Raw genomic sequence first — 224,531 nt, 5'->3', positions numbered from 1 at the left:
TAGAATACTGCGGGTGAACCCAGAATTGGGGTGTGACGGTGGAGGGTGGTCAGCGGCTCCCTGCACTCGCACCTGAAATCGGCCAATGTAGTGCAGGAACTGCTTTTATAAATGGGTGCCGCAAACTCGGAGCGGTGCCATGGCCGGTGTTCTGTCAGAATCGGCAACCCATCAGATTAGGTAATGGAAGGGCCGTCTGTCAGCTGAATACTTCCTGCGCATGCGTAGCAGGTCTGACAGAACAGCTGCAGTCAGGAGGCACCAGCGGACATCTTACTACACCCAGCTACGTCTGGAATATCACAATCATTTAACAAATAAAGTGAGCGTATATAGATCAATATAGTTATTAATATTTGTGATGCTGTTTTCATGTTACATTTCCAAAGCCTCGATGTTTAGTGCTGAGTGCAGGGTATACCAATATGGCGTCCTCCACTTTCTTACTGCAGGGTGTACCAGCACGGCCTCCGCCACCTTCCTACTGGAGGGTGTACCAACACGGCCTCCACAACCTTCCTACTGGAGGGTGTACCAACACGGCCTCTGCCATGTTCCTACTGCAGGGTGTACCAACATGGCCTCTGCCACCTTCCTACTGTTTGATGTACCAACATGATCTCCATCACCTTCCTACTGCGGGATGTACCAACATGTCCTTTGCCACGTTCTTACTGCGGGGTGTACCAGCACGATCTCTGCCATCTTCCTACTGCTGGGTGTACCAACATGGCCCCCGCCACCTTCCTACTGCTGGTGTCCAGCTTCTTTACAAATGTAACATCCAATCACAGATGTCACTATATAATAATTATTTATATCCAATCACTCTATTGCTAAAATTACTCTGAAATTCCAGACGTAGCTGGGTGTAGTAAGATGGCCGCTGACACTTTCTGACCGTAGGTGATCTGTCAGATTTGGGAACCTCGTAGCGGTGCAACGCATGCACAGCTGAGGAAACGTGACTTCCCTTACCTAATCTGACGGGTCACCGATTCTGACAGAACACCGGCAATAGGCTGTGACTTGTCATGTGATGGGACCTGTCCAATTACAGGGCAAATCACTTGAGTGTGAACGAGGGCTAAAAGTGTAACTCCACTTTTGTTGAGAAATAAGCTCCTCCCCCTGTGATTGGTGTACATTGAGGGAGAGGGCGGAGCTTGTAGCAGATTCCTGCCTTTTGTCCTTCTGAAGATATCCCTGTGTGATTGTCTGTGTCCATGTGACGTCAGAATTATCGGTAGCGCTGACCCCCGAAGGAGCGGCTGATTTTATTGGGCTCACCGTTACCTTCCTGACCTCGTGTGCCTCTAGGGGTTTCCCGAGGTTCATGGCCCAAAGGATTGTAGAAACTGACACCGGATCCAATGCAAGGAATTTGTTTTGTCTACTCCTTTTTGCAAATATCAGTCTCTGAATGAGGGTTTAGGTGGGAAGTTCAGGTACTTTTGGAACTTATTCAAAGTAGGAAGTCTCTCACTATAGAAATCCAGAGTATGGCCATTCACAACTGGATCCTCACCGCCACCGGATAGACCTTCTCTCACCACCACCGGATAGACCTCCTCTCACCACCACCGGATAGACCTCCTCTCACCTCTACCGGATAGACCTCCTCTCACCACCACCGGATAGACCTCCTCTCACCTCTACCGGATAGACCTCCTCTCACCACCACCGGATAGACCTCCTCTCACCACCACCGGATAGACCTCCTCTCACCACCACCGGATAGACCTCCTCTCACCCCTACCGGATAGACCTCCTCTCACCACCACCGGATAGACCTCCTCTCACCGCTACCGGATAGAACTCCTCTCACCCCTACCGGATAGACCTCCTCTCACCGCCACCGGATAGACCTCCTCTCACCACCACCGGATAGACCTCCTCTCACCACCACCGGATAGACCTCCTCTCACCACCACCGGATAGACCTCCTCTCACCACCACCGGATAGACCTCCTCTCACCACCACCGGATAGACCTCCTCTCACCGCTACCGGATAGACCTCCTCTCACCGCTACCGGATAGACCTCCTCTCACCGCTACCGGATAGACCTCCTCTCACCGCTACCGGATAGACCTCCTCTCACCGCCACCGGATAGACCTCCTCTCACCACTACCGGATAGACCTCCTCTCACCGCTAGCGGATAGACCTCCTCTCACCGCTAGCGGATAGACCTCCTCTCACCGCTAGCGGATAGACCTCCTCTCACCGCTACCGGATAGACCTCCTCTCACCGCTACCGGATAGACCTCCTCTCACCGCCACCGGATAGACCTCCTCTCACCGCTACCGGATAGACCTCCTCTCACCGCTACCGGATAGACCTCCTCTCACCGCTACCGGATAGACCTCCTCTCACCGCTACCGGATAGACCTCCTCTCACCCCCACCGGATAGACCTCCTCTCACCTCTACCGGATAGACCTCCTCTCACCGCTACCGGATAGACCTCCTCTCACCGTTACCGGATAGACCTTCTCTCACCACCACCGGATAGACCTTCTCTCACCACCACCGGATAGACCTCCTCTCACCACCACCGGATAGACCTCCTCTCACCACCACCGGATAGACCTCCTCTCACCGCTACCGGATAGACCTCCTCTCACCGCTACCGGATAGACCTCCTCTCACCGCTACCGGATAGACCTCCTCTCACCGCCACCGGATAGACCTCCTCTCACCACTACCGGATAGACCTCCTCTCACCGCTACCGGATAGACCTCCTCTCACCGCTACCGGATAGACCTCCTCTCACCGCTACCGGATAGACCTCCTCTCACCACCACCGGATAGACCTCCTCTCACCGCTACCGGATAGACCTCCTCTCACCGCTACCGGATAGACCTCCTCTCACCCCCACCGGATAGACCTCCTCTCACCTCTACCGGATAGACCTCCTCTCACCGCTACCGGATAGACCTCCTCTCACCGTTACCGGATAGACCTTCTCTCACCACCACCGGATAGACCTTCTCTCACCACCACCGGATAGACCTCCTCTCACCACCACCGGATAGACCTCCTCTCACCGCTACCGGATAGACCTCCTCTCACCGCTACCGGATAGACCTCCTCTCACCGCTACCGGATAGACCTCCTCTCACCGCCACCGGATAGACCTCCTCTCACCACTACCGGATAGACCTCCTCTCACCGCTACCGGATAGACCTCCTCTCACCGCTACCGGATAGACCTCCTCTCACCGCTACCGGATAGACCTCCTCTCACCACCACCGGATAGACCTCCTCTCACCGCTACCGGATAGACCTCCTCTCACCGCTACCGGATAGACCTCCTCTCACCCCCACCGGGTAGACCTCCTCTCACCTCTACCGGATAGACCTCCTCTCACCGCTACCGGATAGACCTCCTCTCACCGTTACCGGATAGACCTTCTCTCACCACCACCGGATAGACCTTCTCTCACCACCACCGGATAGACCTCCTCTCACCACCACCGGATAGACCTTTTCTCACCACCACCGGATAGACCTCCTCTCACCACCACCGGATAGACCTCCTCTCACCACCACCGGATAGACCTCCTCTCACCACCACCGGATAGACCTTCTCTCACCACCACCGGATAGACCTTCTCTCACCACCACCGGATAGACCTCCTCTCACCACCACCGGATAGACCTTCTCTCACCACCACCGTATAGACCTCCTCTCACCACCACCGGATAGACCTCCTCTCACCACCACCGGATAGACTTCCTCTCACCACCACCGGATAGACCTTCTCTCACCACCACCGGATAGACCTCCTCTCACCACCACCGGATAGACCTTCTCTCACCACCACCGGATAGACCTCCTCTCACCACCACCGGATAGACCTCCTCTCACCACCACCGGATAGACCTCCTCTCACCACCACCGGATAGACCTTCTCTCACCACCACCGGATAGACCTCCTCTCACCACTACCGGATAGACCTCCTCTCACCGCCACCGGATAGACCTCCTCTCACCGCTACCGGATAGACCTCCTCTCACCGCTACCGGATAGACCTTCTCTCACCACTACCGGATAGACCTCCTCTCACCGCTACCGGATAGACCTCCTCTCACCACTACCGGATAGACCTCCTCTCACCGCTACCGGATAGACCTCCTCTCACCGCTACCGGATAGACCTCTCACCGCTACCGGATAGACCTCCTCTCACCGCTACCGGATAGATCTCCTCTCACCGCTACCGGATAGACCTCTCACCGCTACCGGATAGACCTCCTCTCACCGCTACCGGATAGATCTCCTCTCACCGCTACCGGATAGATCTCCTCTCACCGCTACCGGATAGACCTCCTCTCACCGCTACCGGATAGACCTCCTCTCACCGCTACCGGATAGACCTCCTCTCACCACTACCGGATAGACCTTCTCTCACCACTACCGGATAGACCTCCTCTCACCGCTACCGGATAGACCTCCTCTCACCACCACCGGAAAATCCTCCTCTAACCGCCACCGGATAGACCTCCTCTCACCCCCACCGGATAGACCTCCTCTCACCGCTACCGGATAGACCTCCTCTCACCCCCACCAGATAGACCTCCTCTCACCTCTACCGGATAGACCTCCTTTCACCGCTACCGGATAGACCTCCTCTCACCGCTACCGGATAGACCTCCTCTCACCGCCACCGGATAGACCTCCTCTCACCGCTACCGGATAGACCTCCTCTCACCCCCACCGGATAGACCTCCTCTCACCGCTACCGGATAGACCTCCTCTCACCGCTACCGGATAGACCTCCTCTCACCGCTACCGGATAGACCTCCTCTCACCACTACCGGATAGACCTTCTCTCACCCCCACCAGATAGACCTCCTCTCACCCCCACCGGATAGACCTTCTCTCACCGCTACCGGATAGACCTCCTCTCACCCCCACCGGATAGACCTTCTCTCACCGCTACCGGATAGACCTCCTCTCACCGCTACCGGATAGACCTCCTCTCACCACCACCAGAAAATCCTCCTCTAACCGCCACCGGATAGACCTCCTCTCACCCCCACCGGATAGACCTCCTCTCACCGCTACCGGATAGACCTCCTCTCACCCCCACCGGATAGACCTCCTCTCACCGCTACCGGATAGACCTCCTCTCACCACTACCGGATAGACCTTCTCTCACCGCTACCGGATAGACCTCCTCTCACCACTACCGGATAGACCTTCTCTCACCACTACCGGATAGACCTTCTCTCACCGCTACCGGATAGACCTCCTCTCACCCCCACCGGATAGACCTTCTCTCACCGCTACCGGATAGACCTCCTCTCACCGCTACCGGATAGACCTCCTCTCACCACCACCGGAAAATCCTCCTCTAACCGCCACCGGATAGACCTCCTCTCACCCCCACCGGATAGACCTCCTCTCACCCCCACCGGATAGACCTCCTCTCACCGCTACCGGATAGACCTCCTCTCACCCCCACCGGATAGACCTCCTCTCACCGCTACCGGATAGACCTCCTCTCACCCCCACCGGATAGACCTCCTCTCACCTCTACCGGATAGACCTCCTCTCACCGCTACCGGATAGACCTCCTCTCACCGCTACCGGATAGACCTCCTCTCACCGCCACCGGATAGACCTCCTCTCACCGCTACCGGATAGACCTCCTCTCACCGCTACCGGATAGACCTCCTCTCACCGCTACCGGATAGACCTCCTCTCACCGCCACCGGATAGACCTCCTCTCACCGCTACCGGATAGACCTCCTCTCACCCCCACCGGATAGACCTCCTCTCACCTCTACCGGATAGACCTCCTCTCACCGCTACCGGATAGACCTCCTCTCACCGCCACCGGATAGACCTCCTCTCACCCCCACCGGATAGACCTCCTCTCAACGCTACCGGATAGACCTCCTCTCACCGCTACCGGATAGACCTCCTCTCACCGCTACCGGATAGACCTCCTCTCACCACTACCGGATAGACCTCCTCTCACCCCCACCGGATAGACCTCCTCTCACCCCCACCGGATAGACCTCCTCTCACCGCTACCGGATAGACCTCCTCTCACCCCCACCGGATAGACCTCCTCTCACCCCCACCGGATAGACCTCCTCTCACCGCTACCGGATAGACCTCCTCTCACCCCCACCGGATAGACCTTCTCTCACCGCTACCGGATAGACCTTCTCTCACCGCTACCGGATAGACCTCCTCTCACCGCCACCGGATAGACCTCCTCTCACCGCCACCGGATAGACCTCCTCTCACCCCCACCGGATAGACCTCCTCTCACCACTACCGGATAGACCTCCTCTCACCGCTTCCGGATAGACCTCCTCTCACCGCTACCGGATAGACCTCCTCTCACCCCCACCGGATAGACCTCCTCTCACCCCCACCGGATAGACCTCCTCTCACCGCTACCGAATAGACCTCCTCTCACCACTACCGGATAGACCTCCTCTCACCGCTACCGGATAGACCTCCTCTCACCCCCACCGGATAGACCTCCTCTCACCGCCACCGGATAGACCTCCTCTCACCGCTACCGGATAGACCTCCTCTCACCCCCACCGGATAGACCTCCTCTCACCGCTACCGGATAGACCTCCTCTCACCGCTACCGGATAGACCTCCTCTCACCGCTACCGTATAGACCTCCTCTCACCCCCACCGGATAGACCTCCCCTCACCCCCACCGGATAGACCTCCTCTCACCGCTACCGGATAGACCTCCTCTCACCGCCACCGGATAGACCTCCTCTCACCGCCACCGGATAGACTTCATCTCACCGCCACCGGATAGACCTCCTCTCACCGCTACCGGATAGACTTCATTGCACCGCCACCGGATAGACCTCCTCTCACCGCCACCGGATAGACCTCCTCTCACCGCCACCGGATAGACCTCCTCTCACCGCCACCGGATAGACTTCATTGCACCGCCACCGGATAAACCTCCTCTCACCGCCACCGGATAGACCTCCTCTCACCGCCACCGGATAGACCTCCTCTCACCGCCACCGGACAGACTTCCTCTCACCGCCACCGGACAGACCTCCTCTCACCGCCACCGGACAGACCTCCTCTCACCGCCACCGGACAGACCTCGTCTCACCGCCACCGGACAGACCTCGTCTCACCGCCACCGGACAGACCTCGTCTCACCGCCACCGGACAGACCTCGTCTCACCGCCACCGGATAGACCTCCTCTCACCGCCACCGGATAGACCTCCTCCCACCGCTGCCGGATAGACCTCCTCTCACCAGGCCTAGCAGCCAATAGAGTGTTCAGATAGAGTGAAGCCTCCGCCACAGACTTGTTGTAGAACACTTGTAGTAAACTGAAGGACATAGAAAAACTTAGAGAGCCATCATACGGTACCGGTATCTCGCAGCCGGTCCGGCGATACCGTACGAGTGTAGATTCACTTGGGGTCTTTCAACTGAGCCTCCAGGCTCCTTCTGAGAAGTCAGCTTTCAGCGTGGCCTTCTCCCGAAAAGTCCTCCCCTGGTTGCTTCTCCAGTTGCTGGGCCTCTCCACAGATGAGATGGCACCACCTCCGAATCCTCCTTCCAGTTACTTTGCCCCGGGCTAGCCAGCCCAGAGACTCGGAATTGGATGGATCCGAGCCCCAGGCCATGAGGGCCATGGGGGCTGGTCAGGAGGACCAGGACCAAACAGACAGAAAAATCCTCTGGCCTCTGAACCCAGAAGCACATGATCTCAGTACCTTAAGTACCCTCTCCCAGAATGCACAGCAGGATGATACACCCACTGGGTTGGTTCCGAGAAAGAATGGCACTCAATACGCCCAGCTGAACTGCGTTCTCACACCTGCCTGTGATGACAGCGCCACCAATGGCCAAGAAGAACACAGTGCAATCCAGACAGACTGGTACTGAAACCATAATTCGGTATAATTAAACCCAAAACCAAACTGCGATTCTAGGAATGTTAAATAGAGAAAAACACACAGCGAGTGCTCTTCAGGAGCAGGCGCTACATATCAATCGGCTGCTGCACCTGCAGGGATCCAATGAGGAAAGTGTCAGGGTCTGCATCCCTTTAGATTTGTTCCCATTGGAAATATCTCATCACAGTGTCTTCCAGTATATGCCGTATCCTAGGAGGAGACGCCACCAAACACAACTATGTGACGTCACCCTCCGGGGAAAGAGAAGATGTTTGTATATGGGGGAGGAGCTCACTTCCTGATGGATGAGAATGGGCGGAGCCACCTGTCATGATGTCGTTACCGATCACCGTACAGCTTAACACCTTCACTACCGACCTTCCCGAACACGCTTCCATTCCTTCCATTTTATTTTGTTCCATTCTTTTCTATTTTATTATTTTCCTTTCTATTCCATTCAAATGTCAGAAGACAGTTATACCCCATTTTATTCTATTCTAATTTTTTTCTTTTCAATTCTTTTCTTATCTATTCTATTCAAATTTAAACTATTGTAATTCAGAAGACGATTATTTTCTAAATTATTCTACAGTATTTTATTTTTTATATCTATTCTTTTCTATTTCTTTTATTTTTTTATTTTTTTTTTATTCTATTCTTGTTTTCAAATTCGATTCAAACAACATTTTGTTTCATTGTTTTGGATTTGTTTACATTTGTTACTTTTGTAATTCGGAAATTCAGATACATCTAAATCTCTGAATAAAGAAAAAAATTGGGCAAATTCCAATTTGGAGCAACAAAAACTGCACATGGCTATAGCCAACTATGCACCGTAACCTCCTGGGTAGAGCCACCTTACGTCGGTGGTCATGGTAGAGCTCCCCTACGTCGGTGGTCATGGTAGAGCTCCCTTACGTCGGTGGTCATGGTAGAGCTCCCTTACGTCGGTGGTCATGGTAGAGCTCCCTTACGTCGGTGGTCATGGTAGAGCTCCCTTATGTCGATGGTCATGGTAGAGCTCCCTTACGTTTGTGGCCATGGTAGAGCTCCCTTACGTCGGTGGTCATGGTAGAGCTCTCTTACATCGGTGGTCATGGTAGAGCTCCCTTACGTGGGTGGTCATGGTAGAGCTTCCTTACATCGGTGGTCATGGTAGAGCTCCCCTACATTGGTGGTCATGGTAGAGCTCCCTTACATTGGTGGTCATGGTAGAGCTCCCCTACGTCGGTGGTCATGGTAGAGCTCCCTCACGTTTGTGGTCATGGTAGAGCTCCCTTACGTCGGTGGTCATGGTAGAGCTCCCTCACGTCGGTGGTCATGGTAGAGCTCCCTTACGTCGGTGGTCATGGTAGAGCTCCCCTACGTCGGTGGTCATGGTAGAGCTCCCTCACGTCGGTGGTCATGGTAGAGCTCCCTTACGTCGGTGGTCATGGTAGAGCTCCCTTACGTCGGTGGTCGTGGTAGAGCTCCTCTACGTCGGTGGTCGTGGTAGAGCTCCTCTACGTCGGTGGTCGTGGTAGAGCTCCCTCACGTTGGTGGTCGTGGTAGAGCTCCTCTACGTCGGTGGTCGTGGTAGAGCTCCCTCACGTCGGTGGTCATGGTAGAGCTCCCTTACGTCGGTGGTCGTGGTAGAGCTCCCTCACGTTGGTGGTCAGCAGAAAGAAGGTCACCCTTGCAGGCAGTTCTAAAGATAATTGTGTCAGAGGAGGTTACCTATCGCAGAGACTCCACTGGCCCCCAATACTGACTCTGTGAGGTGATACCGGCCCTAGAACCGTGCAAGGAGGACCATCAGGCAACAGGTCAGATTTTCACTGCATACTACTCAAGGAACCTCTGGAGGAACCCCGGGTGAGAATGTGGAGATTATCACACACCCCACTGCCTGCCTGTAATTCTGTGCCCCCAGAGAGTGAAATATGTCAGGGAGATTATTAACTGACTCAGAGACAAAGTGATATAGAAATCAGATGTATGGATGGAGCTGGAATGGTATAATAAATCTGTGTGACAGAAGTGATGAGCGCCCCCTGTGGGTCTGGATTATAGAATTGCTGTGTCTCCTCCACACTCCCTCCTGGTAACGATGCAGAAAAGATCAGTAGAAGTGACCCGGCTGGTTCCAGTCCTGGAATGCTGAGCCGGGTAGCGGGGAATTTTCTTGAGTCATCATCCATTATCACCTGACAATGTTATAGATGAAGGAAACAATGGAAGAAAAGAAAGGGCTGACTCATCGGCCCGTCTAGGATGGTAAATATTAGTAACCAGGGGCACAGGGGCACAGGGGCACAGCGCCAATGTGTTCAAGAGGCGCCATAGCGACCCCGTATCCAGCTCTCTGCTATGAGCTATCAATCAGGTTTCACCTCCACTCCAGTAAGGAACCGAAAGTTGTTACTAAGCTACTCTTATAAAGCGCCCCCCTTCTCCAGGCGAGGCTCATCAACATTCCGAAGTCTCATTCTCCAGTAGGGATGAGCTTGGTGTTCAACTCCAACACCGGCTGTTCCGTGAAGCCAAAACTCTGTGGGGCCGTTCGCGCCATATTCGTGTGGCGCTCACGGCCCACAACGCACTGCACCATCGCAGTGCATTGCTGGCTCATGATTGGCCAAGCATGCACTGTGACCCCGCATGCTTGGCCAATCACAGCGCCGACCGCGAGGAGAGCCATAATTGGATGCCTGTGGCCAATTATAGCTCAGGGGGGTTAAGTACACGCCCCACACTATATAAGGCTCTCTACAATATCTAGATCAGCCTTTCTCAACCTTTTCAACACAGAGAAACCCTTGAAATAGTTCTCCGGTCTCGGGGGGAACTCCTGCTAAAAATTTGAAATCTACAACTCATGATACATTAGTGTGATGGTCATTGGGAAGAATTACCCCCCTTACAGAGAGCTAAAAAGATCAATGGTGTCGGTGGGAACTTATCCGAGAGGCAGAAATGGCCCAATGCTGAAGGAACCCCTACAACCTCTGGAGGAACCCTGGTTGAGAGTCACTGATCTAGAATAACCAATGAGGAGGAGTAATCCTGTCAGGAAAGGGTCCGCCCGGTGGTAAGATCCATCATTTGGCGTGCAGTACTGAGGTCCACCAGCAGGTGTCTCCTGGCAGTTTGTAACTGTCAGAAGAGACTTTCCCTGCTGGCGTTATGTCATCATTGGGCCGCAGTACTGGCGTCCACCAGCGGATGGATCCTGGCAGTATGGAGCAGACAACACTCCCTGCGCTCAGGTGTTACATGAGGACAATTACTGCAGTCTTATAAATACCCGGCAAGCCCTCTCATGCGTGCCTTGGTATCTCTCTCCATGTGCCCTGACCGTGTTACCTGTACTCTGACCTTGATCCTGCATCTGACCCGACCTGATCTCTCCCGATCCTGCGCCCATCCTGGACCTGTCCCTCTTGTCTCCTGTTTGCCTGGGATCCCTGCTCTGCAGCCCATCCATCCGTCCTCTCCCTCTGGTTCCTCATCCTTACCCATCTACTGATTCCCCTGTGTATGACCTCGGCCTGGCTTTTGTTTATGATTCTGGTATTTCTCATTCATTGTATATATTGTTTGTTGTTTGTGGTTGGTAGTGCACTGTTTGTTTTCACTTATTATAATAAACACTATTATTATTTCACCTACATGCGTTTTGGGTTTCCTCTGTGCAGTCCACACAGTCTGGTCTACTAATTCCCTGATAAACCCCATATGACCCCCATCCCGTGTTCTCCATGTCCTTCCACCTCTACATCACCCTCCAACCTCACTCCTCTCTCCAATATCTACAACCACCCATGGGGAGGAGTGACCCCAGTCCTCTGTGTTCTCCATGAACTTCCACCTCTACATCACCCTCCAACCTTACTCCTGTCTCCAATATCTACAACCACCAATGGGGAGGAGTGACCCCAGTCCTCTGTGTTCTCCATGTCCTTCCACCTCTACATCACCCTCCAACCTCTCTCCTGTCTCCAATATCTACAACCACCAATGGGGAGGAGTGACCCCAGTCCTCTGTGTTCTCCATGAACTTCCACCTCTACATCAGCCTCCAACCTCACTCCTCTCTCCAATATCTACAACCACCAATGGGGAGGAGTGACCCCAGTCCTCTGTGTTCTCCATGTCCTTCCACCTCTACATCACCCTCCAACCTCACTCCTCTCTCCAATATCTACAACCACCCATGGGGAGGAGTGACCCCAATCCTCTGTGTTCTCCATGTCCTTCCACCTCTACATCACCCTCCAACCTCACTCTACTCTCCAATATCTACAACCACCAATGGGGAGGAGTGACCCCAATCCTCTGTGTTCTCCATGTCCTTCCACCTCTACATCACCCTCCAACCTCTCTCCTGTCTCCAATATCTACAACCACCAATGGGGAGGAGTGACCCCAGTCCTCTGTGTTCTCCATGTCCTTCCACCTCTACATCACCCTCCAACCTCTCTCCTGTCTCCAATATCTACAACCACCCATGGGGAGGAGTGACCCCAATCCTCTGTGTTCTCCATGTCCTTCCACCTCTACATCACCCTCCAACCTCTCTCCTGTCTCCAATATCTACAACCACCAATGGGGAGGAGTGACCCCAGTCCTCTGTGTTCTCCATGAACTTCCACCTCTACATCACCCTCCAACCTCTCTCCTGTCTCCAATATCTACAACCACCAATGGGGAGGAGTGACCCCAGTCCTCTGTGTTCTCCATGAACTTCCACCTCTACATCAGCCTCCAACCTCACTCCTCTCTCCAATATCTACAACCACCAATGGGGAGGAGTGACCCCAGTCCTCTGTGTTCTCCATGTCCTTCCACCTCTACATCACCCTCCAACCTCACTCCTCTCTCCAATATCTACAACCACCCATGGGGAGGAGTGACCCCAATCCTCTGTGTTCTCCATGAACTTCCACCTCTACATCACCCTCCAACCTTACTCCTGTCTCCAATATCTACAACCACCAATGGGGAGGAGTGACCCCAGTCCTCTGTGTTCTCCATGTCCTTCCACCTCTACATCACCCTCCAACCTCTCTCCTGTCTCCAATATCTACAACCACCAATGGGGAGGAGTGACCCCAGTCCTCTGTGTTCTCCATGTCCTTCCACCTCTACATCACCCTCCAACCTCACTCCTCTCTCCAATATCTACAACCACCAATGGGGAGGAGTGACCCCAATCCCGTGTTCTCCATGAACTTCCACCTCTACATCACCCTCCAACCTCACTCCTGTCTCCAATATCTACAACCACCCATGGGGAGGAGTGACCCCAGTCCTCTGTGTTCTCCATGAACTTCCACCTCTACATCACCCTCCAACCTTACTCCTGTCTCCAATATCTACAACCACCCATGGGGAGGAGTGACCCCAATCCTCCGTGTTCTCCATGAACTTCCACCTCTACATCACCCTCCTTCCTCACTCCACTCTCCAATATCTACAACCACCAATGGGGAGGAGTGACCCCAATCCTCTGTGTTCTCCATGAACTTCCACCTCTACATCACCCTCCTTCCTCACTCCTGTCTCCAATATCTACAACCACCAATGGGGAGGAGTGACCCCAGTCCTCTGTGTTCTCCATGAACTTCCACCTCTACATCACCCTCCTTCCTCACTCCTGTCTCCAATATCTACAACCACCAATGGGGAGGAGTGACCCCAATCCTCTGTGTTCTCCATGAACTTCCACCTCTACATCACCCTCCTTCCTCACTCCTGTCTCCAATATCTACAACCACCAATGGGGAGGAGTGACCCCAATCCTCTGTGTTCTCCATGAACTTCCACCTCTACATCACCCTCCAACCTCTCTCCTGTCTCCAATATCTACAACCACCAATGGGGAGGAGTGACCCCAGTCCTCTGTGTTCTCCATGAACTTCCACCTCTACATCACCCTCCAACCTCTCTCCTGTCTCCAATATCTACAACCACCAATGGGGAGGAGTGACCCCAATCCTCTGTGTTCTCCATGTCCTTCCACCTCTACATCACCCTCCAACCTCTCTCCTGTCTCCAATATCTACAACCACCAATGGGGAGGAGTGACCCCAGTCCTCTGTGTTCTCCATGAACTTCCACCTCTACATCAGCCTCCAACCTCACTCCTCTCTCCAATATCTAAAAACCACCAATGGGGAGGAGTGACCCCAGTCCTCTGTGTTCTCCATGTCCTTCCACCTCTACATCACCCTCCAACCTCACTCCTCTCTCCAATATCTACAACCACCAATGGGGAGGAGTGACCCCAGTCCTCTGTGTTCTCCATGAACTTCCACCTCTACATCAGCCTCCAACCTCACTCCTCTCTCCAATATCTACAACCACCAATGGGGAGGAGTGACCCCAGTCCTCTGTGTTCTCCATGTCCTTCGACCTCTACATCAGCCTCCAACCTCACTCCTCTCTCCAATATCTACAACCACCAATGGGGAGGAGTGACCCCAGTCCTCTGTGTTCTCCATGTCCTTCCACCTCTACATCACCCTCCAACCTCACTCCTCTCTCCAATATCTACAACCACCAATGGGGAGGAGTGACCCCAATCCCGTGTTCTCCATGAACTTCCACCTCTACATCACCCTCCAACCTCACTCCTGTCTCCAATATCTACAACCACCCATGGGGAGGAGTGACCCCAGTCCTCTGTGTTCTCCATGAACTTCCACCTCTACATCACCCTCCAACCTTACTCCTGTCTCCAATATCTACAACCACCCATGGGGAGGAGTGACCCCAATCCTCCGTGTTCTCCATGAACTTCCACCTCTACATCACCCTCCTTCCTCACTCCACTCTCCAATATCTACAACCACCAATGGGGAGGAGTGACCCCAATCCTCTGTGTTCTCCATGAACTTCCACCTCTACATCACCCTCCTTCCTCACTCCTGTCTCCAATATCTACAACCACCAATGGGGAGGAGTGACCCCAGTCCTCAGTGTTCTCCATGTCCTTCCACCTCTACATCACCCTCCAACCTCACTCCTCTCTCCAATATCTACAACCACCAATGGGGAGGAGTGACCCCAATCCCGTGTTCTCCATGTCCTTCCACCTCTACATCACCCTCCAACCTCACTCCACTCTCCAATATCTACAACCACCCATGGGGAGGAGTGACCCCAATCCCGTGTTCTCCATGTCCTTCCACCTCTACATCACCCTCCAACCTCACTCCTGTCTCCAATATCTACAACCACCAATGGGGAAGAGTGACCCCAGTCCCGTGTTCTCCATGTCCTTCCACCTCTACATCACCCTCCAACCTCACTCCTGTCTCCAATATCTACAACCACCAATGGGGAGGAGTGACCCCAATCCCGTGTTCTCCATGAACTTCCACCTCTACATCACCCTCCTTCCTCACTCCACTCTCCAATATCTACAACCACCCATAAGGAGGAGTGACCCCATATGACCCCAATCCCGTGTTCTTCATGTCCTTCCATCACTACATCACCCTCCTTCCTCACTCCTGTCTCCAATATCTACAACCTCCAATGAGGAGGAGTACTCCCATATTACCCCAGTCCTCTGTGTTCTCCATGTCCTTCCACATCTACATCACCCTCCTCCCTTACTCCTCTCTACAGTATCTAGAACAACCCAAAAGGAGGAGTGACCCTATGTCACCCCAATGCTCTGTGTTCTCCATGTCCCTCCACCTCTACATCACCCTCCTCCCTCACTCCTGTCTACAATATCTAGAACAACCAATGAGGAGTAACCCCATGTGACCCCAATCCTCTGTATTCTCCATGTTCTTTCACCGCTACATCGTCCTCCTCCCTCACTCCTCTCTGCAATATCTAGAACAACCCATGTGACCCCAATCATTGGTGTTCTCTACAGGGTCCTCTTCATTATATAACTACTGTGCACAAGCAAAAGGAGGGAACCCAAAATATCCGTTCCTTTCACCCCCAACCCATTCTGGATGGTTTTTCATACTCCCCTACGTCCAGATCATTCACCAGCACAGTTTTTGGGTGTGGGAACCACCAATCCAGTGTTGCAGATGTCGTGGCCCCTCAGACTGACGTTACTCCTATTCTGGTTCCTGAGAGAACCCCACCACTTGCTAGCCAATAAGAAGTGTCTATGTCCCACAGGAAGTGACACGAACAGCCAAAGAAGGACCACACCTACTAGAAGCAGAAGAGGAGAGAAGACTGGGGACTGGAGGGTCACATGACCGCAGCATTGCAAGTGACCAGTTAGAGAGGGGGTGTCCTGCTTGGCCAAGGATAGGTGTCATGTAATGGTGCTTCCTAAATTCTGGGGCCCCACCTGATGGCCATCCAGCGGGACAGGCAGTCTCCTGGATGAAGTAGGGATGGTAAGAGACAAGGGGAGCTGGACATGTTGGCTTGTTGTCTGGCTGATCTGTAGCAGACTCCAAGGCTCCCATGATGGAGGCCATCAGCTTTGCGCTGTTCATTGAACAGAACGGTGAAGGATAAGAGGCCCTGTCATCAGACAAGGCTTCCATTGTACGATGTATTTTAAACCTTTCCAAAGGTTTATATCAGAATATCCTCACCCCTCCCCCAATCACAGGGTGACCGAAAATCAATACATTCATATAACAATCATATTGATCGAAAAATCTCTATTATTAATTCATCACAATAAAGAAAAATAGCTAAAGAAGACCTAAGAAACCTAAAGATATGTCAAAATATGTCCCTAAAGTTTCTCAATCGATGAAGGATTATTTTATACTATTATTTGTATAAAGATTTAATTTATAAAGAAAACAAAATGTAATTCAGTGTGAGGAGTAGATGTTGGCTGTCTGATAGGAGAGCCCGGCACTGGCTCCTCCCCCTTAGATTAAAAGAAAAGCCCAGCACTGGCTCTTCCCTTGTAGATTGCTGATAGGAAAGCCCAGCGCTGACTTTTCCCTTGTAGATTGCTGATAGGAAAGCCCAGCACTGGCTCTTCCCTTGCAGATTGCTGATAGGAAAGCCCAGCACTGACTTTTCCCTTGTAGATTGCTGATAGGAAAGCCCAGCGCTGACTTTTCCCTTGTAGATGGCTGATAGGAAAGCCCAGCACTGGCTCTTCCCTTGTAGATTGCTGATAGGAAAGCCCAGCACTGACTTTTCCCTTGTAGATGGCTGATAGGAAAGCCCAGCACTGGCTCTTCCCTTGTAGATTGCTGATAGGAAAGCCCAGCACTGACTTTTCCCTTGTAGATTGCTGATAGGAAAGCCCAGCACTGACTTTTCCCTTGTAGATTGCTGATTCGAAAAGCCCAGCACTGACTTTTCCCTTGTAGATTGCTGATTCGAAAAGCCCAGCACTGACTTTTCCCTTGTAGATTGCTGATAGGAAAGCCCAGCACTGGCTCTTCCCTTGTAGATTGCTGATAGGAAAGCCTAGCACTGGCTCTTCCCTTGTAGATTGCTGATAGGAAAGTCCAGCACTGACTCTTCCCTTGTAGATTGCTGATAGGAAAGCCTAGCACTGGCTCTTCCCTTGTAGATTGCTGATAGGAAAGCCCAGCACTGGCTCCTCCCTTGTAGATTGCTGATAGGAAAGCCCAGCACTGGCTCTTCCCTTGTAGATTGCTGATAGGAAAGCCCAGCACTGGCTCCTCCCTTGTAGATTGCTGATAGGAAAGCCCAGCACTGGCTCCTCCCTTGTAGATTGCTGATAGGAAAGCCCAGCACTGGCTTCTCCCTTGTAGATTGCTGATAGGAAAGCCCAAACACTGGCTCCTCCCTTGTAGATTGCTGATGGGAGAACCCAGCATTGGCTCTTTCCTTGCAGATTGATAGGAAAGCCCAGCACTGGCTCATTCCTTGTAGATGGCTGATAGGAAAGCCCAGACTCATTCTAGAGCTGCATGTGGTCTTTTAGCACCTATTGTGCGGCCCTTGGGGGTGCTGATAAGGCAGTAGTCTGGGTTTTGGTCTCATGCAGACCATTAAAGTGAATTATTTATTTGGTGTCTGGTAGGTTACATAGTAGGTGAGGTTGAAAAAAAGACCTAAAACCTATGTTGTGTGTAGGGATGAGCTGAACACCCCCCGGTTCGGTTCGCACCAGAACTTGCGAACGACCCCCGCGTTCGGCACGAACGTTAGAACCCCATTGAAGTCTATGGGACTCGAACGTTCGAAATAAAAAGTGCTAATTTTAACGGCTGATATGCAAGATACTGTCCTAAAAAGGGTTTGGGGACCTGGCTCCTGCCCCAGGGGACATGGGTCACTGCAAAAAAAAGTTTTAAAAACGGCCGTTTTGGCGGGAGCACTGATTTTAATGACGATTAAAGTGAAAAAAAAAAAGTGAAATATTCCTTTAAATATGGTGCCTGGGGGGTGTCTGTAGTATGCCTGTGAAGTGCCACGTGTTTCCCGTGTTTAGAACAGTCCCTGCACAAAATGACATTAAACGGAAATAACACCATTTAAAACTGCTTGCGGTTTTAATGTTATATCTGGTTCCTGCAATATGGATGAAAATCATTGAGAAAAATGGCATGGGTAGCCCTCCCTGCCCATTACCAGCCTATTTGGGTCTTGTACGCATATTAAGGGGAACCCCGTACCCATATTAAAAAAAGAAAAGGTGTGGGGCCCCCAGGCCCTATATACTCAGAACAGCAGTATACACAGGCATGTACTGGCCATTGGGACTATCGGGAGTTTCCCGGTGGGCCGATGGCACAGTGGGCCACTCTGATGTAAGGGGGCTGGTGATGGGCCACTCTGATGTAAGGGGGCTGGTGATGGGACATCCTGATGTAAGGGGGTGCTGATGGGACACCCTGATGTAAGGGGGTGCTGATGGGACACCCTGATGTAAGGGGGTGCTGATGGGACACTCTGATGTAAGGGGGTGGTGATGGGACACTCTGATGTAAGGGGGTGCTGATGGGACACTCTGATGTAAGGGGGCTGGTGATGGGACACTCTGATGTAAGGGGGTGCTGATGGGACACCCTGATGTAAGGGGGTGCTGATGGGACACTCTGATGTAAGGGGGTGGTGATGGGACACTCTGATGTAAGGGGGTGGTGATGGGACACTCTGATGTAAGGGGGTGGTGATGGGACACTCTGATGTAAGGGGGCTGGTGATGGGACACTCTGATGTAAGGGGGTGCTGATGGGACACTCTGATGTAAGGGGGCTGGTGATGGGACACTCTGATGTAAGGGGGTGCTGATGGGACACCCTGATGTAAGGGGGTGCTGATGGGACACTCTGATGTAAGGGGGCTGGTGATGGGACACTCTGATGTAAGGGGCTGGTGATGGGACACTCTGATGTAAGGGGGCTGGTGATGGGACACTCTGATGTAAGGGGCTGGTGATGGGACACTCTGATGTAAGGGGGTGCTGATGGGACACCCTGATGTAAGGGGGTGCTGATGGGACACCCTGATGTAAGGGGGTGCTGATGGGACACTCTGATGTAAGGGGGCTGGTGATGGGACACTCTGATGTAAGGGGCTGGTGATGGGACACTCTGATGTAAGGGGGCTGGTGATGGGACACTCTGATGTAAGGGGCTGGTGATGGGACACTCTGATGTAAGGGGGCTGGTGATGGGACACTCTGATGTAAGGGGCTGGTGATGGGACACTCTGATGTAAGGGGGTGCTGATGGGACACCCTGATGTAAGGGGGTGCTGATGGGACACTCTGATGTAAGGGGGTGGTGATGGGACACTCTGATGTAAGGGGGTGGTGATGGGACACTCTGATGTAAGGGGGTGGTGATGGGACACTCTGATGTAAGGGGGTGGTGATGGGACACTCTGATGTAAGGGGGTGGTGATGGGACACTCTGATGTAAGGGGGGCTGGTGATGGGACACTCTGATGTAAGGGGGTGGTGATGGGACACTCTGATGTAAGGGGGCTGGTGATGGGACACTCTGATGTAAGGGGGTGCTGATGGGACACTCTGATGTAAGGGGGCTGGTGATGGGACACTCTGATGTAAGGGGGTGCTGATGGGACACCCTGATGTAAGGGGGTGCTGATGGGACACTCTGATGTAAGGGGGCTGGTGATGGGACACTCTGATGTAAGGGGCTGGTGATGGGCCACTCTGATGTAAGGGGGCTGGTGATGGGACACTCTGATGTAAGGGGGCTGGTGATGGGACACTCTGATGTAAGGGGCTGGTGATGGGACACTCTGATGTAAGGGGGCTGGTGATGGGACGCTCTGATGTAAGGGGCTGGTGATGGGACGCTCTGATGTAAGGGGGCTGGTGATGGGACGCTCTGATGTAAGGGGGCTAGTGATGGGATGCTCTGATGTAAGGGGGCTGGTGATGGGACGCTCTGATGTAAGGGGGCTGGTGATGGGACGCTCTGATGTAAGGGGGCTGGTGATGGGACGCTCTGATGTAAGGGGGCTGGTGATGGGACGCTCTGATGTAAGGGGGCTGGTGATGGGACGCTCTGATGTAAGGGGGCTGGTGATGGGACGCTCTGATGTAAGGGGGCTGGTGATGGGACGCTCTGATGTAAGGGGGCTGGTGATGGGACGCTCTGATGTAAGGGGGCTGGTGATGGGACGCTCTGATGTAAGGGGGCTGGTGATGGGACGCTCTGATGTAAGGGGGCTGGTGATGGGACGCTCTGATGTAAGGGGGCTGGTGATGGGACGCTCTGATGTAAGGGGGCTGGTGATGGGACGCTCTGATGTAAGGGGGCTGGTGATGGGACGCTCTGATGTAAGGGGGCTGGTGATGGGACGCTCTGATGTAAGGGGGTGCTGATGGGACGCTCTGATGTAAGGGGGGTGCTGATGGGACGCTCTGATGTAAGGGGGGTGCTGATGGGACGCTCTGATGTAAGGGGGTGCTGATGGGACGCTCTGATGTAAGGGGGGTGCTAATGGGACGCTCTGATGTAAGGGGGCTGGTGATGGGACGCTCTGATGTAAGGGGGCTGGTGATGGGACGCTCTGATGTAAGGGGGCTGGTGATGGGACGCTCTGATGTAAGGGGGCTGGTGATGGGACGCTCTGATGTAAGGGGGCTGGTGATGGGACGCTCTGATGTAAGGGGGCTGGTGATGGGACGCTCTGATGTAAGGGGGTGCTGATGGGACGCTCTGATGTAAGGGGGGTGCTGATGGGACGCTCTGATGTAAGGGGGGTGCTGATGGGACGCTCTGATGTAAGGGGGCTGGTGATGGGACACTCTGATGTAAGGGGCTGGTGATGGGACACTCTAATGTAAGGGGGTGGTGATGGGACACTCTGATGTAAGGGGGCTGGTGATGGGACACTCTGATGTAAGGGGGCTGGTGATGGGACGCTCTGATGTAAGGGGGCTGGTGATGGGACGCTCTGATGTAAGGGGGCTGGTGATGGGACACCCTGATGTAAGGGGGCTGGTGATGGGACGCTCTGATGTAAGGGGGTGGTCGGTCTGGATGAAGTCCAGGGCCAAATTTCTGTACCAGTCCAGCCCTGCCTTACGTTGGTGGTCATGGTGGAGCTCCCTTACGTTGGTGGTCATGGTGGAGCTTCCTTACGTTGGTAGTCATGGTGGAGCTCCCTTATGTTGGTGGTCATGGTGGAGCTCCCTTATGTTGGTGGTCATGGTGGAGCTCCCTTACGTTGGTGGTCATGGTAGAGCTCCCTTACATTGGTGGTCATGGTGGAGCTCCCTTACGTTGGTGGTCATGGTGGAGCTCCCTTACGTTGGTGGTCATGGTGGAGCTTCCTTACGTTGGTAGTCATGGTGGAGCTCCCTTATGTTGGTGGTTAGTGGCGGCTGGTGCTCAAAATTTTTGGGGGGGCGCAAACAAACTGAAAAATTCTGAAAAAAAACATCAATTGCAGCCACTGTGCCCAACTAATGCTGCCACTGTGACCCCCCCGCCCGCTCGCCATCTGTCTGGCACTTACCCTGTCTTGGTGGGGCAGCAGGTGATGGCGGCGAGTGGTGTCCTCCATGCGTCTCCTCCTGTCCTCTCCTCTTGATAGGCGTCCAATTACAGCACCTGTAATTTCAGCCAATCAGGTGACGGGTAAGAGACCCGAGCACCTGATTGGTGGAGTGGTGGTTCAGTGTTAGGAAAGCAAATATTCATTCGCTGTTCTAACACACCTGTGTGAACTTTTTTGATGCCTATTAGAGCCTATGGCTCTAATCAGGTGCTTCAAAAACACCCCCACACCCAAAAAGGGGCCAAGCACCTGAATAGGGGTTGGCAGCAGCGAATCTATCCATTGGTCATAGAGGGGGTGGCTGAAGAGAGGGGACGGCGCCCATGCACCATTATGGACACATCGCCACTGTTGGTGATCATGGTAGAGCTCTCTTACGTCAGTGGTCATGGTGGAGCTCCCTTACCTTGGTGGTCATGGTGGAGCTCCCTTATGTTAGTGGTTATTGTAGAGCTCCATTATGATGGTGGTCATGGTAAAGCTCCCTTAAATTGATGGTCATCATAGAGCTCCCTTAGGTCGATGGTCATGGTAGAGCTCCCTCATATTGGTGGTCATGGTAGAGCTCCCTCATATTGGTGGTCGTGGTAGAGCGCCCTCATATTGGTGGTCGTGGTAGAGCGCCCTCATATTGGTGGTCGTGGTAGAGCTCCCTCATATTGGTGGTCGTGGTAGAGCTCCCTCATATTGGTGGTCGTGGTAGAGCTCCCTTATATTGGTGGCCATGGTAGAGCTCCCTTAGGTTGGTGGCCATGGTAGAGCTCCCTCAGGTTGGTGGCCATGGTAGAGCTCCCTCAGGTTGGTGGCCATGGTAGAGCTCCCTCAGGTTGGTAACCATGGTAGAGCTCCCTCAGGTTGGTGGCCATGGTAGAGCTCCCTCATGTTGGTGGTTATGATAGAGCTCCCTCATATTGGTTGCCATGGTAGAGCTCCCTCATATTGGTGGCCATGGTAGAGCTCCCTCGGGTTGGTGGCCATGGTAGAGCTCCCTTAGGTTGGTGTCCATGGTAGAGCTCCCTCAGGTTGGTGGCCATGGTAGAGCTCCCTCAGGTTGGTGGCCATGGTAGAGCTCCCTCAGGTTGGTGGCCATGGTAGAGCTCCCTCATATTGGTGGCCATGGTAGAGCTCCCTCATATTGGTGGCCATGGTAGAGCTCCCTCAGGTTGGTGGCCATGGTAGAGCTCCCTTATATTGGTGGCCATGGTAGAGCTCCCTTATATTGGTGGCCATGGTAGAGCTCCCTCAGGTTGGTGGCCATGGTAGAGCTCCCTCATATTGGTGGCCATGGTAGAGCTCCCTCATATTGGTGGCCATGGTAGAGCTCCCTCATATTGGTGGCCATGGTAGAGCTCCCTCAGGTTGGTGGCCATGGTAGAGCTCCCTTATATTGGTGGCCATGGTAGAGCTCCCTTAGGTTGGTGGCCATGGTAGAGCTCCCTCAGGTTGGTGGCCATGGTAGAGCTCCCTCAGGTTGGTGGCCATGGTAGAGCTCCCTCAGGTTGGTGGCCATGGTAGAGCTCCCTCAGGTTGGTAACCATGGTAGAGCTCCCTCAGGTTGGTGGCCATGGTAGAGCTCCCTCAGGTTGGTAACCATGGTAGAGCTCCCTCAGGTTGGTGGCCATGGTAGAGCTCCCTCATATTGGTGGCCATGGTAGAGCTCCCTCATATTGGTGGCCATGGTAGAGCTCCCTCAGGTTGGTGGCCATGGTAGAGCTCCCTTATATTGGTGGCCATGGTAGAGCTCCCTTAGGTTGGTGGCCATGGTAGAGCTCCCTCAGGTTGGTGGCCATGGTAGAGCTCCCTCAGGTTGGTGGCCATGGTAGAGCTCCCTCAGGTTGGTGGCCATGGTAGAGCTCCCTCAGGTTGGTGGCCATGGTAGAGCTCCCTCAGGTTGGTGGCCATGGTAGAGCTCCCTCATGTTGGTGGCCATGGTAGAGCTCCCTCAGGTTGGTGGTCAGTGGGAAGAAGGTCACCCTGATAAACAGAGAGTGAAATATGTCAGGGAGATTATTAACTGACTCAGAGACAAAGTGATATAGAAATCAGATGTATGGATGGAGCTGGAATGGTATAATAAATCTGTGTGACAGAAGTGATGAGCGCCCCCTGTGGGTCTGGATTATAGAATTGCTGTGTCTCCTCCACACTCCCTCCTGATAACGATGCAGAAAAGATCAGTAGAAGTGACCCGGCTGGTTCCAGTCCTGGAATGCTGAGCCGGGTAGCGGGGAATTTTCTTGAGTCATCATCCATTATCACCTGACAATGTTATAGATGAAGGAAACAATGGAAGAAAATAAATGACTGACTCATCGGCCCGTCTAGGATGGTAAATATTACCTGATTTCACTTCTAGTAATAAGGAACCGAAAGTTGTTACTAAGATACTGTTATGAAGCCTCCCTCTTCTCCTCCAGGTGAGGCTCATCAACACTCTGAAGTCTCATTCTCTGGTCTCTTCTCCTCCAGGTGAGGCTCATCAACACTCTGAAGTCTCATTCTCTGGTCTCTTCTCCTCCAGGTGAGGCTCATCGATACTCTGAAGTCTCATTCTCTGGTCTCTTCTCCTCCAGGTGAGGCTCATCAACACTCTGAAGTCCCATTCTCTGGTCTCTTCTCCTCCAGGTGAGGCTCATCAACACTCTGAAGTCTCATTCTCTGGTCTCTTCTCCTCCAGGTGAGGCTCATCGATACTCTGAAGTCTCATTCTCTGGTCTCTTCTCCTCCAGGTGAGGCTCATCGATACTCTGAAGTCTCATTCTCTGGTCTCTTCTCCTCCAGGTGAGGCTCATCGATACTCTGAAGTCTCATTCTCTGGTCTCTTCTCCTCCAGGTGAGGCTCATCGATACTCTGAAGTCTCATTCTCTGGTCTCTTCTCCTCCAGGTGAGGCTCATCAACACTCTGAAGTCTCATTCTCTGGTCTCTTCTCCTCCAGGTGAGGCTCATTGGTCCTCTGAAGTCTCCTTTTCCTCCCCCTTCTCCAGGTGAGGTTCATCAACACTCTGAAGTCTCATTCTCTGATCACTTCTCTTCTCAATGTCTGTAATGTCTTTCTATGTCTCTCTAGTTCTCTCTATGGGTCTCTATGTCTCTCTATGGGTCTCTATGTCTCTCTATTGGTCTCTATGTCTCTCTATGGGTCTCTATGTCTTTCTATGTCTCTCTATGGGTCTCTATGTCTCTCTATGGGTCTCTATGTCTCTCTATTGGTCTCTATGTCTCTCTATGGGTCTCTATGTCTTTCTATGTCTCTCTATGGGTCTCTATGTCTCTCTATGGGTCTCTATGTCTCTCTATGGGTCTCTATGTCTTTCTATGTCTCTCTATGGGTCTCTATGTCTCTCTATGGGTCTCTATGTCTCTCTATGGGTCTCTATGTCTTTCTATGTCTCTCTATGTCTCTCTATGGGTCTCTATGTCTCTCTATTGGTCTCTATGTCTCTCTATGTCTCTCTATTGGTATTTTTGTAGTATTATAATTTTGTTATCTCAGATTGGAGTTTCTGATGATTAATAATCTCTGGAATGTCTGACAATGACCGGTTCTCTTTCCTGCACAGAGATGAGAATAAAGAACTTTTTGGCTGCAATATTCTGCCTGCTGATTGGATGTGAACATGTGGAGGTAATACGAGGACAGACACAATTGTCCTGTGATGCTGAAAAATGAAATAAAATCTCATTTATTGTAAAATTATTTTCTCTGGCCCACGTCCCCCCTCTTCTGCCCCGCTCCCTGTCCCTCTCGAATGCCCCACTCCCTGTTCCCCTCTCCTGCCCTGCACCCCATGTCCCCCCTCTAATGCCCCACTCCTCATGCCTCCCCTCTCCTGCCCTGCACCCCATGTCCCCCCTCTAATGCCCCACTCCTCATGCCTTCCCTCTAATGCCCCGCACCCCATGTCCCCCCTCTAATGCCCCACTCCTTATGCCCCCCTCTCCTGCCCTGCTCCCCATGCCTCTCCTCGAATGCCCCACTCCCCATGCCCCCCCTCTAATTCTCTGCCCCCCATGTCTCCCTTTCCTGCCTCTCTCCACACTTTCTTGCCCCACTCCCAACATCCCCACTCTCCTGCCCCGCTCCACACTCTCCTGTCTTGCTCTCCAGGTCCTCCCTCTCCTGCCCTGCTCCCCACATCCCCACTCTTCTGTCTCGCTCCCCAGGTCCCCCCTGAACTTCCCTGCTCACCATGTCCCCAGGCCCCCTTTTCCTGCCCCATTATCCAGGTTCCTCCTCTCCTGTCCCATTATCCAGTTTCTCCCTTCTCCTGCACTGCACCCCCTTTCTCCTACCTCACTCTTCATGCCCCCCTCACCTGCCCCATTCTCCAGGTCCCCCCTTTTCTGAATGAATGAATTAAATACTTGTATAGCGCACAATGCGAACTGAATTGCCTGCCCTGCTCCCCTACTTTTCAGGCCCCCTCCCTTGCCCTTCTCCCCAGGTCTTCCCTCCCCTGTTTCACTGCTCAGGTTCCCCTTTTGCCCCACTCTCCATCCTCACCCCCCCCCCCCACCCTCACGACTCTCTAAGCCCCCCTCTCTTGCCATTCTTTTCAAGTTCCCTTTCTCCTGCTCCAATCTCCAGCCCCCCCCCCCCTCTTCTGCCCCAACCCTAAGGTCCTCCAGGTAGTTTGTAGGTATGTAGAGTATATCTCCTACCTATAGAACCTATGGGGAGGCTGGAGATCACTGTAGTAGTAGTTGGTGCTACTACAATGACAGCTGCGATTTTCTGGGTCCTGTGCTGAGCATCTGCACCACTACACAATGACTACAGGGGTCACTCATCCGGCACTGCCGTCAATCACAGAAAGCCTTGTACTTTGTCATTGAATGATAGGTGTTCTCTGATTGGATGGGGTAAAGATTGTGACATTACCGCCCCGCCTCTACCCAATTAGAGAACATCTTGTATTCATTAAATAATCTGTAAATGGCAACCTGGCAGTTGAGCGACCTCCTATGGTCAATCTTCATAGGGGAAGCACCTTGGCCCAGGACACGGAAGATCTATCAGGTGAAGACTTCCATTGTGCCAACCTTGACCAATGTACCAATGATTTCCATTGTGCCAACCTTGACCAATGTACCAATGACTTCCATTGTGGCAACCTTGACCAATGTACCAATGACTTCCATTGTGGCAACCTTGACCAATGTACCAATGACTTCCATTGTGGCAACCTTGACCAATGTACCAATGACTTCCATTGTGCCAACCTTGACCAATGTACCAATGATTTCCATTGTGGCAACCTTGACCAATGTACCAATGATTTCCATTGTGGCAACCTTGACCATTGTACCAATGACTTCCATTGTGGCAACCTTGACCATTGTACCAATGACTTCCATTGTGGCAACCTTGACCATTGTACCAATGACTTCCATTGTGGCAACCTTGACCAATGTACCAATGACTTCCATTGTGGCAACCTTGACCAATGTACCAATGACTTCCATTGTGGCAACCTTGACCATTGTACCAATGACTTCCATTGTGGCAACCTTGACCAATGTACCAATGACTTCCATTGTGGCAACCTTGACCAATGTACCAATGACTTCCATTGTGCCAACCTTGACCAATGTACCAATGACTTCCATTGTGCCAACCTTGACCAATGTACCAATGATTTCCATTGTGGCAACCTTGACCATTGTACCAATGACTTCCATTGTGGCAACCTTGACCAATGTACCAATGACTTCCATTGTGGCAACCTTGACCAATGTACCAATGACTTCCATTGTGGCAACCTTGACCATTGTACCAATGATTTCCATTGTGGCAACCTTGACCAATGTACCAATGACTTCCATTGTGGCAACCTTGACCATTGTACCAATGACTTCCATTGTGGCAACCTTGACCAATGTACCAATGACTTCCATTGTGGCAACCTTGACCAATGTACCAATGACTTCCATTGTGGCAACCTTGACCAATGTACCAATGTACCAATGATTTCCATTGTGCCAACCTGGACCAATGTACCCATCCAATAAAAATCAAAGCTTTAAGTTTGGCCCCTAATTTATTTTATCTCTTCAGACGATCGGCAACACCTACGAGCTGAAGTTCAAACCCAACGTCTTCGATGACCAGTACATTGGGTGTGTGGACAAACTCAACGATGACGTCATGCCCAGGATCCTGCGGCAGGAGAAGGCCAACCAGGAATTTGACGAAGCTTGGAAGAGGGCGTCTAAAGTGTGGAAAAAGATGGTGTCCATAGTCAACCTCCCGGATGAATTTGAGGATGAGCATGGGATCGCTCTACTGGTGTTCACCGACCAGTTCCCCGAAAAGAACCCCATATACCAGCAAATGAACGCCAACCTCACCATCGCTGGAGCCTCTCTCAAGGACTACATGGACAACTTTCACTTCAAAGCTCTTCACTTCTACCTGACCAGAGCCCTGCAGATCCTCAAACCGGACTGCAGAAAAGTGTACACCACGTTCCGGGGGAGCTGGGACACCTTCAAGGCCTCTCCTCTCTTTAAGTTTGGGAGATTCACCTCCACTTCCCTCAACAGCTCCAAGGCTGAAACCTTCGGGGTGATTTCCTTCTTCCAGATAACCACCTGCTTTGGTGCCGAGATTGGCCAATTCTCGTTTTACCCCGGGGAGGATGAAGTTCTGATCCCACCTACGGAGAAATTCACCTATGTCAAGAAGAGTAACTCCACCTACGTTCTGGAGAGCACCGGCCAGCTTTGCAGCTACTTCAACTGCGCCATCATGGGAGGTAAGAACTTGGCTCATCACCAGATATTCCGAATAAAATCCCAGGACAGCGGAAATGTTTTTTTATTTTTTATCTTTCAATTATTTGATTAGATAAATTAATAATAGTTCAATATTAAATCAACGATTCATTTATTTATTATTGTGATTATTAATATTTGTATTTGTTATTGTATCCAATTTATTACTTATTTATTGATAGAATTTATTGATAGAATTTTATAGGGAATCATTTATAGATGGGGAGGAGTTCTGTGTCATGTGATCCCAACACAAATCCAGAGATTTCTGGACATTTCCCTCTCGGGCGCGGTGACCCAGCCAATCACAGCGGTCACATGATCAGCGATTACAGCATCTCATCACATTTCCCTCCTCTATGATTGTGCAGATCTGATAGCGGCCCAACCTGCTGCACCCCTCCCCCACCCCCCACAGGAGCTTCTGGGAAGTCCCCGATACTTGTGGGTGGTTTATGGTGTTCTAGATAGATGGAACTTCTGATAATTTGTACTTTATAGACGATCAATAAAGATAAGAGATCTGATTGGATGGAACATTTTCCTAGTTTCCTTGTTCCCGGCTGAGTCAGCCGATATCACCGGATTGCCAATTGGCAGGTTTAGTGAAAGCTGAAAGTAAATAAAATCGTCCGTCCTTTGTGAGGGTGAGATGATGACGGGTGTAGTGGGGTATCTGTGATCTGATGAGGGTTATAATCCCGGTACTACATGTCCACACAATGAGGATTCCAATCTGTCTTCACAGGGGAGAAGCAGACGGAAGCGATCTGTCAGTCAGGTAAGGAGACAACGCTCATCCCTCCTATAGGACATAGATCCGACCAATGGCTGGAGACTTCTGACAATGACATCAAACCACACTACATGACATCACAATGACATCAAACCACACTACATGACATCACAATGGCATAACTATGACATCACACCACACTACATGACATCACAATGACATAACTATGACATCACACCACACTACATGACATAACTATGACATCACATGGCATAACAATGACATCACAAGACACTACATGACATAACAATGAAAGCTCTCTTCTCCTCTCCTGCAATGTATTCTATACTCCGTATGACAGATACTCTTCATCCCCCTTATCATTACTGCTATTGTGTGCCTGATGGCAGAATCATGGGATCTACTGTATGTTCTCCTCTCTCTCTCCTCACCCCTTCCTTCCCTCTCCTGTCTTCTCCTCTCCTCCCTTCCCTTTTCTTGTCTCTTCTCCTCTCCTCCCCTCCCTTCCCTTATCTTGTCTCTTCTCCTCTCCTCCCCTCTCTTCCCTTTTCTTGTCTCTTCTCCCTTCCCTCTCCTGTCTTCTCTTCTCCTCCCTTCCCTTTTCTTGTCTCTTCTCCTCTCCTCCCCTCCCTTCCCTTATCTTGTCTCTTCTCCTCTCCTCCCCTCCCTTCCCTTATCTTGTCTCTTCTCCTCCCTTCCCTCCCCTTTCTTCTCTTCTCTTCTCCTCCCTTACCTTTTCTTGTCTCTTCTCCTCTCCTCCCCTCCCTTATCTTGTCTCTTCTCCTCTCCTCCCTTCCCTCCCCTTTCTTCTCTTCTCCTCCCTTACCTTTTCTTGTCTCTTCTCCTCTCCTCCCTTCCCTTTTCTTGTCTCTTCTCCTCTCCTCTCCTCCCTTCCCTCTCCTGTCTTCTCTTCTCCTCCCTTCCCATTTCTTGTCTCTTCTCCTCTCCTCCCTTCCCTCTCCTTTCTTCTCTTCTACTCCCTTCTCTTTTCTTGTCTCTTCTCTCCTTTCTTCTCCTTTCCTCCTTTCTCTTTTCTTGTCTCTTCTCATCTCCTCCCCTCTCCTTTCTTCTCTTCTCCTCCCTTCTCTTAGGCCCCTTTCACACTGGGGTGGTGGATGCGCCGGCAGTAAAACTGTGCTATTTTTTGCGGCGCTTTACCATCAATTTTGCTGCGCTATTCGGCCGCTAGCGGGCCGCTTTTACCCCCCCCCCACGCTAGCGGCTGAGAGAGGGTTAAAATCACTGCAAAGCACTGCCTATTGATTTCAGCGGAGGAGGGGTATATACACCGCTTTGCAGGCGCTATTTTTAGCGTTAGAGCGCCAGTGCACCGCCTGGTGTGAGAGAGAGGGGTCCAACTGACATTCTCCCCTCCCCTTTCTCCCCTCTCCTCCTTCCTTTCCCTCTGGTCTCCTCTCCCCTTTCTCTCCTCCCCTCTCCTCCTTCCTTTCCCTCTGGTCTCCTCTCCCCCTTCTCTCCTCCCCTCCTTCCTTTTCCCTCTGGTCTCCTCTCCCCTTTCTCTCCTCCCCTCTATTCCTCTCTTGGATGGAGTGTGGAAAGGTTAGACACCCCTTAGTTATATATTACTGTCTGTGACCCCCCCCTCCCCCTTCTCTCCGGTGACACCAATCAGCAAACATCCGGAGGTCCACGTGTGAAATATTCACCATTCACACAACGAACGATCTCTAATATGATTGTCAGCGCCATCTGGTGACCACAATGTGGTATTTTCCTGAAATTCCTCAATTTAGAAAAAAGAAGATTAGATGGAGCCGACAATCATCGGGGATAATCATATTACAGTCAGCTGTGTCATTTGTCACCAATCTGTCTTCTCAGACTCCTCCAAATTACAGAAGATCGGGAATATTAAGAAGAACAAAGTCTCCTCCCCTCTGTCTGAGCAGGAGGAGCGAATCGCAGCGCTGGAGAAGCTGGCTGTCCGGAACCACGAGGAATGGGACCAGGTCCAAGCCAACATCTCACATGCCCACGATGTGGTGAAGGCCCAGGCCAGTCTCACCGCCTACCAGGCTGTGGTCGTTAAAGCTCTTCACGAGGAACTGGAAGGTAATCTGTTCAGTGGAACTAAACCGTTCTCTTCATTACAGCCAAGGAGGCTCTACTCTCCTCTCCTTCCCTCTCCTCTCCTCCCTTCTCTCCTCTCCTTCCCTCCCTCTCCTCCCTTTGCCTCTCCTATACTTCCTCCTTCCCTCTCCTCTCCTTCCTTCTTCCTTGCCTCTTCCCTCCATTCTCCTCTCCTGTCCTTCCCTTCCTCTCCTCCCTTCTCCTCCTCTCCTGTCCTTCCCTCCCTCCCTCTCCTCTCCTGTCCTTCCCTTCCTCTCCTCCCTTCTCCTCCTCTCCTTCCCTTCCCTCACTCTCCTCCCTTCTCATCTCTTTCCTTCCCTCCCTCCCTCTCACCTCCCTCTCCTGTCCCTCTTCCCATCCTCTCCTCCCTTCTCCTCTCCCATCCTTACCTTCCCCCTTCCCTCTCCTCTCCTTCCTTCCCTCCCTCCTTCTCCTCTCCTTCCTTATCCTCTCCTTTCCTTCCCTCTCCTCCCTTCTCCTCTCTTTTCCTTCCCTTCCTCCTTCTTCTGTCCTCTCCTTCCCTCTTGTGATTGGACAGTTTACCCCGCCCTGAATCCAAGGGTGGGGGTGGGGGAGTGTCTCTGAGTTGTATATCTGTGGTACTGGAATAAAGGAGTTTGATGTTGTTGTTCACCCTACACTGAGTTACGTCTGGTGACTGGGTGAAGGGGTCCTGTATAGTGCTGGCTCTGGACAGAGGAAGCATTTACGGCAGACATAGTCCTGTTGAGGACAAGGGTTGGGCACAATAATCATGAAGATACATTTTTTGATGAAAAGCATAGTCCTGGAGAATCTCAAACACATGATTGGAAGGTGTAGCATATAACAGCTCTACGCGTTTCATGGAGTTATCCACTCATCAGGAGAAATTTGAGGTAAAAATATCTATAAAGATATAAATGAATTCAAAAGGATCAGATAATCATATAGTAGTCATGAGGTGACAGAAGGAAGAGGAGGGACATACATTCCCCAATCACTCTTATCTAAAGGTAAGATAAATCTTCAAGAGATAGTGTTGACATCTGAGGGGGCCATGGCCATGGTGTTGATAGCTGAGGGGGCCATGGCCATGGTGTTGACATCTGAGGGGGCCATGGCCATGGTGTTGATAGCTGAGGGGACCATGGTGTTGACATCTGAGGGGGCCATGGTCATGGTGTTGACATCTGAGGGGGCCATGGCCATGGTGTTGACATCTGAGGGGGCCATAGCCATGGTGTTGACATCTGAGGGGGCCATGGCCATGGTGTTGATAGCTGAGGGGGCCATGGTCATGGTGTTGACATCTGAGGGGGCCATGGCAATGGTGTTGATAGCTGAGGGGGCCATGGTCATGGTGTTGACATCTGAGGGGCCCATGGCCATGGTGTTGATAGCTGAGGGGACCATGGTGTTGACATCTGAGGGGGCCATGGTCATGGTGTTGACATCTGAGGGGGCCATGGCCATGGTGTTGACATCTGAGGGGGCCATGGCCATGGTGTTGACATCTGAGGGGCCCATGGCCATGGTGTTGATAGCTGAGGGGACCATGGTGTTGACATCTGAGGGGGCCATGGTCATGGTGTTGACATCTGAGGGGGCCATGGCCATGGTGTTGACATCTGAGGGGGCCATGGCCATGGTGTTGACATCTGAGGGGGCCATGGCCATGGTGTTGATAGCTGAGGGGACCATGGTGTTGACATCTGAGGGGGCCATGGTCATGGTGTTGACATCTGAGGGGGCCATGGCAATGGTGTTGATAGCTGAGGGGGCCATGGTGTTGACATCTGAGGGGGCCATGGTCATGGTGTTGACATCTGAGGGGCCCATGGCCATGGTGTTGACATCTGAGGGGGCTATGGCCATGGTGTTGACATCTGAGGGGGCCATGGCCATGGTGTTGATAGCTGAGGGGACCATGGTGTTGACATCTGAGGGGGCCATGGTCATGGTGTTGACATCTGAGGGGGCCATGGCAATGGTGTTGATAGCTGAGGGGGCCATGGTGTTGACATCTGAGGGGGCCATGGTCATGGTGTTGACATCTGAGGGGCCCATGGCCATGGTGTTGATAGCTGAGAGGGCCATGGCATTGACATCTGAGGGGGCCATGGCCATGGTGTTGATAGCTGAGAGGGCCATGGCGTTGACAGCTGAGGGGGCCATGGCCATGGTGTTGATAACTGAGGGGGCCATGGCCATGGTGTTGACAGCTGAGGGGGCCATGGCCATGTTGATAACTGAGGGGGCCATGGCCATGGTGTTGACAGCTGAGGGGGCCATGGCTATGGTGTTGACAACTGAGGGGGCCATGGCCATGGTGTTGACAGCTGAGGGGGCCATGGCCATGGTGTTGACAGCTGAGGGGGCCATGGTGTTGACAGCTGAGGGGGCCATGGCCATGTTGATAACTGAGGGGGCCATGGCCATGGTGTTGACAGCTGAGGGGGCCATGGCAAGGTGTTGACAGCTGAGGGGGGCCATGGTGTTGATAACTGAGGGGGCCATGGCCATGAAGTTGACAGCTGAGGGGGCCATGGCCATGGTGTTGACAGCTGAGGGGGCCATGGCCATGGTGTTGACAACTGAGGGGGCCATGACCATGGTGTTGACATCTGAGGGGGCCATGGCCATGGTGTTGACAGCTGAGGGGGCCATGGCCATGGTGTTGACAACTGAGGGGGCCATGACCATGGTGTTGACATCTGAGGGGGCCATGGCCATGGTGTTGACAGCTGAGGGGGCCATGGCCATGGTGTTGACAACTGAGGGGGCCATGGCCATGGTGTTGACAGCTGAGGGGGCCATGGTGTTGATAACTGAGGGGGCCATGGCCATGGTGTTGATAACTGAGGGGGCCATGGCCATGGTGTTGACAGCTGAGGGGGCCATGGCCATGGTGTTGACAGCTGAGGGGGCCATGGCCATGGTGTTGACAGCTGAGGGGGCCATGGCCATGTTGATAACTGAGGGGGCCATGGCCATGGTGTTGACAGCTGAGGGGGCCATGGCAAGGTGTTGACAGCTGAGGGGGCCATGGCCATGACGTTGACAGCTGAGGGGGCCATGGCCATGGTGTTGACAGCTGAGGGGGCCATGGCCATGGTGTTGATAACTGAGGGGGCCATGACCATGGTGTTGACAGCTGAGGGGGCCATGGCCATGGTGTTGACAGCTGAGGGGGCCATGACCATGGTGTTGACAGCTGAGGGGGCCATGGCCATGGTGTTGACAGCTGAGGGGGCCATGGGAATAAACATCCCCGGGAGTTGAGGCAGCAGTCTCCACAGCCACACAGTGGCACAAACAGCAGGGAGTGAAACATCTTAAAGGACTGTAATACCCCAAAAGAAATAGTGTAGCATATACTGTATGATGATTCCAGAGGACTTCTGTGAAAAAGTAACAAAGTATGTGAACCCGCAGAAGGTAAGACTACAGCCCATCAGGGTATAAGATAGTGTGGAAGGCTAGGTGGAGAGGACCCATGGCTCCCTCAGCTGTCAACACTATCTCTTGAAGATCTAGCTGACCTTTAGGTAAGAGTGATTGGGGAATGTATGTCCCTCCTCTTCCTTCTGTCCCCTCGTACCAGCTATCTGATCCTTTTGCATTCATTTATCTCTTTTATAGATATTTTTACCTCAAATTTCTCCTGATGAGCGGATAACTCCATGAAACGCGTAGAGCCATAATATGCTACACCTTGCAATCATGTGTTTGAGATTTTCCAGGACTATGCTTTTCATCAAAAATGTTATCTTCATGATTATCAATTTTAGGATCATTTATGTTTACATCAAACCTGAACAATGTATTCTATTGTTACCAACGTTACATCATTTACTATGAATCTCTGTCTATGGACGAGGGATGTATTTTGCACACCTACTTTAGAGTTCTGCTTCATATAAAGTCCCACAAACCCTTCCCGTTCTTATTACTCTTTGGTGTTCAGATGACAACGAGTCCTTTCTTCTCTGCAGAGGTGAAATCACAGATGGAATCCATCCAGGACCAGCACAGTCCGTATGCCGAGGTCTTCCATCACACCACCAATATCCTGAATCTGCTGCTGAAAGAGGAGCTGATAGACCGCAGATCCCTCCGGGGGGAGGAGGAGAAACTGGACAGGATCCGCACCAAGCTGGACGGTAAGTCACCTACTGGACCTGTCTGTACACAGGTGTATGAATAAACCCCAGACAGGTCACTATATATGGGGACAGGGTCACCCTGGATCTAGAGTCACCACAGTCACCCCAAAAAACCTTCACCCTTGGAGGAAGAAGTATAAAGTAACACATGAAGCCATTAAACCCTTTTAGAGATAAATTAGTCAATGGGCTTGGGTGAGTGTTACCCAAGAGAGTGTTAGGATGACCCCATATTACCCTAGAGAAGCAATATGAGAACTCCATGTAACGATAGAGAGTGCTAGAAGGACTCCATGTTACCATAGAGAGTGCTAGAAGGACTCCATGTTACCATAGAGAGTGTTATGAGGACTCCATGTTACCATAGAGAGTGTTATGAGGACTCCATGTTACCATAGAGGGTGTTATGAGGACTCCATGTTAGCATAGAGAGTGTTATGAGGACTCCATGTTACCATAGAGGGTGTTATGAGGACTCCATGTTAGCATAGAGAGTGTTATGAGGACTCCATGTTACCATAGAGGGTGTTATGAGGACTCCATGTTACCATAGAGAGTGTTATGAGGACTCCATGTTACCATAGAGAGTGTTATGTGGACTCCATGTTACCATAGAGGGTGTTATGAGGACTCCATGTTACCATAGAGAGTGTTATGAGGACTCCATGTTACCATAGAGGGTGTTATGTGGACTCCATGTTACCATAGAGAGTGTTATGAGGACTCCATGTTACCATAGAGCGTGTTATGAGGACTCCATGTTACCATAGAGCGTGTTATGAGGACTCCATGTTACCATAGAGGGTGTTATGAGGACTCCATGTTACCATAGAGAGTGTTATGAGGACTCCATGTTACCATAGAGAGTGTTATGTGGACTCCATGTTACCATAGAGGGTGTTATGAGGACTCCATGTTACCATAGAGAGTGTTATGAGGACTCCATGTTACCATAGAGGGTGTTATGTGGACTCCATGTTACCATAGAGAGTGTTATGAGGACTCCATGTTACCATAGAGCGTGTTATGAGGACTCCATGTTACCATAGAGCGTGTTATGAGGACTCCATGTTACCATAGAGGGTGTTATGAGGACTCCATGTTACCATAGAGAGTGTTATGAGGAATCCATGTTACCATAGAGAGTGTTATGAGGACTCCATGTTACCATAGAGAGTGTTATGTGGACTCCATGTTACCATAGAGGGTGTTATGAGGACTCCATGTTACCATAGAGGGTGTTATGTGGACTCCATGTTACCATAGAGGGTGTTATGAGGACTCCATGTTACCATAGAGGGTGTTATGAGGACTCCATGTTACCATAGAGGGTGTTATGAGGACTCCATGTTACCATAGAGGGTGTTATGAGGACTCCATGTTACCATAGAGGGTGTTATGAGGACTCCATGTTACCATAGAGAGTGTTATGAGAACTCCATGTTACCATAGAGAGTGTTATGAGGACTCCATGTTACCATAGAGGGTGTTATGAGGACTCCATGTTACCATAGAGAGTGTTATGAGGACTCCATGTTACCATAGAGAGTGTTATGAGGACTCCATGTTACCATAGAGAGTGTTATGAGGACTCCATGTTACCATAGAGAGTGTTATGAGGACTCCATGTTACCATAGAGGGTGTTATGAGGACTCCATGTTACCATAGAGGGTGTTATGAGGACTCCATGTTACCATAGAGAGTGTTATGAGGACTCCATGTTACCATAGAGAGTGTTATGAGGACTCCATGTTACCATAGAGAGTGTTATGAGGACTCCATGTTACCATAGAGGGTGTTATGAGGACTCCATGTTACCATAGAGAGTGTTATGAGGACTCCATGTTACCATAGAGGGTGTTATGTGGACTCCATGTTACCATAGAGAGTGTTATGAGGACTCCATGTTACCATAGAGGGTGTTATGAGGACTCCATGTTACCATAGAGGGTGTTATGAGGACTCCATGTTACCATAGAGGGTGTTATGTGGACTCCATGTTACCATAGAGGGTGTTATGAGGACTCCATGTTACCATAGAGAGTCTTAGAAGAACTCAATTTTATGATAGGGAGTCGCTGTCCTCAGCTTTCCAAGTTGGTTGATATGTCAATTGTTTTTCAACCTGCAAGACTGAGGGCATCCTGGGATTTCAGGGGATCACTGATCTGTCCTTTTCAGCATGGAATTCTGCACTCACAATGATACAGAAAGCAGCACTAATATCTGAGGGTGTCTGGAACTGGCAGAATGAGGTGTGGACAGCTGGAGGTGTCTGGGGGCAGAAGGGTGAGGCATTGATACCTGGGGGGTCTGGGGGCAGGAGGATGAGGCACTGATATCTAGGGGTGTCTGGGGGTGGGAGGATGAGGCACTGATATCTAGGGGTGTCTGGGGGTGGGAGGATGAGGTACTGATATCTAGGGGTAGGAGGATGAGGTACTGATATCTAGGGGTGTCTGGGGGTGGTAGGATGAGGCACTGATATCTAGGGGTGTCTGGGGGTGGGAGGATGAGGCACTGATCTCTAGGGGTGTCTGGGGGTGGGAGGATGAGGTACTGATATCTAGGGGTGTCTGGGGGTAGAAGGATGAGGTACTGATATTGAGGGGTGTCTGGGGGTAGGAGGATGAGGTACTGATATCGAGGGGTGTCTGGGGGTGGGAGGATGAGGTACTGATATCTAGGGGTGTCTGGGGGTGGGAGGATGAGGTACTGATATCTAGGGGTGTCTGGGGGTAGGAGGATGAGGTACTGATATCGAGGGGTGTCTGGGGGTGGGAGGATGAGGCACTGATATCTAGGGGTGTCTGGGGGTGGGAGGATGAGGCACTGATCTCTAGGGGTGTCTGGGGGTGGGAGGATGAGGCACTGATATCTAGAGGTGTCTGTGGGTGGGAGGATGAGGTACTGATATCTAGGGGTGTCTGTGGGTGGGAGGATGAGGCACTGATATCTAGGGGTGTCTGGGGGTAGGAGGATGAGGTACTGATATCGAGGGGTGTCTGGGGGTGGGAGGATGAGGTACTGATATCTAGGGGTGTCTGGGGGTAGAAGGATGAGGTACTGATATCGAGGGGTGTCTGGGGGTAGAAGGATGAGGTACTGATATCTAGGGGTGTCTGGGGGTGGGAGGATGAGGCACTGATCTCTAGGGGTGTCTGGGGGTGGGAGGATGAGGTACTGATATCTAGGGGTGTCTGGGGGTAGGAGGATGAGGTACTGATATCGAGGGGTGTCTGGGGGTAGAAGGATGAGGTACTGATATCTGGGGGTAGGAGGATGAGGTACTGATATCTAGGGGTGTCTGGGGGTAGGAGGATGAGGTACTGATATCTGGGGGCGGCTGGAATGGGCCTGAAATTGGGCTGTACTATGTGGTGGTACTTGCAGTCCTTGTTATTATTTGGGGGTACCTCACATTTTTCACTGACCACATTTGACACGTGTCCTCTGGCCATTTTTCCTCCTCAGACCTCCGGGACTTTGCCTGGAACACTAAGATCCGCCTTCATGATATGGAGGAAGCTCTGGACACTGACAGGACGAGGGTGACCGATGTCCAGGATTCCATTTCCCACAATCTGGAGACGGTGAAGAATCTGCAGGAACACATATCCGTTCTGCAAGGTAATCAGGACGAGGGTGTTGTAGGGCTCCTCCAGCCTTTGGATAGATAAGCCAGTTCCTGAACTAACGAAGGGCCCCTAGGTTCCAAAGTATAACTCCTTACTGGTTCCACCCTTCAAGCCATAGTCCCAGATAGGAGGACACAGTTCTTGTCTATATAGGGGTCCCATGATTCCATGGTTATGGGTGTGGTTATCGGGTAGTCTCCACCCATAGCTGAGGCTAGTGCTACACAAGTGTCCAGATATCAGAGCCGGTACATCGGAGGAACCTTTCCAGTCATCTAATGACTATCCTCTATTTTTCTTCAAAGGTTTACAAAGATAGAGAAATACTTCCTGGTAGAGTCTCTACACATGATATGGTGCTCGCCCATGTACATCCCCGCAGAGGGTAGCCACGCCACACAACACACACTCACAGTGCATTGGGTTCACAATGAAGTGTGCCAAGAATGGATGGCGAGTCCTCATAGTCTGTTCCCAGCTATTGCTACACAGGTGTATGGAGGCTTAAAGTCCTCCTTCAAGGATCCCTCCAGGGTGTGTCCTTCAAGTCCTTCCACCTTTACCTTACCCTCCTCCCTCACTCCTTTCTCCAATACATATAGCAACCCATGAGGAGGAGTAACCCCATGTGATCCCAATCCTCTGCGTTCTCAATGTCCTTCCACCCCTCCATCTCCCTCCTTCCTTCACTCCTCTCTACACAATATCTTGAACAACCCATAAGGAGTAAACCCTGTGTGATCCCAATCCTTGGTGTTCTCCATGTCTTTCCATCTCTACATTGCCCTCCTTCACTCCTCTTTACAATATCTAGAACAACCCATAAGGAGGAGTAACCACGTTACCCCAATCCTCTGTGTTCTCCATATCCTTCCACATCGCCCAACTCCCTCCCTCCTCTCTACAGTATCTAGAACAACCCATAAGGTGTTATCCCAATCCTTGGTGTGAACTACAGCATCCTCTTCATCATTTACCTACTGAGCATGAGCAAGAGGAGCCAACCCAAAATCTCTGAATGATTTTTTTATACTCAACTCAGTCCAGGTCCTTCACCATATAAATCTGTGTCAAAACCTCGTGAGCAGCTCTGCAAAACAAGCAGATAAAAGAAAAGGCTGCCAGCCCTTCCCCCGCTTCCTAAATATGTCATACTACAGAAAACAAAGGAGTGCAGCGCGGGGTGATCATAAAGTGCCAGTGTATGTATTATATGACCCTCCTGAATGTATTACGTGCTCAATGCAGTCTCCCAATCCTCAGTAAAGTGCAAGTGCTCCAAACTTCACATGAATTCCCAATCACATAACATGAAAAATTGAATAAAATTATGTAAAGGAAACTGAATACAATTACTAAAGCAATGTACTTATAAAACAATAAATTAGTGCCAGTGCTGGGCTTTCCTCCCTTGTAGTTTGCCGATAGGAAAACCTAGCACTGGTTCTTCTCCTGTAGTCTGCTGATAGGAAAGCCCAGCACTAGCCCTTCCCGTGTAGATTGCTGATAGGAAAGTCCAGCACTGGCTCTTCCCTTGTAGTTTTCCAAAAGGAAGGCCCAGCACTGGCTCTTCCCTTGAAGATTGCTGATAGGAAAGCCTAGCATGGGTTCTTCTCTTGTAGTTTGCTGATAGGAAAGCCCAGCACTGGCTCTTCCCTTGTAGATTGCTGATAAGAAAGCCCAGCACTGGCTCTTCCCTTGTAGTTTTCCAAAAGGAAAGCCCAGCACTGGCTCTTCGCATGTAGATTGCTGATAGGAAAGCCTAGCACTGGCTCTTCGCATGTAGATTGCTGATAGGAAAGCCCAGCACTGGCTCTTCCCTTGTAGTTTTCCAAAAGGAAGGCTCAGCACTGGCCCTTCCTTGAAGATTGCTGATAGGAAAGCCCAGCACTGGCTCTTCCCTTGTAGTTTTCCGAAATGAAGGCCCAGCACTGGCTCTTGCCTTGTAGTTTGCCGAAATGAAGGCCCAGCACTGGCTCTTGCCTTGTAGTTTGCCGAAATGAAGGCCCAGCACTGGCTCTTGCCTTGTAGTTTGCCGAAATGAAGGCCCAGCACTGGCTCTTGCCTTGTAGTTTGCCGAAATGAAGGCCCAGCACTGGCTCTTGCCTTGTAGTTTGCCGAAATGAAGGCCCAGCACTGGCTCTTGCCTTGTAGTTTGCCGAAATGAAGGCCCAGCACTGGCTCTTCCCTTGAAGATTGCTGATAGGAAAGCCTAGCATGGGTTCTTCTCTTGTAGTTTGCTGATAGGAAAGCCCAGCACTGGCTCTTCCCTTGTAGATTGCTGATAGGAAAGCCCAGCACTGGCTCCCCCTGTGCTTACAATTTTTTATCACATTTGTGGTGAGAACTGGCATCAATATAAAAGGAGGCATTTTGCTCAGGGGGCAATAGCCCCTCCGCATCCAATGTGAACGGGCCCCAAGGACCTGTATGTCACAGTCTGTACAGGAGAGGAAGAAGGGGGTGTGTCATTCAGCTGTGTGTGTAATCTGAGATTCAGCTTCTCAGGTTTATATTGATATCAATAAAACAGCCATCTGCCCCTCTGGAGCCACACTTACCCTCTGAGGACTACAGATGGGTGGAGATGAAGGTGATATGTTATATACACCCCATTAACGTGGTTCTAAAGCCTGAACATTCCCACCATTAAGATAAGAAACGTCTCCCTGTTTGTATTACCCCCTTATACTTACCAGAGGCCTATCTCCATCCATCACTGTGCCTGTCAGCTCTTCTCCCATCTCTCTCTTCTCACAGGACACAGAGGTAGCAGTGGAAGCCATTGGCTCCTGCTGCTGTCAATCAAGGTTCTGTGAGTGGGGGACCGAGCTGTGCAGTGTGTGTGCCTATGGACTCACACGCCCCGGCTCTGGAGTGAGCACACGTGTGTCTCCATAGGAAGTGGCTTTGTATGGTGATGCAAGGAGGAGAGAAGGATCCAAGAGAGGAGCCCAGAAGAGGACGATCGAGGCCAAAACCCTCACAGAGCCAGTAAGTAGAACATGTTTGTTATTTTTGAAAGAGACAATTTAACCATTATGACCGCTTTAGGTAGAAATCCATAAAGAACATGTCTGGAACTATGTTCTACAATCAGGGTCCTGGATCTCACATTACTGCAGGTACCGGGGGAACCGATACGTACGCGTCCACCCAAAACTGAAACCCCTCAATCTTTTCGGGAGATACAGATGTGAGCGGTGTAGGATTCATCTTTTTTCTTCTTCTCTCAGCTTCCAGAGATGAGCTGCAGGCCACCGTGAAGAACATCACCTGGGGATTGACCGTCGTCGGTACGATTGGAATCCTAATCTTGACAAACCGATTTTGGTCGAGTTTCTACAGAAGAGGAAATGAATGAAGACAACTGTGAATTCCAATGTAAGAAACGGCTTCGGTGAATGATTTGTGAATCTGCGTCTGGTGAAAGCCGTCATCTACCACCAAGAGAACTGTGCTCAGATAAGGAAAGGTCTTCTACTGTGTAGATGCAATGGATACAAAGATGTGAGAATCTTCTTCTGGTGGGATGGTGGATTTCGTACATTTTAGTTTTTGGTTCATCTTTACACTCTTTCTTGATACGGGTAGACAACAAATACCAGATTGCCTTTTAAGTTCTTTTGTGGAGTTAAATACTCATTTATTATTACTGCTACAGATCTATTCCTGGTTGGTGTATTCTTCCATAAACCTGCCTGGACCAGATCATCAAGAATCTCTGCTGCTAATGATCACTGAGCCCCCCGAACAAGAAGAGCCATTTATCTGATTTTGTGTTTACATCAACTGATTGGAAGAATGTCGTAGAGCATGGTGGAAGTAATATCCAGCTGTGATCCATAAATATCAAAGAGGGTGGATGAGCCTTCATCCAGCCATGGTCCATGAATGTTATAGCAGGTGGTTGAGTAGATATCTAGCCATGATCCGTGAATGTCAAAGAGGGTGGTGGAGCAATATTTAGCCATGGTTTGTGAATGTCCAAGATGGTGGTGGATCCAATATCAAGCCATGTTCCATGAATATCAAAGAGGGTGGTAGAGCAATATTTAGCCATGGTTCGTGAATGTCCAAGAGGGTGGTGGATCCAATATCAAGCCAAGTTCCATGAATATCAAAGAGGGTGGTGGAGCAATATTTAGCCATGGTTTGTGAATGTCCAAGATGGTGGTGGATCCAATATCAAGCCATGTTCCATGAATATCAAAGAGGGTGGTAGAGCAATATTTAGCCATGGTTCGTGAATGTCCAAGAGGGTGGTGGATCCAATATCAAGCCAAGTTCCATGAATATCAAAGAGGGTGGTAGAGCAATATTTAGCCATGGTTTGTGAATGTCCAAGATGGTGGTGGATCCAATATCAAGCCATGTTCCATGAATATCAAAAAGGGTGGAAGAGCTGATGTTCAGTCATGGTCCATGAATATCATAGCAGAAGGTGGAGATGGTGTCCAGGCATGATCCATAAATACCCAAGCGACTTGGTAAAGCTGGTGTCCAGCAAAGGTCCATGAATACCAAAGAGGGTGGTTTAGCTGGTGATCAGCCATGGTTTATGAATGTCAAAGAGGGTGAAAGAGACAGCATCTGGTCATGGTCCATGAATTTTAAAGAGGGTGCAAGAGCTGGTATCCAGCCATGGTCTAAGAATATCATAGCAGGTGAATGAGCTAGCATCCAGTCATGGCCCACAAATGTCAAAGAGGGTGAATGAGTCCATAACCAGCCATGGTCCATGAATGTCATTGCAGGTGGTGGAGACGGTATACAGCCATGTTCCATGAATATCAAAGAGGGTTGTAGAGACAGCATCCAGTCATGGTCCATAAATGTCAAAAGAGAGTGGAAGAGCTGATGTCCTGCCATGGTCCATGAATGTCATAGGGGTGGTAGAGATGGTATCCAGTCATGACCCATAAATTTCAAAGGGGGTGAACAAACCAATGTCCAGCCATGGTCCATGAATGTCCAAGAGGGTGGTGAAGCCAGTATCCAGCCATGGTCCATGAATGTCCAAGAGGGTGGTGAAGCCAGTATCCAGCCATGGTCCATGAATGGCAGAGGGTGGTGGAGCCGGTGTCCAGCCATGGTCCATGAATGGCAGAGGGTGGTGGAGCCGGTGTCCAGCCATGGTCCATGAATGGCAGAGGGTGGTGGAGCTGGTGTCCAGCCATGGTCCATGAATGGCAGAGGGTGGTGGAGCCGGTGTCCAGCCATGGTCCATGAATGGCAGAGGGTGGTGGAGCCGGTGTCCAGCCATGGTCCATGAATGTCAGAGGGTGGTGGAGCCAGTATCCAGCCATTACCTACTTGTCTACTTGTCAAAAGGAAGGATTGTACTTGGTGTGCTTTATCCAACATTATGCCTGGAAATTGATGACCATTTTAAACTGCCCTCATCAAGGACATGGAGGGTTTGGTGAAGGTTTACAGAGGCTACAAAAAATAAAAATAAAATGTATGTAAACCAAAAAAACAGAACATTTATATATTGCAGCTTACCGGGCCTTAGATATGGTAATATATAGAGGAAGTTGATGTCACCTTAGGACAGGACTATGAAGCTCCTTCCCATTTCCAACATAGGAAGGAGGTATTCCATAGTCCACGATAGCTGGAATCAGTGTAACTGAATAAAACTCAGTACAAGAAGTTTATTAGCTCAAAAGATTTCTGGCAGGATCAACAGGTATTTGTTTTCATTGTTACATATTCCTATTTTGATCTTCGAGGTTTACAATTTTCATTAAAATGTGATGATTGTTTATGTTCAATGCGTTTTATGTCCTGAGCCCGACTCATTCTAGAGCTGCATTGGGCCTTTTGACATCTATTATGCGACCCTCGGGGTACTGATAAGGCAGTAGTCTGGGTTTTAGTCTCATGAAGGGCATTAAAGGAAATTATTTATATTTGGTTTCTGTTAGGTAAATGGTTCATTTCTTTCACTCGATCTTCCTGCGTTCTGCGTTGGCCCCTCTGTACATATATTGCTCCTCCAGTCCTCTATGATCGATCCAGCAGATAGAAAGAACACATTTTTTAAACATAATTCTAAAGAGGCTGAAGGGAGCGCAGATGTGGAAGGATCGCTATATAAAAATAGACTGCAAGAGCGGTCTTCTCTAGTTGTCTCATGTCCCCAGTCCACAACTTCCACATCATGTCCCCAGTCCAAAACTTCCACATCATGTCCCCAGTCCACAACTTCCACATCATGTCCCCAGTCTACAATCACATTCCCAGTCTCTGACAACCCCCAAGATCATGGCCTCCCACCACTCCTGGTGCCCATGATATTGAAGAAGTTGTGGTAGATATTGCCCTCTCCATCATCTCCTAGTTCTTGTCCTCAACATCTCCTAGATCATGTCGCCCAGGCTCCAGCATCTCCTAGATCATGTCGCCCAGTCTCCAACATCTCCTAGATCATGTCGCCCAGTCTCCAACATCTCCTAGATCATGTCGCCCAGTCTCCAACATCTCCTAGATCATGTCGCCCAGGCTCCAACATCTCCTAGATCATGTCGCCCAGGCTCCAACATCTCCTAGATCATGTCGCCCAGGCTCCAACATCTCCTAGATCATGTCGCCCAGGCTCCAACATCTCCTAGATCAGTGATGGCGAACCTTGGCACCCCAGATGTTTTGGAACTACATTTCCCATGATGCTGATGCTCTCTGCAGTGCAGCCGAGCATCATGGGAAATGTAGTTCCAAAACATCTGGGGTGCCAAGGTTCGCCATCACTGTCCTAGATCATGTCGCCCAGGCTCCAACATGTCCTAGATCATGTCCCCCAGTCTCCAACATCTCCTAGATCATGTCGCCCAGTCTCCAACATCTCCTAGATCATGTCCCCAGTCTCCAACATCTCCTAGACCATGTCCCCAGTCTATCAAAGATTATGGGGACATTTAGTGAAGTCAGAAGCCACTCTTCAGGCCCCCTTTTAATCAAGCAAGGTGGCCACCACTGTTCTAGAGAGTTCAATCAAATACATAATCCTATAAAGAAAACAAATGATAAAAGGGGAGGTACTAATGTGCAAACCAAAAAGTCCATGAAATCTAACCGAGCAAGTAGCTGCCAACATCAATGGCGTTTCCACACTAAAACGATTTAAAAAAAAAAATATAAGAATGTGGTGCTTACTAAAAAAAAAAAAAAAAAAAAAAAAAAAAAATATATATATATATGTTAAATAAACCTCACATATAATAATGAATAAAGTGCATAAAATACCAATCAATGTGCAAAGTATGCAAAATCCAAAATATGTATAGTGTGATTCCAATGCAGATCATGCAATATAAAGTAGCAATTACAGCTTGAACCTCACATATATAATAATAGGATAAAGTGCATGTAGAGTGCAAACTATACAATTCCGTATTTCCAATAAGAATATGTGCAATCTGAACAACAAAATAGTTAATGTAGAAAGAACAATAAAATGACTCAAAAAAAAAAAAAAAAAAGTGCAAACAATAGTCCCAATAAGGTGCAGATAAATTCAGCATATACAGGTCCTTCTCCAAAAATTAGCATATTGTGATAAAGTTCATTATTTTCTATAATGTACTGATAAACATTAGACTTTCATATATTTTAGATTTATTACACACAACTGAAGTAGTTCAAGCCTTTTCTTGTTTTAATATTGATGATTTTGGCATACAGCTCATGAAAACCCAAAATTCCTATCTCAAAAAATCAGCATATTTCATCCGACCAATAAAAGAAAAGTGTTTTTAATACAAAAAAAGTCAACCTTCAAATAATTATGTTCAGTTCTGCACTCAATACTTGGTCGGGAATCCTTTTGCAGAAATGACTGCTTCAATGCGGCGTGGCATGGAGGCAACCAGCCTGTGGCACTGCTGAGGTGTTATGGAGGCCCAGGATGCTTCGATAACGGCCTTAAGCTCATCCAGAGTGTTGGGTCTCTCAACTTTCTCTTCCCAATATCCCACAGATTCTCTATGGGGTTCAGGTCAGGAGAGTTGGCAGGCCAATTGAGCACAGTAATACCATGGTCAGTAAACCATTTACCAGTGGTTTTGGCACTGTGAGCAGGTGCCAGGTCGTGCTGAAAAATGAAATCTTCATCTCCATAAAGCTTTTCAGCAGATGGAAGCATGAAGTGCTCCAAAATCTCCTGATGGCTAGCTGCATTGACCCTGCCCTTGATAAAACACAGAGGACCAACACCAGCAGCTGACATGGCACCCCAGACCATCACTGACTGTGGGTACTTGACACTGGACCTCAGGCATTTTGGCATTTCCCTCTCCCCAGTCTTCCTCCGGACTCTGGCACCTTGATTTCCGAATGACATGCAAAATTTGCTTTCATCCGAAAAAAGTACTTTGGACCACCGAGCAACAGTCCAGTGCTGCTTCTCTGTAGCCCAGGTCAGGCGCTTCTGCCGCTGTTTCTGGTTCAAAAGTGGCTTGACCTGGGGAATGCGGCACCTGTAGCCCATTTCCTGCACACGCCTGTTCACAGTGGCTCTGGATGTTTCTACTCCAGACTCAGTCCACTGCTTCCGCAGGTCCTCCAAGGTCTGGAATCGGTCCTTCTCCACAATCTTCTTCAGGGTCCGGTCACCTCTTCTCGTTGTGCAGCGTTTTCTGCCACACTTTTTCCTTCCCACAGACTTCCCACTGAGGTGCCTTGATACAGCACTCTGGAAACAGCCTATTCGTTCAGAAATTTCTTTCTGTGTCTTACCCTCTTGCTTGAGGGTCTCAATGATGGCCTTCTGGACAGCAGTCAGGTCGGCAGTCTTACCCATGATTGCGGTTTTGAGTAATGAACCAGGCTGGGAGTTTTTAAAAGCCTCAGGAATCTTTTGCAGGTGTTTAGAGTTAATTAGTTGATTCAGATGATTAGGTTAATAGCTTGTTTAGAGAACCTTTTCATGATATGCTAATTTTTTTGAGATAGGAATTTTGAGTTTTCATGAGCTGTATGCCAAAATCATCAATATTAAAACAAGAAAAGGCTTGAACTACTTCAGTTGTGTGTAATGAATCTAAAATATATGAAAGTCTAATGTTTATCAGTACATTACAGAAAATAATGAACTTTATCACAATATGCTAATTTTTTGAGAAGGACCTGTATAGCGACATGTATGCAAAACGTGCAAAAAGGTTCCCCCAAAAAAGTGCAAGTGCCAAATATCCAAAAAGATCCCACCATCCGAGGGGGGCGCCGATGGTCTGCCCCGGCCTCTCACCTCAAATAGATCGATAAATGCGCCTTTCTACTAAACGCAGATTCCACAGCAAACGATCGATTTGCAGGACATCCGGGAACGCGGAGCCCTCTCAGGGGGATCTATCAATCGGCTCATTCACATGTCAGAAAGGAAGAGGAGGGCCCCATGGTGTAGTATAGCAACAAATATTTAAATATTAAAAAAACGTAGCAACTTACAACCAAGCAGCGTGATAAACGTGCAGACTCCCGGCCTCCCGGAAGGGACGGCACCCGGCTCTTTCCCCCTTCGCACATCGATTGGTATTTTATGCACTTTATTCATTATTATATGTGAGGTTTATTTTACGTTTTTTACTAAGCGCCACATTGTTATATTTTTATATAAAGAAAAACAGACAGGATTAGGAATTTCAACTTTTACTGAATCCAAATCTTGGAACAAGCCTTCTCTTTAAAAGGCAAATGTTTTTTGAACATAAAAAAAAAAAAACGTAAAAAAGACAATATATTAATAATATAGAGCATATAAAACATTACAATATATTACATTGTACAGTATATATTTTAAAGCTGAAGTTAAGGCATAAGAAAAAGAATCGCACATACATTCTCTGTAGCTTTAGTGATGGAACTTGCCTCTAAGGATGTCGCACATTGCACAGGCAGCTGGACCCTGAAGAAGTCTCCTGTGCAGGGGATGCCCCGTCCTCTTCCTGTCAGCGTTGGATCTCCTGCGACTATTACAGGCAGTGTAACCAATCAAAGAACATTTCCCCATTAAAGGAGAGGGGGGGGGGGGGGTGGGGAGGAGTGGCGAGTGCTCAGCAGGAACTTTTTCACAGCAGCTTCACAGAAGACGCGAAGTGTTGAAAGGTTAGAGAAAGGAAGAGGATGGGCATCCCTGCAGTGGGAGTTAGTATTGCGGAGTCAGGAAGAGCATGGGGCATCCCTGCAGTGGGAGTTAGAAGTTCAGAGTCAGGAAGAGGATTGGGCATCCCTGCAGTGGGAGTTAGTATTGCAGATTCAGGAAGAGGATGGGGCATCCCTGCAGTGGGAGTTATAATTGCGGATTCAGGAAGAGCATGGGGCATCCCTGCAGTGGGAGTTAGTATTGCGGAGTCAGGAAGAGCATGGGGCATCCCTGCAGTGGGAGTTAGAATTGCAGATTCAGGAAGAGGATGGGGCATCCCTGCAGTGGGAGTTAGAATTGCAGATTCGGGATGAGGATGGGGCATCCCTGCAGTGGGAGTTAGTACTGCAGAGTTAGGAAGAGGATGGGGCATCCCTGCAGTGGGAGTTAGAATTGCGGATTCAGGAAGAGGATGGGGCATCCCTGCAGTGGGAGTTAGAATTGCGGATTCAGGAAGAGGATGGGGCATCCCTGCAGTGGGAGTTAGAATTGCGGATTCAGGAAGAGGATGGGGCATCCCTGCAGTGATTTCTCCAGGATTCAAAAGTTCAGAGACAGGACGAGCATGGAACATCCCTACAGTGATATCTCCAGGATTTGGAAGTTCAGAGTCAGAAAGAGGACAGGGAATCCCTGCTGTCATTTCTCCAGAATTCAGAAGTTCAGGAAGTGAATGGGGCATGCCTGCAGTGAGATTCAAAAGTTCAGAGTCAGGAAGAGGACGGGGCATCCCAGAAGCGATCTCTCTAGGATTGAGAAGTTCAGAGGCAGGAAGAGGACGGGGCATCCCAGAAGCGAACTCTCTAGGACTCAGAAGCTCAGAGGCAGGAAGAGGACAGGGCATCCCTGCAGTGATTTCTCCGGTATCCAGCTGCCTGCACAATGTAGGATATCCTTCATTCCAGGGACGTTGGCTCACTAAAGCTAGAGAGGATTTTTTCTTTTGCCAATCCTCAGCTTTAATCAATATCCTTATAAAAGTAGGGTTCTATACAACCGAATAAATATGATGTACAAAATGAATAGGTCATCAAAAGTGCAAACTGTAGCCTTAAAAATGTAAAAGGAATGTTCTCCGAATATTCAGAGTCCCGAGAAGAAGTGTCCACCATAAATGGAGACTAATGAAATAAACATGGACCTTTTCCCATCAATCTTCACCAGTAGCACCACGATTGGTCCACTCTGTGAATCTCCATCGCCCCCTCGTCAGAAAGGCGCACTGACCAGAGAAGATGGACCTCACAAGCGATCTTCCCGTCCCTTATTGCTTGTAAAAAAAAACGGTTTTGAGGCAGAAGCTCCACATCTCGCATCTCTTCAAACCCAACGATCACTGCTTGGCAGATCTTGAACTCCAGGCTTGTGAGCAGGAAGTCATGTGATGACATCACCTGCTTAGTCCCACCCTACGCGTTTCATCCAAACGTCTTCATCAGGAGCGTAGATCTAACATCTTTACGAATAAAAGAACTTTCTACAAATATATACCAGAGGGGCCCTTACAAGGAGCCCCCTTCTTTTTCTTCACGAGGACGTCTTCTCCTACCCCGTGCTGTCCGGGCTCTTTGTGTGGGCTCCGCCCTGGCGGCCGGGCAGAGCCCCCGATAGATATCCTCCAGATTTCGGCTTATGGTGAGCAAGTGGCGCTCAATGCGTTGCTGTCCTCTCTGCATGGCCAGGAAGTGCCGCCTCTGTTGCTGCACCCGCAGGTCACGAGTCCGTTGTGACCTCCTCTGCAGAAGCAGCTGCTGCCTTTGTACCTCAAAGAGCAGCCACAGCTGCTGGTCGCTGTTCAACGGTGGAGGAGGGGGGCTGCCAGGGCCAGATGGGGGGCAGTCCTCCATGACCGGTCCTGGGGAATATGCTCCAGTGGTTGGTGGTGTGGGCACATCCATGTAGAAGGGTGGGGAGCGGAACGAAGGATATAATGTTTGGGAACTGTGGGGTAGAGGGGCAGAGCAGGAAAGGTCCAATGGCTCTTCCATTGATGAAGTCTCATCCTCGCTCTCAGACTCCAGTTGTAGGGTGAAGGTCGGGCCTCCGGGAAAGAAAACAAAAACCCAAATTAATGATATGAGCAACATTCCGATGTGAACTTCTGTCCTACAATAAATGGAGTCTCCAACACAACCCCCCCCCCCCCCCCCCAGGCTCTCTACCCTGAAACAATTGTCATTGGCCCCATACTCCCCAGCAGGTGAGCCCATAGACTGTGCGATGGAAGGCGATTTGGAATTGCACAGAAGTGGCAGGGTGGTGTAGATCCCAGACAAGGCCCCAGATTTCTACTTACCTCTAGACCCTCCCAACCCAGTCTGGGGACTGTGGGGGAGGGGCGCAGAGCTGGAAAGGTCCAATGGCTCTTCCTCCAAAGAAGTCTCATCCTCACTTTCCGATTCCGGCTGCAGGAGGAAGGTCGGGGTGAAGGTCAGGCCTAGGAAAGGCAACAAAGACAAACTTAACCACTTCACAACTGGAGGTCAAAACAGAACTTGAATGCCCAAACCCAATTTTGCTCTGTGTTAGTAAATCTGTCAATATCACCACACCCACTTCCTGTATCCGGGTGGATCATACCGCCCTCATCACCACACCTACTTCCTGTATCCGGGTGGCTCATACCACCCTCATCACCACACCTACTTCCTGTATCCGGGTGGCTCATACCGCCCTCATCACCACAACTACTTCCTGTATCTGGGTGGCTCATACCGCCCTCATCACCACACCTACTTCCTGTATCTGGGTGGCTCATACCACCCTCATCCCCACACCTACTTCCTGTATCCGGGTGAATCATACCGCCCTCATCACCACACCCACTTCCTGTATCCGGGTGGCTCATACCACCCTCATCCCCACACCTACTTCCTGTATCCGGGTGAATCATACCGCCCTCATCACCACACCCACTTCCTGTATCCGGGTGGCTCATACCGCCCTCATCACCACACCTACTTCCTGTATCCGGGTGAATCATACCGCCCTCATCACCACACCCACTTCCTGTATCCGGGTGGCTCATACCGCCCTCATCACCACACCCACTTCCTGTATCCGGGTGGCTCATACCGCCCTCATCACCACACCTACTTCCTGTATCCGGGTGGATCATACCGCCCTCATCACCACACCCACTTCCTGTATCTGGGTGGCTCATACCGCCCTCATCACCACACCCACTTCCTGTATCCGGGTGGCTCATACCGCCCTCATCACCACACCCACTTCCTGTATCCGGGTGGCTCATACCGCCCTCATCACCACACCTACTTCCTGTATCCGGGTGGATCATACCGCCCTCCTCACCACACCTACTTCCTGTATCCGGGTGGATCATACCGCCCTCCTCACCACACCTACTTCCTGTATCCGGGTGGATCATACCGCCCTCCTCACCACACCTACTTCCTGTATCCGGGTGGATCATACCATGTTTTTTCCAGGACAAATTTGGGACTTTTTGGGGAAATGGTAATGGGATCTCTCATGATTTTTTTTTTTTTTCCCCTTTCATAATAAAAGGCCCAAAACGGTATAAAAATATAATTTCTAATCTTTAACTATATTTTTATGGCATTACCATGACCCACCACCGAAAAAACCTGTAAAATAAGTTCTCCACCTCCTGACAGTCACAGCGATACCGCATATGTGTGCGATATTATATAGGAGGGCCAAGAAACAACAGTATCCAAAACTCTGTCCCAATTAAAACACACCGACACCAAAACTTTCACCAGCACCAAATATAAAACCCTTTCTTACCCAAAACACACCGACCCCTATACTGCAACTGCCACACCAACAATGACCCTAACTGCCACTAACACTGATACTGCCACACCGACAATGACCCTAACACCGATACTGCCACACCAACAATGACCCTAACTGCCACTAACACCGATACTGCCACACCAACAATGACCCTAACTGCCACTAACACCGATACTGCCACACCAACAATGACCCTAACTGCCACTAACACCGATACTGCCACACCAACAATGACCCTAACTGCCACTAACACCGATACTGCCACACCAACAATGACCCTAACTGCCACTAACACCGATACTGCCACACCAACAATGACCCTAACTGCCACTAACACCGATACTGCCACACCAACAATGACCCTAACTGCCACTAACACCGATACTGCCACACCAATAATGACCCTAACTGCCACTAACACCGATACTGCCACACCAATAATGACCCTAACTGCCACTAACACCGATACTGCCACACCAATAATGACCCTAACTGCCACACCAACAATGACCCTAACTGCCACACCGACAATGACCCTAACACCGATACTGCCACACCAATAATGACCCTAACTGCCACTAACACTGATACTGCCACACCGACAATGACCCTAACACCGATACTGCCACACCAACAATGACCCTAACTGCCACTAACACCGATACTGCCACACCAATAATGACCCTAACTGCCACTAACACCGATACTGCCACACCGACAATGACCCTAACACCGATACTGCCACACCAACAATGACCCTAACTGCCACTAACACCGATACTGCCACACAGACAATGACCCTAACACCGATACTGCCACACCAACAATGACCCTAACTGCCACTAACACCGATACTGCCACACCAACAATGACCCTAACTGCCACTAACACTGATACTGCCACACCAACAATGACCCTAACTGCCACTAACACCGATACTGCCACACCAATAATGACCCTAACTGCCACTAACACCGATACTGCCACACCAACAATGACCCTAACTGCCACACCGACAATGACCTAACACCGATACTGCCACACCAACAATGACCCTAACACCGATACTGCCACACCAACAATGACCCTAACACCGATACTGCCACACCAACAATGACCCTAACTGCCACTAACACCGATACTGCCACACCAACAATGACCCTAACTGCCACTAACACCGATACTGCCACACCAATAATGACCCTAACTGCCACTAACACCGATACTGCCACACCAATAATGACCCTAACTGCCACTAACACCGATACTGCCACACTAACAAATTATGTGAACACTACCACCAACTAGAAAATTCTTTATTGTGGAGAAGCATAAAGAAATATCATGTAAATACTGTTAATATATGACAACCAACAAGGAAGATCCAAGCATATTATATACACAGTTAACATTTGCTCTGCCTTTTTAGGTGAAATGGGCTTCCTCAGGAGATTCAAAGCCCAATATTGCAAGGAATTCCAGGTTATAAATTGATAATTCCAACAAGCCGTTTGGGCCTACACCCACCAGGACCACCCCAAAGATATTAGTGAACCATAGAGGGAGCAATTCAATGCAAGGACTCTCATCCAAATAGTCCAAAGAGTGGACTACCAGGTGCACCACAAGCAGACCAAGAAGAAAGAAGAAAAAAGAAAAAAGGGGGTAGAGAAAGCAAAGCTTTGGTCAACAACAGTCACTCAACCAATCATTTGGGGTCGGAGACATTGGGAGTCCTCAGCTGTAGCGCATTCTGCCCCTCCCTTTTTTTTTGTCTCCTTGCGGCCCACCTTGTAGTCCAACCTGTGGAGTATTTGAAGGAGAGTCCTTGCCCTGAATTGCTCCCCCTATGGTGGGTGTAGGGGCCCAAACGTCTTGCTGGGATTGTTATTGATTATAACCTGGAATTCCGTGTACAATATGTAGTGCTTTGAAAATCCTGGGGAAGCCTATTTTGGTCGAAACATGGTCGAGCAAATGTTAAAAAAAATAAAAATAAAAAAATAAAAGCGGCCGGAACACCCCTTTAAGTCAGCAGCTACAAACACTGTAGCTGCTGACTTTTCATAAAGGACACTTACCTGTCCAACGAGCCCGCAATGTCAGCTGTCCCGTCCATCGGATCGGCGGCCGGCGCCACCATCCTAACGAAAGGAAAAAGGCAGTGGAGCCTTGCGGCTTCACTGCCCATTTCCTACGGCGCATGCACGAGCCGCGCAGCGCTTTGTGAATGGCCCCGTTGTTTCTTGAGACACACACACACACGTCCCAGAAGACAACGGGGCCACTCGCCGAGGAGGAGGAGGAATTGAAAAAACAGCACCGTGGAATAGCAAGAGGCAGATTAGGAAGACTGCCTAGCAACAGGGGTTTCTGGTGAGTAAAAAAAGTATTTTTTTTTTTAAATATTTTTTAAAGAATGTGTAATTTTATTTAGGGTGGCCCCCCACTTTAACTGCATATATACCTCGTTTACATATTCCTGGTTGGTTTTAATATTTAGAACCATTTAGATGCTTATGTACAAGGAAGAATTCGCTTTTTTATCACGCCTGCGTCTCCTGGCACCTTTAAAATCCCCTTTTCCAAAAATGAATACAATGTTCCGAGCGAGTAGGGAAGCACTGCCAATCCCTTGTGACGATGTGCAATGCATGAGGTCGTGGGGCATTTTTTTTTCCCCCAGCAAAAATGGGGTGAACACAGGCGGTGAGGAGGCGTCACATCCCCTCTTCATAGAACGTCGATCACCTTTGAAGAGAGATCTGAATGCTGATCACTTTTCAGAGGAGCGGTGGTTTTAGCCGTAGGGTTTGCTTTGTGCCTCCCGTTCCTTAGCAGTGAAGATTTCAAGTATATCTGAATATAAATTGTGTCCTGTGCAACTGTGACGTGAAGCCCAGCAGAACACTGTTGGTTGGGACCACACAAAGACCAAAACGTCCATCACGTCTGGACCTTCTAGGTGTTTGGGGGGGGGGGGGGGGTGCAGTGCATAGCAAGCCAAGGCTTCCAATGAGGTGAGCTTCATGGAGACCTTCACCTCGGTCCAGCTTGGACCAGATGGCAGATTATACTTACATCGGGACCCCTCTGACCGGGCTTGGAGTGAGGCCCCTGAGGGCCCTGGCAGCTCAGAATCGGCTCCGTCCTCCTCCTCCTCAGTCTCCATCGGCTCAGAATCCACAGAAACTGAAAAGTTAAAAAAATGAGGGATCAGAAAAAGTCTACACTCCGTTCTAAGAAAATGCAGCAAGTCCTGTGGAAAGTTGACCAACGTGGATGGTGTGGCTTGGCTCCATGTTTAGAGGGGAAAGGTTAATCTTCTGGAATTCATACACTGAACATCATTATCACAGGTATGAGTGCCGGGGCCACCAGAATCCACCATTGTCCCTATAGTGGGCCAAAACATACGACTCAAAAATCAAGGGTGCGGCTGTTGATGTTCTGCAAAGCACAGAAGGTGAAAATTACCAATCAGATGATTTCTACTTACTACTGGATCCTCCCGACCCAACCTGGAGCTCAATTCGAGATGGCTCCGACTGCTCACTGCCGGCTCCATACTCCTCAGCGTCCATGGGCTCCGACTCTGCAGGTACCGAGACTAAAAAGAGAAAATCGGAAGAAGAAAAGTCTACAATTAAAACCAGCAAGGTTAAAGAAATTCAGCTTACAATGGCCATAAAATAGAAGGTGCACACCATGGAAGGTCGGTGCATACCTCCAACCCCTCCATCATTACATGACCCTGAAGTGACAAAGGGGCCAAAGGGAGGACCCATCACACAGGACAGGCATTAGACACTCAGAGAATGGAGGAGAGATAGGAGACACAGGACACCGGAGAGGGGGGTATAATACCTCTTCTATTACAGGGAATGGAGGGGAGGTAGGAGACACAGGACACCGGAGAGGGGGGTATAATACCTCTTCTATTACAGGGAATGGAGGGGAGGTAGGAGACACAGGACACTGGAGAGGGGGGTATAATACCTCTTCTATTACAGGGAATGGAGGGGAGGTAGGAGACACAGGACACCGGAGAGGAGGGTATAATACCTCTTCTATTACAGGGAATGGAGGGGAGGTAGGAGACACAGGACACTGGAGAGGGGGGTATAATACCTCTTCTATTACAGGGAATGGAGGGGAGGTAGGAGACACAGGACACCGGAGAGGGGGGTATAATACCTCTTCTATTACAGGGAATGGAGGGGAGGTAGGAGACACAGGACACCGGAGAGGGGGGTATAATACCTCTTCTATTACAGGGAATGGAGGGGAGGTAGGAGACACAGGACACCGGAGAGGGGGGTATAATACCTCTTCTATTACAGGGAATGGAGGGGAGGTAGGAGACACAGGACACCGGAGAGGGGGGTATAATACCTCTTCTATTACAGGGAATGGAGGGGAGGTAGGAGACACAGGACACTGGAGAGGGGGGTATAATACCTCTTCTATTACAGGGAATGGAGGGGAGGTAGGAGACACAGGACACCGGAGAGGGGGGTATAATACCTCTTCTATTACAGGGAATGGAGGGGAGGTAGGAGACACAGGACACTGGAGAGGGGGGTATAATACCTCTTCTATTACAGGGAATGGAGGGGAGGTAGGAGACACAGGACACTGGAGAGGGGGGTATAATACCTCTTCTATTACAGGGAATGGAGAGGAGGTAGGAGACACAGGACACTGGAGAGGGGGGTATAATACCTCTTCTATTACAGGGAATGGAGGGGAGGTAGGAGACACAGGACACTGGAGAGGGGGGTATAATACCTCTTCTATTACAGGGAATGGAGGGGAGGTAGGAGACACAGGACACTGGAGAGGGGGGTATAATACCTCTTCTATTACAGGGAATGGAGGGGATGTAGGAGACACAGGACACCGGAGAGGGGGGTATAATACCTCTTCTATTACAGAGAATGGAGGGGAGGTAGGAGACACAGGACACCGGAGAGGGGGGTATAATACCTTGTCTTGTGCCAAAAGTTCAAAGAAGTACCTACCTGTGCCCTCAGAAGTTGTGGATGAAGCCTCTGCTGCCTCTCGCTGTGTGGCATTCAGAGATGGAGTAGAAGGTTCTGCAATGAAAATGGCAATTTACAAAAGGGCGTAGTATTGAAAACAAATCAGACACCATTCTCAAACAATTTGATACTTACCGGGAAGATCGGTGCCATCATCTTCATGCTGATCACGGATGGATTCCTCTCTCGAGACCCGTGCCTGGTCTCTGGGGACATGCGAGATCCGCTCCTTCTCCTGAGGGACATGTGACACTGGCTCCATTTCCTGCTCCTGGGAGATACAGGTCCCCTTCTCCATCTCCCGGCCATGGTGGACATGTGACACCAGCATCATGTTCTGTCCTTGTGGGACATGTAAAAGCCGCTCCATCTCTTGGGAGACATGTGACATCTGCTGCATCTCCTGCCCCTGCGAGACATGCGAGGCTTGCTCCATCACCTGCGAGACATGCGAGGCTTGCTCCATCACCTGCGAGACATGCGAGGCTTGCTCCACCACCTGCGAGACATGCGAGGCTTGCTCCACCACCTGCGAGACATGCGAGGCTTGCTCCACCACCTGCGAGACATGCGAGGCTTGCTCCATCACCTGCGAGACATGCGAGGCTTGCTCCACCACCTGCGAGACATGCGAGGCTTGCTCCACCACCTGCGAGACATGCGAGGCTTGCTCCACCACCTGCGAGACATGCGAGGCTTGCTCCATCACCTGCGGGACATGCTCCATCACCTGCGAGACATGCGAGGCTTGCTCCATCACCTGGGAGACACGCGAGGCTTGCTCCATCACCTGGGAGACACGCGAGGCTTGCTCCATCACCTGGGAGACACGCGAGGCTTGCTCCATCACCTGGGAGACACGCAAGGCTTGCTCCATCACCTGGGAGACACGCGAGGCTTGCTCCATCACCTGGGAGACACGCGAGGCTTGCTCCATCTCATGGGAGACACGCGAGGCTTGCTCCATCTCATGGGAGACACGCGAGGCTTGCTCCATCTCATGGGAGACACGCGAGGCTTGCTCCATCTCATGGGAGACACGCGAGGCTTGCTCCATCTCATGGGAGACACGCGAGGCTTGCTCCATCTCATGGGAGACACGCGAGGCTTGCTCCATCTCATGGGAGACACGCGAGGCTTGCTCCATCTCATGGGAGACACGCGAGGCTTGCTCCATCTCATGGGAGACATGCAACACCTGCTGCATTTCTGGTTCCTGGGGGACATACAGGATATAATTTGAGGCTTGCTGCATTTCCTGGGGGACATGTGACACCTGCTGCATCTCCTGCTCCTGTGGGACATGAGACACCGGGTCCAGGTCCTGGGATAAATGCGACATCTGATTCATCTCCTGTTCCTGGGAGACATGCGACACCAGCTTCCCCTCCTGGAGGACATTTGAGGCTTGCTGCATCTCCTGGGGGACACATGGCACCTGCTGCATCTCCTGCTCCTGTGGGACACGTGACACGTGTTCCATCTCCTGTTCCTGGGAGAAATGTGACACCAGCTTCCCCTCTTGGAGGACATTTGAGGCTTGTTGCATCTTCTGTGAGACATGCGACACCTGTTCCATCTGCTGTTCCTGAAGGACCTGCGACACCTGCTCCATTTGCTGTTCTTGAAGGACCTGCGACACCTGCTCCATCTGCTGTTCTTGAAGGACCCGCGACACCTGCTCCATTTGCTGTTCTTGAAGGACCTGCGACACCTGCTCCATCTGCTGTTCTTGAAGGACCCGCGACACCTGCTCCATTTGCTGTTCTTGAAGGACCTGCGACACCTGCTCCATCTGCTGTTCTTGAAGGACCTGCGACACCTGCTCCATTTGCTGTTCCTGAGGGACTTGTAAAACCAGCTTCATCTCCTGCTCCTGGAGGATGACATGAGACTCCTGCTGTATCTCCTGCTCCTGAGGGACATGTGACACCTGCTCCATTTGCTGTTCCTGAGGGACATGTGACACCTGCTCCATCTGCTGTTCCTGAGGGACACGCGACACCTGCTCCATCTGCTGTTCCTGAGGGACACGTGATACCTGCTCCATCTGCTGTTCTTGAGGGACACGCGACACCTGCTCCATCTGCTGTTCATGAAGGACCTGTGACACCTGCAACATTTCCTGTTCCTGGGAGACATGCAACACCTGCTCCTTCTCCTGTTCCTGAGGGACTTGTAAAACCAGCTTCATCTCCTGCTCCTGGAGGATGACATGAGACTCCTGCTGTATCTCCTGCTCCTGGAGGATGACATGAGACTCCTGCTGTATCTCCTGCTCCTGGAGGATGACATGAGACTCCTGCTGTATCTCCTGCTCCTGGAGGATGACATGAGACTCCTGCTGTATCTCCTGCTCCTGGAGGATGACATGAGACTCCTGCTGTATCTCCTGCTCCTGGAGGATGACATGAGACTCCTGCTGTATCTCCTGCTCATGGAGGATGACATGAGACTCCTGCTGTATCTCCTGCTCCTGGAGGATGACATGAGACTCCTGCTGTATCTCCTGCTCATGGAGGATGACATGAGACTCCTGCTGTATCTCCTGCTCATGGAGGATGACATGAGACTCCTGCTGTATCTCCTGCTCATGGAGGATGACATGAGACTCCTGCGGTATCTCCTGCTCATGGAGGATGACATGAGACTCCTGCGGTATCTCCTGCTCATGGAGGATGACATGAGACTCCTGCTGTATCTCCTGCTCATGGAGGATGACATGAGACTCCTGCTGTATCTCCTGCTCATGGAGGATGACATGAGACTCCTGCTGTATCTCCTGCTCATGGAGGATGACATGAGACTCCTGCTGTATCTCCTGCTCATGGAGGATGACATGAGACTCCTGCTGTATCTCCTGCTCATGGAGGATGACATGAGACTCCTGCTGTATCTCCTGCTCCTGAGGGACATGCGAGACTGGCTCCAACTCCTGCTCCTGAGGGACATGCGAGACTGGCTCCAACTCCTGCTCCTGAGGGACATGCGAGACTGGCTCCAACTCCTGCTCCTGAGGGACATGTGACACCTGCTGAATCTCCTGCTCATGGGGAATGAGGGGCATTTCCTGGGGTGGCTCATTCCCAGATGTCAGCGTCGCCTCTTCATCTGCCATGTCTCTCTGTTGAATGTGCCTGAAATACAAGAAAAAAAACAGAAAAGAAAAAATAACATTTGGACTTAAATTACGCAAAGGTCGTAAAAAAAGGTCTAAATAAAACTATGACGGAATTGTTAGCTCCCACTAGACCTCCCAGCAGCTGCCCTGTATTATACAAGTCTGGGGATGCCATCAGGGAAGTTTGGGGGTAAAATTTAGGTCATGCCTGGACTACACTAACTTCATGTGCTTGTCAACCCTTTTGCCTCGAAAAGTCAACAACGTCCTCTCCAATCCTGAGCCTGCACATGGCTCAGGTCCTTCTTCCATTTACATGGCCCAGCTCTTTATTCTAGCCGCTCCTCTCCAATCCTCCAGAGATCTTGGTTAGCCATGGTCCTTCCATCACTCGCAGGGCCCAGCTCTTTATTCTAGCCGCTCCTCTCCCATACTCCAGAGAACTTGGTTAGCCATGGTCCTATCACTCGCAGGGCCCAGCTCTTTATTCTAGCCACTCCTCTCCAATACTCCAGAGATCTTGGTTAGCCATGGTCCTATCACTCGCAGGGCCCAGCTCTTTATTCTAGCCGCTCCTCTCCCATACTCCAGAGATCTTGGTTAGCCATGGTCCTATCACTCGCAGGGCCCAGCTCTTTATTCTAGCCGCTCCTCTCCAATACTCCAGAGATCTTGGTTAGCCATGGTCCTATCACTCGCAGGGCCCAGCTCTTTATTCTAGCCGCTCCTCTCCCATACTCCAGAGATCTTGGTTAGCCATGGTCCTATCACTCGCAGGGCCCAGCTCTTTATTCTAGCCACTCCTCTCCAATACTCCAGAGATCTTGGTTAGCCATGGTCCTTCCATCACTCGCAGGGCCCAGCTCTTTATTCTAGCCGCTCCTCTCCCATACTCCAGAGATATTGGTTAGCCATGGTCCTTCCATCACTCGCAGGGCCCAGCTCTTTATTCTAGCCACTCCTCTCCAATACTCCAGAGATCTTGGTTAGCCATGGTCCTTCCATCACTCGCAGGGCCCAGCTCTTTATTCTAGCCACTCCTCTCCAATACTCCAGAGATCTTGGTTAGCCATGGTCCTATCACTCGCAGGGCACAGCTCTTTATTCTAGCCGCTCCTCTCCAATACTCCAGAGATATTGGTTAGTTATGGTCCTTCTTCCATTTACATGGCCCAGCTCTTTATTCTAGCCGCTCCTCTCCAATCCTCCAGAGATCTTGGTTAGCCATGGTCCTATCACTCGCAGGGCACAGCTCTTTATTCTAGCCGCTCCTCTCCCATACTCCAGAGATCTTGGTTAGTTATGGTCCTTCTTTCATTTGCAGGGTACAGCTCTTTATTCTAGCCCAGTCAGTCATTCTCAACCTTTTCAACAAAGAGGAACCCTTGAAAAAAACTTTCCGGTCTCAGGGAACCCCCTACTAAAAATACTATATCTACAACTCATGATACATTAGTGTGACGATCGATGGGAAGAATGCTCTTTACACTTGGTCATTGGGTGTAATTACCCCCTTACAGATAGCTAAAAAAAAAAAAAAAACTGGTTTCAGTGGAACTTGAGAGGCAGAATTTTGCCCATTGCTCATGGAACCCCTAGCAACCTTTGGAGGAACCCCGTTCTAGCCTCTTGTTGGAATTGAACATGACACATCTAAAAGTTTCTACATATCCGTTTGTACAACCAAGCACCAAACACAATCTGCATAGCAGAAGGAGTTCTCTTCAGCCCACCTGGTGTGCACGGAGCTTCAAATAGATTTAGGACAATGATGGCTCCGGTCTGTCCGTGAGGACAAAAAGGGGGCCTAATGAGCGGGAAGGGCGTCCGAGATCGAATCACAAGATGTGAACCCAGTCGGAGCAGTTGCAATTCATGGGCAAACACTGCCCCCCCCAGAGGCCAAGTATGGCAGGACTGTCAGAGATATTTAGCCTGGGGGAGGAGACGCCCCAGAGACACCGATTCGTCTACAGGCAGAGGGGGGTGGGCAATGGGATGTGGTGTGGCCGAGGTGTGTTTATCAAAAAGGGATTCATCAAAGAGCTGCCTCTTATTCCATCATGAGGTTCAGTCACGAGGATCTGCTAAGTATACTGCTTGTATGCTATGTACTCTTGTAATTTCTATTTATACCTAAGCTTTCTTATCTCCTTGGGAAATAAATGAGATTTGTTTGATTTTTAGACCGTGTGTTTGGGTTCATAGCTAATTGCTGTAGTATTGTGATATTAACGATAGCATGTGCTCAGAGTGATAGACTAACTAATCTATAGGGACTAGACAAAGTAATACATAACTGATAATAATAATAGGTTGGTATTGATCAGTTACTTCACCTCTCCTCTCCAATACTCCAGAGATCTTGGCAGGTCATGGTCCTTCTATCCCTCACAGGGCACAGCTCTTTATTCTAACCTCTCCAATACTTCAGGGGATCTTGGTTCAGTATTGTCCTTGTTCCACTCGTAGGGTACAGCTCTTTATTCTAAACTCTCCAATACTCCAGAGATATTGGTTAGTTATGGTCCTTCTTCCATTTACATGGCAAAGCTCTTTATTCTAGCCTCTCCTTTCCAATACGCCAGAGATCTTGGTTAGGTTTGGTCCTTCCTCCGTTTGCAGGGCACACCTGTCAGGGCTGGCTTAGCCCTTCCTTCTCTGGGATGGCTGCTCAGCTGTCGGCTAATTGCCAGCTCTCATCTCTCTACAGTTACCCAGCTGTTCCTGATCCTGCTCGTCTGACCTGCCTACTTAAAGCTGTCCAGCTCACTTCATCTCTGCCTTCGCCTTGGTCACATCACAAGAAACCATCTCCTGCGGTTCTGTTTAAAGACTGGATTGCTGGCATCCCTTCTGGCTCCTTACCCTGCTTGCTGTTGCTCCACTTGGATCCCCGACTTCTGGCCTGGCTGATTACCCGATCTGGTTATTGAACTCTGGCCTGGCTGACTACTCGATCCAGCTACTGGACTCTGGCTATACTTTGACTACGCTTTTTCTATTTACCTTTTTTATTAATAAACAAGTGTGATTTAATTGTACTTCTGTCTCGGTCTGATTCATGGTTTCTGGCAACACCCCTTTATTCTAACCTCTGCTCTTGAATACTCCAGGGTTTTGGTTAGGTATGGTCCTTCTTCCATTTGCAGGGCACAGCAATTTATTCTAGCCTCTCCTCTCCAATACTCCAGAGATCTTGGTTGGGTAAGGTTCTGCTTCCAATTGCAAGCCAAAACTCTTTACTTTAGACTCTCCTCTTCAATACTCCAGGGTTCATGGTTGGGTATGCTCCTTCTTCCACTTGCAGGGCACAGCTCTTTATTCGGGCCTCTTCTCTCAAATGCTGCAGAGATCTTAGTTATGGCCCTTCTTCCATTCACATGGCACAGCACTTTCATTTTTAGCTTCTCCTCTCCAATACTCCAGAGATCTTGGTTAGTTATAGTACTTCTATCACTAGCAGGGAAAAGCTCTTTATTCTAACCTCTCCTCTTGAATTCTCCAGGATTTTGGTTAGTTATGGTCCTTCTTACATTTGCAGAACACAGCTCTTTATTCTAGCCCAGTGATGGCGAACCTTGGCACCCCAGATGTTTTGGAACTACATTTCCCATGATGCACCTGCACTCGGATGTGTAGATGAGCATCATGGGAAATGTAGTTTCAAAACATCTGGAGTGCCAAGGTTCGCCATCACTGTTCTAGCCTCTCCTCTGCAATACTCCAGAGATCTTGGTTAGGTCTGGCCCTCTTAGAAATGTCCCCAATCCCTCAATCCTGCTTACAGAAGAATCTGCCCTTCCACTTCCCAAGACTGGAAAGTCCTAGTACCTTCCACAAGGAAAAATCGCATCATTGTACCTACCTGTGTGATACCGGAACCCACACATAACTTGGTTCTGATTATTTTTCACGATGTGGACTTTTATGTGCCAGTTTAACACTTCTAAATGTGAGTGCATTTTATATCTTTTCATCGGAATAAAAGAAGTCTTTTAACAGTCTGCATTTAGAGGCGCCCCTGTATTTCCTCTCTTACCCAGGAAATACCCACACTTCGCTGTGTCCTTCAAGACCAACATTGAGACAGAAGCTTGGACGTCTCCAAGACCCAACAACACCCAGGCCAAGTAATTTTGTATATGCAGGAATACAAAGAGCTGTTCATTGAGGAGACAACCTCTCAACAAATGAATGGCCCAACAAAGTCTACAGGCTGAGACTCAACGGTCTTCCTACCACCCTAAAAAGGAAAAGAACATTCTTTTGAGGACAGTGAGGTCACATTTTGGACAAACTGGTGGAAGAGGCCATCTACATCAGACTGGAATAATAATTCCTGACCAGGATGTAAAACAGGGAGCGGTTCTAACATCTCTAAGGGTGGCACAGTGGTGTAGTGGTTAGCACTCTCACCTAGCAGTAAGAAGGGTTGCTGGTTTGAATCCCAACCACGACACTACCTGCCTGGAGTTTGCATGTTCTCCCTGTGCCTGTGTGGGTTTCCTCCGGGTACTCTGGTTTCCTCCCACAATCCAAAGACATGCAGGTAGGTTAATTGGCTTCTGTCCAAAATTGGCCCCTAGTATATGAATGGGAATCTAGGATTGTGGGCTCCTTGAGGGTAGGGACCCATGTGAGTGTACGATGTACAGGGATCAGGACAATTGTCGACACCTCACTCAGGTTGAACTGGATGGACTGGTGTCTTTATTCAACCTTACCAACTATAAAACCCCATGACAACAACTCACACCTTCAGGAACGGACTAGGACCAACACCTATGCAGACCCCGGGCACCAAGGATGAGGTCAATAGAACAGGGAGGGGGTTCCACAATTCTCACACCTCCCATACTGTTCAAAAGGAAAGATGAACATCTCCACCTTCTTTGGCGATTGGATGAAGGTTCTACCAGGGTGGCTATAAAGGCTGGGATATCTTCCCGATAACTCACTAGAACTGGAGCTACGAAATGTCATCAACATTAAAGAACAAGTCCAGATTAATGCGAGTAGAGATAACCTGACCTGGATGCCCGAAAACCTTCACAGATAGCCCAGACCTGGTTTATGAATGCTGAGTAAGGTTGTGTGTTAAGAAGTGTGATTAGGTTCAAACTAGAGCTGCAACTAACGATTAATTTGTCTGTCTACTAATCTATCGATTATTTTTTCGATTAGTCAACGACTATCCGATTATTTTTTTTATTTTTATTTTTTAATGAATCTAGTGGTTTTTTTTTTGATTAGCTAATTAATCCTTTGGATAACCTTGAGAGTATTGTATTGTAGAGTATTGTATTGTATTATAGAGGCGGGCAGTGTATTGTAGAGTATTGGCAGGCAGTGTATTGTAGAGTATTGGCGGGCAGTGTATTGTAGAGTATTGGCAGGCAGTGTATTGTAGAGTATTGGCGGGCAGTGTATTGTAGAGTATTGGCGGGCAGTGTATTGGCTGGCAGAGTATTGCATTGGCGGGCAGAGTATTGCATTGGCGGGCAGAGTATTGCATTGGCGGGCAGAGTATTGCATTGGCGGGCAGAGTATTGCGCTGGGTATGGAGGGATGGCTGCTTCCATCCGACCTCTCCCTTCCACTGCACAGATCAGTACAGAGAGGGGAGAGAGAAACCGGCGTCATGTCATGACGCCGGTTTGTTTACATGTGATCGCTCCATCGGAGCGATCACATTGTAAACACCTGGGTGTAGAAAGATGGCCGCCGCTTCGGAGCTAGGCCGAAGCCGCGGCCTCTCCTAAGGCCGAGACCGTGGAGCGCTCCGCGGATCGCGGCATGTGCGCTCGGATCGGCGACGATCCGTTGCACCCCTAGGGACGGCGGCACGGAAGGGGAGAAGAGAGGGGGACAGCGGCACGGAGGGGGGAGAAGAGAGGGGGACGGCGGCACGGAGGGGGAGAAGAGAGGGGGACAGCGGCACGGAGGGGGAGAAGAGAGGGGGGCGGCGGCATGGAGGGGGAGAAGAGAGGGGGGCGGCGGCACGGAGGGCAGCGGTAAATACTAAGCACTACCCCCCACTGTAACGCATCAACGACCTGCACGCACATCAACGTATTTTCTTAGTCGACGCGTCGTGGCAGCTCTAGTTCAAACCTATCCTTAGCTATTTAGGTCAGATATTCCTTTATAATGGTCCTAGGATTCAAGCCAAATTAATTCCAGGTATGAATATATCACTGTTAAATATTGGGGGGGGGGGGGGACGCTTGCTTGGCATGGGCACCATTCTCCCAAGGGATACAAGGAGTATTCTAACTAGATATGGTGGATAGGCAAGGGTGGCGATATCCAATCAGAGAACACCTTGTATCTGTTGAGAATTAGTACAAGACGTCCTCAAAATAGCGGCAGTGCCGAGCAGTAAAGTGAGTAGCTAATGTAGCAAATATTTTCCTTCCATAGGGATTGGTCAGGTATGGAATTTGTAGACCAATGCAACCACACAAAGATATCCATACCTGGAGTTCAGGGTTAACCTTCCATTGGCGGAGCTGAAGGCCAGGAACGTATTGCATATAATCTACGAGGGTTCTTCAAAAAGTTTCCGCACAAACTCAAAAAGTGTGGACGTTTTTTTTTTGAAGACCCCCCCTTGTACATCTTTATGAAAAATACATAAAAAGTCTTACATGGTGACGCCATAGTCGAAGGCGAGCTCCGTCCCCACGTCGATGTCTTCTTTGGCCATCAGCAGTATGATGGGGGTTGTGCCATTCTTCACATATCTCACTTCGGGTTTGAGGTTGGGCTTCCTCTTGGAATGGTTTATTTTCCTGCCGTAGGTGGACAGTCCAGGGTGGCAGGGACACGGGACGCTTTGGGCGTCGATGCAAAGTCTCCGCTGGTGTTTCTTGTCCTTGAAGAAATACAAGTAGCACATCTCTCCTGGAGCAATGGAATTCATGATCTCCTCGCCGCGTTCGTGGCTCACCACGAGCCCATGGCAGTCGCACACAAAGTCTCCTTTCTGGAAGGGTAGAGTAGTGATGACCGTCTCGCCCGTGTTCCCGGCTCGGTCCTCCACGATCGCCAGTCCTTTCCAGTCCTGGGATTCCACCAGCCTTTCTATTTCTTCGGTATGATCCACCTTCCCTCGATCCACGCCGGGCTTCCAGCTCTCCAGGATATCCGGGAGTCTCGGGGCATTGTACCTCCAGCCTTGTACCTTCATGTAGGAGCGGACCTGGTCTTCAGTTGGTGGCTTCCTTTTGAAATGTCCTAAAGATGTAGGAACACGGGGGGGGGGTCATTATTTATAAAACTTGATTGGTTTAAACTTTTTTTTGTGCGATTCCCCCACTTCCCATTCCTCAATAAATTTACAAGTTTAAAGGGTGAGGGCCGCTGGATTTTTTATAAGGTCTTCCTAGCTTTCTTAGTGGTGACCCGCCCCATAGCTACCCAACTTCTCACTCAGCTCCTTCAATCAACCCTTTTCTTGCCAGTTATTGGCTCAATTGTCTTGGGGAGGAAGGGTACAGGAGACCCAAAAACAGCAGCAAAAATCCCTCCATACAAAAAAATAATAATATAATTTAGGGATGAGCCGAGCGTATTTGGCATTCAGAATGGGCGAATGTGACGGCTTCCTGCCGTCAGTGGTTGATAAGGAAGCAGCAGGTGCCTGCACCAACCACTGACCTCAACCAGCCATTCACTTACATGGCTGGAAATACCCAACCAAGTGGCGGGGATAGGGGGGGGGTCACAGCATTGCCTAAATATGGCCACATAACAATAACATTGTAGCAAATATAAACGTTGTCATATTTGGTCAATGATGTCACCTCTATCCCCACCCCCTTCCCATATATTGCTGATGCTGCATAGCTTTAGGCTCGGTTCACACAGGGGGCGACACACCTTGCCGCACCTCGACCTGCCGCGACTTGCAAATGACTTCTGTATAGAAGTCAATGCAAGTTGCCCGAGGTCGCCCAAAAGTAGTACAGGAACCTTTTTTCTAAGTCGGAGCGACTCGAGTCGCTCCTCTTAGAAGGGTTCCGTAGTACAGAACGGGGGCGACTTGTCAAGTCGTGCCGCCTCCTGTGTGAACCGAGCCTTAGGGTCCCTCAGCTTTTTCCGTTCAGTGGGCATTGTGATTGACCCGGATCGAAAATTGTTGGCCATAGATAAAGGGGCTTTCAGATTCCGATAAGTGCCCCTTCCCCACTCCCCACATACCCCCAACAACGATGGGCCAGGGTTGCGGGGAAGAGGCCCTTGTGCTCATCAGCATGGGGACAAGCTGCTATGTGAGGGGGGGGGGGGGATCACCACCTGGAAAGGTACCACCCCTATGTTAGCACCTTGTCCCCATGGATAGGACACACCTATGTGGGGGGGGGGGGGGGGGGGTTGTCAGCACCTTGGAAAGGTACCAATATGTTAGCACCTAGTTCCCATGGACAGGACACCTAACATAGGAGTGGTATCTTTCCAGGAGGTGACCCCCCACATAGCACCTAGTTCCCATGGTGGACAGGACACCTAACATGGGGTGGTATCTTTCCAGGTGGTGACCCCCCCCCACATAGGTGTCCTATCCATGGGGACAAGGTGCTAACATAGGGGTGGTACCTTTCCAGGTGGTGACCCCCCCTCACATAGCAGCTTGTCCCCATGCTGATGAGCACAAGGGCCTCTTCCCCACATAGGTGTCCTGTCCATGGAACTAGGTGCTATGTGGGGGGGGGGGGGGTCACCCCCTGGAAAGATACCACCCCAATGTTAGCACCTTGTCCCAATGGACAGGACACCTATGTGAGGGGGGGGGGGGGGGGGGTTGTCAACACCTAGAAAGGTACCACCAATATGTTAGGTGTCCTGTCCATGTGAACAAGCTGCTATGTGAGGGGGGTCACCACCTGGAAAGGTACCACCCCAATGTTAGCACCTTGTCCCCATGGATAGGACATACCTGTGGGGGGGGGGGTCATGTTAGGTGTCCTGTCCATGGAACTAGGCGCTATGTGAGGGGGGGGGGGGGGGGGGGTCACCTCCTGGAAAGATACCACCCCAATGTTAGCACCTTGTCCCCATGGATAGGACACACCTATGTGCGGGGGAGGGGGGTTTCAGCACCTGGAAAGGTATCACCAATATGTTGGCACCTAGTTCCCATGGACAGGACACCTAACATATTGGTGGTACCTTTCCAGGTGGTGACCCCCCACATAGGTGTCCTGTCCATGGGAACTAGGTGCTATGTGGGGGGGGGTCACCACCTGGAAAGATACCACCCCAATGTTAGCACCTTGTCCCAATGGACAGGACACCTATGTGAGGGGGTTTGGGGGGGGGGGGAGGTCATCACCTGGAAAAGGTACCACCCCAATGTTAGAACCTTGTTCCCACGGACAGGACACCTAACATAGGGGTGGTATCTTTCCAGGTGATGGAAGCCCCCCACCACATAGCACCTTGTCCCCATGGACAGGACACCTATGTGATATGGGGTCACCACGTGTAAAGGGTATGTGGCCTGGTATATTTGCTACCGGGGGGGGGGGGGGGGGGGACACATTCCGTCCTTTCTTGGCCTGCCATGCTGCCTTCTTGGATAAGGGTCCGGTAAATCATTTCAGGGGGGCCTTGTGTGGGGGTTCCCCATTCAAATCCATACCAGACCCTTTGGGCGGGAACCTTAAACCCAAAGGTCCTGGTATGAAAGAAAGCCTGAAAAAAAAAAGAAAACGAATGCAGCCACCCCGTCTAAGGGCTGTTCTGGGGTTTAGAGACACTTGAGCCCCGCACCGGAATGCCCAACCCATACACATGGCACCATATAAAAAACGTTTCTTCTTACCCACGACATCATCCACACGCATTCTGTACTGCTGTCTCCTCCAGCGCTTGTAGCAGTACGGGCCGTGGGCTTTGGATATGTTGTTACAGGCCTTGATACCTGGGCCAGCACGGTTAATGCTGACAGGATAGACATCTTCAGTCCTCTTAAAACACATCTCCTTCTCCTCCATGAGGGCCACGCCGGCACCATTATCCTCACCTTCACCCCTCGGCCCCTGGAGGTCCCCGTCCCTGGAAGGGAAACCGGAGAAAGGGCGCTCAGACCTCATTTCATGGTAAAGTCGTATCTAATGTATAACAAGAGGACTGGTCACCCCAAAACCCAACCCATGGCCCTGTGTGGCTGCACCACCACCGCGGCACAGGGACCATGCCCGGCATTCCAGAGATCCTCACCTCGCTCAGTAGTCCAGCCTCATAAAAAGGAGGTCTGCAGCTCTGTACAGACCTGAGGCAGATTGTGGCTGCCGGGTGATCATGTGATCACAATATCAATAAAGCTAATATGAATGCATTTCATTCGTAATAGCTGTAATTCCTATAGTGATGCTCTGATTGGCCAGCAGCTATCACATTGTACCTGGTCCAATCACAGAACCCCATACCATGTTATAGCTGCAGGCCAATCACATCACCCCGTATCATGTTATAACTGCAGGCCAAACACATCACCCCATACCATGTTATAGCTGCAGGCCAAACACATCACCCCGTATCATGTTATAACTGCAGGCCAATCACATCACCCCGTACCATGTTATAGCTGCAGGCCAAACACATCACCCCATACCATGTTATAGCTGCAGGCCAATCACAGCACCTCGTGCCACGTTATAGCTGCAGGCCAATCACATCACCCCATAGCGCGTTATAGCTGCAGGCCAAACACATCACCCCATACCATGTTATAGCTGCAGGCCAAACACATCACCCCGTATCATGTTATAGCTGCAGGCCAATCACAGCACCTCGTGCCACGTTATAGCTGCAGGCCAATCACATCACCCCATAGCGCGTTATAGCTGCAGGCCAATTACGTCACCCCATAGCATGTTATAGCTGCAGGCCAATCATATTACCCCATACCATGTTATAGCATCAGGCCAATCACTTCACCATGTACCATTTTATAGCTGCAGGCCAATCACATCACCACGTACCATTTTATAGCTGCAGGCCAATCACATCCCCCCGTACCATTTTATAGCTGCAGGCCAACCACAACGCCCCGTACCATGTTATAACTGCAGGCCAATCACGTCACCCCATAGCATGTTATAGCTGCAGGCCAATCACTTCACCATGTACTATGTTATAGCTGCAGGCAAACCACAACACCCCATACCATGTTATAGCTGCAGACCAACCACAACACCACCGTACCATGTTATAGCTGCAAGCCAATCACATCACCACGTACCATGTTATAGATGCAGGCCAACTACAGCACCCCATACCATGTTATAGCTGCAGGCCAACCATATTGCCCCATACCATGTTATAGCTGCAGGCCAACCACATCACCCCGTACCATGTTATAGCTGCAGGCCAACCACATCACCCCGTACCATGTTATAGCTGCAGGCCAACCACATCACCCCGTACCATGTTATAGCTGCAGGCCGATCACAGCACCCCGTACCATGTTATAGCTGCAGGCCGATCACAGCACCCCGTACCATGTTATAGCTGCAGGCCGATCACAGCACCCCGTACCATGTTATAGCTGCAGGCCGATCACAGCACCCCGTACCATGTTATAGCTGCAGGCCGATCACAGCACCCCGTACCATGTTATAGCTACATTTTCTCCTAAATTTATAAAGAAAATTGATTTTATTTGATGTTTTATAACAGAAAGTAGAAAATATTGTTTACATGTCAAACTTCTTGGTCTTTTTTCATGAATTTAGCAAAAAAGAAACCCCAGAGGTGGTCAAATACAACCAAAAGAAAGCTAATTGCGGTAACAAAAAAAATAAAATGTCATATGGGTACAGTGTTGTATGAATGTGTAATTACCAGTTAAAGTAGCGCAGTGCTGAGTAGCAAAAAATGACTTGGTCATGAAGGGGGGGGGGGGTATTAGAAATACAGCCGAATATTACTGAACCAATTAGTCCAAACTGCACACAGCGGTTTGGGGCTCCTTGGCCATCGTCAGTGCGTTGTACGGAGCCCACGGCTTCCAACAATGAAGGCGATATTAAAAAAAAAAAATGGTTATTATTCCACCAGCAACCAACCTGGAGGGTGAAGGGGTCCAATGTTTCTGCATCCTGCTCACCATAACAGCCGCCCGCACCAGGTCCATCTCAGAGTTTTCGGCCGCCCCCGGTTCGGAGGGTCTCAGGTGTCTTTTCAGCAGTTGTTTCTCTTCATCGTTACACCTGGACAAGCAGCACTGCTCAAAGGCTTTCCTCGCCTGCTGAAGCTTCACCACCGGAAGATGGAACCTACAAAGATCAAATACGCCCCAATATTGTTTTCTTCTGTACCGGTCTGAGGGATATGACATTACACATCAATGGACCAGCTCAGCGGACCCTCCCCTCCCCTCCCCCCCCACGTAGATCCTCCAATTCTCCTACCGTAAAAACATCCTCCTTCCATAAAACAGACCACACCCCCCACAAGAAACCACCAACACCGAGATTTCCCACAATCCCATTGGTATATCCATCCATCCATCCCTGCTCGGAAAACCAGAATGCCTTTTTTAAAATATAAGTCATCATCGGTAGACAGGTTCTTCTTGTAGGCGGTGTCCACGCCAGATCTCACGAGTTTGTTATGGTTTATACATTGCCGTGGCAACCAAAAAAAAACCTCACATAGCTGAATCTATGGCAATGTTAAAAAAAAAAAATAAGGTGGAAGAAGAAAGGAGGTGAAGGAAGGAAAGAAAGAAAGAATAAATGGAGGAAGGAAGAATGAAGGAGAAAAGGGACAAAAGCGGAAGAAGAAGGAAGGGAGGAAGAAGGGAGAAAGGTGGAAGGAGAAAGGTGGAAGGAGAAAGGTGGAAGGAGAAAGGTGGAAGGAGAAAGGTGGAAGGAGAAAGGTGGAAGGAGAAAGGTGGAAGGAGAAAGGTGGAAGGAGAAAGGTGGAAGGAGAAAGGAGAAAGGTGGAAGGAGAAAGGTGGAAGGAGAAAGGTGGAAGGAGAAAGGTGGAAGGAGAAAGGTGGAAGGAGAAAGGTGGAAGGAGAAAGGTGGAAGGAGAAAGGTGGAAGGAGAAAGGTGGAAGGAGAAAGGTGGAAGGAGAAAGGTGGAAGGTGGAAGGAGAAAGGTGGAAGGAGAAAGGTGGAAGGAGAAAGGTGGAAGGAGAAAGGAGAAAGGTTGAAGGAGAAAGGTGGAAGGAGAAAAGGTGGAAGGAGAAAGGTACAAGGAGGAAGGTGGAAGGAGAAAGGTACAAGGAGGAAGGTGGAAGGAGAAAGGTACAAGGAGAAAGGTGGAAGGAGAAAGGTACAAGGAGAAAGGTGGAAGGAGAAAGGTACAAGGAGGAAGGTGGAAGGAGAAAGGTACAAGGAGGAAGGTGGAAGAGGAAGGTGGAAGAAGAAAGAAGTAAGAAGCAGTTCCCAAGAACCTACAAATCGCACAAGATCCTGCAGTTTATATAATAGATCCTCCCTTCAAGGCTCTGGTGACGAAGCCCAGCTAGGGGGGAGAATGGTGGGGGTGGGGGTGGGGGGGGGGAGAATGGTGGGGGTAGGGGGGGGGAAGAATGGTGGGGGTAGAGGGGGGGAGAATGGTGGGGGTTGGGGGGGGAGAGAATGGTGGGGGTGGGGGGGGAGAATGGTGGGGGTGGGGGTAGTTAAGCCGAATAGGATTAACAAAAAGTTAATGAGAATGAACATTTGTGTAAAAAGTACAAAAAATATTCTGGTAGAGATGTATTATAGTAAACATATGCAAACCAGAGATTACCCATTTAATAGGCACATGAAGGACTTCTGACTGTAGTAATTACAATGTAATGATAATGTGGTTACAATGTATTTCTCAATCTCCTGAACAATGGGCAGTCACCGCTCAGAATCTTAAATATACATAACAGAGGCCATAAGAGCTGCTGTAATACAGAGGCAAGTCAAGTGGCAGTTGGGGAGGAGGAAGAGGGCGTACAGTGTACTTCCATGAGGGCGTACTCCATAGTGACAGTTGGGGAGGTGGAAGAGGGCGTACAGTGTACTTCCATGAGGGTGTACTCCATAGTGGCAGTTGGGGAGGAGGAAGAGGGCGTACGGTGTACTTCCATGAGGGTGTACTCCATAGTGACAGTTGGGGAGGTGGAAGAGGGCGTACGGTGTACTTCCATGAGGGTGTACTCCATAGTGACAGTTGGGGAGGTGGAAGAGGGCGTACGGTGTACTTCCATGAGGGTGTACTCTATAGTGGCAGTTGGGGAGGTGGAAGAGGGCGTACAGTGTACTTCCATGAGGGTGTACTCCATAGTGGCAGTTGGGGAGGTGGAAGAGGGCGTACGGTGTACTTCCATGAGGGTGTACTCCATAGTGACAGTTGGGGAGGTGGAAGAGGGCGTACGGTGTACTTCCATGAGGGTGTACTCTATAGTGGCAGTTGGGGAGGTGGAAGAGGGCGTACAGTGTACTTCCATGAGGGTGTACTCCATAGTGGCAGTTGGGGAGGAGGAAGAGGGCGTACGGTGTACTTCCATGAGGGTGTACTCCATAGTGGCAGTTGGGGAGGAGGAAGAGGGTGTACAGTGTACTTCCATGAGGGCGTACTCCATAGTGACAGTTGGGGAGGTGGAAGAGGGCGTACAGTGTACTTCCATGAGGGTGTACTCTATAGTGGCAGTTGGGGAGGTGGAAGAGGGCGTACAGTGTACTTCCATGAGGGTGTACTCCATAGTGGCAGTTGGGGAGGAGGAAGAGGGCGTACGGTGTACTTCCATGAGGGTGTACTCCATAGTGACAGTTGGGGAGGTGGAAGAGGGCGTACGGTGTACTTCCATGAGGGTGTACTCCATAGTGGCAGTTGGGGAGGTGGAAGAGGGCGTACGGTGTACTTCCATGAGGGTGTACTCCATAGTGGCAGTTGGGGAGGTGGAAGAGGGCGTACGGTGTACTTCCATGAGGGTGTACTCCATAGTGGCAGTTGGGGAGGTGGAAGAGGGCGTACGGTGTACTTCCATGAGGGTGTACTCCATAGTGACAGTTGGGGAGGTGGAAGAGGGCGTACGGTGTACTTCCATGAGGGTGTACTCTATAGTGGCAGTTGGGGAGGTGGAAGAGGGCGTACAGTGTACTTCCATGAGGGTGTACTCCATAGTGGCAGTTGGGGAGGAGGAAGAGGGCGTACGGTGTACTTCCATGAGGGTGTACTCCATAGTGGCAGTTGGGGAGGTGGAAGAGGGCGTACGGTGTACTTCCATGAGGGTGTACTCCATAGTGGCAGTTGGGGAGGAGGAAGAGGGTGTACAGTGTACTTCCATGAGGGCGTACTCCATAGTGACAGTTGGGGAGGTGGAAGAGGGCGTACAGTGTACTTCCATGAGGGTGTACTCTATAGTGGCAGTTGGGGAGGTGGAAGAGGGCGTACAGTGTACTTCCATGAGGGTGTACTCCATAGTGGCAGTTGGGGAGGAGGAAGAGGGCGTACGGTGTACTTCCATGAGGGTGTACTCCATAGTGGCAGTTGGGGAGGTGGAAGAGGGCGTACGGTGTACTTCCATGAGGGTGTACTCCATAGTGGCAGTTGGGGAGGAGGAAGAGGGTGTACAGTGTACTTCCATGAGGGCGTACTCCATAGTGACAGTTGGGGAGGTGGAAGAGGGCGTACAGTGTACTTCCATGAGGGTGTACTCTATAGTGGCAGTTGGGGAGGTGGAAGAGGGTGTACGGTGTACTTCCATGAGGGTGTACTCCATAGTGGCAGTTGGGGAGGAGGAAGAGGGCGTACAGTGTACTTCCATGAGGGTGTACTCCATAGTGGCAGTTGGGGAGGAGGAAGAGGGTGTACAGTGTACTTCCATGAGGGCGTACTCCATAGTGACAGTTGGGGAGGAGGAAGAGGGCGTACGGTGTACTTCCATGAGGGCGTACTCCATAGTGACAGTTGGGGAGGAGGAAGAGGGCGTACTTCCATGAGGGCGTACTCCATAGTGACAGTTGGGGAGATGGAAGAGGGCGTACGGTGTACTTCCATGAGGGTGTACTCCATAGTGGCAGTTGGGGAGGAGGAAGAGGGCGTACAGTGTACTTCCATGAGGGCGTACTCCATAGTGGCAGTTGGGGAGGAGGAAGAGGGTGTACAGTGTACTTCCATGAGGGCGTACTCCATAGTGGCAGTTGGGGAGGTGGAAGGGGGCGTACAGTGTCCTTCCATGAGGGTGTACTCCATAGTGACAGTTGGGGAGGTGGCGTACAGTGTCCTTCCATGAGGGCGTACTCTATACATCCACAGTTTTTAGCCTATGATGGAACAGATTGGTGAGAGATGAAGCTTTCCTCACCTTTCCTGGAATCTCTTGTGGTTGTAGGTCAGGTTCTTCATTTTGCCGCCATTGCTGGATACGAAGAAGTGGTGTTCTCCTTTGTTCATGTTCTTCATGAAGACGGGTCGGATCTTTCTGAAGAACGTGTCAAACCACATTTCCTCCTCTTTTTCCAAGATGATGACGCCGGTCTGCGTGATCTCCGCAGACTTGTGCTCTACCCTGATGATGGCAACTTCCACCGCGTCCTTGTCCGCCTGGACTGTAAGGTGGGACCGCAGCAGCCACTGGTGGACCTGAGAAGAGACCCGATGGAAGGCTGCTATTGGATCAGTTCTTGGAGGCCCTCAGACATGGAGACCCTTCACCTCTCGCATCACTCCTTGGTGCTCACCTGAAGGAGGCGCCTGCCACCCTTGACACCCCCCTCCCCCCCCCAAATACCCCCCCACCATCCTTTCTTCCCGCTGTCCTCCCCCCTCCACTTTGACAACCTTCATCCATTTCTTCAGGTCTGTCCACTCAACTTCCGCACTTCATTACTCCTCCTCCTCTCCTTATTTCCTCCTCTGTCCCCACAACCTCCACACCATACCTCGTCCTACTTCTTTTATTACCCCCCCCCCCCCCCGATGATACCCCCTTGCTGCACTCCCATGTTACCCTAGAGCCCACGAACTCCACCCCCCCACCCAAATAATTCCCTATCTTCTTTCCCCCCTCCTGTTGATCCCAACTACCCCCACACACACCTGGGTCTCCCCATTCACAACCTTCATCTATTCCCTCCCAGTCCCCCCACACCCAACTCCCCTTACCAGACTTGTTGCCCTAGAGCCATACACCTCCCCCCCCCCCCCTCCAAATCTTCTTGTCTTATTAATATGTGAAAAGTAAGGTCCCCCCCCCAGATCTAAGTGTAGCAAGTTTCCGTGTCCCCTTTGGTCTAATGCAGGGGTGCCCAACCTTTTGAGGAGCGGGGGTCACTTTATCGACTTGGTAACCGGTCGCGGGACACGATTTAGCGTAGCGGGCGGATGGCAGGTCTGTGCCCACTCTGCATATGTAGAGCAGACATGGACACAGCCCGCTCTACCCCAAGTGCCCTCCGATCCGCCCCCAGACAGAAGGGGGCAGATCCCTTTACGTTTTTTTTAAATGGAGATCGGATTGCAGATAGGCGGGTGTAAAACGCACACGAGTCCGTTTACATCTGTCGCTCTATAGAGGTGAATGGAGAGGCCATTGGAGTCCACCTGAAAAACAGACAGGCGGACCCCATCGGACCGACCGTGTGAAAGGGGCCCGAGGCTGCTTCACACCGACGCCCAGCGGGACCCGAACCTCAACCAACCTCAATCTTCACTTCTTCCTCAGGATTCCTACAGCTGGCTGCTACTGATGGTGGGTACTGGTACTGCTGGTGGGTACTGGTACTGCTGGTTTATACTGCCAGCTGGTACTGATGACTGATATGGTTGGTGGGCACTGTTGGCTGGTACTGCTACAGCTGGTTTATACTGCCGGCTGGTACTGATGACTGATATGGTTGGTGGGTACTGTTGGCTGGTACTGCTACAGCTGGTTTATACTGCCGGCTGGTACTGATGACTGGTATGGATGGTGGGTACTGGTACTGCTGGCGGGTACTGGTACGGCTGGTTTATACTGCCGGCTGGTACGGATGACTGGTATGGATGGTAGGTACTGCTGTCCCAGATCGCATGTTCCCGTGTCCCGACCCGCCATCCCCAAGCATAACTGTGACAGAAGCATGCGGGTGCAGTAGAGAGCAGAGCGGATGCTTCCTGTCACAGGCGGAGCACATTTGGCATCGTTCCGCCTGTGAAGGAGCCGGCACTATACAGGAAGCAGTGGCTCCGCTTCCCCAACAGCGGCTCCGTTCTTGGCGCTGATGCTCGGCGATGGCGGGTCGGGAACCTGTGATCTGGGCTTGCCGACCCGCCATCTCAGAGCAAGACAATTCATTAAAAAAAAAAAAAAAAAGGAAGGAGGAGAGAAGGGGGAGGGGTACGATATGGAAGACTCACCGTCATATCCCGAATCACACCCGGTTTCTGTAGGTGTTGGAGAAGCAGAACGGCCACCAGATAATTACACACCGCAATATAGTCCCGGTCCTCCAACTCACTTCCCGATGTCGCCCGACCAATCAGATTTAGGAAATACGGCTTAACGGTGGTGAGTAACCTCTGACACCCCTCCGGGGTACAAACCTGATTTCTACAGGAGAGAGAAGAACATTTCCAGAACTTTCCTCATCTCACCCACCAGGATACGACCTCATCGCCCGCTTGTGTCTTCCTGTCACCCTTCCGATAGAAAGACCAACCTCCATCATCAGTCTACCGATACCTCATCCACCTTACCAACCGCCCAGTGTCCTCCACCCCTCTCCACCAATCCCTCCACTCACCTCCATTCAGTGTCCTCCACCCCTCTCTACCAATCCCTCCACTGACCTCCATTCAGTGTCCTCCACCCCTCTCTACCAATCCCTCCACTGACCTCCATTCACTGTCCTCCACCCCTCTCTACCAATCCCTCCACTGACCTCCATTCAGTGTCCTCCACCCCTCTCTACCAATCCCTCCACTGACCTCCATTCAGTGTCCTCCACCCCTCTCTACCAATCCCTCCACTGACCTCCATTCAGTGTCCTCCACCCCTCTCTACCAATCCCTCCACTGGTCTCCATTCAGTGTCCTCCACCCCTCTCTACCAATCCCTCCACTGACCTCCATTCAGTGTCCTCCCCCCCTCTCTACCAATCCCTCCACTGACCTCCATTCAGTGTCCTCCACCCCTCTCTACCAATCCCTCCACTGACCTCCATTCAGTGTCCTCCACCCCTCTCTACCAATCCGTCCACTGACCTCCATTCAGTGTCCTCCACCCCTCTCTACCAATCCCTCCACTGACCTCCATTCAGTGTCCTCCACCCCTCTCTACCAATCCCTCCACTGACCTCCATTCAGTGTCCTCCACCCCTCTCTACCAATCCCTCCACTGGTCTCCATTCAGTGTCCTCCACCCCTCTCTACCAATCCCTCCACTGACCTCCATTCAGTGTCCTCCACCCCTCTCTACCAATCCCTCCACTGACCTCCATTCAGTGTCCTCCACCCCTCTCTACCAATCCCTCCACTGGTCTCCATTCAGTGTCCTCCACCCCTCTCTGCCAATCCCTCCACTGACCTCAATTCATTGTCCTCCACCCCTCTCTACCAATCCCTCCACTGACCACCATTCAGTGTCCTCCACCCCTCTCTACCAATCCCTCCACTGACCTCCATTCAGTGTCCTCCACCCCTCTCTACCAATCCCTCCACTGACCTCCATTCAGTGTCCTCCACCCCTCTCTACCAATCCCTCCACTGGTCTCCATTCAGTGTCCTCCACCCCTCTCCACCAATCCCTCCACTGACCTCCATTCAGTGTCCTCCACCCCTCTCTACCAATCCCTCCACTGGTCTCCATTCAGTGTCCTCCACCCCTCTCTACCAATCCCTCCACTGGTCTCCATTCAGTGTCCTCCACCCCTCTCTACCAATCCCTCCACTGACCTCCATTCAGTGTCCTCCACCCCTCTCTACCAATCCCTCCACTGACCTCCATTCAGTGTCCTCCACCCCTCTCTACCAATCCCTCCACTGGTCTCCATTCAGTGTCCTCCACCCCTCTCTACCAATCACTCCACTGACCTCAATTCATTGTCCTCCACCCCTCTCTACCAATCCCTACACTGACCTTCATTCAGTGTCCTCCACCCCTCTCTACCAATCCCTCCACTGACCTCCATTCAGTGTCCTCCACCCCTCTCTACCAATCCCTCCACTGACCTCCATTCAGTGTCCCCCACCCCTCTCTACCAATCCCTCCACTGACCTCCATTCAGTGTCCTCCACCCCTCTCTACCAATCCCTCCACTGACCTCCATTCAGTGTCCTCCACCCCTCTCTACCGATCCCTCCACTGACCTCCATTCAGTGTCCTCCACCCCTCTCTACCAATCCCTCCACTGGTCTCCATTCAGTGTCCTCCACCCCTCTCTACCAATCCCTCCACTGACCTCCATTCAGTGTCCTCCACTCCTCTCTACCAATCCCTCCACTGGTCTCCATTCAGTGTCCTCCACCCCTCTCTACCAATCCCTCCACTGACCACCATTCAGTGTCCTCCATCCCCCTCTACCAATCCCTCCACTGACCTCCATTCAGTGTCCTCCACCCCTCTCTACCAATCCCTCCACTCACCTCCATTCAGTGTCCTCCACCCCTCTCTACCAATCCCTCCACTGACCTCCATTCAGTGTCCTCCACCCCTCTCCACCAATCCCTCCACTGACCTCCATTCAGTGTCCTCCATCCCTCTCCACCAATCCCTCCACTGGTCTCCATTCAGTGTCCTCCACCCCTCTCTACCAATCCCTCCACTGACCTCCATTCAGTGTCCTCCACCCCTCTCCACCAATCCCTCCACTGGTCTCCATTCAGTGTCCTCCACCCCTCTCTACCAATCCCTCCACTGACCTCCATTCAGTGTCCTCCACCCCTCTCTACCAATCCCTCCACTGACCTCCATTCAGTGTCCTCCACCCCTCTCTACCAATCCCTCCACTGACCTCCATTCAGTGTCCTCCACCCCTCTCTACCAATCCCTCCACTGACCTCCATTCAGTGTCCTCCACCCCTCTCTACCAATCCCTCCACTGACCTCCATTCAGTGTCCTCCACCCCTCTCTACCGATCCCTCCACTGACCTCCATTCAGTGTCCTCCACCCCTCTCTACCAATCCCTCCACTGGTCTCCATTCAGTGTCCTCCACCCCTCTCTACCAATCCCTCCACTGACCTCCATTCAGTGTCCTCCACTCCTCTCTACCAATCCCTCCACTGGTCTCCATTCAGTGTCCCCCACCCCTCTCTACCAATCCCTCCACTGACCACCATTCAGTGTCCTCCATCCCCCTCTACCAATCCCTCCACTGACCTCCATTCAGTGTCCTCCACCCCTCTCTACCAATCCCTCCACTCACCTCCATTCAGTGTCCTCCACCCCTCTCTACCAATCCCTCCACTGACCTCCATTCAGTGTCCTCCACCCCTCTCCACCAATCCCTCCACTGACCTCCATTCAGTGTCCTCCATCCCTCTCCACCAATCCCTCCACTGGTCTCCATTCAGTGTCCTCCACCCCTCTCTACCAATCCCTCCACTGACCTCCATTCAGTGTCCTCCACCCCTCTCCACCAATCCCTCCACTGGTCTCCATTCAGTGTCCTCCACCCCTCTCTACCAATCCCTCCACTGACCTCCATTCAGTGTCCTCCACCCCTCTCTACCAATCCCTCCACTGACCTCCATTCAGTGTCCTCCACCCCTCTCTACCAATCCCTCCACTGACCTCCATTCAGTGTCCTCCACCCCTCTCTACCAATCCCTCCACTGACCTCCATTCAGTGTCCTCCACCCCTCTCTACCAATCCCTCCACTGGTCTCCATTCAGTGTCCTCCACCCCTCTCCACCAATCCCTCCACTGGCCTCCATTCAGTGTCCTCCACCCCTCTCCACCAATCCCTCCACTGACCTCCATTCAGTGTCCTCCACCCCTCTCCACCAATCCCTCCACTGACCTCCATTCAGTGTCCTCCACCCCTCTCTACCAAAATCTCCACTGACCTCCATTCAGTGTCCTCCACCAATGTAACTATCGGGAGGTCAGACTTACTCTTTTCCGGCCTTTTCCGGGACTCTTCTTCTTCGGATTCCGATCAGAATGTATTTCGCAGCATTGAGGAGTTTCTCCACAGCCTGCGGCAAAGAAGGGTCCTCTTTGAGGAAGCTCTCCTGGGAAGCCACGTATCTTGCAAAGCTCCGGATGCTCTCCAGGTAATTGCGGGCGGTGGGCTTGCTGGTGTTCAGGGCGTTCAGATGGACGAAGAATTCCACCGTCTTCCGGATGTTGTGGATACATTTCACCGACACTTCCCCGGGGTCCATGAAGTAGAGGTACCGCGCCACACAGGGCACCTGAAAGAAGAACAGTCCAATCAGGTGCTTAGTAAAGAGGACCTGTCCTGTGGAAGACGAGGACTGATCACCGTATGGCCTGAGGTCTCCATGTAGGCTTTACTTCTTCATGGGGAGTGCACCGATCTCACCAGTGCCTAGACACAGGGAGTGCACCGATCTCACCAGTGCCTAGACACAGGGAGTGCACCCATCTCACCAGTGCCTAGACACAGGGAGTGCACCGATCTCACCAGTGCCTAGACACAGGGAGTGCACCGATCTCACCAGTGCCTAGACACAGGGAGTGCACCGATCTCACCAGTGCCTAGACACAGGGAGTGCACCCATCTCACCAGTGCCTAGACACAGGGAGTGCACCCATCTCACCAGTGCCTAGACACAGGGAGTGCACCCATCTCACCAGTGCCTAGACACAGGGAGTGCACCCATCTCACCAGTGCCTAGACACAGGGAGTGCACCGATCTCACCAGTGCCTAGACACAGGGAGTGCACCCATCTCACCAGTGCCTAGACACAGGGAGTGCACCCATCTCACCAGTGCCTAGACACAGGGAGTGCACCCATCTCACCAGTGCCTAGACACAGGGAGTGCACCCATCTCACCAGTGCCTAGACACAGGGAGTGCACCCATCTCACCAGTGCCTAGACACAGGGAGTGCACCCATCTCACCAGTGCCTAGACACAGGGAGTGCACCAATCTCACCAGTGCCTAGACACAGGAAGTGCACCCATCTCACCAGTGCCTAGACACAGCGAGTGCACCGATCTCACCAGTGCCTAGACACAGCGAGTGCACCGATCTCACCAGTGCCTAGACACAGGGAGTGCACCGATCTCACCAGTGCCTAGACACAGGGAGTGCACCGATCTCACCAGTGCCTAGACACAGGGAGTGCACCGATCTCACCAGTGCCTAGACACAGCGAGTGCACCGATCTCACCAGTGCCTAGACACAGGGAGTGCACCCATCTCACCAGTGCCTAGACACAGGGAGTGCACCCATCTCACCAGTGCCTAGACACAGGGAGTGCACCGATCTCACCAGTGCCTAGACACAGGAAGTGCACCCATCTCACCAGTGCCTAGACACAGCGAGTGCAGCGATCTCACCAGTGCCTAGACACAGGGAGTGCAGCGATCTCACCAGTGCCTAGACACAGGGAGTGCAGCGATCTCACCAGTGCCTAGACACAGGGAGTGCACCGATCTCACCAGTGCCTAGACACAGGGAGTGCACCGATCTCACCAGTGCCTAGACACAGGGAGTGCACCGATCTCACCAGTGCCTAGACACAGGGAGTGCACCGATCTCACCAGTGCCTAGACACAGGGAGTGCACCGATCTCACCAGTGCCTAGACACAGGGAGTGCAGCGATCTCACCAGTGCCTAGACACAGGGAGTGCAGCGATCTCACCAGTGCCTAGACACAGGGAGTGCAGCGATCTCACCAGTGCCTAGACACAGGGAGTGCAGCGATCTCACCAGTGCCTAGACACAGCGAGTGCACCGATCTCACCAGTGCCTAGACACAGCGAGTGCACCGATCTCACCAGTGCCTAGACACAGCGAGTGCACCGATCTCACCAGTGCCTAGACACAGCGAGTGCACCGATCTCACCAGTGCCTAGACACAGCGAGTGCACCGATCTCACCAGTGCCTAGACACAGCGAGTGCACCGATCTCACCAGTGCCTAGACACAGCGAGTGCAGCGATCTCACCAGTGCCTAGACACAGGGAGTGCAGCGATCTCACCAGTAGTGATGGCCGAACGGTTCGCCCGGCGGTCGTTTCGCGGCGAATTTCCGACTTTCGCCGTCCGCGGGTTCGAACGCCTTTTTCCGTCGTTCGCCCCGGCGGACTTACGTGTTTAATGTATACAAGAACTTTAACCTTTCGTGACACGTTTATCATGTGTTACAGGACAACCAATTGAGACATGACAGCTCATGGACACTTGGACATTCCCCCTAACCTATAAATACACCCGATCCGGTGGCCATTTTACATTCTTTCTTCTGTCACTGTAGGGAAAGGATCCTGTGTGGAGTAGGGACAGAGAAAACGCTAGCTATTTGGTACACAAAAGTTCTTTTCAGGACTGGTATAGGTGTTAGGTCAGCAGCCTGAGTTTCTTTTGTCAGTTTAGATAAAGGGACAGAGCGCTGTATGCTGCTATTTTAGGGACAGCTCAGCCAGATTAGTCTTTCTTCATCATCATCATCATCATCATCATTAGCTGTTACTATCAGGTCCACAAAAGAGCTGTTCCAGCTAATCGTTCCAGCCTACTCTTTTTTGCCAATTTGTATAGGGACAGGCAGGAAGCAGTGTGTCAGGCAGTGAGGATAATTTTAAAGACTTGCTGTTACTATTAGTTCCACAAAGGTTCTTTTCAGGACTGGTATCAGTGGTACGGTAATAGGCTTGTACACGTATAATATTCTTTCTTCCAAATATAGAAAGAATATTATACTTGACTGCTGCCCTTCTGCTGCAGTCTGCTAATCATTCACAACTCACTTGTTCCACAAAGCTCTTTATCAGGACTGGTAACTTGGTCTGTCTAGGGTGCTACGGTACATAGGCTTGGGTGCGGTACAGTCTGCTGTTCTGTAAGGACCGCTATCGGTCCACAATACATAGGGTTGCCGTGCACTACTGCTGACCGCTGCCCTATACTGCAGCAGTCCTTCATTGGTATAGGGACTGACGTACAGTCTGCTAATCACTAACACACAACCTGCTTGGTCCACAAAAGTTCTTATAAGGACTGGTAACTTGGTATAGGGTGCTACGGTACATAGGCCTGAGTGCGTTACAGTCTGCTGTTCTGTAAGGACCGCTATCGGTCCACAATACATAGGGTTGCCGTGCACTACTGCTGACCGCTGCCCTATACTGCAGCAGTCCTTCATTGGTATAGGGACTGACGTACAGTCTGCTAATCACTAACACACAACCTGCTTGGTCCACAAAAGTTCTTATAAGGACTGGTAACTTGGTATAGGGTGCTACGGTACATAGGCCTGAGTGCGTTACAGTCTGCTGTTCTGTAAGGACCGCTATCGGTCCACAATACATAGGGTTGCCGTGCACTACTGCTGACCGCTGCCCTATACTGCAGCAGTCCTTCAGCGGTATAGGGACTGACGCACAGTCTGCTAAACACTAACACACAACCTGCTTGGTCCACAAAAGTTTTTATAAGGACTGGTAACTTGGTATAGGGTGCTACGGTACATAGGCCTGAGTGCAGTACAGTCTGCTGTTCTGTAAGGACCGCTATCGGTCCACAATACATAGGGTTGCCGTGCACTACTGCTGACCGCTGCCCTATACTGCAGCAGTCCTTCATTGGTATAGGGACTGACGTACAGTCTGCTAATCACTAACACACAACCTGCTTGGTCCACAAAAGTTCTTATAAGGACTGGTAACTTGGTATAGGGTGCTACGGTACATAGGCCTGAGTGCGTTACAGTCTGCTGTTCTGTAAGGACCGCTATCGGTCCACAATACATAGGGTTGCCGTGCACTACTGCTGACCGCTGCCCTATACTGCAGCAGTCCTTCATTGGTATAGGGACTGACGTACAGTCTGCTAATCACTAACACACAACCTGCTTGGTCCACAAAAGTTCTTATAAGGACTGGTAACTTGGTATAGGGTGCTACGGTACATAGGCCTGAGTGCGTTACAGTCTGCTGTTCTGTAAGGACCGCTATCGGTCCACAATACATAGGGTTGCCGTGCACTACTGCTGACCGCTGCCCTATACTGCAGCAGTCCTTCATTGGTATAGGGACTGACGTACAGTCTGCTAATCACTAACACACAACCTGCTTGTTCCACAAAAGTTCTTATAAGGACTGGTAACTTGGTATAGGGTGCTACGGTACATAGGCCTGAGTGCAGTACAGTCTGCTGTTCTGTAAGGACCGCTATCGGTCCACAATACATAGGGTTGCCGTGCACTACTGCTGACCGCTGCCCTATACTGCAGCAGTCCTTCATTGGTATAGGGACTGACGTACAGTCTGCTAATCACTAACACACAACCTGCTTGGTCCACAAAAGTTCTTATAAGGACTGGTAACTTGGTATAGGGTGCTACGGTACATAGGCCTGAGTGCGTTACAGTCTGCTGTTCTGTAAGGACCGCTATCGGTCCACAATACATAGGGTTGCCGTGCACTACTGCTGACCGCTGCCCTATACTGCAGCAGTCCTTCATTGGTATAGGGACTGACGTACAGTCTGCTAATCACTAACACACAACCTGCTTGGTCCACAAAAGTTCTTATAAGGACTGGTAACTTGGTATAGGGTGCTACGGTACATAGGCCTGAGTGCGTTACAGTCTGCTGTTCTGTAAGGACCGCTATCGGTCCACAATACATAGGGTTGCCGTGCACTACTGCTGACCGCTGCCCTATACTGCAGCAGTCCTTCATTGGTATAGGGACTGACGTACAGTCTGCTAATCACTAACACACAACCTGCTTGGTCCACAAAAGTTCTTATAAGGACTGGTAACTTGGTATAGGGTGCTACGGTACATAGGCCTGAGTGCGTTACAGTCTGCTGTTCTGTAAGGACCGCTATCGGTCCACAATACATAGGGTTGCCGTGCACTACTGCTGACCGCTGCCCTATACTGCAGCAGTCCTTCAGCGGTATAGGGACTGACGCACAGTCTGCTAAACACTAACACACAACCTGCTTGGTCCACAAAAGTTTTTATAAGGACTGGTAACTTGGTATAGGGTGCTACGGTACATAGGCCTGAGTGCAGTACAGTCTGCTGTTCTGTAAGGACCGCTATCGGTCCACAATACATAGGGTTGCCGTGCACTACTGCTGACCGCTGCCCTATACTGCAGCAGTCCTTCATTGGTATAGGGACTGACGTACAGTCTGCTAATCACTAACACACAACCTGCTTGGTCCACAAAAGTTCTTATAAGGACTGGTAACTTGGTATAGGGTGCTACGGTACATAGGCCTGAGTGCGTTACAGTCTGCTGTTCTGTAAGGACCGCTATCGGTCCACAATACATAGGGTTGCCGTGCACTACTGCTGACCGCTGCCCTATACTGCAGCAGTCCTTCATTGGTATAGGGACTGACGTACAGTCTGCTAATCACTAACACACAACCTGCTTGGTCCACAAAAGTTCTTATAAGGACTGGTAACTTGGTATAGGGTGCTACGGTACATAGGCCTGAGTGCGTTACAGTCTGCTGTTCTGTAAGGACCGCTATCGGTCCACAATACATAGGGTTGCCGTGCACTACTGCTGACCGCTGCCCTATACTGCAGCAGTCCTTCATTGGTATAGGGACTGACGTACAGTCTGCTAATCACTAACACACAACCTGCTTGGTCCACAAAAGTTCTTATAAGGACTGGTAACTTGGTATAGGGTGCTACGGTACATAGGCCTGAGTGCGTTACAGTCTGCTGTTCTGTAAGGACCGCTATCGGTCCACAATACATAGGGTTGCCGTGCACTACTGCTGACCGCTGCCCTATACTGCAGCAGTCCTTCAGCGGTATAGGGACTGACGCACAGTCTGCTAAACACTAACACACAACCTGCTTGGTCCACAAAAGTTTTTATAAGGACTGGTAACTTGGTATAGGGTGCTACGGTACATAGGCCTGAGTGCAGTACAGTCTGCTGTTCTGTAAGGACCGCTATCGGTCCACAATACATAGGGTTGCCGTGCACTACTGCTGACCGCTGCCCTATACTGCAGCAGTCCTTCATTGGTATAGGGACTGACGTACAGTCTGCTAATCACTAACACACAACCTGCTTGGTCCACAAAAGTTCTTATAAGGACTGGTAACTTGGTATAGGGTGCTACGGTACATAGGCCTGAGTGCGTTACAGTCTGCTGTTCTGTAAGGACCGCTATCGGTCCACAATACATAGGGTTGCCGTGCACTACTGCTGACCGCTGCCCTATACTGCAGCAGTCCTTCATTGGTATAGGGACTGACGTACAGTCTGCTAATCACTAACACACAACCTGCTTGTTCCACAAAAGTTCTTATAAGGACTGGTAACTTGGTATAGGGTGCTACGGTACATAGGCCTGAGTGCGTTACAGTCTGCTGTTCTGTAAGGACCGCTATCGGTCCACAATACATAGGGTTGCCGTGCACTACTGCTGACCGCTGCCCTATACTGCAGCAGTCCTTCATTGGTATAGGGACTGACGTACAGTCTGCTAATCACTAACACACAACCTGCTTGTTCCACAAAAGTTCTTATAAGGACTGGTAACTTGGTATAGGGTGCTACGGTACATAGGCCTGAGTGCAGTACAGTCTGCTGTTCTGTAAGGACCGCTATCGGTCCACAATACATAGGGTTGCCGTGCACTACTGCTGACCGCTGCCCTATACTGCAGCAGTCCTTCATTGGTATAGGGACTGACGTACAGTCTGCTAATCACTAACACACAACCTGCTTGGTCCACAAAAGTTCTTATAAGGACTGGTAACTTGGTATAGGGTGCTACGGTACATAGGCCTGAGTGCGTTACAGTCTGCTGTTCTGTAAGGACCGCTATCGGTCCACAATACATAGGGTTGCCGTGCACTACTGCTGACCGCTGCCCTATACTGCAGCAGTCCTTCATTGGTATAGGGACTGACGTACAGTCTGCTAATCACTAACACACAACCTGCTTGGTCCACAAAAGTTCTTATAAGGACTGGTAACTTGGTATAGGGTGCTACGGTACATAGGCCTGAGTGCGTTACAGTCTGCTGTTCTGTAAGGACCGCTATCGGTCCACAATACATAGGGTTGCCGTGCACTACTGCTGACCGCTGCCCTATACTGCAGCAGTCCTTCATTGGTATAGGGACTGACGTACAGTCTGCTAATCACTAACACACAACCTGCTTGGTCCACAAAAGTTCTTATAAGGACTGGTAACTTGGTATAGGGTGCTACGGTACATAGGCCTGAGTGCGTTACAGTCTGCTGTTCTGTAAGGACCGCTATCGGTCCACAATACATAGGGTTGCCGTGCACTACTGCTGACCGCTGCCCTATACTGCAGCAGTCCTTCAGCGGTATAGGGACTGACGCACAGTCTGCTAAACACTAACACACAACCTGCTTGGTCCACAAAAGTTTTTATAAGGACTGGTAACTTGGTATAGGGTGCTACGGTACATAGGCCTGAGTGCAGTACAGTCTGCTGTTCTGTAAGGACCGCTATCGGTCCACAATACATAGGGTTGCCGTGCACTACTGCTGACCGCTGCCCTATACTGCAGCAGTCCTTCATTGGTATAGGGACTGACGTACAGTCTGCTAATCACTAACACACAACCTGCTTGGTCCACAAAAGTTCTTATAAGGACTGGTAACTTGGTATAGGGTGCTACGGTACATAGGCCTGAGTGCGTTACAGTCTGCTGTTCTGTAAGGACCGCTATCGGTCCACAATACATAGGGTTGCCGTGCACTACTGCTGACCGCTGCCCTATACTGCAGCAGTCCTTCATTGGTATAGGGACTGACGTACAGTCTGCTAATCACTAACACACAACCTGCTTGGTCCACAAAAGTTCTTATAAGGACTGGTAACTTGGTATAGGGTGCTACGGTACATAGGCCTGAGTGCGTTACAGTCTGCTGTTCTGTAAGGACCGCTATCGGTCCACAATACATAGGGTTGCCGTGCACTACTGCTGACCGCTGCCCTATACTGCAGCAGTCCTTCATTGGTATAGGGACTGACGTACAGTCTGCTAATCACTAACACACAACCTGCTTGGTCCACAAAAGTTCTTATAAGGACTGGTAACTTGGTATAGGGTGCTACGGTACATAGGCCTGAGTGCGTTACAGTCTGCTGTTCTGTAAGGACCGCTATCGGTCCACAATACATAGGGTTGCCGTGCACTACTGCTGACCGCTGCCCTATACTGCAGCAGTCCTTCAGCGGTATAGGGACTGACGCACAGTCTGCTAAACACTAACACACAACCTGCTTGGTCCACAAAAGTTTTTATAAGGACTGGTAACTTGGTATAGGGTGCTACGGTACATAGGCCTGAGTGCAGTACAGTCTGCTGTTCTGTAAGGACCGCTATCGGTCCACAATACATAGGGTTGCCGTGCACTACTGCTGACCGCTGCCCTATACTGCAGCAGTCCTTCATTGGTATAGGGACTGACGTACAGTCTGCTAATCACTAACACACAACCTGCTTGGTCCACAAAAGTTCTTATAAGGACTGGTAACTTGGTATAGGGTGCTACGGTACATAGGCCTGAGTGCGTTACAGTCTGCTGTTCTGTAAGGACCGCTATCGGTCCACAATACATAGGGTTGCCGTGCACTACTGCTGACCGCTGCCCTATACTGCAGCAGTCCTTCATTGGTATAGGGACTGACGTACAGTCTGCTAATCACTAACACACAACCTGCTTGGTCCACAAAAGTTCTTATAAGGACTGGTAACTTGGTATAGGGTGCTACGGTACATAGGCCTGAGTGCGTTACAGTCTGCTGTTCTGTAAGGACCGCTATCGGTCCACAATACATAGGGTTGCCGTGCACTACTGCTGACCGCTGCCCTATACTGCAGCAGTCCTTCATTGGTATAGGGACTGACGTACAGTCTGCTAATCACTAACACACAACCTGCTTGGTCCACAAAAGTTCTTATAAGGACTGGTAACTTGGTATAGGGTGCTACGGTACATAGGCCTGAGTGCGTTACAGTCTGCTGTTCTGTAAGGACCGCTATCGGTCCACAATACATAGGGTTGCCGTGCACTACTGCTGACCGCTGCCCTATACTGCAGCAGTCCTTCAGCGGTATAGGGACTGACGCACAGTCTGCTAAACACTAACACACAACCTGCTTGGTCCACAAAAGTTTTTATAAGGACTGGTAACTTGGTATAGGGTGCTACGGTACATAGGCCTGAGTGCAGTACAGTCTGCTGTTCTGTAAGGACCGCTATCGGTCCACAATACATAGGGTTGCCGTGCACTACTGCTGACCGCTGCCCTATACTGCAGCAGTCCTTCATTGGTATAGGGACTGACGTACAGTCTGCTAATCACTAACACACAACCTGCTTGGTCCACAAAAGTTCTTATAAGGACTGGTAACTTGGTATAGGGTGCTACGGTACATAGGCCTGAGTGCGTTACAGTCTGCTGTTCTGTAAGGACCGCTATCGGTCCACAATACATAGGGTTGCCGTGCACTACTGCTGACCGCTGCCCTATACTGCAGCAGTCCTTCATTGGTATAGGGACTGACGTACAGTCTGCTAATCACTAACACACAACCTGCTTGGTCCACAAAAGTTCTTATAAGGACTGGTAACTTGGTATAGGGTGCTACGGTACATAGGCCTGAGTGCGTTACAGTCTGCTGTTCTGTAAGGACCGCTATCGGTCCACAATACATAGGGTTGCCGTGCACTACTGCTGACCGCTGCCCTATACTGCAGCAGTCCTTCATTGGTATAGGGACTGACGTACAGTCTGCTAATCACTAACACACAACCTGCTTGTTCCACAAAAGTTCTTATAAGGACTGGTAACTTGGTATAGGGTGCTACGGTACATAGGCCTGAGTGCGTTACAGTCTGCTGTTCTGTAAGGACCGCTATCGGTCCACAATAGATAGGGTTGACGTGCACCACTGCTGACCGCTGCCCTATACTGCAGCAGTCCTTCAGCGGTATAGGGACTGACGTACAGTCTGCTAAACACTAATACACAACCTGCTTGGTCCACAAAAGTTCTTATAAGGACTGGTAACTTGGTATAGGGTGCTACGGTACATAGGCTTGAGTGCGGTACAGTCTGCTGTTCTGTAAGGACCGCTATAGGTCCACAATAGATAGGGTTGACGTGCACCACTGCTGACCGCTGCCCTATACTGCAGCAGTCCTTCAGCGGTATAGGGACTGACGTACAGTCTGCTAAACACTAATACACAACCTGCTTGGTCCACAAAAGTTCTTATAAGGACTGGTAACTTGGTATAGGGTGCTACGGTACATAGGCTTGAGTGCGGTACAGTCTGCTGTTCTGTAAGGACCGCTATAGGTCCACAATAGATAGGGTTGACGTGCACCACTGCTGACCGCTCACCTATACTGCAGCAGTCCTTCAGCGGTATAGGGACTGACGTACAGTCTGCTAAACACTAATACACAACCTGCTTGGTCCACAAAAGTTCTTATAAGGACTGGTAACTTGGTATAGGGTGCTACGGTACATAGGCTTGAGTGCGGTACAGTCTGCTGTTCTGTAAGGACCGCTATAGGTCCACAATAGATAGGGTTGACGTGCACCACTGCTGACCGCTCACCTATACTGCAGCAGTCCTTCAGCGGTATAGGGACTAAGAGTTTTGTCACAGGGTCATTTAAAAAATGACATGCAGAGGAAGAGGCAGGCCCTTCCGCAGGGGTGGTAGGGGTAGGGCAGGAGCAACAGGCTTGAGCCAAAGTGGGAAGTTGCAGAAGGTGCGTTCAATTACTTTAAAGGATGCACCAGACTTGGTTGAGTGGCTCGCTCAGCCTTACTCTTCTGCACCCTCCTCATCCTCTCGATCTGCACCCTCTTCTTCACTCTCTGCTATGTGCACCCCCAAAGACACTACCACCAACAACACGACCACCACCACCACCACCACATACCTTCCGCTTGAGTCACTGGAATTATTTTCCGATCCATATCAAGAGGACATTTCTGATGCGCAGCCACTCTTGGTATTGGATCAGGAAGAGGAGGTAGCAACAAGCGCTACTCAGCAGTCTGACGCCAGTACCCAGATCAGCCCAAGGAGGAGGTTGGTCCCCGGTGTTGCTGCCTACTCTACTTATAGCGGTGGGGAAGGTGACGTTGATGATGACGTGTCTAGTGATGTCACGTGGGTGCCCACAAGAGAGGAAGAGGAGGGGAGTTCAGAGGGAGATATGGACCAGCAGATAGGGAGGAGAAGCAGCAATGACTTACATTGCACAGCAGGGACAAAGCAGACTGCAAATGTATCAGGAGCGAGTCATCGACCATGTACGGTCACATCTGGCGCTCCCAGGACACCGGCACATGGCTCCGCAGTGTGGGCTTTTTTTAACGTGTCCGCTGCTGACAATAGCGTTGCCATCTGCAATCTTTGCAGTCAACGCATTAGTCGCGGTAAGCCCAATACTCACCTAGGGACGACCGCCTTAAGAAGGCACATGAGCAGCCATCACCGAGCCCAGTGGGAGCAACGGAACACACAAAGCCACACTGCAGGCTCTCACCGTCCAGCCTCGTCTTCTACTTCTCCTTCTCCTCTCTCCTCACAATTGTCCTCCACTCCACCTTCCATCACGCCAAGCTCACATTTTTCTGCAAAAAGGCAGGCTTCCGTGGGCCTAATGTTTGAGCGTAAAAAAATGATGACGCCGGATAACCCTCTTGCCCAACGGTTGGCGGCTGGCTTGTCAGAACTCATAGCCCGCCAACTACTGCCATATAAACTGGTGGACTCGGAGGCCTTTCGCAAATTTGTGGCCATTGGAACACCACAATGGAAGGTCCCAGGAAGGAAGTATTTCTCAGAGAAGGGCATCCCAGAGCTATATGGCCATGTTCAGCGGCAAGTGAATGTATCTCTGGCACACAGTGTCGGTGCCAAGATACATCTGACCACAGACACGTGGTCTAGCAAACACGGGCAGGGAAGGTATATCAGTTTTACTGCCCACTGGGTGAACCTTCTGACGGCCGTCAAGCATGTAACCCGTGGCACCCGTGTAGATTTGGTTTTACCGCCACGGATTGCATGCAGGCCTGACTCTTCTTCTCCTCCTCCTACTCCATCCTCCTCCCTCTCCTCCTCAGCTGCCTCCTCCTTTTCCGCTGCTAGCGTCTCTTCCACTGCACCGCCCAAGCTCCCCAGAACCTATTCCACATGCCAGGTGAGACGTTGCCATGCCGTGCTGCGTCTGTTGTGCCTGGAAGCAAAGAGCCACACTGGCCCGGCACTCCTTTCAGCTTTGCGTTCACAGGCAGATGAGTGGCTAACACCGCTCAATTTGACAGTTGGTAAAGTGGTGTGTGACAACGGTGCCAATCTGCTTAGCGCATTGAAACAGGGCAAAATCACGCACGTGCCGTGCATGGCACACGTCTTAACCACTTGCCGACCGCCGCACGACGATATACGTCGGCAGAATGGCACGGGCAGGCATATTGGCGTATATATAAGTCCATGCCTGCCCGCGGGTGGGGGGCCCGATCGGGCCCCCCCCCGGTGCCTGCGGCGGTCGGCATTCGTTCGGGAGAGATCAGGGATGAGGGGACGGCCATTCATTCATGGCCACCCCCTCGCGATCGCTCTCGACGAATGGAAATCCCCCGTGACATCACTTCCTCTCCTGTAATGTAAACACAGGAGAGGAAGTGATGTATTCTCTCCTCCGTGTCGGTATTTTCCGTTCCGACACGGAGGAGAGCGGATCGGTGAGTTGCACCAACACTCTACACACACAGTAGAACATGCCAGGCACACTCACACCCCCCCTTTACCCCCCGATCACCCCCCCAATTACCCCTGCCCCCCAGTCACAGTGACACCAATGTCATTTTTTTTTTTTTTTTTTTTTTTTTTGCATTGGTGTCATTTGTGACTGTAATAACTGTTAGGGCAGTTAGAGTTAGCCCCCTTTAGTTCTAATGTACCCCCCTAACCCCCCCAATAAAGGTTTAACCCCGTGATCACCCCCCGTCGCCAGTGTCACTAAGGCTGGGTTCACATTGCAGCGGTTTATGAGAACGAATGTGATTCGCACCGCACTGCAGTGCAAATCACATCCGATCTCTGTGCGATTCGAGTTCAGCCATTCGCCGCATCCGCCGCACCCGCCACACCCGCCGCACCCGCCGCAAATTCGCACGGGACCCTTTTTTTGGCCCGCAGCAGAATCGGATCGCATGGGTGTTCACACCATGCGATCCGAGTTTGCAGATCGCACTGCGATATGCGAACTGATCTGGGGGTGTCAGTAACATTTCACTGACACTCCCAGCAGTTCGCATAGGGCAGTGTGAACTGCCGCCGGGAGGCATGCGATGCGGGAACCCGCCGCGGATTCGCGGCGTTTCCGCATCGCTCCAGTGTGAACCCAGCCTAATAAGCGATCATTTTTCTGATCGCTGTATTAGTGTCACAGGTGACGCTAGTTAGGCAGGTAGGTATTTAGGTTCGCCGCAGCTTTTTATAGCGCCAGGGACCCCCATATACTACCGCATAAAGCCCCCTGATTGCCCCCTAGTTAACCCTTTCACCAGTGATCACCATATAACTGTTACAGGTGACGCTGGTTGGTTAGTTATTTTTTTATAGTTTCAGGGCACCCGCCATTTATTACCTAATAAAGGTTTAACCCCCTGATCACCCGGCGGGTGTCATTTGTGACTAATAACTGTTAGGGCAGTTAGGGTTAGCCCCCTTTAGTTCTAAGGTACCCCCCTAACCCCCCCAATAAAGGTTTAACCCCGTGATCACCCCCCGTCGCCAGTGTCACTAAGGCTGGGTTCAGATTGCAGCGGTTTGAGAACGGATGTGATTCGCACCGCACTGCAGTGCAAATCACATCCGATCTCTGTGCGATTCGAGTTCAGCCATTCGCCGCACCCGCCACACCCGCCGCACCCGCCGCAAATTCGCACGGGACCCTTTTTTTGGCCCGCAGCAGAATCGGATCGCATGGGTGTTCACACCATGCGATCCGAGTTTTCAGATCGCACTGCGATATGCGAACTGATCTGGGGGTGTCAGTAACATTTCACTGACACTCCCAGCAGTTCGCATAGGGCAGTGTGAACTGCCGCCGGGAGGCATGCGATGCGGGAACCCGCCGCGCATTCGTGGCGTTCCCGCATCGCTCCAGTGTGAACCCAGCCTAATAAGCGATCGTTTTTCTGATCGCTGTATTAGTGTCACAGGTGACGCTAGTTAGGCAAGTAGGTATTTAGGTTCGCCGCAGCTTTTTATAGCGCCAGGGACCCCCATATACTACCGCATAAAGCCCCCTGATTGCCCCCTAGTTAACCCTTTCACCAGTGATCACCATATAACTGTTACAGGTGACGCTGGTTGGTTAGTTATTTTTTTATAGTTTCAGGGCACCCGCCATTTATTACCTAGTCTCACTAGTGTACCCCTAAATTTAGGGGTGTCTACTTTCCAAAATGGGGTCATTTGGGGGGGGTTTGTGCCATCTTGGCATTTTATGGCCTTCAAAACTGTAACGCCCTTAGAAAGCCTGAAGGCGGTGCTTGGTTTTCGGGGCCCCGTACGCGGCTAGGCTCCCAAAAAGTCCCACATATGTGGTATCCCCGTACTCAGGAGAAGCAGCAGAATTTATTTTGGGGTGTCATTTCACATATGCCCATGGCATGCGTGAGCAATATATCATTTAGTGACAACTTTGTGAAAAAAAAAAAAAAAAAAAAAAAGTTTGTAATTTTCCCGCAACTTGTGGCAAAATATAAAATATTCCATGGACTCAACATGCCTCTCAGCAAATAGCTTGGGGTGTCTACTTTCTAAAATGGGGTCATTTGTGGGGGTTTTGTGCCATCTTGGCATTTTATGGCCTTCAAAACTGTAATAGGTAGTGAGGAGTGAAGTCAAATATTTACGCCCTTAGAAAGCCTGAAGGCGGTGCTTGGTTTTCGGGGCCCCGTACGCGGCTAGGCTCCCAAAAAGTCCCACATATGTGGTATCCCCGTACTCAGGAGAAGCAGCAGAATTTATTTTGGGGTGTCATTTCACATATGCCCATGGCATGTGTGAGCAATATATCATTTAGTGACAACTTTGTGAAAAAAAAAAAAAAAAAAAAAAAGTTTGTAATTTTCCCGCAACTTGTGGCAAAATATAAAATATTCCATGAACTCAACATGCCTCTCAGCAAATAGCTTGGGGTGTCTACTTTCTAAAATGGGGTCATTTGTGGGGGTTTTGTGCCATCTTGGCATTTTATGGCCTTCAAAACTGTAATAGGTAGTGAGAAGTGAACTCAAAAATTTACGCCCTTAGAAAGCCTGAAGGCGGTGCTTGGTTTTCGGGGCCCCGTACGCGGCTAGGCTCCCAAAAAGTCCCACATATGTGGTATCCCCGTACTCAGGAGAAGCAGCAGAATTTATTTTGGGGTGTCATTTCACATACGCCCATAGCATGTGTGAGCAATATATCATTTAGTGACAACTTTGTGTAAAAAAAAAAAAAAAATTTTTTTTTTGTCATTATTCAATCGCTTGAGGCAAAAAAATAAAATATTCAATGGGCTCAACATGCCTCTTATCAATTTCCTTAGGGGGTCTACTTTCCAAAATGGGGTCATTTGGGGGGGTTTTGTACTGCCCTGCCATTTTAGCACCTCAAGAAATGAGATAGGCAGTCGTAAACTAAAAGCTGCGTAAATTCCAGAAAACGTACCTTAGTTTGTAGATGTGACAACTTTTGCGCAAACCAATAAATATACAATTATTGACTTTTTTTTTACCAAAGACATGTGGCTGAATACATTTTGGCCTAAATGTATGACTAAAATTGAGTTTATTGGATTTTTCTAATAACAAAAAGTAGAAAATATCATTTTTTTTCAAAATTTGCGGTCTTTTTACGTTTATATCGCAAAAAATAAAAATCGCAGAGGCAATCAAATACCATCAAAAGAAAGCTCTATTTGTGGGAAGAAAAGGACGCAAATTTTGTTTGGGTACAACATTGCATGACCGCGCAATTACCAGTTAAAGCAGCGCAGTGCCAAAGTGTAAAAAGACCTCTGGTCATTTACCAGCAAAATGGTCCGGTCTTAAAGTGGTTAAACTTGGTCGTGCAGCGATTCCTTGTCAAATACCCTGGGGTCCAGGACATCTTGCGGCAGGCAAGGAAAATCTCGGCCCATTTCAGAAGATCTTACACGGCCATGGCTCGCCTTGCTGACATTCAGCGGCGACACCATCTGCCGGTCAGACGTCTTATTTGCGATTGCCCGACGCGATGGAACTCAACCTTCTATATGCTTGATAGGCTGCTCCAGCAGAAACGTGCAGTTAACGTCTACCTGTATGAACTCTGCGAAAGAAACGGTTCTGGGGAGCTGGGTTTTTTTTCACCGCGCCAGTGGCTGCTCATGCGCGACACATGCAGACTTCTGCGGCCATTTGAGGAGATCACCAAACTGGTCAGTCGCAGCCATGGCGCCATCAGTGACATGGTACCTTATGCCTTCTTTCTGGAGCGTGCATTGCGTCGTGTCATTGATCAGGCTGTGGAGGAGCAGGAGCGGGAAGATGAGGAAGTCGCAATGCTGGATGAATTCCCAGGGGGGGCTACTCTATCTGAGACAAGTCAACAACAGGAGTCTGAAGAGGAGTCAGAGGAGGATGGTGCCGGGGCGGATGAGCAGGAGCAAGAAGAGCATGCTTTAAACCTTTCTGGGATCCCTGTTGTGCGAGGATGGGGAGAGGAGAATGAAGAGGACGACATTATCCTGGATGATGAGCAGGAGCCAGGCCACCACACCGCTTCCACTTTAGTGCAAATGGGGGCCTTCATGCTCCAGTGTTTTAATAGGGACCCCCGTATAAAAAGCATGAGGGTCAAGGACCAGTACTGGGTGGCAACGTACTTAGACCCCCGGTACAAACACAAAATGGCGGAAATGTTACCGCCGTCGCAGAGGGCTGTCAGAATGCAGCACTTCCAGGCCTTGCTTCGAGAAATGCTGCATTCTGCTTTTGCGTGCGCTGGCAGAGGAGCAATTCCCACTCCCAGAGAAGGATTTGCGGGTACCAATCCAACAGCGCCTGCAAGAAGAGGCCGGTTTGAAGATGTGTTGGTGACTTCGGATATGAGGTCATTCTTTCAGCCGACCCATCGACAGGTGTCATCCGGATCCAGCATCAGGGAACGCCTAGACCGTCAGGTGTCCGACTACATTGGGTTAACGGCCGATGTGGACGCTCTGAGGAGTGATGAACCCCTAGACTACTGGGTGGGCAGGCTTGACCTCTGGCCAGAGCTTGCCCAATTTGCAATCGAACTGTTGGCTTGCCCCTCATCCAGTGTCCTGTCCGAAAGGACGTTCAGCGCAGCAGGGGGGATTGTGACCGATAAGCGTACTCGCCTAGCTCACGACAGTGTTAACTACCTCACATTTCTAAAAATGAATGAGGCATGGATCTCGGAGGAATTCAACACATGTGATCAGTAGACCATGTATATGTCTATAAACAATTTTTGGAATCAAGCACACAGACCTTCTTAATTCATTTGGCTCACTTCCCTGACCCAAAAAAGCACACCGTACTATATGCCCCTACCCTCCTCTTTGAAGAGGTTGAGCGGTGTCATATTTCTACTGGGGCTGCTTATTATGAGGGGTTCCCACCATCCCTGTGCTGTGCTGACTTCCTCCTGGGTGTTCTTATTATGAGGGGCTCCCACCATCCCTGTGCTGTGCTGACTTCCTCCTGGGGGTTCTTATTATGAGGGGATCACACCATCCCTGTGCTGTGCTGACTTCCTCCTGGGGCTGCTTACGGTGCTGCTGTCAGCGCTGTATGTCACGGAGCTGCTGTCAGCGCTGTATGTCACGGAGCTGCTGTCAGCGCTGTATGTCACGGAGCTGCTGTCAGCGCTGTATGTCACGGAGCTGCTGTCAGCGCTGTATGTCACGGAGCTGCTGTCAGCGCTGTATGTCACGGAGCTGCTGTCAGCGCTGTATGTCACGGAGCTGCTGTCAGCGCTGTATGTCACGGAGCTGCTGTCAGCGCTGTATGTCACGGTGCTGCTGTCAGCGCTGTATGTCACGGAGCTGCTGTCAGCGCTGTATGTCACGGAGCTGCTGTCAGCGCTGTATGTCACGGAGCTGCTGTCAGCGCTGTATGTCACGGTGCTGATGTCAGTGCTCTGTATTACGGTGCTGCTGTCAGTGCTCTGTATCTCCTGCACCCTCTTGTTTGCCTACCCTGGTCCCTGACCTTCCCTCTCCTCCATTGCCTTCATTAGCTCCATAGTCCTGAATTGTCAGAACAATTTCCCAAATAAAAAAAAAATGCTTGTAGTTATCGATCCCAAATTCACCTCATACATGTATTATGCTATTGTCCAGGTGGTGGGACTACGTGCTACCCCCTAATAATTACCCCGTGGCCGCAAATTCGACCTAAAGGTTTGCGAAATTCGCCTCCCATTGAAGTCAATGGAGCCCGCGGCGAACGGTCGTTTTCGCGAACGTTTGTGCCCGTTCGCGTTTCGCGTTCGCGAAACGTCCCGTCGGAAGTTCGTCCATCACTACTCACCAGTGCCTAGACACAGGGAGTGCAGCGATCTCACCAGTGCCTAGACACAGGGAGTGCAGCGATCTCACCAGTGCCTAGACACAGGGAGTGCAGCGATCTCACCAGTGCCTAGACACAGCGAGTGCAGCGATCTCACCAGTGCCTAGACACAGCGAGTGCAGCGATCTCACCAGTGCCTAGACACAGCGAGTGCAGCGATCTCACCAGTGCCTAGACACAGCGAGTGCAGCGATCTCACCAGTGCCTAGACACAGCGAGTGCAGCGATCTCACCAGTGCCTAGACACAGGGAGTGCACCGATCTCACCAGTGCCTAAACACAGGGAGTGCACCGATCTCACCAGTGCCTAGACACAGGGAGTGCACCGATCTCACCAGTGCCTAGACACAGGGAGTGCACCGATCTCACCAGTGCCTAGACACAGGGAGTGCACCGATCTCACCAGTGCCTAGACACAGGGAGTGCACCGATCTCACCAGTGCCTAGACACAGGGAGTGCAGCGATCTCACCAGTGCCTAGACACAGGGAGTGCAGCGATCTCACCAGTGCCTAGACACAGGGAGTGCAGCGATCTCACCAGTGCCTAGACACAGGGAGTGCAGCGATCTCACCAGTGCCTAGACACAGGGAGTGCAGCGATCTCACCAGTGCCTAGACACAGGGAGTGCAGCGATCTCACCAGTGCCTAGACACAGGGAGTGCAGCGATCTCACCAGTGCCTAGACACAGGGAGTGCACCCATCTCACCAGTGCCTAGACACAGGGAGTGCACCGATCTCACCAGTGCCTAGACACAGGGAGTGCACCGATCTCACCAGTGCCTAGACACAGGGAGTGCACCGATCTCACCAGTGCCTAGACACAGGGAGTGCACCGATCTCACCAGTGCCTAGACACAGGGAGTGCACCGATCTCACCAGTGCCTAGACACAGGGAGTGCACCGATCTCACCAGTGCCTAGACACAGGGAGTGCAGCGATCTCACCAGTGCCTAGACACAGGGAGTGCAGCGATCTCACCAGTGCCTAGACACAGGGAGTGCAGCGATCTCACCAGTGCCTAGACACAGGGAGTGCAGCGATCTCACCAGTGCCTAGACACAGGGAGTGCAGCGATCTCACCAGTGCCTAGACACAGGGAGTGCAGCGATCTCACCAGTGCCTAGACACAGGGAGTGCACCGATCTCACCAGTGCCTAGACACAGCGAGTGCACCGATCTCACCAGTGCCTAGACACAGCGAGTGCACCGATCTCACCAGTGCCTAGACACAGCGAGTGCACCGATCTCACCAGTGCCTAGACACAGCGAGTGCACCGATCTCACCAGTGCCTAGACACAGGGAGTGCAGCGATCTCACCAGTGCCTAGACACAGGGAGTGCAGCGATCTCACCAGTGCCTAGACACAGGGAGTGCAGCGATCTCACCAGTGCCTAGACACAGGGAGTGCAGCGATCTCACCAGTGCCTAGACACAGGGAGTGCAGCGATCTCACCAGTGCCTAGACACAGGGAGTGCAGCGATCTCACCAGTGCCTAGACACAGCGAGTGCAGCGATCTCACCAGTGCCTAGACACAGCGAGTGCAGCGATCTCACCAGTGCCTAGACACAGGAAGTGCAGCGATCTCACCAGTGCCTAGACACAGGGAGTGCACCGATCTCACCAGTGCCTAGACACAGGAAGTGCACCGATCTCACCGGTGCCTAGACACAGCGAGTGCACCGATCTCACCAGTGCCTAGACACAGGAAGTGCACCGATCTCACCGGTGCCTAGACACAGCGAGTGCACCGATCTCACCAGTGCCTAGACACAGCGAGTGCACCGATCTCACCAGTGCCTAGACGCAGCGAGTGCACCGATCTCACCAGTGCCTAGACGCAGGGAGTGCACCGATCTCACCAGTGCCTAGACACAGGGAGTGCACCGATCTCACCAGTGCCTAGACGCAGGGAGTGCACCGATCTCACCAGTGCCTAGACACAGGAAGTGCACCCATCTCACCAGTGCCTAGACACAGGGAGTGCACCGATCTCACCAGTGCCTAGACACAGGAAGTGCACCCATCTCACCGGTGCCTAGACACAGGGAGTGCACCGATCTCACCAGTGCCTAGACACAGCGAGTGCACCGATCTCACCAGTGCCTAGACACAGGGAGTGCACCGATCTCACCAGTGCCTAGACACAGGGAGTGCACCGATCTCACCAGTGCCTAGACACAGGAAGTGCACCCATCTCACCAGTGCCTAGACACAGGGAGTGCACCGATCTCACCAGTGCCTAGACACAGGGAGTGCAGCGATCTCACCAGTGCCTAGACACAGGGAGTGCACCCATCTCACCAGTGCCTAGACACAGGGAGTGCAGCGATCTCACCAGTGCCTAGACACAGGAAGTGCACCCATCTCACCGGTGCCTAGACACAGGGAGTGCACCGATCTCACCAGTGCCTAGACACAGGAAGTGCACCCATCTCACCGGTGCCTAGACACAGGGAGTGCACCGATCTCACCAGTGCCTAGACACAGGAAGTGCACCCATCTCACCAGTGCCTAGACACAGGGAGTGCACCGATCTCACCAGTGCCTAGACACAGGAAGTGCACCCATCTCACCGGTGCCTAGACACAGGGAGTGCACCGATCTCACCAGTGCCTAGACACAGGGAGTGCACTTTCAGGATAGTAGGTATAACTGTATCTCAGGGGGCGACATTGGGTTGTTGGGGTCCGAGGGGGGGGGGGGGGGTGACAGCCAAGTGTTGGGGGTCACATACCTGATGCCTGATGAAGGAGTGGGAGTACGAGACCTCCAGGTATTTCCTGAACCCCGCAATCAGTGAAGAATCCTCCGGGTGCTTCCTGAGGAGGCCGGTCTTCTTCATGGTGAGCAGAAGATTCAGCCTATGGAAACAGAGAAATACGGGGAGGTGAGGGGGGAGGGGGAGGGGTAGAACAGAGTGCTGTCATACTGCCGAAAGCATGGCCGGGGTGGGGTGGAGGAGGTGTCACTTTTGGTACTTTAAGCAGGAGGGGGGTGGGCAAGTGAGGGGCATAAAGGGCTTTTACCTGAAAGATATGGTGCTACAGTAGTAGTTCACAGCTCACTGGATGGGGGCGGGGGTTGTTGGCCTTATAGCCTGAGCCCATCACTGGTTAAAAGTCTGCCCCCCCTGCCGAGGTATGGGGCGGGGGGGGGGGCAGTTCTGAAAGTACAGCAGGAGGGAGCAGTGTAACGTCTATATTATTTGGACAATGAGCAGTGATGTGGCGGTACGTTGCCGGACTTCCAGTAGCCGAAAGATAGACACCTACAGGCATCACCCGGTATTGTTCTTTAGAGCCGGGGGGCTCAGCTCTATAGTAATAGCAATCAGAGCGGATAACTAGCTGCTGGATTGCTGTTATAAACAGCAGGAGGGGATGTGCCCAACCAGGATCTTCTATCCCACCGAGAGACCCGACACACACAGAGACGGGATCATCTCTGATCAGCTGTTCATGATGGATAACTGGATGTCAGTGTGCCACATGAGAGGACACGTCTCTCACACACACACACACACACACACACACACAGAGGACCCCACATGAGGACACGTCTCTCACACATACACACACACACACACACACAGAGGACCCCACATGAGGACACGTCTCTCACACACAGGACACCTCATGAGAGGACACGTCTCTCACACACACACACAGGACACCTCATGAGAGGACACGACACACACACACACACACACACACACACACACAGGACACCTCATGAGAGGACACGACACACACACACACACACACACACACACACACACACACACACACACAGGACACCTCATGAGAGGACACGACACACACACACACACACACACACACACAGGACACCTCATGAGAGGACACGACACACACACACACACACACACACACACACACACACAGGACACCTCATGAGAGGACACGACACACACACACACACACACACACACACACACACACAGGACACCTCATGAGAGGACACGACACACACACACACACACACACACACACACAGGACACCTCATGAGAGGACACGACACACACACACACACACACACACACAGGACACCTCATGAGAGGACACGACACACACACACACACACACACACACACACACACACACAGGACACCTCATGAGAGGACACGACACACACACACACAGGACACCTCATGAGAGGACACGACACACACACACACACACACACACACACAGGACACCTCATGAGAGGACACGACACACACACACACACACACAGGACACCTCACGAGAGGACACGACACACACAGGACACCTCATGAGAGGACACGACACACACACACACACACACACACACACACACACACAGGACACCTCATGAGAGGACACGACACACACACACACACACACACACAGGACACCTCATGAGAGGACACGACACACACAGGACACCTCATGAGAGGACACGACACACACACACACACAGGACACCTCATGAGAGGACACGACACACACACACACACACACACACACACACACAGGACACCTCACGAGAGGACACGACACACACAGGACACCTCATGAGAGGACACGACACACACACACACACACACACACACACACACACACACACACACACAGGACACCTCATGAGAGGACACGACACACACACACACACACACACACACACACACACACACACAGGACACCTCATGAGAGGACACGACACACACACACACACACACACACAGGACACCTCATGAGAGGACACGACACACACAGGACACCTCATGAGAGGACACGACACACACACACACACACACACACAGGACACCTCATGAGAGGACACGACACACAAACACAGGACACCTCATGAGAGGACACGACACACACACACACACACACACACACACACAGGACACCTCATGAGAGGACACGACACACACACACACACACACACACACAGGACACCTCATGAGAGGACACGACACACACACACACACACACACACACACACACACACACAGGACACCTCATGAGAGGACACGACACACACACACACACACACACACACAGGACACCTCATGAGAGGACACGACACACACACACAGGACACCTCATGAGAGGACACGACACACACACACACACACACACACAGGACACCTCATGAGAGGACACGACACACACACACACACACACACACAGAACACCTCATGAGAGGACACGACACACACACACAGGACACCTCATGAGAGGACACGACACACACACACACACAGGACACCTCATGAGAGGACACGACACGACACGACACACACACACACACACACACACACAGGACACCTCATGAGAGGACACGACACACACACACACACACACACACACACACACACACAGGACACCTCATGAGAGGACACGACACACACACACACACACACACACACAGGACACCTCATGAGAGGACACGACACACACACACACACACACAGGACACCTCATGAGAGGACACGACACACACACACACACAGGACACCTCATGAGAGGACACGACACACACAGGACACCTCATGAGAGGACACGACACACACACACACACACACACAGGACACCTCATGAGAGGACACGACACACACACACAGGACACCTCATGAGAGGACACGACACACACACACACAGGACACCTCATGAGAGGACACGACACACACACACACACACACACACACACAGGACACCTCATGAGAGGACACGACACACACACACACACACACACACACACACACACACAGGACACCTCATGAGAGGACACGACACACACACACACACACACACACACAGGACACCTCATGAGAGGACACGACACACACACACAGGACACCTCATGAGAGGACACGACACACACACACACACACACAGGACACCTCATGAGAGGACACGACACACACACACACACACACACACACAGAACACCTCATGAGAGGACACGACACACACACACAGGACACCTCATGAGAGGACACGACACACACACACACACAGGACACCTCATGAGAGGACACGACACGACACGACACACACACACACACACACACACAGGACACCTCATGAGAGGACACGACACACACACACACACACACACACAGGACACCTCATGAGAGGACACGACACACACACACACACACACACAGGACACCTCATGAGAGGACACGACACACACACACACACACACAGGACACCTCATGAGAGGACACGACACACACACACAGGACACCTCATGAGAGGACACGACACACACACACAGGACACCTCATGAGAGGACACGACACACACACACAGGACACCTCATGAGAGGACACGACACACACACACAGGACACCTCATGAGAGGACACGACACACAGGACACCTCATGAGAGGACACGACACACACACACAGGACACCTCATGAGAGGACACGACACACACACACAGGACACCTCATGAGAGGACACGACACACACAGGACACCTCATGAGAGGACACGACACACACACACACAGGACACCTCATGAGAGGACACGACACACACACACAGGACACCTCATGAGAGGACACGACACACACAGGACACCTCATGAGAGGACACGACACACACACACAGGACACCTCATGAGAGGACACGACACACACACACAGGACACCTCATGAGAGGACACGACACACACACACACACACACACACACACACAGGACACCTCATGAGAGGACATGACACACACAGGACACCTCATGAGAGGACACGACACACACACACACAGGACACCTCATGAGAGGACACGACACACACACACACACACAGGACACCTCATGAGAGGACATGACACACACAGGACACCTCATGAGAGGACACGACACACACAGGACACCTCATGAGAGGACACGACACACACAGGACACCTCATGAGAGGACACGGCACACACACACACACAGGACACCTCATGAGAGGACACGACACACACACACACACACACACACACAGGACACCTCATGAGAGGACACGACACACACACACACAGGACACCTCATGAGAGGACACGACACACACACACACAGGACACCTCATGAGAGGACACACACACACACACACACAGGACACCTCATGAGAGGACACGACACACACACACACACACACACACACACAGGACACCTCATGAGAGGACACGACACACACAGGACACCTCATGAGAGGACACGACACACACAGGACACCTCATGAGAGGACACGACACACACAGGACACCTCATGAGAGGACACGACACACACACACACACAGGACACCTCATGAGAGGACACGACACACACACACACACACACACAGGACACCTCATGAGAGGACACGACACACACACACACACACAGGACACCTCATGAGAGGACACGACACACACACACAGGACACCTCATGAGAGGACACGCCACACACACACAGAGGACATGTCACACACACACAGGACACCTCATGAGAGGACACGACACACACACACACACACACACACACACAGGACACCTCATGAGAGGACACGACACACACACACAGGACACCTCATGAGAGGACACGACACACACACACAGAGGACATGTCACACACACACAGGACACCTCATGAGAGGACACGACACACACACACACACACACACAGGACACCTCATAAGAGGACACGACACACACAGGACACCTCATGAGAGGACACGACACACACAGGACACCTCATGAGAGGACACGACACACACAGGACACCTCATGAGAGGACACGACACACACAGGACACCTCATGAGAGGACACGACACACACAGGACACCTCATGAGAGGACACGACACACACAGGACACCTCATGAGAGGACACGACACACACACACACAGGACACCTCATGAGAGGACACGACACACACACACAGGACACCTCATGAGAGGACACGACACACACACACACAGGACACCTCATGAGAGGACACGACACACACACACACAGGACACCTCATGAGAGGACACGACACACACACACACAGGACACCTCATGAGAGGACACGACACACACACACACAGGACACCTCATGAGAGGACACGACACACACACACACACACAGGACACCTCATGAGAGGACACGACACACACACACACACACAGGACACCTCATGAGAGGACACGACACACACACACACACACACACACACACACACAGGACACCTCATGAGAGGACACGACACACACACACAGGACACCTCATGAGAGGACACACACACACACACACAGGACACCTCATGAGAGGACACGACACACACACACACACACAGGACACCTCATGAGAGGACACGACACACACAGGACACCTCATGAGAGGACACGACACACACAGGACACCTCATGAGAGGACACGACACACACAGGACACCTCATGAGAGGACACGACACACACAGGACACCTCATGAGAGGACACGACACACACACACACACAGGACACCTCATGAGAGGACACGACACACACACACACACACACACAGGACACCTCATGAGAGGACACGACACACACACACACACAGGACACCTCATGAGAGGACACGACACACACACACAGGACACCTCATGAGAGGACACGACACACACACACAGGACACCTCATGAGAGGACACGCCACACACACACAGAGGACATGTCACACACACACAGGACACCTCATGAGAGGACACGACACACACACACACACACACACACACACACACACACACAGGACACCTCATGAGAGGACACGACACACACACACAGGACACCTCATGAGAGGACACGACACACACACACAGGACACCTCATGAGAGGACACGACACACACACACAGGACACCTCATGAGAGGACACGACACACACACACAGAGGACATGTCACACACACACAGGACACCTCATGAGAGGACACGACACACACACACACACACACACACACACACAGGACACCTCATAAGAGGACACGACACACACAGGACACCTCATGAGAGGACACGACACACACAGGACACCTCATGAGAGGACACGACACACACACACACACAGGACACCTCATGAGAGGACACGACACACACAGGACACCTCATGAGAGGACACGACACACACAGGACACCTCATGAGAGGACACGACACACACAGGACACCTCATGAGAGGACACGACACACACAGGACACCTCATGAGAGGACACGACACACACAGGACACCTCATGAGAGGACACGACACACACACACACAGGACACCTCATGAGAGGACACGACACACACACACACAGGACACCTCATGAGAGGACACGACACACACACACAGGACACCTCATGAGAGGACACGACACACACACACACAGGACACCTCATGAGAGGACACGACACACACACACACAGGACACCTCATGAGAGGACACGACACACACACACACAGGACACCTCATGAGAGGACACGACACACACACACACACACAGGACACCTCATGAGAGGACACGACACACACACACACACACACACACACACACACAGGACACCTCATGAGAGGACACGACACACACACACAGGACACCTCATGAGAGGACACACACACACAGGACACCTCATGAGAGGACACGACACACACACACACACACAGGACACCTCATGAGAGGACACGACACACACAGGACACCTCATGAGAGGACACGACACACACAGGACACCTCATGAGAGGACACGACACACACACACACACACACACAGGACACCTCATGAGAGGACACGACACACACAGGACACCTCATGAGAGGACACGACACACACAGGACACCTCATGAGAGGACACGACACACACAGGACACCTCATGAGAGGACACGACACACACAGGACACCTCATGAGAGGACACGACACACACAGGACACCTCATGAGAGGACACGACACACACACACACACACAGGACACCTCATGAGAGGACACGACACACACACACACACACAGGACACCTCATGAGAGGACACGACACACACACACACACACAGGACACCTCATGAGAGGACACGACACACACACACACAGGACACCTCATGAGAGGACACGACACACACACACACACACACACACAGGACACCTCATGAGAGGACACGACACACACACACAGGACACCTCATGAGAGGACACGACACACACAGGACACGACACACACACACACAGAGGACATGTCACACACACACACACACACACAGAGAGAGAGGACACTGCACGTACAGAGGAGCTGTCACTCATTGGTCCCCCCACACACAGCGATCGTCCCACACATGTAAGGTATCACCGTGAACATCAGACCACGGGGCAGTACTTCTATAGTGGTGACCTGTAAAGGGTTTTATAGCACCCCCTATGGAGAGGAACATTTACCTTGTTTGTCACTAGGGATGAGCTCAGGCGTGTTCGCATTGAACACGTGTAGAGCCCGCCAGGAAGTCAGCGCTGCACTAATCACAGGCAATGAGACATTGGCCGATCTCTGCAGCCACACATCAGGGTAATGTCTCACTGCCTGTGATTAACGCAGCGCTGCGCCGACTTCCTGGCGGCTCTACACGTGTTCCATGCGAACACGCCTGACCTCATCCCTATTTGTCACCATTGCACGGACGTGTGCAGTTTTAGAGAGTGACATGTTAGGTATCTATTTACTCCGCGTAACATCATCTTTTATATTTTATACATAAGAGTATATTTTGTCTTAAAATAATTGCATTTGGAAAACCGCTGCGCAAATACGCGTGACATAGATAATCGTAAAACCCAGCTCTCTGGTGTGTGTGTGTGTGTGTGTGTGTGTGTGTGTGTGTGTGTGTGTGTGTGTGTGTGTGTGTGTGTGTGTGTATATATATATATGTATGTTTGGGGATTGTTATATGTAAACAAAAAGTGTGATAAAAGTGTGGGGGGTGTGAGGTGTATACAGATACGAGTATATAGTGTGTGGGGTATATAATGTAAATGTCCCCCGTCTCACCCGATCGCTCCGGAAGTTTCTCCTTCAGCTTTTTGTCTGTCTCTGCCTTCAGCTCCATGTGTGAGAAAGAGGGGGAGGGGTGTCCTCCATTGTCTTGTAGCTCAAAAGGGAGAATTTGTCCTCCATTTTCTTGTAGCTCAGGAAGGGGGAGGGGGTGCCCTCCATTTTCTTGTAGCTCTTTTTGTTTTCTTTCCCTCAGAGATTGTCTTTCTTTTTAACATTCTGCTAAAACTTTGAGTATTAATACTGCTGGGACTTTGAAGAAGGGGTACACACCCCGAAATCTTGTCTTGAAAAATGTTAAAATAGTGCAAATAAAAAAATATCAAAGACGATAAACAGTAATGGGGTCCTCCATTTTCTTGTAGCTCAGGAAGGGGGGGGGGGTGTCCTCCATTTTCTTGTAGCTCAATGTGATTGTAGCCGTATTGGTGCAATTGTGACAGAGAAAATTGAGTACTGTCCGTGATACTTTTTGTATTTGCACTAACATACAATTTTTCAGGACAAGCTTTCGGTTATGTCCCCTTATTCAAGGTCCAAGCAGTACTCAATTTTCTCTTGTAGCTCAGGGAAGGGGGAGGGATGTTCTCCATTTTCTTGTAGCTCAGGGAAGGGGGAGGGGGTGTCCTCCATTTTCTTGTAGCTCAGGGAAGGGGGAGGGGTGTCCTCCATTTTCTTGTAGCTCAGGGAAGGGGGAGGGGTGTCCTCCATTTTCTTGTAGTTCAGGGAAGGGGGAGGGGTGTCCTCCATTTTCTTGTAGCTCAGGGAAGGAGGAGGGGGGTGTCCTCCATTTTCTTGTAGCTCAGGGAAGGAGGAGGGGGGTGTCCTCCATTTTCTTGTAGCTCAGGGAGGGGGGGGTGTCCTCCATTTTCTTGTAGCTCAGGAAGGGGGGTGTCCTCCATTTTCTTGTAGCTCAGGGAAGGGGGAGGGGTGTCCTCCATTTTCTTGTAGCTCAGATAAGGGGGAGGGGTGTCCTCCATGTTCTTGTAGCTGGGTGATCAGTCTCCAGATGATGACACAATGTCTCATAGATTAGAAGAAATGTCTCCATTGTCTCCATCTTGTTTCCTCTTTTTCCTCTCTGTGGACCGGCACCATCTAGTGTCTGCTCTCCATACTGCACCCTCCGTATTATCAGTCCCGTTATTCTAGTGATCCTCCTGATGGGACAAATCCCGGACTGAGCATGTGCGAAATGTCACTTCCTGTCCATGGAACGCGTTTCCTGTTTTCAGCCATTTTAGATTCCGATTCCAGCAAAGTGAGGAGATTCTCCGTCCTGAACACCGACCACCATAGAGAGAGCCTGGGATGTCCTCCATGTCTCCCCCGCAGGTAAGTGTCCTATTCATGGTACAGGGCTCTGCTAGAGACACATCAATCATCTGTGATCGACTTCTCCCCCTCCCCTGTGTGATCAATCGTCTGTGTATATATATATATATATATATATATATATATATATATATATATCTGTAGCACTGACCCCCGAAGGAGCTGCTGGTTATTTCTGGGCTTACCGTTACCCTCCGTTCTTCTTGTGACACGTCTAGGGGGTGTCCCGTGGTCGGTGTCCCGTGGTCGGTGTCCCGTGGTCGGTGTACCGTGGTCGGTGTCCCGTGGTCGGTGTCTCGTGGTCGGTGTCTCGTGGTCGGTGTCTCGTGGTCGGTGTCTCGTGGTCGGTGTCTCGTGGTCGGTGTCAGAGGGTTGGGAAGGAATTCCGGGTCTCTTAGTGTCAAAGTCTATAAACATTGAAGAACTCGCTTACTTTGACTGCATCCAGAGAACAGCCAATCACAGCTGGATGATCACTCAGGTTGGACAGTCCGTCTCTCACAAGGTCTCGCAGCCAACAAGGTGCTTCCTCAGGAGCAAAGTCTTTATCACAGACGTTGTTGTAGAACATGGAGGACACTAATCTGTAGAACTCTTGTAGGATTCCTGGATCTCTCAGCCCACTTGGTGATATCCACAAGACCGGATTCTCTCGGTATCTTCAGCCCTTCCAGGCTCTTGTTAAGAAAACCAACCCGTACGTGGTGTTCTTCTGAAGAGTCCTCCCCTGGAATGCTTCAAGTACACTGGGTCTCTCCCGAACCGGAGACGGAACCCAACCACCTCAGAATCCTCCCTAGTTTCCATACCTCGGGCTAAGCCAACCCAGAGACATCAAGAACAGGTGGATTCACACCCCAGGCCATAGCCTTCCTGGGGGCTAGTCAGGAGGACCATGTAATCAGCACATCATACTGGACGCAGAGGGCACAGCGGGAGGGCCCCTCCTACTGACCTGACTCCGAAAGAGAGTAACTTAAGTGCCTGACCAGACCCTAGTTCCACGCCGCTACAAGAGACAGCGCCCCCTGTGGCCAGGCTGAACATCTCACAGTCCAGTCAGACTGACACAGAAGTCAAATTTAGACAAAGCAAACCAAACTGTAGCTTGGGTAAAGTTTTAACTTTGAAAAACATAGCACGTGCTCTTCAGGAGCCGCCGCTACACACTCCCCCTGCTTATTTAGACAATGTCCCCATCCTCTGGGAAAGGCAGGAAAAAGAAACCCAGAACTAACAACTAGTCCTATTAAAAAAAAAAAAAAAAAAAAAAAACTAGAGTACCTGAGTTGGGGTGGGAAAGGGGGGAAAAAAAGGGAAGGAAAGCAACAGTAAAACTTTCACATTGCAGCAACACAGCATTATATTACATTACAATTACCACCCAAGCCTATCGATCTAACCCACCCATTCTCTGGCGGTTTGATAGATGTTCTCCAGTGGATCCTGGAAAAGAAAAGAACATATGTACAATAATTTACACCTAACTGTTAGAAAGCTGGATTCCCCCAATCTCCGTGGATTTCTCTTTTCTAACCCTTAAAACTTCTTAAATTTCTAAAACCGTTTTTTTTTTTTTTTCTCTGTAAAACAGTACTAATTGCACCGACTCACGCCACCTAGTGGTAGCGTCGCTGAAGTGCAGTCTCTAACCTAAAAACAGTTTAACCACTTCAATACCTTCCTGCCCAGACCAATTTTGAGCTTTCAGCGATATCGCACTTTGAATGACAATTGCGCGGTCGTGCTACACTGTACACAAATTAAATTTTTATCATTTTTCCCCCCAAATAGAGTTTTCTTTTGGTGGTATTTGATCACCTCTGCGGTTTTTATTTTTTGCTAAACAAATAAAAAAAATACCGAAAATTTTGAAAAAAAAATGTTTTTTTTTTTTGTTTCAGTTTCAAAACTTTGCAAATAAGTAAGTTTTCTCCTTCACTGATGGGCACCAATGAAGTGGCACTGATGAGGTGGCATTGATGGACACTGATAGGCGGCACTGATGGGCGACACGGATGGGCAATGATAGGTGGCACAAATTGGCACTGATAGCTGGCACGGATTGGCACAGGTGGGCATGGGTAGGCGGCACAGGTGGGCATGGATGGGCACTGATAGGTGGCATAGATGGGCACTGATAGGTGGCATGGATGGGCACTGATAGGCGGCACAGGTGGGAACTGATAGGCGGCATTGTTTTATAATATATTGTACTAATGGATGCCAATCAGTGCCAATCAATAATGCATGCCAATCAGTGATGCCCATTGTGGGCACTGATTGGCATCCATTGTTGCACTGACTGGAATCCCTGGTGGTCTAGGGTGGCATACCTTGTCCTGGGCATCCCTGGTGGTCTGGTGGTGTCCCTGGTGGTCCAGTGTGGGCATCCTCGGGGGGGGGGGGGCTGTGCTGATAATCGATCAGCACAGACCCCCCCTGTCAGAGGAGCAGCCGATCGGCTCTCCTCTACTCACATCTGCGCGAGTGAGGAAAAGCCGATCACCGGCTCTTCCTATTTACACTGTGATCAGCCGTGATTGGACACGGCTGATCACGTGGTAAAGAGTCTCCGTAGGAGACTCTTTACCGAGATCGTAGTTGCCGGGTGTCAGACTGACACATCACAACAACGATCGCCGCGATGCGCGCCCCCGGGGGCGCGCAGCGACTCATTAACATGATCATGTCATATGACGTCCGGTCAGGATTATGCGACCACTTTGCCACCATCTATTTGTTATAGGGCGGCGGGCGGCAAGTGGTTAAGTATTCTTGACACGGTGGACGTTCCATCCTCTGTGTGACGGACTCTGACTAATTGCCCCAAAGTTCAGTGACTTGAAGAAAAATTTCAAAGAAGCAAAGACCAAGAGAAACCCTCCTTGCAAAGTTTAAAGTCTTGACTCGGGAAGAGTTCTCCAGTAGAAACGGGGATCAGACAAAGTTAAGTCTCCCCCCTGCGTGTCCACAGTGGTAACAAAGTACACGGCACTGTCTTTATCCGCTCTGCAGATCACAACCTTGTCCTCATAGATGTGCCGACCGGAACTCCAATGCCGTAAGCATCCGACAAACCCTTCATAAAGCTCCGGTGAGAAGGCCTTTTTCCGGAAGTGGCTTTGGTACTTTTAAATAGTTCCAAACATCGTCCTCGTAGCAGGCCTCACGGTTCTTTCCAATGACAGTCATCATGTCCCTTGGAACATGGGGGAATTCCAACCCGTCCTCATTGGCCACTCTCTTATTAAGGAGTCTCTGTGACCTTGCAAGCAGGGCTGGACTGGGACAGAAATTTGGCCCTGGACTTCATCCAGACCGGCCCACTTACATTTTGAGTGTCCCATCAGCACCCCCTTACATCAGAGTGTCCCATCACCAGCCCCCTTACATCAGAGTGTCCCATCACCAGCCCCCTTACATCAGAGTGTCCCATCACCAGCCCCCTTACATCAGAGTGTCCCATCACCAGCCCCCTTACATCAGAGTGTCCCATCACCAGCCCCCTTACATCAGAGTGTCCCATCACCAGCCCCCTTACATCAGAGTGTCCCATCACCAGCCCCCTTACATCAGAGTGTCCCATCACCACCCCTTACATCAGTGTGTCCCATCACCAGCCCCCTTACATCAGAGTGTCCCATCACCAGCCCCCTTACATCAGAGTGTCCCATCACCAGCCCCCTTACATCAGAGTGTCCCATCACCAGCCCCCTTACATCAGAGTGTCCCATCACCAGCCCCCTTACATCAGAGTGTCCCATCACCAGCCCCCTTACATCAGAGTGTCCCATCACCAGCCCCCTTACATCAGAGTGTCCCATCACCAGCCCCCTTACATCAGAGTGTCCCATCAGCAGCCCCTTACATCAGAGTGGCCCACTGAGCCATCAGCCCACCGGGAAACTCCCGGTAGTCCAGATGGCCAGTACATGCCTGCTTGCAAGTCTCGGTAATGCACGGGCACTTCCTTCCCGGGTGGTATGCAGGAGTCTGGGGACCATTGTACCAACATGGCAGAGTCCCTTTTTAAGTGTGGGCAAATTCACGAGGTTTAGGGAGAGTCACATTTACCGTGATGGGGTTTTCCGCACTCGGCATTCCACCCTCTGAGGTTAGAGATAGCCAGTCCGAAACATCTGTACAAGTGGCGGCCACATCATCCCCTCCAGCCCACAACAACTCCTGAGACCGTGTCCCCAAAATGTCCTCATCTTCCATAACTAACTCCGAATCTCTGTATTCCTCTCCCGGTATATAGTTAACTAAAGGTGTACTCACAGCCAGACTCTTCTCCGAAGCAACCTTCTTCTGCCGATTAGATCCAGCCGGACTCGGTGGCGGAACTTTACATGGACTCCGGGAAGACTTTGTGTGCCTCACTTTCTCCAAAGGAGGCATAGTGATTTCTGTAGTGGTGGTAGGAGCCGTGTCCATCTGCTCCAGAGTGGTTTCCTCAGCAGTCTCAGTAGCAGACGCAGTGGCATCTCTCTCTGGGATGTCGGCAACGACAGGTGTCACCGCAGTGGAAGGCTTTACCGAAGGGGTGAAGATGGCTGACTCCTCGGTTGTCACGCCCGTGGTCCAGTCCATGTGGTAGGCCTTTGGTAGTGTGACTGACTGCTCCACTTTAAACGTGTACTCCCCACATTTCTTGCATCGGGAGAATGGCCGAGGGTTGGCGACCAAGTCGTCCGCACTTTCCGCACAGCATACCCAGGCCCTCGATGTCTCCAATGGTGTACAGAATGAACCGCCCCCTGCGGCAGCAGGCGAATGCCCCGGTCCGTAAGTACAGTACCAGGCAACTGTATTCCTGCGGGACCCCTTCCGAGAGGCATCCTAGGTCCTGGCGCAGGCTGCATTCCTGGGACACGGTACATTTTCCGGAAAACTTTTTCTCCAAACTCAGAGAAAAAAAAAAATGTCAACCGCTCTTTCCTCCTTCTGCAGCACACTCTCACGCGGTGCCTCGTGCAGAAAAGAACAACTCAGACTCCTCCCACTGGGATGCTCAGGTTACGCAACTTCACTGGCTTTTTGGCAAGGGCTCCTCCCACGTTTACGCACCTCATTGAAAGTCCAAGTAAAGATGGCACCGATGGCGCAGTTACAAAACACAACCCTCTGTCCTTGCTTTACCACGTGTACAGTTCCTTTGCGGGGTAGCGGTAAAATCCCGGACTACGAGCCCCCACATGTAGCACTAACCCCTAAAAGAGCTGCTGGTTATTGTTTGGGCTTACCATTACCTTCCGTTCTCCTTGTGACACGTCTAGGGCGTGTCCGGTGGTCGGTGTCCGGTGGTCGGTGTCCGGTGGTCGGTGTCCGGTGGTCGGTGTCCCGTGGTCGGTGTCCCGTGGTCGGTGGCCCAGTAACTTGAGACTGACAACAGATCCACTTGAATGGATTTTATTTTCAAACTTCAACCATTGAACAGTCTATAACTTGGGATCAGAGGGTTGGGAAGGAGGTTCAGGTTCTCTTAATGTCAAAGTCTATAAACATTGAAGAACTTGATTACTTTGACTGCATCCAGAGAACAGCCAATCACAACTGGATGGTCACTCAGGTTGGACAGTTCGTCTCTCACAAGGTCTCGCAGCCAACAAGGTGCTTCCTCAGGAACAAGTCTCTGCCACAGACGTTGTTGTAGAACATGTAGGGAAACACTTGTAGGATTCCTGGATCTTTCAGCCCACTTGGTGATATCCACAAGTCCGGATTCTCTCGGGTACTTCAGCCCTTCCAGGCTCTTGCTAAGAAAACCAACCCGTACGTGGTGTTCTTCTGAAGAGTCCTCCCCTGGAATGCTCGAAGTACAATATCTCCCGAACCGGAGACGGCACCCAACCACCTTGGAATCCTTCCTTAGTTCCCTTGCCTTGGGCTAGCCAGCCCAGAGGCATTAAAGTCATGTGGATCCGCACCCCAGGCCATAGCCTTCCTGGGGGCTGGTCAGGAGGACCAGGACCATGTAATCAGCACTTCATACTGGACCAGAACCCCGAACCACATGACGTCCGCATCTTAAATACCCTCTCCCAGAGGGCACAGCGAGAGGGCCACTCCCACTGACCTGACTCTTAAAGAGAGTAATTTAAGAGCCTGACCAGACCATAGTTCCACACCTGCCATCAGAGACAGCGCCCCCTGTGGCCAGGCTGAACATCTCACAGCCCAGTCAGACTGACTGACACAGAAGTCAAATTTAGACAAATAGGCCCAAACCAAACTGTAGTTTGGGTAAAGTTTTAACTTTGAAAAACATAGTGTGTGCTCTACAGGAGCCCGTCGCTACATAGATATACACACAGTATTTGACAAAAGTCAGTACACCCCTAAGTGAAAATGTCCAAATTGGGCCCAAAGTGTCACTATTTTGTGTGGCCGCCATTATTTTCCAGCACTGCCTTCACCCTATTGGGCATGGAGGTCACCAGAGCTTCACAGGTCACCACTGGAGTCCTCTTCCCCTCCCCCATGATGACATCACAGAGCTGGTGGATGTTGGAGACCTTCCCCTCCTCCCCCTTCCCTCTGAGGATGTCCCACAGATGATCAATAGGGTTTAGGTCTGGAGACATGCTTGGCCAGTCCATCACCTTTACCCTCAGCTTCTTTAGCAAGGCAGTGGTGGTGTTGGAGGTGTGTTTGGGGTGGTTATCATGTTGGAATACTGCCCTGCGGTCCAGTCTCTGAAGGGAGGGGATCATGCTCTGCTTCAGTATGTCACAGTACATGTTGGCATTCATGGTCCCCTCAATGATCTGTAGCCCCCCAGTGCCGGTGTTCTATCATATACTGTCCCCCATCGGATAGTGTCCGCTGTGTAGTGCGCATGCGCAGTACACAGCAACACACAGATTCCGAAATTACCCGAAGATGAACGGCGCCTGTGCCATGAGTCCAGGTTCTAGCCCCACCATCCAAGTGGACATAGAGTTGGAATATAAAAGAGCCGAGCGCAGCGAGGGGTGAGCCCGTGAGGGGCCCTCTAATTTTCCCAACCCTATGTCCGCTTGGATGATGGGGCTACCACCTCCACTCACAGCGCAGGCGCCATTCATCTTCGGAGATTTTCCCGAAGCTTCTTCTGCTCCGTACTGCGCATGCGCAGTACGGGGCGGACACTATATGATGGCCGGACACTATCTGCCAGAACACCGGCAGCACTCATGCAGCCCCAGACCACGACACCCCCACCACCATGCCTGACTGTAGACAAGACACACTTGTCTTTGTCCTCCTCACCTGGTTGCCCCCACACACGCCTGACACCATCTGACACCAAATACCTTTATCTTGGTCTCATCAGACCACAGGACATGGTTCCAGTAATCCATCTCCTTAGTCTGCTTGTCTTCAGCAAACTGTTTGTGGTCTTTCTTGTGCATCATCTTTAGAAGAGGCTTCCTTCTGGGATGGCAGCCATGCAGACCAATTTGATGCAGTGTGCGGCGTATGGTCTGAGCACTGACAGGCTGACCCCCCCCCACCCCTACAACCTCTGCAGCAATGCTGGCAGCGCTCATACGTCTATTTCCCAAAGACAACCTCTGGATATGACGCTGATCACGTGACCTCAACTTCTTTGGTGGACCATGGTGAGGCCTGTTCTGAGGGGAACCTGTCCTGTTATACCGCTGTATGGTCTTGGCCACCGTGCTGCGGATCAGTTTCAGGGTCTTGGCAATCCTCTTATAGCCTAGGCCATCTTTATGTAGAGCGACAATTCTTATCTTCAGATCCTCAGAGAGTTCTTTGCTATGAGGTGACATGTTGTACTTCCAGTGACCAGTATGAGAGAGTGAGAGCGATAACACCAAATTTAACACACCTGCTCCCCATTCACACCTGAGACCTTGTAACACTAACAAGTCACATGACACCGGGGAGGGAAAATGGCTAATTGGGCCCCAATTTGGAGATTTTCCCCTTAGGGGTTTACTGACTTTTGTTGCCAGCGGTTTAGACATTAATGGCTGTGTGTTGAGTTATTTTGAGGGGACAGGAAATGTACACTGTTATACAAGCTGTACACTCATGGGAAATGTAGTTGCAAAACATGTGGGGTGCCGAGGTTCGCCATCACTGCCCTAGAGAATAAAATGGTGGGTGTTGCAATTTTTAATGTCCACACTATTTGTGCAGCAGTTTTTCAAATGCTTTTATTTTTTTTGGGGGGCGGGGATAAAATACATTTTATTTCACCATTTTATTTCTTCCCTTTAACCCCTTCAATACTGGGCACTTAGACACCTTCCTGCCCAGGCCATTTTCCAGCTTTCAGCGCTGTCGCACTTTGAATGACAATTATGCCCCGTACACACGATTGCACTATCTGGCGGACTTGGAGGCGGACAATCCACCCGTGTGTGGGCTCCGGCGGACTTTTTTTTTTTCCCCGTGGACTTAGAAAGAAGTTTTGACTCAGAATTGTCTGACAGTCCAGCGGACAATCCGCCCGTCTGTGTGCTAGTCCGCCGGACTTTTGAAATGAACGGACTTGTCCGCACACGGAGGAGAGTCCGCCATTTTGAACGCGGCTCCAGGTAGACGGGACTAGCGAAGGAAGTCACCTGGTATGGACTTAAAGGGGATTCACCTGGTGAAAAAAGTGTAAATAAAACACAACACAAGGTTTTAAAATTTATTGCACAGCTCCGGGGGTCTTCTTCCGTCTTCGGGGGTCTTCTCGCCGGACTCCTCCGCTATCTTCTGCTAGCTCTTTTACTAGCGGAGGAGCCCGGCTTTCTTCTTCTTCGTCGCCACCGCCGCCCGGGGGTCTTCTTCCGACTTTGGGGGTCTTGTCCCCCTCTTCGGTTCTTCTTGCCGGGCCTCCTCTTTCTTCTCCCAGCTCTTCTACTAGCGGTGGCCCGGTCTGAAGAGGGGGACAAGACCTCCGAAGTCGGAAGAAGACCCCCGGGCGGCGGTGACGACTAAGAAGAAGAAAGCTGGGCTCCTCCGCTAGTAAAAGAGCTAGCAGAAGATAGCGGAGGAGTCCGGCGAGAAGACCCCCCAAGACGGAAGAAGACCCCCGGAGCTGGTCAAATCCCATTTCCCCCACCGTGACGGATGAATGCCACTTCCCCCAACCTTGACTGATGAATCCCACTCCCCCCCCCCCCCCACCGTGACGGATGAATGCCACTTCCCCCCCCCACCGTGACGGATGAATGACACTCCCCCCCCACCGTGACGGATGAATGACACTCCCCCCCCACCGTGACGGATGAATGCCACGTCCCCCCCCCACCGTGACGGATGAATGCCACTTCTCCCCCCCCCCACCGTGACGGACGAATGCCACTTCTCCCCCCCCCACCGTGACGGATGAATGCCACGTCCCCCCCCCACCGTGACGGATGAATGCCACTTCTCCCCCCCCCCCCCACTGTGACGGACGAATGCCACTTCCCCCCCCCCCCCCCCCCCCACCGTGACGGATGAATGCCACTTCTCCCCCCCCCACCGTGACGGATGAATGCCACTTCCCCCCCCCCCCCCCCACCGTGACGGATGAATGCCACTTCCCCCCCCCCCCCACCGTGACGGATGAATGCCACTTCTCCCCCCCCCCCCACCGTGACGGATGAATGCCACTTCTCCCCCCCCCCACCGTGACGGATGAATGCCACTCCCCCCCCCCACCGTGACGGATGAATGCCACTCCCCCCCCCCCCACCGTGACGGATGAATGCCACTCCCCACCGTGACGGATGAATGCCACTTCCCCCCCCCCCCCCACCGTGACGGATGAATGCCACTTCCCCCCCACCGTGACGGATGAATACCACTTCTCCCCCCCCCACCGTGACGGATGAATGCCACTTCCCCCCCCCCCCACCGTGACGGATGAATGCCACTTCTCCCCCCCCCCCCCCCCGTGACGGATGAATACCACTTCTCCCCCCACCGTGACGGATGAATGCCACTTCCCCCCCACCGTGACGGATGAATGCCACTTCCCCCCCCACCATGACGGATGAATGCCACTTCCACCCCCCACCCCCACCGTGATGGCTGAATCCCACTTCCCCCAACCTTGACTGATAAATGCAACTTCCCCCCCCACCGTGACGGACGAATGCCACTTCCCCCCCACCGTGACGGACGAATGCCACTTCCCCCCCACCGTGACGGACGAATGCCACTTCCCCCCCACCGTGACGGACGAATGCCACTTCCCCCCCCCCCACCGTGACGGACGAATGCCACTTCCCCCCCCCCCCACCGTGACGGACGAATGCCACTTCCCCCCCCCCCCCACCGTGACGGATGAATGCCACTTCTCCCCCCCAACCTTGACTGATGAATCCCACTTCCCCCAACCTTGACTGATAAATGCAACTTCCCCCCCCACCGTGACGGACGAATGCCACTTCCCCCCCACCGTGACGGACGAATGCCACTTCCCCCCCCCCCACCGTGACGGATGAATGCCACTTCCCCCCCCCCCCACCGTGACGGATGAATGCCACTTCCCCCCCCCCCCACCGTGACGGATGAATGCCACTTCCCCCCCCCCCCACCGTGACGGATGAATGCCACTTCCCCCCCCCCCCCACCGTGACGGATGAATGCCACTTCCCCCCCCCCCCACCGTGACGGATGAATGCCACTTCCCCCCCACCGTGACGGATGAATGCCACTTCCCCCCCCACCGTGACGGATGAATGCCACTTCCCCCCCCCCCACCGTGACGGATGAATGCCACTTCCCCCCCCCACCGTGACGGATGAATGCCACTCCCCCCCCCCCCCCCCACCGCGACGGATGAATGCCACTTCCCCCCCCCACCGCGACGGATGAATGCCACTTCCCCCCCCCACCGTGACGGATGAATGCCACTCCCCCCCCACCGTGACGGATGAATGCCACTTCCCCCCCCCACCGTGACGGATGAATGCCACTTCCCCCCCCACCGTGACGGATGAATGCCACTTCCCCCCCCCACCGTGACGGATGAATGCCACTCCCCCCCCCCCCACCGCGACGGATGAATGCCACTTCCCCCCCCACCGCGACGGATGAATGCCACTTCCCCCCCCCCCACCGTGACGGATGAATGCCACTCCCCCCCCCCACCGTGACGGATGAATACCACTTCTCCCCCCCCCACCGTGACGGATGAATGCCACTTCCCCCCCCCCCCCACCGTGACGGATGAATGCCACTTCTCCCCCCCCCCCCCACCGTGACGGATGAATACCACTTCTCCCCCCCCACCGTGACGGACGAATGCCACTTCCCCCCCCCACCGTGACGGATGAATGCCACTTCCCCCCCCACCGTGACGGATGAATGCCACTTCCCCCCCCACCGTGACGGATGAATGCCACTTCCCCCCCCACCGTGACGGATGAATGCCACTTCCACCCCCCACCCCCACCGTGATGGCTGAATCCCACTTCCCCCAACCTTGACTGATAAATGCAACTTCCCCCCCCACCGTGACGGACGAATGCCACTTCCCCCCCACCGTGACGGACGAATGCCACTTCCCCCCCCCCCCCCCCACCGTGACGGACGAATGCCACTTCCCCCCCCCCCCCACCGTGACGGACGAATGCCACTTCCCCCCCCCCCCACCGTGACGGATGAATGCCACTTCTCCCCCCCAACCTTGACTGATGAATCCCACTTCCCCCAACCTTGACTGATAAATGCAACTTCCCCCCCCACCGTGACGGATGAATGCCACTTCCCCCCCACCGTGACGGATGAATGCCACTTCCCCCCCCCCCACCGTGACGGATGAATGCCACTTCCCCCCCCCACCGTGACGGATGAATGCCACTCCCCCCCCCCCCACCGCGACGGATGAATGCCACTTCCCCCCCCACCGCGACGGATGAATGCCACTTCCCCCCCCCCACCGTGACGGATGAATGCCACTCCCCCCCCACCGTGACGGATGAATGCCACTCCCCCCCCCACCGTGACGGATGAATGCCACTCCCCCCCCCACTGTGACGGATGAATGCCACTCCCCCCCCCACCGTGACGGATGAATGCCACTCCCCCCCCACCGTGACGGATGAATGCCACTCCCCCCCCCCACCGTGATGGCTGAATCCCACTTCCCCCAACCTTGACTGATGAATGCAACTTCCCCCCCCACCGTGACGGACGAATGCCACTTCCCCCCCCACCGTGACGGACGAATGCCACTTCCCCCCCCACGTGACGGACGAATGCCACTTCCCCCCCACCGTGACGGACGAATGCCACTTCCCCCCCACCGTGACGGACGAATGCCACTTCCCCCCCCACCGTGACGGACGAATGCCACTTCCCCCCCACCGTGACGGACGAATGCCACTTCCCCCCCACCGTGACGGACGAATGCCACTCCCCCTCCCCCACCGTGACTGATGAATCCCACTTCGCCCCCACCATGACGGCTGAATCCCACTCCCCCCCCCCCCCCCCATGACGGATGAATAATGGTACTACTGGTGGGTACTGGTGACTGGCAGTGGGTGATACTGGCACTGTTGGCTTCTGTCCCAGATCGCAGGTTCCCGTGCATTAGTGTGAGAGAAGCATGCGGTTGCAGTAGAGAGCAGAGCGGATGTTTCCTGTCACAGGTGGAGAAGATTTGAAGGGCCCGGGACAATACAGGAAGCATTGGCTCTGCTTCCCCTTGCGGCAGCTCCGTTCTTCGTGCTGATGCTCAGAGAATGCGGGTCTGGAACTCGCGATCTGGGCTTGCCGACCTGCCGTCTCGGAGCAAGGCGTGGCAGGCCACATCGGTTTGGCACCCCCGCTCTGGAGTCCAGTGGCGGCGTGCTTTACACCACGCCATCCTACGCTCCGCATTGCACTCAGTGATGTAAGGCTTGGATGGAGATCCTCGGCTGCGGAAACCCGTTCCACGGAGCTCTCTGCTCTCTGAACTCACTGTTGTTGTGCTAATCTGAGGGCCACACCAAGGAGATCTGTGCATAGTGACTCTGCAGACAGTTGGTGACGATTCTGAGCGCTCGGCATGCGCTGACCCCGCTCTGTTATTTTACGTGGCCTATCACTTTGTGGCTGAGTTGCTGTTGTTCCCAGTTGCTTCCACTTTTCTTATAATACAGGGGACCGTGGAATATTTTAGTAGCAAGGAAATTTCACAGATGGGCTTATTGTACAGGTGGCCACCTTTCCTGGTACCACGCTTGTATTCACTGAGCGACCCGTTCCTTCACAAATGTTTGTAGAAGCCTTAATTCTATACACCTGTGGTCATGGAGGAGATTGGAACACCTGAATCCAATGATTTGGAGGGGTGTCCCAATACTTTTTGCAATAGTATGTCTATTTACGTACATTTACAAATGAGAAGGCCAGTATGGTGGCCTGAATTTATGGGAGGAGCCCGGTGGGTATTTAAGCTGGCCGCTCGCCCTTGCTCTCTGTCGGTTCCAGTACGCGGTTCGTTACGTCACCAGGCCGACTCTTCAGCTCACTGCATGTTCGTGGCTCTGTTGTTCCGAATACAATATGTTGCGGTTGATTATTCGTGGTTTGTTGTTCAAAGTCTTGCTCGCTGTCACAGGTAGGATTTGTTACCCCCCCCTTGTTGTATCACGTTCAACCAGCTTGTTTCTTGTTTTGTTCCCCATTCCTTGTTTGGTTCTGCCACGGAGCTTTCCGAATTGTTTGTAGGCTTTCAGTACGCAGTAGTCGCAGGCGCTTTCCCTGTTTTCTTCTCCGATTCACAACGGATGCGTGGCACACTTACCACAGTCTGATTTGTACCTAATCGCATCAGCAGCACTACGGTTCGCATCGGACACGTCCTGCGTCGATTCACACCGCTCACCCCCCCCCCCCATATCCTACTAACGAGTCATTGTCCCACTAACGGTCCATATCACTTCATGCCATACGCATCACACCGATTCGAGCCCCAACTCGCCACAAACGCTTTGCTTCACTCGCATCCCACGCACCGATCGTAGTGGATCGTACCGTACCCTACGATTCGTTATTTATATCATTGTTCTGACCGTTTTGGATCATATCGCACTCCAAACCGAGCCTAGTCACATCGGCGGCACAACCGTTCGCATCACGAGTATTCCACACTCGACTCGTTACACTCCTTATCGTAAATCTACGCTTCGTTAGGTAGGCCATTTTTCACAGTTCGTTCCTCCACCTACTCATTTCTTCTGTCATTTTTCGCCTATCAGTAGGTTACCTTCGTTGCAATCGCTGCAAAACTCGTATCTCGGCACATACCCCTTGCATTTGCTACAAACGGGCTTCTCAGCCTAAGACACCTCGTACTCGCATCTCGGCAGTTACCCCATCCGCTACGCCCCAAACGTGGTTCTCAGCCTAAGACTCCTCGTACTCGCATCTCGGCAGTTAGCCATCCGCTACACCCCAAATGTGGTTCTTAGCCTAAGACTCCTCGTACTCGCATCTCGGCAGTTACCCATCCGCTACACCCCAAACGTGGTTCTCAGCCTAAGACTCCTCGTACTCGCATCTCGGCAGTTAGCCATCCGCTACACCCCAAACGTGGTTCTTAGCCTAAGACTCCTCGTACTCGCATCTCGGCAGTTACCCCATCCGCTACACCCCAAACGTGGTTCTCAGCCTAAGACTCCTCGTACCCGCATCTCGCCAGTTACCCATCTGCTACACCCCAAACGTGGTTCTCAGCCTAAGACTCCTCGTACTCGCATCTCGGCAGTTACCCCATCCGCTACGCCCCAAACGTGGTTCTCAGCCCAAAATTCCTCGTACTCGCATCTCAGCAGTTACCCCATCCGCTACACCCCAAACGTGGTTCTCAGCCTAAAATTCCTCGTACTCGCATCTCGGCAGTTACCCATCCGCTACACCCCAAACGTGGTTCTCAGCCTAAAACTCCTCGTACTCGCATCTCAGCAGTTACCCATCCGCTACACCCCAAACGTGGTTCTCAGCCTAAGACTTCTTGTACTCACATCTCAGCAGTTACCCATCTGCCACGCCCCAAACGGGCTTCTCAGCCTAAGACTCCTCGTACTCGCATCTCGGCAGTTACCCATCCGCTACACCCCAAACGTTTGTTCTCAGCCTAAAACTCCTCGTACTCACATCTCAGCAGTTACCCATCCGCTACACCCCAAACGTGGTTCTCAGCCTAAAACTCCTCGTACTCACATCTCAGCAGTTACCCATCTGCCACGCCCCAAACGGGCTTCTCAGCCTAAGACTCCTCGTACTCGCATCTCGGCAGTTACCCATCCGCTACGCCCCAAACGTGGTTCTCAGCCTAAAACTCCTCGTACTCGCATCTCGGCAGTTACCCATCCGCTACACCCCAAACGTGGTTCTCAGCCTAAGACTCCTCGTACTCGCATCTCGGCAGTTACCCATCCGCTACACCCCAAACGTTTGTTCTCAGCCTAAAACTCCTCGTACTCGCATCTCGGCCGTTACCCATCCGCTACACCCCAAACGTGCTTCTCAGACTAAAACTCCTTGCAAACGCTGCAAGTACGCATCTCAACATAACCTCTTGAAAATCGCTGCAAACACACTCCGTGGCACTCGCACAGCCACACTTCGTTTTAGTGGCACTTCATCAGCTACTCGTCTCCAGTGGCATTCATACGAGCCACTCATTATTTTACTCTTTCTCCCTAGGGTCAGTGATGGAGAACCTCGGCACCCCAGATGTTTGGGAACTACATTTCCCATGATGCTCTGGCACTCTGCAGTGTAGTTGAGCATCATGGAAAATGTAGTTCCAAAACATCTGGGGTGCCAATGTTCACCACCACTGGTCTAGGGTCAATCGAGTTCAGGTGCCGTCCTGTACCAGGTTGGACGTTATTTCCCAGGTTAAAAACTAAATAAACGAAATGATTGCATCTTCACCGGGGCCAGTCACACACAAAGGGCCCCAAAAGGGGGAATTGGGGGGGGGGGGAGAAAAATGTAAAAAATCTCTTGCCGCACTTCTGTCACCCCCCTACTACAAGTATTCCCGGTGGACCGAGTTCGATCCTAACCAGGACCTCACTACTAGAGTGTCAGCCGGGTGCTACGTTGTTCACGGGTTTCTCCATCACATCACTCTCTGCAGCGCCCTTGCGCTATACTGTTACTTCACATACATCATTGGACGTACTCTTCAGGCGTTAGTTTCTGTCACATATGTCTATACATGACACTCCATTTTCGAAGGACGCCCTTCACCTCGCAAAGAAGGTCACTTAACGGTGGGCTTGCTGGCAGTGCCAGTGTTGGCAGGCCGAGCATACGTCGCCCTCTACAGATCGCAACATTCCTACGTAGGCCGTACCAGACGTCATCTTCAGGTCACAGCACGCCCTGGGGTTCTGGTCTTTTTAGGTTTGTGCTTGCCACAAACGGGCACCGGAGCTATTGGTTACCTGGCCAGTTGCCTCCTGGCTCACCTCGGTCGCCTCGCACTCTTCTGAGTTTTCTAAAATGTCACTCTACACAGTTCTGCCACAACAGAACGCTGTCAGCTCCAGTCTACACCCATCATTCCTTTTCTTGTACTTCTCTTATTTTTCTTCCTCCTCAGAGTTTTCTCTTTTACCACTTTGCTCTCTATCCTACGGCGATGTCTCTTCTTAAACATGAGCACCGCCCGCCCCTTTTGTCTTCTAGCCAGAGCCATAGGCTGGCAGCGAGGACCCCACACCTGCCCCTTTGTCACCTTTCGCGGGCTCAGAGTGGGGCAGCATACAGTCCCTCAGGGGATGGACCATCCTCAAGCTCATTTCTGAGCTGAGACATTCCCTTTCCCACCACGGCCAGGAAGGTAGAGCTTTTCAGGCTCCTCTTCCCGCCCCCAGCTATAGCCGGGCCCAGCACCTAGCAGGCATCCCTGCAATCCTTCTCCGGGGCCACTTCCCAGCTGCATTCTTTAAAGCGGGAGTCCGCCGGGAGTTCCGCCGTTTTTTTTTTTTTTTTTTTTTTTTTTTTTTTTTTAAAGCCAGCAGCTACAAATACTGCAGCTGCTGACTTTTAAAATAATGACACTTACCCGCCCAGCACGCCCGCGATGTCGGCACCCGAAGCCGGTCTCTCGGGTGCTGCCGCCGCCATCTTGGGCATGGGAATCAGGAAGTGGAGCCTTTCGGCTTCATTTCCCGGTTCCCTACTGCGCATGCGCGAGTCGCGCTGCGCAATAAGGACGGTCCCCGCTGTCTCTGGGATCCGTGTGTTTCCCAGCAGGCAGCGGGGGACTTTCGGAAAGGGGCGTGGATTCTGCAGAGAGGGGCGTTCCTTTCTGCAGAATCTACGCCGGAAGTGGGTGCAGATACCTGTACTGTACAGGTACCTTCTCCCCCCTCCCCCCTGAAAGGTGCCAATTGTGGCGCCGGAGGGGGGGAGGATTCCATTGAGCGGAAGGTCCACTTTAGGGTGGAGCTCCGCTTTAATCTCCTCCTTAACCGCAACAGTTTTGGATGTCCAGACCAGAGTCATCCTTTTGGAAGTTCGCCCACCCATGGCCCTCCCTGATCTGGTCTTGGTCCCTGTAAAGGTAGGTCCTTGCTCTGTTAGGTGCTCGATTTCCCTCTTCCTATCTCGCCTAGGCCGTGGTCTGGATAAACTTGGGAGTCCCATTCACCGGTGAGATAATCAAGGCACATACACGAGATGTACGTGAATAATGATTACGATTTAATGTTTTGAATACAACAGGTTATATGCTGAAACAGTTGGGGTGGCGCCCTGTGGAGTAGCCAATCAGGGATCCGCTCGTAGCTATACACCAAACTTTTCCTAGTAACAGGTTTATTGACAGAACAAGCAAAATAAGCAGAAATTGTCTTCACGGCAAAGCGCGTCATTAACCTTCACACGAGATAAGAATAAGACTACGATATTCAACAACATTGTGCTAATAGTCTGTGGTCCAGACGTTCTAGGTCACAGACGCAGTTAAGAGAATATAAGATAGTTGCATATCTTGGCTTTCTCTGTACAAACTCTCGCGGCCAAGGGCATTCTAAGAAAACAGCATATTTTCCAAATAGCGAGCATCTATGTCTTAGTAGTTAGAATTCTAGCTTGGTCATACAAAGTTTAAAATGGATGACAGTATAACAGAATGGAGACTTGTTAATCCTTATAGTCCCGATGACTGCTTCTCCTTCTACAGGTACACCAGGCTCTACACCTATCGTCCTCCCCACTTATCTTATCGCGGCCAGCATCAGGAAGGATATACTAGAGGGCAAGGACGTCAATTTGGCATCCCTGCTCATCTCAGGCCAACAACTTAGCTGACAACAAATCCTACGCCCGGGGAGACCTCTCATTATTTGACCCCAGGCTCAGTGGTAAGCTGCCACCCACTGAGTTCGGGATGTTCAGGGACGTCCTTTGTTCAGCCACCCCCAGCAGGAGGGAGGAGCTGGACTTATACCTTCCATGCAATGTTAGATCTTGCTTACAAATATGGTGGCTTTGCCTTCTACGCCTACTATCGGCCGCTCTCAGCCAAAGCAACAGCAAGACGCGCCCAGGTCCAGATCAGTACTGACTGGAGTGGCACAGACATGGAACTATTCTGTCGCCACTTTGTTGGTCTTTGTTCCCCACTCTACGCGATTTGCCAATCTTCCACCCACACAGCAAATTGGTGCTCTGAGGCAGCCACAAGATGCCCCGTCAATTTCCCTTCCACCGTTAGGACCACCACAACAGCAACAGGTAGACAAGTTAGGACGACCAATCTTTTTCAGTGGGGGACGCAGAGATATGCAACAACTTCAACCAAGGTGTGTGCTCCTTTAGCCAGTGCTGCCTACGGCAATGTCTATACTTCATACCACAAGGTTCACCCCAGGGGCGTAACTATAGGGGGTGCAGCAGTTGCGACCGCAACTGGGCCCTGTGATGCAGCCCCCTCTACATATGGCAGGCAGCAGCATAGGCAGCTAGGGGTACCAGTGCACCATGCACACGGGTGGCTGGAGGTGGAGGGTGACTAGCAGAGCTCCATGCTTGACTATGACACTGGCTGCTCTTTAGTTGTGCATTCCCCGCATGACCTGTGTCCTCAGCCGGCTCCTCAGAGTACCCCTCTCCTGCTCCATGCATTGCCGCTCAGTCCGATGTCTGTTCTCCCCAGCCAGAGTCCCCCCCCCCCCCCCCCGAGTCCGGCCCACACTGCACTGCATACTTCTCCCGGGTAAACAAACTTGAAGCACACAGATGCAGTGCAGCCCTATGAGAGCCGACTCCCTGGAGGACACTGCAGGCTTGTCTGCCAGCCACCCTCCTCCCCCGTCATACACAGATGATGAAAGGTCTTTCTGGGAGATATGCTGATCGCCCGTCCAGCACACTGGATGGAGCCCAGGCCAACATGGATGAGTGCACGGCCTACAGCTTGGTCATGGTGAGTGAGAGGACCCCATCCCCCACACACCATTACATACCCCCTCCATCTCCCCCTGGGGACAGGGACAACTTCTCATGTGGGGACAGGGACCCCCACCTCCCCTGGGGACAGGGACCCCTTCTCACCTGGGGGCAGTAACTTCATCTGCCCTGGAGAAAAGGACCTCATCTCTTCTGGGGACGGGGACCCCATCCTGCCTAGGGACAGTCCCCCAATGGGGCACCTAAAAAAAACACTGATACCAGTGGTGGAACTACAGGGCTCACAAAAGTCATACCTGTGACCACGCCCTGGAGTTCCACCACCGGACTCGGAGGGAAGGGCCCTGGCTGGGGTTCAGGGGGGCCCTTCATTGTTTCTTGCATCGGGGCCCTGAAGGTTCTAGTTACGCCACTGGTTCACCCAAAGTCCACTTGTCTGCAGCAGCTTAACAAATCCTGACTGAGTCGGGTGGATGTCCTGTGGCTGAGCTTCTATGTCTCCGCACTCCTCACCCCTTCACTGGCAGTATTCCTGCTACACGGCTTCACGGCAAGATTCCACACCAGCTTCATCACTTTACCCCCTCCATTCAACAGTGCAAGAACCTACAGTCTGCGGCCATCGATGCTCAGGCCATAGACACCCTCTTATAGACTTGAGTTAGATAAAGGGTTCATCATTGGCCCCTTCTCACAGTCGCCTTTCCAGATTTGGAGAGTCAGCCCTATTGGGCTTGTCAAGGGCAGGTTCACAAATAAACTCTGCTTACTATGTGACTTGTCTGCACCTCATTTCTCACATATCCCTAGATTGAACTCCTTGAGCCCTTCCGAAGAATTTTCTCTCAAGTATACGTCAGTCGACATGACCATCATTAAGATAGGCACCTGGCTATCCAAAGCGTATATCGCAGATGCCTTCAAGCTCCTACCTATCAAACCATCCCTCTGGCGGTGGTAAGGCATGAAGTGGAGGGATTCTTACTATTTTGCCACCAAGCTGACCTTTGACTGCAAAAGCAGCCCGTGGCTGTTTGACGTTTTCGCACAGTCCCTCACTTGGATCCCATCACAACAGGCCCAGTGCCACACGGTTATTCATTATCCCAATGACTTTCTGCTCATTGAACGGCCAGTCATACCCCCTGTAGATCTAGACCGGCTAAGAATGGTCTTTAACAAACTCAAGGTGCCTATGGCTGAACATAAAGTGTAAGGACCGGCACATTCCATCACCTTCTTGGGCATCGTCCTGGACACTCAGGCTAGCCTCCCTGCTGACAAACTAGCCCGTGTTAGGTAGGTCATTCACGATTTTACCCGGCCACAGGGCTGTAGTAAAAGACAGCTGCAGTCCTAGGTAGGCATGCTCAATTTCATCTCATGGCTCTTGGTCTTTCTCACCCGTGTACAAGACCCTGACCAAGTCCTCAGACTTGACCCAGCAGCCATAGCAAACTTGGCTATGTGGGATGAGTTCCTCACCGCCTGGAACAGCATATCCGTGCTTATTCCCTTAGTATCAGCCCAGTCACCACGTGTATTCAGACGCTGCCGCCTCCACAGGCTTTGCTGCTATTTTTGGCCACCACTAGTTCACTGGTCCCTGGCCTACAGAAATCTGCTTGATTCCTCATCTTTGTTCGAACTGTACCCCATCATGGCAATAGCCCAAGTCTGGGGGCCACACGTGGACAGGTCAGACAGTACTCTTCACCGCAGATAACCAGGCTACAGCCGACATCATCAATAAGGGTAGATCCAAGTCGCTCCCCATCATGTCCTTCCTGCGCAGGCTGGTGCAATTATCATGCAAATGTGGGAAGAAGTAGCGCTAAACCCTTTATATTGAAGCAAAATCGTGAACGATTAAGCAACTGTGTATACAAACTACATAAACGGTCTAAAGAAAAAATTATTTTGATGAATAAATAAACACCAAATCAATGTGCTCTTATATAAAAAAAAATAAAAAAAATGAAAAAAGTGCAAACCTAAAGTCTCTTAACGTCCAAAAATGTTCAAATCCCACCTGAAGATGACACTTCAAATCTGCCTTCTGATCACCAAAAACATAAACATGTGAACACCCATGTGATGATACCGCCACCTACACAGATGTAGGCTTACCAGATGGTTATGACCCAAGAGAACATATATTCTAAGGGTCTTGCAAGCTTTCTATTGGTCGTGGCCACTCAAATTTGCCGATTATTGGAATGCCCGATTTAACATGAGTTGGCAAGGGCTGAACATAAGAGACAATCCTCCGGAAATTCCTTACAACCACAGTAGATTCTCTCCTCATATATAGAGGCCCGTTTCAAAACAGTGGATATATGGAAAGAAACATAGGGCCATATAGTGTAATTCCATTAAAATTTAGTAACAAACTCACATTTCTGTGGTCTTAACCGAGCGCTTCTTATAAAACAGGTGGCAGTGGAGTCCTCCCGACGCGTTTCGTCCTCGTAGACATCGTCTGGGGTGCCCATCCACTGCTACCAGACTCGATTTTATAATCTACAAGGCCCATTAGACCAGATTCCCCCTCACCTGTGTCACCGCGTATCACTTCCGGTGTTGCGGAGGTCAAAGATGGCCGCCAAGCGTGCGTTCCATGCCTCCGTTTGAATATCTTACCCCCCATAATTGTAAAAAAAACATGCTCGTGTGATGTCCATATATGGATAACTTAAAATCCCATATATATCATTTATTAAATGTGAATACCTGTGTACAGCCTTTTATATTGTGCCAGTTGTCTTTTTCATTGTGTGTTGGAACGCACAGCGTCTAATAGGATGTAGGCGCGATAAGATCGCGCCATTTCCGGGCGACACAACCGATTATCATTACATCACCAATATAATATTTACTGTGAGCATATCCCCGGCAAGTGCAATGCTTCAGCAGATGCACTGTCTCGCTTCAATTTTGTCTCCTCCTTCCAGCGGGTATCTGGAGCCGACCTATCATGCACTCGTATCCCACCTACGTCTCAACTATTGAAGCCACATCTTGCCAATGCCAACCCGGCTTATCAACCACTCGCTGTCTAGAAACAAACGTAAGGCGTAACGCACGGCCTGGAATACCTACTGCGGGTTCCTAGCTGCTTGACCTGGAACCACAGCAGATGACGTCACTCGCGTCCTAGCCTTCATATCTTCTTGAAATACACAGCTGCCTCTCGCTCATAACACTATCGGGCTGTACCTAGCCGGTATTCAGAATTTCCTGTCCTTACAGAATCCTCTACAGCCATCTGTGTTCACCACCCATATGGTGAAAGCTCTGCTGCATGGAATTCAGAAGCAGAAGCTCGCTACCAATGGCAAACGCTTACCCATCACAAGCAATATCTTCAGGGGCACGTCCGTCATCCTCGCACGTTCCCCTTTTGGGCTCTTGCCCAGCCTGGTCATCCAGGCGGCCATCTACTTGGCTTTCTATGGCTTCTTACGACCTAGCGAGTTCACCTCTGGTAGTACCAGTTGTCCGGTACTGTACAGATACCTGCTAACTCGCTTCCCAAACCATTATGTCCTTCACCTTTAAGGTCTCAAACACAACAAACCGGACTAGATATCAACTTCTTCAGGACCAGCAACACCTGGTGCCCAGTAACCATCCTTGGCAGTCTGCTCTCTCACCTAGCCAGCCAGTCTCCAGCCCCCCCCCCCCCCGTTAACTGCGTTTTCTGGTCAACCCCCCTGACTGGCAGTCAGTTTATCAAACATGTTAGGGTCCTACTGCTCAACTTCGGCCTAGACCCCAGGCGGTATTCTAGACATTCCTTCCGGATTGGCGCAGCCTCAGCTGCATCTCGGCGCGGAGTACCAGACCATGTGGTTAAGAAGCTAAGCAGATGGAAGTCCGCCTGCTTCACCAGATATATTCCGAACCCTCAAGTGGAGATGGCCTTGGCCTTCTCCAAGCTTGCTCAATGAGCTTAGAGCCAATAAAGATATTTCCCCCTCACCTGCTTATTTTGGCCCCTTTTCTTGGCTTATCTACCAGATGACCAAAAACCACACCTTGGGTCTATTTATGTTGTAAGTCTTGTCCCGTATTTGTGATCCACATCTGTCTCGGTCTTATATATACTATATTAAATGCTGATTTGCTCCCCTGCAGATTGTGTAAGTTTTGCCCACTTACAAAGAAATGAAGGTTCTATAATTTTATCAGAGGTGTATTTTAAGTGATGGAGACAGAATATCAACCAAAAATCCAGAAAAAACACACAAGATACAAATGTTATAAATGAAGTTGCAGTTCAGTGAGTAAAATAAGTATTTGATCCCCAAGCAAAACAACATGACTTGGTGGAGAAACCCTTGTTGGCGAGCACAGAGGTCAGACGTTTCTTGTAGGTGGTGATCAGGTTTGCACACATCTCAGGGGAGATTTTGGTCCACTCTTCTTTACAGATCTTCTCTAAATCCTTAAGGTTTCTTGGCTGTCGTTTGGCAACTCGAAGTTTCAGCTCCTCCATACATTTTCTATAGAATTAAGGTCTGGAGACTAGCTAGGCCACTCCATGACCTTAATGTGCTTCTTTTTTTTTTTTTTTGAGACACTCCTTTTGTTGCCTTGGCGGTATGTTTTGGGTCATTGTCATGCTGGAAGACCCATCCATGACCCATCTTCAGTGTTCTGGCTGAGGGAAGAAGGTTCTCCTCCAAGATCTTACAATACATGGCCCCGTCCATTGGCCCCTCAATGCGGAAAAGTCAGTCTGTACCTTTAGCAGAGACACAGCCCCAAAGCATCGCGTTTCCCCCTCTGTGTGTGACTGTAGGGATGGTGTTCATGTTCCCACCTCTGTGTGTGACTGTAGGGATGGTGTTCATGTTCCCACCTCTGTGTGTGACTGTAGGGATGGTGTTCATGTTCCCACCTCCGTGTGTGACTGTAGGGATGGTGTTCATGTTCCCACCTCTGTGTGTGACTCCATGGTGTAAGCGGGCAAAATTACACCATCTGCAGGGGAGACAATCAGCACACACCCCCCCCCCCCCCCCACTGTGTGTATATTTGGGGGTTCTAAGTAAATTTCTAACCAATATTATGTGGATTTTTACATGTAGGAGAGAAGTGTCAGAATCCGCCCCGGTTGGCAAGTGATTGAAAGGGTAGTCATACCAAATCCTCATGAAGCCAATTTTCACTGGGCTAAAACACGGTGCTCCTGGTTTCTCCTGCCCTGTGCTCGAAAGTGCAGCGTGGTGCCTTGAATGATACCAAAGAATGAGATTCTCCTCCAGAAAACTGGAATAGGCGCTCCTATTATACCAGCTAATGGGAATAATACGGCGACCTCTATTAGCCCCTATACACACGGTCGGAGATTTCGACAACCAAATCCGTTGGATTTTGTCCGTCGGATCTTGTCCGAAACTGTTGCATACACACGGGTCGGACTAAGTTGTCGAAAAATCCGATCGTTCAGAACGTGATGACGTAATTTCGTTACGATGGGACTACGTTCAGGCTAGTAGCCAATAGCTTTGGTGTAGGAATTTGATCTGAGCATGCGTGGCACTTTGTCCGATCGGAATTCTCTACACATGATCGGAGTATGTCCGATCGAACCAGTTGGTTGGAAAATATTTCCAACAAGTTGGAAAATTGGGTCCGACGGATATTCCGACGGAATCAGTCCGATGCAGACCACACACAGTCGGATTATCCGACGACACGGTCTGATAGGACACATTCCGACAGATTCCCCGACCGTGTGTACAAGGGCTAAGACACCATACAAACATTTACACCTGTATAGTACATAGTCTTTCTATGTATTAAATATATATTCAAGAATGAAAGTTAAAACCAAAGAAGAAACTTTAATTTTAGTTTATTTATATAATTTTAATTTTCTTTTCTTTATCTCTGTACAGCTGGATTGACATGTTTGTTGGTCTTCAGAAGTCACATTGGAGACGAGTCCTATAGATGTTCTGAGAGACTGAAAGGCTTTACTCCAGATCACCGGAGGATCCACCCGGGACACAAGTCACACCCGTCTTCTAAATGTCAACTTTGATCCAGTCTTGGAGGACAACAGGAGAGAAGCCATTGTTGGAAGTGACAATAGCTTTACGGTAGAGTCAAACCCATACATACCATACATACCATACAAGAGACATCACACAGGAGAGAAGATATCGTATCTGGAACGTGACTAAGGTTTTACAATGGAAGCGGAGCTTATCGGACACCAGAAGGTTTACGCCGGGGAGAAGCCGTATCGGTGTTCTGAATGCGGTAAAGCTTTTAGACTGAAGACGCAGCTTGACGTACACCAGAGCATGCACACCGGAGAGAAGGCGTATCCGTGTTCTGAATGTGATAAAGCTTTCAGACGGACGTCGGAGCTTATCAGACACCAGAGGGCTCACAATGACGAGAAGCCAAATCAGTGCTCTGAATGTGATAAAGCGTTTCGACTGACGTCAGAGCTTTCCACACACCGGAGGGTTCACACCGGAGAGAAGCCATATCGGTGCTCTGAATGTGATAAAGCTTTTAGACTGAAGACACAACTCAACGTGCACCAGAGCATGCACACCGGAGATAAGCCATATCGGTGCTCTGAATGTGACAAAGCCTTTAAACTGAAGGCAGAGCTTATTAGGCATGGGAGTGTTCACACTAGAGAGAGGCCGTATCGGTGTTCTGAATGTGACAAAGCTTATAAAAGGCCGGAGACTCTTACCAGACACTGGAGGAGTCACACCGAAGAGAATACATATCCATATCCGTGTTCTGAATGTGATAAAGCTTTTAAGGAGAAGTCAGAACTTATCCCACACCAGAGGGTTCACACCGGAGAGAAGCCATATCAGTGTCCCGAATGTGACAAAGCTTTTAGAGTGAAGTCTGAGCTTACCATACACCAGAGGATTCACACCGGAGAGAAGTTGTGTCCATGCTCCGAATGTGGCAAAGCTTTTATACACAAGTCGGATCTTATTAAGCACCAGGCGGCTCACATCGGAGCGAAGCCATATTGGTGTTCTGAATGTGGCAAGTCTTTTACACTGAAGGAAAGACTTATCAGACACAAGAAAATCCACACCGGCGAGACGCCGTACCCGTGTTCTGAATGCAACAAAGCTTTTAAAAGGAAGGAGGATCTTCTCATACACCAGAGGATTCACACCGGAGAGAAACCGTACCAGTGTCCCGAATGTGATAAAACGTTTACCGTGAAGTCTACTCTGACCACGCACCTGAGGGTTCACACCGGGGTGAAGCCATATCGGTGTTCTGAGTGTGAGAAAACTTTTACAACAACGTCACATCTTCGCACACACCAGAGGGGTCACACTGGAGAGAAGCCGTATCCATGTTCTGAGTGTCCTAAAGCTTTCACGCGGAAGTCGAGGCTTATCGAACACCAAAGGGTGCACACCGGGGAGAGGGAACTCTGGGAGGAAGGAGAGTGTTAATGGTGTAGCAGATAAGCAATTCTGAAAGGGTTAAGGGTGATTCAGCAGTACCCCCCCATACCAGTGATGGAGAACCTTGGCACTCCAGATGTTTTGGAACTACATTTCCCATGATGCTCAACTACACTGCAGAGTGCCTGAGCATCATGGGAAATGTAGTTCCCAAACATCTGGAGCGCCGAGGTTCTCCATCACTGCCCCATACCATACCCCAAGCTAATGGAACAGTGAAACAACGTAATGCTACTTTATGAGACAAAGAGGGTTATTTGCTAAAGGTAAATCCACTTTGCACTATAAGGCCTCATGCACACGGACGTTTTAAAAAAACTGGCTGCAAAGCTAGCTCAGACGCCTGGAAAAATCGGCGTTAAAAACACGATTTTTACCGCGTTTTGCATTGCCGTTTTTTAGCGTTAAGTAGCGTTTTTATTTTAAAGAAACACATCTATTGGCTATAGCACTCAGAAAACAAAGAAAATATGTTGCGCGTTTTTCCGCGATTCGCATTTTTACAGCTCTAGCTCCGCGCCACGGAACGCACTGGTCCTGTTTTTTTTTTATTTTTTTTTATTTTTTACAGCTTAAAAAACGCCTATGCCATTTGCAGCTCAAAAAACGCCTAGGTGGGCATGAAGCCATAGACTAACATGGACAGGCGTTTTTAAGCTGCAAAAAAAAAAAAACCCTCAAAAAAGCGGCTGTAAAAACGTCCGTGTGCATGAGGCCTTAGTGCTCATGCACACGGACGTTTTAAAAAACTGTCTGCAAAGCTAGCTCTGACACCTAGAAAAATCAGCGTTAAAAATGCGATTTATTTTTTTACCACGTTTTGCATTGGCGTTTTTGCGCGTTTTTTAGCGTTAAGTAGCGTTTTTTAAAGAAACACATCTCTTGGCTATAGCACTCCCAAATTTCCCACAATGCCACAGAAAACAAAGAAAATATGTTGCGCGTTTTTCCGCAATTCGCGTTTTTGCAGCTCTAGCTCTGCGCCACGGAACGCACTGGTCCTGGGTTTTTTTTTTTTTTTTTTTACAGCTTAAAAAACGCCTATGCCATTTGCAGCTCAAAAAACGCCTAGGTGGGCATGAAGCCATAGACTAACATGGACAGGCGTTTTTAAGCTGCAAAAAAAAAAAAGCGCTAAAAAAAGCGGCTGTAAAAAACGTCCGTGTGCGTGAGGCCTAAAAAACGCCTGTCCATGTTAGTCTATGGCTTCATGCCCACCTAGGCGTTTTTTGAGCTGCAAATGGCATAGGCGTTTTTTAAGCTGTAAAAAAAAAAACCCAGGACCAGTGCGTTCCGGGGCGCGGAGCTAGAGCTGTAAAAACGCGCATAAACGCGTAACATATTTTCTTTGTTTTCTGTGGCATTGTGGGAAATTTGGGAGTGCTATAGCCAAGAGATGTGTTTCTTTAAAAAAACGTTACTTAACGCTAAAAAACACGCAAAAACGCCAATGCAAAACGCGGTAAAAATTGCGTTTTTTAACGCTGATTTTTCCAGGTGTCAGAGCTAGCTTTGCAGCCAGTTTTTTAAAACCTCCGTGTGCATGAGCACTAAGGCCTCATGCACACGGACGTTTTTACCGCCTGCTTTTTTTGCAGCTTAAAAACGCCTGTCCATGTTAGTCTATGGCTTCATGCCCACCTAGGCGTTTTTTGAGCTGCAAAAGGCATAGGCGTTTTTTAAGCTGTAAAAAAAAAAAAAAACCAGGACCAGTGCGTTCCGTGGCGCAGAGCTAGAGCTGTAAAAACACGAATTGCGCAAAAAAGGCGCATAAACGCGTAACATATTTTCTGAGTGCTATAGCCAAGAGATGTGTTTCTTTAAAAAAAAAACGCTACTTGACGCTAACGCTAAAAAACGCCAATGCAAAACGCGTTTTTTAACGCCGATTTTTTTCCAGGCGTCGGAGCTAGATTTGCAGCCAGTTTTTTAAAACGTCCTTGTGCATGAGCACTAAGTGCAAAGTGCACTTGGGAGTTGCAGTCGCTGTAGATCCGGGGGGGGGGGGGCATGCAAGGAAAATAAACAGCATTTTAGTTTGCACATGATTGGATAATATAAATAGCAGAGCTTCCCCTCATTTCAGATCTAACCCTCTGATTTACAGTGACTGCACTTCCAAGCAGGGCTGCTGATAGGGGGGGGGGGACCACCAGTCCTCCTGTAGGGGGCCCCGGCACACAGAGGGGCCCGAACAGCAAGAGGAATCGGTGTTGTCGATACGAGGAGCAATTACAGAAAGATGCCCTGTGCGGCTCTCTGCAGCAGATAAAAGCTGGTTTCTCTCCCTCCCACCAGCTTTTAGCTGCTGCAGGGAGAGACACAGGGCATCATTGTTCCTGTAATTGCTTCCTCCTCCCTGTTCTATTATAAAAGGGCTCATTTACGCAGGTTCTCTGTTATGTTTGTGTCCACTAATAATAATTTTAGTGTAGGCTGTATGGGGCCCCCCGTGATTTCTAACAGCAGCCCTGCTTCCAAGTGCACTTGTAGCGCAAATTGGATTTGCCTTTTTGTAAATAACCTCCAAAGTAACGACAATCTGTGAGCAAACCACAAATGAAATGGTCACGGATATGAGTTTAGTGCTCGTGTCCCATTTAGGCAACACGCCTAGAATATTTTACCTTTTTTTTTTAGATGTTTTGAACAAGTACCAATGACTCAACTACGTTTCCTCGTGCTTCTCTTCTGTCTCTTGTTTATGGCTGGATACATAGTATGTTTGCATCATACACTCATTGACCTTCATTGCCAGATCCTGAGCTAATACATCAATAACTCTGCCTTTGTACCAGACACTGGGTAGTAGGCGAGTGGCCTGCTGCCAAGCTTCTGCAGCCAAGATCTTCCTGGGTTCTGCTAACTACTAATACATCAGTGGAGTTTGAGGGTTCTGGGTAAACCCATCTAGTCCACATCTCCTACCTTTTTTTTTAAGAAGGTTCTCCATCTCCTCTATGAACAAAAGCACAACGGGGCAGTTCTCTGACTAGGACACCAGCCAAGGAGGAGTCGCTATTCAATGAGAAGGCGACTCCCAAAGTTGGCTTAGGCCTTCAAACTGGGTTGTGCTTACCAATTTCTGCTGTCTTGTGTGTTGCTTTTGACAATATCATCTAGGCCCAGCTGGTCAACTGCCACAAGTCCATGCCTTTCCAGCTATTGCTCAGTGCTTTGGTTTCAATCGCACCGTGCGGAATTCCCTTCCCCGTACTATCGTGGAGATGTACGCACTATTGTCAACACCCCCAGAAGATTTTGTAATACCAGGTCTTAGTAAATGGGAGAGAGATCTCGGCCAAACTTTCACACCAATCCAACGTCAGAATATTATATAATCTGTCATTAAATTCATCGAGGTGTAGAGGGCCGAAACAACTAATCGATTATGAAAATAATCGATTACTATTTTCATAATCGAGTAATCGGCCCACTATCATAATGGGGTTAAAAAAAAAACTAAAATTAGCCCTTTATAGTACAAAAAGAGCAAATCGCTACTGTAAATATTACTTTCACTGTCCCATAGTAAAAAAATGAACCCACACGATCGGAATTCTAATCGGAAGAAGCTCTGATGGTTTTCCCGACGGAATTCGGCTCAAAGATCAATCAGGATAAAAGCAAAGTTTTTTCTGGATGGGTGAGGAAGGCGACAGTTTCGAGCTTCCGGATGTCTTCCCAGACCCCTGACAGGAAATCAAAGTTTTAGGCATCAAATTTGGTCCCGGTGATTATGGGCCTTGCAAATTGTGAAAGCAGGCTACAAGATGCCGATGCCAAGGTTGCCACCTGGAAGGATTGGAAACTCTCTAATGCCGCGTACACACGATCGGAATTCTCATCTGAAAAAGCTCTGGTGGTTTTCCCGGCGGAATTCGGCTCAAGCTGTCTCGCCTACACACGGGTCACATCAAATTCCTGATTGTTTATAACGCGGTGACGTACGACGTGACTAGAAAAAGGAAGTTCAATAGTCCAGTAGCCAATAGCTTCCGTCTCGTAGTTGAATCTGAGCAATGTGTGATTTTTGGCGTGTTGGAATTGCACACACATGATCGGAATTACCGATAGAAAGTTTTTTCCATCGGGAAAATTGAGAACATGCTATCAATTTTTTGGCTGGCGGAAATTCGGACAGCTAAATTCCGATGGAGCGTACACACGGTCGCATTTTCCGATGAAAAGCTCTCATCGGTCTTTTTCTGGCCGGAAATTCGGACTGTGTGTACGCGGCATTACAGTTGCGATTATTTGCTCTTTTTGTACATTTTTTTTTTTTTTTTTATAACCCCATTATGTTAGGCCTGGGTCACACCTCCTGTGTTTTTTGGTGCTTTTTGCAGAAACACAGTTCATTTACATGGTTTCCTATGGGACATGTTCACATCCATGATTTTTTTTTTTTTTTTTAACGCAAACCGGTGCTATTTTGGTTTTTCGGTTCAATATACTGCAATGGAGAAGCTGCAGAAAAGCAATGTAATAACACAATTTGTGTTTTTTTTAAATCTGCCCAACAACAAATTGGCCAGAAAAATACGTAAAAATGCAAATCGCTGCAAAATTACGTTTTTTTTTTTAAAGGTTATTAACCGATTTAATCGAAACAATAATCGGCCAACTAATCGATTATGAAAATAATCGTTAGTTGCAGCCCTAGAGGTGTACGAAAACCCAGGAGCTGAATTAACAAGGTGGTACTATACCCCTCAAACCCTCAGTAAATTCTTCCCAGTTTCCTCGGACCGTTGCTGGAGAGGCTGTGAAGAAAAAGGGAATTTACTGCATATTTTTTTGGGCTATGCTCAATAATTAGACAGTTCTGGCAGGAAGTACAGAGGATCACCCAAAAATTTACCAGATCCCAGAGGATCCGGCCTTCTTTCTATTATAGTATTCACAAATCCCAACTAATAAATACAAGAATTCAGGATTAAGCCACCTTGTAAATGCAGCGAAAAGCTGCATTGCCTCATGGTGGAAAGACTCACGACCCCCCCCCCCCCCATGTGGCTCAACAAAGTAAGGAGAGTAGAGATAATGGGAAATCTTATACCTACGACAGTACATAGAAAGGAACAAATTACTAATGCCGTGTACACACGATCGGAATTCCGGCCAGAAAAAGACCGATGAGAGCTTTTCATCGGGAAAATGCGGCCGTGGGTATGCTCCATCGGAATTTAGCTGTCCGAATTTCCGCCAGCCAAAAAATTGATAGCGTGTTCTCAATTTTCCCAATGGAAAAAACTTTCTATCGGTAATTCCGATCGTGTGTAATGCAATTCCGACACGCCAAAAATCACGCATTGCTCAGATTCAACTACGAGACGGAAGCTATTGGCTACTGGACTATTGAACTTCCTTTTTCTAGTCACGTCGTACGTGTTGTACGTCACCGCGTTATAAACGATCAGAATTTGATGTGACCGTGTGTAGGCAAGACAGCTTGAGCCGAATTCCGTCTGGGAAAACCATCAGAGCTTTTTTTCCGACGAGAATTCCGATCGTGTGTACGCGGCATAAAAGTTGGGCCACGTGGGAGGCATTCAAACAGTCAGAAGAGGGGAAGAAATTGCTGAGGGAAGTAAAGTCCTAGTAGAAGTAAATGATGAGAGGAGGAAGAAGGTCCCCTGGTTCGGGGAGAATTCTTTTTTATTTTTTATTATATTTTTTGTTCTCTGTTGTTTTGTTAAGCCTTTTAATAAGGGGATTGTTTTTGGTTGTATGTATAATAAAATAACATGGGGGCTGATATAAGAATGCGATACAGTCGTGTAAAAATGAGGTAATCATTGGGAAGTTGTTGGAGGATCGACGTTGGAAGTGATGATACTGTAAACTGTTGTAGTCACTCTCATTGGGAATTTACTGTATGACATATACGTTGGAAGTGATGTTACCGTAATCTGTTGTAATCATTCTCAACTCTCATGTAAAAGAAATAAAGAATTTGAAAAAAATAAATAAATCGCACCGTGCAACTGCAAAAGATCTGAACGTAGAGGCCTTGTCCTCATCAGTGTAAAAACATGGCGGGTAAAAGATCAGAAAAGTCCCGCATTTTCAGTACTTACTTGCACCATTTTTTTCTTTCCACGTATTTTTTTTTTTTTTAATTGACTGGCCATTCTGAACATTCTAGCAAATGTTGCTACTCCCAGGAAGTGTCAATTCCGTAGCACCGCCCCCTCCCGTCCTCTCCTGTGCAGGTTGATGATTGTAGTAATTTTGTACAATAATTGTAAATGTTTCTTGTAGGATATTTAATTTCTCTTTTATTGTATATACGTGTTATGGGGTCCAGTAGACGGAGGAGATTCCCGGGGGCAGTAAATCTCTGACACGTAATATTATTGACGGAAGCAGCAGCACTGAAATAGGAGATTAAAATACTTTAAGAAGTCCGTATAACACATTTCTAATACTTTATAAAACATGAGGGGGGGGGGGAGGATAAATAAATTGGACTGGGTGGCTCTTTGTTTTTGGTGAACCACTTATGTAAGCCTTGATATATAATAAAATATATATATAAGAGGGCCAGTATGGTGGCCCGTAATTATGGGAGGAGCCCGGAGGGTATATAATCAGACCACCCACAACGGTCTGTGTCGGTTCCAGTGCAAGGTACTGCACATCAAGGGGCCGACTCTTCTCAGCTCCCTCACGGTCGTCTATCCGTGCGTCCAATCGTAGGTGCACTTCGGCTTCTTCATTTGTGGTCTTCGTCGGCGGTTCCCGCTCATGGTCACAGATAAGTAGTATCCGAATCTTTTCATATCATGTGCAAACTTGCGACTTATCATGCTTACTATCCTGCACCCCTTTCGCAAAACCTACCTCTGAGTTGTTGACACTCATGTCCCGACATTGTTCGGCACAGGCATAGTACATTCGTAAATTCTTTCTACCAAACGTACGATTCATTCATAGATCCAAGCCTTCGAGTCGCTGTTGGTCGTTCTCCAATATCACTCGCCATAGGCTTCACTGGTTATAAAATTCACTGTTCTCATCCTTTTTTGAGATAAACAGGTATTGTTTGTATGGGTTTCTGTGGCTGATTGGGGTGTAATTAAACCCACCTGATGCCTTTCCTGCACTTGACTAGCCTGGGGGGGATGGGTGGTTGATAGGTGTTTGGTTTCACAGTAAGGAATGGCATACACTCTACAACCAATTCGTATCAGATACTCCTTACTGCCAATTTATATCAGATTCATCTCATATATTTTTGAGCTGATTCGTGTCAAATGCATTGCAGAGGCTGACTCTGCCAACTCACTGCATGTCCACGTAGTTGTACCTTCGAGATCGGTCGTATATCTTCATCGATTGTCCCACGCTCGGACCGCTACACACTCGCTGTCGCAGGTAGGACTTTGTTGTTACCGCTCTTCTAAACTCCAATAGTTACCTTATCATGTTCGTTTTGCAAAGTCGCACTTACGCCACCATAAGTCTATGTCAGCTTTCATGTATTTCATCCTTTCTACCCAACGCGGGTTTACTCGAGCCGATCACTTCACGGTCGATGCGGTCAAATCCGACATTCAAGCCCCTTACTCACCTCGCATCTACGGCCGATTCGAAATCTAGTCGCAACTTCGCTTCTATGTTTCGGATCCTCGGCAATTACAAGCCCCTTCAACCGTCATCACCATTTAGTTGATTCGAACCCAGCCATATCATCGGCAATACGGTCAGATCTGTCATACGAACCCCGTAGTCACCTCACATCTACGGCCGATTCGAAATCTAGTCGCAACTTCGCTTCTATGTTTCGGATCCCCGGCAGTCACAAGCCCCTTCAACCGCCATCACCATTTAGTCGATTCAAACCCAGCCATATCATCTGCAACACTGACAGATCTGTCATACGAGCCCTGTAGTCACCTCGCATCTACGGCCGTTTCGAATCTAGTCGCAACTTCGCTTCTATGTTTCGGATCATTGACAATCACCAGCCCCTTCAACCACCATCACAATTCAATCAATCCGAACCCAGCCATATCCTCAGCGATACGGTCGGATCCCATATACGAGCCTCTCAGTCGCATCTACGGAGGATTCGAGTCTAGTCGCAGCGTCGGCGCAACGATTCCAGTCCTTGCCAAACGCAACCAAGCCGAATCCTGTTGCATCACCGACTCAAATGAGTCAAATCTTTCGCAGACTATTCCATAGCTATAGCCCAGTTCAAACTAGTCACATCGACTGTACGAATTCAGCAGTACTTACATTTGACCTTCTCAGTCTATCCATACATTATCGTACACAATTCTCTCCACCAATTTGCTCAGTATTGCGCACGGTCATTCCTACATAATCACATTTCCTCTATAACCTTTCTTTCGCCTTTCAACAAAGCTGCGTTCTTGCAATCGCTGCAAGTCTTTCTGCATTTGGCTCAAAACTGCCAATCGTCTCCAGTAGCAACACTGCTGTTCACCTCATACCTACACACTTATAAATCCGCAAACATTGCTTTCACCTTTCAAATAAAGCTGCTTCCTTGCAATCGCTGCGAGCATCGATGCAATGGCTCAATACGGCCACTCATCTCTAGTAGCAAAACGGCTGCTCTCCTCATTCCTACACACTTATAATTAAATTTATAGATTCAAATAAAGCTGCTTTCTTGCAATGGCTTAATACGGCCACTCATCGTCTCCAGTAGCAACACAGCTGTTCACCTCATTCATTCATTCATTCATTCTCACCTCATAATTCAATTTATAATTCAAATAAGGCCGCTTCCTTGCAATCGCTGCAAGCATTTCAGCAAATGGCTCAAACTGCCACTCATCGTCTCCAGTAGCAACACGGCTGCTCATCGTTTTCTCTGTCGCTTTCCCCTTTTAGGCCAGTTAGTACACCAGTTAGTCCACCCTGCACCAGGTTTGGACAGTATCTTCCAAAAAAAAAAAACCCATTGTCGAGGGCTTGCATCTTCACCAGGGGGCCAGCTTTGCCCCAAACAGCTCTTTGCATTCCCCATTGTCAAAACGAAATTCTCATGTCACCTTACTACAGGCTCCCGGTCAACTCAGTTCTCGCCTCCAACCAGTCAACTTCACAACTAGGGCATAAAGTCCGGTGTGTAGTTCAATGGGATTCCCCCTTTCTCTTAAACACTCTTTCACTACATATTTTTACTTCACATACAGAATTTGACCTGCTCCTGAGGCGTTAGCAACTGTCACATACTTCTGTGCACTTCACTCTGTTTTCGAAGCACAAGCCTTCAATACGCAGACAAGGTCGCCTAATCTCCATACTTGCTGGCAGTGCAAGCATTAGTAGACCGAACCCACGTCAATTAACTACAGATCGCAACATTCCTACTTAGTATACCAGACTTCAGCTACCCACCCCAGTCCGCCCTGGGGCGCTCTGGTTCATTAGTCTGTGCCGAGCACAGACTGACACCCGAGCTATCGGTGACCTAGCCAGTCACCTCCTGGCTCACCTCGGTTGTTACGCATTCTTTTGAGTTTTCTAAAGTCACACTCAACAGCGCTCAAGCGCAAACCAACTGTCACTATGTCTGTCGTTCCTTGTCCTATTCTTCTTGTTTCCTTCCGCCTTTCATCTTATCTACCCAACGCAACTATCCCCTCCTACCTTTGCAACTTACCTCAAACATACGCACCCCCCCTTGCTTTTAGTTGACACCATGTCGCAGGCAGACAGTGAGGACTTTGCCTCAGCCCTGCCATCACCCTTTACGGGCTCAGCAAGCGGCGGTTTACAGTCTCACAAGAGCTTGGACCAATTAAAAAAAAAAAAAAAAAAAAAAAAATAATAACAAAAAAAAAAAAAAAAAAAAAATAAAATAAAATAAGCTCATAGCAGAACGGTGTCGCAGGAGTAAATCCTAGCCTGCTGCAGCCAGGAAACCAAGCCTTTAGGCTACTGTTTCCACCGCCAGTGGCAGCCCTTCCAGGCACCACTTCAGTCTATCTTCTTTGCGACTACTCAGCTGCACTCCTGGGTAACCACACTGTCAGCAGCAGTCGCCGAAGTCCAAGCAGAGTGACAGCCCTGGAGGTACGCCCAGCCGTGCCCCTACCAGCTCCAGTCACCACCGTCATTCCCGTACCTTCACTTACAGATACACCCAACTTCTGCACCATCGTCTTCCCTGCACACCTTGTCCTAGCAGGGCATCTAGGAGGACATCTTGGATGACAACGACGTTAACTTAGCATCCCTCCTCATAGCAGTACACAACTTGGCCTAGAACAAATCATATTCGCGGGGAGATGTCTCCGTCATCCTGAAGGCCAGAGACCCTTTACTTAATCGCAAGCTCACTGTCACAGAGTTTGTGCGGGCCTTGGGGACAGTCAGAGACATGCTAGGCAGAGCAACCCCAACAGGAGGGTATAATTGGACCCGTATCTGCACGCAGCAGGTCACAAGTATGCAGGGTGCCCATCCTTTGACTATCACTGCTCATTTTCAGCCAAGGCAGCAGCCAGACTCAAGGGGATCTTTTACCTCCCATCTTTTAGTGTTTCTCTTCCAGGCAAAGACCCTGACTAAATCCTTAAATTAAGATGTGCCAGCTATAGCAGATCTGCCCATGAGAGTCGATTTTCTCACAAATTGGAATGGCATGCCAATGTGTATTCCCTCAGCATCTTTCTCTTCATCTCAGGTAGTCATGGTCACCACAGCCTCCACAGGTCCTCGCCTCAATTTTGGCCAAATTGGGTTTATAGGGCCATAGCCGTCAGAAATCCTCTTGATTCCTGGGTTCAGTTAGTCCTCCTCTTTGTTCGACCTCCACCCCATTGTCGCAGCAGCTCAAGTCTGGTGCAACAACTGGGCAGGACAAACAGTGACGTTCGCCACAGACAACCAAGCCACAGCCAGTATTATGAATAAAGGAGGTCCTAGTAGCCGGCCATCGTGGCCTTCCTGCGCAGGCTGGTGCCACTATCCCCACAGCACCAATCTAACGTCCTATGCATCTACATCCCAAACAAACGCAATAATCTGGCCGACGCACTACCCGTTAACTTTGCTTCGTTGTTTTTTGCAGGAACCTGGAACCGACCCGACCATGTCTCTTATCCCACACTGGTCGTAGCTAACCTCGGATTCAAACAACACTTTCACGATGCTACCTGCCTTATTAATCTTTCACTATCTCACAACACCCTGAAGGCCTACCGGGCAGCCTAGAGGTTCTATGTCAGGTTACTAGCCTCAAACCCCAGAGCAATACCAAGAGTTCTCCATCACATCCTGGTCTTCATATTATGCCACCGCACACAGTTGGCATTGTCACACAATACCTAAGACCCCACTCAGCTGACATCCAGTATTTCATCCCCTTATGAGATCCTAACAAACCGTCTTGTTCACCGCCCATACGGTCAAGACCATGTTGTGTGGTATTCACAGGCAATGACCCCAAATCAGTATCAAACGGCTACCCGTCACCAGCGCCATATTCCGAGACATGTCTTTCATCCTGTCACATTCCCCTTTTGGCTAAATTCAGCCTGGTCCTTCAAGCAGCCATCTACCTGGCTTTCTACAGCTTCTTACGCCCCAGTGAATACTGTCACCATCCCAGTTGTAAAGTGTTACGTAGACACCACCTCACACGCCATCAGACTTCATCTTGCTCCTCAGCGTGTCCAAAACACAATAGTCCGGCCCAGGGGTTGACATAAAACCTTTCCAAACTCTCAAAGCCTGGTGCCCCGTGTCCATCCTAGATCAATTTTTGGCCCATATGTTTGATCCCTCGCAGGACAGCCCATTACTACCGTTCTCGATTAGTACCCCAGGCAGCAACCAGTTCATTAGTCACGTCAGGTTCCTTTTGAGCAAATTAGGCCAGGACCTTGGTCATTTTCTTGGACATTCTTTCGCATTGGAGCAGCATCAGCAGCCTCACGAAACGGGGTCCCAGTCCACGCGATCAAAGATGGGCAGGCGGGAATCCACCTGCTTTACTCGATACATCTCCAATCCACAAGTGGAAATGTCCTGAGCCTTCAGAAACTTTGCCCCGTAGTGTCTTGTTGTACATAAATTAATAATTACCTCCCTACACCAAATCTTTTGCGGCCTTCTCTTGGCATATCGCCCAGCAGAGCAGGGCTCACTGCCCAGCTCACCAGGGCTTACCTTACAGCAGACCAAGGGCACAACTCAGGTCTATTTTATGTTGTTAGTCTTGTGACGTGTTTATGTGTTCTTTCATATCTCTTACAGCGGAGGGCTCCGACCATAAATAAGAGGGCCAGTATGGTGGCCCGTAATTATGGGAGGAGCCCGGAGGGTATATAATCAGACCACCCACAACGGTCTGTGTCGGTTCCAGTGCAAGGTACCCACCCACCCATTTCCCTTCTCAGAGTACTTCACTTAAAACACGTTTCTCTACAGAAACATCCATTTACTTTCTTAAGGTATGCGGCCTTCTCTTGGCATATCGCCCAGCAGAGCAGGGCTCACTGCCCAGCTCACCAGGGCTTACCTTACAGCAGACCAAGGGCACAACTCAGGTCTATTTTATGTTGTTAGTCTTGTGACGTGTTTATGTGTTCTTTCATATCTCTTACAGCGGAGGGCTCCGACCATAAATATATATATATATATATATATATACTGTCTAATGATAAAATTACAATATTACCGTATTTATCCGTGTATAACACGCACTTTTTTTCCCCTTAAAATCAGGGAAAAATCGCAGGTGAGTGTTATATGCCGATCCTCCGCGATTTCTGGGCGGCTTTCACCCGCCTTTGGCCCTTCGCGGCGGCTTTCGGCCGCCTTCGGCCTTTTTCAGCGGCCGAAAACCGCAGAGAAGGGCCGAGAGTGGCCGAAAGCCGCCGAGGATGGGCAGAAGCGGCCAAGAACTACCGGGCGCCGCCGAGATACACAGAGCATCTCGGCGGCGCCATTTTTAAAAATAAAAGGCAAGGCTGCAATGAGGACAGGCTGCATGACAAGGCTGCAAATGACACTTTATGAGGCTTCAGATGGACACTGATAAGGCTGCATTGATGGGCATTTAAATGTAAGTTTTTTTTCCTTAAATTTCCCTCCTAAAAGTTTTTTTCCTTAAAATTCCCTCCTAAACTTGGGGTGCGTGTTATATGCCGGCGCGTGTTATACGCCGATAAATGCGGTAAGTGCTTATATGCTAATGTTGGGTTATTTTATAATAGGTTTGCTTGCTGACTTTGTATAAAGTAGTTATTAGAACAGATTGCTACCCCTCCAGATCCTTGGGATGTCTAGCTGTGTGGTATGGTGAGACATTTAATCTCCATGCTCTACATCAGAGTATTTCAGAATTTGGGTTGCGATCAAGTAGATGAGATGTTCTGTGATCAGTCAGAATTTTTCTGGTAATTAATGATGTGCTGCTTTGTGCAAATTCTTAACTTAACAATTTTTCATGTAAACTAGTAGTGTTTGGTAGGTTCTTCATGTCCAAGATTGGAGCTTAAAGGCCTCCCCACAAGAGGTCAAGTCCTTGTCTCTGAAGATCTCTGTTAGGTACTGCCTGGTACCCCGACTGGGTGTCTCTGCCAAACTGTGTCTCCTGCCCTCCAAACCCTTCCAGCACACCGATTTAGCTGATATCAGTCCTTTACCCCAAGCATTGTACACAGACACGATGTTGAGGTAAAAACCAAAGGAATCATTTTTATTAAAGCTTAGACACATACGTTCTACACCGCAGGAGGGCATTTCCCCTTTGGGGTCGTTGGCATAGATAAGACATCCAGTAAAAACACAACAATACATATTTCAAACAGAAATCCAATTAACAGCTAAAAACGATCTAATTACGCATTAATCGAATTAACAGCTAGGCATCTAGACAAGTCTTGGCAGTCACAGGAATTCCCCATCCTAGACAAACTGACACAAGTTCCCCGACATTCAGGAAGACCCAGGGCTGTCCAAATCTCATTAACCAGCTTCCTTTTCACTTCCATCTTCTGAGTTTCAATTTGGCAGAGACCATCATGACCTCCGTGACTGTTAAATGTGGTAATAACAGGTAATCTTGCATTATATATAACAGGACATCTTCCTAAATGTTCATAGCTCCCTCAGCTTTCCAGTCACCGGGATTTCTTCAGTCATTCCACTGTCCATGGATCCAGCTAGAAGATTCAATAATGAGGATTTTACTGCACTGGATGGTCTCATAATTCCAATAAGATCTCTGTTGCAGAACATGCCAGACAAGCACTTTAGAAGTGTCTCTCCTTCCCCAGTAGTGATGGACGAACTTCCGACGGGACGTTTCGCGGACCGCGAACGAGGCCGATAGTTCACGAACCGTAATGTTCGCGGCGGGCCCCATTGACTTCAATGGGAGGCGAACTTTGCAAACCTACAGGTCAAATTTGCAGCCACAAAATAATTATTAGCTGGGCAAACATAGTCCCACCACATGGCCAATGACATAACACATGTATGAGGTGAATCTGGGATCGACAACTACAAACATTCTTTTTTTATATGAGAAATTGTTGTGACAATTCAGGACTGTGGAGCACATGAAGGCAATGGAGGAGAGGGAAGGTCAGGGACCAGGGTAGGCAAAGAAGAGGGTGCAGGAGGTGATCACCAGCAGCGTGACATACAGCAATGACACCTGCACCGTGATAGAGAGCACTGACATCAGCAGCGTGACATAAAGCACTGACACCAGCACCGTGATATACAGCACTCACACCAGCACCGTGATAGAGAGCACTGACTTCAGCAGCGTAACATACAGCAATGACACCTGCACCGTAATAGAGTGATCTGACACCAGCACCGTGATAGAGAGCACTGACATCAGCAGCGTGACATAAAGCACTGACACCAGCACCGTGATAGAGAGCACTGACAGCAGCACCATGATAGAGAGCACTGACATCAGCAGCGTGACATAAAGCACTGACACCAGCACCGTGATAGAGAGCACTGACACCAGCACCGTGATAGAGAGCACTGACATCAGCAGCGTGACATAAAGCACTGACACCTGCACCGTAAGCAGCCCCAGGACGAAGTCAGCATAGCACAGGGATGGTGGGAGCCCCTCATAATGAGCATAGCACAGGGATGGTGGGAGCCCCTCATAATATGCACAGCAGAGGTACAGCCCCAGGAGGAAGTCAGCACAGCACAGGGATGGTGGGAGCCCCTCATAATAAGCAGCCCCAGGAGGAAGTCAGCACAACACAGGGATAAACAAAGTAAAAAGTCCTGCGCAAATGGTGCCACTAAAAAATAAATGTATAAAGAAATATAAATGTATAAAAAAATATAATATATAAAGTCAATAAATCAAGGTGAACACACCGATGTGTGAAAACAGTGAAAAATAGGAGAAAAGGCGGGACCAGCTGTTCAAAAATAGATAAATCCAGGCTCTCAGAACTCTCACCTCAAAGATGGAATAATCAGGCAAAGTAAAATAACCCCAGAAGATTCTCCTTAATATTAATCTCTATGTAATAACCAAGGAATAATAGATGAAGCCTGTAGTATATCCTTCTGCCACTAGAGGGCCATTTCCAATACTTGAATACAACACTGCAGCTTGTAATTCCGTGGTATAGAGCTTGAAAAAAACACAGAGGAGAGGGGGAGAGGGAGAAAGAGAGGGGGACTCCAATAGTGTAGTAGTTGAATGAATGGACAAATTTATTAAAGCATAAAAAATGGACTCTCACATAAGCAAAAAAAAGGGTAACACAGAGCAGATAAAAATGAAGACCTGGCGTTTTCAGCCAGTCTTACGCTGTTTCCGGTTGTCCTACGGCCACTCCCTACGCGTTACGATGACTTGACGTAACGCGTAGGGAGTGGCCGTAGGACAACCGGAAACAGCGTAAGACTGGCTGAAAACGCCAGGTCTTCATTTTTATCTGCTCTGTGTTACCCTTTTTTTTGCTTATGTGAGAGTCCATTTTTTATGCTTTAATAAATTTGTCCATTCATTCAACTACTACACTATAGCCATAGACTGAGTATAGCCTCGAATACAAAATATACGTAATACATATAACAGTACCATCATCCCAATTGATAATTGTCAAGAATTGGGAATTCTAAGGATATTGGGGCAGTTGCTGAGGCTGCTCCCTTGATATCCACACCCAAAAATGTTTGTTGAGGGGACTATTGCGGTACTAAATAAATCATAAAAGACTTTGTTATAAAAAAAAAATTACAAGTAATTTAATAAAGACAAAAAAAATGAAATCCATCAAAACTTTCATATTGCTAAAATCATATACACCACAATTTAATAAACTACCGACGGGTAACCCCGTAAGGTTTCTATTGAAGAGGGGTACAGAAACGTTTCCTCTACCGGTTTCGTGGCGAACCGCTTCTTCAGGAGGATAGTCTACAGAGTAAATAAAAATATTTGCAAATAATCAAATAGCAGCGAATCATATAATGACATAACAGAAGAGTTACAGTAATTTAAATAGTGAGGGGATCAGCTCACCCACAAAGGAGGAAGCAGTAGATCACAGGACCCATCGGTTTCCTCCCACGGCAGATGCGGGGGGGTTGTAAAGGACTCTTCAAATTTAAACAGATATATATGATATGAGAGTTAGAGTTAAAGTGAGATGAGAGATTAACCTATACACACCTAAAGAGCGATATATAGGTGAAAAGGGATGGAAAATAGACTGTGTATAGGGGCTGTAAAAAGAGCCTATAAAAAGGAAGTGCTTAATTGTGCATCCTAAGGTGTCCTAAGCAAGCAAAAAATTACCAAAGAAATGTGACCAAATTGGGAAGAAAAGGAAAAAGAAATAAGGAGTCTGTGGAAAAGGGCAAACCACCACAAAAAATAGGGTAAAAAGGATATAAGTGAAACAAGTGTGAAAGTAAAAGCCAAACATACCGTTTGTGCTATATTATCCAGTGCACACCACCCATGTTCATAGAGGGAGATCGAACAGGGCAACACCATAGTAGCCAAGGAATACAAATGTATAGTGTGCAGGGCAGGTATCACCTACTATATATATAATACACTCCCCAAAGGGAGGAACTGGTAAGCATGTATGCACAGGTTGCTGTTGTAGATGGACACCACAGGTGTATTGCAGGTTAGCACACCAGGTAATCATGATAATTAATATGGTAATTCATTAGCCAGGAAACAAACATGAACCTGGGTATTGATCGCCATCTGTGGGGGTACACACAGAGCAATCACTTTAAGCACATATGAAAAAAGGCATAAAGTAAGATAAGACCAGGAGACCTAGGGTACTAGAGGTCCTAGTCATCAGGTACAAAAACAGCAATACTCTAACCTGTATAGACATGTCCAACAGCGCAACCCGGCATGTGGAGTCCTGAAAACTGCTCAACAGTGGTCTAACACAGACCACTATTTAAGCCCCCAACCCTTCCGGCATCAGCGTACGCCGCTAAACGGCGGCGTCTGATGTCACGGGGGTCCGCCCACCCACACCGCGCACTCGCACGGCCATGCAACCATCGCGCACGCTGATGCGGACGCACTGTGCATGGATGTGCGCACAGCGCATGTGCGCGCCGGAGGGGCCCACGGACCAAAAGGTCCGGGCGCATCCAGCACAAGAAGGACCCAAAATAAGGGACCCACCAGGGCGAGCGCACATCTGCCAGACAGGAGAACACAACAAAGGATCCAAGAAAAGACCCAAGCTTCCCCCTGGGGGGAGCGGATCTCCTTTACAGCAACACTATTCACAAAATACAAAAATAATATATAAACAATAATACTACAAACATCGTATAATCAAGGTAATAATGTAATAAACAAAGCATGGGAACAACCATACTTCAGTGTCACCAACGGCATAAGGAATGACAATCCCACTAGCTATCGTGGTGAAAAAATAAATAAAGTAATGTATATCTAGATACAAAAAATAGAGGCACTCAAAAGAGACACCCACCACTGTTGCTGTTCAGAGGTTGGTGCCTCTTAAAAACGGGTGTATTATCCACCCCATGAATATAGCCATAGACTGAGTATAGCCTCGAATACAAAATATACGTAATACATATAACAGTACCATCATCCCAATTGATAATTGTCAAGAATTGGGAATTCTAAGGATATTGGGGCAGTTGCTGAGGCTGCTCCCTTGATATCCACACCCAAAAATGTTTGTTGAGGGGACTATTGCGGTACTAAATAAATCATAAAAGACTTTGTTATAAAAAAAAAATTACAAGTAATTTAATAAAGACAAAAAAAATGAAATCCATCAAAACTTTCATATTGCTAAAATTATATACACCACAATTTAATAAACTACCGACGGGTAACCCCGTAAGGTTTCTATTGAAGAGGGGTACAGAAACGCTTCCTCTACCGGTTTCGCGGCGAACCGCTTCTTCAGGAGGATAGTCTACAGAGTAAATAAAAATATTTGCAAATAATCAAATAGCAGCGAATCATATAATGACATAACAGAAGATAGTTATACTATTGTGCCTATTTTACAAAAAAAGGGAAGGGGTATGTGGTATCCTCATCCTTAATATATTGACTACAGAAAGATTTTTTGGGGGGGAAAACGACAAAAGATTATACATGGAACATCATAACCATGATTCACCTACAAGTCACCCAACAGAATGATGGACTGTCTTGATACCAGTTTTATATAAAATACAAATATTTATTATTGATTATAAAAAGTTTTTTTTACCAAAGTAAAAAGGGGGGGGGGGGGGAAAGAAAAAAAGGGTTTTATACATGCATAAATAAATACATATATATTATAGCTATAACATAGACAAGGTTTGTTACAACAGTATTTTGTGTCCAATACGGTCGTTGGTTTCTCTACTAGTTTCGCGACTACTCTGTCGCTTCTTCAGGAGACCTTGTTTGTCTAGAATAGAATTTATCACTAGTTATTCAACGATAACATAGATACAACACATATTTTTCAGGGTATTTGATGTATTTTTTACAGGAGGGTAGAAGTTTTTTACAAACACTAAATGTGCAGCTCACCACCGTATGGATAACTCAGGACATCTGGAATTCGAGTAGTCCATGCCAAGCCAGGCAGTGACCACCCTTTGGGGCGGACACGGGAGGTTTTAAAGTCAGCTACAAAACAACAATCAAGAGTGTCTAAGCGTTAGATGTGGATATATATATATATATGTAAATAGGTTATATAGCTGAGGCATAATTGTTTGTGTCACATTATAAATGTAGAAAACTACATACCCGTATAGCCAAATGCCTTAGAGATGATGCAGCATAGGTAAATATTGCGGTTCTTTCATTAAGTACTAAGGCTCAGGTAGTGCGCCAGGAAACACATTAGGAGAATATACATGTGCTGGATCCAATATGTATGGATATTACACCTCTTTCAGGAGGGGGTCCAAAGATTTTGCCCAGTCAATCCAGAGTGTATATTATTAGCCTAATAAGGAAATTATTACCATCAGCCGGCCATCTATATATATGTATTGCAACTAAAATGCCCAGAATGTATAAAAGCTCATACCTATTAGTAGCTTTCATCTTGCGTTCCTCAGACCCAGACGGTAAATCCGGTCAGAGGCTCTGTGTCCTCCGTTTTGTCCGCTGTGGAAGAGCGCCATGATGGCGCTCTTTTAACCTCCAACCCGGCGGCGTCAGAGATCCGGCGCAGGCGCCGGGCTATGACGTCGCCGGGTCCGCCGCTCCTACTGCGCGTGCGCCAACACCGTGGCGACGCACAACAGCGATGGTCACCAAGGAAACCTCAGTGACTCATCGCTGAAACGGACCCGATCCCACCCATTGCTATGGGGGCCTATCAGGGCCGCCGGAGAGGCGCGTGCCCGCCCCTGGGAGTCTCCTCCCATCCTCCATGTTGTGCCTGGACACCACACGGTTTAGATATTGCACACCTCGTTTTTAAATGTAGAACAATGCATATGAGCAGATAAATGAACAAAAAAAGATAACTTTACAACTATAGACATTGGCTACATTTTTACACACATGTCATAATATATGTAAACTCTCACCATTACTTCAACTTATCTGTGGAAAGATACAAACAAGTTTAATAATAATTCAATATATAAATAGATCAATTGAGGTGCTTAAGGCAACAGGGACAGTTAGTCCATATAGTATACCGTTGGCCTGCACCAAGAAAATTTATTTATTTTGGGATGTCAAGGACGGAAAGCACCGGGATAGGCTCAAAGGGTACCTGACAGATTAGAGGACTAGGATGAGCAGTGGAACTTGTATGATAACTAAAAATGCAAAGGGCAAGTGAAAAAACAGTTTGTTTTCCATTTGTTTATTTTTTATATATATTTCTTGTTTTTATTATTATTTGAGAAAGTATTTATATGTTTTTGTTTCATTCAATCCTGGCGGGACCAGAGCGTCTAAGCGTTCTATCCATAGGGTTTCTCGTTTTAAAATTTCTCTATCCCAGTCCCCACCCCGAGTGTCCTCATGGATCACTTCAAGTATAAAGAATTTTACCACTCTTTATACTTGAAGTGATCCATGAGGACACTCGGGGTGGGGACTGGGATAGAGAAATTTTAAAACGAGAAACCCTATGGATAGAACGCTTAGACGCTCTGGTCCCGCCAGGATTGAATGAAACAAAAACATATAAATACTTTCTCAAATAATAATAAAAACAAGAAATATATATAAAAAATAAACAAATGGAAAACAAACTGTTTTTTCACTTGCCCTTTGCATTTTTAGTTATCATACAAGTTCCACTGCTCATCCTAGTCCTCTAATCTGTCAGGTACCCTTTGAGCCTATCCCGGTGCTTTCCGTCCTTGACATCCCAAAATAAATAAATTTTCTTGGTGCAGGCCAACGGTATACTATATGGACTAACTGTCCCTGTTGCCTTAAGCACCTCAATTGATCTATTTATATATTGAATTATTATTAAACTTGTTTGTATCTTTCCACAGATAAGTTGAAGTAATGGTGAGAGTTTACATATATTATGACATGTGTGTAAAAATGTAGCCAATGTCTATAGTTGTAAAGTTATCTTTTTTTGTTCATTTATCTGCTCATATGCATTGTTCTACATTTAAAAACGAGGTGTGCAATATCTAAACCGTGTGGTGTCCAGGCACAACATGGAGGATGGGAGGAGACTCCCAGGGGCGGGCACGCGCCTCTCCGGCGGCCCTGATAGGCCCCCATAGCAATGGGTGGGATCGGGTCCGTTTCAGCGATGAGTCACTGAGGTTTCCTTGGTGACCATCGCTGTTGTGCGTCGCCACGGTGTTGGCGCACGCGCAGTAGGAGCGGCGGACCCGGCGACGTCATAGCCCGGCGCCTGCGCCGGATCTCTGACGCCGCCGGGTTGGAGGTTAAAAGAGCGCCATCATGGCGCTCTTCCACAGCGGACAAAACGGAGGACACAGAGCCTCTGACCGGATTTACCGTCTGGGTCTGAGGAACGCAAGATGAAAGCTACTAATAGGTATGAGCTTTTATACATTCTGGGCATTTTAGTTGCAATACATATATATAGATGGCCGGCTGATGGTAATAATTTCCTTATTAGGCTAATAATATACACTCTGGATTGACTGGGCAAAATCTTTGGACCCCCTCCTGAAAGAGGTGTAATATCCATACATATTGGATCCAGCACATGTATATTCTCCTAATGTGTTTCCTGGCGCACTACCTGAGCCTTAGTACTTAATGAAAGAACCGCAATATTTACCTATGCTGCATCATCTCTAAGGCATTTGGCTATACGGGTATGTAGTTTTCTACATTTATAATGTGACACAAACAATTATGCCTCAGCTATATAACCTATTTACATATATATATATATATCCACATCTAACGCTTAGACACTCTTGATTGTTGTTTTGTAGCTGACTTTAAAACCTCCCGTGTCCGCCCCAAAGGGTGGTCACTGCCTGGCTTGGCATGGACTACCCGAATTCCAGATGTCCTGAGTTATCCATACGGTGGTGAGCTGCACATTTAGTGTTTGTAAAAAACTTCTACCCTCCTGTAAAAAATACATCAAATACCCTGAAAAATATGTGTTGTATCTATGTTATCGTTGAATAACTAGTGATAAATTCTATTCTAGACAAACAAGGTGTCCTGAAGAAGCGACAGAGTAGTCGCGAAACTAGTAGAGAAACCAACGACCGTATTGGACACAAAATACTGTTGTAACAAACCTTGTCTATGTTATAGCTATAATATATATGTATTTATTTATGCATGTATAAAACCCTTTTTTTCTTTCCCCCCCCCCCCTTTTTACTTTGGTAAAAAAAACTTTTTATAATCAATAATAAATATTTGTATTTTATATAAAACTGGTATCAAGACAGTCCATCATTCTGTTGGGTGACTTGTAGGTGAATCATGGTTATGATGTTCCATGTATAATCTTTTGTCGTTTTCCCCGACATAACAGAAGAGTTACAGTAATTTAAAGCGGTAGTAAACCCGCATTTTTTTTTTTTTTTTTTTTTTTAAAACCTGCAAAGCAAAAGGCATAATGAGCTAGTATGCACCGCATACTAGCTCATTATGAAATACTTACCTTAGAACGAGGCCCCGACATCTGGCCCGATCCACGCCGAGGGAGCCGACATGCTCCCTCGGCGTCTCTTCCGGGTATCGCGGCTCCGGCGCTGTGAGTGGCCGGAGCCGCGATATCGTCACTCCCGCGCATGCGCGCGGGAGATTTAAATCCGGCCGGACGAGCGCTGCCGGATTTTCGCGGAGAGAACCCCCTTGTGCGCATGCGCCGCTGCAGTCAGCGGCGCATACCGAGGGGAATATCTCCTAAACCGTACAGGTTTAGGAGATATTTTTTTTACCTACAGGTAAGACTTATTATAGGCTTTCCTGTAGGTAAAAGTTAAAAAAGTGGGTTTACTTCCACTTTAAATAGTGAGGGGATCAGCTCACCCACAAAGGAGGAAGCAGTAGATCACAGGACCCATCGGTTTCCTCCCATGGCAGATGCGGGGGGTTGTAAAGGACTCTTCAAATTTAAACAGATATATATGATATGAGAGTTAGAGTTAAAGTGAGATGAGAGATTAACCTATACACACCTAAAGAGCGATATATAGGTGAAAAGGGATGGAAAATAGACTGTGTACACTATTGGAGTCCCCTCTCTTTCTCCCTCTCCCCCTCTCCTCTGTGTTTTTTTCAAGCTCTATACCACGGAATTACAAGCTGCAGTGTTGTATTCAAGTATTGGAAATGGCCCTCTAGTGGCAGAAGGATATACTACAGGCTTCATCTATTATTCCTTGGTTATTACATAGAGATTAATATTAAGGAGAATCTTCTGGGGTTATTTTACTTTGCCTGATTATTCCATCTTTGAGGTGAGAGTTCTGAGAGCCTGGATTTATCTATTTTTGAACAGCTGGTCCCGCCTTTTCTCCTATTTTTCACTGTTTTTACACATCGGTGTGTTCACCTTGATTTATTGACTTTATATATTATATTTTTTTATACATTTATATTTCTTTATACATTTATTTTTTAGTGGCACCATTTGCGCAGGACTTTTTACTTTGTTTATTCTTATGTGATAGTTGGTGTTAACTATTTTGTCCCGCTGCATTTTTTAGCAACACTTGCACTTTTGTATCACTTTCACTGTGGATTTTGTATTGCTATAATTTTTACTTTTCCATTTTTTGACACGTATTTAGTCATTTTTGCACGTTTGAGCACTTAATAGCGCGAGGGTCCATTTTTCACATTTTTACAACACAGGGATGGTGGGAGCCCCTCATAATAAGCAGCCCCAGGAGGAAGTCAGCACAGCACAGGGATGGTGGGAGCCCCTCATAATAAGCAGCCCCAGGAGGAAGTCAGCACAGCACAGGGATGGTGGGAGCCCCTCATAATGAGCATAGCACAGGGATGGCGGGAGCCCCTCATAATATGCACAGCAGAGGTACAGCCCCAGGAGGAAGTCAGCACAGCACAGGGATGGTGGGAGCCCCTCATAATAAGCAGCCCCAGTAGAAATATGACACCGCTCAACCTCTTCAAACAGGAGGGTACGGGCATATAGTACAGTGTGCTTTTTTTGGACAAGGAAGTGAGCCAAATGAAGAAAGAAGGTCTGTGTGCTTGATTAAAAAATTTTTTTATAGACATATACATGGTCTACTGGTCACATGTGTTGAATTCCTCCGAGATCCATGCCTCATTCATTTTTAGAAATGTGAGGTAGTTAACACTGTCGTAAGCTAGGCGAGTACGCTTATCGGTCACGATCCCCCCTGCTGCGCTGAACGTACTTTCGGACAGGACACTGGATGAGGGGCAAGCCAACAGTTCCATTGCAAATTGGGCAAGCTCTGGCCAGAGGTCAAGCCTGCCCACCCAGTAGTCCAGGGGTTCATCACTCCTCAGAGCGTCCACATCGGCCGTTAACCCGATGTAGTCGGACACCTGACGGTCTAGGCGTTCCCTGATGCTGGATCCGGATGAGACCTGTCGATGGGTCAGCTGAAAGAATGACCTCATATCCGAAGTCACCAACACATCTTCAAACCGCCCTCTTCTTGCAGGCGCTGTTGGATTGGTACCCGCAACTCCTTCTCTGGGAGTGGGAATTGCTCCTCTGCCAGCGCACGCAAAAGCAGAATGCAGCATTTTTCTCGAAGCAAGGCCTGGAAGTGCTGCATTCTGACAGCCCTCTGTGACGGCGGTAACATTTCCGCCATTTTGTGTTTGTACCGGGGGTCTAAGTACGTTGCCACCCAGTACTGGTCCTTGACCCTTATGCTTTTTATACGGGGGTCCCTATTAAAACACTGGAGCATGAAGGCCCCCATTTGCACTAAAGTGGAAGCGGTGTGGTGGCCTGGCTCCTGCTCATTATCCAGGATAATGTCGTCCTCTTCATTCTCCTCTCCCCATCCACGCACAACTGGGATCCCAGAAAGGTTTAAAGCATGCTCTTCTTGCTCCTCCTCATCCGCCCCGGCACCATCCTCCTCTGACTCCTCTTCAGACTCCTGTTGTTGACTTGTCTCAGATAGAGTAGCCCCCCCTGGGAATTCATCCAGCATTGCGACTTCCTCATCTTCCCGCTCCTGCTCCTCCACAGCCTGATCAATGACACGACGCAATGCACGCTCCATAAAGAAGGCATAAGGTACCATGTCACTGATGGCGCCATGGCTGCGACTGACCAGTTTGGTGATCTCCTCAAATGGCCACAGAAGTCTGCATGCGTCGCGCATGAGCAGCCACTGGCGCGGTGAAAAAAACCCCAGCTCCCCAGAACCTATTCTGCCGCAGATTTCATACAGGTAGACGTTAACTGCACGTTTCTGCTGGAGCAGCCTATCAAGCATATAGAAGGTTGAGTTCCATCGCGTCGGGCAATCGCAAATAAGACGTCTGACTGGCAGATTGTGTCGCCGCTGAATGTCAGCAAGGCGAGCCATGGCCGTGTAAGATCTTCTGAAATGGGCCGAGATTTTCCTTGCCTGCCACAAGATGTCCTGGACCCCAGGGTATTTGACAAGGAATCGCTGCACGACCAAGTTTAAGACGTGTGCCATGCATGGCACGTGCGTGATTTTGCCCTGTTTCAATGCGCTAAGCAGATTGGCACCGTTGTCACACACCACTTTGCCAACTGTCAAATTGAGCGGTGTTAGCCACTGATCTGCCTGTGAACGCAAAGCTGAAAGGAGTGCCGGGCCAGTGTGGCTCTTGGCTTCCAGGCACAACAGACGCAGCACGGCATGGCAACGTCTCACCTGGCATGTGGAATAGGTTCTGGGGAGCTTGGGCGGTGCAGCGGAAGAGACGCTAGCAGCGGAAAAGGAGGAGTCAGCCGAGGAGGAGAGGGAGGAGGAGGAGGAGGAGGAGAAGAAGGGCCAGGCCTGCATGCAATCCGTGGTGGTAAAACCAAATCTACACGGGTGCCACGGGTTACATGCTTGACAGCCGTCAGAAGGTTCACCCAGTGGGCAGTAAAAGTGATATACCTTCCCTGCCCGTGTTTGCTAGACCACGTGTCTGTGGTCAGATGTATCTTGGCACCGACACTGTGTGCCAGAGATACATTCACTTGCCGCTGAACATGGCCATATAGCTCTGGGATGCCCTTCTGTGAGAAATACTTCCTTCCTGGGACCTTCCATTGTGGAGTTCCAATGGCCACAAATTTGCGAAAGGCCTCCGAGTCCACCAGTTTATATGGCAGTAGTTGGCGGGCTATCAGTTCTGACAAGCCAGCCGTCAACCGTTGGGCAAGAGGGTTATCCGGCGTGATCATTTTTTTACGCTCGAACATTAGGCCCACGGAAGACTGCCTTTTTACAGAAAAACGTGAGCTTGGCGTGATGGAAGGTGGAGTGGAGGACAATTGTGAGGAGAGAGGAGAAGTAGAAGACGAGGCTGGACGGTGAGAGCCTGCAGTGTGGCTTTGTGTGTTCCGTTGCTCCCACTGGGCTCGGTGATGGCTGCTCATGTGCCTTCTTAAGGCGGTCGTCCCTAGGTGAGTGTTGGGCTTACCGCGACTAATGCGTTGACTGAAAATATTGCAGATGGCAACGCTATTGTCAGCAGCGGACACGTTAAAAAAAGCCCACACTGCGGAGCCATGTGCCGGCGTCCTGGGAGTGCCAGATGTGACCGTACATGGTCGATGACTCGCTCCTGATACATTTGCAGTCTGCTTTGTCCCTGCTGTGCAATGTAAGTTATTCCTGCTTCTCCTCCCTATCTGCTAGTCCATATCTCCCTCTGAACTCCCCTCCTCTTCCTCTCTTGTGGGCACCCAAGTGACATCACTAGACACGTCATCATCTACGTCACCTTCCCCACCGCTATAAGCAGAGATCTCGGAGTAGGCAGCAACACCGGTGACCAACCTCCTCCTTGGGCTGATCTGGGTACTGTCGTCAGACTGCTCAGTAGCGGTTGTTGCTACCTCCTCTTCCTGATCCAATACCAAGAGTGGCTGCGCATCAGAAATGTCCTCTTGATATGGATCGGAAAATAATTCCTGTGACTCAAGCGGAAGGTATGTGGTGGTGTTGTTGGTGGTAGTGTCTTTGGGGGTGCACATAGCAGAGAGTGAAGAAGAGGGTGCAGATCGAGAGGATGAGGAGGGTGCAGAAGAGTAAGGCTGAGCGAGCCACTCAACCAAGTCTGGTGCGTCCTTTAAAGTAATTGAACGCACCTTCTGCAACTTCCCACTTTGGCTCAAGCCTGTTGCTCCTGCCCTACCCCTACCACCCCTGCGGAAGGGCCTGCCTCTTCCTCTGTCTGTCATTTTTTAAATGACCCTGTGACAAAACTCTCAGTCCCTATACCGATGAAGGACTGCTGCAGTATAGGGCAGCGGTCAGCAGTAGTGCACCTCAACCCTATGTATTGTGGACCGATACCAGTCCTTATAGAATGGCAGACTGTACCTCACTCAACCCTATGTACTGTAGCACCCTAGACCAAGTTACCAGTCCTTATAAGGACCTTTGGGGAACAAGTAGGTTTTGACTGATTAGCAGACTGTACGTCAGTCCCTATACTGATGAAGGACTGCTGCAGTATAGGGCAGCGGTCAGCAGTAGTGCACCTCAACCCTATGTATTGTGGACCGATACCAGTCCTTATAGAATGGCAGATTGTACCTCACTCAACCCTATGTACTGTAGCACCCTAGACAGACCAAGTTACCAGTCCTGATAAAGAGCTTTGTGGAACAAGTGAGTTGTGAATGATTAGCAGACTGCAGCAGAAGGGCAGCAGTCAAGTATAATATTCTTTCTATATTTGGAAGAAAGAATATTATACGTGTACAAGCCTATTACCATACCACTGATACCAGTCCTGAAAAGAACCTTTGTGGAACTAATAGTAACAGCTACTGATTAAACTGACCCTCACTGCCTGACACACAGCTTCCTGCCTGTCCCTATATAAACTGACAAAACAGAGGCTGCTGGAACAATAACTGGAATAGCACTTTTGTGGACCTGATAGTAACAGCTAATGACTAAACTGACTGTCCCTGCAGCACACACCGTCCTGTCCCTTTCTCTAAACTGACAAAAGACACTCAGGCTGCTGCAACAATCAGTAGCACAGCAAACCTATATACACCTAACACCTATACCAGTCCTGAAAAGAACTTTTGTGTACCAAATAGCTAGCGATTTATCTGTCCCTACTCCAAACAGCAACCTCTCCCTATAGTGACAGAAGAAAGAATGTAAAATGGCCGCCGGATCGGGTGTATTTATAAGTTAGGGGGAATGTCCAAGTGTCCATGTGCTGTAATGTCTCAATTGGCTGTCCTGTACCCCATGATGGATGTGTCATCATAGGTCAAAGTTCTTTTACACAGTAAACACGGAAGTCCGCCGGGCGAACGGCGCCAATAGTCCGCCGAACGGGCGGACCACGAACAGCCGAAATTCGCTGAGAAACGAATCACGAATCGTTCGACCATCACTAGTCCAGAATGATGTACTGACTTTATGGTCCTGGTCCTCCTGACCAGCCCCCAGGAAGGCTATGGCCTGGGGTGCGGATCCACCCGTTCTTGATGTCTCGGGGCTGGCTAGCCTGAGGCAAGAAAACTAAACTGAGGTGGTTGGGTGCCGTCTCCGGTTTGGGAGAGACCCAGTGACTTCAAGCATTCCAGGGAAGGATTCTTCAGAAGAAGACCACGTACGGGTTGGTTTCTTAGTAAGGGCCTGGAAGGGCTGAAGCACCCAAAAGAATCGGGTCTAGTGGATATCGCCAAGCTGGCTGAAAGATCCAGGTATCCTACGAGTGTTCTTCAAGCTTAGTTTTCCTACATGTTCTACAACAACGTCTGTGGCAGAGACTTGTTTCTGAGGAAGCACCTTGTTGGTTGCTAGGCCTTGTGAGAGACGGACTGTCCAACCTGAGTGAACATCCAGCTGTGAGTGGCTGTTCTCTGGATGCAAAGTAAGAAAGTTCTTCAAAATTTTGACTTTGACACTAAGCCCCTGTACACACGGTCGGAGATTTCGACAACCAAATCCGTCGGATTTTGTCTGTCGGATTTTGTCCGTCGGATCTTGTCCGAAACTGTTGCATACACACGGGTCGGACTAAGTTGTCGAAAAATCCGATCATTCAGAACGTGATGACGTAATTTCGTTACGATGGGACTACATTCAGGCTAGTAGCCAATAGCTTTGATGTAGGAATTTGATCTGAGCATGCGTGGCACTTGGTCCGATCAAAATTCGCTACACATGATCGGAGTATGTCCGATCGAACCAGTTGGTCGGGAAATATTTCCAACATGTGGGAAAATTGGGTCCGATGGATATTCCGACGGAATCAGTCCGATGCAGACCACACACAGTCGGATTATCCGACGACACGGTCCGATAGGACACATTCCAATCCTTTCCAACCCTCTGATCCCAATGTAAGAGACTGTTCATTGTCTACGTTTTTGCAAATAAAATCCATTCAAGTGGATCTGTTGTCAGTCTCTCGAGTTACTGGGCCATTTACCACGGGACACCCCTAGACGTAAAGCGAGTGGAACAGAAGGTAACGGTAAGCCCAAATCTAACCAGCAGCTCCTTCGGGGGTAGTGCTACATGTGCAAAGAAATAGCGACTGGGGAACTGTGTATATGGAATGTCCACATCACCTGCCATTGTGGTACAGCACATTCTGCAAATTCACGGAAGGGGGGCAGAATCCACCAGATGGAAAGGCAGGAGTTCTAAAGCCAGCAATTTGGACAAGCTGGAATGTAGCAGCTAGGGCACAGAATATATATACTCTACAGCTGGTGGTGTGCTACTGGCAGACGTGTTGCAAGGACGTGGGACACCCTGTGCTATACCATTATCCCTGTCAGTGAAGGCTGCTGAGAGGTCATGGGTATAGCGGGGGCAGACATGAAAGGTGAGGAGTGAGGAGAAGAATTGTGTCCCTTTTGTGTGGCTTGCAGGTGCTCTTGCCAACGGGCTGAGTGGTGGGATGTTAAATTCCTTGTCAAGCATGTGGTACCCAAGTGATTGGTGTTTTTGCCACACTTGATCTGCTTGAAGCAGAGATTGCAATTTTCGACAGTGTGATCGGCGGAACATGTGCTAAATAAGACCCACACAGATGAGCTGTGGGAAGTGGGCCACCCTCTTCCATCACAATGTGATGGAAGAGGGTGGCCGCTCACTACTCTTCCAAGATGGTGGCCTCTGGGCCGCTCACTACTCTTCCAAGATGGTGGCCTCTGGAGGACATCCTGCCTCGTTAGGGTTGTTTTTATCCCTAACTTTCCTCCTCTGCTCTACCTGGCACCCAAGTCACGTCAGTGACCTCATCATCATCCCCTCCCTCCTCATCATCATCCCCTCCCTCCTCATCGTCATCCCCTCCCTCCTCATCCCCTCCCTCCTCATCATCCTCCCCTCCCTCCTCATCATCATTGGGACCAACTTGGCAATATGCTGCGGTTGAGGGAACATGACTGCCAATTTGCTGTTTACCAGTGTTCTCCCCTCTCTCGTGTTCCTACCTTCCTCTGATTCTGAACCAACATCTGAATCCAGTAATGGTCGGACATCCTCAAGAAGCAAGTGGCTGACAATGTGTTCAAACAACTCAGCTGACTCCTCCATGCCTGATGGTGGGGCTATGGCAGGAATAGCTGTGGACAAGGAGATAGAATAAGCTACTCTAGCAGCTGTGGTGAGAAAGTCACCATCATCATCATCATCACTGTGTCCAATCAGGGCCCTGACAGTGCTCTGGGGCCGGGCTCTAATTGGCAAAGCTTCCAATTGGGGCCCTGGAATGCATGGTGAAGTGCATTGTGGCGGGCGAATAACTCACCGAGCACCCTGCAAATTCATATGATCGCTGAACGGGCAAACAGGCCATGTTCGGCCTGCACTTTTGCTCGGCTTGAACCATTTGCCCAACACTAATGATCACCACCACAGCACTACTAATTCCAACATAGAGATACTGCACTGCTTGGGTGACTGTATATAAAAAAATACAGTATGTGTGAGGGGGAAAGGGGGCGAGGGGGTAGGTAATCTGTGTGGGGGGGGGGGGGGTAGGTGATCTTTGTGTGTGGGGGGAGGTAATCTGTGTGTGTGTGTTGGGAGAGGAGGTAGGTAATCTATGTGTGTGTAAAGCAGGTAGGTGATCTGTTTGTGGGGGAGGTAGATGACTTATGTGGGGGGTGGAGATAAGTGATCTGTGAGGGGGGAGGTAGGCGATCTCTGTGTGGGGGGGATGAGGGGGTAGGTGATCTCTATGTGCATGTCAATAAATTAGTTTTGTTTCATTCCGTTCCGTATTACCCATTAATTCTTTTTTCCTAATTAGTGTACGAAATACGAATTTCCGTTCGTTACCTTTTCATAACAATTATGAACATTTGTTATGATGAATTTATCATTCTGAGGGGTCCCCACCCCCATCCCTGTGCTGTGATCATTATGAGGGCCCCCCATCCCTGTGCTGTGATCATTATGAGGGCCCCCCATCCCTGTGCTGTGATCATTATGAGGGGCCCCTCCCATCCCTGTGCTGTGATCATTATGAGGGGCCCCTCCCATCCCTGTGCTGTGATCATTATGAGGGGCCCCTCCCCCCCATCCCTGTGCTGTGATCATTATGAGGGGCCCCCATCCCTGTGCTGTGATCATTATAAGGGGCCCCTCCCCCCATCCCTGTGCTGTGATCATTATGAGGGGCCCCTCCCCCCCATCCCTGTGCTGTGATCATTATGAGGGGCCCCCATCCCTGTGCTGTGATCATTATAAGGGGCCCCTCCCCCCATCCCTGTGCTGTGATCATTATGAGGGGCCCCCATCCCTGTGCTGTGATCATTATGAGGGGCCCCTCCCCCCATTCTTGTGCTGTGATGACTTTCTCGGTTTTTAACTTCATCATAATGAATCATCGATATTAACAAACATTCTTATTTTGTCCGATTCTGAATCTCCCAGCGATACCAGTACCAATTTCCGCCTCTCATATTAAAAAAGGTCATTTTCCCAACCGCCACGCAGCAGCAGAAGAAAACCTCTGATTGGCCAACAAAACACCAATCACGTTTCCTTTGTAACGGAATTTGGATCCGAAATTCGTAAACGGAAGAAGTGGGGTGATGTCTCTAATCCTCAGTGGAGGAGATGTCGGGTGATGTCTCTAATCCTCAGTGGAGGAGATGTCGGGTGATGTCTCTAATCCTCGGTGGAGGAGATGTCGGGTGATGTCTCTAATCCTCGGTGGAGGAGATGTCGGGTGATGTCTCTAATCCTTGGTGGAGGAGATGTCGGGTGATGTCTCTAATCCTCGGTGGAGGAGATGTCGGGTGATGTCTCTAATCCTCAGTGGAGGAGATGTCGAGTGATGTCTCTAATCCTCAGTGGAGGAGATGTCGGGTGATGTCTCTAATCCTCGGTGGAGGAGATGTCGGGTGATGTCTCTAGTCCTCGGTGGAGGAGATGTCGGGTGATGTCTCTAATCCTCGGTGGAGGAGATGTCGGGTGATGTCTCTAATCCTCGGTGGAGGAGATGTCGGGTGATGTCTCTAATCCTCGGTGGAGGAGATGTCGGGTGAGGTCTCTAATCCTCGGTGGAGGAGATGTCGGGTGAGGTCTCTAATCCTCGGTGGAGGAGATGTCGGGTGATGTCTCTAATCCTCGGTGGAGGAGATGTCGGGTGATGTCTCTAATCCTCGGTGGAGGAGATGTCGGGTGATGTCTCTAATCCTCGGTGGAGGAGATGTCGGGTGAGGTCTCTAATCCTCGGTGGAGGAGATGTCGGGTGATGTCTCTAATCCTCGGTGGAGGAGATGTCGGGTGATGTCTCTAATCCTCAGTGGAGGAGATGTCGGGTGATGTCTCTAATCCTCGGTGGAGGAGATGTCGGGTGATGTCTCTAATCCTCGGTGGAGGAGATGTCGGGGGATGTCTCTAATCCTCGGTGGAGGAGATGTCGGGTGATGTCTCTAGTCCTCGGTGGAGGGGATGTCGGGTGATGTCTCTAGTCCTCGGTGGAGGAGATGTCGGGTGATGTCTCTAATCCTCGGTGGAGGAGATGTCGGGTGATGTCTCTAATCCTCGGTGGAGGAGATGTCGGGTGATGTCTCTAGTCCTCGGTGGAGGAGATGTCGGGGGATGTCTCTAGTCCTCGGTGGAGGAGATGTCGGGTGATGTCTCTAATCCTCGGTGGAGGAGATGTCGGGTGATGTCTCTAGTCCTCGGTGGAGGAGATGTCGGGTGATGTCTCTAATCCTCGGTGGAGGAGATGTCGGGTGATGTCTCTAATCCTCGGTGGAGGAGATGTCGGGTGATGTCTCTAATCCTTGGTGGAGGAGATGTCGGGTGATGTCTCTAATCCTCGGTGGAGGAGATGTCGGGTGATGTCTCTAATCCTCGGTGGAGGAGATGTCGGGTGATGTCTCTAATCCTCGGTGGAGGAGATGTCGGGTGATGTCTCTAGTCCTCGGTGGAGGAGATGTCGGGTGATGTCTCTAATCCTCGGTGGAGGAGATGTCGGGTGATGTCTCTAATCCTCGGTGGAGGGGATGTCGGGTGATGTCTCTAATCCTCGGTGGAGGAGATGTCGGGTGATGTCTCTAATCCTCGGTGGAGGAGATGTCGGGTGATGTCTCTAATCCTCGGTGGAGGAGATGTCGGGTGATGTCTCTAATCCTCGGTGGAGGAGATGTCGGGTGAGGTCTCTAATCCTCGGTGGAGGAGATGTCGGGTGATGTTTCTAGTCCTCGGTGGAGGAGATGTCGGGGGATGTCTCTAATCCTCGGTGGAGGAGATGTCGGGTGATGTCTCTAATCCTCGGTGGAGGAGATGTCGGGTGATGTCTCTAATCCTCGGTGGAGGAGATGTCGGGTGATGTCTCTAATCCTCGGTGGAGGAGATGTCGGGTGATGTTTCTAGTCCTCGGTGGAGGAGATGTCGGGGGATGTCTCTAGTCCTCGGTGGAGGAGATGTCGGGTGATGTCTCTAATCCTCGGTGGAGGAGATGTCGGGTGATGTCTCTAATCCTCGGTGGAGGAGATGTCGGGTGATGTTTCTAGTCCTCGGTGGAGGAGATGTCGGGGGATGTCTCTAGTCCTCGGTGGAGGAGATGTCGGGTGATGTCTCTAATCCTCGGTGGAGGAGATGTCGGGTGATGTCTCTAATCCTTGGTGGAGGAGATGTCGGGTGATGTCTCTAATCCTCGGTGGAGGAGATGTCGGGTGATGTCTCTAATCCTCGGTGGAGGAGATGTCGGGTGATGTCTCTAGTCCTCGGTGGAGGGGATGTCGGGTGATGTCTCTAATCCTCGGTGGAGGAGATGTCGGGTGATGTCTCTAATCCTCGGTGGAGGAGATGTCGGGTGATGTTTCTAGTCCTCGGTGGAGGAGATGTCGGGGGATGTCTCTAATCCTCGGTGGAGGAGATGTCGGGTGATGTCTCTAATCCTCGGTGGAGGAGATGTCGGGTGATGTCTCTAATCCTCGGTGGAGGAGATGTCGGGTGATGTCTCTAATCCTCGGTGGAGGAGATGTCGGGTGATGTTTCTAATCCTCGGTGGAGGAGATGTCGGGTGATGTCTCTAGTCCTCGGTGGAGGAGATGTCGGGTGATGTTTCTAGTCCTCGGTGGAGGAGATGTCGGGGGATGTCTCTAGTCCTCGGTGGAGGAGATGTCGGGTGATGTCTCTAATCCTCGGTGGAGGAGATGTCGGGTGATGTCTCTAATCCTCGGTGGAGGAGATGTCGGGTGATGTCTCTAATCCTCGGTGGAGGAGATGTCGGGTGATGTCTCTAATCCTCGGTGGAGGAGATGTCGGGTGATGTCTCTAATCCTCGGTGGAGGAGATGTCCGGTGATGTCTCTAATCCTCGGTGGAGGAGATGTCGGGTGATGTCTCTAATCCTCGGTGGAGGAGATGTCGGGTGATGTCTCTAATCCTCGGTGGAGGAGATGTCGGGTGATGTCTCTAATCCTCGGTGGAGGAGATGTCGGGTGATGTCTCTAATCCTCGGTGGAGGAGATGTCGGGTGATGTCTCTAATCCTCGGTGGAGGAGATGTCGGGTGATGTCTCTAATCCTCGGTGGAGGAGATGTCGGGTGATGTCTCTAATCCTCGGTGGAGGAGATGTCGGGTGATGTCTCTAATCCTCGGTGGAGGAGATGTCGGGTGATGTCTCTAATCCTCGGTGGAGGAGATGTCGGGTGATGTCTCTAATCCTCGGTGGAGGAGATGTCGGGTGATGTCTCTAATCCTCGGTGGAGGAGATGTCCGGTGATGTCTCTAATCCTCGGTGGAGGAGATGTCGGGTGATGTCTCTAATCCTCGGTGGAGGAGATGTCGGGTGATGTCTCTAATCCTCGGTGGAGGAGATGTCGGGTGATGTCTCTAATCCTCGGTGGAGGAGATGTCGGGTGATGTCTCTAATCCTCGGTGGAGGAGATGTCGGGTGATGTCTCTAATCCTCGGTGGAGGAGATGTCGGGTGATGTCTCTAATCCTCGGTGGAGGAGATGTCGGGTGATGTCTCTAATCCTCGGTGGAGGAGATGTCGGGTGATGTCTCTAATCCTCGGTGGAGGAGATGTCGGGTGATGTCTCTAATCCTCGGTGGAGGAGATGTCCGGTGATGTCTCTAATCCTCGGTGGAGGAGATGTCGGGTGATGTCTCTAATCCTCGGTGGAGGAGATGTCGGGTGATGTCTCTAATCCTCGGTGGAGGAGATGTCGGGTGATGTCTCTAATCCTCGGTGGAGGAGATGTCGGGTGATGTCTCTAGTCCTCGGTGGAGGAGATGTCGGGTGATGTCTCTAGTCCTCGGTGGAGGAGATGTCGGGTGATGTCTCTAGTCCTCGGTGGAGGAGATGTCGGGTGATGTCTCTAATCCTCGGTGGAGGAGATGTCGGGTGATGTCTCTAATCCTCGGTGGAGGAGATGTCGGGTGATGTCTCTAATCCTCGGTGGAGGAGATGTCGGGTGATGTCTCTAATCCTCGGTGGAGGAGATGTCGGGTGATGTCTCTAATCCTCGGTGGAGGAGATGTCGGGTGATGTCTCTAATCCTCGGTGGAGGAGATGTCGGGTGATGTCTCTAATCCTCGGTGGAGGAGATGTCGGGTGATGTCTCTAATCCTCGGTGGAGGAGATGTCGGGTGATGTCTCTAATCCTCGGTGGAGGAGATGTCGGGTGATGTCTCTAGTCCTCGGTGGAGGAGATGTCGGGTGATGTCTCTAATCCTCGGTGGAGGAGATGTCGGGTGATGTCTCTAGTCCTCGGTGGAGGGGATGTCGGGTGATGTCTCTAGTCCTCGGTGGAGGAGATGTCGGGTGGTGTCTCTAATCCTCGGTGGAGGAGATGTCGGGTGATGTCTCTAATCCTCGGTGGAGGGGATGTCGGGTGATGTCTCTAATCCTCGGTGGAGGGGATGTCGGGTGATGTCTCTAATCCTCGGTGGAGGGGATGTCGGGTGATGTCTCTAATCCTCGGTGGAGGGGATGTCGGGTGATGTCTCTAATCCTCGGTGGAGGAGATGTCGGGTGATGTCTCTAATCCTCGGTGGAGGAGATGTCGGGTGATGTTTCTAGTCCTCGGTGGAGGAGATGTCGGGGGATGTCTCTAATCCTCGGTGGAGGAGATGTCGGATGATGTCTCTAATCCTCGGTGGAGGAGATGTCGGGTGATGTCTCTAATCCTCGGTGGAGGAGATGTCGGGTGATGTCTCTAATCCTCGGTGGAGGAGATGTCGGGTGATGTCTCTAATCCTCGGTGGAGGAGATGTCCGGTGATGTCTCTAATCCTCGGTGGAGGAGATGTCGGGTGATGTCTCTAATCCTCGGTGGAGGAGATGTCGGGTGATGTCTCTAATCCTCGGTGGAGGAGATGTCGGGTGATGTCTCTAATCCTCGGTGGAGGAGATGTCGGGTGATGTCTCTAATCCTCGGTGGAGGAGATGTCGGGTGATGTCTCTAATCCTCGGTGGAGGAGATGTCGGGTGATGTCTCTAATCCTCGGTGGAGGAGATGTCGGGTGATGTCTCTAATCCTCGGTGGAGGAGATGTCGGGTGGTGTCTCTAGTCCTCGGTGGAGGAGATGTCGGGTGATGTTTCTAGTCCTCGGTGGAGGAGATGTCGGGGGATGTCTCTAGTCCTCGGTGGAGGAGATGTCGGGTGATGTCTCTAATCCTCGGTGGAGGAGATGTCGGGTGATGTCTCTAATCCTCGGTGGAGGAGATGTCGGGTGATGTCTCTAATCCTCGGTGGAGGAGATGTCGGGTGAGGTCTCTAATCCTCGGTGGAGGATATGTCGGGTGATGTTTCTAGTCCTCGGTGGAGGAGATGTCGGGGGATGTCTCTAATCCTCGGTGGAGGAGATGTCGGGTGATGTCTCTAATCCTCGGGGGAGGAGATGTCGGGTGATGTCTCTAATCCTCGGTGGAGGAGATGTCCGGTGATGTCTCTAATCCTCGGTGGAGGAGATGTCGGGTGATGTCTCTAATCCTCGGTGGAGGAGATGTCGGGTGATGTCTCTAATCCTCGGTGGAGGAGATGTCGGGTGATGTCTCTAATCCTCGGTGGAGGAGATGTCGGGTGATGTCTCTAATCCTCGGTGGAGGAGATGTCGGGTGATGTCTCTAATCCTCGGTGGAGGAGATGTCGGGTGATGTCTCTAATCCTCGGTGGAGGAGATGTCGGGTGATGTCTCTAATCCTCGGTGGAGGAGATGTCGGGTGATGTCTCTAATCCTCGGTGGAGGAGATGTCGGGTGATGTCTCTAATCCTCGGTGGAGGAGATGTCGGGTGATGTCTCTAATCCTCGGTGGAGGAGATGTCGGGTGATGTCTCTAATCCTCGGTGGAGGAGATGTCGGGTGATGTCTCTAGTCCTCGGTGGAGGAGATGTCGGGTGATGTCTCTAATCCTCGGTGGAGGAGATGTCGGGTGATGTCTCTAATCCTCGGTGGAGGAGATGTCGGGTGATGTCTCTAATCCTCGGTGGAGGAGATGTCGGGTGATGTCTCTAATCCTCGGTGGAGGGGATGTCGGGTGATGTCTCTAATCCACGGTGGAGGAGATGTCGGGTGATGTCTCTAATCCTCGGTGGAGGAGATCATTGTCTTCACTGTCTTCATTGTCTTCACTCCTCTGTCATCTCCTCCGGAACCCCTCCCCATCTCCCCGCTCATTTCTCTTTCAGTCTCTCATCTGTCTCTAGCTGCAGTTCCACGTGAGAGGGGGAGGGGTGTCCTCCATTTTCTTGTAGCTCAGGGAAGGGGGAGGGGTGTCCTCCATTTTCTTGTAGCTCAGGGAAGGGGAGCTGTCCTCCATTTTCTTGTAGCTCAGGGAAGGAGGAGGGGTGTCCTCCATTTTCTTGTAGCTCAGGGAAGGAGGAGGGGTGTCCTCCATGTTCTTGTAGCTCGGTGATCAGTCTCCATGTGATGACACAATGTCTCATAGATTAGAAGAAATGTCTCCATTGTCTCCGTCTTGTTTTCTCTTTTTCCTCTCTGTGGACCGGCACCATCTAGTGTCTGCTCTCCATACTGCACCCTCCGTATTATCAGTCCCGTTATTCTAGTGATCCTCCTGATGGGACAAATCCCGGACTGAGCATGTGCGAAATGTCACTTCCTGTCCATGGAATGTGTTTCCTGTTTTCAGCCATTTTAGATTCTGATTCCAGCAAAGTGAGGAGATTCTCCGTCCTGAACACCGACCACCATAGAGAGAGCCTGGGATGTCCTCCATGTCTCCCCCGCAGGTATGTGTCCTATTCATGGTACAGGGCTCTGCTAGAGACACATCAATCATCTGTGATGGGTAGGGTGCCCACGTGTCCCGGATTGCCCAGGATTGTCCCTTATTTCAACTTTTTGTCCCGTGTCCTGGGAACCTTCATTCCGGGACAATAGTGTCCCGGGATGAAAAAAAAAAACACCCCGCCAGTCCGCCGCCCTTATAAACACACATCATGGGCCTACCTGAGTGACTGGTTGCTAGGCCCGGGCCGCTCCGCGTCTTGCATCCAGTCACATGACATCGGCTGACACGTGGGCAGCGCATCTACGGGCTACGGCTCAGCAGCGCCTCCGAGAGAGAGCAACCAGCCACAGACACCACACCAGACAGAGCTGCGCTGACTGCTGGTAAGGATCCAGCCTGGGCCCAGTCAGGGCCAGACAGTCCCGGGGCCGCTGCCGCACATTGCCAGCAGTGCAGCCCAACCCTGAGCTGCCAACTTCTCCTCTCCTGAGCCTCCGAGTCCCCCGCCCACGAGGTTCGCTGTGAGTTTACCACCCGCCAGAGTCATTGACAAACTTCCAGGTTAGTGCGTTACATACACTTTGTTAGTTACCGTGAGCATGCTCCCCCTCCCCCCCTCCGTTCTGCTGCTGTCTCCCCCCCCTCCGTTCTGCTGCTGTCTCCCCCCCCCCTCCGCTCTGCGGCTGTCTTCCCCCCCCTCAATCTGCTGCTGTCTCCCCTCCCCTCCGCTCTGCTGCTTTCTCCCCCCCCCTCGTTCTGCTGCTGTCCCCCCCCCCTCCGCTCTGCTGCTGTCTCCCCCCCCCCCCGCTCTGCTGCTGTCTCCCCCCCCCCCGCTCTGCTGCTGTCTCCCCCCCCCCTCCGCTCTGCTGCTGTCTCCCCCCCCCCTCCGCTCTGCTGCTGTCTCCCCCCCCCCTCCGCTCTGCTGCTGTCTCCCCCCCCCTCCGCTCTGCTGCTGTCTCCCCCCCCCTCCGCTCTTCTGCTGTCTCCCCCCCCTCCGCTCTGCTGCTGTCTCCCCCCCCCTCCGCTCTGCTGCTGTCTCCCCCCCCCTCCGCTCTGCTGCTGTCTCCCCCCCCCTCCGCTCTGCTGCTGTCTCCCCCCCCCCTCCGCTCTGCTGCTGTCTCCCCCCCCCTCCGCTCTGCTGCTGTCTTCCCCCCCCCCTCCGCTCTGCTGCTGTCTCCCCCCCCCTCCGCTCTGCTGCTGTCTCCCCCCCCCTCCGCTCTGCTGCTGTCTCCCCCCCCCTCCGCTCTGCTGCTGTCTCCCCCCCCTCCGTTCTGCTGCTGTCTTTCCCCCCCCTACGTTCTGCTGCTGTCTTTCCCCCCCTCCGTTCTGCTGCTGTCTTTCCCCCCCCTCCGTTCTGCTGCGGTCTTTCCCCCCCCCTCCGTTCTGCTGCTGTCTTCCCCCCCCTCCGTTCTGCTGCCGTGTCCCCCCCACTCCCCCTTCTGCTGATGGTTTTCCCCCTCCCCAGTTTTCCTCCGTGTCCCTCCTCCCCCTCTGTGACCGGCTCCTCCCCCTTCCCCGTGTGATCAATCATTTGTGACCGGCTCCTCTCCCTCCGTGTGATCAATCATCTGTGTGTATATATATATATTGTATTCTCACCCTTTCCCTGTCGGTCACCTTGATGAAGAAGGTCTCGGCACTCTCTGAATGTTGGAGGAACTTCTCTGCTGATCTGAGACTCCAGAATCTTCTTCTCGGTGTTGGTTCCTCTTCATTGCCGATCATCAAATGTTCCTCAGAATGGATCCGGTGTTCCCTCCTAGGAAGGAGCTTCAGACTCATCTCCCACCATGTTCTCTGATGTGTCTGACACAGAATAAGGGGGGGGGGGGACTTCCAGAGAACCCGCTGGGTCCTGATACCCCAACAATTCAGATTTATGGTGGAGAAAAGACCCCAAAATGTCATCAGAATGCAGATACTCCTCTCCTGTACATACTGCCCACTGTCATACCCCCCACACTCCTCTCCTGTACATACCTCCCACTGTCATACCCTCCACACTCCTCTCCTGTACATACCACCCACTGTCATACCCCCCACACTCCTCTCCTGTACATACCGCTCACAGTCATACCCTCCACACTCCTCTCCTGTACATACCGCTCACAGTCATACCCTCCACACTCCTCTCCTGTACATACCGCCCACTGTCATACCCTCCACACTCCTCTCCTGTACATACCGCCCACTGTCATACCCTCCACACTCCTCTCCTGTACATACCACCCACTGTCATACCCCCCACACTCCTCTCCTGTACATACCACCCACTGTCATACCCCCCACACTCCTCTCCTGTACATACCGCTCACTGTCATATCCTCCACACTCTTCTCCTGTACATACCGCTCACTGTCATACCCCCCACACTCCTCTAATGTACATAGCACCCACTGTCATATCCTCCACACTCTTCTCCTGTACATACCGCTCACTGTCATATCCTCCACACTCCTCTCCTGTACATACCACCCACTGTCATACCCTCCACACTCCTCTCCTGTACATACCACCCACTGTCATACCCCCCACACTCCTCTCCTGTACATACTACCCACTGTCATACCCTGGGCCGGTGCTTCCACTAGGTGAACTAGGCAGCTGCCTAGGGCGCACTGCCGCCTAGCCTAGCCTAGCGAGGGTGCAAGGCAGCTCGGATGGATTGTGGATCACTTATATGGTTCACCTGCCCAGCGGCGGCCAGCGCGTCATCCAGCGCAGTCTCCGTCGGAATAGTGCTGCTGACTGTGTCACTCACACTGTGCAGGCCTGGACCTTGGTGGCGCAGCAGGCACAGCGGGAGCAGTGAGATGCGAGTGCCTGGGATTGAGGGGGAGAGGGGGGGTTGAGGGGAGAGAGGGGGGAGAGGGGGGGGGGATTAGAGGGGAGACGAGATAGAGGGAAGGTGGGCATTGATGGAGGGCGGACGAGAGAGATGGGGGTGAGAGAGGGAGGGGATCAATAAAGGGGGACGAGAGAGAGAGAGAGGGTAACGATAGAGAGGGAGGGGAGAGAAGGGGGTGTAAGAGGGGAGACGAGAGAGGGGGGGAGGAAGATGGGCATCGATGGAGGGGGGATGAGAGAGAGGGGGTGAGAGAGGGAGGGCAACGATAGAGAGGGAGGGCATCAATAGAGGGGGGATTGGGGGGTGAGAGAGAGAGGGGGGGGTGAGAGAGGGAGGGCATCGATAGAGGGGGGGATTGGGGGGTGAGAGAGGGAGGGGGGGAGTGAGAGAGAGGGTCATTGAGAAGAGGGGGTGATTCCCTAGGCACAGACAGCCAGGATGGGGAGTTGCCGCCTCCATAGCCCCTCACAGCCGCGGGCTCCCCCGTTCCGCGCTCCGATATTCTTTCATGCAGTTGATTTGCTTTTGGAGCAGAAGATCGTCCTCCATCCACACCTCTCCGGATCATCCCAACCGGGGACACAACACAAGGGGGGGGATCAGGGTAGTGATCCTGGTGGCTGGTCTGCAGAGGAGGGGCTTTCCGGGAGGGGGTGTTCCCTGTTCTGTGGCCGGCCCCCGGGCTCTCGGGGGCTCTCGGTGGTCACCATTATGTCTTCAGTTTCGGGGGTCTGCGAGGACCATCATGTCCCTGATCTGTGGGCACTGATAGGAACCCGCTGAAGATACAGACACTGCGGTATGATCGATGCTCTGCAACAAGTAGAGGGGAAGTAACAGACCCTCCACGGGGCCCCTTATTGGCCCGGGCCCTAGGGCAGTGCCAGAATGGCCCGTCTGCCTCTGCGTATTATATTGTTTGTGTGCATTAAAGTTTTACATGTATGTGAGAAATGTCAGAATTGGACTGGGGAGCTCCCTCACACTACATCTCCAGCTTCCACCTGACCTAACGTAACTCCTCTCCAACTGGGCTGACCCAGAGTATTTGAGGGGGCCGGCCTCCTGGCAATCCAAGTTGAGGGGCTTAGTCGGGGCCTTCAGAATACTCCAGGCAGCTCCACTTTACCCCCCCCCACCCCCATCTTTCTAGAACAGTGATGGCGAACCTCGGCACTCCAGATGTTTTGGAACTACATTTCCCATGATGCTCAACTACACTGCAGAGTTCCTGAGCATCATGGGAAATGTAGTTCCAAAACATCTGGAGTGCCAAGGTTCGCCATCACTGTTCTAGAAGGTTCTAGTATTTTCTAGAAATGGGGGGTGGGGGGGGGGTCTTAGTGATGCTGTCTGTGATTGATCCAGCTCTCCCTGAATCTCTGCCCAACCCATCACAAATTTTCCTACACTCAAACACCAAAAAAAAATCAACCTACCTACAATTCTAGCACTAGAGGGTGCTACACTAGTATTGAGGCACTGACGGGTCTTGCGGAGGAGTTAAATGAAAGTCAAAGCTTTTTTTTTTATTGCTAAGATGAAGCTCAATCCATCTTTTCTCAAGACCGACAGTCTATGTAATAAATATATTCAGTAAAGGAAGTTAAAACATAAGAAGCAACTTTAATTTAGTCATATTGATATAGTTCTGGCTTTTCATTTTATTTATTTTTTATCTCTGTACAGGTGGATTGGCAGGTTGGTTGGTCTTCATAAGCACAACTGAGTCACATTGGAGACGAGTCATATGGATCTTCTGAGAGAATGAAAGACTTTTACTACAGATCATTGGAGGAGTCCCATAGGACACAAGTCATATCCGTGTTCTAAACGTCATAAATGTTTTGAATACTCTTCGACATCGAACCAGCTTGGAGGACAACAGGATTGAAGTCCTCCTTGGAAGTGACAATGGCTTTACAATAAAGTCAATCCCATACATACCCAAGAGACGTCACACAGGAGGGCAAGCATTAGACTGTAACAACGATCCAGCCTTGGAGGACAACCAAGATTTCATCCTTGGAAGTGACAATGGCTTTACAGTAAAGTCAATCCCATACATACCCAAGAGACGTCACACAGGAGGGCAAGCATTAGACTGTAACAACGATCCAGCCTTGGAGGACAACCAAGATTTCATCCTTGGAAGTGACAATGGCTTTACAGTAAAGTCAATCCCATACATACCCAAGAGACGTCACACAGGAGAGCAACCATTAGACTGTAACAATGATCCAGCCTTAGAGGACAACCAAGATTTCGTCCTTGGAAGTGACAATGGCTTTACAATAAAGTCAGACCCATACATACCCAAGTGACGTCACACAGGAGAGCAAGCATTAGACTGTAACGATGATCCAGCCTTGGAGGACAACCAAGAAGTCATCCTTGGAAGTGACAATGGCTTTACAGTAAAGTGCATCCCATACATACCCAAGAGACGTCACACAGGAGGGCAACCATTTAGACTGTAACAACGATCCAGCCTTGGAGGACAACCAAGATTTCATCCTTGGAAGTGACAATGGCTTTACAGTAAAGTCAATCCCATACATACCCAAGAGACGTCACACAGGAGGGCAAGCATTAGACTGTAACAACGATCCAGCCTTGGAGGACAACCAAGATTTCATCCTTGGAAGTTACAATGGCTTTACAGTAAAGTCAGACCCATACATACCCAAGAGACGTCACACAATAGAGAAGATATATTTTGTTTGGATTGTAACAAAGGTTTTACCATGGAAGCAAATCTTATTGGGCACCAGAAGGTTCACACAGGAGAAAATCCATATCCGTGCTCTGAATGTGACAAATCTTTTAGCCTGAAGTCACGTCTTATGAGGCACGAGAAGAGTCACGCTGGAGTGAAGCCATTTCGGTGTTCTGAATGTGACAAATGCTTTAGCGTGAAGGCTAATCTCCTCATACACGAGCGGGTCCACACCGGGGAGAAGCCGTTTCCGTGCGGTGAATGTGACCGATCTTTTAGCGTGAAGTCGCAGCTTATCAGACACAAGATGATCCACACCGGAGAGAAACCCTTTCAGTGTGGCGAGTGTAACAAAACGTTTCAAAGGAAGGATGTGCTGATCATACACCAGAGGATTCACACGGGACAGAAGCCGTATCAGTGCTCCGAATGTAATAAAGCTTTCGCAGAGAAGTCACAGCTTCTCTCACACCAGAAGGTTCACACCGAGGAGAGGCCGTATCCGTGTTGTGAGTGTGATAAAGCGTTTGCAAGGAAGGAACATCTTCTCAAACACCAGAAAAGTCACACTGCACATAAACCGTATCCATGTTCTGAATGTGACAAAGTTTTTAAACTGAAGAAGAGCCTCATCACCCACCAGATGGTCCACACTGGAGAGAAGCCTTATGCTTGTTCCGAATGCGATAAAGGCTTCTCAACGAGGTCGGATCTTAACGTACACCAGAGGTTTCACACGGGAGAGCGGCCGTATCCGTGTTCTGACTGTGACAAAGCTTTTACAGTGAAGTCGCACCTTATCGCACACCAGAGGAGTCACACCGGAGAGAAGCCATATCCGTGTTATGAATGTGATAAATCTTTTAGAGCAAAGTCAAAGCTTACCAGACACCAAAGGATTCACAGTCTTACTTTTTGGCTACAAAGCGGAAACTCTGGGAGAAAGTAGAGTATTATTGGGGTTGCAGATGAGCAATTCCGAAAGGGGTTTGGGGAGGGGTCCAGCAGTGTCGCACCCAATGTCATGCCCCAAGCTAATGGGCAAGTAAAACCATATTATCCTTCTTTAAGAAGAAAACATACTACAATCTGTGAGAAAACTGGAATGAAATGGACGGATGGATGGAGGTTACCATTTATTCCAAAAACAATCTAGAACTTCAGTTCTCCAGTAATTAGGGATGATTTGCTGCTTGTGCAAAAAAAAAAAAATTAACTATTTTACACCATTAAAATATTTGTGGTGGGTTCTGTATGGCCACTGTCCAAGGTTGGAGCTTGGCCTCCCGTTTTGGCCAAGAGGTCAGGTCCTTGGTATATTTCACCTGTTTCTGAAGATCTCTGAAATGCGTTCACTTCTCTACTGTTTAATATTTTACTTTTGTAAGTTTTCTCTTCTAAATACGTTTTCAAACCATTCACCATGAGCAGAAGTTGAAGCTTTCATCGTCAGTTGGTGGAGAATTGTGGACCATTCAGAACCTCAGCCTTGTCCCTGTCCTGTAAGTCAGTGATTCTCAACCTCAGTCATCAAGTTAGGGGTACGTGTAAGGACTGAGGTTGAGAACCACTGGTCTAAGCCACTGGCCCTGTAGGACTGGGACTGATGCTCAACAGCTGTAGGTAGTGCTTACCAGCCTCTACTTTCCTCCCGATCGGTGAGGCTTGTAGGGGGAAGATAAGCTGACATCGATGCCGCAATGTCTCTCACGGTGCATTTTCTTCTCCATTCTCCTTAACCTTGTTGTTTTTACCTTGGTTGCCAAGAGTGAGGTCCAGCCAATTCCTCATCCTTGTGGCTGTCTTGGACAAGCTGTACCGTGACCTATGGCTGGGATTTGGTAAGTGCATCTGGGATGCATCAAGCACTACAGCTAGACTAGACTGACTTTGATCTGACACCAGAATGAGAAGAGTTGCCCCAAGACAAATATCCCAACCTAATTGCTCCTTTTCTGTCAGGAGACCCCGTACACATGATTGCACATTCCGACAACAAAATCCATGATGGATGTTGGCTCAAACTTGTCTTGCATACACGCGGTCCCACAAAGTTGGTCGGAAATTGCGAACATCAAGAATGTGGTGACGTACGATGAGCGATGTAAGTTCAATAGCCAGTGCGGCTCTTCTGCTTGATTCTGAGCATGCGTGGAACTTTGTGCGTCGGAATTGTCTACACACGATCAGAATTTACCAGAGCGGATTTTGTTTGTCGGAAAATTTGAGATCCAGATCTCAAATTTTGTGCGACGGAAATTCCGATGGAAAATGTCCGATGGAGCCTACACACGGTCGGAATTTCTGACAACAAGCTCCGATTGCACATTTTGCCGTCGGAAAGTCCGACCGTGTGTACGTGGCATAAGCGATTCTAACCTGCCTGGTGTCAACAACAGCTGTCCGAGCATGTAGCAACGGTTGCAGATGCATGATATGATCCATATAGTAATTAAATAGCTGCAGCCTGAGACCCTAATGGGATTGAATGGTGGAAATGGCTGTGATGGAATAGTATCTTTGGTCTTCACCAGTTGACCTGCAACAGTGAGTGTGTCATGGAGACCCAAAAACTGTAGGCCAACTGGTGGATTGATACACAGCGAGGAGCTGCTCCCCAATGGAAGAAGCTTACTTCCACATGTCGTGAATCTTTAATCTTTGGGGAAAGACATGTAAAAATAAAGCCCTGGAATCGGCCTAAGGGAATCTCAGAATGAGACATCCCCTGTCCCATAGTGGAGGAGCCACAAGCCTCCTTGTCTCAGAAGGGAGATATCCATACAATACTGGAGTTGTCATATGAGGGCACAATGCCTGTGGCAGGAGGAACGGATGCAGTGTGGGACTCTATACAGGTCTTCTCTTTTTGCACAAAAGCCAGTACTGCCCATCCCCTTTCTGGTGGGGGAACCTTTTAGAATTCAGTGTAGTTATCAGCCAGGTACTAGTCACCTCCCTCCTGGACTTGAGGAGCATTGTAACCATGATACTGGATGCCTTGGTTGGTGAGGTACGACCCAAAAAGGGTCTGACCAAATGGGTAAAACAGACCTCTGATCCTCAGAGGACATTTATAAATATATTTATTATCCTTTAACCTTGTTTACCTTGGTTGCTAAGAGTGAGGCCCAGCCAATCTCTTACCATTGTGGTTGCCTTGGACAAGCAGTGACATGACTCGTAGCTGGGATTTGGTAAGTGGTCCCCAAGGTCTGGGATACATGAAGCACTACAGCCACATACTAGACTAACCTTTTCCCTATATATTACTGCACAATAGTTAATACCTTCAGGTTCACTAAGAGTAGGATGGAACTACAATTTTGACAGATCATTACTCCACAACTTGGAAATCAGTTGGACTATTTGATTACCTGCTCGGGTATTAGTTTGTAGGCACACTGGTATGAATGGGAAATGAATGTTGTGGAAAAACCCTGAAATGTTCTTCATGAGAGACACCGAGAAGGGTAACGTATCCTCCCGATCTGAGTCCTGCTAAGGAGTACCCACCCCCCCCCCCCGCCTCCACTGAATCTAAGCCCTTGTACACACGGTCGGAGATTCCGACGGAATGTGTCCTATCGGACCGTTTTGTCGGATAATCCGACGGTGTGTGGTCTCCATCGGACTGTTTCCGTCGGAATATCCGACGGACCAACTTTTCCAACTTGTCGGTAAAATTTTCCGACAAAATGCTCCTATCGGACATACTCCGATCATGTGTAGCCTACTCCGACGGACAAAGTGCCACGCATGCTCAGATCAAATTCCTAGACCAAAGCTATTGGCTACTAGCCTGAACGTAGTCCCGTCGTAACGAAATAACGTCATCACGTTCTGAACGATCGGATTGTCCGACAACTTTGTCCGACTGTGTGTATGCAACAGTTTTGGACAAAATCCGATGGATTTGGTTGTTAGAATGTCCGACCCGTGTGTACAAGGGCTAAGAGTAACAACTCATCTCCTGTCTACACAGATCACAGCTACAGCTGAGGCACAGAAGGGAAATGAATGGCATTTTCCACACTTGTTGATCAATGTGGGGGGGGGGGGGAAGTGGACCCCCAACTCCTCTGGGGCACATGTGTATTACACACATAGAGGATACACTACTGGGTGTCGCACTTCCACCCCCTCTTCCTATATTTAGATTGTATTTGAACAGATAGCAATGGATTTGGTAAATCCGCCCGAGGTTACCAGTACATACATACTGGTGATCCTCAACCATGCCACACCGTACCCTGAAGCTCTACAGCATGGGTCTTCAAACTATGGCCCTCCAGTTGTTCAGGAACTACAATTTCCATCATGCCTAGTCATGTCTGTGAATGTCAGAGTTTTGCAATGCCTCATGGGATGTGTAGTTTCGCAACAGCTGGAGGGCCGTAATTTGAGGATCCCTGGTCTACAGAATACCTCGTCCAACACAATTGCCATAGAACTATTCTACATGTTCACTAATACAGGTTTTACCAAGTCAATTCTTACTGTGCAGGGTACGCCACTCATGTCGAGGGTTATGGAAGATGCATGCAAGCTATTCCAGATTAGGTACCTGCTCACACCTGTCTACCGTCCATACATGGAGGGCCTCAATAAACGCTTCAACTCTAAAAACATGTTGAAGCAGGTCGTGCATAAAAATAGGAAAAGGCTGGGATTGCAAGCACTCCTGTCTGTCGTACACGAGGTACCTCAGACCTCAACAGGGGTTTCACCCATTCAGCTGGCCTATGGACAGAGATCCCAGGGGTTGTATAAACTAGAGAGAGTCCGCCTCTCACAAGAGTGTTGTAGAATATGTCTCCCATGTCAAGAGCTGACCACAACTGTGATGCCACTGGTCAGGAAACCTATGCAATATTTCTCAGAGGCACAGCTCAAGGTTTCAGGTGGGGCACTGGGTGGCAGGACTGATCTCCAGATTAGAAAGCAAGCTCCTGGCCAGATGGCAAGGTCCATTTGAAATTGCGGCTAAAGTTTAGTGAGGTGAATAACGGGGATCATCAACTAGGCTGGAGGGAAGTCCCATCATGTCTACCACATACATTTTTTTTTTTGAAGACCTGGAAAGACCAGGAACTGGTACCTGCTCTGGTGAGGGCAAGACTTGAGGATCACGTTGTTGTGAATAGTGTAGAGGTAGTCAGTACTCAAAAGCCCAAACCCAGTAACCAAAATAATCTTTGCAAAAGGAACACGGAGAGTTTCTCTGATTTTCCAGCACTCACTGATGTGATTGAGTATGAAATTATTCCTGAACACGGTGTTGTGACAAGTCGGGGCTTTGGACCTCTTCGGTAGTACAAAATAGTGAGTTTACTCCACGCCAGAAGTAGGTTTCGGGGCTTTTTCTGACCGCTTTTATTTAAGACAAAGCAAAAGTTCACACATGAATATCTTCCCATGCAGAGGGTTCTCACCATCAATAAGAACAAAACATAGGATTCAGCTTTGCGGCTCTTTATTGGCCCTGCGGCTCCGGCCTCATGTCTCATCTTCTTGACCATCAAACAGTCTCAGTGCTCGTGTACAAAGCACTGTACCTCTGTCAGCTTGGCGTCTTATCCTGCAGCTCCCAGCTGCTACATCCTTCACACTGCAGGCTCGGGCCTTAGTCTGTCCTGACCTGAACAGTATGGTGCAGACGTGCACCTCTCACTGCTCCCTTCATATACTAAACCCCCCTCAGGAGCATAGGGCACTGACCATTAAACTCGGCTATAATATGAACCTAGCACACATCTGCTCCGTTAGTTTGCCTATTTCCTGCAAAATCTGCCCTAGACTGCCATTTTAGACCATGGTATGGGCTAGGCCTGCCGCAGTGTCAAGGTCTATGTTAGGCCCCCCCGCATTCCAGAGGCTCGGAAGAAGAAGGCGCTCTTGGATGAAATGAATATGTTGGTGCTGGGACTAATTAAGGAATTGCACAGTGAATGGCCAAGCCCAATTTATTTGGTCCTCAAGCACTTTGTGTTTCTGCAATGACTACTGTAAGCTGAAGGAGGTGTTAAAATTTGATGCCTACCCCATGCCTCAGGTAAAAGTCTAGGCTCCGCCCAATACATCACTGCATTGGGCCTTACAAAGGGATATCCACCCAAGGAGAAAATAGAGTTCTACACCACAAGAGGCACTTTTAAAGTACAAAAGAACGTTCTTTGGCCTTTTAGATGGCTCATGTTCTAATGGGAGATGGGCCGGGCATAATGCCTTCTTCAGGAAAACCCCTCTATATATACATTCTGTATTTGGGTGACATTGTCATTTCTATTGGGAACTGGAAATCCCATCTGTCCAAAGTCCAGGCAGTGATAGAATAGGAGGTATTTACAATGGACTCTGGAAGGTGTGCTTCAGACATGGAGGAAGCAAAGTACCTTGGATACATCGCAAGAAGAGACATTGGTGAGGACCCAAGTCAACAACTTGGAGACATTAAAGTCTTGGCTCTTCCCCCTCATCAAAAAGCAGGTTAATGCCTTCTATACTCGCGGATAGTCCTGGATTTTCTGGGACAGTCAGACCCTTTAGACCGCTATTCTGAGACACCTGCATCCTGGGCTATGTCTGGAGATACCAGCCACGGGGACACTCCACACTATGTATACTCTGGCAGGCAGAGTCACCTCCACACTCTCAGTGTCTCCAATCACAGCCACACCAGTCCCAGTGTCTCCAATCACCGCCACATCAGTCCCAGTGTCTCCAATCGCTGCCACACCGGTCCCAGTGTCTCCAATCACCTCGAAACCAGTCCCAGTGTCTCCAATCATCACCGCACCAGTCCCAGTGTCTCCAATCACCGCCACACCAGTCCCAGTGTCTCCAATCACCTCCACACCAGTCCCAGTGTCTCCAATCACCTCCGCACCAATCCCAGTGTCTCCAATCACCTCCACACCAGTCCAAGTGTCTCCAATCACCTCCACACCAGTCCCAGTGTCTCCAATCACCTCCACACCAGTCCCAGTGTCTCCAATCACAGCCACACCAGTCCCAGTGTCTCCAATCACCTCCACACCAGTCCCAGTGTCTCCAATCATCTCCACACCAGTCCCAGTGTCTCCAATCACAGCCACACCAGTCCCAGTGTCTCCAATCACCACCACACCAGTCCCAGTGTCTCCAATCACCTCCACACCAGTCCCGATGTCTCCAATCACCACCACACCAGTTCCAATGTCTCCAATCCCCTCCACACCAGTCCCAGTGTCTCAAATCACCAACACACCAGTCCCAGTGTCTCCAATCATCTCCACACCAGTCCCAGTGTCTCCAATCACCTCCGCACCAGTCCCAGTGTCTCCAATCACCACCAAACCAGTCCCAGTGTCTCCAATCACCACCCCACCAGTCCCAGTGTCTCCAATCACCACCAAACCAGTCCCAGTGTCTCCAATCACCACCACACCAGTCCCAGTGTCTCCAATCACCTCCACACCAGTCCCAGAGTCTCCAATCACCTCCACCAAGTTTCTGCCTTCATCCTGAACTTACCTCGGCCTGTTCATCATCTATGCCTCTGCTTGGCGCCTCAACTGTTTATCCACCAAGTTTCTGCCTTCCTCCTGAACTTACCTCGGCCTGTTCATCATCTATGCCTCTGCTTGGCGCCTCAACTGTTTATCCACCGAGTTTCTGCCTTCCTCTTGAACTGACCTCAAGTCTGTTCATCAACTACGCCTCTGCTTGCCGCCTCAACTGTTTATCCATCAATTTTCTGCCTTCTACCTGAACTGACCTCAGCCTGTTAATTGACCATGTTTTTTGCCTAGCTCCTAGACTGATCTTTTGCCCTCCTACTGTAGTAGTGGGATTTAACACAACAGAGGAGTCTCACGCATGTGAGGGGATCCAGAATAGTGTTTCTGAGTGGAGAAAACAACGTTTTTGGTTTTCTTCGGGTTCTGTAATTTATGGATCAGGGACTGGAGGCTGAAGAGATTTGGGTGGGAAGACTCCTCTACCCCTTTATCCAGTCTTACCCGACCAAGGCCCTAAGCTCAAGGTTTCTACCTACACCAATCCTTTGACCACGCCTCTGCCTGCTGTCTGTACTGAGTGTGGCCTGTTTATGGACAATGTTCCTGCCTTCTGCCTGGACCCCTTCTTTGCCTGTTTACTCACCACCTCTCTGCTTGGCACCCTAACCCATCTGCACATCCCACTGGCTATGTTCCTGAGAGACACTGGTGCCACCTGTTATCTGTGGATAACTGCACTACTGAAACCACAGGTACTCTTTGGTTTACCTTCCTCTACTTTCTGGTGAGTGAATATAGTGCTATGGGGGCTTCCACATTCCAGTAGGTTAGGCTTTTAGGATCAGGGACTGCTGTAGGTGAAGCTACCCTATGCTATATCGATATATAATGTTGGTGGATTTTTGTGATACACAGGTTGCAATGTCTGCTACATAACATTCCAAAGTAAAACACTGAAAAGGTCTCACACATGTGGTATCTTCATACTCAGGAGGAGGACCTGAATGTGTTTTCGGGTGTTATTCTAAGTATGTATATGTTGTGTATTAGATATATCTTATTATTTAGCAACATTGCGTAAAAAAATACAATTTAATCCCATATTTTCCAAAAACTTTTGGCAAAAAAGTTGACATTTTCAAAAGACTCCTTTTGCATCTTAGAAAATACATTGGGGGGTTTGCTTTCCAAAATGTGGTCATTTTGGAGGAGTTTCCATTATCCTGGTGATACAGGTTCTCCAAACATATGATAGGTAGTCAAGAAATGAGATGTGTGTTTTTGCCCCTAGAACACCTAAAGGTGGTCAACTGTATTTTGGGCCTTGTTGTGTGGCCAGGCTGTTAAAAGGTCTCACACATGTGGTATCTCCATACTCGGGAGGAGTAGCAGAATGTGTTTCGAGGTGTAATCTTTAGTATGCCTATGCTGTGTATTAGAAATATCTCATAGATCGACAACTTTTCATTTTCTTTCCACATTTTCCAAAAACTTGGGGGGAAAAAAAGTCTTCAGAAGACTCCCCATTCCCCTTAAAACCTACCTTTGGGGTGTTTGCATTCCAGAATGTGGTCGTTTTATGGGTGTTTCCACTGTCCTAGTGCTCCAGGCCCTCCAAAAATGTGATAGGTAATCAAGAAATTAGATGTGTGTTTTTGCCCCTAGAACACCTAAAGGTGGTCAATTGTATTTTGGGCCTCTTTGTGTGGCCAGGCTGTTAAAAGGTCTCACGCATGTGGTATCTCCATACTCGGAAGGAGTAGCAGAATGTGTTTCGAGGTGTAATCTTTAGTATGCCTATGCTGTATATTAAAAATATCTCATAGATTGACAACTTTTTATTTTATTTCCACATTTTACAAAAACTTGGGAGGAAAAAAAAGTCTTCAGAAGACTCCCCATTCCTCTTAAAACCTACCTTTGGGGGTGTTTGCTTTCCAAAATGTGGTCATTTTGGGGGAGTTTCCATTATCCTGGTGATATAGGGCCTCCAAAAATATGATAGGTAATCAAGAAATTAGATGTGGGTTTTTGCCCCTAGAACACCTAAAGGTGGTCAACGGTATTTGGGCCTCTTTGTGTGGCCAGGCTGTTAAAAGGTCTCACGCATGTGGTATCTCTATACTTGGAAGGAGTAGCAGAATGTGTTTCGAGGTGTAATCTTTAGTATGCATATGCTGTGTATTAGAAATATTTTATAGATTGACAACTTTTCATTTTCTTTCCACATTTTCCAAAAACTTGGGGAAAAAAAAAAAGTCTTCAGAAGACTCCCAAAACCTACCTTTGGGGGTGTTTGCTTTCCAGAATGGGGTCGTTTTCTGGTTGTTTCCATTGTCCTGGTGCTCCAGGGCCTCCAAAAATGTGATAGGTAGTCAAGAAATTAGATGTGTGTTTTTGCCCCTAGAACGCCTAAAGGTAGTCAACGGTATTTGGTCCTCGTTGTGTGGCCAGGCTGTTAAAAGGTCTCACACATGTGGTATCTGCATACTCGGGAGGAGTAGCAGAATGTGTTTTGAGGTCTAATCTTTAGTATGCATATGCTGTGTATTAGAAATATTTTATAGATTGACAACTTTTCATTTTCTTTCCACATTTTCCAAAAACTTGGGGGAAAAAAAAAAAGTCTTCAGAAGACTCCCAAAACCTACCTTTGGGGTGTTTGCTTTCCAGAATGGGGTCGTTTTCTGGTTGCTTCCACTGTCCTGGTGCTTCAGGGTCTCCAAAAATGTGATAGGTAGTCGAGAAATTAGATTTGTGATTTTTTTACCGCCTTAGAACGCATGAAGGTGCTCCTTGGATTTTGGGACCTTCTGTGTGGCAAGGCTGTGAAAAATGTCATTTCTTGGGGCCCTCAATGCGCAGTCATGCGACGTTGTACCCAAACAAAATTGACGTCCTTTTTTTCCCCACAAATAGAGATTTCTTTTGGTGGTATTTGATCCCCTCTGTGGTATTTATTTTTTGCGCTATAAACAAAAAAAGTGACAATTTTGCAAAAAAAAATACAATATTTTTTACTTTTTGCTGTAATAAATATCCCCAATTTTTTTTAAAAAAGCTAATTTTTTCCTCAGTTTAGGCCGATACGTATTCTTCTACATATATTTGGTAATAAAAATCGCAATAAGCGTTTATTGATTGGTTTGTGCAAAAGTTATAGCGTCTGCAAAATAGGGGATAGTTTTATGGCATTTTTATAATTTTTTTTTTACTAGTAATGGCGGCGATCTGCAATTTTTATCAAGACCGCGACATTATAGCGGAACAAATCAGACGCTTTTGACATTTTTTGGGAGTGTGGCGGGCGTGTGCGCGCTTACTATCCTGCTTAAAGGTTCGTACCTTTACAGTATAGCTACCACAGCTCCCGGGATTGTGCCGACCTGCCGCAGTATAATGATGGCGGCTGCTCAGCAAGCGGTTAATAAGAAACATGGGGAGTTTTTTTTTTATTTTATTTTTTTTGCCAAAATTTTTTGTAAAATTATGAAAGTTAAATAAAATGTATTATACACACACACACTATATATATATATATATATATATATATATATATATATATATATATATATATATATATACACGGGCATCTAAAAAAAATGAATATCATCAAAAAGTTAATTTATTTCAATGCAAAAAGTGAAACTCCTACATTATATACAGACGTGTTACACAAAGTGATCGATTTCACGAGTTTCTTTCTTTTCATTTTGATGATTATGGATTAGGGCGAGGGGCAGAAAGTTAGAATATTACAGAAGACCAATAAAAAAAAGTATTATTAATCCAGAAATCTATTATTAATTATTATTATTAATCTCACTGTGTTGGTGAGAAGAATGCCCATGTAGAGTATAGGATGCACTCAGTACTTGGTCGGGGGCTCCTTTGGCATGAATTACGGCACCAATGCGGTGTGGCATGGAGGTGATCAGCCGGTGGCACTGCTCAAGTGTTGTGGAAGGTCAGGTTGCTTTGATAGCGGCCTTCAGATCATCGGCATTGTTGGGTCTGATGTCTTTCATCTTCCTCCACAGATTCTCTATGGGGTTTAGGTCAGGCCAGTTTGCTGGCCAATCAAGCAGTGATCCCATGATCATGTGACCAGGTATTGGTAGTTTTGGCAGTGTGGGAGGTGCCAAGTCCTGCTGGAAAGTGAAATCAGCATCTCCATCAAGCTGGTCTGCAGAGGGAAGCATGAAGAGCTCTAGAATTTCCTGCTAGAGGGCTGCGCTGACTTTGGACTTGATAAAACACAGAGGACCAACACCAGCAGATGACATGACTCCTCAAATCATCACTGACTGTGGAAACGTCACACTCCTCCAGACTCTGGGCCTCTCCACTCCCCCTACAGACTCTGGGCCTCTCCACTCCCCCTACAGACTCTGGGCCTCTCCACTCCCCCTCCAGACTCTGAGCCTCTCCACTCCCCCTCCAGACTCTGGGCCTCTCCACTCACCCTACAGACTCTGAGCCTCTCCACTCCCCCCTACAGACTCTGAGCCTCTCCACTCCCCCTACAGACTCTGAGCCTCTCCACTTCTCCTCCTCTAGACTCTGGGCTTCTCCACTCCCTCTACAGACTCTGGGCCTCTCTACTCCTCCTACAGACTCTGGGGTTCTCCCCTCCTCCTCCAGACTGGGCCTCTCCCCTCCTCCAGACTCTGAGCCTCTCCACTCCCCCTCCAGATTCTGGGCCTCTCCACTCCCCCTACAGATTCTGGGCCTCTCCACTCCCCCTACAGACTCTGGGCCTCTCCACTCCCCCTACAGATTCTGGGCCTCTCCACTCCTCCTCTAGACTCTAGGCCTCTCCACTCCTCTTACAGATTTGGGCCTCTCCACTCCTCCTCCAGACTCTGGGATTGCGATTTCCAAATGAAATGCAGACATTTTCCACAGTGATGGTTTGGGGTGAATACCACCAAATGAAAGCCGTTTGTCTCAAAACAAATTGTAAAAAGGAATGTAATCTGGGTACAGTGTTGCCTGAGTAATGTCTTTCAAAGTGTGACAGCGCTAAAGACTGGCCTGGGCAGGAAGGGGGTAAAAGTGTCCAGTATTGGGGGACAGGAAGGGGGTGAAAGTGTCCAGTATTGGGGGCAGGGAGGGGGTGAAAGTGTCCAGTATTGGGGGCAGGGAGGGGGTGAAAGTGTCCAGTATTGGGGCAGGAGGCAGGGGAAGTGTCTGGTATTGGGGGGCAGGAAGGGGGGAAGTGCCTTGTATTGAAGGGGCAGGAAGGGGGGGGGAAGTGTCCGGTATTGAAGGAGTTAAAGCATTTTTTGATCATTTCCCAATTGCAATACTGTTTCCCTTTAATAATGATATTCCATGTTATCGGTGTCAGAGATTTACTGCCCCCCATAACACGTATATATACTATATACTGAGGATATCCTACAAGGAACCTGTAGAGCAGACGGGAGGGGGCGGGGCTCGGGGGAACTTCCTGAAGTCGTCACATTTTCGAGCAAATTGAGAAAAGAAATAGTAAAGTCACAGCACTGAAAATACGGAACGTTTCTGATATTTTACCTGCAGTGGATTGAACCCTTCGCCGACCGCGCTAAACCCGAATGACGGCTGCAGTGCGGCCAGCCATTTCTGGGAGGGCTTCAATAGACGTCTCCCCAGAACTCCGCCCCCTGATCACAGATCGGGGTAAAGGGCCAATCACAGAGGCCCTTAATCATGTGATCAGCTGTGTCCAATCACATGTAGATAGACTTGTTATCGGCAGTCCTTCCCTCCCACACTGTGTTTGCCGGAGGAAAGGAGAGCCGCTAAAATGGTAAACCTATCGGCACATGATGGCCACTGAGGGGGCAGCTGATGCCAAATTCTTCACACTGGTAATCGGGGCACTGGTCATCAGTCCTCAGCACTGCCGCCTATCAATGCCCATCAGTGCTGCCTAACAGTTCCTCCTATCAATGCCCATCAGTTCCTCCTATCAATGCCCATCAGTGCAGCCCATCAGTGCCATCTATCAGTGCCCATCAGTGCCGCCTATCAGTGCCCCCATCAATGAAGAAAAAAAAATGATTTTTGTTGAAAATTTTTATGACAGAAATTAAGAAAAACTTTTTTTGGTTTCCAAATATTCTGTCTTTTTTTGTTTGCTTAGCGTATGATGACCGCACAATTGTCATTCCAAGTGTGACAGAGCTGAACGTTGATAACTGGCCTGGGCAGGAAAGGGGGAGGGGAAAGTGCCCAGTAGGCAAGTGGTTAAGTTGGTGACGCTCTCCAAGTTCAAATCTTTTGCAGTTGCACGGTTTGATTTGAACCAAAGTGTTTTCAGTCCACGGATCCTGAGCAATAGCCGATGGGAGTGCCCAGACTTGTGGCCAGCTGGGCTGAAATGTCATTGTCAAAAGCAACCTTCTCAACCCAGAGGAACCCTTTGAAATAACTTTGCAGTCTTAGGGAACCCCGGCTAAAAATTACTACATCTCATGATACATCAGTGTGATGGTCAGTGGGAAGAATGGTCCTCACACTTGTGGTCATTGGGAAGAATTACCTCCTTACAGAGAGCTAAAAAGATCAATGGGGTCAGTGGCAGGGTTGGACTGGGACAAAAATTTGGGGGGGGGGTGGAGGACACAGTTGAACACCGTGGGGGATGGAGGACACAGTTGGACACAGTGGGCGGTGGAGGACACAGTGGGGGTGGAGGACATGGGGGGACACAGTGGGGGGTGGAGGACACAGTGAGGGGTGGAGGATATAGTGGGGGTGTAGGACACAGTGGGGGGTGGAGGACACAGTGGGGGGTGGAGGACACAGTGGGGGGTGGAGGACACAGTGTTGGGTGGAGGACAATGTGGGGGGGAACAGGAGAGTATCATGGGGCCTCCTGTGATCCTGTTGGAGCCCTTACTTTGACAGGCTGTCACTCAAAGTGGCCCACTGAGCCATCGGCCCACCGGGAAACTCCCGGTAGTCCCAATGGCCAGTACATGCCTGGTCAGTGGGAACTTATCTGAGAGGTAGACATTGCTTATTGCTCAAGGAACCCCTACAACCTCTGGAGGAACCCTGGTCTTTAGCAACTCATAAAACAGGAGGTGGGAGGAACCTTCTTATACTAGGAGATGTGGGCTTAGAAGGGTTTACCTGGAACAATGATGTAGTAATAGCCATCAGATCCTGGGAAGATCTCTTCTAACAAGGCTATGGAGACTTGGCAATGAAGGAAACACTTGGGGGGTGAAGGTCAAGAAGTATATGATGCAAATATAATACATATTCAGGCACGAATAAAAGGATGAGACCATAGTTCAGTCTTTGGCGCTCAATCAAAAAGGTAAAAAAAATTCTAATGCCGAGTACGCACGATCGTACATTCCAACAACAAAATCCATGGATATTTTTTGAGACGAATGTCGGCTCAAACTTGTCTTGCATACACGCGGTCACACAATTCCAAACGTCAAGAACGCGGTGACGTACAAGACGTACGACGAGCCGAGAAAAATGAAGTTCACTAGCCAGTGCTGCTCTTCTGCTTGATTACGAGCATGCGTGGAACTTTTTTTGGCGTCGGAATTGTGTACACGCGATCGGAATTTCCGAACAACGGATTTTGTTGTCGGAAAATTTAAGAACCAGCTCTCAAATTTTGCGTGACGGAAATTCCTATATGGAAAATGTGTGATGAAGCCTACACACGTTCGGAATTTCCGACAACAAGGTCCTATCACACATTTTCCCTTACGGGGCATTAGGCTTTGTAGCTGTGAGTCTGGTGGGCATAAATGGTAATCTCCATGCATCAGTCCATTTAAAGCAACACATAAAACAGAGGAGATAGAGAACCTTCTTAAAACAGGAGACGTGGGCTTAGATGGGTTTACCTGGAACCCTAGAGCTCCAATGACGTAGCAATAGTCATCAGAACCTGGGAAAATCACTTCCAACAATAGTCATCAGAACCTGGGAAGATCACTTCCAACAATAGTCATCAAAACCTGGGAAGATCTCTTCCAACCATAGTCATCAGAACCTGGGAAGATCTCTTCCAACCATAGTCATCAGAACCTGGGAAGATCACTTCCAACCATAGTCATCAGAACCTGGGAACATCTCTTCCAACAATAGTCATCAGAACCTGGGAAGATCACTTCCAACCATAGTCATCAGAACCTGGGAAGATCTCTTCCAACCATAGTCATCAGAACCTGGGAAGATCTCTTCCAACCATAGTCATCAGAACCTGGGAAGATCTCTTCCAACCATAGTCATCAGAACCTGGGAAGATCACTTCCAACCATAGTCATCAGAACCTGGGAACATCTCTTCCAACCATAGTCATCAGAACCTGGGAAGATCACTTCCAACCATAGTCATCAGAACCTGGGAACATCTCTTCCAACAATAGTCATCAAAACCTGGGAAGATCTCTTCCAACCATAGTCATCAGAACCTGGGAAGATCTCTTCCAACCATAGTCATCAGAACCTGGGAAGATCTCTTCCAACCATAGTCATCAGAACCTGGGAAGATCTCTTCCAACCATAGTCATCAGAACCTGGGAAGATCACTTCCAACCGTAGTCATCAGAACCTGGGAAGATCACTTCCAACCGTAGTCATCAGAACCTGGGAACATCTCTTCCAACAATAGTCATCAGAACCTGGGAAGATCACTTCCAACCATAGTCATCAGAACCTGGGAAGATCACTTCCAACAATAGTCATCAAAACCTGGGAAGATCTCTTCCAACCATAGTCATCAGAACCTGGGAAGATCACTTCCAACCATAGTCATCAGAACCTGGGAAGATCACTTCCAACCATAGTCATCAGAACCTGGGAAGATCTCTTCCAACCGTAGTCATCAGAACCTGGGAACATCTCTTCCAACAATAGTCATCAGAACCTGGGAAGATCACTTCCAACCATAGTCATCAGAACCTGGGAAGATCACTTCCAACAATAGTCATCAAAACCTGGGAAGATCTCTTCCAACCATAGTCATCAGAACCTGGGAAGATCTCTTCCAACCATAGTCATCAAAACCTGGGAAGATCTCTTCCAACCATAGTCATCAGAACCTGGGAAGATCACTTCCAACCATAGTCATCAGAACCTGGGAAGATCACTTCCAACAATAGTCATCAAAACCTGGGAAGATCTCTTCCAACCATAGTCATCAGAACCTGGGAAGATCACTTCCAACCATAGTCATCAGAACCTGGGAAGATCTCTTCCAACCATAGTCATCAGAACCTGGGAAGATCTCTTCCAACCATAGTCATCAGAACCTGGGAAGATCACTTCCAACCATAGTCATCAGAACCTGGGAAGATCTCTTCCAACCATAGTCATCAGAACCTGGGAAGATCACTTCCAACCATAGTCATCAGAACCTGGGAAGATCTCTTCCAACCATAGTCATCAGAACCTGGGAAGATCACTTCCAACCATAGTCATCAGAACCTGGGAAGATCTCTTCCAACCATAGTCATCAGAACCTGGGAAGATCTCTTCCAACCATAGTCATCAAAGACCAGACCACTTTTTGCGATTCGGCACTGCGTCGCTTTAACTGACAATTGCGCAGACATGCGACGTGGCTCCCAAACAAAATTGTCGTCCTTTTTTTCCCACAAATAGAGCTTTCTTTTGGTGGTATTTGATCACCTCTGCGGTTTTTATTTTTTGCGCTATAAACAAAAATAGAGCGACAATTTTGAAAAAAACGCATTATTTTTTACTTTTTGTTATAATAAATATCCCCCAAAAATATATAAAAAAACATTTTTTTCCCTCAATTTAGGCCGATACGTATTCTTCTACATATTTTTGGTAAAAAAAATCGCAATAAGCGATTATTGATTGGTTTGCGCAAAAGTTATAGCGTTTACAAAATAGGGATAGTTTTATAGCATTTTTATTAATATTTTTTTATTATTTTTTTTTTTTTTACTAGTAATGGCGGCGATCTGCGATTTTTATTGTGACTGCGACATTGTCGGGGACCCATCGGACATTTTTGACACATTTTTGGGACCATTGTCATTTATACAGTAATCACTGCTATATAAATGCAGTGATTCCTGTGTAAATGACACTGGCAGTGAAAGGGTTAACCAGTGGGTGGCAGTGTAGGGGTTAAGTGTTCCTAGGGGTGTGTTACTAACTGTGGGGGGGTTGGGCTTTCATTTAGTGTACACTGATCTCTGCTCCAATCACATGGAGCAGAGATCAGCATCACTAGTTGCTAGGCAGAATGGAAAAATGTTGTTTATACAGCATTTCCTCCATTCGGCCGCTCCGTGAGACGATCGCGGGGATGCCCGCGGCGATCGAGTCCGCGGGTCCCGCGACCGGACTCACGGGGGTCCCGACCAGCGCGGAAGCGCGCCGCCGCGCTCCCGATGGCACGGCGGCAACGAATATTGGACGTACATGTACGCCAATATGCCTGCCCGTGCCATGCTGTCGACGTACATCGTCGTGCGCTGGTCGGGAAGTGGTTAAGCTCATTTTAATCCTTGATAATATCAACTTTTGTCCTATAGAGCTTGTACTCATTCATGTGATTTTATGATTTTTGATTAGTAATTTATGTATTTCTGTTATGAACGGCATCCATGTATGTCCATTGATTTGTCTATACTCCAGATTCTCTGATTACTATTATGAAAATATATTGAGTGTATATCTATATTTATATTACTGTACTACAATTGTATGCATTCAGATCATGGACAACCCCTATGGGGTTATTGATTATAAATTAAATCCAAATCATTTCATGTATTCACATGTATTCATAATTTTTATTTTCAATTGACATGCTTCATTTAAAGTCCCACTTGCCCCCCTTTTCTTTTTATACACTTCCAACAATAGTCATCAGAACCTGGGAAGATCTCTTCCAACTATAGTCATCAGAACCTGGGAAGATCACTTCCAACTATAGTCATCAGAACCTGAGAAGATCACTTCCAACTATAGTCATCAGAACCTGGGAAGATCACTTCCAACCATAGTCATCAGAACCTGGGAAGATCTCTTCCAACTATAGTCATCAGAACCTGGGAAGATCACTTCCAACCATAGTCATCAGAACCTGGGAAGATCTCTTCCAACAATAGTCATCAGAACCTGGGAAGATCACTTCCAACCATAGTCATCAGAACCTGGGAAGATCTCTTCCAACTATAGTCATCAGAACCTGGGAAGATCTCTTCCAACTATAGTCATCAGAACCTGGGAAGATCACTTCCAACCATAGTCATCAGAACCTGGGAAGATCACTTCCAACAATAGTCATCAAAACCTGGGAAGATCACTTCCAACAATAGTCATTAGAACCTGGGAAGATCTCTTCCAACAATAGTCATCAGAACCTGGGAAGATCTCTTCCAACAACAGTCATCAGAACCTGAGAAGATGTCTTCCAACAAGACTACGGAGACTTGTTGGCAATAGGCCACTTGACTGCTACCAAGTCTCTGGTACTGAGGCAGAATCTGACAATGAAGGAGACACTTGGGGATGAAGGTCAATTAGTGTATAATAGGTATTCAGCCATAAACAAAGGATGAGACCATAAGATCTCTTCCAACCATAGTCATCAGAACCTGGGAAGATCTCTTCCAACAATAGTCATCAAAACCTGAGAAGATGTCTTCCAACAAGACTATGGAGACTTGTTGGCAATAGGACACTTGACTGCTACCAAGTCTCTGGTACTGAGGCAGAATCTGACAATGAAGGAGACACTTGGGGATGAAGGTCAATTAGTGTATAATAGGTATTCAGCCATAAACAAAGGATGAGACCATAAGATCTCTTCCAACCATAGTCATCAGAACCTGGGAAGATCACTTGCAACTATAATCATCAGAACCTGGGAAGATCTCTTCCAACAATAGTCATCAAAACCAGGGAAGATGTCTTCCAACAAGACTATGGAGACTTGTTGGCAATAGACCACTTGACTACTACAAGTCTCTGGTACTGAGGCAGAATCTGACAATGAAGGAGACACTTGGGGATGAAGGTCAATTAGTGTATAATTAGGTATTCAGCCATAAAAGGATGAGACCATGGTTTGGTGTTGGGTACTCAATCAAAAAGTATCTCAAAAGGTAAAGTGTATTAAGGCTTTCTAGGTGTCTGGTGGACATAAATGGTAACCTCCATGCATCTGTCCATTTCATTCCAGTTTGCTCACAGATTGTAGTACATTTGTTTCTTAAAGAAGAATAATATGGGTTTAGCTGGAACGCTAGAGCTCCAATGACGTAGCAATAGTCATCAGAACCTGGGAAGATCTCTTGCCCATTAGCTTGGGGCATGACATGGGGTGCAACACTGCTGAACCCCCCCCCCCCCCAAACCCCTTTCGGAATTGCTCATCTGCAACCCCAATAATACCCTGACAATGAAGGAAACACTCGGAGGGATTAAGGTCAATAAGTGTATAATATGTATTCAGCCATAAACAAAGAATGAGACCATAGTTCAGCCTTTGATGATCAAAAAAGCTTTGTCTTTGGTGAACATAAATGATAAACTATATAAATCCGTCCATTCCATTCCAGTTTTCTGACATATTGTAGTAAGTTTGTTTCTTAAAATAACATTCAATGGTTTCACTTTTCCATTAGCTTTGGGCGTGAGATGGGAACGTGCAACTACTGAGATAGACATCTCTGATAGGGTTTGAGGGAATATCTGCTACTCTTTTTAACACTCTACTTTCTCCCTGAGTTTACGCTTTGTAGCCAAAAAGTAAGACTGTGACTCTTTTGGTGTTCGATAAGCTCCGACTTTCTTCCAAAAGATTGATCGCATTCATAACACTGATGTGGCTCCTCTCCGATGTGATCTCTCTGGTGTCTGAGAAGACGCGTCTTCACTGCAAAAGCTTTGTCGCAGTCAGGACACGGATACGGCCGCTCTCCGGTGTGAAACCTCTGGTGGATGATAAGATTTGACTTTCTTGAAAAGCCTTTGAGACATTCAGAACAAGTGTAAGGCTTCTCTCCGGTGTGGACTATCTGGTGCCTGATAAGGCTCTTCTTCTCTTTGAAAGCTTTGTCACAGTTAGAACACGGATACGCTGGCGGCGGCGCAATTGTGTGACATTTCTTGTGTTTGCCAAAATCTTCCCTCCTTGTAAAAGCTTTCCCACACTCGGAACACTGATACGGTTTCTCTCCCGTATGAATCCTCTGGTGTAGGATAAGATTTGACTTGGCTCTAAAAGCCTTATCACATTCGGAGCACTGATATGGATTCTCTCCGGTGTGAATCCTCTGGTGTTTGGTCAGCTCATATTTCCTTCGAAACGTATGGTCACACTCGCTACACTGATACGGTTTCTTTCTGGTGTGAACCATCTGGTGCACTCTAACCTGTGACCTCATGCTAAAAGATTTGCCACATTCGCCGCACTGAAACGGCTTCTCCCCGGTGTGGACCCTCTCGTGTAGGAGAAGATTAGCCTTCAGCCTAAAAGTTTTGTCACATTCAGAACACCGATACGGCCTCACTCCAGTGTGAATTGTTATGTGTTTCATAAGATCGCCCTTCCCTGCAAAAGATTTATCACATTCAGAACACGGATATGGTTTCTCTCCAGTGTGAACCCTGTGGTGCCTCATGAGAGACCACTTCTGGCCAAAAGATTTGCCACATTCAGAGCACTGATATGGATTTTCTTTTGTGTGAACCTTCTGGTGCCCAATAAGATTTTCCTGATATGGATTTTCTTTTGTGTGAACCTTCTGGTGCCCAATAAGATTTTCCTGATATGGATTTTCTTTTGTGTGAACCTTCTGGTGCCCAATAAGGTTTTCTTCCATGGTAAAACCTTTGTTACAATCCAAACAAAATATATCTTCTCTATTGTGTGACGTCTCTTGGGTATGTATGGGTCTAACTTTATTGTAAAGCCATTGTCACTTCCAAGGATGAAATCTTGGTTGTCCTCTAAGGCTGGATCGTTGTTACAGTCTAATGCTTGCCCTCCTGTGTGTCGTCTCTTGGGTATGTATGGGTCTGACTTTATTGTAAAGCCATTGTCACTTCCAAGGATGACTTCTCTCTTGTCCTCTAAGGCTGGATCATTGTTACAGTCTAATGCTTGCCCTCCTGTGTGACGTCTCTTGGGTATGTATGGGTCTGACTTTACCGTAAAACCATTGTCACTTCCAAAGGTGGACTTTTTGGTTGTCCTCCAAGGCTGGATCGTTGTTTCAGTCTAATGCTTGCCCTCCTGTGTGACGTCTCTTGGGTATGTATGGGATTGACTTTACTGTAAAGCCATTGTCACTTCCAAGGATGACTTCTTGGTTGTCCTCCAAGGCTGGATCATCGTTACAGTCTAATGGTTGCTCTCCTGTGTGACGTCACTTGGGTATGTATGGGTCTGACTTTATTGTAAAGCCATTGTCACTTCCAAGGATGACTTCTTGGTTGTCCTCCAAGGCTGGATCGTTGTTACAGTCCAATGCTTGCTCTCCTGTGTGTCGTCTCTTGGGTATGTATGGGTCTGACTTTATTGTAAAGCCATTGTCACTTCCAAGGATGACTTCTCTCTTGTCCTCTAAGGCTGGATCAATGATGAGTATTCAAACCATTTATGTCATTTAGAACACGGATATGACTTGTGTCCTGTGGGAATCCTCCGGTGATATGTAGTAAAAGCCTTTCAGTCTCTCAGAAGACCCATATGGCTCGTCTCAGTTGTGCTTCTGAAGACCAACAAACCCGTCAATCGTCCTGCACAGAGATAGAAATAAATAAAATGAAAAGCCAGAATTATATCAATATGACTAAATTAAAGTTGCTTCTTATGTTTTCTGAATATATTTAATGCATAGACTATCGGTCTTGAGAAAAGATGGATCGAGCTTCATCGAAACATTGACAATAAAAATGCTGCGCTTTGATCTACCTCCTCCCCATGACCTGTGAGGGCCTCTATACTAGTTTTGGATAAATACATAGACCATGTACTGTAGCTCCCTGGTCCTAAACTGAGGTTCCTATGTAAATTTAGTTTTTGGTTGGGCTGTAGGCAGCTATGACTGCATAGTTTGTATTTTGGGGGCTTTGCCCAAGCTTGGTTGGGTTGTGCATTTCTCACTGTATGTGTCACTGATACCACAGGCCATAGTATCAGACTTCACAAATAGGCTGAAGGTATGAATATTTATATTTCCTTTAGCCTTCCCAGTAGGAGGTTCTTGGCTACTGGTGCATGCTGGGGAAGGATATATATTTTGCACAGCCCATGTGCTGGCTCTCTTGCCTCAGGCTGAGGTGCTGCTGAAGGGAGCTTTGTATTGAGGCCATGCTTATTTGGGTGGGGGGGGGGGGGGGGAGGAGGTCTACGTACGCTGAGGTGGTCCTGAAGCTGTAGAGGAGGCTTAGCCAATGTGAGAAGATCCAGGAGGAGGCCGCTTGCTGGAGAGAGCCAGGATGAAGGCTTGTCTTTCAGAAGGGCCTGGTGACTTGCTTGGAGGACGCCCCAGAATCTGAGGACGTGCTTGCCCTGTTTTTGGGTTGGCTTTAAAAAGGTTCTGACACTGTCAAGCTGTACTTTGTTCTGGATCCAAGGGGTCTGTGAGTGATCTGCTGTGGTATCAGAGACCCTATCAGGGATCTCGTGTGGCAGGTGCTCACACATCCATAGATTCTGGCACCCAGCAAAGGGCCTGGTATGGATTGGGGGAGGGACCCCCATGCCATTTTATTGAAATTGTAGGCAATGTTCCATTCAGCTGTCAGTGGCGAAGCCCGTTGACCGCTTCTGACTCATCTTTTGGTAAGAATGCGGTGGCCGGCTTCCTAGCCCACTCCTTAACGACCAGCTATTCACTGTGCCCTGATTGGGCAAAGCCTTGATTGCTTTAGCCAATCAGAGCTTAGAATACCCTGTGCAGCGCTCTGTGGGGGGGTGCTTCGCAGGCAAATATCCTGACGAGCGCCCCGCAAATTGGGGTGAACGGTTATGTTTGGGCCGAACTTATGCTCGGTCCGATCTGCTTTCCCAACACTAGCTCTACAAGTTTCGTCCAGCATTGGTCCTATACCTGAGCCTATTATGGAGTCACATCATAAAGCAAAACAACTGCTGGAAACGGGGGAAACCCCGTATTTGCCAATGTCTTGGATAAACTTTATGCACATAATCATTACTTGTATGCTGCTGAAGAAGGTGAAAAATACATTTTTATCACTTCCAAGCTTTGGGTTCAGAGCTAAAACCCAGCACTCCTTCAGTAAAAAAGGAACTGGACCTTCAAATCCTCCTTTGGGACAAGAATTCTTTCCAATGAAGGGGAGCCCCAACTTTAAGTGGAGAGATTGTTGTTGGCTCCTGAGGTCGTTTGGGACTGAGATGTCCCAGAAACGTTACAAGTTTGGCACTGAAGAAGGTCGACGTCTACAAGGCGTCTGTGGCTGGGTCTCAAAAAAAAAAAGAGTCATTTTCATCTCTTCCAAGGTTCAGAACAAAAACCTGACACTCCTTTAGTAAAAAGGAAGTGGACATCCAAATACTCCAAAGGGAACCCCAACTTTAAGTGGAGAGATTGTTGTTGGCTCCTGAGGATCATTTGGGACTGAGATGTCCCAGAAATGTTGGTCCAGCACATGTACAGAGGCTACAAGCTGAAGTTCTGCCCCTTGCCTTTTCCACCCTTCATGCCATCCAATGTAACTTCAACCCCAAGTAGAAAAGCCGCCTTGTTTGCTGCACTGAAGTTACTGTCCCAACAAGCAATCGACATTCGTTTTGAAAGTATGAACTTTTTCATAATGTTTTTAGTTTGTTCCCTATTCCCAGGCCAAATGTAAGTGTACGGCCCATCCTGGACCTACAACACCTAAAGTTCCTTATCCCCTTGCCACCGAGCGTACGCAGATGTGCGTACCGGGCTTTCGGGGGGTTATACCGGGATGATGCCCGCAGCTGCAGGCATCCTCCCGGTACCGTTGTTTAGAGCCGGCGATCGGCTTTCCTGCGCTAACAACTGATGCGGCTAAAAGCAGCTCGACTGTTAAACCGGAGGAGCGAGAGGGGACGCCCCCCCCCCCCACTCCCGCCGCTCTTACCGGGGCTCCCGTTCCACCGGGAGCCCACGATCCACAATCCGCCACTTCTGGCGGCTAGGGACAGACTGGAATGAAGCCGCTTACGCAGGGGTGTAACTATAGATGGGTGCAGCAGTAGCGACCGCAACTGGGCCCTGTGATAGGGGTACCATGCAGCCCCCTCTACATATGGCCGGCAGCAGCATAGGCAGCTAGGGGTACCATGCAGCCCCCTCTACATATGGCCGGCAGCAGCATAGGCAGCTAGGGGTACCATGCAGCCCCCTCTACATATGGCCGGCAGCAGCATAGGCAGCTAGGGGTACCATGCAGCCCCCTCTACATATGGCCGGCAGCAGCATAGGCAGCTAGGGGTACCAGTGCACCATGCACATGGGTGGCTGAAGGTGGAGGGTGACTAGCAGAGCTCCATGCTCGACTATCGCACTGGCTGCTCTTTAGTTGTGCATTCCCCGCATGACCTGTGTCCTCGGCCGGCTCCTCAGTGTACCCCTCTCCTGCTCCATGCATTGCCGCTCAGTCCGATGTCTGTTCTCCCCAGCCAAAAAATGACTGATACCAGTGGTGGAACTACAGGGCTCACAAACTCGGAGGGAAGGGCCCTGGCTGGGGTTCAGGGGGGCCGTTCATGGTTTCTTGCATCCGGACCCTGAAGGTTCTAGTTACGCCACTGCGCTTACGGTCTCCTTGGAGTAAACACGGAAGCAACGTCATGCCGTCACTTCCTGTTTACTCGGCTGCCAATGGCGCCGGTTTTGAAAAAATAGACAGTATTCAGAATCGCGGAAAATGGCGATCTGAATACTTTGAAGTGCAAAGGGGGGGATCGGGGGTCTTTTAGAACCCCCCCCCCCCCCCTGATCCCTCCATAAAGAGTACCTGTCACCACCTATTACTGTCACAAGGGATGTTTACATTCCTTATGACAGCAATAAAAGTGATAAAAAAAAATGTAATTTTAAAATAAATAAATATATATATATATATTTTTTAAAGCGCCCCCGTCCCCACGAGCTTGCGCAGGAAAGAAAACGCATACAGAAGTCGCGCCCGCATATGTAAACTCACACATGTGAGATATCGCCACGATCGTCAGAGCGAGAGCAATAATTCTAGCACTAGACCTCCTCTGTAACTCTAACCTGGTAACCGTAAAAAAAAATTTAAGCGTCGCCTATTGAGATATGTAGGTACCGTAGTTTGTCGCCATGGCATGTTTGGTATCTATTTACTCGGCATGACCTCATCTTTCACATGATACAAAAAAATTGGGCTAACTTTACCGTTTTTGAAAAAATTCATGAAAGTGTCTCTTTTCCCACAAACTTGCGTTTAACCACTTCGCACCCAGGCCAATTCTGACATTTCTCTCCTACGTGTAAAATTCATAATTTTATTGCTGGAAAATGACATAGAACCCCCCAAACATTATATATGTTTTTTTTTCCAGAAAAGACCCCAGAGAATACAATGGCGGTCGTTGTAACTTTTTATCTCGCACGGTATTTGCGCAGCAATTTTTCGAACACGTTTTTTTCAGAAAAAAAAAAAAAGAAGTTTCATGCTTTAAAAAAAACAAAAACAAAAAAAAAACAGTAAATTTAGCCCAATTTTTTTTTGCATAATGTGAAAGATGAAGATACGCCGAGTAAATAGATACCCAACATGTCACACTTGAAAATTGCACGCGCTCGTGGAATGGCGCCACACTTTGGTATTTAAAAATCCCCATAGGCGACGCTTTCAATTTTTTTTTTTTACTGGCTACATGTTTTGAGTGACAGGGCTAGAATTATTGCTCTCGCTCTAACGTTCGCGGCGATACCTCACATGTGTGGTTTGAACACCGTTTTCATATGTGGGCGGGACTTACGCATGCGTTCGCTTCTGCGTACGAGCTCACAGGGACAGGGGGCGCTTTAAATATTATAATTTTTTATTATTAATTTTACTTTTATTTTTTTAGTTTGACACTTTAGAAAAAAAAAAAAAACCTTTTATTCCTATTACAAGGAATGTAAACATGGCACGATCGGACCTATTAACTGTGAGATCTGGGGGTCAATAAGACCCCACATCTCACCTCTAGGCTGGGAAGCCTAAAATAAAAAAAAATAAAAAATGATCCTGGCTTCCCAGCCGAGGCGGCGCAGTTATTTGAATGCAGAGGCCGGGGCGTGACGTCATAACATCGCGCCCGGCCTCTGAACGATCATAGAGACTCCGGGGACCATCTGCTCCATTGGAAATCTCTATGATCACCATCCGGGGGGGGGGGCGGCGGATCCTGTGACCGACTCACCGATGGAAGCGGTGAGTCGGTAGAAGCACCGGAGGGCGGCGGGAGGGGGAGGCAAGAACGATCAAGCGGTGGAACGGCCGCTATGATCGTTCTTATGGCTGAAAATGCCGATATCTGAACGATGTCTGTAGCCTCAGGCATCATTCAGATATACCCCCCGAAAGGTCAAGAACGTGATATGACGTACCTTGGGCGCCAAGTGGTTAAAACCCCACTGCACAAATACCGTGCGACATAAAATATTGCAACAATCGCCATTTTATTCTCTAGATTCTCTGCTAAAAAATATATATATATATATATATATATATATATATATATATATATATATATATATATATATAATGTTTGGGGGTTCCAAGTATTTTTCTAGCAAAAAATACGGATTTTAACTTGTAAACACCAAATGTCAGAAATGGGCTTAGTCATGAAAGGGTTAAGGAATCTGAAGAGTCAGTGAGTGCTATCCTTCGTCAGGGAATCTGTACGGTCAGTGAGTGCTATCCTTCGTCAGGGAATCTGTACGGTCAGTGAGTGCTATCCTTCGTCAGGGAATCTGTATGGTCAGTGAGTGCTATCCTTCGTCAGGGAATCTGTACGGTCAGTGAGTGCTATCCTTCGTCAGGGAATCTGTACGGTCAGTGAGTGCTATCCTTCGTCAGGGAATCTGTACGGTCAGTGAGTGCTATCCTTCGTCAGGGAATCTGTACGGTCAGCGAGTGCTATCCTTCGTCAGGGAATCTGTACGGTCAGCGAGTGCTATCCTTCGTCAGGGAATCTGTACGGTCAGTGATCGCTATCCTTCGTCAGGGAATCTGTACGGTCAGTGATCGCTATCCTTCGTCAGGGAATCTGTACGGTCAGTGAGTGCTATCCTTCGTCAGGGAATCTGTACGGTCAGTGATCGCTATCCTTCGTCAGGGAATCTGTACTGTCAGGAGTGCTATCCTTGGTCAGGGAATCTGTACGGTCAGTGAGTGCTATCCTTCGTCAGGGAATCTGTACGGTCAGTGAGTGCTATCCTTCGTCAGGGAATCTGTACGGTCAGTGAGTGCTATCCTTCGTCAGGGAATCTGTACGGTCAGTGAGTGCTATCCTTCGTCAGGGAATCTGTACGGTCAGTGAGTGCTATCCTTCGTCAGGGAATCTGTACGGTCAGTGAGTGCTATCCTTCGTCAGGGAATCTGTACGGTCAGTGAGTGCTATCCTTCGTCAGGGAATCTGTACGGTCAGCGAGTGCTATCCTTCGTCAGGGAATCTGTACGGTCAGCGAGTGCTATCCTTCGTCAGGGAATCTGTACGGTCAGCGAGTGCTATCCTTCGTCAGGGAATCTGTACGGTCAGCGAGTGCTATCCTTCGTCAGGGAATCTGTACGGTCAGTGAATGCTATCCTTCGTCAGGGAATCTGTACGGTCAGTGAGTGCTATCCTTCGTCAGGGAATCTGTCTTCAGTTGAAATCAAGGATAACGATCTGCATATTTCTATATTCTCAGCCCCACCCTTTACTATCAGTGTTTTGTAATAGGAGGACGTGGCTTTCAGTTCATGGCCCCACCTTTATACCAAGGGTTTTCACCAAGGTGCTGGCCCCAGTACTGGATTTTCTCAAGCTCATAGGATCACCAACCATTTAGGGATATCTGAATAACCCGATTCTGTGGGAGCAAAAATCGGTGGACAAGCGCCAATCAATATCCAGAGGATGAGGCAGACTCTGCAGAGCTTTAAATGGACCCAGAACTTTCAAGAAGACACATAGCGGAGGAGAGCAAAAGAAAATCCCAAGAAATTCTTTAAGTATGTAAATAGTAAACAGTCTACTGACTGGAATGGTACCAGCTGATTGGAGAAAAGCCAATGTAGTACCAAGGAGGTGAGTTGTCAGCTAGATAAAGGAAGGCCCGTAGATGTGGTGTATCTGGATAAAGGAAGGCCCGTAGATGTGGTGTATCTAGATAAAGGAAGGTCCGTAGACGTGGTGTATCTATATAAAGGAAGACCCGTAGACGTGGTGTATCTATATAAAGGAAGGCCAGTAGACATGGTGTATCTAGATAAAGGAAGGCCCGTAGACGTGGTGTATCTATATAAAGGAAGGCCCGTAGACGTGGTGTACCCGGATAAAGGAAGGCCCGTAGACGTGGTGTACCCGGATAAAGGAAGGCCTTAGACGTGGTGTATCTAGATAAAGGAAGGTCCGTAGACGTGGTGTATCTGGATAAAGGAAGGCCCATAGATGTGGTGTATCTAGATAAAGGAAGGCCCGTAGACGTGGTGTATCTAGATAAAGGAAGGCCCGTAGACGTGGTGTATCTAATTAAAGGAAGGCCCGTAGACGTGGTGTATCTAGATAAAGGAAGGCCCGTAGACGTGGTGTATCTAGATAAAGGAAGGCCCGTAGACGTGGTGTATCTAGATAAAGGAAGGCCCGTAGACATGGTGTATCTAGATAAAGGAAGGCCCGTAGACGTGGTGTATCTAGATAAAGGAAGGCCCATAGACGTGGTATATCTGGATAAAGGAAGGCCCGTAGACGTGGTGTACCCGGATAAAGGAAGGCCTTAGACGTGGTGTATCTAGATAAAGGAAGGTCCGTAGACGTGGTGTATCTGGATAAAGGAAGGCCCATAGATGTGGTGTATCTAGATAAAGGAAGGCCCGTAGACATGGTGTATCTAGATAAAGGAAGGCCCGTAGACGTGGTGTATCTAATTAAAGGAAGGCCCGTAGACGTGGTGTATCTAGATAAAGGAAGGCCCGTAGACGTGGTGTATCTAGATAAAGGAAGGCCCGTAGACGTGGTGTATCTAGATAAAGGAAGGCCCGTAGACATGGTGTATCTAGATAAAGGAAGGCCCATAGACGTGGTATATCTGGATAAAGGAAGGCCCGTAGACGTGGTGTATCTAGATAAAGGAAGGTCCGTAGACGTGGTGTATCTGGATAAAGGAAGGTCCGTAGACGTGGTGTATCTATATAAAGGAAGGCCCGTAGACGTGGTGTATCTAGATAAAGGAAGGCCCGTAGACGTGGTGTATCTATATAAAGGAAGGCCCGTAGACGTGGTGTATCTATATAAAGGAAGGCCAGTAGACGTGGTGTATCTAGATAAAGGAAGGCCCGTAGACGTGGTGTATATAGATAAAGGAAGGCCCGTAGATAAATTCCACAAATCATCAGAAAAAAATAACTGAAACAAATGAACTGACTTAATATTTCCCATTACTTTGAGGTCCGGGCTGCGCTGTAGAAGGCGGGATTGTAGATTCTGCAGAATTAGCGGGCAGCCATGCTGGATTCAAAAGCTCCTCTGGGAGGCCAGCATGGGCCCTACTCCTTTGTGGTGGACGTGACACCCCACTACTAGTACCGGTCCTATCATCTGAGTGTACTGCACTGCTGGTGGTTGTCTGCTCCTCCTCAGATCACCTCCTTCTCCTTGTTGGACCCTCTCCTCCTCAGATCACCTCCTTCTCTTTGTTGGGACCCTCTCCTCCTCAGATCTCCTCCTTCTCTTTGTTGGGACCCTCTCCTCCTCAGATCTCCTCCTTCTCTTTGTTGGGACCCTCTCCTCCTCAGATCACCTCCTTCACTTTTTTGGACCCTCTCCTCCTCAGATCTCCTCCTTCTCTTTGTTGGACCCTCCCCTCCTCAGATCTCCTCCTTCTCTTTGTTGGGACCCTCTCCTCCTCAGATCTTCTCCTTCTCTTTGTTGGGACCCTCTCCTCAGATCTCCTCCTTCTCTTTGTTGGGACCCTCTCCTCCTCAGATCACCTCCTTCTCTTTGTTGGGACCCTCTCCTCCTCAGATCACCTCCTTCACTTTGTTGGACCCTCTCCTCCTCAGATCTCCTCCTCTTTGTTGGGACCCTCTCCTCCTCAGATCACCTCCTTCTCTTTGTTGGGACCCTCTCCTCCTCAGATCACCTCCTTCTCTTTGTTGGGACCCTCTCCTCCTCAGATCTCCTCCTTCTCTTTGTTGGGACCCTCTCCTCCTCAGATCACCTCCTTCACTTTGTTGGACCCTCTCCTCCTCAGATCTCCTCCTTCTCTTTGTTGGACCCTCTCCTCCTCAGATCTCCTCCTTCTCTTTGTTGGGACCCTCTCCTCCTCAGATCTTCTCCTTCTCTTTGTTGGGACCCTCTCCTCCTCAGATCTCCTCCTTCTCTTTGTTGGGACCCTCTCCTCCTCAGATCTCCTCCTTCTCTTTGTTGGAACCCTCTCCTCCTCAGATCTCCTCCTTCTCTTTGTTGGGACCCTCTCCTCCTCAGATCTCCTCCTTCTCTTTGTTGGAACCCTCTCCTCCTCAGATCTCCTCCTTCTCTTTGTTGGGACCCTCTCCTCCTCAGATCTCCTCCTTCTCCTTGTTGGAACCCTCTCCTCCTCAGATCTCCTCCTTCTCTTTGTTGGGACCCTCTCCTCCTCAGATCACCTCCTTCTCCTTGTTGGACCCTCTCCTCCTCAGATCACCTCCTTCTCTTTGTTGGGACCCTCTCCTCCTCAGATCTCCTCCTTCTCTTTGTTGGGACCCTCTCCTCCTCAGATCTCCTCCTTCTCTTTGTTGGAACCCTCTCCTCCTCAGATCTCCTCCTTCTCTTTGTTGGGACCCTCTCCTCCTCAGATCTTCTCCTTCTCTTTGTTGGGACCCTCTCCTCCTCAGATCACCTCCTTCTCTTTGTTGGGACCCTCTCCTCCTCAGATCTCCTCCTTCTCTTTGTTGGGACCCTCTCCTCCTCAGATCACCTCCTTCACTTTTTTGGACCCTCTCCTCCTCAGATCTCCTCCTTCTCTTTGTTGGACCCTCTCCTCCTCAGATCTCCTCCTTCTCTTTGTTGGGACCCTCTCCTCCTCAGATCTTCTCCTTCTCTTTGTTGGGACCCTCTCCTCAGATCTCCTCCTTCTCTTTGTTGGGACCCTCTCCTCCTCAGATCTCCTCCTTCTCTTTGTTGGGACCCTCTCCTCCTCAGATCACCTCCTTCTCTTTGTTGGGACCCTCTCCTCCTCAGATCACCTCCTTCACTTTGTTGGACCCTCTCCTCCTCAGATCTCCTCCTCTTTGTTGGGACCCTCTCCTCCTCAGATCACCTCCTTCTCTTTGTTGGGACCCTCTCCTCCTCAGATCACCTCCTTCTCTTTGTTGGGACCCTCTCCTCCTCAGATCTCCTCCTTCTCTTTGTTGGGACCCTCTCCTCCTCAGATCACCTCCTTCACTTTGTTGGACCCTCTCCTCCTCAGATCTCCTCCTTCTCTTTGTTGGACCCTCTCCTCCTCAGATCTCCTCCTTCTCTTTGTTGGGACCCTCTCCTCCTCAGATCTTCTCCTTCTCTTTGTTGGGACCCTCTCCTCCTCAGATCTCCTCCTTCTCTTTGTTGGGACCCTCTCCTCCTCAGATCTCCTCCTTCTCTTTGTTGGAACCCTCTCCTCCTCAGATCTCCTCCTTCTCTTTGTTGGGACCCTCTCCTCCTCAGATCTCCTCCTTCTCTTTGTTGGAACCCTCTCCTCCTCAGATCTCCTCCTTCTCTTTGTTGGAACCCTCTCCTCCTCAGATCTCCTCCTTCTCTTTGTTGGGACCCTCTCCTCCTCAGATCTCCTCCTTCTCTTTGTTGGAACCCTCTCCTCCTCAGATCTCCTCCTTCTCTTTGTTGGGACCCTCTCCTCCTCAGATCACCTCCTTCTCTTTGTTGGGACCCTCTCCTCCTCAGATCTCCTCCTTCTCTTTGTTGGAACCCTCTCCTCCTCAGATCTCCTCCTTCTCTTTGTTGGGACCCTCTCCTCCTCAGATCTCCTCCTTCTCTTTGTTGGGACCCTCTCCTCCTCAGATCTCCTCCTTCTCTTTGTTGGAACCCTCTCCTCCTCAGATCTCCTCCTTCTCTTTGTTGGAACCCTCTCCTCCTCAGATCTCCTCCTTCTCTTTGTTGGGACCCTCTCCTCCTCAGATCTCCTCCTTCTCTCTGTTGGGACCCTCTCCTCAGATCTCCTCCTTCTCTCTGTTGGGACCCTCTGCTCCTCAGAATATGTTACTGACCCACTGTTCTCAAAGGGTTCATTTTCAGAATCTGAGTCTGACAGTGAGACAGATGCTGATTATGGAGACATAGAGGATGGGGGGGGGTATGTACAAAAGAGGAGTGTGGGGGGTATGACAGTGGGCGGTATGTACAGGAGAGGAGTGTGGGGGGTATGACAGTGGGCGGTATGTACAGGAGAGAAGTGGGGAAGGTATGACAGTGGGCAGTATGTAGAGGAGAGGAGTGGGGAGGGTATGACAGTGGGCGGTATGTACAGGAGAGGAGTGTGGGGGGTATGACAGTGGGAAGTATGTAGAGGAGAGGAGTGGGGAGGGTATGACAGTGGGCAGTACAATGGCCCCAGGACGGAGTATTGGCATTCTGATGACATTTCGGGGTCTTTTCTCCACCATAAATCTGAATTTTTGGGGTGTCAGGACCCAGCGGGTTCTCTGGAAGTTTCCCCCCCTTATTCTGTGTCAGACACATCAGAGAACATGGTGGGAGATGAGTCTGAAGCTCCTTCCTAGGAGGGAACACCGGATCCATTCTGAGGAACATTTGATGGTCGGCAATGAAGAGGAACCAACACCGAGAAGAAGATTCTGGAGTCTCAGATCAGCAGAGAAGTTCCTCCAACATTCAGAGAGTGCCGAGACCTTCTTCATCAAGGTGATCGACAGACAAAGTGTGAGAATACAATATATATATATATAAAATGCTCTCATACATGGATTGGTCACCCCCATACTTAAAAGCCTACACTACCAATCTTAAAGCGGAGGTCCACCCTAAAGTGGAGCTTCCGCTCATTGGAATCCTCCCCCCCTCCGGTGTCACAATTGGCACCTTTCAGGGGGGAGGGGGGTGGAGATACCTGTCAAAGACAGGTATTTACACGCACTCCCGGGCATAGACTCCCGTGGGAGACTACACCATTTCCTGTCCTGCCGCGCTGTCCGCTGGGACACACACGGGTCCCAGAGACAAGCATGCGCAGTAGGGAACCGGGAAGTGAAGCCGATTCCCTTCACTTCCTGATTCCCTCACCTAGAATGGTGGCGGCAGCAGCCGAGAGATCGATCGGCCTCGGCATCGCTGGACCCCGGGACAGGTGAGTGTCCATTTATTAAAAGTCAGCAACTGTAGTATTTATAGCTGCTGGCTTTTAATATTTTTTTCCGCAGTACAGTCCCGCTTTAAGAATAATCTTCTTGATCCCCTTCAATCTGGATTTCGCCCTCAACACTCCATAGAAACGGCCCTTTTAAAACTCACAAATGACCAACTAACTGCAAAAACCAACGGACACGATTCTGTACTCCGACTTCGGGACCTCTCAGCTGCCTTTGACACGGTTGACCACCCCCTCCCCCTCCCCCTAAGACTTCACTCCCTCGGTCTCCATGCTCTTCAGGGGCTCTCATCCTACTTACCCCAACGTACCTTCAGTGTCACTTACAATTCTACTTCCTCCTCTCCTCTTCCCTTCTCTGTCCCCCAAGGTTCTGTTCTTGGACCTCTTATTTTCAGTCTACACCTCTTCTCTGGGTCAGCTGATCGCCAATCACGGCTTTCAATATCATTTCTACACTGACGACACCCAAATCTCTCTCTCCACCCCTCAACTCACCCCCTCCGTCTCCTCACCATCACCAACTTATCACCACAGACATATCTATGGATGTCACAACACTTCCTCAAACTCAACTTCTCCAAAACCGAACTCATAATATTTCCTCCCCCATGCGCCTCGTCCCCTGACTTCTCTGTCAAGAGTCATGGCACAACCATCCACCCATCCCCCCATGTCAGGGTCCAGGTGTTATCCTGGACTCTGAACTCTCCTTTCAGCCCCACATCCAATCACTTTCCAAAGCTTGCCGCCTCGACCTCCGAAACATCTCCAAACTCCGCCCCTTTCTAACCAATGAGACCACAAAGCTCCTGATTCACTCCCTGGTTATCTCTCACCTTGACTACTGCAACTCCCTCCTCATTGGCTCACCTTTAAATAGACCCCTCCCCCCTTCAGTCCATCATAAATGCCGCTGCCAGACTCATCCACCTTACAAACCGCACAGTGTCTGCTACCCCTCTCTGCCAATCCCTCCATTGGCTGCCCCTCACCCAACAAATTCAATTCAAAATACTAACAATAAGTTACAAAGCCACCCACAATTCTGCCCCCAGCTACATCACTGGCCTAGTCTCCAAATACCAACCTACTCGCCCACTTCCTTCCTCCCAAGACCTCCTGCTCTCTAGCTCCCTCCACTTCCTTCCTCCCAAGCCCTCCTGCCCTCTAGCTCCCTCCACTTCCTTCCTCCCAAGACCTCCTGCTCTCTAGCTCCCTCCACTTCCTTCCTCCCAAGCCCTCCTGCTCTCTAGCTCCCTCCACTTCCTTCCTCCCAAGACCTCCTGCCCTCTAGCTCCCTCCACTTCCTTCCTCCCAAGCCCTCCTGCTCTCTAGCTCCCTCCACTTCCTTCCTCCCAAGACCTCCTGCCCTCTAGCTCCCTCCACTTCCTTCCTCCCAAGACCTCCTGCTCTCTAGCTCCCTCCACTTCCTTCCTCCCAAGCCCTCCTGCTCTCTAGCTCCCTCCACTTCCTTCCTCCCAAGACCTCCTGCCCTCTAGCTCCCTCCACTTCCTTCCTCCCAAGCCCTCCTGCTCTCTAGCTCCCTCCACTTCCTTCCTCCCAAGACCTCCTGCCCTCTAGCTCCCTCCACTTCCTTCCTCCCAAGACCTCCTGCTCTCTAGCTCCCTCCGCGTTCTTCCTCCCAAGACCTCCTGCTCTCTAGCTCCCTCCACTTCCTTCCTCCCAAGACCTCCTGCCCTCTAGCTCCCTCCACTTCCTTCCTCCCAAGACCTCCTGCCCTCTAGCTCCCTCCACTTCCTTCCTCCCAAGACCTCCTGCTCTCTAGCTCCCTCCGCGTCCTTCCTCCCAAGACCTCCTGCTCTCTAGTTCCCTCCACTTCCTTCCTCCCAAGACCTCCTGCTCTCTAGCTCCCTCCACTTCCTTCCTCCCAAGACCTCCTGCTCTCTAGCTCCCTCCACTTCCCTCCAAGACCTCCTGCTCTCTAGCTCCCTCCACTTCCTTCCTCCCAAGACCTCCTGCTCTCTAGCTCCCTCCACTTCCTTCCTCCCAAGCCCTCCTGCTCTCTAGCTCCCTCCTCTCCTCTTCCTTCCTCCCAAGACCTCCTGCCCTCTAGCTCCCTCGTCACCACCTCCCATATCTGCCTCCAGGACTTCTCCCGAGCCTCTCCCATTCTCTGGAACTCACTACCCCCAATCTGTCAGACTGTCTCCAAATTTATCTACTTTTAGGCGACCCCTGAAAACTTTCCTCTTCAGAGAAGCCTATCCTGCCTCCATCTAACAACTGCACTATTGTCTCCATGAGCCCATCCCCCAAAGCTATTACCCTTTTGTATAACCTGACCCCTCCCCCCTAGATTGTAAACTCTAACGAGCCGGGCCCTCTGATTCCCCCCTGTATTGTAATTGTACTGTCTGCCCTAATGTTGTAAAGCGCGGTGTAAACTGTCGGCGCTATATAAATCCTGTATAATAATAATAATAATAATATATATACCCAGGTGATTGATCACACGGGGGGGAGCCGGTCACAGATGATTGATGTGTCTCTAGCAGAGCCCTGTACCATGAATAGGACACTTACCTGCGGGGGAGACATGGAGGACATCCCAGGCTCTCCCTATGGTGGTCGGTGTTCAGGACGGAGAATCTCCTCACTTTGCTGGAATCGGAATCTAAAATGGCTGAAAACAGGAAACGCGTTCCATGGACAGGAAGTGACATTTCGCACATGCTCAGTCCGGGATTTGTCCCATCAGGAGGATCACTAGAATAACGGGACTGATAATACGGAGGGTGCAGTATGGAGAGCAGACACTAGATGGTGCCGGTCCACAGAGAGGAAAAAGAGGAAACAAGACGGAGACAATGGAGACATTTCTTCTAATCTATGAGACATTGTGTCATCACATGGAGACTGATCACCGAGCTACAAGAACATGGAGGACACCCCTCCTCCTTCCCTGAGCTACAAGAAAATGGAGGACACCCCTCCCCCTTCCCTGAGCTACAAGAAAATGGAGGACACCCCTCCCCCTTCCCTGAGCTACAAGAAAATGGAGGACACCCCTCCCCCTTATCTGAGCTACAAGAACATGGAGGACACCCCTCCCCCTTCCCTGAGCTACAAGAAAATGGAGGACACCCCTCCTCCTTATCTGAGCTACAAGAACATGGAGGACACCCCTCCCCCTTCCCTGAGCTACAAGAAAATGGAGGACATCCCTCCCCCTTTTATCAGCTACAAGAAAATGGTGGACACCCCCACACTCTACGTGAGCTACAAGAAAAAACAAAAAAATCTTCCCCCTTCCTGAGCTACAAGACAATGAAAACCTCCTCCCCCCTCCCCCTCCTCCCTACATGGAGCTGCAGCCAGACACAGAGGAGAGACTGAAGGAGGAATGTCCGGGGAGAGGGGGGAGGGGTTCTGGAGGAGATGACGGAGGAGTGAGGATAATGAGGAGAGACTGAAGGAGGGGGTCTGGAGGAGATGACGGAGGAGTGAGGACAATGAGGAGAGACTGAAGGAGGGGGTCTGGAGGAGATGACGGAGGAGTGAGGACAATGAGGAGAGACTGAAGGAGGGGGTCTGGAGGAGATGACGGAGGAGTGAGGATAATGAGGAGAGACTGAAGGAGGGGGTCTGGAGGAGATGACGGAGGAGTGAGGACAATGAGGAGAGACTGAAGGAGGGGGGTCTGGAGGAGATGACAGAGGAGTGAGGACGATGAGGAGAGACTGAAGGAGGGGGTCTGGAGGAGATGACGGAGGAGTGAGGACAATGAGGAGAGACTGAAGGAGGGGGTCTGGAGGAGATGACGGAGGAGTGAGGATAATGAGGAGAGACTGAAGGAGGGGGTCTGGAGGAGATGACAGAGGAGTGAGGACAATGAGGAGAGACTGAAGGAGGGGGTCTGGAGGAGATGACGGAGGAGTGAGGACGATGAGGAGAGACTGAAGGAGGGGGTCTGGAGGAGATGACGGAGGAGTGAGGATAATGAGGAGAGACTGAAGGAGGGGGTCTGGAGGAGATGACAGAGGAGTGAGGACAATGAGGAGAGACTGAAGGAGGGGGTCTGGAGGAGATGACGGAGGAGTGAGGACGATGAGGAGAGACTGAAGGAGGGGGTCTGGAGGAGATGACGGAGGAGTGAGGACGATGAGGAGAGACTGAAGGAGGGGGTCTGGAGGAGATGACGGAGGAGTGAGGACGATGAGGAGAGACTGAAGGAGGGGGTCTGGAGGAGATGACGGAGGAGTGAGGACAATGAGGAGAGAGTGAAGGAGGGGGTCTGGAGGAGATGACGGAGGAGTGAGGACAATGAGGAGAGACTGAAGGAGGGGGTCTGGAGGAGATGACGGAGGAGTGAGGACAATGAGGAGAGACTGAAGGAGGGGGTCTGGAGGAGATGACGGAGGAGTGAGGACAATGAGGAGAGACTGAAGGAGGGGGTCTGGAGGAGATGACGGAGGAGTGAGGACAATGAGGAGAGACTGAAGGAGGGGGTCTGGAGGAGATGACGGAGGAGTGAGGACAATGAGGAGAGACTGAAGGAGGGGGTCTGGAGGAGATGACAGAGGAGTGAGGACAATGAGGAGAGACTGAAGGAGGGGGTCTGGAGGAGATGACGGAGGAGTGAGGACAATGAGGAGAGACTGAAGGAGGGGGTCTGGAGGAGATGACAGAGGAGTGAGGACAATGAAGAGAGACTGAAGGAGGGGGTCTGGAGGAGATGACGGAGGAGTGAGGACAATGAGGAGAGACTGAAGGAGGGGGTCTGGAGGA

The 224,531-nt window shown here is 49.9% G+C and overlaps 5 protein-coding genes across 8 annotated transcripts; 2 read left to right on the top strand and 3 right to left on the bottom strand.

The window, feature by feature from the left end:
* Window positions 1–24,263: 24,263 nt before the first annotated feature.
* Window positions 24,264–45,069, top strand: LOC143973796 (ecto-ADP-ribosyltransferase 5-like). Of its 2 annotated transcripts, none has more exons than XM_077474653.1 (8): window positions 24,264–24,812; window positions 25,438–25,502; window positions 27,936–28,635; window positions 29,403–29,435; window positions 31,254–31,484; window positions 35,480–35,647; window positions 39,126–39,281; window positions 42,526–45,069. In XM_077474653.1, exons 2-8 carry the CDS (start codon window positions 25,440–25,442, stop codon window positions 42,651–42,653), a joined length of 1,479 nt encoding a protein of 492 aa, XP_077330779.1. In that variant the 5' UTR covers window positions 24,264–24,812; window positions 25,438–25,439; the 3' UTR covers window positions 42,654–45,069. The 2 variants fall into 2 exon arrangements, with proteins under 2 accessions (XP_077330779.1, XP_077330778.1); XM_077474652.1 differs by having other exon boundaries at window positions 24,264–24,861.
* A 3,877-nt stretch (window positions 45,070–48,946) lies between these two features.
* LOC143973794 (uncharacterized) lies at window positions 48,947–113,196 on the bottom strand. Its single transcript, XM_077474650.1, has 14 exons — window positions 113,164–113,196; window positions 104,896–105,022; window positions 83,428–83,729; window positions 79,727–79,919; window positions 77,694–77,971; window positions 73,466–73,675; window positions 71,218–71,450; window positions 68,039–68,627; window positions 58,400–61,401; window positions 58,244–58,318; window positions 56,719–56,829; window positions 56,301–56,411; window positions 51,733–51,873; window positions 48,947–51,477 (listed from the first exon to the last, which is right to left on the bottom strand). Exons 2-14 carry the CDS (start codon window positions 105,001–105,003, stop codon window positions 50,939–50,941), a joined length of 5,892 nt encoding a protein of 1,963 aa, XP_077330776.1. The 5' UTR covers window positions 105,004–105,022; window positions 113,164–113,196; the 3' UTR covers window positions 48,947–50,938.
* On the bottom strand, window positions 51,880–54,827 carry LOC143973795 (uncharacterized). Its single transcript, XM_077474651.1, has 2 exons — window positions 54,306–54,827; window positions 51,880–54,242 (listed from the first exon to the last, which is right to left on the bottom strand). The coding sequence occupies exon 2, from the start codon at window positions 52,867–52,869 to the stop codon at window positions 51,907–51,909; it is 963 nt and encodes a 320-aa protein (XP_077330777.1). The 5' UTR covers window positions 52,870–54,242; window positions 54,306–54,827; the 3' UTR covers window positions 51,880–51,906.
* Window positions 113,197–114,216: 1,020 nt separating the features above from the next.
* Window positions 114,217–187,156, top strand: LOC143973791 (uncharacterized). Its single transcript, XM_077474645.1, has 6 exons — window positions 114,217–114,501; window positions 139,782–141,333; window positions 180,067–180,166; window positions 184,706–184,717; window positions 184,890–185,315; window positions 185,622–187,156. Exons 2-6 carry the CDS (start codon window positions 140,079–140,081, stop codon window positions 186,682–186,684), a joined length of 2,856 nt encoding a protein of 951 aa, XP_077330771.1. The 5' UTR covers window positions 114,217–114,501; window positions 139,782–140,078; the 3' UTR covers window positions 186,685–187,156.
* An 18,514-nt stretch (window positions 187,157–205,670) lies between these two features.
* Window positions 205,671–222,672, bottom strand: LOC143973793 (uncharacterized). Of its 3 annotated transcripts, none has more exons than XM_077474647.1 (3): window positions 222,327–222,672; window positions 207,045–207,993; window positions 205,671–206,993 (listed from the first exon to the last, which is right to left on the bottom strand). In XM_077474647.1, exons 2-3 carry the CDS (start codon window positions 207,072–207,074, stop codon window positions 205,962–205,964), a joined length of 1,062 nt encoding a protein of 353 aa, XP_077330773.1. In that variant the 5' UTR covers window positions 207,075–207,993; window positions 222,327–222,672; the 3' UTR covers window positions 205,671–205,961. The 3 variants fall into 3 exon arrangements, with proteins under 3 accessions (XP_077330773.1, XP_077330774.1, XP_077330772.1); XM_077474648.1 differs by having other exon boundaries at window positions 205,671–206,942; XM_077474646.1 differs by having other exon boundaries at window positions 205,671–207,993.
* Between the last annotated feature and the right edge of the window lie 1,859 nt (window positions 222,673–224,531).

Source organism: Lithobates pipiens, unplaced genomic scaffold, assembly GCF_037356315.1.
Source record: "Lithobates pipiens isolate NorthernLeopardFrog02 unplaced genomic scaffold, aLitPip1_a1.2 Scaffold_117, whole genome shotgun sequence".
NCBI lineage: Eukaryota > Metazoa > Chordata > Amphibia > Anura > Ranidae > Lithobates > Lithobates pipiens.
The sequence above is the reverse complement of the archived record's forward strand: the minus strand, read 5'-3'. Positions and strand labels throughout refer to the sequence as shown.

Bases quoted from the DNA above. Each gene is read 5' to 3' on its own strand.
- LOC143973796 (XM_077474653.1), top strand. From the start codon at position 25,440: ATGAGAATAAAGAACTTTTTGGCTGCAATATTCTGCCTGCTGATTGGA. The intron at 25,503-27,935 runs GTAATACGAGGA...TTATCTCTTCAG, and splicing joins TTGGATGTGAACATGTGGAG to ACGATCGGCAACACCTACGA. The intron at 28,636-29,402 runs GTAAGAACTTGG...CTGTCTTCACAG, and splicing joins CAACTGCGCCATCATGGGAG to GGGAGAAGCAGACGGAAGCG.
- LOC143973793 (XM_077474646.1), bottom strand. From the start codon at position 207,074: ATGGAAGAAAACCTTATTGGGCACCAGAAGGTTCACACAAAAGAAAAT.
- LOC143973795 (XM_077474651.1), bottom strand. From the start codon at position 52,869: ATGATCCACCCGGATACAGGAAGTAGGTGTGGTGAGGAGGGCGGTATG.
- LOC143973791 (XM_077474645.1), top strand. From the start codon at position 140,079: ATGGAAGCGGAGCTTATCGGACACCAGAAGGTTTACGCCGGGGAGAAG. The intron at 141,334-180,066 runs AATGGTGTAGCA...TCCTGTTTTCAG, and splicing joins CTGGGAGGAAGGAGAGTGTT to CCATTTTAGATTCTGATTCC. The intron at 185,316-185,621 runs GTCAGACCCATA...TAGACTGTAACA, and splicing joins GACAATGGCTTTACAATAAA to ACGATCCAGCCTTGGAGGAC.
- LOC143973794 (XM_077474650.1), bottom strand. From the start codon at position 105,003: ATGAAGAAGACCGGCCTCCTCAGGAAGCACCCGGAGGATTCTTCACTG. The intron at 83,730-104,895 runs GTATGTGACCCC...TTCTTCTTTCAG, and splicing joins ACTCCTTCATCAGGCATCAG to GTGCCCTGTGTGGCGCGGTA. The intron at 71,451-73,465 runs GTTGGTTGCTGG...TTTCCCTTCCAG, and splicing joins TGGACCCCTTCACCCTCCAG to GGACGGGGACCTCCAGGGGC.